Here is a 222,251-nt window from a genome sequence, read left to right as displayed (position 1 = left end):
GTGCCCTGAATGAAATCAAACCAACGACATTTCGGTGCTCTGGCCATTTTGGTTCTTCTGGCTCAATCCACTGAGCCGCACCAGCCAGGGCGCACTCACACTTAGGTTTGGTTGGGTTTGGACTGATTCTCAACACGATGATCGCATTGAACAGGGTGTCTTGGAGCCTTTTGTTAACACACAACAAAAACAACCAGTTCCATGGGCGCAGAGTGTTCCCCTGCAAACATACCACCCCGCGTGGAACCGAGCCATTGCGGAGCTGTCGGTGCTTCAGTGACAATCGGTGCCACGAAGTCTTGTGCTCTCTCATCTCCGGTTCTTTCCTAAGGCTACCCAACCACCGAGAGGCGGGAGCACTGGGCTGGGCCAGAAGCTCTGTCATTTATTGCGTCATTAATTCTCCTCCAGGACATGAGTGCCCTTTGACTGGACACGAGTTCTCACGTCTCTGCTCCCTGCCAGCGCAGACCACTGTAAGCTATTCTTCCTTCCTATTCATATAACTTCAAATTTACAGAACATTGCAGGAATAGTACAAAGAACTCCCCCTTTGCCTGGGCTCACCGAACGCTAGCACTTCCCCCTTTGCTCCCTTCCTCCTCCTCCCCTTTCTTTTCTGACCAATTAGAGAGTGAGTGGCAGGTGTTATGACCCTGCACCCTCACACATTTCACTGTGTGTCCCTACAACCTCTTGTGTAACCTGCCGAAAGATGACAAAAATCAGGAAGTTAGCCTCCATTCAATACCATTGTTCTCTAACCCACTGCCCACCCTTGAAATCTGCCATGTATTCCAGTAACGCCCCCCAAGCCGCCCCTCCCCCATCCACATGTAGACTGCACGCAGGTGAGTTGTCAGGTCCCTTTGGTCCCCTTTAATCTGGAGCGTGAGATGTTTTTCATTTATTTTTATTTTTTAAAAAGGCTTTTATATTTATTTATTTTTTAGAGCGTGAGGAAGGGAAGAGGAAAGAGAGGGAGAGAAACATCAGTGTGTGGTTGCCTCTTGCACGTCCCCCACTGGGACCTGGCCCGCAACCCAGGCCTGATGTCTTTCAAAACCTAAGCCAACTCGGCGGGCCCCAAGTGGTACCGGGTTTGCATTTTCATTCCTTTGATGTCTGGCAAAGCCGCACATTTCCTGCGGTGCAAATTGTTCATTTGTGTACCTCCTATTGTGCCTGCCGGTTTGGCGTCCATGTTTATCTGGTGAATTTATACCCGCATTTTAGGCGTCAGGCACGACCTTTCTCCCAAGCTGCCCCTGACCTGCAAAAAGAAATTATCTGGATCCTCCAGCTGCCTTGTCTCCAGATCAGCCTCTTGGCTGGAGTTTTGAAACAGCACAGTTGTCTGCACCGCGTGAGGCCACCCCCTCTGTCCCCCGAACTCCGGGGGCAGGAAGGGGGGAGGACGAACGTGATTCCTGTTTGGTTTGACATTTCCCCGTGGGATCTGGCCCTCCGCCAACAGGTTTTGTTTCCCAGAGGCCACCTGCTGAGTGTCAGAGGCCCCCAAGCTTTGCTATTGATCAATGGTTCCTGGCATCTGAAGCCGGCTGTGTCCCGGCAGAGGGGCCTTGCTCAGTGGAAAGCTCCCGGGGGCGCTGCGGGGCTGAACTCGCCCCGAAACGGCCGCACCTGCCCAGCCTGGGCCGGCCCCTCCCACAGCTGCGCCCCCGCATCCCGAGACGCCAGCCGGGAAGCAGCTGTCCTCGCCCCTGACTCCACACTGGGGCTTATAATGATTATTTTATATGTAGATTTTATTAAACCAGTTATTGCTCTCTTTTGCTGTCATATACAGAAAACTATTTTAAAAAAAGAAACTTCAATATTCACGGTCTGACTCCTCTGAATCACATTTTTTCCTTCTTTCATGTGTTAATTTTTTCTAATGAAGGGAAGCAACCATTGAAAGTTAGAAGAAAAGGAATAATGAATCCCAGGTAATTGCCACCGTACCTGACCCCGTGCTCCTCCACCCCCATTCCCCTGTTAGTGGAAACTTCTGAGGTCCAAATCATTTCCTCTATAAACACTTCAATCATGTGCAAAAGATAAGGTTCCTCTACTGTTTGTAAACATGATCCTAAGATCATATCACACCTAAAAATAACAATGGCTTTTTAATACCATGAAAACCACGAGTCAGCGGTAAATGTCCTTTCCTTACGTGTCTGTAGTTGTTTTGGTCAAACCAGGTTGGTCTGGTAGGTCTCTGAATTCTCGATTTCCCCCCCTCTCTCACTTTTTACCCTTGCAATTTATTTGTGGAGGAAACTGGATCACTTGCCCTGTGGAGAGTTTGCGTTTTGGCTTCTTCCGATGGCGTTTTTGTAGCGCCGTTTGGTGTTCCCCTGCCCCCCCCCCCCCCGCGCAGAATGGTGTTTTGACAATGGAAGGAGGCACCCCTCTCCGGCCACGTGAAGCGCCTTCACAGAGGGATGGGCCAGGGAGCCTGGGACAGCGGAGTTAGGAGTCCACCGCTCCGACTCTGGTCCCAGCCCGCTGGGAAAGCGTCTGGGGTGGGGCTCCGCAGACCCTTCTCTGGGTGTGGCCCCGCAGCTCCTCCACGGTGCTGGCTTTTTGGAATCGGTTAGGTCATCAGCCTCGGTGGGGGGGGAGCCTCTCTGCTGGGCACGGCGAGCTCCTCCACCCCAGGGACCGGAGGCCGCAGGCCCGCCTGGTGCGAGGAGACCTGTGACAGGGCGCCCCGGAGCGGGGCTGGGCGGCAGGCCCGGTTCCCGTGGTGTTTAGAGACACCTGCCTCCTGGTTGCAAATACCTGCGCGTTTCTTCCCAAGGCCCCCAGGGAACGCCGGCTCCTTCCTTAGCCGACTGCCGACCCAGCCCCCCCGCGCTTGGGCCCCGGCTCCCAGAAATAGTTACAAAGCTCTCCACTTCTTTTCTCTTTCCTTTTCTCCTTTCCCCCCACGTCTTTCTGTTTCTCCGCGCCCCCCCCCCCCCCCCGCTTTCTTTGATAATCAGTTTAGGCATTTTTCAGTGCACTAGGGGGAGCTGCTATTTAACAAAACCTGCAGGGACCTTTAGCGAGTGACGAACGAGCGGCGCTGGGATCGAAGCCCGAAGGGAGGGATCCGGTTCCGCGTGGAGCCGCACAGAGCACAGCCCACCTGGTGGGACGGGCCTCCTCACCCACAAACCACAGGTGGGGGGCGGCAGGCCCGAGGCCAAGTCTGCTGTGCACCCCCCCCCCCCCCAGGGGCAGAAGAGCAGTCCCTCTCTGACCCCCAGTGGTCAGGCGCAGGGTCTCCGCTCCCGACCCCGCCCCTGCTTCTCTGCTGCGTAAACTCCCGACTTGCCCGACGGAGCTGCCCGGGCTCGGCGCCAGGGAGTGAAGAGGCCGCAGCACTGTCTGTAAAGACCAGGCTGCGAGGGAAGCGCCTCCCCATCAGGCCTGAGAGTCTAGAGGCTGCTCCTCCCTTAGGCTTTAGGACCTGTCAGCGGTCCCCCTTTGGGGACGCAGGGTTATCGTGCGTAGAGGTTGCATCTTCCTCTATAAAGTGACGTCCCCATCCCCAGGGGGCTGCTAACTGGTTCTAACTTCTGCTGGAGGCCCTGGTCCACACAGCGTCTCCACGGTGACCCCTGAGGATGTCCTGGGTCCCCGGCCTCGCCCTTTCTGCAGTGGGGGGAGGGGAGCGAGCAGACTGCTGTGGCCCAGCGATGCACCCAAGTCAAAGCCCGGACCCCAAGTATCGGAGGGGAAGAGGGCAGTTTCGGGCCGGCTTGGAGCCCTGGATGTGAGGTCCTCGTGTGCTCCTCTGGGCGAGGGTGAGGGGACAACAGCAGTGACCTGAGAAAGAGGAGCCAGTCTGCGTGGCCTCAGCTTGTGCTTCCCTCAGGGTCACGGCTAATGGGTGCTGGGTGTTTGCGTTGATGCCTGGTGGCTTTGGCCATGAGATCGGAGAAACTTCTATGGCAGCCTCCGGCTGCGGCTGGGGCCTGCTGAGCGCCCCCCTCAGGCCTGGGTGTGACACAGCTTGGAGGAGGGGTCTTAGCTCTCGCTTCTGGAGTCTTCACCCAGTGCCACCCTTTGGGACTCTGACCTCCAGAACTGCGAGATAATACGTGTATGATTGAAGCCACTGAGTCGTGGCACTTTGTTAAAGTGGCCGCAGGAAACGGTACAGACCCGAGGCTGGAAGGCAAGCCAGGGAAGAGAGTTTGCTCCCCAAACACAAGGGTGGCCCTGGATGCCCACCTCTGGATTCCTTTCGCCTGAGAGACAAGCTCCTGTCTGGTATAAGATGTCATTGCTCAGGTCTTTCATTCATAAACTTAGTGCCTGAAAGAGCGACAGAGGCCACCTCATCGGAATCTTGACGCCAATGGGAATTCCTCTACCACTCCATAGTAACATGTGAAGTGAGCACATACAGGTTGAGATACTTTCATCTTTATTGTATCAAGACAATTTTCTTGTCTTCTTAATTTTTAGAGTTTCTGAAATAAGGACTTGGATTTTATCGAATGCTTTTGTAGTAGCTACCGGAGATCATTGCAGGCTTTTTCTTTTATGAGTTTCTGTTATACTTGATACAGCTTGTGGACATCCACTCTCAGGGCGAGGCCTGCTTGGCTGTGTCCTGTTAGTCCCTGTCACACACTGGAGCCCTAGCCGCTGAGGGACGCAGACCTTCCCTCCAGACACTGGTGGGCTCAGCTGAAAACCAACGGACGTCGTTTTGTCCATGTTCACGAACAGTGCCTACCTTTTGCTCCGTCCACTTCAGATACCGTCCAGGGCTATTTTGGCTTCGTCAAATGAACTGGGCTGCTCTGTACACTTTTCTGTGTCCAGAAAGTGTGTAGATTCCTGGGGATTGTTCGTCCCTTGGCGGCTTGAAATAATTAATCCACAGAAACCACGGGGAAGGAAGCCTTTTTGTTTTTTAATATGTTTGCTAGTTTCCTTCTTGGTCATTCATTCACTCCGTTTTTCTGTTCCTTGAGTGGAAAGAATTGGGCTTGGGGTTCTAAGTTTGGGTATAGGCTTTATCCCTTGCTGGCTGCATTCATTCATTTATTCATTCACTCCATAACTACCTGTGAGTGCTCACGCCGAACATTGTGTGAGAGCTGTAGATGGGATGGCAGACGAGACAGAGAGGGTCCCGTCCTCGAGGCCCTGCATTCTCCAGGAGGAGAGACCTCAGTCAGGCGAAGAAACAAGCAAATGGAACGCAGTCAGTGTGTAAGGAAGGAACAATGGCTGACGTGGAGAATGAGGAGGGGAGACTCCCTGCGGCGGTGAGGCTGAGGGTGCTCTCTGGGGCAGACCTTGGGCGCAGGTGGCTCCGCCTGGTTCTGTGGTTGGTCCCCCTCCTTGGCTCTGTTTCTTAGGACTCACACTGCTTTCTTCAGGGAACTGCCCTTAGGCCATTGGAGCAGGAAGTGCCTGGGGTTCCAGTCCCCACCCGCCAGGAGCTCGGACTGGTGCAGGAGTACAAAGCCCAGACCTCTTACCTGGAGTCAAGGAAATCTCCAAGCTGTGGGTTGCTCTGTAGCCGCCCCCCCAACCCCCCTGTACAGGGTCAGACTTGAGATCACACACTTCCTGCTTCCCTGACACCCTTTCTGCCTCTCCCCCTTCCTTAATCAATCACTCCCCAATGCTGCCCCATCTCGGGGTTTGCTTTCCGTAAACCTGACTTGACCTCTGTGAGAGGTGATCCTGAAGCTGAAATCCACAGTGTAAGAAGCAGCTGGTCATGGGAGGGGCCAGAGAAAATCAGGACTAGGGGCTGGGTCCTGATGAAAAGACAGTGTGTGCAAAGGCCCAGAGGCCTGAATGTGAGGCCCGGAAGTGCCTGTTTCGTTTGGGAAATGCTGCAGGAGGGAACGCAGGGCAGCGCTGCACAGTGAAGGTCTTCGAGCCTGGACTCTGCACCGTCCCCTCCGATTTTTATTGCAGGTAGTGGCGGGAGAGGCAGGGCAGGGCTGTGTGCCCCGCGGTGAACCTGGCGGCTAAGGGCTGGGGCAGATCGGACGGGAGGACAGGCCTGGTGCCTGCCTGATCACTGTCGCTTCTCTGCCCTTGGAGGCCCCTGGGAAGGGCTCAGAGATGGTGGGTGACAGAGCCACTGGGATTTTCAGCAGGAGAAGCTTGGCCAGGTCTGCCTTTTGAGAAAAGTCCTTCAGGCAGTCACCCACCTGAAAAGCAGAGGGCATCAAGATCAGGGAGTGAGCGATCATAGGGGCAGAGAGGGGGCCGAGGTGATTCTGGCACCAGGTTATGTGGGCCTGAACTTGGTGACTGCGGGTTGGGAGGGGAACGAGTTACGGAGAGAGATTAGGAGATAAAATGGAGAAGACTCGGGAGACTGAGCAGTAGAATGGAACAAATGTTCATTACAAAAGTCATATGTGAAGAGATGGTCATTTAGAAATGATTCCAAAGAATAGGAAGCAAAGGCATGGGTGTCAGACGTTCCTGGATTTGAACCCCAGAGAGGAAGTTCACTGCTAAGAGGCCGGTCCAGCCGCTGTAAGGTGTGTGCCCGTGCCCTGGGGGAGAGTTGGGAGCAAGAGACGAGAAACAGTTTATCTCGTCCCCACTCACTCCGGCCCACAAGAGGAAGGGTCAACCCGCAGAGACAGTCCCAGAGGGTCGGAGGAAGTGTGCCTTTCAGGTGAGCAGGACAGGACTGCAGTGGAGGCGCTAAGTGGTTTCTGAGTGGCTGCAGCTGATTACATTCACCATTTAACCGAATTGCTTTCTGTTGCCTTGATTGAATGCAGATGCAAGGAGATAAAGAGGCTTAATGTGAAAAGCCCAGCTGGCCTTCAGTACTAACAAAGGCTAACAAATCAACGGTTCCCTGCCCCTGGGCAGCGTCCTGCCTGCTGGCCTCACCCCTGGGCCGAGGTCACCGGTGTGTGAGGTCACCGGTGTGTCTGGTCACCATGAGGACAGCCCTCATGGGGTGCTCGTTGTGTGAAGTCCTGGCCTTGGCATTTCCTCCCTTAGCATTTTCTGCCCACAGCTGATAGCAATTGGGCTAGTCTCTCAGGAAAGAGCCTGGCACGGTGGGGGCAGAAGAAGGCCTACTCACAGCTGGAGTAAATGTGGAACCTTGGAAGTTAGGGAACCACAGACAGAGTGCCAGGTCCTAAGCACGTAACACGCATCTGTCCACCCATCATCCCCACACCTGTCCGTCCTCCCACCAGCACCTCCAGGGTGCCTCCATGTGCTGGCCCTGAGTGGGCAGCTGGGACGGATAGGCCCTCTGCCCCCAAGAGCTCACAGGCTGAGACCGGGGCCCAGGCAAGTCAGTGCTAGTCACAGTGGCATCTGACAAGTGCGGTGACCGGGAATGCACAAAGGATTATAGGAGCAAAAACTATGGAACACGTGGAGAATTCAGGAAGGCTTCACAGTGGAGGTTGATCCTTGGGCGGGGCCTTAAAGGAAAGATAGAAGTGTGTCTTGTAGGCAAAGGAAGTGTGGCCTTGTGGAGGGAAAGAGGGACCCTTGGGCGAAGGTGAAAATGCCTGGAAGTGGGTGGGCTCCTCTGTGGCCCCTTGCCCCTGGTCGGCTTGTCTCAGCATGTCTATGCCCCGCTTCAGCTGCCCACCTGGGGAGCTGGCCCCCTCTCCCCACTTCCTGGCACTTAGAAGGCATCTGGCTGAGCCTCCATCCAGGCTGGAGAAGGGCTCTCACAGGGGACGTGTGCTGAGCGCGGTCTCCTCACTCCTCACACTCTCCTGCTGGGCCCTGCCTGGCCCTTGCCGGCTGTGTGGTCCCAACCCTCGCCTGCCCCCCTCCAGGGCCCCTGAGCCCCCAGAGTTAGAATTCTCCACTTGCGGAAGAGAAGTGACATCACTGTTTTTGCAGATCGAAAAAGGAAAAGGAACACATGCTTGTTTTATTTTTAAAACCAGATGATCCAGAAAGATAAAAAGAAAATGAAAATCATTTACAATCCATTCTCCGGAGAAAATCGTTGTGCGCGTTTTGCTGTGCACCCTTCCCGAACGTTCTCACTGGTGGGCACAGGTGCGCCCACCGCTCCTTTTGTTAAATAAAAATGGCACAGCATCCTGTGACGCGCGTGCTGTTTCTCACGGACACGGTGAGCATGTGTCTGAGGTCACTGTCATCGAGTTTGTCAGCGGAGCAGCATTCTGGGCTGGGAAAGAGCCTGGAGTCCGTCTCCTTTCCTGGCAGACGTCAGGGTTCAGCCCCTCTAAAAAAACTTTTTCCTGTAATGATGCTCTGTGTACATCTGTGTACATAAATCTTGGAGCAATAAAATTGGACCGTTTAAATGGGGGGGTTAATAAGGCCTCTGGCTCCCGTCATAAAGGAAATTGATTTTTATTTTCAAAGTCAATGGTGATTAAATGAACAATGGTTGCCAGGCAACCCGTGAATGGGGATTCAGAGTGGAGGCCAGAGCAAACAGCAGCCTCCACCCGCAGGGACCCAGAACCTCCCAGGCCCCCAGTCTAGGTAAGGAGCACCCTCTCACCCACTCCCCCTAGGCCCCCCAGCCCCGGCCGGTTCTCCCACCCCAAGACGTTCCTCTGACAGAGCCTCCCAGGCGTCCCCTGAGCCCAGCCTCCTGCCCTTACCCAGAGAAATGAAGGCCCAGGGCTCAGCCACCCCCCAGATTCCCTTCCAAAGCAATGCCACTGGATCAGCAAACGTCTGCTGGGTTAGTCCCATGTGCCAGGCTCTGGGTGGACGGCAGAAATGCCACCATAGTCCCCTCTAGTCAAGGGTGACTCTCATGCACTCTCTCTCAAGAGGCTTAGGACTTTGGGGGTGTCAGCCTGTAGAATCTATACTGTACACCAAGCAGGGTTTTTTGTGTATTTTTTTCATGTCCCGCCTCAGGTTACCTGTAGGTAGGACCCACCCATCAGTAACAGGAAGTCAAAAGGGCAGGTGTGTGGGGCCGAGTGGGAAGACAAGTATCTCTGAGGTGCAAGAGGAGTTTGAAAAAGGCCCCTCCCCAACCTGCACAGCTGGGGAACCTGGTAGGGCTTCCTGGGGGAGGGGGCATGCTTCCAACCAGCGGAAGACACAAGGATTTCCAGCAGGAGACGACAGGAAAATATCTATAGTTCAGCACCTCTCCCCCCACGGAGTGGAGGGACTGCTGGTGGGTCAGGAGCCCTGGCTTCCACCGGGAAGAGGGACCTTGGGCCTGCATAGACTCTGAGAGTGGCTGGGAGGGAGAGGGGGCCAGGAGACTGCAGCCACGGGGTAGACAGCACCCTCTGAGGGGTGTGCTGGGGGAGGAGGTGAGGGCCCCCGGCAGCCCCAGGGGACAGGGAGGAGAGGGAAGGAAGTCAGCAACACCCAGCCTCAGTGACTCTGTCCCTCCCTGCTGTAGAAATGCCATCTCCCACCCTTCCTCTCACTGACGTCAGCTTGACAGCCTTATACCCTTACTTACCCTTGGTGCCAGGTATGTGCTGGGACTTTGCCCACGTCTCTCACTGAACTCGAGAGGTGGGCGCCAGTTTCCCCATTTTACAGATGTGGAAATTGAGGGTCAGCACATGCCATTGTCTTGGCCAAGGGCAAGGAGACAGGATCGGAGCCGAGGTCTGAACTTGTCTGGCACTCGGGCCCTGCTCCCTCCTGCACGGCTTTCTTCAATGAGATTGAAAAGCAGCCCGGTTCCTGTGCATTTCATGTTAGAAAGAGTGGCTCTGACCCCTGCGCCATCACGGGGTCCCCTCCAACCCTGTCCCTTTGGTCTAACCTGGCCTCACTCGCGACTCTGTTGGGAAAGAAAATCCAAGAATCGCGGCCCAAGGTGAGGCTGCAAGTTTGGCTGATCCATCAGAAGCCACAGGGGGACCCGGTGGCCCACACACCCTGAACACACAGGCTGTACCCATGGAAAGTGTCCTCTTGGTACTGTTGACACCAGAGACCTGAGCATTCCTGGCATGGCTGGGAGTCAGGGCAGAGGGCCCCGGCTCTTCACACGGCATGGGGTTGGCTGGGAGGAGGTGAGTTCAGGTGTCTGCAGGTAAAATGCCCTCATTGTAAAGTCACAGGTCATCTAGCCCCACATGCCTCAAACGGCTTTCTGAGGGTCCTCTCTAATGTGAAAGCCCCAACTGCAAAACATGCAGGCGGAGCTGTTCTGTTTAAAGGAGGAATACAGGGAGCTCTGTCCCCCCCACCAGTCACCACCCAGAGCCCTTCTGTGGACCCAGGGGGCTCCGTAGAGTACAACCCCTTCCGTGTAGAAATGAGTACCCAAAGGCCAGGTGGTGGCTGGGGACAGGGCCTTAAGGAGCTCACCCACCTGAGATGGGTCAGTTGGAAACAAGAGCACTGCCCTGCTTCCAAACGAGGGAGAAGAGCAGAGGCGTCTGTCAGAGAAGAGAGGTGCCTGGCCAGAGAGGAGATGCCCAGGTTGTAGGCTCAGCTCTGCCCTCAGTTCCCTTGGTTTCTGCACCAGTCAGGATGAGCGAGGTTATGCTGCAATAACAGGTAAGTCTCCAAATCTCAGGGGCTCAAAAAGGCAAAAGTTCATTTCTCACTCACACACACACACACCACACAAACCTTTGTCAGTCTGGGAAATTCCAGGGTCACTGTCCCCTGTAAGATGACTCAACAAGCAAGCTGCTACCACCTTCCGGCACTTCCTTCTCCACGCACAGCTCCCGGGTTGGCCGGGGCAAGGAGGGAACGGGGAGTATGTGGCTCCAAACTGCTTTCATCCAGAAATAAAACACATCACTTCCGCTCACATTTCATTGCCAGAGAAAGTCAGATGGTCGCCCTTAATTCAAGAGGTGGGAGCTGGTATCATCAGAGGGTGACAGTGTTTGTCTAGAAATTGTCCGTAAGCCCTGAAGATGTCAACCACGGTTTCCAAATCTGCCAAGTAAGCAAAATAGAATCAGCCATCCTTCCTTCACTGACATTCATCTGCACATTCAACTCTCGGATTTTTGTTGTGCAAGGTGCCGGGAACAGAGTGACGTAGGCTAGAGCTCAGGTCTTTCTGACGCCTAAGCCACGGCTTTGCCCTCCTCTTGTCCGCATTCTCCACCAGCCCCTCTCTCAGTTGGGTCTTACTTTTGGCTTCTCCCTACAGCAGAGCCTGAAACAAGGACTTGGCTGCAGGCAATTGACTTGGGAGGTGAGCCCGGGAAGCAACCGTGAGGGAGCCAGAGAGTGAGACAGGCAAGGAGGGGACGCCAACATTGCGTACACTGGTGAGCTGGTCACCGGCGTGGGCCACTGGGCTCCCTGCCACCAGGGACACTCCGAGGATCTGTGTATAATGCAACTCAGCACCGTCCGGAATTGTGGGAGGCTGGAGTGTGCGCCACTGACCTCCGCCCCCTGCTGACGGAGGGCTGCTCCCGGAGCCGTGAACTCCTCCCTGGGGACGGTGCTGCAGCCAATGTCCAAGGGAGGCTGGGGACATAGAGCCTCAGGGGCATCCACTACAGATGCTGACGGGAAAGCCACGCCCGTCACGAAGCCATATGGAAACCCAACACGAATAGCCCTGCGTTGGCCAAACAAAGGAGGCGAGTGTGCCTTGGGCAGCTGCGAGCTATTTTTTGTAACCTCCTTTCCTGATTTGGAAGGAGGCAACTGCTCCGTGTGAAAACGAGGGAAAGAAACAGCAAGGCGGCGCCCACCGATTCAGGTGTGGGAACACGGCGGCAAGTGGCCACAGGTGCCCGGGAGGGAAGGCTTCGTGCTGACTCGAGCACACCTGTCCAGAAGTCAAGAAAACGTGAGTGGGACACGCAGGGGCACAGAAGCAGCATCTACGGGGACCCCTCCTGTGGCCAGCGTGTCCCAGCTTCCGAGAGACACCAGCCTGTGTTTAGGGCCTCCAGCCTCTCTGTCTGAGCACCTTCCATGACAAGAGGCAGTGGGGTTTGGGGAAGAGTCCCCTGCTTGGAAGCAGATGGCCAGGGTTCAGGTCTTGTCACCACCACAAACTGCAGAGCCACCAAGGCTGGCATAGGATCAGAATATTGGCCCTGACTGTTTGGCTCAGTGGGTAGGGTTGCTGGTTCGATTCCCGGTCAGGGCACATGCCTGGGGTGTGGGCCAGGTCCCCAGTCGGGGTTGCGTATGAGAAGATAACCAACTGATGTTTCTCTCCTTCTCTTTCTCTCCCTCCCCCTATAAATACATACATACATACATACATACATACAATAAGTGGCATCTTAGGCGCAAAGTGCCCAGCTGAGAGCAGCCGTTGGACTTGTCACTGGTCCTCACCTGGCCAGGGGGAGACCCCCTCCCACTGTGCCTGGGACCAGAATTCCCACTGTGCCTGACACCAGAGGTCATTTCCAGGGCTTGCCCCTCAGGGCCTCAGATCCCGGACTCGGAACAGGGCCCTCTGAGTCCCAAGCTCCTCTGACCCTGTGCTTTCGGAACAAACCCGAAGGCCAGCAGCCTCGGGCACTCGACACTCACGACTTGACTGTGTGAGGAGGGGCGGGGCAGGAGGAGGTGGGCAGGTGGGGGGGCACATGACATGCCGTGTCCCTGGGAAAGCGTACAAACTAGTAGGGAATGAAAAGGAGCCAGAGTGAAGGTCAGGCCAAAGGGCATGAGAGGATATATGCTGAGGACTCTGTCCTTGGGCTGGTCTTGGTTTCCCCATGAAGGTGACCTTCAAGATCTCTTTGGAGTCCGTGATCTTATGGCCCATGTGGTCTGAGAGGTCAGGGAAGGCTTCCCAGGGAGCTGACTTCTGGGGGTGGAAGGCTGTGGGAAGAAAGGCGCCCCCGTCACCAGTGCACTCGTGAAACTCCCACGTGGACACAGTCCTCTCGAGTCCCAGCAAGGAGGACCCCCAGCTTCCACTACCTCTGGACGAGAAGTGGGCTTTCCCCACACCCCGTCCTGCTGAAACCCCACGCGTGTCTTACCAGCTCAGCACCTGCTTTCCATACAGTCATGCATGAGGGGAGGGGTCGGGTGGGGGCGGGGGGAAGAGGCCGGAGAGGCACACGCCCACCCCCAGTGCTTCTCAAAGACCTCCTGTCCCACATGCCCGGATCCCGAGTTTGGGCACCGAGGACGAGGTCGGTGTGTTGGAACCAGGCTGTGGGCCCGGGCCTGTGGGCCTTGCTAGTTTTCACGGAGCCTTACATTAAACACAAGCACGGTGCCAGGTGGATGTGGGGATCGGGGATCGGGGAGAGGAAGGGGCGGCCTGCCGTGGGTGAGGGTCTGAACTCTAGCTCTGCTTATGTTTGGATCCCCCAGTGATCCAATGGTAATTGAAGCCGGCCCAAGACCACTGTCAGTGGGCAAAATCCATGTTCTTTCTCTGCCTCAGTTTCCTCATTCTGCGCAGGGAACGGGGACAGCTCCTTCCTCAAAAAGCACACTTGAGGGGTGAATGAATGAATACACGTGAATTGCTTGGAACAGCGCCTGGCCTGGCAGAAAATACATTTTCAATGAATGTTAGTTTGGGGATGGGGGGTTGGTGGTGGTGATTATGAGTATTATTAACATAGTCATTCAAGTATAGAGCCTTATAGTTACTCAGTTAATGTCGAATGAATGAAATAAATGCAGGGGGATGAAAGGCTGGGAGCAGATGACAGCAAAGATTGAAATAGACACTGAGTTTGCACTTGACTTGGTCTAATTAGTTATTATGATCAGGTATCCATGGAAACTGCTGAATAGCAAGACTCAGAACAGACAGTTTTCTCCGTACTGCGTGCACCGAGGTACATGTGGGGCTTCGCACTTCGCGGCCCACACAGAAGGGCAGGTTTCCAACCAACCTGCCCCTCTCCTCACTAGGTGGCGAGCTCTTCCGGGGCAGGGCCCAGGACTTCCGGATCCTCACTACCAGCGTGTGCTGGGTTTCTGGGACGGGGCAAGTGCTCCTGCACTCCTGTGGAATGACTGAATGAGTGAGTGTTATCTGATTGGCTCAGAAAACGGCAAGACGAACTACCAATGAAGGACCTTGGATCCTTCCCCTGGGAGGGGCTGTGAAAGGCAGGTGTTAACTATCATTTTGCATTAGATTAGATTAGATGTTAGGACGGTTCACACCATTCATTGAAATAAGATTAGACCCCACTCAAGTTCAATTCCAAAGTGGTGAAGAGCTGGGGCTTTGGGGACCAGGAATATTGGGAGGAAGTATTAGCTCAGGCACACCCCAGCTTTGTAAATTTAGGCAAATGATCACATTTCTCTGGGCCTCAGTTTCAGGGTCTGTATGTTGGGCCGGATGGTGGGCACTTCTCAGGGGTGATGCGTGTTATACCCAGCTAGGAAAATTACAGCTAGGGCATTACCCAACCCTAAATCTGCAGTTCCTGGAACAGGGTAATGAACAAACATCCGGGAACAATTGGGTTTAAAATTCTAGCCAAATAAGGTAACTAACCCGGCCCGCCAGAAAGTGCCCGCCAGCAGCAGCACCCACCAATCAGGGACCCTCGCCGTTTTTAAATAAGCCAATAGCTAACCGCCACCTCTGCTTCTGTATGCCTTTGCTTGCTTGCTAGAAAATATAAATACCCAGTAGTCTGTAAGCCAGGTGCGACTTCCATTTTGTAGCTCTGAGTAGCTACGTGACTCCGGTCACAGTTGGGGAAGTTCGCTCCTGCGCAGGAAAATCTTTGGTCATTAAATTTTTATCAATTCGGTTCCGGACTCTGAGAGTGTGTATTTACCCACCGATCGTCTACAACAATGCGCAGAGAAAACAGGCTCTTGTGGAAAGAGTCACCCACTCCCCGGCCAGGCGGCCCACCTTCACGTTAAAGTCTGTGCAGTGGGGACACAGGCAGCCCTCTCCTTCCCTGAGGGATCCAGAAACCCTAGTGGGGGTGAGGGAGGGGGAGACCTTTGTAAACTGTAGGTCACTGTGCGCACTCGCGGAAACTTGAGAAGGGCTCCAGCACACGGGGTGGGGCAGGACTCAGGAAAGGAAAACCCCCAGAGAAGTGGGGAGCTTCACAAGGCCGTGAACTTGGGAGTCAGGCTGCTGGGCTCTGGCCCCTCTGCCCTCTGCCTCTCTCTACTTTCTATGACCTCAGGAAAGTCACCATCTTTCAAGGCCTTGGTGTCCTTGCTGTTGACCGGGTACAACAGGAAGTGACAGAATTGTTGCGTTAAGGGGCCCAGCCTGTGAAGTGCTCCGTTCAAGGTCAGCAAATGCGGGTGCTCCCATTTCTCCACCCCCCACCGCCCCCTCAAGGGACAGTGAGTCTGTCCTCAGAGCCACCAGACTTGACTTTGCACAGTACGGTGAGAAAACAAACCAGAAAGACAGCAGGGCGACTCGTGTGACCCCGCCCTACAGGTCAGCACATTACAACCAGCCGAGGACCGTCATCGCCCCCCGCTTCCCAGGCGGGGTGACTGGGGCCCAACTGGCACTGGCTTCACACCCAGGTCTGTCCACACCCAAAGCTGGTGCCTGCTCCCCTGGTCCACCCCCAGCTCTGACTCCAGACACTGGGGGTCTCGGGGCTGGGGGAGAGCACATGGACAGAAACTGAGTGGGTGCAGGGCCCCGCCCCGACTCCTACCCATCTGCCGCCCCTTCCACAACCGAAATATGACCTCTTGCCCTGGGGCTCCCCCGTGCTAGTGGCCCTGCCATCCTCCGCAGGACACTGGGGTAGGGCCCACGTCAGCACCTTGGCTGTCACCACCTAGGCCTGAGTCCCCCTCTGCCACAGATAACGTGTCCTCAGGTAATTGCATTTGTCCCTTATCTCACTCTTGTTCTTCATTACCTCCCTGGAGAGCTGCTGTGACCACGCCCCTCTCTGCTAATGAAGCCAGTCTCCTGGAGACCAGCACAGTCCAGGGACTGCTGTGCCAGGTGGGGGTGGGACGGGAGATTACATCTTCAGGTGGCAAGGACACCCTGTTCCTCAGGTCAGGACATGCTGGCAGGCCCTGGGTGACTCCTGGGAGCACACCAGTGCCCACAGAAAATGTGCTTGATCCAGAGGAAGAAGCGGGGATTGTGCCACGGGCTCCGCCCTGGCCTTGCTGTGTGACATCAGGCCTAGCCCTTCACCTCTCTGGACCCCAGGTCCTCATGGGTCAGACTGGGACAACAACTCTTTCCCCCATGCTGGTCAAGCCACCTTGGGACTGGCAGGTGCTTACATCTCCGCGTATCTTCCTGGATTCTGGATTCTGTGGCAGCTTTTTTGTCTATAAGGTGTGTGCTGGTGGTGTCTCATTATGGCCTTTAAAAAATTAAAGTATAGCAGTCACACAGTATTGTGTTAGTTCCAGGTATGCAACATAGTGATTTAACATTGTGGCAACTTTTTAAAAACACATATTTGCACATATCTAAAATGCACACTGGGCTAAGTTTTAACCTGTGCACACCCCTGTGAAGCCATGCCATGACCAAGCTAGTGAGCAGGTCTATTACGCCCCCAAATATCTTCCTGGCCTCTTGTGACCCCTCCCTCCCCTCCCCAGGCAACCACCAATCTGCCTTCTGTCACTATGGACTCATTTGCATGTCCCAGGATTTTACAGAAACAAAATGATACAGTATGTGCTCTCTCGGTCTGGCTGCTATTTTGAGAGTTGCCCAGACTGCTGTGCATAGCAATAGTTCACTTCTTTTGCCTGCCAAGTCCTAGGTCATCGTATGGAGATGCTACAAATTTCTTACTCATTTGTCTGTTGATAGATATTTGGGTCATTTCTGGTTGGGGGGCTGTTACAAATAAAGCTGCTGTGAATATTCATGTACAAGCATGGAGCGGTTTTATTTGTCTTGGGCAAACACCTAGGTGTGGAATGGCTGGGGCACGTGGTAGGTACAGGTTTCATTTGCAAAGAAATGACAAATTGTTTCCCAAAGTAACCTTACATTCAAGTTCCTCCATATCTTCAGAACACTTGGTATGAGCAGTGTTCTTCCCTTTTAGACATTCTGCAAGGCGTACGGCGTGAAGCACCTGGATTCCCAGGCCCGGCCGAGGGCCAGGTGGTCCTTCTCAGTTGGGAGGTGGGGCAGGGCTCGGAGCCGCTGCGGTTCTCTGTGTGAGCCTTTCATTCTGACCTTCTGCTACGGGAGAGGCTGCAGGGCACACAAGCTGACCTCCCAAGACCTTAATTGACTGGTGATTCTGGCACAAAAGTTCTGGGGGCTCAGCTCTCCCCTTTGGTGACACTTCTCTGGCCTCCGAGCAGCGTGGCCCTGTGTGGCACTGGCACCTCACGTCTCACAACTAAGATCTCACTTGGGGATCCCAGGAGGAGGTGGCAGCATAGCCTGGGATGGTGCAGGCAGATGAAGCTGAGGACACCAGGCCAGCACCTGCCCATCCTTAGGTCTCTGTCAAGTGCAGGGCTGTGATTCGGCCCCAGGTGCCCCAGTATTCCCTGCCAGCCCCACAGGTGAGGCAGGAGGAGAAACAAGGCACCAAGCTGCTGAGTTCTGAGTTCTGTAGCAGGGGGACCAAGGACGGGCCGAGAGAACAGCCTGTTCCCGGGGGGGGAGAGGCTGCTCAGCTCATCGACTCCAAAGCACTGTTTGTTGGGAGACAGGAGGCTCGTGCCCCGCCCTGTGGGCCCCAACACACAGGAGCTCCCGGAACCTTCCCCCCTGCCCCCAAGCTGGGCTGGCTGGCAAGGAGCCTGAGGGCTGGGGGCAGGGGCTCTGCCTCTGCGGTGAGTGGAATCAGCCCAGCCCCAGGTCTCCAACCACCCCCACCACAAACCCCCCTCCCAGGGCTCAGCTCAACTTTGCAGGGCACTAAGGACAGCTGTGGGCAGCTCATTCGCCTTGAGACTCAGAGCTACTCAATCTCCTGAAGGAAAACCACAACCTCCAGTCTCTACAAGCAGGTAGCTGCTGACTTGACTGAGCGCTCATGCTAGGCCAGGCCCTGTGACGAAACACCTGACATGCAGCGACTCCAAGAGCCCTCACGAGGGCCCTGGGAGGTGGGGCTATCATCAGCGTGCCCACTCCACAGACGGGAGAGCTGAGGCTCCCCAGAAGCTGACGTGGAAGGCGAAGGAGGTGGCTCATCTAGTCGGTCGGTCAGCTACAAAGGAACCACACGAACCAAATGCTCCCCCAGAGGACAGAGCCCGAGGGGGCAGGTGGTGGGGAGCTGTGACAGCCCCTGAGACACAGAGAGGCAGCCACATGTGCTGAGCACCCGGGAGCTTTCCCTATTGTTCCCAGCCCCCCTGAGCCACCCCAGCAGAGTGGGCGGGCGTGGGCGACTGCGTTTCCTCAGTTAAATTCCCAGAAATCACACAGGAATTCTGTCGGCCGTTTTGTAGAATAGTAAACAGAGGCTCAGAAAGGTCAAGTGACGTTTGCAAGGTGACACTGTGGGGTTAGGCAGAGCCAGGACTCAAACCCAGTCTCCTGATGCCCAAGTGCAGGCTTCCGACCATTGCAAGCTGCTTCCACTAGCTGGTGACCGCTCTGAGCGTCGGGGTGGCCCTGAAGCCGCTGAAGACCCTTCTCTGGGAGGCCACAGAGTGGAGACATTGGGGCCTAGACAGGGACTGTCTCTCCCTCAGAGTCCCAGCTGCCCGCCCCATCCTTGACGCCCCTGCCTCTCTCTGACCTCGTCCTCGGGGCAGGAGTGCCTCCCCCCACCCTCCCTCCCTCCCTTCCCCAGGCCTTGACCAAGCGGCCAGAGCAGGCCCTCAGCTCTCCTCCACTCCGAACCTCACGCTCACCGCCCCTTACCCCTGACCTCTGGTTAGATCCACTGCTGTGGTCAGAGGCCATCACTTTGGGAGTGTGCCTTGCAAAGTGGTTCTTCCATGGCCCCTCTCTACGGGGTCTCAGCAGACCCACCTCCCAGCTGCTTTCCCCCTGGAGACAGATGTTTCCCACCCAGGGGAGTCTCCCTAGAAGACCCCCTGGTCGGGAGTGAGGCCGCTGTGGGACCCCTGTGTGAATGGCGGTGGAAAGCAGGCCAGGAGGTGCAGCACGGGGGAGACTGCTCGCACCTCGGTCCGAACCAGGCCCGGTCCTTCCTTCCGCCCTGCTGTGCCTCACGACCAGGGTGTGGTACCCACGGCACCCCAACCTCTCCCACCATCTTCCTGGGCTGCGGCCCATTGAAGCCCTCCTCCCCCCACTAAGGCCTGTAAACCGCTTTATTAAATTAAAACAAACATCTGCTAGAGAAGAAAAGCAAAGCCTTAATTGGAGGCCCCTGGAGATGTTTGTGGAGACAGGTGGGAGAGGACCTAATGCAACCAGCCCACACGGGCCTCTGAGCAGGCCTGGCAGATAAGACAGCATTGCCCGGCAACTGGGCTCTGCCACCTGGACGCCTGATAAGGGGCTTGGAGCAGCTGTGTGTTTGGAAAACACCACTTCGTGAGCGGGGCGGGGGGGTGTTGACTCTGCCGTCCAGGGCCCTGAGTCCCCCATCAGATAAGCATCCGCCAATTTCCCTGGTGGGGCAGGAAGAAAGCTGCTCCCCAAGACCCCCTGGCTGGGATTTTCCATGTGGAGGTGTCCTGAGCACTCGGTCAGTCACTCCCTGGGAACCTGTGCTCACCGAGGAGGACATTTCTGGCCACTTAGGGCAGACAGTGGCAGTGGCTCTACCCTAGTTCAGAAATGTCCCTGCAGGCCCCCATTATGGAGTCGGGCGTTGGGGCAGCTGGGAGCTAGCTGGGTCTGTGGGCACATCCACACCTTGCATTTGAGCCTCCCCCACCTCCAGTCTCCTGTGGCCCATCTTCTCCCACGATTCCCTTTGCCTCAGAGTGAAGCCCAATCCCCCCAGATCGTGGGGCCCTGCACGACCTGGCCCACCACTAGCCTCCACCTCTCTCATTCTCTCCCAGCCAACTTGGACCTTTGGTCCGCCTCAAACCTCCAGGTATAAGCCAGCCCCAGGGCCTTTGCACTGGCTGGTCAGTCTGCCTGCAATGTTCTTCTCTCAGATGGCCACATGGCTCTCCCCAACAAGTCCTTCAAGTCCTCATGTAAGTCGTGGTCTCAGTGAGGCCACACCCTCCCACCCTACTGTTCCCGAGCCCCTCACCCGGCTCTGCTCCCTCTCTTTTCACAGCATCGCCACCTGCTAACCACTGTATAACGCACTTATTTCCTATAGCTGTTGCTGATTGCCTGTCTCCCAGACCAGAGCACAAGCTCCAAGAAGCTCTTTTTTTAAAAAATATTTATTGATTTTAGAGACAGACAGACAGAGACACACAGAGAAAGAAACACTGATTTGTTGTTCCACTTACTGATGCATTCATTGGTTGCTTCTTGTACGTGCCCTGACCTGGGATCGAACCCACAACCTTGGTGTACTGGGACGATGCTCTAACCAACTGACCTACCTGGCCAGGGCCAAGAAGCTGTTTTCTTCACAACCATATTTCAAGCATCCAGAACAGAGCCTGGGACACAATAGCTGCTCAATAAACATTTGTTGAATGAAAGAGTATCTCTCCTCGCCAGCCCCCTAACAGCTCTGGTAGAGCAGGTCCAGAGAGGCCAGAGTGTGACCGTGTCCAGAAGGCACCCCCACCAGGTAACTGGGTACCCAGGGCAGCCATCCCCCAGCCTGCCGGGCAACCTCCAGAGAAAGACCTGAGACTGGGCACCAGGAGAGCCTGGCTCCCACCACGGCCCTGCTAGTGCTTTGCTTGGTGACCTGGCACAAGGCCCTGTTCAACTGAGTCCCAACTTCCTGTTGGGTGGACGACGTTACATTCACCCTCTTTGTCCCGAGGCAGTGAACGTCTATATTATGGCTTTCCACCTGCCCCTTGAGGTCTGGTCCTGCCTTGGCCTCTTGGGCAGTTCAGCAGCTAAGTAATTCAGGCAGCTTCTGTGAACCTCTGCCTCCTAACCAATCTGTCACCGAGGAAACGACTGCACGTCTGCCTCTCAACCAGTCTATTAAGCAGGGGAACGACAGCACTCCATCACACAGGTGGGGAGAGCGAGGCATTGGTGCCTACAAAAGGGGCAGCCACTGGTGTTCAGAATCCAGCTACACCCTCTGAGCACAGTGCACACCATGTGTCCCCAGAGCCACATTCCAGGTGGGGACACTGAGGCAGAGTGGGAAAGTGGCAGCCAGGGTCACTCGGTGAGTTGATGGTAGCTCTAGGGGAGTTCCATGCCCGGCTGACCCTGGAGTCTGGGGCTCTCCCCAGCCCTCACTGCAGCGGGGCCTGCTTGTCCCCACCCCAGTGGATTCTGGACGTTAGGGCCTTGCCTTGGTTGGAGACTGCTCCGGAGTAGGGCAGGAGGCTACGGAGCCACCCTCCCAGTTAATTAAAAGGACAATCAAGAGTTTACCTACATGTGGCATCTAAAGAACAGTATAAACGAACACACCAAACAGAAACAGACTCAGACATGGAGAACAAACTCACGGTCGCCGGAGGGGAGGGGGTGGGGGAGGGACCGAGCTGTGCAGATCGCAGTCAGGGAACAGTCACGGGGCTGAGGAGTACGGCCCAGGGAATGTGCTCGATCATGTCCTATCAGCTGTGTAAGGTGCCGGTGCTGCTGGAAATACTGGGGGCAACACTCTGTGAAGTATATGACTGTCTGGCCACTATACTATACACAAGAAACTAACACAAAATAATGTTGAATGACAACTGTCATTGAAAAAAATTTAAAAAGAGAACAATGACGCCCCAGAGCCAGGGATGGAGGGAGATCTAACCAGGCTTGAGAAGGGGTGAGGCTCCAGGGCGCTGAGCTCCACGTGGCTGCAGGGCCGGGAGCCCCAGAGGGAGCAGGGCGCCGTCAGGCCCCCCGCACCCCAGACAGAGCCGGTGGGGGTCAGTATTTTGGCTCAGTTCCCCACATCCACCACACAAGTGCACACAGCTCACCAGGAATTCTGGGCAGAGGCGCCATGGGGGAAGACGGGGCGGAGGGCAGAGGGTGGAGGAATGAGGGGCGGGGAGGAAGTTACTAAACGTGCTTTTTGTGACAGTGGGACAGCGCTGTGAGAGACTGAGCTTAACTCCTCAGGGAGCCTCTGGGAAAAGACGCCCACACACTCTCCTGGGAAGTCTCCTGCCCAGGGGTGAGAAAGTTCTTGGTGGACGTCTCAGACACAATGTTGGGGGCAAGTCCCTGAACTTCCAGTTCCTGGCAAATGGGAGCGGAGCAGGCTTGGGGTTTCTGGCAACAGCCTGTATGCCCCTGGGTGGACCCTGCAGTGGGAGGGGGCCAGGACCCTGACAGGTCCCTGAGTGGTGGGCAGGGCTCAGGCCAAGTCTGCTGGAGTTGGACTCTGCTGGCCTCTGGTGACACAGGTGGGGCCACCCTGGGGTCTCTCTTTATATCAGCATTCTGGGAGTCTGCACGTCTGTGCGAGCCCCCCCCCCCCCGGGTCCTAGGAGACCAGCTCTGCCCCTCCCCGGTGGGCACTGCCTGCCGGACTCCCCCAAGCTCTGTGCCTGGAGGGCTCCCACATATGCAGGCCGGGGAGACAGCCTCTGCACCACAGAGGTGCCAGGACACTGGTTCTGCCCCTGCTCTTCAGGGTAGGAGGCAGCCAGCGTTCCCACGTGGCAGTGGGCCAGGAGGGTGCTGCAGAAATTGTTGTGGTAAGATATACACAATATAAATTTTGCCATTTTAATCATTTTTAGGTGCACCGTTCGGTGGCATCAAGGACAATCACAGGGTTGAGCGACCGTCACCACCTGCCATCCACCTCCTGTGCTCTTCACCTTCCACACCTGAAAGGCTGTTCCCATTAAGCGATAATCCCCCTCCCCCTCCCGCCTGCTCTGGTGCGCACCATCCACCCCACTTCCTGTCTGTGAATTTGACTAAAGAGTAAATTTTTAAAAAAGCATCTCAGTGCATTCTCTGCACTGGGCCACTATACTGTACACATGAAGCTAATACAAAATAATGATGAATGTCAACTGTCATTGAAAAAATTTAAAAAACAATGAAGCCCCAGAGCCAGGGATGGAGGGACCTAACCAGGCCTGAGAAGGGGTGAGGCTCCAGGGCGCTGACCTGCCGTCTCTCCTCGCCCCATCCCCAGGGCTGGCCCAGGGACTCAGCCGGGAAGCAGCATTTCAGCTGCCCGCCCCGTACCTCCCTCGTTCCTTTCCTCATTCTTTTTTCATTCTCTGGAGGAGTGGAACGGTTAAGCTGAGGACTGGGACTTGCCTCTGACACCTTGCAGTGTGACCCTGGGTGAGTCCCTTCCCGTCTCCGAACCTCAGGAATGAGACTAGAATCCTGGCAGTAACTGATGATTTTCATGGCATCCACTCAGACAGCTCCCCATTCACCAGGTGGTTCATCCCGGTGATGAACCCCTGCACGGTTTGGGTGGATTTGAGCCAGCCTTGTCTGGGATACAGAAGTGACGAGTGCCTGGCATTGGCCCTTCCTTCAGCGTAGTGACAAAGGGTCTATCAACAACACGCCCACTGCCAGCACCCTATTCCCGACCACCCTCCACCCCGTGCTGCTGTTTGTTGTCAGAACTGCTCACTCTCCTTGATGGCTGTTTCCTTGTTTCAGCTGGGGTTCAGCTCAGGAAACAGGAAATCCGGTGGCTTTCAGAATCACTGGAAAGACTGAAGCAGGAAACTACCTGTCCCCTCGGGGAGCTGACACCATAGCTGCCACCTCCAGAGCCACCCACCTCAGTCACGTCCACACTGGCAGCAGCATAGCTCTGCACCCCATCTCCCCCACATAAACCTCCAAATCCACTTCCTGTGTAAGTTCCTCTGATTTGCAGGACTGAAATCACATCCAGGCCCTTAGCTGCAAGGAAGTCTGGGAAATGTAGTTTTTAGCTCTCCTACATCTGCACACAGCAAGAGGGTTGGGATGAAGGCTAAGGAGTCTCATCCACAGTGCCCTCCACATACCCCAGTGCAAAGAGCTCCCGACTTGGCTTCCCCCCCTGTCTCTTCCTGTCAGTCAGCTATGCTACACCTGCACCATCCAGTCAGCTCACTGCTTCATCTGACATGGAAAACCAAGGCAGCATATATATGTAGTGATAATCAAAACACATTTTGTGCATGGATCAAATCTGGCACAGATGTTGCAGCATCAGTGTGCAGGGACCTGCTGGACCCTCAGCACTTTAACACCATGCTCGGATGGGCAGCGAAGCCCATCTTCAGGGCAGACCACACTCCCTTCTGATTTCCTCTTCCTGTGTAATGAATGCAGAGTCGCCTACATCTTGGTTTTCTTTGCCAGGCCTTTGCATTTCAGTAGAATGGTTAACCGTAAGAAAATTGGTCTGGGAGGAAAAACAAGGCCCTTCCTTGACCGTGTGCACCAAATGAGAGATGCTTGTTATAACCAGAGGCAGCTCCAGAATGTCAAGGTTAGAGGGCTTTGGGGCAGTGCCCTGAAAAGAAATGGGGGCCAGAGAACTTGTCCAAAAATCTTGCATATACAAGGTCTGTCCAGAAGGTATCCATCTGTGTAATATAAAAAATAGAGATGTTTATCGAAGGCGATACAAGATACAAGAAACATTGTACACAGGACAATGACATCTCACTCCCCTTCAAAGTGGGCACCTTGGGACCTCACACAATTCTCCCAATAGCCATCAGCTGCCCTGTGTTATTTTCCTGAATCTCATCAATGGTCTGAAAATCTCTTCCCTTTCAAAGGTGATTTTAATTTTGCAAAAGGCCAGAAGTCACAGGGCGCCAAATCTGGGCTGAGGGCGGCTGAGTCACCTGGGTGATTTATGTTTCACCAAAAACTCTGTACGAGATGTGATTCATCAGTGGGCGAGTTGTCGTGATGAAGCTGCCAATCACCAGTTGCCCAGAGCTTCGGCCTTCTGAATCACGTGAATAGTTTCTGCGGAGGAATGTTCTAGTTTCATGCAAAATGTGATGCAGATTCATTGCTCTCCTTGCTCAGTCATTTTGAATGTGATGGCCACACAGTGCACATGCTCACTCAACGGTGTCTACTGCCCCCACTGACTAGTACAGTGAAGTTGTCATTGTTCAAGCATGTTTATTCTAGTCCACTATCCTTGGCTGACAGGTTACATTGATGTCACGCAAACCTCATTATATTATCAATGGCTGGACTTTTTCCAGATAGACCTTGAACAAAGCAAGGATGTGGCTTTGATGGAGATTGCGCATGTAGACTTAGAGTAATACAACTAGCCTTTCTCCACGCTTCCTCTGCCTAAGGTGAAAAAGTCATCAACTGTCTTCCTCAAAAAATGAGAAGCCCCCAAATCCTGAAGGCAGTCGTTTTTGGTGGGGGTTGCTGATGGGGACCAGTTAAAACATGAGGCTGACAGAGGGTGTAGGGCCTGGGAAGGAGAGTGTGAAGTGACACAGGACAGATAGCTGGCCCCCAGACACCACCATTTCCAAGCTGTGTGACCTTAGAAGAGTTCCTCCATCTCTCTGAGCTTTGGCTTCGGCCTGTGAGAAACATAAGTGCTGAGAACTGAGCCACAGGTTTATTGTAAACGTGAAATGAAATAACATGCATAGAGCCCTGTAGCAGATGTGAGTGTCTCCCTGATGTCCCCTTGGGCCACCTTGGAAGTTACCTGTAGACAGTTACAGCTTCCAGGATTCTCTGCCTTAGCATGTTCTCTGGCAGTGGGAGCTCTGACTGGCCCTTTCCCAGAGCAAACTAGAAGTGCTGGCAAATCAGTACCTCCAGGGGAGACCCCCAGTGAGGTGAGTCCCCAGCGTCTCCACCCCCGTGGACCAGTGCTGAGGTGTGTTCTACGCAGTATCTCCGCAGGCCCCAGCTACACGGGGTCTCTGCTGCCCTCAGTGGTGACTCCCGCACCAACACACCCTTCACAGGCCTTTCGCTTTCCCTGGTCTCACTTCCTACTCCCTTTCTGTGCTTCCTCGAGTCATTTCCAAACACTCCCAAATCCTTGTCACAGAGCCAGGCCACAAGGGAGGGAGTGGATAGTAACTGGGAGGCTTCCCAAGAGAGGTCACAGCCTATGAGACATTACGAGATGGCAGGAAAGTTGGGGCATTTGGGCAAAACGAGCGCTGGGTCCACCTTTCCCATTTACTTGCGTTGGGGCACCTCGGGTGCTCCCCTCAACATCCCAGATCTCTTTGCAGTTTCCAAATCTGCAAAGGAGAATTGAAATCACTCTCTAAGTTAGGCCTAGGGGTGCTCTCAGGGGTCAGTGCCAGACCATTCTGAAGAGCCAGGGAGCACCATGCAAATGCTAGTTACTGGAATCGTCACTTGGAAAGACTAGCTGGGGACACTTTTGCTGCCCGATTATGCTCAGTTTCATGACACACAGGGTCGGGCTCTGAAAGAGCAGGTGCTGCCAGGAGGACGGCAGTGGCTCAGAAACTTCCCACGAGGACAGTCCACGCCCCTGGAAACTGGTCCGTCCTTCTTCATGGCAGTTGGGCGGTACATATCAAGTACCTTGAAAATGTCTACTTCCTCGGACCAAGGAGTTCCCCTACTATTAAGTAAAATCATCACAAATGCTACAGAACTGTGAGGTTGTTCTTGATAGCAACAACAAAACACTAGGAAACTCGTTTGTGTATCACGAGTTGCGGCACACAGTAAGTTGTGGTGGGCCAGTGTACGCACGACCTAGATACACCGCTGTGGTATGATGCTGGACAGAAGCACTGTGCAAAACTGTGAGTCACACTCAAGATGACCCTAAATTAGAAGGGCCTGGGGCACTTAAGCTTCAGCGCTCAGCTGAAGTCTTGCCCTGGAAACTGCCCTTTACCAAAGCGCCCACTCAACCAAGGCAGCAGAATGCACACTTTAAAATGATCAATGCTCATCTCTGGCTGGTGTGAGTACAGGGGCTCTTCCTGCAGGCCTTCTCTCCTCGCCATTCCTGGAACACGCCAGGCACGATCCTCCCTCAGGTGTTTGCACTTGCTCTTCCCTCTACCTGCAACCCGCTTCCCCAGGACGCAGGCAACCCCGCTCTTTCTCCAACTTCAGGTGTTTGGTGAAATGTCCCCTCCTGAGCGCGGCCTCTTCAGATCTATCCTATTAACAGATAGCACTGCCGCCCCCAGAACGCCCACTTCCCTGATTTTTGTCCACAGCACCTGCCACACTGAGCATTTACTTCTTTACTTATTCGCTGTCTGTCTCACCCTTTAGAATGTAAACTCCGTAAGGACCGGCTTTTTCTGTGTTGTTCACTGCTGTACCCTCAGCACCCAGAACAGCTGAGCGCTTTTCTAAGGGGTTCTAAGTACATAGCAGGTGTCTAACCAACAGTTGACGATGAATAAATGCATGAACAAGACCATTTCATCTCCTCTGAGCTCCTGCCAGTTTCTTTTTTAGGGATAGAGTGGGCTCAGGTTGGGGCGGGGGCAGGATGTAGGGAACAGCCACAGGAGATGGGGGGTCCCCGGGAAGGAGGGGCTTTGGACAACACCAGCCAGCGCCAAACAGAACAGCAGCTCGGATACCAGGTTCACTATGACATTGGGGTCAGGTGGCAAAGGATTTCCGATGTGGCCCCCGGGTCGAGAGTAGCAACGTGGTCAAGCAAGGGCCCCAGGGCAGAGAGAAACACGCCAGGGAACCAAACAACCATACACACAAAACACCCAGGTTTTGACGACACTCAAGGGAATTGTTCTCAAATGCACAAGGAGTTACCAGTGGCAAGAAGGTGATCCTAAGGGGTTGGACTAGGGTTAATGAGTAGAAGTTATAAGATACGTATTTTGGTTTGATATGAAGAGCTGTCCCCCATGGCCCCCTCACCGTCCCCCATGACAGCTGTCCAACAATGGCTGAGCCCAGGATCCACTCAGGCCTGGGCTGCACTTCTGTGAGGGATATTCAACAACCATCTATTAAGTGCCTTTACTCCGTGCCAGGTGCTGTGCTGAGCACTGTGAAAGCCAAGGAGACCACATCTGTATTATTCAAACAAATAAATACATATACGGTGCAGTTACTACTCGTGAAGAAGCAAAATTAAGTTCCCAGAGAGAGAGGCCTTACTTCAGTCAGGGTTCAGGAAGCCTCTCTAGGGCCTCCTGGACAGGTGAGGGAGCCCTGAATGGCGCGCACACTTCGGCGGGTGAGATCAGGGGATGAGAGCCCCCGGGCAGAGGAGGAGAGGAGTGGTGTGCTAGGGTGGGCAAGGTCCTCAGCGCGCTCACGCTGGAGGAATTCGAGGGCCCAGAGACCCGGAGTGCCTTTCCCAAGGACGCACAGCAAGTCAGTGGAGCCATCCAGTGGTGGAGGGTCAGCTGGGTCCCCGTGCCACCACCTGGAAGCCGGATGCCTGCCTCGTTGCCCGACCCAGGAGCTGTGTGCAGCGGGGGACCAGGGGCAAGAGGGGTAAGGCCGGGAGGGGGAGCGAACTGCAGCCGGACCCCCACTGGGGTGGGGAAAGGAGACAGGGGGAGGCCCGATGACGTCATTTCCGGGGTCGGGGTATATAAGCGGGCGCGCGAGAGCGCTGCCGCCACTGCTGCCTCTACTGCAGTGTCCCAACCTGGTCACAGTGAGGCTGGTGGGCGGACCGATAGACGGACAAACACCGAGACGCAGCGACCACCCCATCTACTACCGGTGCCGCGGTAGCTCTCTCCGCACCGCCGGTCCAGCCACCCCTCGCCTGGGTGCCCGCCGTGCCCGGCCCTAGACCTCCGGCTGCTCGGCGCCCCGGGTTCGCCATGCGCTCCGCCGCTGTCCTGGCGCTTCTGCTCTGCGCGGGGCAAGGTGAGCGAGCGCGGGGTCTCGGGGAAGTGGCCTGGGCGCCCTGCCTCCTCCCGCCCTGTCCTCCCTGACGCCCAGGCTCCGTGCAGTGCCGCGCGACCCTCCTCCTTACCTGCCCTACCGCACCAAGAGTTTTCAGCACCTCGGACAGCGCCTCCGCCTCCCTCTTGACCCAGCGAAGTGGCCACAGACCCGACGCTTTGGGCGCGACTCCTGACCCGGCGAGGCAGGGCCCCCTGGCGCCTCCACCCCCTGTCTGGGCTGCAGTCTGGGCTGCACTAGGGCCAGCTCCGGCTCCGTGCCGTGGCTGGCCAAGGTCACAGGGGGAGATGGGAGGTCTGAGGCTGGTTCTAACTCTCGCCGCTGTCCCTCTTCATCCTCTCGCTCTCCCCGTGCTCCTGCCCTTGACTTTTACCTCTCAGTATCGTCTCTCACAGCCCTCCTTCTCCATTTCTTTTCCCTCACCGCCCGGGTCTCTCTGCCTCTCCCCGCATTCTCCTCCCACCCCAACCCCATTCAGCCCTTGGCCTTGTTTTCACGCTTGCCATCAGCTCCCACACTCCCTCCAGAGCAGAAGCTTCCCCAAAGGGCAGGGTTTAAGGCTTCAGGGCAGCCTCTGGGAGACACCCCCTTGGGGCAGCAGCCAGGGAAGGGAAACAAAATCAGCCCCAGCGTGTCATTTGGGTGGGGGTGGTTTTGAGTGGGAACACCGAGGTGAATGAGCCCTCAATGAACCCTGTTGGGAAAGAAGGACTGGGCTCTCCCTTCAGAGCAGAGGGGTAACCCCAGCTTTCTCTTTTTCTTCCCAGTCAGCGCCCTCCCTGTGAATAGCCCTGTGAATAAGAGGGACACCGAGGTAAGAAGGGGTGCGGGGATGCCCAGGAGGGGGACAGGAGGCCCCGGTGCACACCATACAGCCAGTCCTTGGGCAGCTGCAGAAGTGAGTCTGGAATGAAGCCCACAGCCAGCACTGCGGCTGCTGAGCCTGGGAACAGCTCACAAAAAAAGACATCAAAGGCTGCTTGGCTGCCCCGCCATCCTGCTGTGGGGACTTCCCCAGCATCCTCCGAGCTGAGTCTGCAGCCCATTGGGGCCTGTGTCTTACCTGCTGGACTGGGGTGCTGGACCCACTGTCTTGAACATTCGAGTCTGGCAGACCCAGCTAGGGCTGCTGGGGATGGCCTCTCCATTCTGTGGCTGTGGTCATCCACACACTTGAGAACCAGGTCTTCACTTCCCCCTTTACTTTAACCCCTCCCCCCAAGGCTCCTCCAGCAACACATCCTACCTACAGGCACTCAAGCCCCACTTTCCCAGAGGGCTGCCGTGAAAACCTTTGTTGTGGCTTCTGGGTCTAGGGTCCCAGTCATTTAGGGCTGATGGTGGATGTCACCCAGGAGAGGAGCTTGGGAGACACTGGTGGGGGGTTCTGTAACCAGTGGGAGACACTCCATGTTGGGCGTGTACTGGAAATTTGTTCACGTCTGAGCTGAGGCTATTGTTCCAGTCTCCGGTGCCCACAGACACCTTCACTGAGAGTCAGATAAGTTTCTGCTCCCCACCTTTCCAGCAGCTGTGCCCTTGCATTCCAGAGAATGCACCGATTTGCTCAATTATGTTTTTTCTTCTTTAGTTGCAGACAAGTCTGTATTTAAACCTCTCCCACTCATTGAAGCTGTGTGGTCTTGGGGAAATCCCTTAACTTCTCTGAGCTTCTTCTTTTCCCATCTGTAATAGTATTTCCCTCAAGGAGAGTTGTGAGGTGTTGGAATCAGGTGTAAGGTGCCCGACACATAGTAGGTCCTCAGTAAATAGGCAGTGTTACTTCTAGGGGTTCCCTTCTCGATCTCCCCATTGTTCTTGGGATCCATACCCAATTTCTGTCTCTCAGAATCTGTCCTCTTGGACTGTTGGTTATCTGCTATTCCCAGTGCAAGGTCTGGGGTTGCAGGAAAAAACGAGGTATAGGCTGAAGGGCCCTCCTCACCAGGTCCCTTCTGGGAGACCTTTAAGTCACCATATTGTACTCAGGAGCCTGGGGTCAGAGGCACCAGGACAGCTGGGTAAGACCTGAACGTTCCATCCTTGGATGCTATGACAACCGTAAAAGCCGTTTGCCAGTTTGCCATCCTGGATCCTTGGACGGGTTGCCTTGGCACCTGTACACACAGCCTTCCACCCCCTCACTCCCAACCAGCATTGCCTGACGCACGTCTGACACCTCCTGCCCCTCTGCCTGGCTCTAGACAGCTGAAGCAGGCTGGGGGTTGTGTATCCATCCCTGGGGGGGGGTGGCACTTCCCGCTTTATAGAGTGTTTGTTCTTCTCAGTTCCATTTTACAAGGGAAGAAACTGAGGCTCAGAGTGGCCAAGTCACATACCCCAGGCAACACAGCTGAGATACCACACACGCTGCAGTTGGCGCTGTCTTCAATTGTCCATTTACCAGGTGCCTGATTATCCACAGCACCTTGCTAGGGACCGAATAAGACTTGCAGGGATATGGCTGCGGTGGGCGTCCAGGTATAGCTGATGCGTGCCCATCTCCAGCGGCGGGCCCCTGCTGTGGAGCCAGACTGTGATCCCCTGCATGTGACAGCGCCATGGTTGTCGGGAGACAGTGGTCCAGTGGCCATTTCCAGACAGGGCAAGAGCCAGGGAAGGCCTATGTTCTCCCCTGGGCGGTTGAGGCAGGCTTCCTAGAGATGGCTGACGGCTGTTTTCTTTTTCTTTTTTTTTTTTCAAAAAGATTTTATGTATTTATTTTTAGGGAGAGGGGAGGGGAGGGAGAGAGGTAGAGGAACATCAATCAGCTGCCTCTCGCACACCCCCAACTGGGGACCTGGCCTCCAACCCAAACATGTACCCTGACATGGAATCAAACTGGCGACCTTCCCACTTGCAGGAAGGATGCCACAAAACCTGCTGAGCCACACCAGTCAGGGCAGTAGCTGACCTTCTGGGCATCTGCAAGACTAAAGCACTTTGGCAAGACATGTGTCTGATGCCCGAGAGCAGCTTCCCCATCTTCGGAGAAACCCTTGGGGACAAGAGGGTGCCAGGTAGCCACGCCCACCGCAGAAGGGCACCTGCTGGCCAAGTGATGGGGTCACGTGGCACATGATAAGTACCATAAGGGGTTTCTCTTGCCACTGCTGTTCTCTGGCTGAGAAAGGGGAGCTGCACCCCTGAGCTAGGCATGCATGGACTGCCGAAGACAAAAGCTAGTGCCCTATGTCAAGGGTGTCAAACTCATTTTCACCGGGGGCCACATCAGCCTCACAGTTGCCTTCGAAGGGCCAAATGTAATTTTAGGACTGTATAAGTGTAACTACTCCTTAACAGTTAAGTGAGAGCTCGGCACGGCCGCCGTGTAGAAACAAGGTGCTGGGCCAGATAAAACAAGGTGGAGGGCCGGAGTCAGCCCGCGGGCCTCGTGTTTGCCCCCTGTGCCGTACGTCCTCATTAGAAACTTGCCCTGGAGCTCCCAGGGGCTGAGTTCCATGCCCAAACCAGCCGCCCTGCCTGCTCTGCTCTCTTCCCAGGTGATGAAGTGCATTGTCGAGGTCATCTCCGACACGCTCTCCAAGCCCAGCCCGGTGCCTGTGAGCCAGGAGTGTTTTGAGACACTCCGAGGAGGTAGGGGCCAGGCCGGCGGTGCGGGGCTGCTGCCTGCTGGGCTGGGGGCCTGGGTGGGTGGCTTTTGATGGAATTCAGTGATCTAAACCAATAGGCACTGATTGTGTGTGTGCCCATCTGAGCTGTGCAGGGAGAGCAAGGTACACTGGAGCTTACTGACCAGCGGAGGGGACAAAAATGAATGCAAATAGTTAGGACTCTGGGCTGCAAGGGAGTGTGAGCCCCCTGGGGACAAGGATGCGGTGTGCTGTAGCCCCAGTGCCAGCAACACCTATGGATACGTGATGTGTAAAGGACCACCCATGATGGGCACGGGAAGGAGGCAGCTTTGGGCCCGCCCTTGGTTAGAGCCACCATTAGCACTGCGGTTGGGGTTAAGAGAGAAGTGGGACACCAACGGGTAGTGAAATGGAGAAAGGGATCCTGGAGGTTCGGGCAGCACACGCGAAGGCGAGGAGGCGGGCAGACGGGTCGTGTCTCGGGACGCCCCTACTGCACCTCAGGGCTGCCGTCTCTCGGCCGAGGTCGGACTGCTGGGACAGGGGCTGCCCCTGCTGTTGTAGCGGAAAACTGGCCGCCGCCTTGGAAACCACGTCATTTCAAGTGTTATCTCAAGACCCAGTCTTGCTGCTACCACCCAGGCTTTGAGCGTCCAGAATCCAGTCCTTGTCTCAGCTGAAACTGCTGATGGCGTCTCTTTCTCGGCTGTTTGTTCTCTGGCCTCGGCCCATGACGACTCTCCCTCATTGCAGATGAACGGATCCTCTCAATCCTGCGACACCAGAATTTGCTGAAAGAGCTCCAAGACCTTGCTCTCCAAGGTATTTCCAGCCACTGCACCTGCATCTGGGTAAATTCCAGGGACTGAGAGTCAGGAAATCAGGGTGGAAGGTCTGGCAGGTCCGCATCTTCCTGATTCGCAGTTAATGCCCTTTGACTAGAGAGTGGGAGGGAGGGTTCCTCCACACTCCTGGGTTCAGCCTGCCGCTGATGTGGTTGAAGAGATCAAGGCCCAGAGAGGTTGAGGGTCTTGCCCAAGGTAATGCAGTGGGTTAGGGCTTTGCCAGGACCTGAGGCAGCTCTGCCTCGAGTTCAGCCACTGCAGCAGGGTTGCTTTCCTGATTGGGTGGCAGAGAGGGTCTCTTTCCTCTGGGCAGCCTCCCTTGCCCATGACCGCTGTGTCAGGCTTCTCTGGCCATTCCAGAAACCCTCATCGTGGGGGAAAAATCATCACCAGCTACAGAGTTGGCCTGGGCAAGGAGCCCTCGTCAGGAACAGGCATAGGTGGGGATAGTCCCAGGTGGCGGCAGCCTTGGGCTGACGCAGGGAGAGGGGTCTCTGCATCCCAGCAGCAGATGACAACCCAGGGCTTGGACACAGGCATGGGGTTTGCTTTCTCCCAGGGGCCTGCACGTATGGGGTCCAGGGTGAATGGCATTTGCCTGAATCAAGAACCCCCAGGAAGTAGTGGTGACTGTCCTGTAAACTCGTGCTGCAGGGACCCCCAAATACCAGGCGGGTCCTGAGAGGGCCCCAGTCTCCACATCTGCCCCGGGACCCTCCGCTCCATCTGAGTCCGTGTCGCTCTGTTGGGGCAGCAGGCAGGGCTTGTTCTCATTTCCAAGGTGAGAAACTGAGCCTGGAGGTATATGGCCACTGATGGGCCCCAGCTGGGTGGGGACCAGGGCAGCCAGCCCTTCCCGGCTCCTTGAGTTCTCGCCCCCTCCCCCGCCGGGCAAGCCTGGAACATGACACCCAAGGAAATGGAGGGGCCTTCCCTTTTGTAGACAAACATGCCGGCTCAGACTAAAGGGGACTTTCTTCTCCTTTTCTCACACCAGGTGCCAAGGAGAGGGCACAGCAGCAGAAGAAACACAGCAGCTTTGAGGAGGAACTCTCGGAAGTTCTTGAGCAGCAGAACGACCAAGACGGGCCGAAGGGTGCGTGCCGGCCCGTCTGGCCGGGGGCCAGGGGAGAGAGGGAGGAGATACTAACAGCAGCTGTTGTAGACTGAGTCTTGCTGGGAGGCAGGAGCCCCTTCTTGACACCCTCTAACGTAGCTGTTATTTCCTCCCACTTACAAATGAGGCCCAGGGAGGGCAAGCCCCTTGTCCAAGGCATAACTGGAGACGTGGCTCTGGGTCTGTCTCACTCCCAAGCCCTCCTTCAGTCCCATCTGCTCATCCCAGAGAGCAGGAAGTGTCTGGCCTGGCTTTTCCCAGCAGCCCCTGCAGCAGGGCCCCTGCCCTGAGCCCCTGCCCTCCCGGGGTGGGGTGGTCCCTCGGCCTAGCCAAGTTGCAAGAGGGTCCCAGAGGAGCACGTGTGAAACACTAGACGAACTGGGTCATCTTTCTCGAGCCAGAGAGCTTTTAGGGGTCAAAGAGATCATGGCTTAGGTCAAGGGGGGTCTGTGACTCATCCTCCTACCTGCAAACACCCCCAAAGTGCCCCCGTCGGCCCCACCCTTTGCATGTGGAAGGTGGGCGAAGAAGGCCAGTCTGTAGGAGCAGGGTTTCGGTGGTCTTCTATCCGGAGGCCTGCCTGCTGGTGTGGCCCAGGGGCTCTCACATGGGCCAGGGCCATCTCTCCAGTGGTGGCTGGGGCAGGGCGTGGGCTCCCACAAGCTGGTTCCATGGCAACAAGCATCTGGATGACCATGGATGTCTGTCAGGAGCTGCAGGAGCGGGTGCAGTGAGTGTGCGCGCATGTGCACATCTGGAAGCTTCAACACGGGAAGCAGCCAGTGTCAGTGCAAAGAGCACCCTGTGCTTGGCATTCGGAAGCTTGGGCTCAGGGCTCAGCTCGGCAGCCCACAGACTTCACGGGCATGGACAGGCCTCCTCGCCTTTCTGAGGGACCGTCTGAGCTTCTGGGAGTGGGACGGGAGCACGTTCAGTGGGAGTCCTGGGGGCATGTGGTGGACGCATGCTGCTTTGTGCAACTGTAGGCTTCCTGGTGCTGGGGGGGGGGGGACTAATGCTAGTTCACAGGCTGTCTTCAAAACAGCCACAAGAAAACACCTTTCAACGAAAATGCCAACTATCGAGGAACTGAGCACTCTTCTGGGATGCTCAGGACCAAGAAGCCCCATGTGGAAGAAGGAAGGAAATCACAATAATGGTGCCCCTCACACAGGAAGGTTGGGGGACCCCTCCCCCAAGATCACACAGTAGTTCAGCTGATGCCCTAATTTTCCACTCAGGACTCTATCTTCTGGGGACATTTTAAAGGCCTTTTTTCTTTTTTTTAAATCACCCTTCTTCTTTAAGAGGTAGACTTACAAAGAAACATGATCCATCTGTGCCCAGGTCAAACTGGGACATGGAGAGGGTAGCTGTGGTCCTTAGATCTGAACTTGGGCTCTGGGGAGACCCCGAATGCAGCCCGGCCCTCGGGGCCTGACTTTGCTCTGTTCTTTCTGCAGAGGGGACGGAAGAGATGTCCTCCAAGGAGGCCGCAGAGGAAACGGGGGACTCTAGCGAGGTGGAGAGGAATGGCGGAGACGCGGACGGAGCCGGGCCCCCGGCCTCCCTGGAGCCTGGGCAGGGCTCCACGCTTGAGGAGGATGACCAAGCCCCAGGGGAGGAGGAGGCTACCAACTCCCACCCCCCAGCCAGCCTCCCCAGCCAGAAATATCCAGGCCCGCAGGCTCAGGGGGACAGCGAGGCCCCCTCCCAGGGTCTAGTGAACACAGAAAAGGGCTTGGGTGCGGAGCAAGGGAAGCAGGCAAAGAGAGAGGAGGAGGAGGAGGAGGAGGAGGAGGAGGACCCAGAGGCTGAAGAGAAGGTTGTCTCTGAAGAAGAAGGCCCCACCGCAGCATCTGACGCCCACCCGAGCCTCGGCTACAAGGAGGCCCCGAGGGGCGAGAGTACGTATGCTACCTGAGACCTCAGCGATGTGTAGGCGAGAGGGGGTGCGTGGGAGGGGGGCCTCATTCATAATCTCATCCCACCTTCACAACAACCCTGACAGCAGGTATAATCTCCACTTTCCAGATGGAAACTAAGATTCAGGGAGGTTAAGTAATTTGCCCAAGGTCACACAGCTAATTTGTAGTAAAATCGGAGATTCCAACCCGGGTTTGTCTGACTCCAAAATCATGCATCTCCACTATTCCACAGAGACCCCCATCCCTCAACCCCCGAGGCCGGAGGGGCTCTGCAGGTTGGGTGGGTAGGCTTTGGGAACAGAGGGACTACATGACGAGGGACCAGGCTTCTCTGGGAACCTTTGTCAACTTCAGCCAGGTTTGGGAAAGACCCTGGCTTCTCCCTGGAGCCTCATCAAGGTCCTTCCTCTCTGAGTAGCCAGGTGACCTCTGAGCTGAGGGCTGCTGGGCTGAAAGGGCTAAAGGCAGAAGCAGCCACGATCCCCCTAGTTGCTGAGAGGGTCTTGCAAAGCATGGGGTCAAGATGGCCTTTTCCATCCAAGTAGAATCTTGAGGTGAGGCTGAGCCGGCCCTGCATGTGGGGTCTGTGGTTCAATGGAGGCCACAGAGCGGCCCCAGGCAGTGGCCGGGCTGGGGAGGGTGGCGAACCCGCCTTCATCTCCTACTCTTGTCCACCACCTGCTCCAGGTCAATCCAAGGCTCCGGCTGTGGATGGAGGTGGGAAGACTGGGGCTGAGGAAACTCAGAAGGGAGAGCAGGAACAGTCCCTGCAGGAGGAGGAGGAGGAGGAGGAGGAGGAGGAGATGGCAGGGGCCCCTCTAGGCCCCTTCCGGGGCGGGAAGAGCAGGGAGCAGGAGCAGGAGGAGCGGTTCTCCAAGGAGTGGGAGGAAGCCAAGCGATGGAGCAAGATGGACCAGCTGGCCAGAGAGCTGACAGCTGAGAAGCGGCTGGCCGGGGAGGACGTGGAGGACGACGACCCGGACCGCTCCATGCAGCTCCCCTACCAGGCCCGGGGCTACGGCTTCAGGGGCACCAGGCTGCGAGGGTGGAGGCCGTCCCCCCAGGAGGACACCGTGGAGGCAGGCCTGCCCCTCCGGGGGCACAGCCACCCAGAGGAGAAGAAGGAGGAGGAAGGCAGCGCCAACCGCAGACCAGAGGTTGGTACAGGCCGCAGCCAGCCCCAGGCCAGGCCCTTGGGTGTGGACCCAGCTGAGGGGCAGTGGCCCCCGGATGTGTATGTGGCTGCTGCTCCACAAGGGGACTCGGTCCCCTGGGAGTCTGGGCTGGAGATGGGCTCGCACAGGGCGCTCCGGCAGACTCGGTAGAGACCTGGGAAGGGGCAGGAGAGAGGGCGTGTCAGGTGGCAAGTTGAGCTGGTCTCCAGAGACACTGAGAGGCAACTGTCCTGAAGACAACGGAGCCTCTGCAGGCTTGGGAGCAGGGCAAGGGGGTGGCAATGGGTGGAGCTGGGGGTTTGGATGGAGAGAGATTGGAAACTGGAGGACCTGACGGGACTGGCCTGAGGAGGGCCACGTGCTACCCCAGGGATCCGAGGCCAGGGTGCCACGGGCCCTGAGAGCTGGGAGGGCATGAGAGGACAGGACACTAACGGGACAGTTGGCATTTTGGTAAGACCCCCCCTTGGACCCCACGTAGCCCCGGTATACCCTTCTCTCCCAGGTTCAGGCCCTGCTTCCCACCCCTGAATAGCAGAGGGGGAGGGGAAGAACCAGTTTGACTTTCTGTCTGGTGGTGAGTTGGGGAAGCATGTGGGTGCCCGAAAGCCTGGGTTCTGTCTCCTCCTGCTGTGGGACCCTGGGCAGGTCACTCTCCTCCGAACCTCATCAGTCACCGCATTGTCATGACCAGGTCACATGTGAGCTTTGAAACCCAGCCGTGCCCGGGGCTGTGCGAGCAACTCAGTGGGGAACAGAGCTGCAGCCCCACAGGACTGGGGCAGGGAGCTGGGGCCCCTGGCAGGGTGGCCACGCAGCCTTGGGGTTGAAACGGGCAGGCCAGGGGTCAATGGTTCAAGCCTCAGAGCCCAGGTGGGAATTAGGAACTTATGGGGGCTGGGACCTGTGCACCCAGAGGAGGGTTTGGCCACTTCCTCTGGTCTCCAACCCTCTCTCTGGGCCTGGGACCAGGGCCCTGGCAACCCAAGAGGAAGAAGGCACTTGCCTGTGTCCCCAGGAGACCGAGAGGATGGGGCTACAGGCCATAGCAGCTTGCCTCCCGCCTCATTTTTGGGCCCAGGACAAGGCTGGGCACCTCTGGTCACTCCTGCCCCACCCCCACAGGGGCCCTGAGGTGCCTGCCAGCTCATGTCTCCACAGGCAGAGGGAGCCCTGCATTGCAGGGAGCGGCAGTGCGGACCACTCTGCCCAGGCCAAGGGTCTCCTTAGAAATGGCCCCAGCATCATGGAACCCATACCCCATGGCCTACTCCAAGACAGAGGGCTCTAGGGTCCCTGTTTCCATGGCAACTGAGTAGGTCCCTGGTAGGGTTGTCTGTGCTGTCCCAGTGTGGGATGGGGGAGGGTACCCTCTGTAGACTGGTATCCAGCAGGGACCCCAAGAAGACCACCTCTCCTGGGTCAAGGCTGGGGCGGCCTCCCCTGACTCCTGCTCCGAGTTTGAGGGCAGGAGGCTTCCAGGAAGCTTCCCGAGGTGGGGGTACCCAGCCGGGTTCATGCTCACAGAACATCCTTGAACCAGCCTGTCAATCAGAGCTCAGACTGCCTGACTGGGAGCGGGGACTGAGGCCCAACCCCAGGCAGGCAGACCAGGGACAGCTCGCACCTGTGCCTCAGGCCCATGGACGCTCAGGTCAGGAGGCCTGGCCTCACACCCAGAGCCACCACCATAGTCTAAGTCTGGTGTGGGGGACCGGAAGGAGCCCTGAACCACAGGCTTTGTTTTTCAGGGGCCCCTGGGGCCATTCAGGAGGCAGCAGGCCTGAGTAAGAGGCCACCGGGGGTGGGGGGTGGGGTCAGGGCCTGCTTCTCCACATCCAGGGGCACAGGACTCCTCGGAGCAGCCCTGTAGGGTGGCATTCCTGTCCCCGTGGTACACAGAGGCCCCTGAGGCTCAGAGAGGCAAAGCCACCTGTCCAAGGCCACACAGCCAGCCAGCAGCACAGCCTGTCTGGCTGGCAGCATACTCCGCCATGCCGGCATACAGTCCCTGTATGACCCTCGGTCTTCTCTCCTAGGACCAGGAGCTGGAGAGCCTGTCGGCCATCGAGGCAGAGCTGGAGAAGGTGGCCCACCAGCTGCAGGCGCTGCGGCGGGGGTGAGACACCCGCTGGCCACCCCAAGGCACCCTGTGGTCCTGGCTCTGCTGTCCCCTTTACAGGGCCTGGCCGGCCACCTGTGCACTGCCTCCAGTAGGGAGGTGGCCCCAGCCTGCCCTTGCGCAGGCCACCCTGTTGCCCCCATTGTCCTTTCCTCTCACTCTTGACCCCAGTGCACCCCATTGTGGGGCGGACCCTACAACTTTAAACGAGGTCCCTCTCTCTGAACACGGGAAGCTTTCTAGTTTTCCTTCCACATCAGAGCCATTGGGCACAACTGCAATAACTTCTGACTTTTTGGTGAAAACTGAGGACTCCTGACTGTAATATCTCCTGTGCACACTTTTATCAAAGGAAAAATAAATCTTCTCTGGGCTCACTCGTTTCTCTGAACTTCCCCCTCTTGACTCAGAGTGTGGTGGGATAGATTGGATTCTGGCAAAGGGACAAGGGGAGGTTTGGTGTCCCCGGACGACTCTTTTCTGGACAACTTCCTAGCCGTGAGATCCTGGGCAAGGGACTCGGCACCTCTGAGCATCAGTTTTCTCGTCTTTTGTGTAATGGAGCGCTGACATCTGCCTCCAAGTGCGCAGGGATTATTAAGTAACACATGCGAAGGGCCCCGGTTCCTTCCTGTCCCCAGTTTCCCAGCCACACAAGAGCTGGGCCACGCACAGGCAGGTCAGTTTGAGAAACAGCCTCCACTCTCCATGGTGCTGGGAAGAGGCCCTGGCAGCCCCAGGGGAGTGCCTGCCGCCAAGGCCGTAGGCCCCCTTGGCATGAATCTGCCACTCACTCTGACTTGGCTTGTGCACAGGACTCAGGCATCTGAAGGTCTCGCACATTTGACGGTTCACTGAAGTGCGGCAGGTCTCAGTCTGTGCTTTGCGGGTAAGACAACAAGCTCACAAAGTGAAATGACTCACTGGCGTCACAGGCAGGGGTGACACCCCAAACATGGAGCTATGGGGACGGCAGGGCTACACGTCAGGATGGGCTGAGCTGGTGCACCGGACCCACAGAATACCAGGGCCATTCAGTCATTCAGCAAACATTTGTGAGTGGCTGCTTTGGGCCCGGCAGACCTGGGCACACAGGTACATAGGACAAGCCCTGACTTCAAGAAGCCATTGCCCAGACACGTGGGGTTTGACAGACTGGGGCTGGCACCCCCAGCCCAGCTGGGGAACCTGGCAAGCGTTCCTGGCTCTCTTGGAGCCTCAGTTTCCTCCGCTCCGAAGTGGGGTTAATACTCACTATCTCCTCGCCAGATCGTGGTGAGGATTCGAGAGGCCCAGACAAGCCAGAGCAGAAAACTGTTATGATGACAACACAAGTCATTTGAGGGGGGTCTCAGCAAGTCGCAGGGTGATGATGCCTGTTGCTGCTGACACCCGTCCTCTCCAGCACAGGGGACAGCCTCTGAGCAGCTCATGATTTAGGTGTTTATTTCTTCACGTCTCAAAGAGACGGGTTTGCCCCCATCCCCAACAGTGACAGGAACAGGCACAACGCCACTTTCCACTCATCGGTCAGGTACCAAATGTTCACTGCCAAGTCTAGTTAGCCAGTGGATCCCCTTGTCCTGGACACAACCCATCCCTAAGATGGCCACCTGTGCTGCCACAATCCCAATCCCGTGGAAGACATGCATCGGATTCAAAAGAGCCAGTGCATCTGATTACCCAGCAGAAACATTCCAGCCAGAAGGGAGTGGTGTGGAATTTTCAAGTTGATGAGAAGCAAGGACCTACAACCAAGGCTACTTTACCCAGCAAGGCTATCATTTAAAACTGAAGGATAAATAAGGAGCTTCCCAGACAAGAAAAAGCTAAAGGCTTTTGCTAACATCAAAACTACAGCGCAGTTGACAACACTGCAACACATGTTGAAGGGCTTACTTTAAAAAGAAATTTTAAAAAAGAGGAAAACAGTCTAACAATAAAATGACACTACATACATATCTGTCAATAATCACCTTAAATGTAAACAGCTTAAACGCTCCAACAGAAAGACATAGGGTAGCTCAATGGGTAAGAAAACAAGACCCATATATATGCTGCCTCCAAGAGACCCATCTCAGATCAAAAGATACACACAGACTAAAAGTAAAGGGTTGGAAAAAGGTATTGCATACAAATGGAAAAGGAAAAGGTGGGTAACAGTACTTAGATCTGACAAGATAGACTTTAAAACCAAGTCTATAGTGAGAGACAGAGAAGACCACTACATAATGCTAAAGGGAACAATCCAACAAGAGGATGTAACCTTAGTAAACATTTACGCACCCAACATAGGCGCACCCAGATATGTAAAGCAAACCTTGATGGACATAAAGACACAAGGGAGAGATCGACACAAACATAGTCATAGCTGGGGATCGACTTCAATGGATAGATCTTCCAGGCAGAAAATCAACAAGGACACAGCAGCCTTCAACAACACACTAGATCAAATGGATTTAATTGATATCTGCAGAGCGTTTCACGCCAAAGCAGCAGAATACACATACTTTTCAAGTGCACATGGAATGTTTTCTAGCATAGACCACAAGTTGGGACACAAAACAATTCTCAATAAATTTAAGAAGACAGAAATCATATCAAGGACCTTCTTTTACCACAACACTATGAAACTAGAAATCAATCACAAGAAGAACAATGAAAAATACGCAAAGACATGGAAGCTAAATAACATATTAAATAATGACTGGGTCAACAATAAGATCGAGGAAGAAATCAAAAGATATCTTGAAACATATGAAAATGAGGACACAATAATCTCAGATCTGTGGGACATTGGCAAAGCAGTCCAAAGAGGGAAATTCATAGCATTACAGGCCTATCTCAAAAAACAAGAAAAAGCTCAAATGAACAATCTAACTTCACACTTAACTTAAAAAAGAAAAACAAAGTCCAAAGTGAGTAAAAGGAAGGACATAATAAAGATCAGAGCAGATATAAATGAAATAGAGCCTTAAAAAGTGATATAAAAGATCAACAAATCCAAGAGCTGGTTCTTTAAAAAGATAAGCAAGATTGACAAATCTTTAACTGGACTCATCAGGAGAAAAAGAGAAATAACCCAAATAAATGACATAAGAAAGGAAAGAAGAGAAATAATAACTGACACCAAAGAAATACAAAGGGCTGTAAGAAAATATTATGAACAGTTATATGCCAACAACCTGGACAACCTGGATCAAATGAATAAATTCCTAGAAACAGAAAATCTTCCAAAAATGTCATGAACAATCAGAAAATCTGATTAGACAGATTACACATAATGAAACTGAAGCAGTAATCAAAAACCTACCAACAAACAAAAGCCTTGGACCAGGTGGCTTCACGGGTGAATTTTACCAAATATTCTGAGAACTAACACCCCCTCTTTCTCAAACTATTTCATTACATTCAAGGGAAAGGAAGGCTCTCCAACTCATTTTACAAGGCCAGCATTATCCTAATTCCAAAAATCAGATAACGACATTACATAGAAAGAACATTATAGGCCAATATCCCTGATGAACATAGATGCTAAAATCTTCAACAAAATATTAGCAAACCAAATACAGCAATGCATCCAAAAGATCATACGCCATGATCAAGTGAGATTTATTCCAGGAATGCAAGGTTGGTGCAACATTTGCAAATAAATATAATTCACCACATAAACAAAATGAAGGATAAAAACCATTTGATTATATCAATATATACAGAAAAGACTTTTGATAAAATCAACAAAGTGGAAATAGGAAGAACATACTTAAACATAAAAAAGGCTGTATATAACAAACCCACTGACAGAGTCATATTCAACAGCCCAAACTAAAAGCATTGCCCTTAAGATCAGGAACAAGACAGGAATGCCCACTTTCACCTCTCTTACTTAACAGCTACTGGAAGTCCTAGCCACAGCAATCAGACAAGAAGAATAAAAAGCATTCAAATTGGAAAGGAAGAAGTAAAACTGTCTTTTATTTGCAGATGACATGATGCTGTACATGGAGAAACCCAAATATTCCACCCCAAAACTACCAGAACTGATAAATGAATTCACCAAAGTAGCAGGATACTAAATTAATATTCAGAAATCAGTTGCATTTTTATATGCTAATAATGAACTAACAGAAAGGGAAATTAAGAAACAATCCCATTCACAATTGCTTCAAAAATAATGAAATACCTAGGCATGAACCTAACCAAGGATGTAAAAGACCTGTACTCAAAAAACTATAAGACAATGAAGAAATTGAAGAAGATACAAATAAGTGGAAGCACATACAGTGTTTATGGATAGGAAGAATTAACATCATTAAAATGTCCATACTACCCAAAGCAATCTACAGATTCGATGCAATTCCTATCAAGATTTCAACGACGTATTTCACAGAACTAGAACAAATATTTCAAAGATTTCTATGGAACAAAAGGCCCCACATAGCAAGAGTGATCCTGAGAAAGAGCAAAGTTGGAGGAATCACGCTACCTAATATCAAACTGTCCTACAAGGCCACAGTGACCAAAACAGCTTGGTGCTGTCATAAAAACACACATCAATCAATGGAATGGAATGGAGAGCCCAGAAATAAACCCCTACCTTTATAGCCAATTAATATTCGACAGAGAAAGCAAGCGTATACAATGGGCTAAAGTGGTTTATTCAGTAAGTGGTATTGAGAAAATTGGACAGATACATGCAGAAAAGTGAAAGTAGACCACGTTCTCATACCACACACAAGAATAAATTCAAAATGGATCAAAGACATAACTGTTAGACCCTAAAACCATAAAAATCCTAGAAGAAACATAGGCAAATATTGCTCATAGAAATCGTTTTATCAGATGTACCTCCCCAGACAAGGAAAACAAAAGAAAAAATAAACCAATGGGACTACATGAAACCAACAAGCTTCTGCACAGCAAAGGAAAACATCAACAAAATAAAAAGACAACCCACAGAATGGGAGAACATATTCGCTGATACATCTGATGAGGGGTTAATATCCAAAATTTATAAAGTACTTACAAAACTCAATACCATCAAAACAAACAACACAATTAAAAAATGGGCAAAGGACCTGAACAGACACTTCTCCAGAGAGGACATACAGATGGTCAATAGACATATGAAAAAATGCTCAATGTCACTAATCATCAGAGAAATACAAATTAAAACCACAGTGATTCCATCTTACGCAGGTCAGAATGGCTATCGTGAATAAACTAACAAACAACAAGTGCTGGCGAGGACGTGGAGAAAGGGGGATACTTTTGCACTGTTGGTGGGAGTGCAGACTGGTGCGACCACTGTGGAGAGCAGTGTGGAGGTACTGCAAAAAATGAAAAATGGGTCTGCCTTTTGACCCAGGGATCCCACTTCTGGGAATATATCCAAAGGAACCCAAAACACTAATTCAAAAGAACATAATCACCTCTATGTTCATTGCAGTGTTACTCACAATTGCCAAGATACGGAAGCAGCCCAAGTGTCCACCAGTAGGTGAGTGGATTAAAAAAAAACAACAACTGTGGTATATTTACACAATGGAATTCTACTTGGCCATAAAAAAAAATTTTACCCTTTGCAACAGCATGGATGGACTAGAAAACATTATGCTAAGTGAAGCAAGCCAGTCAGAGAAAGACAAATACCACATGATCCTACTCATATGTGGTATCTGATGAACAAACTGAACTAACAAGCAAAACAGAGACAGACTCGTAGATGGAGATGAGATGATGGCTATTGTGGGAGGAAGGTTAGGGGTGGATGGATTGAGCAAAGAAGGAAAAAGGACTCGTGGACACGGACAGCAGCGTGGTGACTGCTGGGCAGAGGAGGGTAGAAGGGGACTAAATGGTAACGGACAAAAATACAATCAGATTAGATTTAAAAAGAGCCAGTGGTCAAAGGCTCTTGGTTTGTGAAGAAGAGGTGCATTCATCTGTAGTCTATTCATATAAAGACATACATGCATGTACACAGATTGTCTGGTCAGCGCTGCTTGTGAGCGGGGAGGCAGCAAGCAGCATGTCACGACACACAGGCGTCTGCATGGAAACCAGAACTGCCAAAGTGGAGGGAAACCACTATGCATGCAGCCTTCTGAGAACAAGCAAGCTTCGGGGGGCCTGACCCCTGGAAGAAGTCAGGCTGTGGCAAAGGGACACTCCCTCTAAGCCACCAGGTAGGTTGTGGACAACTCTGGAGGTACAGCGAAAATGCCACCATTCCTGGAAAAAGCCCCCGGTGGTCTGGTGGGGCCCAATGGTCAGGATGAGGGCTCAGGTTGTTCCAAGAGTCAGCTCTTGTGTGAACAGCGTGTATGCTCACACGCGAGCGTGTCTGGGGGTGTTCCAGGATCTTAATGGAGATGCTGTGCAGAGAATGGACAAAGGCAGGGCCCGTGGTCATGGAGGGGAGGACCCACGTGAGAACTGCCTGCCTGAAGGCCCCATCGTCTTAGAGTCAGAGGCAGGGTGTGGCCACGTGACCAAGGAGGGAGAAGCCCAGATCTTTTGTCAAGGACTGATGATGCCCTCCTCAGCCTGGTGGTGCCGAGGTGCAGGGGGCAGGGCTCCTGCAGGACAGTCTGCTCTCAGCCCAAGTCCTCTGCAGTTCTGAGCCCTTGAGCCATGCCCCAAGCAGGGATCTCACCAGGCCAAGGGTCAGTTGCTAGGGGACAGAGGAGAGAGCAGATGCAAACCCCAGGGACACAAGTGAAGCCACGCAGTGGCTCTTGGGGCAGCGGCCAGGGCGCATGCCAGAGCTGAGGGCTCCCTGGCTGGGACAAGGACAGGTAACAGCTGCTTTTCCCAGGTGGCTTGAAAATTATAGCTTGCTGCCAAGGTTCTCCCATCTTCCATAGAGCCTGGTCCTCTGGGCAAAGAGGACTTTTTCAAGGTTCTCTCTTTCAACGACAGGATCAAAGATGCAGGCAGGCCCAATGCAAGGTGCCTTTGCTGACTCCTCAGGGACTTGCACAGGGTCAGCCTTGCGCAGACACCAACAGCAAGGACCACCCCCTCCCCAGGTGCGGATGGCCAGCCAGCGCTGGCAGCCAGTGGGGACTGTCATGGAACCACATCATTCTGTTTCATCTGCAAGCAGAACTCGGCCAGGGGCCTCTGCCCCAGGCGACCCAGGCCAGGGACCTGGCACATGACCCCCTGAACCTACCCAAGGCCCCAGCCAAAATGTGGCCCTGCTGATCGCCACTGGATGCTGCAGGACCAGATGCCAATGCGCTCACCAACTGGTAGAGGCTGGTGACAATGAAGCCGAAGGGGAAGCCACTCTGGATTGTGTTAGCGTGCACCTGGGTGGCATGGGGTGGGGGAGTAGCTGTCATCGCTGCTCAGTCCCTCCCCTGCACTATGGCCACTGTTTGCTGCACAGGGCAGCTGTGGGGGGCAGGGGTGACCTGCACGCGCCTGGCGGCCCCTCTGCCTTTACAAAGCTGAACCGCCCCCTCCATTTCCACTCTCAGAAAAATCCATCACCATGTTCCGGTTGAGGCCACGTCACGGGAAAAGTGACTTGCTACCTGGGGTGAGTAACACCGAAGGTGACCCAGATTGTACAGGAACACGACACGGCCAGGGGTCCCACCACATTCCCCACCTGATCGAATCCATCTGGGATTGGCGTTTTACTCGAAAAGGCAGAGCCATTTTATTAGAAGACTGGAGAATGACAAACTTTTAGAAACACTGTGTACACACAGGTGAACTGCAGTTTGATTTCAGTAGTTTATTTTGGAGACAAGCAGTGCAAGAGGCTGGTCACGCTTTCCTGCTTCCCCGACTGAGGAAAGGTGACGTACAGACATTATAATCGGGGTTCCACACTCGAGTCGTGTAAAAAGCGGGCCCTCGGTGTCTGGGTTGGCCAGGTGGTTCTGATGGCCCCCACCCCCACCCCAAGCCCAAATCCAGCAGCCCCATCCCCACAGGGCCCGGCCCCACAGCCTCCCCAGACCACGAAGCAGAGCCTGGAGGCCTTTCCCTCCGTCTGGAAGTCCACCGGTATCTAAGACACCACGGCGCACTCAGGGGCCCTAGACATGGTCCCCAGCGTTCACTGTCCTAGGATAGCAGGGCCTCGCACTGGCCCTTCCTCAGAAGGGCCTCCGGTTTGCCTGGACCATGGTTACGACAGCCAGCTGGTGTTCTGCCTGCTGCCACCAGAAGCTGGGGTGACTCTAAGTGGGGAGAAGCACACTGTTTTCTCACCCCGAGGGCTGCCGCTCCTTCACCCCTGGCTGGCTCAGTGCTTGGGGCTTGTAGTGAGTACGGGAAGGGATATCGGGCCCATGGGCAAGGGTGAAACAGGCAGGTGTGAGCAGGACTGACGAGAACGGCGGCCACTTCCTACCTGGAAAGTGGGCCCCAGTCACCTCGATCTCAAGGGGAGGCTCATCCTGGCTGGCTTCTGGGGAAAGCAGGCTGCACTGCAGGGGCGGGGGCGTCAGGCCCACCCTTCAGAGCTCTGGTCTCAACGGAGGACATGAAGGCCCGGCGACTCTCAGAACGACTTGCCCACGGTCACGGCACAAACCCTTGGCACGGGCGGGATCAGCCCGGGGCCCCCCAGCCAGGTGGCCCTCTCCGCGTGCCAAAGAGCCGCAGTGCTTGGTCACGGGAGGAGGCCCCCTCTCGGGGCTGCGTGGGATGCGTGGCGAGGGAGCTGGGCTGGACGTGGAGAGAGGCAGTGAACCCGGGGCCTTGGCCTCCAGGGGAAGCTTCCTTCCCCTTCCCTTCTTGGGAGGGACCAGGCGGCAGCAGCCCAGACCCCCCTGCATGGGGCCCCCCAAGGACAGGGAGGCCACAGCCTCTCCAGCCTGGGCTCCTGCTTCTGGGAAGGGCAGCCGCACACCCGGTGGGGCCTCTGGCCCCACTCTTCCCAAGGCTGGGAAGGTGGCCAGCAGAGGGGGAGCCTGCGCAGGGGCGGTCAGGCGGGTGGGCCTGGGACAAAAGACAGAAGAGGGGGACCGTCCACTTGCTCTGTTCAGTGCCAGCAGCCTAACCAAGGGTGACCCCTCCAGGTCCCCTGGGCCTGGTCCGCAGCAGCCATCAAGACCAAGACACGGATGTGTATACACACTCACACACGTACGACAACCACACGCACTGCAACCACACGCACACACGCCCCTCCTCACACTCAGACCTAGTGTTGAAAACACAAGCATGTGTAAACTCAGTGAGAGATCTGCAGGGCAGGAATGGGGCAGGAGGTCCCTTCTCCCCGAGGCTGGACCACCGACTGGGGTTCTCTTCCATCGCCCCCCAATTCCTCATTCAGGTAACGACATCAGAAAATCAGGCTAAAAGAAAAATCAGACCGTTGGGAATTCTTAGTCAGATGTCACCACTGGCTGTTGCTTGCCCAGTGGCCGTGCTGTGGCCCACGCCGCCCTCTGGGTCCTGGGCTCCGCGGCTACTGGGAGGAGGCCTTGGTGGCCAGGGAGGCCACGCAATGCTGCTGGAAGCTGGGCGACACGGCGGCGGTGCAGCCCAGTCTCTGGGGCGGCAGCTTGGCCGTGCTGCCCGGGTCCTGGCCCACCAAGCTGCTGCAGCAGCCGGGGCCGGCGCTGCATGTCCGCTCGCCCGCCAGGCTGTCTGCCTGCTCTGCCAGGAGCCTGCTGTGCCTCAGTGGGGCCGCGTCCCCCATGGCTGCGGTGGCTGCGCTCTGGCCCTGCAGGACGGTGGCGATGTGGTTCAGGAGGTCCGTGAAGAACTCGCTCACGCCCTCATAGCCTGGGGGTGGGAGAGACAGACAGCACTCAGCCCCAGGGAGCAGGGGCAGGCTGCAGGCCTGGGGGGTGGGGGGAGAGGCCGATCGGAGTTGCACAGCCTGACTCAGAGCCAGGTGTGCTCGGCCCCAGAGGGCTGGTCCTTGAATTCACTGCCCCAGAGTGAGAGACACGGCAGAACTGGAGCTGATGAGAAGACGCCTTCCTGGGCACAGCTTCAGAAGCTCATGCAGTCACGTGGCGCAGCCCGGAGGCCCACTCCCCGCAGCGCTCTGAACCGCGAACACCCCTCCCCACCATGCGGCCCGGCCTCAGCTAACCTCACGTGTCGGCTGAGGACTCCCGGGGAAGCTCCCGTGGGCACAGCTGAGGGGAGGGCAGCGCCTGGTCCATGGCTGCTGCTCCCAGAATTGAGTCCTCACCCGGCAAGTATCTACGGACTACTGCATGTGCCATACGCTCTGAACCTCCGGGCCCAGGGGCAAAGATTGAGCACCCCAACTGACACCTAACATTGTGGGGTCCCGGTCTCCTGAGCAGAAACCACTGGGTCTGCCGTCCCCACGCAGATGTGAGGGTCCATGTCAGCACGTGAGTCCTTGGGAGCCACCCCGGAGCAGAATGAGACTCTGGGGCAAGATTTTGTTGACTCCCAGAAACTGCTTTGCAAGACATACGACACAGGGTGGGTGCCCCCACCTTCCTAAGCCCATTTGGCAGGGTAAGAACCAGGCACACGGCTGCAAGAACAAGGGTCAGGACGGGAGGCACATCCCTGAAGTCCAGTGTGCCCGCTCAGAGGGGCCCCGGGCATGGCCCACACGGCTGCGAGCCCACCGCCACAGTGAGCGCGCAAGTGCGGGAACAGGCAGGGTGCATGAACTTCCACAGAACAGCCTGCCCAGTGCCGAGAGAGTGGGGTGCTCAGCAGACAGCTGCTGAGGTTTGCAGGGAGCCCGCGGCTGTGAGGGGGCAGCAGAGGTGCCCAGGAGAGATAAAAGTGGATGAGGAGCTGGCCCGCCCAGTGCCCCTGTGGGCAGAACATCCCCGTGCTTAACCTGCACAATTTGGAGAGGTAAGTGACCAGCCCCAAAGGAGGAGAGCACCATGGAGAGGTGGACGTGCAACAGTTCACCATGAGGGTGAGGCTGGTGAAGCTGGTGAGGATGTGCTGGCCCAGTGTTCGTCCAGGTCAAAGAGCCACCGGGGGCCCAGGGTCACCCTGCTTTACAGAGGAGGACACAGCGCCCCTAAGAGGCAGAGCCAGCATCTGAGCCAGGCCCTTTGGTTGCCCTGTGCCTTGAGTACCACATGGTGCTGGGCATCCACCCCAGGCCTGGGCTTCTTTCAGCCCTGGGGCTCGGGGGAGAAGGGCAGGGCGGACCTAGGCCCCTTGGGAGCCACCAGCAGGTGCGCTACTGGGTTTCCAGGGAAGGGACACAAGCAGGGGAGGTGAGCTGGAGCCACGCCGGGCCAACACCAGACAACAGGAGCTGTACCCTCAGCAACTGCTCAGCTGTCCCCAGATGAGGCCTGGAAGCCCAGGGTGGGACTGTGCACTTCCAGGTAGGGGACAGGGCCCGAGGGTGGACAGGAGGCGGGGAAGGCCCCACAGCTCTCCAGCTGAGAGGCGAACCAGCACCGTGGGGCCCCAGCTCAGGCCGGGCTGTGCAAACGCCATCTCCTGTCCCTGCCAGATGGGAACGCGGGAGACAGCCCCAGAGGAGCTGAGAGGCAGGAAGCCTTCTGGTCAGGAGTGCAGGATGACTTGGTTGCCAGGTGACTTTGGACAAGTCGCTCAGCCCCCGGCCTCCGTGTCCCGATCGGTAAACAAGGCGCTGTGGTAAGGCTCTCAGGGCCGGCCTGGAGAGGTGAGACCTGACAGGCACTCAGAGGCCACGAGGGCCCAGCCCGTGTGTCCCCCTGCGGCCCCCAGGGCTCCTGCAGCCAGCAGGGCATGCGCCCCAGCCCCAGGGAGCACTCTCTGGGGGCTCAGTGCCCCACGTGTGACCTGCCAGGCTTGTCCTCCCTGCAGCGTCCTTTCAACTCTCCAAGTCTACCTGGCCCACGGCATCGGCTGAGACTGGGCCCGTGGGGCTAACGCTGACACACAGGAGAGGAGGGTGAGAACGTGCGTTTGTGCGGGCCCTCTACGCACTCCCTGGCTGGGTGTACACGCCCGACTCTGCGGCCCCATCAGCAGGTAGGGCTGGGGCTCACTGGGGGCCGCCGCGACACCAGTCCCTGCCGCTCACCTGGGAAGGCGTTGACGTCGATGACGGCGTGCTGCCCCGTCTGGTTGTTGATGATGATGTCGATCCCGAACAGCGACACGCCCAGCGCCTGCCGCAGGGCGCGGGAGAGCTCCCGGATGACCTCGTCACTCGGCCGCTCGAACACGCCCTCGATCTTGTCCAGCTGCCGACACAGCACACACAGGAGTCAGGCCCCGGGAGGGGGGTCGCCTCGCACAGACCTCAGCCGAGGAGGCAGGACGGGCCCCCCGGCAGCACCAGCAGGGCCACGTCCGAGGTCCTGCCGACTGCGCAGGCCCTAAGTGTCTGGTGCCCGTTGCCCGTCCAGTCCTTGTAACGACTGAGGAGGGGGTGTCCTCACCAGCACTTTACACACTGGGAAGCTGATGCTCAGAAAGGGCAGGGCCACACGGCACACGCGTCCGGGGCTGGGTTTTGCCTGGGTTTGTCAGCCTCTAAAACCCAACCGTCTGAGCAGAAAGAAGGAGACAGTCTGCTGTGGACTCAGGAAGCCTTCGTGGAGCGCACAGCATGAACAGGACCTCCATGGTGGGGAGGTTGGGGGAGGAGAGAGGCATCAGGCACGGCACAGAGACCAGAACCCGTGGGAGAGCTGGGCGTGGCTGGGAGTCAGGGCAGAGGTGGGGCTCGGGGGAACTTTCAGACAGGAGGGTGCAGGGCTCTGTGGACCAGCCCAGTCCTGGGTGGGGGAGAGCACAGGGCTCCTGGGTGGGGCTCGCCAACTTCCCCTTCACAACAGCCGCTCAATTCGGTGTTTTCACACTAACTCGCATCCCATCTGAATGGACTTCCCCAAAGGGGCTACTGCGCTGCTCCCACCAGACGCCTGGGTCCAAGTTCACTTCCAGCAAAGCTTCCTCGGGGCCAGTGGGCTGTCCCCTGTCCCAGCACCACCGCTGCTCCCTTTCTGTCCCAGTTACAGCTGGCTGGGGGCAGGCACACGAGGCCTCCTGGGCTCGGCACGCCCCCACAACCAGGGCCTCCGAGCAGGTCCAAGGCGGGGGCCTGGGTCCAAGCCCAACAGGGACTTCCTGTGCTTCGGTCTTAGGGAAAGGGCTGGGCCGCTTGGGGCCTCTGTCTGTCCATCTGCCCAACGGGCCCAATGGCTCCCACTCCAGACCATCAGGAGCAGCCTGGAGGCCCCTGATGTGGTAGGACGGTGTATATCCCAAACTCTACAGCAGGGACAGCTCCGTGTCGCCTCCCGGTTGGCCAGAACAGAGCTCACAGGGGCCACTCAAAGAATGCTGGGCTCCGGAGGACTGTGAGCCCGGGGGCCAAAGGGGAAGGAGGGGCACCGAACTCTCAGAAACGAAAGTGAGGCTGGGTCAAACGTTAAACACAGAGTCACTGCGTGACCCAGCAGCCCCACTCCTGGGCGCGAGCCCAAAAGGGCCGAAAGAAGGCAGGCGTTGGTGTGCCGGTGCTCACAGGGCCACTCCGCACAGAGTCGAAGGGCAGGAACCAATGGAGTGCCATCGACAGAGGGCCAGCGGAACAGACGGCGTCACCCACACAGAGGAGTGTCACGCGCTGTCGCAGCGTGGATGAGTCTCGGAAACACAAGGCTGAGCGAAAAGGCCAGGCGCGACAGCACGCGCATCGGACAATTCCCTCGACGTGACGGGCCAAAGAGGTGAATCCACGGAGGCACAGAGCTGGTGGTGGTTCAAGGGGCTGGGGGGAGGGGGGAGGGATGCTAAATGGGGACGGGGCTCCTATCAAAGTGGCCAAAATGTTCGGGGACTAGACAGAGGGAGTGACTGCACAATACAGCAAATGTACCTAATGCCACTGACTTGTCCACTTTAAAAAAAGCGAGGCTGGCTGTGGCTGGGGTGGCTCAGTGGACTGGGTGTCATCCTGCAAATCGAAGGTCACCGGTTCAATTCCCAGTCAGGGCACACACCTGGGTTTCAAGCCAGGTCTCCCATTGGGGACATGCAAGAAGCAACTGATGGATGTTTTTCTCACACATCACATTTCTCTCCCTCTTTCTCCCCCCCTTCTCCTCTCTCTACAAATAAATAAATAAAATCTTGGGAAAAAAAGGGAGGCTGGGTCAGGAGGGCTGGAGACAGAGCCCTGGGCACCAAGGACAAAGGGTCCTTATCCCAGCACAGGACGCTGCAGTGGCGAAGGGGGAGCTGCCAAACCTGTGCCGAGCTGGGACTCCGCACTCAGGCAGCGGCTGTGCTTAAGCGTGACCCCCCTCCCCCGCTGGCTCCGCACAAAGGTGGGACTCTGTGCCCCAATCCTGCTGTCTTGGCATGTTACAAGGGAAACACTCTCATGGGCTGTGGCAGGTGCCCATCACTCAGCACCTGCCCACCCTGCCCGTCCCTCTCGCCGGTGAGGAGCCAGAGGCTGGGCCCACACAGCAGCTTGGCCACTGGTCCTGCCCGCTGTGGGCCCTGAGCTGTCGGCGACCCTCCTGGGTCTTGTTTTCCCACCCCAGTAAGTGGGGTGACACAGAAACCTACACTGTGGGACTGTGGGACTGTGGGACTGTGAGACTGTGGGACTGTGGCGAGGGTCCAGGAAGCTGATGTCTAAGGCTCACAGCCCAGGCCCAGCAGCAGTGGGGGTCTGGCTGCGGCATCAGTACGAAGTCTCGTGACACACTGTTTATAAAAGTACTTTCTCAGCTTAGCTAAGGGATCTCAGAAATCCTTAGGAAGCCCTTCCTTTATCTGAAATCAAACCCACCTAGGGCAAGACAATGGCCTGGGAATCCTGCCTGTGGGCAGAATCAGCAAGGAGATGTTCTGGAAAGTAGGTCTGTGATGGTGGAAGTGAGCAGCACCAGGTGGCTCACCTGTCCCGGCTACGCCACACACCTGGCACTGTGCCGGGAGCTCCCTGGGCCCAGAGCCACCCTGCGGGGCAGGATGGAGACACCGAGGCTCGGAGAGAACACACAGCCTCGGCACAGTGGAGCTGGGGTCGGTCCCCAGCACACACACCCTTAGCCAACACCCTACACTGGTATTTGGGACCTGCAAGCTGGGTGTGGGACCTGGGTCCCTCCCGGGGGGTAGGACCCAGGAGGAGGTCCTGCTCCCTGCAGGAGACGGAAAAGGGATGGAGGGCCCCCCAACCCCAGTGCCGAGAGAGTGGGGTGCTCAGCAGACAGCTGCTGAGGTTTGCAGGGAGCCCACGGCTGTGAGGGGGCAGCAGAGGTGCCCAGGAGAGATAAAAGTGGGTGAGGAGCTGGCCCGCCCAGTGCCCCAGGGGCAGGAGGATAAGGGGCATGTCGAGAATGGAGCTCCCTGTGCCTGGCCGGCCTGCAGGGGTGTTGGTGAGACTTGCGTCCTCAATGGAAAAGGGACAGCCAGCTGCATTTCCCTTTTCAGTCCTGGGGGTTCCTGAACAGCAGCCAGGAGTTGTGATGGGGGAGACGGGCAGACAGGCCCCGGAATACCTGCAGGCTGACTCCCGTTTTACAGGTGAAGAGACAGGCTGAGTGGGAGACAGGTGACTATTCACGGTCATTTTGGGCGGGTCACTCTGCTTGTGGCCCTCACAGGGACCCTCTGGCCTTAGGTCACAGCCCCAGCCCTTTCCGAGGTCTGCGGAGCACTGACTGCCCTCTGCCCTCCGCCCTGGCTGAGCAATGTCTGACAGCAGCTCAGGGAAGAGCCCTGTGGAACTGGGCTCGCCTAAGCATCTGAAGCTTAGGAGGCCAGAAAACCCTTTAAAAAACCACCTCCCTGCCTGGACTACTGACATCCTGGAATGCGCACACCCAGGCACCGAGGGCAACACCTGCTTCTCTCTCCCCCAGGCTTCCCTGACTGGGAAACTCACTCCTGAGAAGTGTCTGTCACCACCTCGAAGGACGCTCGTGCTCCCCCCAGGTCCCTGCCCACACCTGTGCTCTGTCAAACCCTCAGCACACAGCTGGCTCCTCAGAGGAAGTGGAAACACACGGGAAAGGGACCGGTGGCCTGGGCTGGAGGTATAAGGTGAACTCAGGCCCTGACATGGAACGGGAGGGCCCGGGGTCCGAGGCCCAGTGTATGCTGGGCCTCCCTGGTGGGCCAGCCCAGGACAGCGAAGGGCACACAGGCGAATCCTCCCAGAACGGCCAGGACGGCTGGGACTCGGGGGAGGAGACCTGGGGGGGTGGCCCTGTGGCAACTTCTAAATGTCTGCTTCACAGTCTACAGTAAGATAAAAAGTCCTAAACTTCTGGAAGGCCCAGCTTCGGAATCGGACCGATCAGGGTCCAGTCCAGCTCTGCCCGGGGTCAACAGCCCTGTGAGCTTGGTGAGGCCGTCCAGCCTCGCTGGGCTCAGCCTCCACCCTTAGGAAAGCAGGGTGGCCCTGCCTGCCGCCCGCCTCTTTGAGGCCAGGTCAGGGCCTGGCTGCAACAACACAGGGCATCCAAGAGGGCAACATCCTCTGACCACCGGCCTGACCACCACTGCCGGGAGCCAGCCCAGCACCCACGGAACAGCGGGCTCCTCACACTCACGGGACTCCCATGGACAAAAGGAGATGGCAGTGCCCCCCCCCTTCCACCAAATGCCTCCTGCCTGGGGGGATTCCCTCACGCAGGGAGAAGAGTCAGAAAATCTCCACCTGCAGTAACCCTGGTGTGCAGGCACAGTATGAAAGTCAATAGTACGAAGGCCGGAAGCAAGAAGGGCCTTCGCAACCTCCTTGGGTCCCAACCACCCAGCTCCATTGGAGAGCCCCGCCCTGGGACCCACAGCCAGCGCATGCCCACAGCAGGAGGGGCATACCTCGGTCAGGACTGATGACGACTCCGGCTTGGACACATTGTGGCTGTTGAAGAAGATGGACTCACGGTCTGAAAAGGCAAACACAGGGGGAAGCCGGTTAGTAGCTGAAAGGGATGGTGACTCCACTGCCGGACACCAGGGGGCAGCACCACCCCAGCCACCAGTGACAATGGCCGCAAGAGCCTTCAGTCTGAGTGTCCAGCAGCAACCACCTGGGGCTCCAGAGAGCTGGGCACCCCCAACCCCGAGGAGACACTACCCCACAGACAGACACACGCCCATTCGGGGCTCCTGTCTCGAATCTTCTTCCCACATGTAATGGAAATGACTGGCTCATTAGAGCCCACCAAGGCTACCACCACACTGGGTCAGATCCGGCCCCAACACCTAAGGCCCCTCCCCAAAGTGCCGTGTGTCTTCCAGACCCGGCGTCGGGAAGGGGGCCGGGGCGTGTGGCTCTGTGAGCAGGAAACGCCGCACGTGTGAATACTGAAGGCCCGGATGAAGAGGCCCAGGAACGCCGCTTCGCACGGCCTCCCCGGCCCCCGCCAGGGTCTGCCCAAGGAGCTCCTTTTCCGGGCGGCACCTGAGGAACAGCCAGGCTGCCGTCGGCGCGGGAACGTTCCAAACATGAAGAGTTCTGCTGTTTTCCAACTATTCAGGAGAAAATGGGAACTCAGAAGGTAGACTTCTGCAGGAAATACCCAAGAAGGCACCCCGTTTGGCTTTGGAAGCTGCCACAGCCCACGGCAATGCCCGCCTTATCCCTGTCCATCAGTTCCACCGAGACAGGCAGGCTGATGAGCGTGGCGAGGCCGGTTCTCTATTTGTCCCCCAGGAAGGGAAGGTCGGCTGGCCCGTCAGGAGGATGTTCTCGAGCACCTGGAAGAGCGGCCCATGAATCCTAGAACCTCACAACCACGAGCCCCGGGCCGGTTCCGGAAAAAGCTGCCTATCGCCACGCTGGGAACCTCCAAGCATGGCCAGGGCCACGAGCCGCCATCTGGCCTCAGTGCCCCGGGACACCTGGCTTATTGCAGGGATCCAGGCCCTGAACGCAGGATGGAAGGCCAAGCTGCATCGGGTACCAGGGCCCAGGCTGAAGGCCACCTTCCCTGGCTGCCGCCAGCTCCCATGGGCTCCCACACCATGGCGACTTGACAGTCACACACGAGGAAGCGGTCGGGGCAGAGGCCGAGCAGGCAGGCGCTGAGATGTACCTGGCGTCCTTCCCGCTAGCGAGGTACACAGGCCCCTGGCCGCCCTGGCGTGCCCAGCAGTCCTCCCGCCACTCCGACCAGAGCCGGTCCAGACCAGGGGCACGAGAGACGGTCCCGGGAAGGAGCCTGGAAAGAATAAGCACCCTGCAGGACGTATGCCGAGCAGCTCCCCAACCTCTGCTCCTAAGCACTGACGGCCAAGAGAGTGAGCCTTGGGCATGAAAAGCCACACGGGCCAGAGGCTGGAACCGCCAGCCTTCTGCAGGTGCTGCCCACTTCCTCTCCACGTACCCCAGCCTGGCCCAGCCCCACTGAGCTCAGGGCGCCTCCCACCCACCCTATGGGTGCCCAAGGTCAGTAGGCAGAATGGCAGAGCAGGCCAAGGGGTAGGAGGGCCACCCAGAGCAAGTAGACACAAGCCCAGGGAGGCTGGAAAGCCGGCTGGAGCCACAGGGTGCACTGCAGGGGCCCAGCCGTGCCACAGCTGGGAGGAGAGGTATGCTCAGAGGGCCGTCCAGTGTCTGATGAGCTGGGCAGACCATGCCACAGCTCCTTGTGGCTTGAAGATCAATCCAAAGTGTGGCCCATTTCGAGGAAGACCTGTTCCTCTCCTGGCTGACCCTGCCCAGGCCCTGGCCAGAGGGCTACTCATGTAGGACAGGGAGAACAGCCCTTGGCCCAGACCCTCCCTGTGTGTGGCTGGAGCAGGGACAGAGAGAGTGAGGACGCTGGGAGCTGCTGACCAAGGAGACTACGGGAAGCCGAGACAGGCGGAAGGGGTCAGAGTGACCTTCAGTGCCATTTCCTCGGGCAGCGGAAGGATGCCCAGTTCCTCTAACGGTGGCCTGGCCAGGCCTTCACAGGCTGCTAGCAGGATGCCCTGGGCCCCACCCACTCTGTCCCCGACACGGAGCCCTGGAGCCGTCACGTCTCCCTGTGGGGGAAGGGGACCAACCAGAAGAACATCGGTTTTTTGTCCCCAGCTTACAAAATAAGAGGAGCGAATGACAAGATTAATCTCCAGATACCCAGTAACTCAACGGTGCGGCCAGGGTCCACGGCCACATTTTCCTCAGGTCCTTTGCTTAATCTTCATGTCTCTCTCTGGGGGAGGGGGAGGGGCACGTCACAGAGCTGCAGATGGTGGACCAGGTTTACCTGTTACAGTTACAGGTGCTTGTCACCTCTTCAGAGCTCCAGACCTGACTGCCCTGTCCAAGGAGCTCCCCTCACGCAGTGGGGCCCGGGACCCTCTCGTCTGGTGCTACAACGAGTCCTTTTACCACCTCTTTCCTGATGTGCGGTTTCGCCCACTAAAACGCAAGTACACGAGGACCAGACGCGTGGCTGACCGGGTCTCTCGCCAGGGCTGGGTGCACGGCAGGTTCACCCAGGGAAATACGGCGTTTACCGAGCCTCAGAGGCTCTGGGTGAGAGACCTGCAGACTGCAGGCCACATCTGGCCCACCAACCTGCGTTTATAAATAAAATTTTATTGGAACACAGTCATGCCCATTCATTTACATGGTGTCTACAATGCTTTCACAGTTCAGTGGCAGCATCAGATAACCACGACGGAGCTAGAAATACTCACTCTCTGACCTTTTGCAGAAAAAGCCGGCTGACCCCTCTGTGTGTTAGGTGGTACTGTTCTTTTACAGCCCCTGCCCCCCTGACCAAGGGAAAAAGGTCCCAGATGGTAAGGGTCACCAGGGCGCTGTCCACAGAGGAACGGAAACAAGAAATAAGCCCACTGTATGAGGGGGAGCAGAGGAGGTGCAGAGAGGGAGTGGGCTCCCGAGACTGAACCACAGGCAGAGAAGGGAGGCGCCCCTGGTGGCTGGCACCATCCAATGTCACTCCCTGCGTGAGAGCCTGACTTTAGCTGCAGTAGACACAGCCTGCAAGGTGCCACTGGCTGCAGACACACCGGACTCCAGAGATGTTAGCACAGAAAAACCAAAGTGCACCTGAGAACCCCAGAGCAGGGCAGCTATGGAGGGAAGGACCTGTCCCCTCCACCCATGTCCTGGAGAATCCTGCTCAACTGCTCTCAGCAGCCGGCGTCATGGTGGGCAAAGGGGACCAGAGACTGGGAGTGGGGGCTGGGAAGGGCCTGGAGCCCCAGGCCCCCACCAACCGGTCCAGTTCAAAGGGCCGCCATCAGGTTGCGCTTCTCATCAGAAAGCGCGCTTGGGAGAAGAACGAGGCCGCGGTGGCTCCCTGGGCGATGCCCAGGGGACACGGGATCGGCTTTGGGGACAGGAGATGGACACGGTGGAAGTCACTCGGCTTGCCTCAGCACAAGAAATGTCTCTCCGTCAGCTCGGTGGGTCTGTCTACTCATTCATTTGGCCCGGTCTGCATTTTGTCGTGAACTGGCCACTCGGAAGTGGCCACAGAAGGACACGCCAACCTGGAGCCCTCGTCCTGAGACAGACGACACAGTCCCTCACCCCGCTGGTCACTGGCCCGGCCCTGTGCAACCAGGAGGAAAAGCGGGACACTTTTCATGTGGAAAAGGAAGGCAACTGTGGTACATTTCTTTGAGAGATGGAGTGATTACGTTTAAAAAAGGAAAAAGGAAACCACCTAAGGTATAAGTGCTCTTAATCCAATGCATTTTCCAAAGACTTAAAGCATATTATTTTTTTAAAAAAATAATAAAGAGGACTTTGAAAAAATATCAGCCCCCCTACCCCCCGAGGCCCACAATTTACAAGAACACCTGCTGTTCCCAAACAGTCACATAGCCAAGTCGCCCGCAGACACCTGTCAGCCCAGCTCCAGGTCAGCCCGTCCCAGTGGGGGTGGGGGGTGCTGGGGTGGGATGAGGCCTGGGCTGTGCTGAACCCTGACAGCCGTCTGGGGCCCTGGAGCGTGTCTGCAGGAAAAATGGCTGAGAGGAGGACAAAAACAGCTGGGCTTCAATCAAGGGAGTGGCCCGAAGCCACGGGTTGTGACAGGTAGTTGCGGCAGAGGGACTTTAGGGAGACCCGTCTGTCTGCTGGGGGGTGGGGGAGAGTGCAGCAGGGACGCCCCCCCAAGTGGTGGAGGGCTCCCCTCACAGAGCCCGGGCACTGGGTGCTCGAGCCACCAGGGCAGCAAACGCCCTCCGAGGGGCCTCTGGGAAAGCCAGGCTCACTCTGTTCCAGACACCGCCCCATTCCAAAGGTTTCCGGAACTTGCCTTGGCAACGCCTTCAGAACCACTGGGGCGTTCTTTTGAGGAGCCCCAGTACCAGCAAACCCTCACCCTAGAGTCTGTTTTGGAAATGGCCACGGGTCAGTGGATGTCAGGTGAGCAGCTGAAGAAAAGCTGGTGGAGCCACCAGCCACCCTGGAAGACCCCTCGGGTGCCCCGAACGGCAGCAGCATCCTGCCAGTGCCACTGCCGTGCGACCTCCGAGGGGCACTCGGGTCTCTCAGCCTGAGGGACACAAGTCAATCCCCCCTCAGATCATCGCTGCCTCCTCCAGAGACAGCTTGGGGGGCAGGGGCTAGTGCCCAGGGCAACCGCCCAGGGAGGGGGGCAGTTACCTGACATGCCCGCCGAGAAGTTCTTGAGCGAGGGCCTCTGGACCACTGTGTAGGACTCGCCGACCACGAACACTTTGTACAGGACGGCGTTGTGGTTGATGAAATTCTGGACAACACAGGGCGGCTGCACGGCGCTCAGGCCCTCCCGGTTGAACACAATGGCCATCTGGGGGGACAGGGCTCTGTCGGCACAAGGCCTGCAGCCTCGCACACAGCGGCGCACCCGTCCCCTGCCGCGGGGCCGTCTCCGCCCTGCGGCGGGAGGACTCGGGAAGTGGGGAGAGACTGTGACCATCGAGCTCCATCAGGCTCGCCGTGTCAGGCCGAGCTGGCCACACAGCAGAACTCTGCTGCTCACACTGCAGCCCGGGAACGGGACCCCCGGTTGTGTGCCACCCCACCCTTATGACATCCGTCGAGGACCCTCCACGAAGGCCCAGGGGCGGGAGGCAGAAAGCAGGAGACTGTGGAACAGGGGCTGGGAGGCCTGTGGCCGGGGCCCCACAGACGGCCAGGGCTGCTCCTCACTGAGCACCCAGGACAGGCCCTGTTCTCCCCACTGTGTGAGTGACCTGGGGGTGTCCCCACAAGGCACCTCCAAGGCAGTGTTGTCGTGCCCACAGTGACTGTGTCCTTGGCCTTCGGACGGGAGCAGAGGCAGCAGGAGGGCCGGGTGTGGGTCACACCGCAGCCACACAGGCAGGGGCTTGCCCTGTTGAGCTCCACTTCTGTCCATGCGACAGGCTCTGGGTGGGGTGCTCTGGGCTTTGGCTCGGTGGTTTAAAACCAAGTGGGGGGACACTCCACTGGGGAGCACACCTGTGTGCTTGCCTTGGCTTGAAAACAAAGCGCAGCACTTAACAGCCCTGTGAGCACACCAGTGGCACGTACAGGTGCCACTCAGAGGCTGAGCAGCTAGAAGCCGGGGTCCTCCTTGCTGCACTCGGCACCCCCGGCACCCCTGCTTAGGTGGGCTGTGGAGACCCATGAGAGGGGTGCCCCTCTCGGGCTAAGAACTGCCCAGGAGGCAGGAGACCCACAGTACCAAGGCCCTGGGAGTCTCCACACTCCAGACCGTCCACCTTAGGGGGGGCCTCCCCGAAACAGCACAGGGGGGCACATGTATGGGCTGGAGCCAGACTGAGAGACTGAGAGGTGAAACAGCTTCCTCTGAGGGCACTGGCCCAGTGCCTGGGGATCCGACCCAGCACCACGGCCCCTCCGGCAATGACCCAGCAGATGCGGTGAGCACTTCCTGCGCTGGGGCTGGGCCCCATGGCAGCTCCCACAGCCGCTCCCAATGCTTCACAGCCACCATCGGAGCCCTGGTTAAAAGCCTGGGCCAGATGCTCAGAGAGCAGGCCGAGCACAGGGAGGGGCCTGGCCCAGGTCCATGTGAGTGGCAGCCTGCCTCCCTCCCCACAGGCTGAGCTGCGCTGATTGGGCCGGTGCAGTCACACTGGGATTGTGGGTGCCCTTCCATCCTGACACCCCTGACAAACAGAGCTTGGGTGAACGGGACAGGCGGAGGGCTGGCAGGCAGGGGCTGGTGCCTGCGAGCACAGCGTGGGCTCCGGGGACATAGTCTGGCTGCTCTGAGCCTTTCTGCTCCCTCCCGGGGCCTGGCATGGAGCCCAGGCGGCCCGGACGGGGAAGGCTCCGAGAGGACTCCCAAACTCCGAGACAGCTGACCTTCGCAGCAAGGCCTCGGCCCCCACCCCCGCATTCCTTCCCAGGAGCAGAAGTGCCTGTGGCCCCGCAGCCCGCATCACAGCATGTACCGCAGCACAATGCCAGGGTCTGTTTGAAGACACTGACCCACACACGCATGCCAGGGGCAAGGGACACTGCCACCGGGGGTCACCTGTGGTCATTGGTGAGGTCTCAGGGAACATCTCCGAGGTGGGCCCCAGGGCCAGACTCTCCCAGAGGGTCTGCTCTGTGGCTCAAGTATCTACTGTCCAGCACGCCCACCCTGTGCCTGGGTGAATAAAGAATGGACGAGAGGGTGCGGAGAGGATGCCTTTTCCTCCTCCGGGAGCAGGACAAGGAGTGGGACGCGGGGGGCCGCAGGGCCCGGGGCGGCCGTGCCAGGTGCTCGGACCGACCACTCACCTCGTGCGAGTTGGTGCCGTGGGCCACTCTGGTCTTGCAAACTGCGGTGGGTGGGGAGAGAGAAGCGGAGAGGAATCAGTGAGGTCACTCACCCACAAAGCCCAACCTGATGGGTCCAACGGGAAACTCAGACCTCGAGGGGCCCCTCGGGGGAGGGGCAGGTGGGGCGGGGAGACACTCGGGCTGGACAGCGGCTGGCACCTGCGCTCAGGCGGAGTGGGGCCGAAGAGAACCTTCTGTCCACACCCCCCGAGGACCCATTTCCACAGTGTGTGTGTGTGTAGGGGGCGGGTAGGACGGGAGGGAAAGACCCAAGGCCAGGCCCTCCCTGGCTGAGAAGTCCTTTATCCACCCTCCAAAAGTTTAAAGCCAGGGGCCCCAACAGCCCCGCCCGCCCGCCCGCCCAGCAGGGCCCCGGGCGGCACACACTGAATGGGAAGGCCAGGCCGTTCTTCTCCAGGAGCTGCATGGTGTCATCCCCGCACAGGCTTGTCAGCTCCATGAAGGGCGGTGAGCAGATCCTGTCGTCTGTGGACGGGGGAGACGCCGGGTCACCATGCCTGCCCACCAGCCACCCAGGGCCCAATTCCTGGGACAGACCCACCCCTCGAGGGCCACCCTCAACCTTGCTCTCCCGATCTGATACCCCAAACTCCACAGTTGTGTGTGAACACAAACATACACACACACCAGCATATTTTAAAATTATACCACCTGCCCTGGCTGGTGTGGCTCAGAGGACTGAGTGCTGGCCTATGAACCAAAGGGTCACTGGTTCGATTCCCACTCAGGGCACATGCCTGGGTTTCAGGCCCGTAGGAAGTGTGTCAGAGGCAACCACACATGGATGTTTCCCTCCCTCTCTTCCTCCTTCTCCTCTCTCTAAAAATAATCTGTAAAAAAATTATGCCGCCTAATAAACATTTCTATAATTTTAAAACCAACATGCAATTGTGCAACCGGAGATAAAAGAAAAGTCAAAACCACACACGTTCCCACCACCTCCTTTGCCTTAATCGCGGCACAAGCCCATTAATGCACATGGAGCTTTATACCTGAATCCTGTTGCATAACCCGAATTTTCACTCAATAAACTGAGAACATTTTCCTGGCTCGTTGAAGACTCCCCTTCCTGCCACACGCTGTATCGGCTTAACGAGGATCACAGAACTGAGCCTGCAAACAGCCCTCGGCGCCGTCCAGCACTGTGCCGCGGCTTCGCTCCCATCCCGTCTGAAGTGTGCAAAACAACCCCCAGGAGGAAACCAAGGCCGGGAGATTGCAGGGCGTGACAGTGGTGCCTGCACAGCCACGCCTTCCCCTGGCAGGGCCAGCGGGGCTCCCGACCCACCCCATCAGCCAAGGCCTGCTCTGTCTCGCTTCCCAACTCCTTCAAGCATGCCCGCCACCCTCCTCCAGCCCCCAGCCAGCGCTGCCTGCTTCCGTGGCTTCCGCCTCATCACCTGGGCCTCCTGAGCTGTGGCCCTGGTGATGGGCCCTGGTGGGTGGGAGGATGCGCCCACCCAGTAGATTCTAAGCATGTGGTTTTTGGAAAAGATCTGGGAGCTGAGTCTGCCCTGTTCACCGGACACCTCTGGCCAGTGCCAGGCCCTGAGTGAGGGCAAATCCGTGGCATAACAAATGCATTCCGGCGCTGCCTACTGAGTGTTCGGTTACATTACTGGTTTGTTATTACTGCTTCTTGTCCAGCGCCCTTCCCTGATCAGACCACCTCAGGAGGTGGGACCACCCGGTACTTCTGGGCACAGGGTCCAAGAAAGCTCAGCATTAGTGGGGTGGGGGCACCCCCCACACACACAAACTTGGAAAATGAACCAAAGTAAACAAGCAAAATAGCTCGTCTCCCACAACATTTCAGCCACTCGACCAGCTAGGAGGTCAGTACATTAGCCTGAGCTGAGGTCCAGCCTCGCATACCTCATAAAGACGGAGGCCAAGCATCACACAGTGTACATTAAAGGGGTTTCAATGTCCCTCCATGTCGCCTCACCCCCAAAAGTCCAAATTCCAACTAGGCAAGAGTGTGGGCCAATTTCAGGGTTGCAGAGCTTCCGAGGGACCCCAGGAGGGTAGTCTGGAGCCAGAGCTGGCCAAGCCCTGGCAGACAGCCCCCCAGGCGCCCCGCAGATTGTTCACTACACTGTCACAGTGCACCCACACTGAAATAGAGGCTCAAGGTCACATAAAGTTCAGCGCCGGAGCGCTGGGTGAAGGGCCAGGTTCCCATGGCAGGCCAGGAAAAGGTAAATCGGGAAAATCAGGGCGGGGACACGCCCTGGCTTTTGTCTGGAGGCCATTCTCTAAACCAGCCAATTTCTGCACCCCTAGCCTGGATTCGAGCTGGGGTGCAGGCTCTGGGGATAGGCTGGCGGACCCTCTACGACTGCAGAGGGAGAGAGCGGGTGCGAGAAGGCTCAGGGCTGCAGACACACGCCCTGCGGTCCAGCCCCAACAGAGGGACGTGACTCAGGTCCGAATACGCAAGGTGCGGCAGGGCAGGCTTAGCACAGGCGCTCACCTGGGCTGGCAGCGCCCCACCTCGGCTCCGTCCTCTCCAGGGCGATTCAGAGACCGCCTGGGGCCAACAGGCCGAGTCCCGGAAGAGTTCCCAGGCTCCCCGCCGCCAGACTTTCCAGAGCAGGTGACTCATCCCAGCTTTTATGTTTGCCTTGCAATGACCTCCTCGACTTCTCCCACCCCAGCCCTTTGGAACTTTCACACTCCGTCACTGCTAATGGTCCACACCTTGGCGAGCTGCACTTGGACTTGCCGTGTGCCAGATGCTGTCCCCTGCAAAGCACTGTGGGTGCTCTCACAAGAACCCCATGAGGAAGCAGTCGCCCCATTTCACAGAGGAGGACAACGGGGCACAGAGTGGTAGTGCCCCTCACACAGTGAGTGCTGCAGCCACACAGCTCACACCTGGGCAGCTGGCTCCCGGGTCCATGCCATTGACCACGGCCTCTCCAGCAGAAAAAGCACCCTCTGCACAAAGACAGAAGGGAAGAAACCCCACGATCCTATCGACAGATGCAGAAAAAGCACTTGATAAAGTCTAATGCCCCCTCGTGATAGAAGCATTCAACAAAATACAAATTGAAGGGAACTGTTCTCAGTCTGATGGAAGGGCATCAACAAGAATCCACAGAAACTCCCTCCCTGTGGTGAAAGACAGGACTCTCTGCCCAAGGTCAGGGGCAAGACAAGGACTCTACTCCTGCTGTGCTCAACACTGCACTGGAGGCGGTGGCCAGGGCTATTAGGCAAGAAAAGGAAGTAAGAAACACGCAAGCTGGAAAGGAAGGAGCAGATAGCACGATCTTGCACATAAAATCCCAGGGGATTCACACGCAGAAACCCAAAAATGATTAGAATCAATGAATGAGTTCAGCAAAACTGCAGGGTACAAGATCAATATTCAAAAAGACCATTGTATTTCTATACCCTAGCAATGAATAATCCAAATGTGAAATTAAGAAAATAATTACACTTCAATTGCATCGAAAGACATTGAGAAATAAACTTAACAAAAATTTAAACACTGCAACCAACAAACTGTTGAAACAAATTTAAAAAATAACAAAATGACCAGACAAGCTACGTTTGTGGATAGAAAATGTAAGATTATTAAGCTGGCAAAATGCCCACGACGCCATCTGCATTAAAATCCAGTTTTGTGCAGGAATGGACAAGGTCATCCTAAAATGGAAATAATCCTTCCTGAAAATGCAGTGGGCCCAGACAGCCAAAACAACCCTGAAAAAGAAGAACAAGCTGGGAGGACTCACTCATGCCAATTCCAAAGCTTACTACAACGCCACGCAGTCCAGAGAGCATGGCGGCGGCGTGAGGTTCAACAGGACTGGCTTGCAAGTTCAAAACTAGACCACATGGCTACCATCCATGGCTTTTCACCAGGGTGCTAAGACAAGGGGACAAACACTCAAGAAATGGGGTTGGGACGCGTGGACATTCGCATGTAAAAATCGTAATAATAACACAGAAGAGCGGGGCTCCTGCCTCACACCAGACACACACACTCAGTCGGGTCCGGCTCTGAGTTCCGACCTCCGACCGGACGGACACTGTCCGAGAAAACGCCGGTCTAATCTTCACGGCCGTGGGGCAGGTGGCGGTTCTTTAGGCACTAAGAGCACAAGCAGCCAAAGTAAAAGTAGACAAATTTGACACTCTCAAATCTAAAAACTTCTGTGCTTCAAAGGACACTATCAAGAAAGTGAAAAGAGAACCCACGGAATGGGGGAAGCATGTGCAAATCACTCATCTGTTTAGTGTCCAAAATATATAAAGAACTATTAATAAACCAGTAATGAGAAGACAACCCACACTGAAAATGGGCAAAGGATTTAAATAGCTCTCAAAATAGGACCTATGAGAGGCCAAGAAAAACTCAGGAGAAGACGTTCAGAACCACTCGCCAACCGGGAGCCGCACATACAAACCACAGGGAGACACCACGCTGCGCCCACCGGGACGGCTTCAGCGAGAGAGACAGATGACGGACCACAAGTGCTGATGCTGCCAGTGCGGGTGGAGAGCGGCGGCTGCTTGGGGACCAGTCCGGCAGCTCCGCAGTTAAACACAGTTACAACAAGACCCACCCTTTCCACGTCTGGACACATAACCCAGAGAATGGGAACACGTGTCCACACGAACACCTGTTCAGGAGTGCTCACGTGACCATGGTTCGCAGCAGTCAAACAGCAGCATCGGCCGGAACGTCTGCCAGCTAATGAGTGGGCACACACGACGCGGTGTGGGTGCACGAGGGGCAACATTTGGGCCCAGAAGGGAGGGAGTGCTGAGACACGCGACGGCACGGATGAACCCGGAAGACGTCACGCTACGTGAAGGGAGCCTGTCACAAAAGCCGTATCTTGCCAGCCTTCAATGACCTAAAGTGTCCAGAATAGGCAAATCCGTAGAGATGGACGAAGACTGTGGCCACCAGGGACCGGGGTCATGGGGGGGAGTAGGGAGTCACTGCTGGTGGGTGCATTTCTTTTTGGGGTGATGAAAATCTTTGCAATAAGATAGTATGTACCACTTTGTGAGTATATTCAAAACTAATGAATCATGTGTATACTTTTAAAAGGTGGATTTTATGGTAAGTGAACTATATCAATAAAAAAAGAAAAGAAAAAGAGAAACACTCCACGGGACACGGGGCTAAGCGAACGTGTCACACGAAGTGGCCCCTTAAATCCACCAGCGAACCCGCAGGATCCCGTCCACCACCCGCCAGATCCAGGGTGAAGTCAGAGCAGGGCAGGGGAGCGCCCCTGGAAGTGCCGGGGGTCCAGATGAAGTGCAGAGATAACACGTAGCTGATCAATGGGCCACGTCCAGCATGAGGTCAGATACCCCCACCTTTCCGAAATTTTAGGTTCTGATCTATGAGGTGGCAGCCTGGGAGGTGCAGGATCCAGCAGAGGTGGCAAAGGACCAACTGCGCCAAGGGAAGAGGGGCACACGTGGAGCTTGCTGACCACCCCCGAGGTGCAGGCGCCACTGGCTGCGGACCCCACTGCTGCTCCAGGGGTTGGGCTGAGACTGAGCCCACCGCCCACTCACACTGCTGGGAAGGGTCCTCAGTCCAACCGAGCTCAGTCGCCCAGCCTTGGGCGAAGGCAGTGCCGAGCCCACGGGCAGGGACCCGTGGCCCTCACTCAGCCCGCCCCCTCTCCAGCAAGCCGTGAGGGGTTCACTGCTTGAGCCACCTTCGGGGAACTTGCAGCCAAAACCATCTGACATGCCTGTGAGACCACCGTCCATTAGAAACGACGACCACTCGCTCCGACTGTGGTTTCAGCAACCACCCGACAAAGAAGTGTGTCAGGACTCAACGAGACCCTAGGAGCTGGAGACAGGTCACCGTCACGACCGAGCACAGGCGCCCCTGCCCTCGTGGTGTTTGCCTTCCAGCACAGGGGCCGGACGACAAACCAGACTGATTTCCTGACAGGTAAGATGGACTACCAGGCAGGGTCGGCAGTGAACACAAAGCACAAGGGGTGCTTGCTGGGCGAAGTGGGGGCACAACTGGGGGGGCACAGCTGAGCAAGGACACGGGAGCACGAGGGAATGGGCCCTGCATCTGGGCTGATGAGGGAACCAGGCCCTGCAGCGCCATGGTGGCAGCAGACACGCCAGCCCATCCTGTGTGACAAACTGGCAACGGAGGTTCCCCCAGCTCCACCCCGGGAAACTCGTCACGTCGCCAGCAGCTCCTGGGCCCAGAGACAGAACAAAGGCCCCTTCCAGAGGTGGCAGCGCTGGGAGCCCGGGAGGCTGTTTCTGGCTCCCCGAGAAGGGCTGAGTCGCTTGTTTATTCCCCGTCTGTGTGTCTGGATGGGGGTTGGAAAGAGGCTTTTTTGGGTGAGATGGGGGGTCGTGCTCTGTTAAGAGCTGAAACAGAAGCCCCTGGGAAACTGAATCACCCCTGTCTCCCTTCTTTGCCCCCGGTGTCAGAGTGAGAAGCTGGAGGCCCTTGGAGATGGGACGTGGTGCACCCACGTCCATGAGTTTGGGGGAGAATAGTTCAAGGCCACATGCAAGTTACTGGCAGGCCCCAGGTGAGACCTCAGGTGTCCCGAGTCACACAACACTGCCCTGCATACTTTGCCAGTGGTCACACTCTCATCCGACTGGTGGCAGCTGCTACAGGCTAGCAATTAGACAAATGATGGATGACAAACGGGGCTACCAGAGGGACAGCTGGGGGTGGCCGCGTGGGCAGGCGGTACTGTGAGGGTGCCGCCTGACTTTGGCCCCAGGCCAGCTGCCCACCGGTTAGAAGCTTTGGAAACGATGGAACTCTGCTGGGTCTTGCTCCCCCGTCTATAAACTGGGAGCCCAGGCTCCCTGGGGGGCTTCTGGGAGGCCACCTGGGGACACCCACCGGAGAGCAGGTAGGCTGAGTCGGGGCCATGGTCCGTGTCCAGCTGCCGGCCTCCCCCTCGCTGGCAGGGCAGGCCCTCTGCACGTGGCCGTGAAGGAAGCCTCAGTGGGCACTGACGGTGTTGGGCCCGGGGGCAGCTGTGACGAGGCTCTGCGTTGGGTCCCTTCTCTTGGACAGGCTGAGCTTCCTCATCCAGACGGCAGCTGATGCAAACCAGACCCAGGGAAGGGACGGTCCCTGGGGGCTGGAATCCTCTGAGGCTTCTGTGATGGGCAGGGCCACAGAGACGAGGGTGACGGCCGTGAGTGAGGGCTGTGCCAAGGGGTGAGGAGCTGGACGGCAGCCGAGGGCAGGGGCCCAGGTGGCCAGGGGCTGGCTGAGTGTTCCTGGCGGCCAGGTGACATCAGCTCACCTGGAACGTGCCTCGGGGAGGACTGAGTGTGTTGTGGGCTGTCCGCCTCGCTAGAACGTCCCTTCCACGAGGGCGTGGCCTTGTGGTTTTGGTCACCACCACGGGCCCAGTGCCCAGAATGCCGCCTGGCACATGGCAGGTGCCCACCTGTGGAGCAAAGGGGTGAGCAGCGCCCTAACGCAGCGCCCAAAGCCGGCTCCTCGGGCACGAGGGCCCCATCAGAACGGACGCAGGGCCTGCGTCGGCCTGCCCCGCGTCCCACACAGCTCCGTCGGTCCGCTCTCCCCCTGCCCCGAGGCCTGCCCCGGCCAGGGTGTGTGCCGTTTCAAAACAGCGCAGCAGCCACAGCCACCGCCCACCTGGCTGGTCACAGCTCAGACCCTCTCGGGCACGAGCAGCTTTGTTCATCTTCCCTGCTGCCCCTGCAACGCAACTTTGCCTTTTAACTGTTTTGACTGAGTGCTGCCACCAGTATTTTCCCAGGACTTTGCATGTCCCGGTCACCTGACGGGTGACATTTCCCCCTGGAGTCTGACATTTACGCCTGTGCCCATCCCCCACCCCCGCAGGCAGGACCACAGTGACCACCTCTCGGGCAGAGTCTGGTGCTTGTGCCAAACCACGCCCACAGACCAGGCTCCCGGAAGTGGGGTTCTGCAGCTGTGGGAACTGACATTTCTATGGTTCTTGCCACACTGTGTCGTGATGTGTCCCATGTGTCCCAAAGGGACCGCAGGACTTTGCCGGGCACCAGCCACAGAGGGTGCTCACCCACCCCCCTGGGTCAGTATCATGAGGGAGGATGACAGCCAACATGGCGATGATCTCACTCAGCATGTCAGGTCACTCTGCCGCCAACGAGCCTCCTGACTGAGCGCGCTGAGGCATGTAACCCCCAGGCCCCCGAGACACAGTGAGCAAAGGCCTAGACATGGGCCCGAGACCAACACGCACTTCCAGCAGCTCCCCAGGCTGTCCAGGCAGCCCTTCAGCTCCTGGGCTCCTGACCAGTAGAACGGGGTCGTACTATGCCTGTCCTGTCTGCTTGCTGGAGTCGCAGTAACAATCAGGGACAAGAAAAAGTGTCGTGGAATCTGCAAAATGCCAGGTAAAGAAGCCAGCTCCTCCTGGGGGCGCGGGCAAGGGCCGGTGCTGCCATCTGCTCACACTGTCCCCGCAAGGTGAGGGGCGGCTCTGGGACAAATGCCACCACGAGCTCGGCGGTGGCGATGGGTGCTTTGCCATCCCCAGCTCCTAGCAGGGGCAGAAGTGGACACAAGGGGAGCAGCCTGGCCCCGGGCGTGCTGGAGGAGGGCCAGGAGAGAGCATCTGACTTGGAGTTCTAGCCCATGGATGGGGGCTCGCGACCCCAGGACACTAGGGTGGCAGCAGCCCGAGCCCTGGCACTAGGGAGCGTGTGCGCAGGAGGGCAGCCTTCTCCCTGCGTCCGGGAAAGGCCAGGGAGGGCTCCAAGGAGGAGGCGGCCACAGCCCAGCGGGCATTGGTGGAAGTGGGAAGTTCAACCCATTCCAACCCACAGAGCTGCTGCGCCGACCAGGGTCCCCTCCTTTCAGGCAGACTGTGGGCCCCGTGAAGCAGGGGCTTTGTCTGCTATGTTCACAGCCAAACCCCCATCACACCAGTGAATGAAACCAACACTGGGGCTCCCACCGCTCCTGGCTCCAGGCACCCAGATGCTGCCTCTCACGGCTGGGTTGGGTCCTGCTTTCCTGGGCTCCTCCCGGTTCCCAAGGTCCCGTGTTGTATGGCAGGAAACAGCCTTATGCAGGCGGGGCGAGGAGGTCCATTGTGTCACTGAACGGGGGGCGGGGGGAGGAACAGGACTCAGGGAAAAACAAATGCCCTGGTTCGCAAGGCCTGAGCCTCCGCACAAGCTGGTCCTCCTGCCCAGCAAGCCTTTCCTTCCAGCCCAGTCTTGGCCTGGGAAACCCGCTTTCCTCCGCGCCTTGGGGCAGGCTGCTCCCTCCTCTATGCGCCCCCTTCCCACACATCTAGGAGGAGGCCCCTCTGCACACACTGGGCACCTGGAGGGTCTGCAGGGGCCTCGGGCTGCCTGGGTTTGAGTCCCAGCTCCACCTCGTACAAGCTGCGTGACCCTGGCCAAGTAACTTCGCCTGCCTCCATTTCCTCGCTGGAAAATGAGAACAACAGTAGCTACTTCACAGGGTCGTCCCCTCCCCCACACTTGAAATAGTTCCTAAACACAGCTCCACCCCAGGGTCCAGGCAGCTGCCGTGGCCCCAGCCTGCCCAGCACCACGCATCGCCCCAGCCTGTCCTCCTGGGATGCAGACAGGACAGGCGCGAGGCCGGGCACCAGGCGGGACTTCCTCCCAGCAGCCTTACTCCGTGCTGACTGCCTCCTGTTACGGGCTGCGCTATGTCACCCCACAGTCACGTGTTGAAGCCCCAAACCCTGGCCCGCCACAATGTGACTGTGTTTGGAGACAGGGCCTTTTAAAGTGGTGATTACGTCAAGGTGCTTTAGAGTGGACCCAAATGACTAGGACCCAGTCCGAGCAGCGTCCTCATAAGAAGAGATCAGGACACTGATACACACAGAAGAGCAAGCACGAGAAGACACAGGGAGGGGACAACCACTTAGCAGCCAAGGAGAGAGGCCTTAGAATAAACAAGCCTGGACCTTGGACTTCCAGCCGCCACAAGTGCGAGAACATGAGTGCCTGTCGTCTGAGCCACCAGTCCGTGGGGCTCTGTCATGGCGGCCCAAGCGGACTAACACACTTCCCCGCTCCTCTCAGGATGCAGAGCCCCCAGGTCGTTCCCAGCTTCACCCGGGCTCCTGTGGAGGGGTCTCCTCTCCAACTGCCACACACACCTCTGGGACTCCCTTCTCCCCTGGCAACGACCCGCTCGTCCCTGCATCCTCACGTTCCCTGGAGTCCCCGAGGACAGCTGTCTTCCGACACTGCCCCTCCCGATGGCGCCTGGCCAGGCCTCGGCTACCAGCAGCCTCGTCTGTTCTAGCACCACCTTTCTCAGATGCTGCTACCTTGGTTGGTGGCTCAGCTCCTGTACCCTACTCAATGTCCACCTTTGGGTCCCGAGTCAGTAACCAGACAGTACATTCCTTGGGGTCAGGACCGGCCTTACCCCTGGCCCCTCACTGCTCGGAGGAGGCAGGCAGCATCAAGAACCATCATGTGTGAGATGAAACAAAAGAGACCTGGAAGCACTGGAAGCCAGAGGAGAGGGGAAGCACGGAGCTGCAGAACCAACCAGCACAGGGAAGAAAGGGGGCCTGCAACTTCCCGGCTGGCCACTGTGTGGCGCTGTTGGTCTGGCACAGCACTGCCACTGTCGCTGTCAACGTAAGGGAATAAAGCTGGGAGAGCCTGGCCCACCAGTAAGCAGGGCTCCAGTGTTCATGACTCAGCGTCTGATTGTCCAAAGTCACCTTTCCTCTGCTGTTACATTGTTAAGGGGCAGGAGCCATGTGCTCTTGAATCCTAGACAGTAAAAGACGTCCTGCATGTTCTGGGTGAACCAAGTTTCAGCAGCTTTGAAAACAACCCCAGCGGCTTTCTGGCTCATGATATGGCAGCTGCCCCAGTCATTCGGAATTATGGAGAACGGATGGGAACGCGGGCACTGGCCTGGGCCAGGAGGAGAGGAAATGGAGCTGGTCTCCAACCTACGGCCGGACACAAGACTGCAGGGGGCGGCCCCTGTCCTCCCTGTGCTCACCGCTGACCTGGCCAGGGAGGGGCCCTGCATCCCATCCTAGCACGCCACGTGCCGGCCCCACGCGATGCTCCACCCTCACCTTCTCTCTCGGGGGTGGCAGGGGGCTCTCTGGGGAGACCCTCACTGCCCAGGTCTCCACCCACCCTTCCTCGGCCTCCTTCAGATATGTGAGAATACCCAATCTTAGTTGCTAATTCTCCCAGTTACACTTAAAATAGTCCCTTGCTCTGTCCCCACATGTCCCCTAATACGTCCTTCCAGTCATTCTGCATTCCCTTCACGATAGGTGACGCAGGGCTCCCTGTAGCCCCAGGGCCCCTGGAGGCCGGTGGGTGGATCTGGGGGAGGAGGGCAGTCGGGCTTCAAAAGGTGAAAACAACTGAACGACAGCTCATATGGATCATGTTCATACCCTTATCCAGGCCCGGGTGAGATTAGACTGAAACAGTAAGTTTAGTTTTGTTTAAGACACAAAACTTTGTGGACGGCCCTTGAAAGCCAGCAAGCCCCGGGGATGTGGGGCCTGGGGGCCTGGGGGGCCTGGGGAGCTGACTCTTGGAGACCACTAGGAAACCAGCCAGCCCTCTGTGTCCGTCCCAGGAGAAGCAGATCCTCCCTCCCCCTCCTGGGCCCTTGTGCGCAGGCCACTCCTGACTGCCTGGGCATGTTTGACCTTGAGAAAGTCAACTCTCCGTGCCTTAGTTTGCTGATCTGTAAGATGGGGGAAGAGCAGGCCTGCAGGCATGAGGGTCAAATGAGTTGCTACAGGAACAGATGCGAAGCAGGTACCAGGCGGCAGATCCCACCAGCCCCGCCGTATGATTATTCAAAGCCCCACCATTTCAATAAGTCCAGGGTCATCTCCAAGAGCCCAGCTGCTCTGCGTGGAGACGGGAGGGACGAAGAGTGCTTTTTCCTGTCCAGACGATGTTCCTGGCATCAAGCAGAGGAGGGAGACGGCCTGCCCACCCAGCCATGTGCCAGGGCAGGCCTCAGACTTGGGGACCAGCAGCAAACGTCCGAGCCACCCCAGAGGGTCACCACTCACTTGGTGGCAGAGTGCATGACTTTGAGAAGCACCCTGTGCTTAGAACATGAAGTTGGGTCTGGGCTTGGGCCCGAGCAGGGCCAGAGAAAGGGAGCAGGGGACTGCGCTGGGCCCAGGCTGAGCCAGCAGGGCCAGAACTCCATCTTCTCCAAAAACATGAGGGCGGGGGTGGGGGTGGGGGATGGCTCAGAATGGCTCCCAGACTCCCCAGGGTGGTGGCAGGACCAGTGAGAAGGCCTGACCCCAGCCCTGTGCCCAGCACTGGCTAGGCTCTCCCCGGCAGGGACCGTTCTCTGTTCCTGCTGCTAATTCGTTCTCTCTCACCTGCCTGGCCGAGGCCCCTGCTGTAACCTGCCCCCAGGAAGCCTTCCTCCCCACACCTCGGCTGCTGAAACGGATTCCTAGTTGCTAAAGCCCAGAGTCTGGGAGGCTTACTGGCACTGGCTGACTATGAGCCCCTCCACCCCGGCCTCTCTCAGCACCATGGAGATATCCATCCGATCACCTGTGCCCCCTGCCCTGCCGTCCCAGCTCATGGGCAACCCGGCTGTGGCTTGTACTGCATTTCCCTCCCCTTTCCTCCCCACTCGCCTACACCCGACATGATGCCTGTCACCAAAATGCCCGTCGATGCCACCGCTACGATCTCTCTGGGCCCTGTCCCCTCTACTCCAGCCCACTGCCACCACCTCTCACCTCACCAGGCCGGCCCTCAGAGTCTCTCCCCCAGCCGGGCAGCGGCCTCCCAGCCTCCACCTGCAGGCTCGGCCCACACCGGTGCATGGGGCCCTGGGACTCGGCAGGGACCGGCCAGCAGCAGAGACACCCGTGTGTCCCGAACTCCTGTCACCCTCCAGAAGGGTAGCCCCCCTTCTCCAGTGCGCCCAATCATACACCCCCTTCCAACATCACCTCCTCCACAGCCCGTTACCACAGACAGCCAGGAACATCCCCTCCTCTGTCCCCAAGCCCATCAGCCCACCTGCCACAGGTCAACCCCCATTGCCTCTTCCTGCTATGTCAGCTTACGTATCTGATTCTTAAAAATACCTTTTCGTTTGCACATGTATTGAACACCTGCTATGTCCCAGGCACTGCCCCGGGGAGTCAAGGTCCCCAAAGACACACTTCCTGCCCTTAGGGCCTTCAGTCGGATGGGGAAGAGAGCACTGAGCAGATGTGACTAAACAGGGGGATGGGCTGTGACCAAGGGCAGCAGGGCCTGTGGGAACCGAGGGGGGCACTGAGACCCACACAGGGAAGGAAGGGTGCAGCAAGGAGGGCTGCCTGGAGGGGACGGCCTGAGCCAACTCCCAAAGCTGGAGATGGTGAGGATGGTACAGGAAGAGGAAACCAAGGACAAAGATCAAGGGTCGAGAGGGGGCTGCCTTAGAGGTCTGGCATGGCTGCAGTGAAGGCAGTGAGGGCCGATAGGGCAAGACATGTCACCTGGGAGGGGTGGGCAAGGGCCCCGCGCTCCAAAGATGCCCAGAACTGGTCATGCAGACGGAGACACCTCAGATCAATTACAGTCAACATAGAAGTGTGCAAGGAAAAACTACCCGGTGTGCTCGGGCCCAGGTGGACGTTCAGGAGCCCCGCGCCCACTCATGGAGACAGCCGCTGAAACCCGGGTCAGCTCCGTGGCAGCTGTTCCCAGTGATTTATGGCCCCTTCTGGCCCCGTGGGCACGGGCCGCCCCTGCTCAGCTCCGACTCCCAAGTGCAGCAGCCCTTTTGCTTTTCAAGACATTATAAAAATAATGTTTGAAGGGCTCTCTCTGGCAGTACACATTCTAAAAGCAGAGCAGAAAATGTGAGCTTGGCCCCCGAGCCAAGAGGGAACTTCATCAACGAAACCGTTCATGTTCTGAAACAGTTCATGTTCTGAAACAGTGAGGCAATTTCCTTAACTACAAAAAGGGCTCTAATGAAACCAGTAAGAAAAGACGAACAACCCAACAGAACACTGAGCCAATGACATGAAAAGACTCTCACACTGAAATACACAAGGCTAATCAACACTCGAAGAGATGCTCAATCTTGCCAACAGTGGAAGAAAGGCAAGTTGAGATAGGCACGGTTTCCCTGGCAGCGAGTTTTCTTCAGACCTTCTGAAGAACCCCTGAGCACGGTCTGCCAACATGGAAATATTTAGAACGATCTTTGACCTAGAAACTCCACTTCTAGGGATTAATTTTTCAGAAATATGCAAAGCTCTATGTTTATGGCAGCGCAGTTTATGTTTCTTAAAACAAACAAACAAACTGGAACAACCCCATAAGCCCGACATAAGCAAGCAAGTGAGGAGGCCACCACTCACACACAGCAGTGTTGCCTCGAGGGGGATGGGTACCCCCAACCTCCAGCATCGTTCTGGGCCCAGAATGGTGGAGAGGAGCCCAGACACCCATCACGTGAAAAAAAGCTGTTATGAGAACGTATGTAACATGACCCTGTTTCTGTTTGTTTCTAAAGCACAAGCGTACTTGTTTGGGTACGAGAAGGGTCGGGAAGGACAGATTCTGGACTGTGAGGAGTGGCCGCCTCTGGGAGGTGAGGCCGAGGTTAACCACGTTTGAGTCACCAGCGATCAGGGCGCTGTGGGTGCTGTGGGCCCCGGAGGTGGGCAGCCCGCAGGAGGCCTGCAGCCCACGGATTCCTCATGTGTGCCGGGTGGGGCTGGCCTCTCCCAGGTGCCCCAAGAGAGAGGGCGGGGACCCGAGACCAATGCAGCGGAAGCGAATACGTGCCTCGCTGTTCCATGGACTCTGGGACACACGTGTTCTTCACTTTCCATCACCGAGGCTGAGATATTCCATCACAACTGCTGCTCCACCTGCCCTAGGGTGGGGGTAGTTCACTGTGGAGCCCAGCATGATCCTACTCTGTGGAACCTCCACCCGCACTTGAACGTGGGGTCTGGGTGGCTGGAAGTGGCCAACGTGAAACTGAGGACAGTGTTTCTCCCATACACCCCGAAGTCTGGCAGAGAGACCAGGAGCCAAGCACCCACCCAAAGGCAGCCCCTTCCCGCAGGTCACCTCCAGGGCCACCTGCTCCAGGAGCTTGACCTGGCCTGGCCTGGAGCCCTGTCCTCCCTCCCACCAGGCCCCCTGAAGGGGCACAGCCCCTCGGCCTCACTCCACAGGCAGGGCAGGCAGGCATCATCAGAACCATCTCCTCAGTAACCCACTGTGGGGGGGAAGAACTTTCCTACTGGGCTGATTCCCCAACTCCAGCCTCCTGCACAAAACCAAGGCTAGACCCTAGCCTGGACTGGGGAGCGGCAGTCCTCGGGGACCAACGGCCCACCTTCTCTGTCCTCCTCGACTGTGCCCACCAGCTCCTGCCACACGCCTCCCACCCAACACCCAGGCTCCTGGCAGGACCACAGAGAGGGAGCCGACAGCACCTTACTGTGGCCACACTCGCTGCAGGGAACAGGACCTGGCCTTCCGCACACCTTCCCCCTGGAGGCGGTGCTGCCTCGTCTGGCAGCAAGCAAACAACTGGGGGGGTGGGGGCAGTGACTGCCCAGGACCCAACGGGGGGCTGGGACTCAAGCCCAAGCCTGTAGACACCAAAGCCCTGTTCTCCGCCCCATTGGTGTTGCTGCCCTCAAAGAGAACAGGCAGGATTTCTGCTTCCTCCGTAACCATGCAGGGCAGAGACACGGTGACTGAGGCAGCACTGCTAAGTGTCCAGTGGACACCAGGGGGCACCTGGGAGCGGTGCCAGCTGCCAGTGTGGAAGGTACCAGGAGTCTGGGATCACTGGTCCCAGGCAGAAGGGCCCACAACTGTGCCCACTGTATCCCTCGAGGTCCCAGGTCCCCCCACACCCTGCCAGGCTCGTGGAGGAGGCAGCCAGCACACACAAGGGCTGGGAGCCGCGCATTCGGGAACCGCTGGCTAAGTGCACCGTGGCTTCAAATCCCTAACAGTTCTGCGGCCCCAGACAACCTAAGCTCACTGCACTTGAGTGTCCTCACGGCCATGGGGCAATAGCAGAACCTTTCCCACGGGGTCACCGTGAGCATGAAACCAGCCGATATGCAGAAAGTGGTTCGAACAGCACCCGCCTGCACACACTGACAGAGCAGGCTCAGAGAGGAGCAGTGACCAGCCCAGGCCACACAGTGCAGAGGACACGGGTGGACGTGCGCCCAGGTCTGGACTCCCAGCCCCCTCCCTGCCCTCGCCTCTCCCACCCAGTGTCTCCTGCAGCTCCCTGAGGGTGGGCAGGAGCGCCGACCCCCACCTCTGAGTGTAAAGGCCCCCAACTCACCACACCCCGCACCCCAGCATCCTCCCCACCCCCATGGCAGATGCTCTGTGGGGAATCAGTTCTCCCAGGCCAAAAGGAATGTTATTTTCTCTTCACTTGGTGTCTAGATTACTCCGCTGCAGTCCGGCCTCCCAGATGAGCTCTGATTAAATTCCCACAAAGCACAGGCAGCTCCACTCGGCCTGTACTGTGCAGCCCTCCCCAGAGGGGCCGGCGCCCGACGCCCATCTGTCACCTCCGGAGCTCGGGCGTGGGAGGCTCCGGGAGAAGGGGCGGAAAAAGCCACCCCTCACCCGCAGCTGCCATCAGCTGTGTCACCCACAGCTCGAAAGGGCCTCCTGAGCCCTCTGCCCTGTGGTCTGAGACACTTCCCTAGCCACCGCCCCTGGGGCCCAGGGGACAACCGTGTCATCCGAACACAGCCCAGGTGCTTTCTCACAAGTCAGCTCAGCAGCTGGCTGCAGCCGGGCCAGCAATTGCTCAGCTTGGGGTGGCAGAGCCACGCTTTGGTCTTGGGGCTTCCATCTCGAAGTCCCAGGCCTGTGTGGCAAAGCAGGGGCCACTCGGGGGGGAAAACCTGCAAAGGTGTGCACGCGGCAAGCCTGCCTCGTGGGCGAGGCTCCTCCCCTCTGCCCTCACGCCCGCCCCTGCCAGTGTTTGACTTCTGGGGGGCCCTGCCCTGGATCTTTCAGGTTCGGAGTACCTATGCCTCTGGCTGGGGGGTGTGGGAAAGACTCAGTGCCGGGGTCAGAGGCAGGGCCCACAGCCCCTGGCCAGCGGGAGGGGAAAGGTCATTCTGAGTCATGCACCCACAGATTCCTTAGAAGGTGGCCCAACACTCATTCTCCCCCTTCCTCCATGGTGACAGAGCTCCTAAATTTCCACTGGGCACACAGCTGCCCGGAATAAAGACCACATTCCCCCACTGCCTTGCAGCTTAGTACGTGACTCAAGTTCTGGCCAGCGACAGACATGTGAGCAGAGCATCATGTGGCTTCCAGACCTTTCCTGAGGACAACCAGGGTTGCTTCCCTTTGCTCCCTTTTTCCTAGTCCCCCTCCCCACCCTAAAGTCTGAATCACGAGTGTCTGAGCACCACCTTGGACCAGGAGGGCCGCCCCGCCACACGGTGACCCGAAGAAGCCTTCATCCCTGCTGTCCGGCATGGTGCCAGGCGACCTTCCTCTGGGCTTGTCTGTGAGAGGGAAGGACTCTCCATCTCGCTGAAGCCACCCTGATGGCAGGTCTCTGTCGCTGCAGCACCCTGAGCACTGACCGGACGGGCGCACCCAAGACCGGCAGGCCTGAGATGGAGAAAGGACCTGCTTCCCCTGCAGGCTCACAGCCAGGAAACACGCAACGAGATGGCACCGACCACCCGAGGCCGCCCGGGGCCTCTGACACGTGAGTCTGGGAGCTCCAGGCAGCAGGCCTGCCTGCCTTTCAGAGCCGATGCTCTGCACGGAGAAAACCGGCCGCTGAGCGTGGACCCTGTCCCAGCGCTCTGCTGTTCAGTGTGGAAGCCGCCCCACAGGCCGCGGCCCCCCACCCACGCTCCTGAGGAGAGGGCGAGCTGCTTCAGCACGAGGGCTGGTGGTCTCTGCGAGGCCCCTGCTCCCAACAGCAACGCGGGCACTTGGAGCACTGTGACTGCCTGGGGACCTGAAGAGGCAGCTGTAGCTGTCTGCAGCACCCTAACAGGGTCGCACCCCTCCAAGGAACAGCGGAGCGGTGTGGGGGACAGCAGGACGTGCCTCCCACAGAAGGTTCTCGTCTGCACAGAGGAGGAGCTGGCCTCTCTGGGGTGGGGGCGGGCAGTCCTCCCCAGGAACAGCCCCAGGAAAAGGCTCTAGGAAGTCCCAGCCTCTGGCCGCCCTCCTGGAAGAATACCAGCCCCGCATGGCGTGCACGATAAGGAAAATCCAGGGTGCAGTGGTTGTGGCCCACCCACCCACACAATTCCTGCTGGCCTCAGACCAAGCCCGCCTTTAGGGTTTCGTCTACAAGCTCCTGCTGGGCCAGGGGTGGAGTCCCCCCGCAAGCAGCCCCCGAGCTGAGGACGGCTGAGTTTGAGATTTCTTGGACCCAGCAGAGTGGGGCCTGATTCTCGGCCCACTGGGAGCCAGTCGCTCAGGCCGACACTGGGTGTGTGGCAGCCTCACTACAGGATACAGGTCACAGGCATTCAACCTGTCTCCGGGCCCCGTCTGGACTAAGGTGTCTTCTCATCTGCTCGCATGCCTTCAACAGTTGTCTACAGATAAAACCCCCCACAACTGCCTGAGGTGTCCGAGCCCCCCACTCTGACCCAGTGTTCTGCAAGTCCCTCGCCAGCACCCCACACTTTGGCTCCCCCTGCCACGTCAAGGAGGCCCAGGCTGTCACTCCCTCGGCACTGTCCACCAGTGGGACAGCCCCGAGTCCGTGCACCCTGCAGTCCAGCCCACCGCTGCCCTGCTGCCCTGACGGCACACGCTTGTGCTCCAAACCCAGGCTCACCCTTGATCCCCAGCCCTGACTGCCCACAAAATCAAGATGGACTCCAAGACCCAATCCAGATGCCTCACCCCTTCTGTTGTGAGGGAGCAGCAACAGCAGCTGCCATTCCTGGGTGACCCCAGCAGGCTGGGACCCGTCTGAGTGCCTGTCAGACATGAACCCAGTTATCCCAACCCCCGAGGCCACGGATAAGCCGCTTACTGCCTGCGTCTTACAGAAGACTGGCCGGGCCCTGGCCAGGAGCACACGCAAGCACAGGCCTAGCCCGGGGCCCGGCCTCGGTCTGTCCCCTGCAGTAGCCTGTGCTCCTGGCTCTGGGAAAGCCCGCTGCGGGGTGTGCCCCTGCCCCATTGCACCGTCACTCTGCTCATGGGTATGTCGAGGACATGGGCCATGGCCATGACCTGTACCTCCTCACTCGTTGGGACCATCACCTTTTAATACAATCCCCTGTCCCTCCGCACAGAGTCGGTGTCCTACACACAGGTCCCGGAGGAGACGGGGGACCTGTCTCTAGAACCAACACTCAGAACCAACACTCCAGAACCAACACTCAGCCAGAACATCACTCCAGAGAGTCCTTGTCACCTAGGGGCCCTAGTTGAACCCAGGAAAGGAACACAAAGGGGAGAGGGAAGTTGACTTCACCACTGACCACCCCAAGGAGGAAAGGACGCTGGTGTGCTCAGGAAGCTGCCCACGTGCCCCCCACCCTCTGGTAGTCGGGTCTGTGCCCCGTCCCACCTGGGACAGAGGGAACAAGCCTCGAGAACCCTGGCAGGACGGCCAGGTCAGGCACCCAGGTCTTCCTCAGGGCACGCTCCTTAAAGAAACAGGAACCCGCCAATTCTCTTAGCCGGGCCTGTGGTTGCACTTATGCCAGGCGCTTGCTAGACCCAGGGCGTGATCGTCAAGCTCAGGGGTTTGGAGCTGGGAGCCTGGGCTGGAGACCTGGCCAAGTGCTGGCTGACACTCACAGGCCGCGTGATGTCGGCGTGTTCGCCAACCTCACCGAGCCTCTGGCGCCCCTCTATAAAGTTAGGGAGGGGACAGTGCCCCCTTTATGAGCACAGGAAGACAGAACAGGAGGAGAAGGCCCCACCCAATACCAGGCACCTGGCGCACACTCAGGAAAGGCTGCTCTCATTATTCCCATGATGGTCCTGCGAGCCGAGCTGCCCACTGGTCCCCACCATCACACCGAACGACGCCAGGGCCAAGTCGCCATCCAGGCTGGGGTTCCAGGCAGCATGCACAGCCACTCACGGTCTGGATGGCGGAGCAGGGGCTGCCGCTCCTACCCCTAAGGATGAACCTCCGCGAGGCCCCGGGGCGGGGGCAAAGCCTCTCCCCTTAACGTTAAACAAGGGCTCTTGGCAGGGAGCGCCTGACCAGGCAAAAGGAGCCAGGGCTACTGTTAACATGGATCTTCCCCAAAACCATAAACAAACGCCCTGGACACGCAGCTGCCCTGCCCTGCCCTGCCCGGAGGTGGGGATGGTGAGCCCCCAGGGACAGAGGCTGTAGCTGGCAGCAGAAGCTCCTGCAGCGAAGAGGGGGCTCCTGCCACGAGAACATGGGGTACCCCGTGCGCTCCAGCCGCCACGCTACATATCTCCATGCAGTAGGGTAAAGGCCCTTTGATTTCTGTTTGCCTCCTCCACCCGGTTACATAACTGCACCCTCCTGCCCGCCCGCCGCCAAGCTCCTCTGCACACGCTCCGGCTCTCCAGCCACCGTGTCACAGAGACACCCCGATGCCACTCCGTGGCCTCATGACGACAGAACAAAACCATTCGGAAGTGGCCGGGCCGCTCTCCCAAAGAGCACTCTGGGGCTTTTACTTCCCAGCTCTGCCGGTCACAGAGGGAGAAGGAAGGCCCCTCCCCAGAATGTGTGGCCCCCGGAACTCAACAGCTTCCTGCCCCAAAGTGCTTAAAAAGACCCCCTCCTGCCTCAGGCCATGACTGCCTGGTGACCGCCGAGGTGGGCCGCCTGCCACGGGTGCAGAGCCGCCTTGTCCGTACCTTTCATGTAGGCCTCGATCTTCCGGATGAGCTCGTAGGACTTGGAGCGGTCGAGCAGGGTCCTGATGGCAGGAAGGGGGTCCAGGACAATGGTCTCAGGGTGGGCATCGATGTACTCCTGGAAGGACAACGCACCCCTTCCAGTTAGAGAGAGGAGGCTGACGCTGGAAGGCGGGTGACGAGCAGGACTCCATCCCGCGGGCCCACCACACCTAGCCGTCTTCTCCCCAGCCTTCCCTCCTGCCCCGCCCCCACCCCAGCCCTCACTTCTGTTTGGGGGCCCCAACCACTCAGCCCCACAGATCACATGACTTTAGTTGGACCAATCAGGGCATTCTGCCGCCCAGGGCCACTGGCTCAGGAGAGGACCTGTGACCCGAGTCAGTCCAATCACAGGCAGGTTCAGAGCTCTTGCTGAGACTTCTGGGAAAACAGCTGTCCTCACTTAGAGGAGGATGTGCAGCAGCGGGCGGCCTTGGGGTCTGAGGGAGAGGCCTGATGGAGCCCGAAGTGAGGAAACAGAGCCAAGAGAGGCAGAGCGACGTGGTTCTGGTCAGCTCGAGTGACCCCTGGGTAAAGCCTCACCTGAAACCAGCCCTGCTCCCCATGTGACTGCACCCCACCCGGGGAAGGATTCGGCAGCAGGGCCAGTGGGGCCTAAATGCCAGGATTCGTGAGGTCTGCGGGGAGGCCCGGCAGCGAGACCCCTGCCCCGGACCACCGCCTGGCCCTCAGGTGCCCATGCCAAGAAGTGCTTCTTTATCACCTACTAGCTGCATGGCAGACTTGTGGAAAAAGTGCAGGAGGAACCAGCATGAAACTGGTCTTTAATGAAGCTGCATTTTTCCTGGGGAAAGAACTCTAATGCACGAGAAGAACCAGAAACTATTACCTGTAACAGGATTCAACAAAAGAAAGTGCGAAATGTTTCCAGGAAAAGAACCCGGGGGTCCTGGCTCTGACCCCCGTCACCTCTGGACTGCAGGAGCCCTGGGCTGCATCGGGGGCGGGAGCAGGCCGGTCAGGCAGACACAGTGAACGTGACCACCTCTCTGGCTCTAAAACCATACAGTTCTAAGGATACAGATGCGGAACACTAGAGAAACCAGAGAGGGGCCCAGAGAGAAAACTGGGTGAGGCAGGCGTCCAGCAGCTGCTGTTCCTGTGGGCTGAAGCGTGTCCACACCCCTAACCCCCGACTGATCGGTTCTGTCCTAAACCAGGTCCCTGTGAACGTGACCTTATTTGGAAACAGCATCTTCGGGTGTGTAATCAGGTTAAGAGGAGTCCCTACTGGATTAGGACGGGTTCTAATCCATTGACTGGTGGCTCTGAGACAAGGGAATTTTGGGTGCAGACACGTAGGGAGACGGCCGCATGAAGACAGCAATGGCAGTCATGCAGCTGCGAGGCGGGGACAGGCAAGGACTGCCGGCCACCACCAGATGCTGGAAGAGAGAGGCATGGACAGTGTCTGAGGGCCTCTGGAGGGCACCCACCCTGCAAACAGCTTGACTTTAGACTTCCAGACCCTTAACTGTGGGAGGAGACATTCCTACCACTTAAAGACCCTCAGTCCGTGGTACTGTGTAAGGGCCACCCCAAGGAATGAATATACCGGCTTGGTGCACCTGCCCCCACCCAGTCTGCAAGGTCAGCCTGGGGGTCACCAAAGGCAGGGAAGAAAAACCACCCTGCTTCATTTCTAGTAACCTTATCAGCAAAAACAAAGCTCCATGTACAATTACTCTTCTTTTCAGAGAACCTATTTTGGTTCCTAGTAATCATTTTTAAGAGCTCTCAGACATAAAAGCCAGAGATTCCTATCTCTCCCTCTGAAATCCGCTCCCCCAGTGCATCGTATCAGAGGATCAGGTTATGGGCTCATTTGGGTCTTTTTCTCTGAATGTTTCAAAAAAGTCTCCGTCCCTAAAAGGTAGGCAGCCAGTGTACACATGTGGGAGGCCTGCGTCCCATCCCCACCCCAGAACTCCAGGGGGCTGCACACTCCCTTCAGGGAGTGTCCAGGGACCTTCGGGAGGTCCCTTCCCCAGAGGCTTTCTGGAGGTCTGGATGCAGGGAGGAAGCCACCTTCACAGCTTCCTCTGCCTCCTCCCTGGGGGACGTGACTGCCGGCAAGTCAGCTCAGCGGCTGGCCCGCTGCCCTGGTCTGGCGGAGTGAGCCAGCAGCTGATGCAAGCGAGCCCACATCTGCCACCCATGGGGGCCACGAGGACAAGCTGTGTGTGACGTGTCCCAAAGGAAGGTTTATCTCTTGGGTCAAGGGGCCATGCCCGGTGCCTCCAGCCCACACCGCGGCCTCGCCCAAGCGCCTGCACTGCCCCACTGCGGGTGCCTCTCGGGCGCTACCCTGGGCGCCCATCCCTGCACCGGATCCTGTTCCTCTGACCAGGCCTACGCTGCAGCAAGAGCATGTCCTTCAGGAGACACCAAGGTTCACACGTACACGTGAAATCACGTTAACGTCATCGTGTTGAGAGGCCATCTACTCCACAAACTTCATGTCAGCGCCAGCATCCTGTGCCACACAGCAGACTCGTGGCTGAGCAAAGCCTCCAGGGCTTCTCGCTGTTGACCCATAATCCTGGCCAACCAGCTCATGTTCTGGGGTATGAACTAACAGCACCCAAATGCCCCCGCCCCCACCCCCACTCCCGACACACTGGAAGCAGCTGGTGCAGAGGGACGAGGAAGGCACCAGACACGACAAGACCAGCCTCCTCCCACTGCTGTCACCTCCTGGTGGCACCCTGGGCAAGCCATGTTGTGTATCTGGGTCTCGGGTCCTCACCCCTGGCTGGAGTCTGAGCTGGAGAAGGGTGAGGACCGTGTTTGTGGAGGCAGACTTCGAGGCCACACTCGGGGGCTGCTCGGGAACAGGACAGCCGGCCACCTGCTAGAGGTGCCCCCGGTGTGGGCGGAGACCCACACGCGTCCTCGTGGCCCTCCTTCGAACAGGAGGCGCCGTGGGACACTCACTTGGCTGGGGCCAGTTCTGCCCCAGCCCTCCAACCGCTTCCTTCTCCAAAACACCCCACACTCCCAAGAGGGTATCTGTGCAGTTGCTGGTCTGGTTCCACTTTTGTGCGTCAGGACAGCGACCTTTAAAGAGGGAACTCGGAGTCATTAGGACAGGAATTTAAGCCAAGCTTATGAGGGGAAGAAGCTAGAAGAGAAGGGAAAATCTCTGACAAGCAGGCGCCAACAAGCTTTTGACCCAGGATGAAAGCACCAACATTAATAGAGAAATTATTCCTAAACTTGATCCCTTTTGGGACAGGGACAGCGAGGACAAAGAAAGAGTTTTTCCAATCAACCCACAACTCACAAGTGGATTTTCTCCCAAGCTTTTCAGCTTATCTCCTATACCCCGGGCCTCATGCATTTTTCACAAGTCTCTCCAAATTACCAAACAAACTGGGGGGGGGGGGGGGAGAGCCACGGGGAGGGGGGCGCCCTGCCATTTCATCACCACTCGGGGAAAAAGGGCCCAAACAGCAGCCCAGAGGCAAGCAGACCCAAAAGGGTTTGGAAAGACAGAAGTGCACAGCCTTGGGTCAGCAGGGCCAGGAGGAGAACACGGACCCGTGAGGGGCAAAGGGGCGGCAGCTGGCCAGATGCCCAGCCCCCCTGAGCCCGCAGGACACTAGGGGAGGACAGTGCCAGGAGGCGGGCCAGTCCCTCTGCGGGATGAGAGGAAGTCAAGGCTTCCCCGCTGAGTCGGAGCCAAATGAGAGGGCTGGGGTGGACGTTGGAGACACTCCTTCCTCCGCAGCTCCATTTATGGACAGGAAACAAGCAGGCACTGAGATGCAAGCGTTTGCGCTCATCTAACAGAAAATGCAAGCAGAAGTCATGAGTTCAAATCTTGCTTCTGCCACTTACTCTTTGTCTGTGAAACGGAAACTGCAGCGAATCTCCGAGATTGTTTCCTTGTGTATAAAACGTACGTATCGTATCTCAGGGAAGTGCTGTGGGCAGCGGGGAGATCGCGAGTATGGAAGGGTTCTCATGATTCTGCGACACTCGGGCTCTCAGGGCCAAGCCTGACCCGAGGGCTCGGGGCTCATCCTGCCCTGGCCCACACAGCAGACAGCAAGGGGCGGGCCAGCTCGGCACCTGGGATGAGCAGCTGGGCTGTCCTAGCCAGGCTGACCCCCCTGCGGACCCCTGGAGCAGGACACAGCCCCCACCCCACAGCAGCACAGGCTCCAGGGAGCACCCCTCTGCAAGCAGCTCGGGTCCTGACAGCGCCCCCACGCCAGCCACAGCCTGCCAACCTGCTCCCCACACGGAAGGAGAGGTGCCCACTCGCAGCTCCTGCCCACTCCCCCAAAACAGACAGACAACGGGCCTCTGCCAGGGACAGACACCTGCTCACCAGCAAGGCCATACTGCCTTTCCACACAGGTGCCCCTCCCTGTCCCGCAGACTCAGCCCTGGCACGGGGATGGCGCCTCACCTGCTGCTGCTTCTCTGACTTCTCTAGAGCCGCTCCCTGAGAGAGCAGGCTTCCCCACAGCCGACACCCCGGTCTTACTCAGCCTTGTCTGTCTCTGGAGAGATCTCCAGTGCTGAGCCCTCAGCCTGAGGGCAGGACGTGCGAGAGAGCCCCCAGGAAGTGTGCGTGTGTGGGCGTCTGCATAGCAGCCCCCCTCTGCCACCCTCAGTGGGGGCTCCTGGGTAGGGAGAGGTGGGCAGGGTGAAAGAGCAGGGGAGTGCGGCCACAGGGGAATGCAGAGGTGTGGCAGGAAGGGGGAAGGCAGAGGGCTTCGGGAGGCCAGTGACACTGAGCCACCAAGGGTCACAAGCGCGGGCCGAGGGGGAAACGCATTCTACTGAGGGGACAGCAGAAGCAAAGGTGGGGGGAGGGAGCCCAGGATGGCTGGGTGGACGTAGGTCTCACGGGAAGGTCACCTCAAGGCAGAGGGCAGAGAGACAGCTGGAGACACACCAGCCAAGCAGTTTGGGTCTGATCCTAAAGCAATAGGGGGCCTGAGCCGGGAGTGACGGGTCAGCTTTGAGTTTTGCAGTGACCTGTGTGGCTGTGTGCAGGGCCAGCCTGAGCAGTGTCAGACGCAGGCCTGGCCTCAGAGGCTCGCACATGGGACTCCCCCACTTGGGAAGGACTGAGACGCTGCCAGCCTTCGGCACGACGCCATCTCTATGGCTCTGCAGGGCCGGTGTGAGGGAAACGAGACCCCGCTATCTGAACCCAGAGTCCGGGCCGGGGGTCCGGGCCTTACAGCACAGACCCCAGAAAAGGCAAAGGGGAGTGCGGGCACTCAGGCATCAGACAGAAGCAGGGGCCCGGGTCTGAGGTCCAGAGAGGCTGTGTGCACCAGGCACAGACCCGCCCCTCCCGGGGTTAAGCAGCAATCGCTGGGACCCTGGCACCGTCCCACACCCTGCGGCTGGTGCCGGATGAAACCGATCGCAACACCTCCCGAAGCGGCGGAATGTGGACCGGCACTCGGTTGGTGGTAGTCTCACTGGTACGACTACTACAGGGAGAAATTGGGCAACAGCCAAAATCAAGGTGCATAAACTCAGCACTCGCTTCTCGTTCTAGGTGTTTATGCCACAGAACTCCCATGCGCACACAAAGACTCACAAAAAAGGCCCTTCCATCACTGTAGCAAGTCTGCAAGGCATGATCAGAAACATCCTACGGGCCTGTTAGTAGAGAAGCCTGACCAATGTGAACTCTTTGCCAAGATGTAGGATGTGGGACTACGGGTCTGTGTGGGGAAGAGAAGGCCACCCCTGTTCACATGCACGGGACCCTCTGGAAAGGTTCAAGGCCACTGGAACCCATGGCTGACCCAAGAGGGGACCAGGGGGGGTCTGTTCTCGAATTTGTTCTCCATGCACATGTTATCTGTAACCAAAATAGGCCACTGGGGACAGCTGGGAGCCACAGAGACCACACAGGGAAGCCACACCACAGTGCAGCCCATGAGCAGATGGGTAAAATGAACCCCGGCTGCCAGAGGTGGGAGAACCTGTGGGCAAGTGGGAGGGGCACAGAGGGGGCTTCCCTGGGGTAGATGCCAGTGGTGACCCTGCCATCCATCGCTGCCGGGGAGCAGAAGGGTCACAGAAAAGGGGTCCTGAAAGGACAAGGTGAGGTCTCGGCACCCAGGCCGCAGCCTCCAGAGTGAACTGCGCAGGACATGCACCACCAGCGGCACAAAGGCGACCCCTTTCCAGATGCAGGGAGGCTCAGAGAGTGTGCCTGGGCAGGGCAGGGCCTGGGCACCCAGGAGGACAACGGGCTCTCCAGGGTGTGTGCCCTAAACACATGCCTCGGGTGGCCTTTGGTGGCCTCTGGGTCAGAGGCACCCCTACCTGAAGAGGGACACCACCTCCAACCACCCCTCTCCCTGGGTCATCCTCCGGGACCAGCTGTGGTGTCACCTGCCTTGCTCAGCCATCTGGCAAGGAGCGCGAGCGGGTCTGGGAGAAGCCACAGTCCCAATAGGAGAGGCACTCTCGTTCACAGAGGTGATAGGTAAGTCCAGGGAAAAAATGTAGCTTTTGCCAAAATATGACCCAGAATGCTGCAGAAGAGAGGGCGGGAAGGAAGCTGAACACTCTATTACTTGAGACAGCAAATACTTTCTCCCTCCTCTGTGCCAGGCCCCCCACTGAAAACAATGCCACCCTTTCTGTCCCCAGATTCCGGCAGCAAACTGACAAGCGTTTCCACCTACCATCAGCCACCTACCATCAACAGGAGGCTGGCAAGGTGCCCATCAGGCTGTTCATCTGACGAATGTCGCATGCCCTGTTACAATACCACACCACTACTCAGGTCCTCGGGCAAACAAAGACCAAAGCCACACACAGCCTCCTGAGCTGGGAAAGGGATGTGCAGGGCTGGGTGCCGGCCAAGAGAAGGTGTCTCCTCACAGGCTGACGCTAAACCAGGACAGCCTGGCATTTCCACTCAGGGATCACTGTCGGGGATGCAGGGGTCTCAGTGGTCATCTGGCCCAACTGTCCCAGCTGGCAGCTGGGCAAAGTGAGCACCAGAAAGGGGCTGCCTGGTCCCAGGTCACAAAGTCCCAGTTCTATTCCAGCTCTCACTCCTCCTAAAACACCGTCTTAAGCCCAATGCACCTTCACACACCTGCTCAGGTGGGCCTGTGGAGCACCCCTGCCTCGGATCGCTTCCCAGATCCAGGCAACAGGCCTGCTCTGCCTGCTCCAGCCCCACCTTGCAGCCAGAGACCCACTCTTGATTCCCAGAGCCAGCTGTGACCCCCCCCCCCCGCCCGCAAGGCCCACAGGCTCCCTGCCTGTTTCGATGGTTGTGTGAGCGTCACAGCCAGAGCTCGGGGTGCCTGCCCTGAGAGGTGCTGTCTGGAAGCTCAGCTGACCTCTGCAACAACCAAGGGTCCCTCTGGTCAGAGGCCACCTGGGCCCCTCACCTCTGCACTCAGCCACCCCAGCCTCTTGCTGCACGAGAACAGAGGGAGCTGCCGCTGTCAGAGGCGACCCTGGCGATGACTCCCAGCACCGCAGACCACTGTCACTCCCTGCTGCACCCCTCGGCCCCTCTCACTGAGGCCATGGGGCATGCTCATTCACAGACGCCCCCCGGCTGCTGTCCTCCAGCCGCACCAGTGTCTTCCAGGCCCTCGGGCTCTGTGCCCACCCTGCCTGGCAGCCTGGACAGATGCTGTCCCCTCAGCCAGCTCCACAGTCTCCCCTGGCTGACCAGGACTTCTAGCCTCTGAGGTCAGGAGCCAACTTCTCAGAGAGCAGCTGCAGGATAAGGTGACAAGAACTTCCCAGTTGGTTCACAACCATAGATGGCGACCTCCTCCTCAGGTGAACCTGAACCCCTGGCCCTCGCCTCCCAGGGGTCCATCAGCTGCCAGCCAAAGCCCCACCGAGGCAAAGTTGAAAAAACATAGGGGGAGTTCTAACTGAGCAAACCCAGGCAAGTGGCTAAACATTCTCGGGCCTCTGCTTCCTCACCTGAGAAATGGGGAAGAAACCCCGTCTTCCCAGGGACTGACGTGCACGGACCAAACGGGTTACGGACGGAAGTGCCCAAAGCAGAGAGGGCCTTCGGAGACGAGCTCGGGAAACAGCGGCCTCTCCGTGGCTCCATGGTGACCTGTGCCCTTTGCTGGCACCCCCAGCATCTCGCTCTGGCCCCACCAACCAGGAGGCCCCTGTGCCCCCGGGCTCTGCCCCCAAACGGGACAGAAACTTTTACCAGACTTAGAGGTCACCTTCCTAATCAGAAGACCTACAACAAGAAAAGTTTCCACTTCTTCTGCTTCTCCTCCATCCCGACGGCTGCTCAGGGAACCTCCGGGCACGACCAGGCTCGATTCGGCACAGCAGTGAAGCCACCTCTGAGCCCCTGAGGTCAGGAGCAAAGCCGGGCCGTAACTCTGTGGGTGCTCACCACTGCACCCAGCGACCACCTCTGGCGTTGAACACCAACAGCTCCCGACGCTGCCGTCCTACGGTGCGCTCTGGGCATGTTTCGTGTGCGGCAGGCAGGGCAGGCCAGGCCCGGGTGAGGGGTGCCCGGGAGCCCCAACACCGACTGTGTCCTGCCTCTTAACATAAAACCAGTCCCCATTTCTTCTCCCCCATCACAGAGCACAGCTCCCATCTGGGGACACTTCCATAATCACTGCCTGATTCCAGTGACGACTGAGAACTCTCAAGCTGGCTGCAGCTGACAGCAGAGAAGGCCGCCGAGTGGCCCTGCTGCCATGGCACAATGACGATAAGAAGCGGACATAACTGAGTACCACCAAGTGCAACACCTGGGCCGAGTACTTTCCATGGGTCACCACACACGGGTGCTGACCGAGTACCAAATGCTTACCTCCACCTGGCACAGGCGCTGTTTTTAAGGCGCCATGCCCGTTAGTCACTGAATCCCCCACCAACCCAATGGGCCAGTTTAGTGGCCTCCTCTGAGCTTCAGGGGAAAAGAGCTCCGTGGATCTGCTGTAGGCTATTGCTCATGTTTGACCCCCTGGGCCCAGTCGTGGCCTTGAGGCTCGGCGAGGCCACTAAAATGCCAGCGTCCACGGCACGCATCACTTTGGGGCAGAAACAGGAGCCAGAAGGAGCTGCACTGAGTGTTCTTCCCTTTGCCTCGATGACCCGTCAGCCACTGCCCCATCGCCCCGAGTCCCAGACCCAGCAGCACAGCCAACCTTCCGAGGAGGGGTGTGGGACCCGAGGTAGAACCCCACCTGGGCATGACCCTGGGAGCTGCTTGTTACTAAAGTTGGCCAAGCCCGGTGGGGTCCGGACAGACAGACAGACAGACGGGGCAGGAAGGGCCTTGAAAGTCCTCCACCCTGCTCTCCTCAAGAGGCGAAGGTGCCTGCAGCCGCACTTCTAGGAAGGGACGGGTCACGCGGCCTGCTCCAGCCCATGCCCAGGTTCTCTGGATGCTGGGCATGTGCGGACACACTCACCCCTGCCCTGGCCCTGGGAGGTGGGTGCAGCTGTGCAGGTTCTATGGACAAGGGGCCTGAAACACAGAGGAAGTTAAGAGACAGCCGAAGGGCAGCCAGCATGACATGATGGGAGAGCTCTGGACCAGGGTGACATGCTACCATCGGTGCTCCTGACCATGCTGCTATGCGGTGGGGGGTTGGGAGGCAACCACCTAAAGGAGGAAGAGACAAACTGGGGGGCTCCAGACCTGCACATCAAGTCTAAGGAGAGCGCCAAGGGAGGCAGACAAATGGCTGGCAAGGACGGGAAGAGATGCCTGGCGCCATCAGCCACAGACACAACTCCACACTGGCTCGGACGGCTGAAACCAAAACCAGAGCGAATGTTGGGACTGAACCTTCACACACTGCTGGTGAGGACGTGTAATGGTGCAGCCACCAGGGAGGAGTTTGGTGGCTCCTCAATCGACCCCATGATCTGGCAACTCCACTCCAGGGTGTCTCCCCGAGAGCAGTGAAAACCCATGTCCACGTAAAGTGTGCCCTTGGTAAAGGCCCAGCCACAGGAACCGCCGAGGCTCCCTCCCCGGGACGCCCCTGGAGAAATGTGGGCGCATCCAGACAACGGGCGCATCCAGACAACGGGACACCCTCCTGTCAGAGAAAGGGGGAGGCCGCTTCCTGCACCCAGGCCCCGAGATGAGCCCTGGGAGCAGCACACAGTGAAAGGAGCCGGAACCAAAGTCCGCGTGTTACGCGGTTCCACTCGTGAGGAAGTCCAGACCAGGGCGATGCTTAGCCAGAAAGTTGCGGCTGCTTCGTGCTGGGAGTGGGAGTGGTGGGTAAGGGTCCATTTCTAAGGGGATGCAAACGCCCTGGAACAGACTGTGGTGACGGCTGCACGCATCTGCGAGTGCACAGCGAACACGGCACAGTGGGTACACCTGAAACGCCGTGTCTTAGTAAACCCGTTTTTAAAGCAGGGGGTGAGGGCAGAGCGAGTGCAGACAACCCAAGGCTGTGACCTTGCTCCGCCCGCCTCGCTGACGTGAGGAGGGCACGCCCAGACCCACTCACTGCATGCAGTTGAACAGCTGACGGGACCCAGCAGGCGAGTGGGGCGCCGACCTGCGTGGGCCCTTCCGTGCCAGCCTGGCCCAGGCAGCTCAAAGGCTGGCCTGGCACAGCTGAGAGAAGGGGTGCTGGGGGGACCACGGGCCCGGGGGGTGAGGACGGGGTTCCCTCTTCATCTCAGAAACTGACAGTCTCCAGTGACCGCTCAGAGTTCACCCTGTGTTGGTCATCCTGGCCCCGCCCCACCCCAGGCAGGGCCCCAATTTAAACTGATGTTACCCCCCCCTCCTCTCCATCCCCCAGCCTGCAGGGTAAAGTCCAAGCTCCTCCGCGCCTCTCTCCTACCGCATCATGGGCGTTCCAACACGGGTGGCATGCCACCTGCACCCCATAGACAGCGCTATGGCCTCAGGGACCGTGCTGACCCCACTTACTCCCCCTCTGCTGACCCGCCAGGGCACCCTGCACAAGACCATACCCACGAGGGTCCTCCACTCCACAAATGGGAGGCCTGTGTACCGCAGTGGGGATGCCAGGGGCGTGTGCAACCCCAGCCCCTGGGGACCTGACTCCCGAATGGAGAGACCGGCAGCAGCGACAGATAGAGAACAACCACCTTCCGAAAGGAGGGGAATGAGGGGTGCAGGGTTGTAAGGGCCTAGGATGGGGGACAGGTCCTTAGTCGGACAATCAGGGAGCTGCCCCTAAAGACGGGCGATTGAGCTGAGCTGGGTGGGGTGGGGACAAATCCCAAGCAAGAGAAAGGCTGGTGCAAAGGCACTAGGTGGGCGAGAGCTCAGGACCTGGCGGCTGCGGTGGCAGGGCCAGCCTGGCATGGGAGGGGCAGGTGGGGCGAGATGAGACTCGGTGGCCAGCCTTGCAGTCTTCTGGGCCGCACTAGAGATTACTGTGACCTTTGCCACCTCCTCCTTGACAGGACGTGGAACAGCCAGCACTAAGCCAGGTCCTGCAGTGACCAGCTCTGCGCTTCTCCTATGAGTCACTCTGGGGCTATGGGGCCATTCCTGGTGTCCCTCTCGGCCTCCCCTCGGGCTGGCAGCTCAGAAAATGGGGTGCCCCTGCACAAGAAGTTGTCCTCGTGTTCAGACTAGGGGTCCAGGGACCATTTAGGAGACAATATACTTCTAGCTAAGCTCATCCAGGGAAAATTCCACGAAGATCCACCTGGCCTGCTCCGCACGCCTCATGGAACACGACCACCGAAACCCTCTGGACAACTGTGGGCCTGGAAGGGGCAGTAGGGGGACCACGCCCCGGCCAGCCAGGAGACCCCTGAGCCCTGGCACACAGGTCCCGCAGGCATAGCCCCTGAGAGACCTGTGCCCAGGTCTGTTCACTGGTGACTGTGTATCAGGCAGGGCCTTGCTGGCACCAGGCATGAACTTCACACAGAAAAACAACAGAATCATCCTGAAGGTTCTCCAAACCATGCCCTGGGGGGTCATTTTTTTAAAGTTTAGGGCTGGTTTCTATGGCAACCAGCTTTAGCAATCAGCAATAAGCCCCAGGCCCACCCACACTCTCCAACCTGCCCACGAAGGGCCACCAGGAAAAGAGCCGAGCCCCTCCGCTGTGAGCGCTCGGGCTCAGCCCCGGGCCCCGCAGGCTTAGTGGGCGCATCCCACAGGCAGAAGGCCTCGGGGCTGCCAGGAGCACCTCGGACCCCCGCACCCCTCCTCCCACCTAAGCCAACACGTCCTTGCTAGTGTCGCAAAAACCTCCAAACAGGAATCTGAAAACAACATGTGATCAAGACCCAGTGTCCCTCTATCTGGTCTGGCTCTGGACCGAACCTCTCATGTCCCCCAGTGGCAGGGAGGCCTGTGAGCCCTGGGCCCGCCTCGCCCCTGACCCTCACCCGGCGCCTCTGGGCCCTTCCATGCACCACCCTCCGCCTGCCTCCTTGCTTCCTGGGGCCTCTGGGAAGTGCCTGTCACCCTTCTCCCCAAAGGATTGTTCTCTCCACAAAGGAGGACACATCCTGGCCTTATCAGACATCCGGCTCCATGCAGAAGAACAGACTGCGTGAAAACTTATCCCAGAACTCCCAAGGCTGGAGGCTGTCCCGAGGTCACCTCAGTCATCGAGGGGAGGGCTGGGTGTGTGTGCCCGGGGAGGGGTGGCGGGGCAGGCTCCAGGGACCCAACAAGACCTCCCTGGGAAACCACTCGGTGCTGAAACCCTTAGGCTACATGTCCCCATGTCCCCCTGCCGTGCTCTCTCTGTGACCTTCTCTTCTGTCAAGACCAGGAACCCAAGGCACCCTGTGCTCCTGTCAGTGAGCGCCTGCCCTGGGCTGCACGGGGTGCGTGTGTGTGGGGAGCAGGGGGGCAAGGCCCCGGGGCAGGGCTGTCTTCCAACTCCCAGGGCAGGGGACAGGCTGAGGGTCGCAGTCCTTCACCTCGGAGGACAGCAGGGCCGCAAGCAACCATGGAGGCACTCCGCCAACACGAGGAACTTTAACCCCCCTGGGCATAACTCCTCGCAGCAACCTGCCTGCCGGGGGAGGGGCGGGGCGGGGGGAGTAGGAACGCCCCCATCCCCATTTTACAGAAGAGGAAACCTCGGCTCGGGTGGTCATGTGATCAAAACAAGCTCGAGCTACATGTGCTGGGGCCGGAGCCCCGTGTGAAGCTCCTTATGTGCACTGTGTCACTTACTCGTCCCCACACCGTGTGACACGTCCTGGCACTAACACCCTTTCACGAGAAGGAAGCAGGCTCAGCGAGGGCGTGGAGGAGCCCGGACATGCCTTCCCCCCACCTCCCCGGGCCTAGGGCAACATTTCAGGCCACGGGCAAGGCAAAGGCCCTGGAGAACACCAAATGGGGACGGCACAGCGCCCCCTCCCCCAGGCAGGGGCCACCGCAAGGGTCACAACCAGGCCACAACTGCATCTGGGGCCACTTGCACAGAGGAAGCAGGAACCTGTGGCAGAGGCGGCCGGGGAGGGGGAGGGGGGAGAGCCTGGGGAGGAGAGGGGCTGAGTTCACAGACCCTGGACTGGGGAGAGAGAAAACGCTATCGGTGGGGGGCCAGCTACTGTGTGGCAGTGAGAGTCCCCTTTGTCCTGATAGAGACAGACAGGAGGCCGGGGCTCCAAGGGTCACGCTCTGGAAAGTGCTAGCTCAGGCATCCCCCGCCCCCCGCCCCCGGGGGAGGTCCTCTGTTTCAGTTGGGCTTTCACTGATAATATGACCTTGTTTTTCAGGGCCCCTGGGGCCGCTTTCCAGAGGAATGAATCACGTTCTTGTCCACCGCAGAGAAAACTTGGGACAAGTCCGTGGGGGTGAAGTGGCACCTCCCGGGTGGTAGGCTGGGCAGGTCACCGTGGGGCTAGGCCCCAGGATGCCGGAGAAATGGGGCAGGGCAGCGTGGTCCACGCCCGGGTACCAGCACACAGGGTCGAGGCACCGAGCACGAGAGGGAGGTACCCGCCAGGGCAGGACTCAAGTGCGACTGTTTCAGTTCTGAGGCCCCGGGGCCCCTCTCTTCAGGCGTGGTGAGAGGCTGCACAGTGTGCCAACTCGGGCCCCGGCCTGTGGCTGTGTGTGAGGGCGTGTGCAGGCGCACCTGGACTCAGCGGGACTCTGATCAGTTAACCTGGTCTGTGAAGGCTGAGGGCGGAGGGGTTGCCAGCCATGCCCGGTTCAGTCCCACTTCACACCCAGGCAGACGGAGGCCTTGGCAGGGAGGTGCTGGACCACAAGGCCAAGTCTTGGCAGCGGCGAACCACTTCTGGGGAGCACACAGCCAGACGGCTGCAGGATGCCCAGCCCTTCCCTCCGCACCATCCTCTCACCTGGAATCTGTGCACCAGCTCCAGGGACTGGCTGTCGTTCTGGTCGGCCTCAATAATGACATCGGTCAGCTTGTGGATGATGACATCCAGGGGGCCCTGCTCCTCGATCGGTCGGCTGAGGTCCAGCTGAGGGAGGACACAGAGGAGAACTTCAGCACCGCAGCCCGAGGCCCCATTCCCTCGCCACCCTCTGCGTGTCCCCACGGCGCTGAAAGCCTGGGAAACAGGACAAATGGGATGAACCCACTATGATCCTAGAACTCCACCGAGTCAGGCCCTGTGTCTGCCTTATCCCCGAGCCCCAGGCTACCCAGGGTACAGAAACACACACATGGAATCCAGGTCAGGTGAGCACTGCTGTGCAGTCCCTTCCCAGAGAGGGCAAGCACTGAGCACATCCCATCTGTTTTGGGAAGAGCTCAGTGAGGAGAAATCACGCCGCTGCAGTCAACTATCGGGATGCGTACTGAGAACCGAGAGGACACTGCGCGTGTGGACACAAAGTCTCAGCAAAGCCAGGAGCCCTGCCACCAACACACCGCACTGGCGCCCGGGCCAATCACAACACGTGCACAACACCGTGAAGGAACCCCGTGTGTCCTGACCCACTGATGACACACTTACTTTTTCAAGAGCATAAAGTTACGAAGACGGGCCCCGGGGAGCACAGATGTCGGTGACCAGTCAGTATCACCTGACCCCAGGCAGGCGCACCTGCCAACAGCCAGGGCAGCCTGACGCTGTGCTACCTGACCTGCCAGATGTCTGCTGCCCGGCACACAGACACCACCGCCTGCAGCCGACTGGGCACCTGGCTGACCCTTGGATGGCCTCAGGAGAAGCCAGATGAGGCCACCAGCCCTCACCCCGTCTCCAGCCCCACCCCCAGGGGCTCCTTCTGGGATTTCAGGCTGACCATTTCACAGTCCCTAGTAAAGAAATCACAGTGAGAGCTACAAATGACGGCTCCAGGAGGCCGGAGCTGGAAACTTCATGCGCATTCATCACTTTCCAGCCATGTGATGACGGGCGATTTCACAGACGGGCGGGGAACATGGACTTCTGACTCCTGCCCGGGGTCTCAGGGACGAAGCGATGGGGCTGCGACGCAGACCTGTGCTTGTCGTGCGGGGCCCCCACCCTGCGCCCACGTGGTACCCTGCGGAGCGGTCCTCCAGACCCGCACCACCTGGCTCCCTTGTCCTCTGGCTTCTGGCCAAGTCTGGCCAACCAGAGGCACCAACAGGAGACGGGAAGGAGAAAGGGAGAGAGATCTGGGTGTTTGTTAACCATCCTCACAGCCCTGGCCCCCGCGGGCAGGGCAGCCCCCTCTCTAAGACCGCTGCTGTGTCCCCTCGCTGTCCCCGCAGGCCTGGGGTGCTGCCAGCCCACGGCTCCCGGGGCCTCAGCACCTCCCGGTGGTCCCTGAGACCTGCCCGGATCTGGCCACGCTCCCTCGGGGGAACACCTTCCCAGTCGAAGCTTCAGACGGCCCAGCTCTTCCCTGCTGACATCCTTGCCCCTCTTTTTTACTGTTGCCAGGAAAGATGGTAATTTCCCCTATTAAAAAAAAGGCCACGGACCTCACAATAAGAAAATAATGAAGGCTCCCCTCCCCAAGGTGAGCAGCACGTGTGCAAAACAAAAACAAAACAAAACACAGAGCAGCTGAGAAGCCGACCCCCTCTTCCGGGGTTGGGGACAGGGAGAGGTGCCTGTCCTCACAGCAGGCTGACACGGAGGACGGCTTTCCCCGCGTCACGTACCAGGACACCAAGGGCCCAGAAGGAAAAACGGCCGGGCAAGGCCACACGGTTGGGACATGGCCCGGTGGGGCCTGGACAAGAGCCAAAGAGCGACGCGCACGGGCTCTGGCCCGAGCCAGGCTGCCGGGCCACCTTGGGCCTCCGTTTCCCCCCAAACAAAACAGGAAACTGCCGGGGCCTCTCTGGTTCTGCTGCAGATTCGCTCCTACATCCCCATTCGACCCCACTTCCCAGAGAAAAAGCGGACTTTGGAGGAAGACAGAGAAGTCAGGGGGAAGGGGTAACAAGGGCGAAGGCAGCAACTTCTCAAACGGTGCCGCCGACACGAGCCCACTGCTGCTGTGCCCTGCAGCCCCACTGCAACAGGCGCCACAGAACCGGGGCCGACATTTTCAGACTAAGACAGCTGCACACCAAGCAGACCCGGGGCCCTGGAGGGATGCTGGGCAGTCGGAAACCCCATCCCCACAAGGTCCCCCCAGGTCTCCCTGCAGCACGAGGGGCAGAAAGCAGCCCAAGCGGAGCCATGGGGTCCCAATGGGCGTGGGGAAGGAGGTGGCAGGCGAGATGCCCCTGGCTCGTCCTGGCCTGCAGACCTGACAACCACGGCTGTTTGGGAAACAAGCTCTCCGCGTTCCTGGCCACTCCACGGAAGGTAAACAGTTGAGCTCTGGATGCCCGCCACCTTCCTTTGTGTATTTTCCAAGCGTTTTTATGCCAGTTTTTATGCCTTTCACGATAACAGCAACTTGGGACACACATCAGGCCTGCTCTGGCCCCTGCTCGGCCGCCTCTGGCCGCAGTGTCTTTGCTGAGGCCTCGGCAAAGCCGCCGGGGTTTCTCAGCGGCTCTCTCTCCGGCCCCGCTTCACTCAGGTGGGCAGACAGCCTCGATCCCCCTGAGGGGGCTTTGGTCTCCCCCCACTGGCTGGAAAGGAGGAGACAGGCTGCCCCCGCAGGAGGGAGACCCTCAGAGGACAGGACGCATCTGAGGAGAGGACCCTTGGGGGGAAGGGAGTGCCACAGAAGAGGGGACCCTCGGAGGGGGACACACCTCGGAGCCTCTGCTTGTTTCCCAGATGGGGTGGTGAGGGGCTCAGGCGGAAGCCAGCTCATTTCAATTGTGTTGTTCTGTCTCTGTGACCACAGCCTGCCCCCAGAGAAGGGAACTGCCCTGGGCCGTGTTGTTCTGTTCAGAGGAAGGGGTCTGACTGGTCCCCCTTGGCAAGTAACGATGTGTCTCAACGACAAGGCCGCCCGCTGTGGCCAGAGGAGGTCCGCAGGCACCATGCTTTCCCATCACGCCACCCGGGAGGCCAACGGCGGATGCTGTCTGTGCAGCGCTCGGCATCCAGAGAAACAAGGGCCCAGTGTTCCCTCAGAGGGGACTGGGCAGCAAGGCGGCCCGGGGCAGGGGAGGGCGGGGAGGCGGGAAACAAAGGCCTGCAAGCCCTGTGGCTGGGAAGCCACCCCTAACTTCAAACAGGCAGCCCAATCACGCTCAGTGCGGCAGCCACGGTGGCCAGGCTCTGGCTCCCCACCTCCAAAACCACCTGGCCGAGAGGATGGTGGGCACAGAAGGTGCCAGGAAACCCACTGCAGCTCAGCTGCCCCTGGGCTGGAGCACACCACTTAACTGCCCTGTGCCTCGGCTTCCGCACTGATAAAATGAAGATGCTGCTATATTTTCCCTAGGACCACGCAGGGTGGCTCCGGTGGGTAAGAACAGTACGTTTGCGTATGGGGCACAGGGTGGTGTGCGGCCCATGCGGGGTGTGACTGCAGCTCAGGGCTAAGGACAACCAACACTCCTGCTCACTCACTCACTGCTTTGACAAGCACTGTCTGGGCACTTCCTGTGTGCCAGGCCCCTGCCCTCTCCTCTCAGGGCTCCCAGGCGGGTTCCCTCTGGAAGCAGACTCAGGGGAGGGGCACAGCCACACGCTGCTCCACGGCCTGGAATGCCGCACCCCTGCCCCTCTGAGCCCTTTATCCCCACAGTGAGCTCTTACTTGTTTTCCAAGTCCCAGCTCAAAAGTTCAATCCTCTTCCAGACTTTTAAACTCACCCCACCCCAAGCAGGAAGAACTAGTGAATGGCTCCCTGGTTTCTCCCACATCCCCCAGGACTGTGCCATTACTTCCAATTTTAAAGTCATTTCTGTAACACTGACTCCTCTACCAGACCCTGAGATCCCCGGTGACCTTGGCTCTGTTTTACACACAGCCCCCAGAGGGGAGAACGTGGGGACATGGGAGGAGGTCAAAATGAGATCAAAGGCAGGGGGATCTGCAGGCTGTATTCCCAGCTCTCCCTTCTCTTCCACACTTCCCCACGTGCTTCTCTGACATGATCAATAACCAGCTAGACATGAAACAAGCAACCAAGCCTGGGTTCATCGGGGATGCCGGGGACTCAGGAAACCTGGCTGCGGCCCCACGCCTGGGCTGCGCATCCTCTCGGGATGCGGAACTCAATGTGGTGTATGACCTGAAAACAGTCTACCCTGCTCTGAGCAGCCCCAGCCAGCTACCACTGACATGCCAGCTCAGGAGCCTGCAAGGGAAGCCAGCGTGGGCATCAGGCAGGTATGAGGCCAAGCCCACGTGCACTCTCTCGGAGCCTGGATTAAAATCCTAGCACTATTGCTCAGCTCTCACACACTCCCTCTGTGCTGGGCTCCGCTCTAAACACCTTTACTCGCATTAGCTTGTTGAAGTCTCACAGCAGCCTGAGCTGGGGACCCATGTGAGAGGTGCAGATGTTAAGTGACCTGCTAAGGTTTCCCTGCTCACGTCCACTCTCAGTGACTACATCTGTGAAATAACCACCCCTTGGAATTTCCTGGTGACAGGACACAGGAGAGTCTTCTGTTCTGGTGAAGCAAAGCTGGATGGGCCCCTGGGTGAGCGCTGGTCACCAGAAAGAACAAAGCCATGATGAGAAGCTTTCGGCCTCATCCCCCATTCTCCGGGAAGGGGAGAGGGGCCAGAAATTAAGTTAATTGATGGATCATGTCCATGTAATAAAGCTTCCTTAAAAATCCCAAGGGTAAGGTGGGCAGTCGGGGAACTTCTGGGCTACTGAAGGCACGGAGGTGCTGGTGAGTGGCTGTTACCCCAGAGAGCACAGAGTCTGCGCCCCCTTCCCTCATACCTCGCCCCATGCACCACTGCTGTCTGGATGTTCAACTGTGTCCCTCCTCATGTCCCTTTACAACAGGCCGGTAAACATTAAGTGAACTGGTTTCCTGAGTTCTGCGTGCCGCTCTAGCAAATCAATCAAACCAAGGATGGGGTTGTGGGGACCTCCACTTTCTAGCCAACTGATCGGGAGCACAGGTAATAATACCCTGAACTTGAGACCAGCATCTGAGGGAAACGGGTGGGGCCGGGGGGAGCAGTGTTGCAGGACTGAGCCTTCTAGCCTCTGTGATCAGATGCTGTCTCCAGAAGCGTTGACTGTGCAGAAGAGCAGAGGGGACGCACAGGCGGTGTGCGTTCCTCCTTCAGTGTTCAGCGAGCCCTCAACAAACACCGGCTCCCGTGTTTCCTTTTGTGCCCCTCACATTTTATTGATCGGTGGGCATTTTCCCGACTCTGTCAAGAGCTCGAGTACAGGGCAGACTTTGACCTTCGCAAAGCTAGGTCACTTAAACTAGCTCACATTAGACTCATCAAGTGTCTGTTGCCACAATTAAATTTATCATCACTGTCAATGATGACTGACATTTTAAAACTCTTAGTTCAGGCTACCTACAACTCCAAGTAACTGAGAGGCAGATGAGGACACTGAGTCACAGGGAAGCTCAGTGGCTTGCCCAGGGTCACAGAGAGCCCCGCTTGGGAACCCAGGTCCCTCTCCTGCCAAAGCCACGAAATTAACCTCTAAACCAAAAGGGGTCCCTGGTGCCTGGGGCTTTCTTTCCATCCCCTTCTCCCTCAAATCACACCCACAGAGTGCCGTGTTTTCATCTGTGATTTCAAGTGGAAGTCACTAGATCAAAAGTTTTGTCTCAACCAAGGTCTGGTCAAAACGGCCCAGATGAAAGGCGAGTGGTGTAGGTCTGATTTATTCCCCTGCACTCTCCAAGGATCTGAGGATCGGGGAGAGAACTGACACCTCCAATGTTTAAAGGCCTTCCCAAGCAGAAGCAGGTCTCTTTTGAAAAGCAGGGGCTGGTGCCTCAGGGACAGACTTCAAAGGGGAGCCTGGCCTCGAAGGAGGCAGCGAGTGTGGGGGCAGCTGGCTCCAAGACAGGCCGGCAGCTCTGCCCTGGGCAACAGCTACACTCAGACACTCACACTGGGAGGACTTCCCAGGGGCCAGGAGCTGAGGGTCCCATAGGGCTGGCCCAGCAGCCTCTGCCCCAGGCCGGGGAGGAGAACTGTGGCCAATGCTTCCTCACCCAGTTCCCCGATTTCTCAGTAACCCGTGTGTAATTACTGAGGTAATGAGAGTGAACAGCAATCAGGGGTAGGCAGAAGAGTGAGTAACCTTTCTCCCCTAGAAGATCAGGGGCCAAAGTGGACTAAACGGTCTTATGACGAAGGTACCCAAGCCTGGCAGTTTGCAAGCCGACTTAGTTTCAGAGTCAGAAAAGTTACACCCGCTCAGCAAACACAGCTCCTGAAGAACGGGATACACCCTGAACCTAAGGAGCTAAGAAAACCCTGGGCTGCACCCAGAGCTAGAAAGCAAGGTTCAAGAGCAGATTAAAAGGAGAAACAGACTTTGACCCAGTAAGTCCCCTCCTGGGATACTGGCCTGAGAAAAAGGTCAACAGGCGAAAATCACTCCTGGCCCAAAAGGTTCACAGAGGCCCTGCCCCAAGAAGAAAGTCATAGAGCACACGTCCCACGTCTCACAGCAGGGCTGGCCACGTAGAGACCGGCGCGCGCCCACCGAAGGTCGATAAGGAGCCGCTGGGACATCGGCGAGGGGTCCCGCGGAGCCGAGTGTGGGCGTATGCCTCGCAGCCCTACGAAACCGCATCGGCTGCCGGCAGCACTGGAAAGGGGCCGCAGACCTGAGGATGGGCGGGTTCTGGGCACAGCAGTCATGTTGGGGGGGGGGCCCTTGCTGGACACATGGCGGGACTCTTTTCCCGACTCCCTTGTAACTGGGTGCCATCACGTGACTAGTTCTGGCCAATGAGCTGTGAGGAACAGTGAGACACCTCACTTCCTGGGCGGAGCACCGAGCTGCCAGTGGCCGCTCCTGCGACAGCGATGCCCACTCCTGATGCCCACTCCTGCGACTGCGAAGCCCGCACTTGGCCCACTGGTAGAGGGGCCTGGCAACATCCTGATGCGCTGAGCAACTGCGAGGGACTGAGGCCCCCGTGGGTCCACGATGGACATGCGGCGAGAGTGACAGGTAACAACGCGGTTTCGATCTGCTCTGATTTGCGGCTGTGAACCCAGCACGGCCTAGCGGGGCCTAACAGCGTCTGGTAGGTACTTCTTTTCCCACGCGTTCAAACATGGAAGTGAAGCCGGGCAGGGGTTGGGGGGTAGCAAGTAAATGGGTCTCACCAGGTAACTGACCAGGTTACCCCTGGCCTTTTGTTGGGATTATTTTTTAAAGTTGTAATTTAGTATTTGGGTGAAATATGATGACGGGTTTACTGTGTAAGGGAAAGATTGCTTGTCCAATCCCCTAAGATCAGAAGGCAGAAACCTTGAACAGAAAGCCACACCGTCAACACGGCCGCTCCCCAGCACCCCAAAAAAGCCTACTCCTTAATCTGTCAGATGAGTCTTTCGACTGTGTGCAGCTCGGCTTCCGAGGGCTACTTCTGAGGTTCAGAGCAGAGGGGCAGCTGGGGTCAGGTGCTGGGCCCCGGACCCTCCTGCTATGTGCCAGGCACAGGCTGGGTCCTGTCCTGAGGGGAAAGGACCAACCACAGACTTGGAAAAAAGAAAAAGAAAAGGGACACGGAAAGGGCTGGCGGACTCAGAGCACAGGGAGGAGAGCCCAAGGCCTCGGAAGGAAGGGTGGCATGTGCTGTGTGTGCTGTTACTGTTCTGTCTCCAGGCTGCAGGCAGAAAAAAACCACAGTCCTCCTGCCCAGTGGTCCCCCCTCTCCCTGAGCCACCCCAGACACAGTGCTACCCTAGGCAGAAGGTCAAAGGGCAGGGTACTTCCCTCACCTCCCCCCACCTGTTTCCTCACTGCAGAGTGAGGGCAGTGAGACATCCTTCCTATAGCAATCCCTGGCCCACAGTGCAGGGACAAGCACCAGGTCCCCACGGGGACGCAGCTGCACATACTGCACAGACATCAGCGATTTGGTTTTCTTCCTTTGGATTTAGGAGAGGCTGGTCATCTCCGTGGCAATCAATGCAAGCCTCTTTGCCCTGTTTGGCTCCTTGCCAGCACAATCCTAATAATCACCTCCACCCCGACAACCAAGATGGGTAGGGTGTCCCCAGGCACTGTGCTAGGGACATTACATAAGTCATTTCATCTAATCCTCATAATGCCCCCAGGAGGCAAAACCATAGGAGGGCAGCAGGGGGCGGGGCAGGGGGGTTGGAAATAGTAAGCTGGAGTATAAACAGTAAACTGGAGAGGCCAGTAGACTCCATCAGAAGAAGGAACAAAGCCTCTGAGGTATCAGGGTTGCTTGTTCCAGAGGCTTAGCTTAGCCTGTGCTGATGAACACAGCCAGGAAACTGCCCAGGGCCTCTGTCACTGCATGCCCAAAACCAGGTCCCCAGTACTGGCACAAAGGGAGGAGGGTGGTGCCGAGGACAGAGCCTGGGCCTGCAGGCAGCGGCCTCTGTCTCCTTGTCTGTAAAACGGAGCCAAGGACGCCGGTCTCCACACATGACGAGACCTGCGGGTAGAGCTTCAGCTCCTGCCGGGTCCCCCGCAGGGGCCATTCTGAGGGGCGGGGCATCAGTCCTCCCTTCCTGGAGCCTGCTCTGCTCTTGGTCCCTCCAGATCTTTATCACCTGTCCCATTCTTGCTGGACCCTCCACTACCACCGCCAACTAGTTACTGCCATTTGGGTTCAAAGTGAGTCCCAGGCATGACGCTTACACCGTGAGGAAGTTGCAGAAGGAGCGATCTCCTTGGCCTGTGCACCCTCACTGAGATTGGTGACTGTGCCCTGTTCCTCCTTGTGACCAACGAAGGCCTGGCACGGTGCCAGCCGTGCCGGGGAGCAGCAAATATGCCAAATTCAGTCCCCAAAGCTGGAGACTCACGTACCATCCAGCCACCCACTCACCCATTTACTCACATAGTACTTACAAAGCACTCGCACAACACCCCCCCCCCATGTAAGTGTTACCCACATCCTCCATTAAGAAAACAAAGACAGATTCAGTAACTCACCCAAGGTCATTGACAGTAGGGAGCAGACCCAAGGAATTTCTGACCAAACTCTTACCTGCTCCTTTCCCCACTACCTCATTCATCCTCAGCAAACTGCCCCACTCGCCCACCCAGGGGCTAAGCTGTACCCCCAAGTAAGCTTAGTGTACCGATGTCCACCTCAGAGTGGGAGTACTCCACGGGGCCCACTAGAGAAGCCCCAGCCAAAGACCTCTGCAAAAGTTCCCACGGGCCCCGGGAAGAAGCTGCAGTCACTCTGAGCCTGACAGGGTGAGAAAGTCGAGGGGCCATGGAGCAAGCAAGGACACGCACACCAACAGACAGGCAAGGCGATGTGGACGCCCTTGTTTCCACCCAGGACAGGCACCACCAGAGAGGCCTGGAGGCTTCACAGCAGCTGAGTTTGCAGCCAACCCAGCAGGCTCCATCAGCAGCGACAGGAGCGAGAAATAAAACCTTTTGGGGAGAGGCCAGGTTCTCCCTCACAGCCACAGAAGCAGCAGCCCTGCTGACACCTTCACCTTGGACTTCCAGCCCCCACAGCAGCAAGGGAAGGAATTTCTGAAGGCCCCAGTCTAAGGAGACAAGTCAGGGCAGCCCAGAAGTGACCAGCACAAGGCCTCCCTAAGGAAGCGCTGCCTGAGCTGAGACCCGAGGAAGAGGGCTTCAGGGCAACAGGAGACGAGCAGAGGTGGCACTTAGTGGGTGCCAGGGCGAGGGGGACGTGGAGCTGGGCAGGGGGTGCAGAGCCTCCAAGGGCCAGATCAGGAGTTGGGAACCCATCCCCGGCCACCGGAGGGTGCCAGGCAAGGAGTTAGGTAGCTTCAGTCCCTTTGAAGAGACCACTCTGGATGCGGACACGTGTGAGGCAGCCACTACCCCTGCTTAGTCCATGCTGCAAATACTTACCACCTGGCAGCTGCCATTTTTACAGCCCCCACAACAGGGGGCTTAGGTACAAACTTAAAAACAGTGGAGCTTTGAAGAAAGTAGAGGGCAGTGGGGTCAGGGGCCTGGCACTGCCACCGTGTGACGCTGGCCGTCATCCTCCTTGTCTGCAGCCCCGGGGTCTATCCCATCTTTCACATGAGGACTACAGACCACTAAGGTCCAGGGTTCTGGTGCCGAGAACACCTGGTATTTGACTAGAGCCCCCGCCCACTTCAGGTCCCAAGCCAGGCTCCCTTCCCCCTGCCCCGCCCTGGCTCCGGCCCAAGATGGCTCTTCTCCGCTGACAATGGAAAGCACATCTCCATGTTAATCCTTTATCTCCATGTTGCAGCCAGAAAGGCAACTGGCAGCCGGGGCCACAAGTGGCTGAGAATTCTCCAAGCCAAAAATACACACCCCTGTGCATCCTCCTTAACAATAAGGGAAACTTTTGAGTCAGATGTCTACAAAGCCCGCACAGATTATTTTTTAAGCCCCAAAGCAATATGCGGAGCAGTACTCATTTCTTTCCAGTATGAAGACGGCATTTTGGGGGGCAGTTTCCAAACTGGGATTTGATCAAAGGAGGTAGGTTTGTTTTTTAATCAAACACATTCCAGGAAAAAGAAGTTTGGTACTCAAAATCCCCTGAAAAAGCCACAGGTTGTGTCAAATTAAGTAGGCGTCTTCAGGGGAGGGCCTCTCAGGTGCTTTAAAATGCACATGTGTGGTGGAGACTGACCAAGTCATTAGAAGTTTGCTTTTTTTTTTAATATATATATTGTGTGTTCACTACCCCAAGTCAGGTCTTCCATCACCATGTATCCTCCCTTCACCCTCCTCTACCTCCCCCAAAGGTGTTAAGAGCTTGACATTGGGACCCTTCCCAGCTCGACTGGGAGAAATCTAGAGAGTAATGCCGGGTCACAGAAACTTGGGGACTCGACAGAATTAGCACAGGTGACCCTAGAAAATGTGTGTGACCCACCTGTGCCTGCAACAGGAGGAAGTCCCCAGAGGTCATGCACACACCATATCAGGAAGGGGTAGCTGAGTCCCCTAGACATCTGCAGGTTAGCAGAGGGGCAGCAAATGGTGACCCTGGTGAGTCACTAAGTCTTGTAATGGGGAGACCGTATTCTTCAGACTGCAATGCACTCTATGCCTCTGAGAAGCTGCTTTTAAGCCGGGCTTCTAAGTCAGGTCAGTGGGCGATGACATCCAAGAGAGCTCACGGACCCTGGGAGGCCAGCCCCTCGTGGCACTGGGCCTTCTGCAAAACCTGGTCAGTTCTGTGTCACTGGGGCAGCAGCTGCTCAGAAGCCGCCTGGAAGCCTCGACACAGAGACGCCTGGGAGACTCAGAGCGAAAGCAGACACGTGAAAACCCCCGCCCGGCGTGTGGGGGGCCGCATGTGAAAGGGCTGGGGCTGAAACCAGGCATGGGTTTCCCCGGGTCTACAGATCACACCCGCAAATTCAAATTTGGGACCAGGCTTAACTTGTGCTTCATTGCAACCTGATAGGTGAGAGGACTGGGGTCAAGGACAGGTCCCCGGAGTGGGTGATGTCAAGTGTAAACTGTGTCTTAGTGCCCTTGCACATCTGAGGAAGTTAAAGAACAGCCATTGTGTCCACTGGCAGGGCGGCCTTGCCTGTCAGTCACTTTCTGTCATCTCCACAGGAGCCTTTATTGGGCCCCATGGCTGTGGCCCTTCCTACTCTGCCCCATCAAATGCCCCCAGGTCCTGCCAAAGGTCTCTGAACTAGGCCCTGGCTGGGCCCAGGCATAAGAACCGGGGCTGGACATAGAGAAGCTGGACCATCATCAGCAAACAGTGACCACCGGGGTGGCCGGGGCAGGGGGGGAGGGGTCCGCATGTAAATAGGCCCGGGCTGGACCAGAGGTGGCAGTCTGCCTGGACAGGGCAAGGGGCGGAGGAGCTGGGAGGAGGGTCTCCGTGATCCAAAGGGGCCTCCAGAGCCAGTGGGGAGCTTGTGATGGGGGAGAGCAGCCCGGAGTGTGTGGTAGGATGGGCCAGGGACACAGGAGGGCTCCTAAGCAACACAGGGGTAAACGGGCACACAGAAAGGTCTAGAACTAGGGCAGGAAGATGGGAGGGAAGGAGGCAGACGTACAGTGACTGAGTGGCAGGGACCACACATGGGGTAGGCTATGCGCAAGGACGGAATCCCATCATGGGTGGGGTAATAAGGGGTGCTGGCTGGTCTCCTTTCCCCAAAGCCAGGAGTGGGGAGAAGGGCGTGCCTGCAAGCAGTCTGTTTTCCAGACAGGTCTCTCCTGACCGCTGCCTCAGCATAGTCCCCACAGGCTGGCTGATTTAAGAGGTAGCTTCCCACACAAGGGCACAAGCAACAGCCAGTGGTTCCTATGGCAACCACCCAGCCCTCTCTCTGCAGGAGAGGGAAGCCGGGAAACCCACACCAACCCAAGGCAAAACAGCTGGGTTTATTATTGGTATGCGAAGAGGCGCTTGAGTTCCCCGATTCTGAACCAGAAAACTCTCCTTCCCTCTCGGGATTCTATAGGTCTCTCTGGAAGGTGACTCCAGACCCTCTGCCCAGTTAAGCCTTTTCTCATTTATTTGCCTTTCTAGAACCTTCCACAAGGAATGGAAATGGGAGGGGGGTTCTGCCACAGCTCTGACCATCACTGGTTGGGATGGTCTGTCTGCTGTGCTTCCCCTAGCAGAGGGCAGGGAGAGTCCTCGTTACCTTGAGACCTTGAGCCTGGGTGAGGTGGGGACTCTGCTGACATCTGTGGCTGGGAGGAGGCCTCCCTGAGGGCAGAGAGGAAGCTGGCATGGCTCCCACGCAGAGGGTGGCACCTGCACCCAAGGGCCCAAGCCCGGCTCACCTCCTTCACTTTGGGCCCAGCAGTTGCGCCTCCCTGTCCTGGCCCGCCTGCTGTCCCCCTTGGCTCTCCAGCCTGGCAGCCCCTGGGTGGCCTTCTCTCCCCCACCCGCTCCAGGCGGCACGGACGCTCATACTCCAGGCACCCGCAGCCTACGAGCGCCCCTTGACGGGCATGGCCCTCTCTCCTGGGCCCTCCTCTCTCCACAGGGGTCTGCAGCCTCCCAGGACAGGACCTGTCCTCCCCACTCACCATCCCCTTTCACACACACACCTTGACTCTGCGGCTAATGGTCCCTGGGACCCTGGTCACCCCACATCACAGTCCTTCATTCAACACACGGAAACAGAGTGCTCATGGGCACCCAACCCCCGGCTGGTGGGGCCCTCTGGAGGCAGATACTACCACCGCCACCCGAGGCAAAGGAGAACAGGGGCTCTTCCAGAATGGCCAAAAAAGGTGCAGTGGGGGTACAAAGGACCCCCAGAGTCATGGGACTACTCCGATGTGGGGTCAGGAGGTGGGCTGACACACAGGCATGGCCGGTGAGCCGAGCCGTAAAGATGACGGGTGTGCCTACCTGCAAACATACACCAGGACGTCCCAGATCGACCCCACAGACCATGGCACTGTGGAGATTCCACCTCAAGTCCAGGGGGAAGATGGCCTGGGAGGCAGCGCTGCCTCAGAAACAAGGTTTGGAGGACAGGACTCTTGGAAGAGGGGGGTGACTCGGGGCAGCAGAAACCTACATGGCTGGCCCCCCACTTACGGGTGGGAGACAGTGGCCTACAGGGACTGCAGACCCCCCGTGGGGACCAGTGACTGGTGTTCTGGAGGCACCTCCCCACACCTCAGTGCGAGGGGAGAGCAGAGCCAGGGTCCAACCAGCCACAGGTCAGCCTGGGGTCGGAAAGCCAGGGTTCTGCATGTGACTTGGCCAGGGGTCCGTCCACAAGGGTCTGAGGCCCAGGGCTTTGGACCACGGGCCTGGATGGTCCAGGTAAGACTTGGCAGGAGGGGTGTGTGTGTGGTACCAGGTGCAAGCCCCCCCAAGCCATGATGTGAGCACTTATGACAAATGCATAGCTTTCTTACTCTTAAGGAGCATCCTCAGAGGGGATGGGGACAGGTGAGAGGGGTGCTCATCAAGGCCACCCCCTCCCCAGAGATAGGCATGGCTAAAAGTGTCAATTACGAGATCAGCGAAACCCACCCCCTCCCAGAGGAGCCCACTGTCGACAACGTGGAGAGCCGAGGAAAGCAAGGACAGCCAGGTGTACACTGTCACCACCATTGTCTTGCTGGGAGCGCTCCTTGTGGCTTCAAGCCAGCCCCAGGGCCTCCACAGAGGTACAGGGAACGGAAATGTCCAGAGGGCACATGGTCAAGGCCACAATGGTGAGCCTCTGTGTCAATATGAGAAAAACTGCAAACACCGAGTTGAGGGTGAAGGAAAAACCAGACACCAAGAGAACAAAGAGAACTGTGACTTAAGCCTCTCAACATGCACAGCTGACTTCACATCCTGCTGACACCTCTCACGGAACCAGCATGGCTCCCTCTGAACAGCAACGGGGACACAAGGCCCGTGTGATCCTCCAGGGTTCTGTGTGCTGGCAGCACCCTCCCCACTGCTCCCCCACAAGCCTGGCAGCTTTCTGAACCCCCACCCACCGGGAGGGGGAGAAGTGTGACTCCTGGTTTCAGCCCCCAGGCCGGGCAGAGGGGTCTCCCATCCAGCTCTGGTAATTACTTCCGGGGGTACAGCCCAGGGCCCGAGAACACTGACCCTATTCTCTCAGCGCCGGGATCAGGACCAAAACCACACGCCGCCTCCTCTCCCACTCATCTCAATACCCAGGGCAGGGGGGTGGTGTGGCCCCAAGAACCAGGGACAAATCTCACAGAAGCAGAGTGAGGAGGATCTGGGCGAGACTGGCAGCCACCCCAGGGAGGCGACCATGACGGAAGTGTAGGGACCTACCTGCCTCGGGTGCAGCCCCCAGTCACCATGTCCCACGGTCACTGGAGAGCTGGGAAAGCCGCAGGACAGAGGCTCCCTGCCAGCACAGCCCCCGCTGCTCTCCCCACCCCCACCCATTGGACAATGCCCCTTTTTTCTTGGACACTGACCCCACTTGTCAGGGCTGTTCTGAGACAAGGCCAGCCCTGAGGGCTGTTCCCTGCTCCTTGGCTGAACTCCTGCTCAAGGGCACAGCCCAGAAGGGACAGTCCCAATCCCTGGGGGCCGCACAGGAACCCCCTGACCTGAACAAACCTCCCCGCCTGACCCCTGACCCCAGGGCAAGGCCACCTCTGGGTCCCTCGCACGGTCAGCAGGAAGGGGGCCTCTGCCTGCATTTCAGACGTGGCCATGGGTCACATTCACACTGACTTTGAACAGAAACTCAAGTTCTAGTAAGGACTATTAGACATCTCAAGGAACGAGGGGGGGGGGGTCTTGCTGCTGCAGTGCAGTGGTGCTGCTGGTGAAGGCCCACCAGGTTGCAACTCCGCCCAGACCAGGGCAGCCGACCCCGCAGCCACCTGCAGGCCCCACTTCAGAAAGGGGGCCCGGGCTCAAGAACATCTGACTCAAGATCGTCCATCCTGGACAGGCACCTGCTTCCGGAGGGTGCTGGCTGAAGGCCCCAGACGGCGGGGTTCTACTGGACACCCCGTGAACCCCGAATACACACGGCTGCCTCTGCTCACCAGGAGCTCATGGTGCACGGTGTCCCACTGTGCGGACAATGGACAGCGGGTCACCCGGAATGATGCCAGACGTAGCTGTGAAGTAATGCAGGTTAAAAAAAAAAATCCCAATCAAACCAGTATCTGCTCGTTCACTGTAAGAGTTGTTCACACCCCGAGTTGTTTACGTGCAGCAGGAATGCCACTCTGACCTCAGAGAGAACAGTAACATGTTTCGTACATCCCTCCAGTGTTCAGGTCTGTTTCTCCCAAACGAAATCTCCCTGAACAGGTCTGGATCCTACTAACTAAACACATGATAACGAAACCACTTTCCTGCAACATCGCACACTCCTCCAGACCACGGTCACTAACAGATTAGTAAAGTGTGATCCATCTCACCAGCTTCCTGTCATGTAACACTCGGGTGCTTCTAATTGCTCAACAACATACAAAAAGGGATTAAATTGCATCCCATATGCTCTTTTTTAAAGGGGAAGGAAACGGGGGGATAACAGGTGACAGAAGGCGACTTTGGTTCATGAACACACAATACAACATACAGCTGATGTACTGTAGAACTGTATTCTTGAAACCTATAGTTTTAGTGACCAATATAACCCCAATAAATTCAATAAAAATTAAAAAAATCAAAGAGAAAAGGGAAAGAAGAGTGGGACATACGTTTTAAACCTGGGAAATGATTTTTCTAAACACAAAAGTTCCAAACAACTACCCAAAAACACATTTAGTGCACAACTTATTTTCTGGTCCTGCCAGATGCTCAGTAACTATTCCAAAATCTGTGACCTATTTCTTGCTCAATTTCTCTCTGAACTGAGCCCCAAAGATGATGCCCCCAAGTTCAGGAGCACATTCCCTGTGCTACCACCACAGCTCCACAGGCACCCGTTGCACCCAGTGCTTGTGGGGCTCCACTCCTCCCCCATCCTGCACCCCACACGCACCCCTGGCCTAGCAAATGAAGCCCAGAGTTCCCGGGCACCGCCTCCCAGAGAGGTCGGCGGCACAAAACAGCAACCCAGGTAGGCCCGGGGGCCACAGGTGGGTTCACCACACACACAGATGTGACGTGGTGGCTTAGGTAAAGACCTGCCCAGAGATCACACAGCTAAAGGACGCCAGGGTTCAAATCCACCCCGTGTGTGTAGGGTTCCCCTGGGGAGGCAGGTGAACAGGCGAATCAGGTGGGTTTCTGCAGGCAGGAACAGGAGGAAGGGAACGAGGAAAAGCAAGGATGGGAACTGCGGAAGCCCGCGTGCCCTCCAGGGTCAGCCCACTAACCATTATTTCTTTCGGGGCTGTGACTGACAGGAAATTCCACGCAGCGCAGTGCCATGCTGGGTCGAGACCAGCAGGGCACCCCACCCCACCCAGCCCTGCCCTGCCTGCTCCTGAGAACAAAGTGCGCCCGGCAGGAATGTGTGCCCGGGCCTCAGCTGGCCGGGGCCTGGCTGGGAGGGGGCACATTCTTATCTGGGGCCTGATTGGAGCCAGGCTTGATTACCAAGGCTGGGCCTGTGGTGACCAGACACCCGTGGCCAGAGCACATCAAGGTTCTAGAAGTCACACTCAAACCACACTCTCTTCTTGATCTGTCAGCAGCAAGCCTGGCCCCAGACTGCCCCACACGGTGCGCCCCAGCACCCGATGGCCACCCACACCTTTCCACAGCTCTGGTTTCAACTTTGTCCCCAGGACATTTATAGCCTTAAAGTCCACTAGTTGAGCACCATGCCCACCCTGACTTCTGAGCACAAGGAAAAGCTGCTCCCTCCCCAAAACCTCAACTCCTGTCATTCTAGAATCCAGCCCAGGCAATGAGCGGCCTCTGGCCTTGCTCCCCTCCTGGCAGTCACCCAGGCAGGCCAGAGGCAGTGGCTGCAGGGGAACTCTTGTGGGGAGGGGCTGGGGATGACTGGAGAAGCACAGAAGAAATGCCCACAGGGCAAATGTAAACATCGAGGAGGCTGGTGTGGGGCAATAGGGAATGGTGGGGACTGTGGGCAACTGGTTTAAAGATTGGCAACAACTCAAAGGGAAGTATGTTGAAGCCCTGTGTGGGCCAAGCAAGGCACTTACAGGCCAGCTCTGGTCCAAGTCACCAGTCTGGGATCTGGTCCACGCACCTCCGCACAGAGCGGGCAGCAGAGGCCCAGCCAGGAGGAAGGGGAACATGACGCAGGTCTCACCGGTAACTACTGAGTGAGTCCAGGCCAAAATTCAGCCAGTGCTAATTAATCCCTTTCCAGCACCTGCCAAGCTGAGGCCCTGGCAAGTGCTGTGGCATGAAGTTACCAGCAGATGGACACTGGACCTGAACTTGGGATGTGGATGACCCACAGGGCCCTCCAAATGAAGGGCTGAGAGCTGTCCACACAAGAGCAGTTCTTGGGCAGTAAGCGAACCACGCCTACCCAACTCCAAGGGGGGTCTCAGACCCTGGAGGCGGGGGTCCACAACACTGGTAGGGAGTGGTCTCTAGGTACATGCCCAGGGGGAGGGGCCACCTCAAGCACCCACGTTGGTTAAGGAGGAAGAAGCAAGAAAATCCAATGACATTGTGACCAACCAGGGACCATGGCCAGGGCAGGCTCCAGGGCCATGACCAGTCTGGCTCTAGAGCCAGGGAGGTGGTGGGGAAAAGGGGCATTTAGGGCCCTCAATCCTGTAAGATGTAAACTAAAGAACCGGAACCAGAACCCTGACTTCAGTCCTTCCAGCCTGAAATGAAAGCCTGCATCTCAAGTTCCAGGTCTGATGATAATTCACCAGCCACTGCTGTCCTGGCCTGTACATGATGTGCAGCATTTCAAGATCAAATCAAACCTCCAACCTCACCTCTCAAACGAGCAGAGGCCAGTGCCCTTGGGGCAAACAGCGAGGCTTTCGTGCCAGTCAGGGCTGTGTCCTCGGCCAGCCAGGAAACTGCAGCGGAGCAGGTCAGCGCGGCCTTTCAATTCAACCCCTCTGGTGGCCCCGAAGGGCACGACTGAGGACCAGGAGGCCTGGAGGACGCCTGCCTCCCCCCAACCACAGCTCCCCAAAGGGGGAAGGAGCAGAGGGAGGGAGATGGAGCGCCTGCCTGGAAGACATGACAGCACCCAGAAGCCAGTTACAGACCTTGGTTTGCATGCAACTCAGAGAACTGCGTACAAGGACCAGTAGTGAAAATTCATCTGTATTTTTACTACTTAAAACTTCTCGTTCAGACTTTTCACTGCTTCAGAACTAACTTCTGAGTCCCGTCTCCAGCCATCCTGAGCCAGAACTGCCAGAGGACTGTCCTAAAAATGCCCTCTCACCCACTCGAAAACCTTGGAGGGCTCCCACCGCCCCTCAACAAGGACACTGGCTGCTCACTGCCTCCCGCTGCAGCTCACCACTCCAGCTGAACAGCCCTTCTGGGTCCAGGGCAGGGGCCCCGGCCCTCAGCTGGCACACACAGAGCCAAGCCCTCTCAGCCCCACTCCCGCCACGCCCCTTCATGCTGCAGATGCCCCGTGTGTGGTTTGAAGCTCGTCACACTCCTCAATCTTAACTCTCAGGGCTTCTTCATCTCACCCCCTAGGTCAACCACAAGCTCAGATGAAGACATCTTTGTGGGCCGTGCTCAGGGTCTCAGACACACACAGTTGCTTACAGGAAATCTTGTACAGGAAAGCCACACTGGGTCACAGGCTGGTTCCATTTTCCATCTTACAGAGGAGGGAACCGTGGCCCCGAGAACTAGTGCTATCCCAGGGCCCCAGGGACCTGTGAGGCCAAATCTCCTCTCCTGAGTGTCCCCCATGAGCTCCAGATAAAAGGAAGCCATGAACCAAGTCCCTGCCATGAAAGAGATAAAACCTGCACACAGCTGGGCCGACTCAGCACTCAGGGGCTCCCGAGTGCTCTGGGGCTTCAGGACACGTGGGGAAGGGCTACGGAAGGGCCCAGCGGGGGAAACAGCACAAATTTAAAAAATCTCCAAACCAGTGGTCACCTGGAAAGCAAGGGGCGGGACCAGGGAACTGGTATTTTTCCACTTTGGTAAGGACTGAAAACTCCAACAAGCTCCCTGCCATGGCGACGGTGATCCCTGCCTCCCACAGCAGCAGGGAAGCTCTCCAAGGAACGAAACGGCAAACAGGTTGTTCATTATCGTCAAAGCTTGGTTACTGAGTAACCTCTTGTCAATGGAACCACCTGAAGGATAACCAGGCAAGGGTGGTACATACAACCTGGTGTCAAGTCCATTGTCAGCCTCGGCCCAGGGTGAGGGGTGAGCAGGTAACTAACAAAGGCCTCTGTGCTCCGCTTGCTCTCCACCCACCTCCCAACTGAACCAACAGCACCTCCCTGACGCTGAAGAATGGGAGTGGGGAGGGGGGCTGAGCTGGGAGAGAAGAGTCAGGCAGACGGACCCGGCTCTTCAAGGGGTCCGTCTGCATGACCTTGGGCTGCAACTCTGGGCTGCTGGCAACCACCACTGACTGCCCGTGCCAGCTCGGCAGCCAAGGCCTACACTTTTAAGACACAGAATTCCAGAGGACTGATCCCCTACAGGCTTTCCAGGTGGGCAAGTGACTCAGGCCTGGCCAGCTACAACGTCTGTTCCTCCAGGCCTAAGAGACCGGTGCAAGAATAGTTGTTATGGGTTGAACTGTGACCTCCCACATGACAGGCTACAGTCCTAATGCCCACCCCCACCCCACCCATGGATGCAGCCTCATCTGTCGGGGAACGCAAGGTGAAGTCGGGGCCCGTTGGGGCGGCCCTGATCCGGTAGGACCGGTGCTCTCACCGGAGGAGGGAACGCCCTGCAAACCCGCAGGCGCAGAGCACAGGGGGGTGGGAGATGACGGCAGAGGCTGCCACGCGCTGCCACGGACAGGGAACACCTGGGGCCACCGGAAGCTGGAAGAAGGGTCGGGGAGGGCGTGGCCCTGCCGACGCCGGTTTCCAACCCCAACCCTACGGCGCTGAGCCGGAGCGTCCGCTGTTCGAAGGTGTGAGGCAGCCTGGAAAACAACTGCAACAGGCGCGTGACCCAAGCCAGGCCGATCGGAACCAGCAAGCACCAGCCCGGGACTTGTGCCGCGTGGAGCTCAACGGGGCAAATGGAGAGCCACGCAGGCTTCCTGTGGGAAGGCGCTCGGGCTGGTGGGAGGGCGGGGCTGGCAGTGCCGTGACCCACACGCGGCGCCTGAAAAGTGAAGTAGTTCCGGTGACGGGAGTGGAGGCCTCGACGGCCTGATGCCGTCGCACCCTGGGCTTTTTGAGACACGCAGACTCCTAAATTCGATTTATCCTTACCTCCTTAAGTCTTTGTTTTCCATGTGGAAAATCTTTTAGGTTGCTTACACCCTAAAGAGCCTTTAGGCTCTATCACACTCAGGTACAATTTGTTATTTTAACCTGACATACATCCGAAGGAACACGATCCCCACCAGCCCTCCCGCCCCACCACCATGTAAACTTTCGGCACCAAGGCCGACAACCCCAGAGCACTGGCACACGCCTTCAGAGTCAGGGTTCAGTGGTGGCCAGGCGGCCATGTCCCAAAGGTGCACCCGATCTTGAATAACAAAAACAGGTCAGCCAAGTTCAGGGTAATAGCGGAAATGTGTTTGATTATAAGAAATCCTGATACAGAATGGCTCCAATTGATCAAGTGGGGAAGAGGCGGGTCCCTGGGGTGTTTTGGCAGCCTCGAGTCTGCAAGAACCCAGGCTCTCTCATGTTGTCATTCTTCTATGCTAATTATGACAGATTTTGTCCTCGTGCCTGTCACCTCCTAGTCACAATATGGCTGCCATGGGTCCAGGTACCATGCCCTCGGAAGGTACCAGGAAGGCAGGAAAAAGAGGACAGAGGCAGACAGCGCCCCCTTTAGGAGAGGAAATGCTGGCCCCTTACATGCTACTGATCAACCCTGCGTGACGCAGCCGAGAGGGGACTTGGCACGCAAGCCTCTGGCCAAGGGAACCATTTTCAGGACAGGCCTGGGTCCACCATCAACGCCACTCAGGGCAAAATGCGGACTGTGTGTGAGACGGAGAGCAGGTTTGCCGAGAGGCAGCTTTCGGGGTGTTAGAGAAAGAATAAGGGAGCCCCTGCGCCCCTACGAGCCCTAAAAAACCACTCCTGCGGCTTCCACACTGACCTGTAGGGCAAAGTCAGCAAATACGGAAGAATCATTTATCAAGGGCCTCTCACATGCCAGGTTCTTTGCTCAGAACTGACACGAGGGCCCTGGAGGAGCCCAGAGGTAATGCTGAGGGAGAATGGTCCACCGGAGACAGCCGAGGACCCCGAGGGAGGGCCAGGGGCCTGGGCACGGCCTGGAGGCAGCGGCAAGGACGGAGCCTTTCCTCAAAGAGGACGGGGCAGGAGGGGAGCAGAGAATGCTTCCCGGAGGAAGACAGTGTCTGAAGGATGAAGGCAGGTGTGCCAGGGCGGGTCACAAAATGTGCAGAAGCACAGGGAAGGGGCAGTTGGGAGTTTGCCGGTGGTTGGCTTGGGGAGAGGCAGCGACTAGGTACTGAGGTTGGCAGGGCCAAACTGGGAAGAGCATGACAAATGGCTCAGAAGGGCTAAGACTTTCACCCACAGACAATGGAAAGCAGGGGAGGGACTCACGAGGCAGGGGTGCCAGCCAAAGGACTGGCAATGCTGGGGAAGGCAGGACAGGGGACCTATGCCAAAGGATGCCAAGTGGGAAGTGCCAAGGCGACATCCACAGGGATAGCCAGGGGGACCCAGACACTGAAGACACGTGGGTGTGGAGGGACAGGGGCACCGAGCTGGTTGCTGGGGTGGAGATGGGGGCAGTATCTTCATTCTGACCCAGGAAATCAGGAACAGAAGCGGTCTGAAGGGGAGGGTGGTGAGGCAAGTTACGGAACACACGGAGCCATCGTAGGCCTGCTGGGCGGGGAGGGTGCAGGCAGACCCTCCTGCTGGGAAGTGCGCCTCCAGTTCCGTTCCACGGGGCTGCAAAGGCCACGTGCGGAACAGTCTTTCTGGGGTGAACCAAGGGCGGGGGGCAGGAGGCTGGAGGAGACCTTATCACTCACTGCCTTAAAAAGAAGCGAATGGCTCCGATGGTCCGCAAGAGTTTACACAAGGAGGGACGCACTGCCCGGCCGGCTACAGGAAGCCAGTCGATTATGCTCATTCTCACATCTGTGCTGACAGCCTGTAAAATCAGAACTCACTTCCACTGGTAACAGTCTTGTCTTCCAGGAGCCTCAAGTGGGCAGGACACGGCCCCTCTTATCTCAACCACCTCCACGCAGAGGGCATGGGAGATGGGTACTCCCACTCCCCGCGCCCCGTAAACCGTCAGGAGTCCCTGTCTTGAACCTGGGCACCCTTTGCTTTGGGGCTCCAAGCATTCCAGATGGTGAGTGGCAACTTCGGCCCTGTGCACCAAACGAGAAAGGAACAGAGGCGGACGCCAGAGGTCGGGGTGTGCACAAGCAGGCCAGTGCCTCGCAGCTGGCCTCGAAAGTGCTCCATCCACGCTGGGAGGTCCCGCCTGGCTCCTGTACCTCTCCTCGTGTGAGTGACACTTTCCCCTTTATTCCCTTCACCCACTCAGAAAGGTGGTCAATCAAAGTCCTGGAGGGCGAGAGGATCAGCAAGCATAATTCTTAAAAGATGGGGTCATTTGGGGTCAGGTCAGAGACCCAGGAGCCACAGGACCCTGCTGCAGAGCCCGCCATGACGGGCACTGTCCAGCAGGTGGCACGCCCTCCAGGTCCTGGGAGGAACTGAAGGATGCTGACCAGTCAGCAGAAAGGAGACCTGCAGAAGGGCCTGTGCAGGCTGGCGTGCTGGGTGGGCTCTCTGACCACGGTGCCCACCGGGGACAGGGGCAGTTTCCCCCTCCGCACGGGACCCGGCTGGCCCAGCAACAGCGAGTGCCGGATGGACAGACAGCCCGTGAGTGCAGCAAGCCCACAATGGCCGACGCCGCTCCCCAGCACTCTGCACACACAGCCCCTCAGGGCCAGAGGCCCAAGGGTGGCCTCTGTCCTGTAAACAGGACAGCCAGGCTCCAGGAACCGGGCTCCGTCCCCAACACCAGCGGTTTTCCAACATTCTCTGGCCTCTGACGTCTCACTTGGAAGGAAATCTTACGTGGAGACGCCCCAAATCAGCACCAGACAGAAGTTGCTGCCGTAGCCTGTTGGTGGAGGGCTCAGCGGCACCCCCCAACGAAAGACGTCCCTCCCCACCAAAGACCCCTAGCTCCCTCACAGAGCCCAGTCTGGACACCGAGCTGCGGGCCAGCACCGATCCAGCGACCTTGGAGAGCAGCCTGTGCCTTAGCGTGGGGACGGGGAGACCCCGGACAGGGAGTCTTTCACTCTGAAAGCAGAGCGACCCTCCAGTCCCTGTCCCTGTCCCTGTCCCAGATGCGCTGCGGTCACTTCCCCACCTTTGGCTGAGGAATGTCAGAAAGCACCACCTATTTCACGAACGGCTCTGTTACGAGAAATTCCAGCGCATTCCACTCTGGAGAGCACCAGCCGGAGCCTGCGTGGGAGGAGCCGCCGTCTCGGCCTAGGGGTTGACAGAGCAGAAGCGCCCAGGTTTGAATCCCAGCCTCGCCCATCGGTGGCTCCGTGCCGCTAACATTCCCACATCTGAGAGGCAGAATAATCAGTCACCCCCACAGCTCAGAGCATTGTCTTGGGGTTTATCTGAGGGATCTTTTCACGGCTTTATAAACCACTCCCAAATGTCGGCTGTGTTTACACTGATCTTATTACTGGGTTTCTAGAAGGCCAGACACGGCACACTTAGTACACACTGCAGGTCTCTTATTACAGACGCCAGGCCTCGGGCCACCTGCCTCTCCCACCAGGGACCCTAGGATTCTGGGCTCCACACAGGGTCCCCACCCAGGGAGACCTGACCTGAAAACTGACCCGCGTTGTCCTCAGCCTGGGGGCTCAGGGCGTCCTGGTGGGAGCACCGAGGGACCCCAGTGAGGGCCTGAGAGGAACTCGGTGGGGGGAAGTTCCCCTGGCCCCTGGCCAAACCCCCTACCTCACCAGGCCCACCCTGCATTCAAGGAGACACCAGCCCGCACCGCCACCCTTCTCCCACGCCCCAGGTCCCCACGGCACAGAGGAAACTGGGGGTATCTCCCACACCCAGGTCCAGTCCCCCGCCAGAGAGCCAGCGGTGCCCTCTGGGAAAAGGACGCAGACCCAATCCCCGAGATGCCCACAGGCCTTTGGAGGTGGCTCCAGTGGCTTTCTGAGAAGGGCACGCCGGGCCCCAGGGCATCTTTCCCCACCACCGTTTGGCACCAGCAGCTCGGGCTACCACAGGGGTCCTCAGGCCCCAGCAGCAACACCCCCAGGAGACTTGTCAGAGATGTACATTCTCAGCCCCTTGAACCTAGTGGTTCGAGGACTCTGGAGTGAGGCCTCCCACTGGGTGAAGACATCTCCCCAGGCTCCGGTCACACTCAAGTTTGGGAACCAAGGCTTTAACCCAACTGGCCTCACCCTGGCTGCACAGTAGTGTCGCCAGGGGAACCGCAACGTAAACCAATGCTGAGGGACCCCGACCTCAATCTTGATTCGATTAGTGCTGCCTGCCCAGGGGTGGTTGTTCTGAGAATATTAGGAATACAAGGAGCACAAAGGATTTTGAGGGCAGTGAATCTAGATGATACCTTAAGGTGTGCAATGCTAAGATTTAATACCATAATGTGATACCACAATGGTAGACACGTGTCATTACATGCTTGACGATGCCCACAGATTGGGCAACACCAGGGGTGAGCCCCCGATGTGCCAGTGGGAGCTCATCGACTGTGGCAGGTGCAGCACTCGGTGAGGGAGCTGACGGTGGCTGAGGCTGGGCCTGCGTGGGCAGGGAGTGTACGGGGCCTCTGCACACTCTGCTCAGCTGCGCTGTGAACCTAAAACTGCGCTCAACAGTGCGACCTATTGAAGAAAGGCAAAGGTCCCAGGTGATGTGGCGGAGCCCAGGCTGCCAGGGGCGGGCAAGCAGGACAGCCAGGCTTCAGAGCCAGCAGGCGAGACCACACAGGGCTAGAACAACATGAGGAGATGCTAGAGGGAGGGAAGTTATACCCACGACTCTCGAAGGAGGAAGAGAAGGGCTGGGGAAGGAAGTGGGGTAGGAAGGGCTTCCTTTAAAAGCACTTTCTTGTAGCCCGTCCAACAATTCATTTACTCCAGCTCTGCTTTTAACGTCTTCCTTCCCCACAACTGCCTTCACTGCCCCCCGCCGCCCACCGTGTGTTGGTGCGTCAAGTGCTGGCCTGAGGGTCACTCCATGGAGAGGCACACGCAGTCCCCACTTTCCAGCATGTGAGCCTGAGTGAGTCACTGCGTGGACCTGCTTGGACCTCTGTTTCCCCACCTGGGACAGGAGGGCACTGAGCATCTTGGCTGGGACACAAGGCCTGGCGCCGGGTGAGACCACGACAAACTGGCTGGTGCGGCCTGGAGCCCGAGTCTGTCTGCTGCGTGGAAAGCAGCCCCCAGACAGCGGGTGCTCGCGTGTCCTGCCAGCCCCACCTCTCCAGCTCGGAGGCCAGAGCTGGAGAACAGAACACCGGAGGGGACCCTCCGTGCCCCCGTTCCCACAGACAGGCTGGGACCGCTGCACAGAAGCCCCCTTTGTCCCATGAATGTCGACTGAGTGCTGTCCGGGCCAGGGGCCAGGAGTGCAGAGCTCGCACACCGTGGGTTACGGGAGGCTCCAGTCCTGTGAGCAGCAAGGAGGATGCCCCTGGGCGCTGGCTTCCTGCCAGGGCGGCCTCTCTGTGCAGCCTGAGTCACCCACAGCAAGGGCGGCCTCACCCGAGGGGGAGCCACAGGAGGGGACACCACGTCCCGACAGGGGCTGCTGCTTGCGCACCAGCGTTCTGGTGAGAACCCAAGCGCACACACTACCGGAAACAGCACACCCTCTGCCTCCCACGGCTTTGGGGTTTGGTTTTGTTTTTTGCCCTTTATTTATGTTTTACAAGCCTTTTCTTGGAGTGTAACGCCCAATAAGAGAAAAGGCACGAATCCTAAGTGAGCAGCTCGATGAGTGTGCACAAACTGACACCCAGGACAAGACAGAGAACAGCACCCCCGGGACCCCGGCGGGCGGCGCCAGGCCTTGCCTGCGTCTCCAACGGCTCCCTGAGGCCTGACCTCAGGGCAGCCACCACAGCTCTGCCTCACACCCGCAGCCGTTCCAGAAACTTCCACAACGCCTCGGAGAAGGGCCTCTCCTCCGGAGCCCCAGCCGCCTGTGTCGCTGCGGCAACAGCCCACAAACACGGGAGGCAGGCCTCCGCGCCATAAACAGCCCTGACAGGTTCAACAAATACAAATGTACCACAGCAATTTGTGGGGAATTTATGAGAAATTAAAATTTCGACTTGGACAGTAAACAAACACATTTGAGAATCTACCCCACTTAAAGTTAAATAAACCACATGTGAGCATTTTTTCTGCGTGATGCCACAAGGCCACAACACAAGGCTCGCCGGGACGCAAGCTGAGCCTCGAGGCTGGGGCCGCTGGGGGGCGCGCACCCCGGTTCACAAAGCACCCGCACCTGAGTTTGCTCACCGGGTCCTCCCAAATGCCACTGGGGAGACGGCACAGCAGGTATGGTTAACCCATTGTGATGCCCAGCCCTGCAGGTGGACTGAAGCACAGGGACTCACCCAAGGTCACACGACCTGAAGGTCAGAGACAGGATTCGGACCCAGGTCAGTCAGACTCCAAACCCACTGGGCCCCACTGGGCCCGCCAGGCAGCCACGCAGGCACTTGCTAGACACAAATTACGCAGAGTGAAGTGTACGGCGTGGGGAGCTGGCTGAACGCTCTAGAAATCTACCCTGTTTCACAGGCGTCAAAGGGGCCTCCTTCAGGCAGATCAACGAATGCTCACGCACACACGCTCCCTCACCACCCAAGGGGCCAGGCGGGCTCAGACCCCCTGACCCATAGGTGTGAGCAGGCAACTTCGCCGGCTGTCTCCGCGATGAAAAGCGAAGCCATAAGGAGACAGAGTTGGAGAGAATGCTGGGGAGACCCGCCTCTGCTTGCCGAAGTCAGTGATTCTCAGGAAGGGAGATGAGCCAGGAGCCCAGAGACCCCAGCAGGCCAGCAGCCCACCTCCCAGAGAGGGAGCGGGAGCCTGGCCCACCTGGCCGTTCTCTGCAGGCTCCCGGACAGTCTCGCACGCGGCGACGAGCAGGCAGGAGAGCTACCCGGGGCGGCTCTGGGGATGTCCTGCCAGCAGGGCCCCCACCCGGTTTCCCAGTGGGCAGCCCCCTCCCATCCCGGCTCTTCTGAGGCAGACCTAGGGTGGTCTGTCTGTCTGGACAGGTACCAAGGTGGTCAACAGCTTGGTTGCCTCAGTGTCCCCAGAGGGCAGGGGAGGGCCTGCTGCCAGGGACCTGAGCGAACACCAGTGATGGAAGGAATGGAGGGGCCAGCCTCCAGCGGGCCCCAGTCCTGGGAGCACTGCAGCCCCTCCAAGAATCAATAACACTCGGAAAGTGGGCCCTGGCAGTGACGGCCATGGGGGCACCTGGGAGGGCCACACAGGAGAGGCGGAGAGGGCTGCCATGGGCTGGCGTCTGCGTGGGGGCAGAGAACACTGGGTCCCCCTCCCAGCAGCTCCTCCAGGGCCGGTCCAGAGGGCAAATCACTGGGCTGGGTTGTAAACAGGCCACCGACACCCTCGGGAGGATGAGGCTGGCCCCGTGGCCCCCACGTGATGCTTGCCACTTCTGAGGGAAATGCAGTTGGGTGGCAGCTCCCGCCCCTCCGGGTCTCGCGTAGCCTGAGTTTCCCCTTGGCTCCTGACCGCAGAGGAGCACAGCATCTGAGCACAGCAGGGACCCGCAGGGAGCCCCCGGGTCAGGCGCACACCCAGGGCCCAGCGCCAGGCCGCAAAGGGCAGAGAGAGGGGCCGTGGGGCAACAGTTGGACAGAAAGGAGGGGCGACGGGACACGGGAGGGAGGAACGGATGCTGCTTGTGTCCCCAGACGCATGGGAAGACCAGCAGGCAGAACTCCACGGCAGCAGCCCCGCTCCACAATCCCCTGTAATGTTTGGGGTCTTCCCCCACGGGGGCACATATTACTTTTATAAACTGCAAAAACAACTAACACGCCTTATTATTCACACAACTCAACAATGTAATGACGGGCTTGCCCCAGCAGCAGTGGAGCCGGTGGTCATCACGGCACCGCCTCGAACCGTGACACACCAGAGCCGTGGCCAGCGTCCTCCGAGGGAACGCGCGGACTCCGGCTACTAAGGGACCGATTACTCCGCAGCCCCGCGGAAAACCAGCCCAGGCAGATGTCTCACGGAAGGGTGTTTGTGGGGGACGATGACAAAAGGATAACAGTTCTGTTTAAAAATCCATAAATCTGCGCCCTACCTCTACACACAGACGAAAACCCAACCCGAGGGAGGCAGCGCGGCGTGCCTGCGGTTCCCTCTGGGCGGCGGGCAACACGCCCGCCCCTCCAGGCTCTGCTGCACCTGCTGGGGAGACGTCTTTCAACCCCCTCAGGAGGGTCAGAGACTCGCACGGGCCCGAGGCCCGCCCACCGGACCCTTGGCAGCTCCGTGCTGTCTGCTGCAGTGCACGGCCCCAGTGGCCCCACCGGAGGGGGCTGTGCTGGGAACAGACTGGTGGCTCGTGGTCAAGGCCGAGGCCACGCTGACGGCACACCTCAGGGATTTTCATCTTCTCCCCATCGTGGGTCACGGTCCCCATCACACAAATGAGGGCACTCAGACCTGGGACAACAGAATAAGGAGACAGGAGAGGCCCAGAGCTGGGGACGCCCACGTTTCTGATGAAGTGAGAGCCGGAAACAGTCGCCCTGGAACGTTCAGTCAGCACAGACTCTTACCAAGCCCTGCGCTTAGGGGAGGGCCAGGCCTCCCTTTATAGAGCTCAATAAATGTGCCCCAGCCCCCGCCTGCTAGGTCCCCTCTCTCTCCCATGCCAGGCTCCCCTGCTCCTGGCCTAGGCCATTAGCTCAGACCCAAAGACATCCTTTCCCATCCAGGCTTTTGATGATCCTGTCAAAACACTGCAAATAACTTATATCCACTTGGCAGGGCCTGCAGCAAAAGTACTGCCCAGGCAGGAGAAGGGAGTGAGCCAAGCGAGTGCTGCTGCTGCCAGGAAGCCCACCTCCTGCCCAGGGGCCAGAGGCCCCGCCCACCAGGGATGGGAGAGGCTCAGGGGCCAAATTTCTGCCAAATTAGTCAACGGGGTGGGCTTCCCAGGACCCCTGAAGTGATGTCAGGAGCTGCTGGGAGGGCCTTACCGCCCGCACGCTGCCTCTGGGGAGGCCTCCTCCCCTGCCTGCTCTCACCTCACCTTGCTTCCCAGCCCCGTCCCTTTCTGGTACAGGGGCCTCGGGGAGGTCTTGCTGCATGCCGAGGGGTGCACAGCTACAAAGGGGCTGGCTCACCAGGCTCAATCCAGGAAGGCAGCCTCCAGAGCGGGGAAGGCCCTGGCTTTGCCACCGCATTCCCCGGAACCCAGCCCCGGCTCTGCAGCTGCTGGCCGGGCGACGCAGGGCAAAGACGCCCACCTGCATGAACCTCAGTGACCCCAGCCAACAGGGGGGTGCGGGTGAGGCCCAAACAGAGTCACCTGGGCCGCTTCACAGAAGCCCAGCCCAGATGCCACAGCATGTCGGACGGTCACGTGGGCGTTCCAGCGATCCAATGCGGTCTTGTTACGTGATCACAGCCCAGACTGTGTTCTTGAGGACCCGGGAGCCCTGAGCATCCCCCAGGACACCTGACCATAGCCCCCACCCCTGCCCCACTCCCGTAGGCCACTGAGCACCTCCCAAGTGGCTTCTGTAGAAGCAAGGACTGAGCCCTGCTCCACCGCCAAGTTTCTGGACACAGGGCGAGCTGGGATCTCCTTATAGGGCATGCTCTGAGGCCGCCGGAGAGTTCGAAAAGGGAACAACTCAGACCGACAGTTGTGCTGGGAGACAGGCCTGCGTGGGTGGGGAGCCCTGGGGTCCCAGTGAGGCTGCCCCTGCCGGCCATGCATACTGGACATCAGAGCTCAGAGAAAGGTGGGGGCCACAATGCCTTTGGGATTTGGTTCTCAAGGTCAGGGTTGCTAAATGGGGAGAAAGACGGAGCCAAGTTGCAGCTCTGGGTTCACAAACTTCTGGAAAAGCCAAGATACTTCAGCTGCGCACAGACCTCCCAGGGGGGCCCCCCTTTCTTCCCAACCAATGGTGAGCCAGCCCAACGGTGTGGGGGGAGTGGGGAGCCCTCTGCGCCTGGGGTCGGGAGTCGGCACCCCTCGGAGGTGATGCCTCGACCCAATCCTGGCTGGAACCAGGGAGACCCAGAGAGAGAGGTATCAATCAGCCTGTGGCCTCAAACACACCCAGCCAGGGCAAACTCTGCTCCAGTCCCAGCAGGCACTGCCTCAGGGTGCCAAGTTCAGGAGGGGACACCCGAGGACACCAGAGCTGGGCCCTCACTGTGCCACAGCAGGAAAAGCAGCCCTGCAGGCCCTGCCCTAAGCAAACCAGGCGGATGGAATCCGCCCTGCAGGTGGTTCTGGCTCCTTGACTTTCTCTCTATTCATTACAACCAATCAAACTAGACAGACCCTTCCTTTTGGCTCAGCTACCTGCCCGGTCCCTCAACTGAACGACACCCCATTTAGCCTCATGCAATTCACCCAAATCCAAGTCCAGGGCCCAAGTGTGCTGGACATGGCTGGCCACAGCCCAGCACCTACTCCCCACCCTCTTCTTCAGTAACAGAACCCCAGGTTCACATGAGGTGACAGTGTGTCCAGCAAAGAGACCACACGTGCCAGCTTGCTGGCCGCCAGATGTCAGAATGCTCGGTTTTCACTAAGGCGATGTGGGCGGCAGGGCAAGCTGGGACATCTGGGGAGGCCGCCTAATGAGAGGAGATTGCGGGGTGCCTCCCTCACTGCCTTCCTCCACCTGGAACATAAACACGATGGCTGAAGCTTCAGCAGCCACCGCGGCACGGGGCTGGGCCTCGAGCCTCACCGCCCTGTGGAGGACAGTGCGGCCCAGGCTCGGGGAAGGGTGCTGCACCACAACACAGAGCCCCCGCACGGCCCCCGGCTGCCTGCACTGGCTTCTCTGACACAGTCAGACATACGCGTGGTTTTACTTAGGCTGCTGGCAGCTGAATGCAAGTCTTGATGGCCCCAGAGTAAAGGCTATGGGTGCACCACCGAGCGCTGAAGACCAGGCAGAAGGAGCTGGGGGTGGGGGTCCAGGAGATGTCCCCACAAAGTACAATGTCCTTGCATAACAGACTCATAGCCGCCACAACTCTGCTTCTTATAATTTGCCCTTTTCATTCAGGTCAAGACAAAGATTTCCTGTTTGTAACACTGACAAGGTCCTTCAACATTTTGGGAAAAAAGGTTCAATCCCCTTCACGTTTTTACTCCCCTTCCCGAGAGTTCTCCTCTGTGGTAGCCAATCTCAGTTCCCCTTATGCACTGGCTACCGGGAACCTCGCAAGTACCCGGGTTCCCTTGCAGTAGCAGGCCTGTCCGTTGGTTTTACATCCTCCTCTGTGGCTCGGCTTTGGTGTATTTTTATCTTTTGGTTCTATTTTACTAATCTTTCTTTTGGGGAAGGAGAGTATAAAAAAGCATACAGGAACCTAAAAGCCAGGAACATGTCTAGACTATAAAGTTAATGAAAGCAAGTTGTTTATCTCTTTTGTGAACAGTCACAATGGCAAATCATCTAACAAATTAGCGCTTGATAAGAATAAGGGAAACTCTCCGGTTCGTAGGTCCTTTCTGAGCTTTCGCGGTGGTGCTGCGCAGCTCAGCGACCTATGCAGAAAAACCCTCCCAGACCCCTCACCCAGCCCCCAACCCGCACCCCCATGGAGGGCGGATTAGAACCTTCCACAACATTCAGAACCTTCCACAACATTCAAACATGCTCCTCTACTTCCTAAGTTCAAAAGCACCACCAGTCAGAACTATCACATTAAATGTTCGCATTTCAATCTCAAAAGTATTAAAAGGTTTTTAAATAGGTGTCAGAAAACAGGCGGGGGGGGGGGGGGGGGTGAGGCGAGGAGAGGAATTATAGGCAAGGGGGGAAAATGGAGAAATTAACCACGGTCACTTCTGAAGAATGAGATGATTGGGAACTTTTCCAATTCACACAGGTCTGTAATGTTTCATAATTTCCCTCTATGTCCAACGATTTCTCAAAGAGACCCAGCTATAAGCCAGAATACACCCGTGGTGGGCACAGCCCCCAGAAGAGCAAGACATGGTCTGTGGCCCTAAGGAGCTTGGCTGGGGAGGGGGGAGCCGCCATAGGGCACACCTGCCGCAGGAACTGGCGGCCTGGCCTCTGTGCCCCCGAGGCGGGGGCCCAGACAAGGGAGGGGCTCTCTGGGGCAGGAGGTCCAGGCCCTGACGGGTCACGAGCCTGGTCAGACAGGTTGCTGGGTATCCAGACGGACAGGAAGTGAGGCGAGACAACTGCCAGGGCGGGCTGTGCTGTGGGGCGGGCTGTGCTGCGGGGCGGGCTGGCGCTCTCTTCAAGGTGCTCTGAGGGCACAGCGGGCCTGGGTCCTCCAAAGCGGGAGCCACCCAATGAGGGCTTCACAGCGCCCCCCCAAGGACAGGGTCTTTGTCCTGCACCCTGGACGCTGCAGCCAAGCTGAGACAAGATGGGGCTCGCTTGAGAAAGAGCACTCAGTGGCTGGGCCGCAGATGGGCCCAGACCAGGACACAGGCCAAGACCCCCGGCACAGGAACTGCAGGACGCACCGGCTTTGGACATGACACACCATCAGCAGTGTGTGAGGGGCCGAGAGAGGGACCCTGGAGCCAGCACGCCAGCTCCGCCCCCCACTGCCACCTGCCAGACTACCGTGAGCCTCTCTGACTCAGTTTCCTCATCTGTATAGCGGGGAGAATAAAAGTTGGTCTATTAAATAGAGCTAAGAAGAGTGCTGATAGTAGTACTTCCCTGGATTGTGCTGAGGAATAAATTAGCTACCACATGGGAGATGCTCAGAAATACCCCCCAACACAGAAAGGCTGAACTCGAACCCCTCTGACCACCCCCCCAACACCGTGACACTGGCCACTCCTGCGGGGGCTCCAATAGGAACCTCAGCACCAGCCAATTCACACACGCCTCGGCTTCCTACCAGCCACCCCAAGACCCAGACACTGACAGAATGACAGCCGGGGCTTCGAGGACCTGGCCCTGACCCGGTGCTGTCCTTCGCTCACCTTCCAGAGGCCAGAAGCCCCCACAGTGACGGACCTACCCCCTGGCAGTGCCCCACCTGCCCTGCAAACAGCTCATCTGGAAGTCAGGAACAAGGGCCAGCGCTCACTTTGCAGAGGCACATGCTGGGGCGCACACGGACCACACGAGAGGTCATGAGAGGTCACGAGAGGTCAGAGGCCCTACAGGACACTAGGCTGACCACGTGCTGCCAGGCATCGTGCTGAGGGAGGGGCACGGGCTGGGGGGGCCCTCGTCACACCGTGTTCTCTGGTTCTGTGTGCCACGTGACTTCTTCCGCACCAGGAAGTAAAAGTAACCACAGTAAATAAATAAGCCTCTGGAGCCCGGCTGCCTCAGTCCGACCCCAGTGCCTCCTCTCAGGAGCTGCACACCTCTGGGCAAACCTCCTAACTCTCTGTTTCGGCTTCCTCGTTCGCAGTACGGGGACGACAACACTGCCCGAGTCACGGGCTGCCATCAGGGGTAAAGGATGTACTCCATGTATGGCCTGTGACCTTGGCTGGCACAAAGTGAGTGTCAATCAATGTCCAAATCAATAAAGTTATTGGTGAAAATGAAAAATGTCTTTTACTTTACAGAAAAACCTAGATGAACTTTTTGGCCAACCCAATGACTATGAGCCAATTGGCAGAGTGGTGGCTGCACCATCATCCCTACAGGTGACAGGTGTCAGCGGCACCACCGTTGCTGGGACATCCCAGCTCCCACATCTAGCACCGCACCAGGTCTGGGGACACTGCAATAAGCAACCAGCACGTCACTAGCCTAGGACACACCCCTGTGCACACAGCAGGTGGGAGAGAGGCAGCCTCCAGGCCAGGGGCACCGTGAGACCCTGCTGCCTCTGGGTCAGCCACTTCACTTCCGTGAGTCAATCTAAACAGAGAGCTGAGGCGTGACCGAACACTGACGTCCAGAGTCGCCCAAGGCAGCGCCATTGGAAACAGCAAACCAGAAACTTGAGGTGCCAGAGCAGACACGGCTCCAGGCCCAGAGATGCGTGGACAGCAGGAACGTGGCCATTTCGGAGGTGACGACACAGCATGAGCAAATGACCACCCGTCCCCTAAACGCAGCTCATGGAACTGTGGACACAGAGCAGCCCACCTCGGATTCATATGGTACGTAACAAATAGCCTGCTTTTGGTCAATTTATTTTTTTTAAAAACTGAGAAAAATATACCACAGTAATGGTTCTTAATGATTATCTCTGGACTTTCATTTTTAGGCCTGTCTTTATCCCCAAGATTTCAACAAGGAGCACATCTTAGTTAGCGAGGAAATGGTGATCAAGGTTTCAAAACACGCAGACTCTATGCGCCTGCCCTGCCCTGCGTGGAACAGCTCAGCGCTCAGTTCGCTCGCCCAGCAGACACGGAACCTGCACCAGAGCCAGGTCCTGCGCCCTCAGACAGAGGTGACCGGGGACACCTGACCCAGCAGGACACACCAACAGGCAGACCCAGCTTAGGGGGTGGGGGCTGCTGGGGGAGCGGGGAAGGTGTCAGCAAGGGGACATCTGAGCATACACAGGAACATGAGAACGGGGAGGGGGCTGCCAGCTTCTCCGCCAGCGAAAGACACAAGGAGGCTTCCTGGTCTGCGACACTGAGCTGGAGGCAGTGTCTGTCCCCACCTGCTTCCCGCGGCACCAGCTGCATGCCCAGTGGGGCCCAGAATATGGCCCACGGCCTTCCCGTCCATTTGTCTCACTCCAGAGCCTCCGTCCCGGGGTCTGAGCAGGCCCCCGGGTGTGGCCCCCAACTCAAATGAGCACTCACTCTGCACCAGAGCCTCTGCTATTGTAACATGCACCCAGGTTAACTGGGGGTCTGGATCCAGTGGCTGGGGGCTGGCCCTCCACCCAGCACCCGGCTGAGGGCACTGGCCCTTCGGATGCCGGCAGACCCCTCTGGACAGCTCCACCCAATCCTGTTGGCACACGTTCCTCCCTCCATTCCTTGGCATTGACGTGAAACGCTTACTGGCTTTGCTCCAAGAGGCCACTGACATCAGGGAGACACAGTCCCAACTCCAAACACGGTCCCGACACACTGGGTTAGGGCGCCCACCTCCCTGGGCAGAAGCGCTTTTTTCCGTTGTAAAGATCTGCTCAAGGTGACTCAGCCAGTCAGAGGAGGGGAAAGAACTTCCAGAACGGGGGATCGCAGCCCCCTGGGGCACTCCTGCCAGCCGGCGCTGACGCCAGGGACAGCGTCTATTCGCAGCAGCTGGCCCGAAAGGCTCGGGGACAAAAATAAAACTGACAGAGCTGGAACCGTTCTGTGACGTTGACAGTGCCTGACGTCACCTCACAGGCATGTCCCCATGTCTATGCCCCAAAACGACATCTCTGTTCATGGCTGCTACAAACAGGTCGATGTGTGACCCCAATGCACGCAACTCCTCCTGCTGCTCCATGCGCCACTGTAAAATCTGCCAGGATGGCCACACGCACACACAAACCTCTCTGTTAAATGTACATATCTGTGTGCATATATCCTAAGGAAGTGAGAATAAAAATAACTTCCAATGTTTCTTTTAAATCTGTGTTTCAAGTTTTAAACAAAATAAAGCCTCTCTAAAAACGAAATTAGCTAAAATCCACAGGAGAAGCCCACGGTGGTGCTGGGAGTGGGGAACTGCAGTGTCTGCACCAGCAGTGGTTTTCCACGCGGCACAGGTTCCCTCCACGCAGCTGCACCCTCCCTGCTCCCCACCCTGCTCATAAACCACACTGTTCGTAACAAAAGATGAGGAAAAACAAACGCATTCCTTCAGCTTCGAGGTGTCTCAGGTCCTGCGTGGTGAGCGTCACCCCATTTTAAAGGCGAGGAAAGTGAAGTCACACACAGCCAGTCACCCAGACCTTGCTCATGGCCCCGAATAACCATGTGGGGAAGTGGTGTGCACACTCAACTTCTCCAACCTGCAGTCACCCTGCCGGACGTGCTGGGTCTGTTGTTGGGGGTCAGGGTCAGTCACCCTTGGGTGTCCAAGAGACGGGGCCACTGGGTCTCTCAGCAGCAACAATGCCAGGTCCCCCATAAGCACCAATGCAACTAATTTTCCCAAAGCCCCTGCACCTGGCTGCAGAGCAACCGGCAGAGGGATCAGCGGGAGGGAAGACATGCTCGCCGGTGCCCAGCTCTACCCGGACTTCCATGGCCTGGAAATCGGATCCAGGGAGGGCGCTGAGGCCGGTCACCTGGGCACCCCGGAGGGAGTGGGGGTGGCAGAGGGGGGCCAGCTGGGGATAATCGCTTCACCCCTTTAACCGCATAACTTAGAAAGCAACTTTGGAACCACGTGAAATATTACCTAAGTAACGAATTCCTTTTTTAAAGCTTAGCAGAGAAAACAGCCTCTATAATCCCTGGAGAGAAGCACACCCCCAACCTCGTGACTCGCCCTGAGGCCCCAGAGGATGAAGGCAGCTGCTGAAGTTGCCTGGCCCGCACTCACACACCGACCCGAACCAGCTCTCTCCTCCTCCGCTCCTCCTCCCGCACCCCAGGTCTGGGAACTGACCCCTCGCCCTCTCAGCCCCACATCCAACCAGGCACCACCTCCACCCCGCCGCCTGTCTCCTTGGCCCTCCACTACTGTGAGAATTCCTGCCGGCCCCTCACCCCCACTCGGCCGAGGTCCCAGCCTCCTACCAGAAAACCTAGCTCGACCCCCACTCCAGCCATGTCCATCACCTCCTCTGTGACCTCCCAGCGGGGCCTTGCCCCATGGCCTCTAACTGGGGCAGGCGCCTCTACCCCACAGGGGCTCCTCAATGCCTCCGACCCGGGGCCCCGTGAGCCACTCGCCAGGCACTCTTGTAGTCTGGCCCTGCCACCCACTCTGGCCTGGTCACTTGCTAACTCCCTCATGGCCAAGGCCACAGAGTCTCCAAATCACTCCGAGTCAACAGACCCCCCCGGCCTCAGCCTTGGAGTCCTTGTCCACGAGACACTCCCTACCTGAAACGGCATTTACGTAGAGGGTCTGGCAGAAGTGACGCCTGCTTGAACGTGGTTGGTAGGGTGATAATATTGGTGCAATAATTTATCATTTTTTAAAAAATATCTTATTGGTTATGCTATTACAGTTGTTCTATTCCCCCCTTTCATTCCCCTCCACCCTGCACACCCTCTCCCACCATTCCCCTCCTTTAGTTTACGACCATGTGTCTCAAGTTCTTTAGATTCTACATTTCTCATACTATTCTTACCCTCTCCCCTATCTATTTTCTACCTACCATCTATGCTACTTATTTTCTGTACCTTCTCCCCCCCTTCTCCTTCTCCCATTCCCCTGTTGCTAACCCTCCTTGAGATCTTCATTTCTATGTTTCCACTCCTGATCTAGCTGTCCTCTTAGTTTGCTTTTGTTTTAGGTGTGATTCTTAATAACTGTGAGTTTGCTGTCCTTTCACTGTTCATCTTTTTTATCTTCTTTTTCTTAGGTAAGTCCCTTTAACATTTCATATAATAAGGGCTTGGTGATGATGAACTCCTTGAACTTGACCTTATCTGAGAAGCACTGTACCTGTTCTTCCATTCTAAATGAAAGTTTTGCTGGGTAGATCAGTCTTGGACATAGGTCTTTGGATTTCATGACGTGGAATACTTCTTTCCAGCCCCTTCCTGCCTGTAAGGTTTCTTTTGAGAAATCAGCTGAGAGTCTGATGGGAACTTCTTTGTAGGTGACTGTCCCCTTATCTCCTGCTGCTTCTAGGATTCTCTCCTTCATTTTAATCTTGGCTAATGTAATTATGATGTGCCTTGGTGTGTTTCTTCTTGGGTCCAACTTCTTTGGGACTCTCTGAGCTTCCTGGATTTCCTGGAAGTCTATTGCCTTTGCCAGATTGGGGAAGTTCTCCTTTATTATTTGTTCAAATAAATGTTCCACTTGTGGCTGTTCCTCTTCCCCTTACGATACCCCTATAATTCGGATGTTGGAACGTTTAAAGATGTCCTGGAGGTTCCTAAGCCTCTCCTCATTTTTTTTGAATTCTTGTTTCTTCCTATTTTTCTGTTTGGTCGTTTTTTTCTTCCTTCTGGTCCACTCCCTTGATTTGAGTCCCAGTTTTTCTTTCCATCACTGTTGGTTTCCTGTGCATTACCATTCATTTCAATTAGTTTAGCCTTCATATGTTCCTCTAATTTGTGACTAAAATCAACCAGTTCTGTGAGCATCCTGATCACCAGTGTTTTGAACTGTGCATCTGAGAGTTTGGCTATTTCCTCATCGCTTAGAGTTACTGGCTCTGGGGCTTTGAGCTGTTCTTCTTGAGCCATAATGTTTTGCTCTGTTTGCGCCTGTTAGGTATGAGGAGCGGAGCCTTAAGTGTTCACCAGGGCAGGGCCACCCAGGTTGCTGGTTTGTGACACTGTATGTGGGGTCAGAGAGGGTCAGTGGCGGTCCCCTCTGCTGCTTCCCGCTGCTGGGACCTGCGTGGTCTGTCTCAGTCTCACTGCTCGCTCCTTCACCAGTTGAATGTGTGACCACGGTCAGCCCTCGGTGAGTCCTCCCACTACTCCACACCTGGGATCCACCCACGGCTGCCTGCGCGCCTGGGTCGTACACCAGTCGGTCCGGTGGATTTTTCCTGCCCGACCCCGCTCTGCTGCTGGTCTGCCCCTCTTACCGGTTTGGCTGAAGGGTTCATTATTGTCAGACTTCCTTCCATATAGTTTAATATTCTGTGGTTTGGCTGCATTTCTGTTGCTAAAACTTTGTTGTTTTTAAACTTGGTTGTGAGAGAAGGCAAGAGTGTTTCCACCTACGCCTCCATCTTGTCAGAAGTGCCAATAATTTATCATTTTAATTTGAACATTTCACCTAAAATGTCATATAGTGCGCTTGACTGTGATGTTGTTATGTTACAGAATTACATGCTTGTGATTTTGTAATAAAAAAGGGGTGTTATTTGTACCGAACCCTGTACCTCACTTCCCCACAACTGCACCCAGTTTATTACCTAGCAAGAGGCACTAATTTCCCCCTACAGTCCCGCCACCCTCGGCCCACTCCCCCCTTTAAGTGCTGGCCCCCGTGTCCTCATCCTCACGGGCCCCCACCACAGCACAGTCGCGCCCCCCGGCCCTCTGGGCGTGCCGGTGAGCCGGGGCACTCAGCCACCCCGCCTCTCCAACTCCAGACACCCGGCGCCCAGTCCTGCTCTCGGGGTCTCTGTCTCTCCCTCCGTGCCTCCTCTCCCGCTTGATCGTCCACCGCCCAGCTCCCCTCCCTGAGCAGTCTGCTCTGGAGAGACCCAAGCAAGCAGGCCCCCCGCCACTGGGGTGCTCTGAGGCGCTCTGGCAGGCTGGGGAGACGGGCTTCCTCCCTCGCCAGCCGGGAAGCAGCGGCTGCCCCAAAGCTGGTTTCCTCATGTCTCAGTCCTCAAAGAGCGAGGAAGGCGGACATGAATCTATAATCAGCGACTACTTCTCACGCTTACAGCTCGCTCATTTGCATTTTAAATAAACGGCCAACCCTTCACAGGCCTTATAAGAGTCACCTCCTCTCCCCGGCTCTGAAAACACCTGGGACAGGCAGTATGAACAGGGGGCGGGGCGGGCAGGCTGGGCACATGTCGATCTTTCAGGGTCTCCGTCCACCAAACGCCGGACTGTTCTAGAAAAGCGCGAGGAAGACCAGAGACGAGGACACCTCACGGCTTCCCTTGCGAGCCCTCCCCAGAGGTGGGGTCAGAGCGAAGCAGCGCGCGGCACGTGTCCCTTACTGCCGAAGCGTCACTCGGCCTAACAGACCCAGGTTAGGGAGGCCAGCCCGACGACGGACAGACAAGCCCACTCCCTGCAGACACACAGGCCCCGAGTCTGAGCGTCCCTCTGCCTGAGGGCCCAGCGCTGTCCCTCTCTGAGGTGGCACCTGCCTCAGAGCCTGGCTTTGAGAGGTAAACAGGGTAATGGCCTCCAAACTAAACCCCCCAAATAAATGTTTAATTTCAAGGCTATGTTTCTATTTGCACAATTTCAAGTTGACATCTAAAATTTCGCATTGCCAGTTTAAATACTTGGAGAGGATGTAATTTCCAACGTACTATAAATATTAACATTTCAAAATAAAACTGTTACTATTTCTCTTTTAAATGGATCCAGTGGAATCTAAATATCATAGCAATTTGAGATCAACCATCGTGCATCTTAAAATCAGAGAATCAGGCCATTCCTTAGAAACGCCCGGTGGGTCAGCAGGGCGCCTTCTGCCGCCTCCAGCCTCCAGCCTCCAGCTCACGTCCCCATCGGGCGTTTCACGTCTGACGGCCTTTTCCTGAGCAATCCATTACACCACCGAGGCAATAATAATAATAATAATAATAATAAAGTACATAAATGTTTTCGTTTAATTTCATGTTCAAAACTGTCCTCTTCTGGACACTTATTATCACAATTACTAATAGTATAGCTGGTCAATATGACAGGAATACATTATAAATGTGTATAAGTAATAAGCACAAAAATTCAGCATTGTTAGAAATACATCTCAGAAGAGATGAGTGGAAGACTTTTCAGCGGCTTCATGCCTCCACAGAAGGGCAGTACCTGTTGTCAGAATAAGACTGAGTTTATCATCGAGTCCATCTCTATTTTTCAATTTTTACAGCTGAAAGTGCCAAGTCCACTCACAGAAACAGGATGAAACAGGGATGTACCCCAGCACACTCTCTGAGCGCCTTCAGAGTTACATGCCATGAATCACAATCATTTATTATCAAAAACCATTGTAATGCCCTGTCAGCTGACGACTCAGCCATGTCCTCCTTCGGTTTCATTGCAAGCAAAGACCTACAAGTCCCTCACTGCCCCAGGGTCACAGTCGCCAGCTGCAGGATGCCCAGGACTGTGCACCCCACACATCACCCCCAGATTCACACCCGATAACGACGAGTGTGCCGCTCTCTGGTGGATAAGTAGCTGCCCGGCACCGGACGCACTGTTTTACCCGAATTCACTGCATTAGTCCCAACAATGACCCCAGAGCACAGGTACCCTTATTATACCCGTTTTACAGGTGGGGAGACTGAGGCGCCGAGTGGTTAGACAATGGGCCGAGGTCGCACAGCCAGAACTGTGAACCCAGGCGTCTGGCTCCTCACTGCACAGTGCTCCATGGGCGTGGGACGGGGCTGATGTGAAGGGGGCAGCTGGGTAGGACCATGTACCAGCTCCCTCCCCAGCGGGTCATCTGTGGGAGTGAGCACAAGGCTCTGCAAACAGGTTACACAGGTGCGCTTCTTTGAGGTAAACACCATCAATGCCTGGCTGCCCAAAGTACCCCAAAAATGTGAAACACTCACAGTGTCACGACCGCCATTTCACAACTCCCAGGAGAAGAGGGAACGCCCCGACAGGGAGGGCCACCGCAGAGCGAACTGGTGTTCGGTTCACTCCTGTTGGCAACTTGTGAACCTGTTTCCTCGTCTCTAGAACAGACGTGGAAACGCCACCGCATGGAGCAGTGGCCGCACAAAACGGGACAATCCCGTCGGGGCACCTGACACAGGGAACACTGGCTGGGGGCAGGTGGCATGCGTACTGTCCCCTCTTCCATCACTGACACCTGGTGACCCGCCCGGTGCTCATCTGGCTCCAGCACCGGCGGTCCCCAAGCCCGGGGATCGGGCGCACAGAAGCCTGGCCGATTTTGAAAAACTAGCTGAGTGGATTCGCTTCCAATTTTTGCAAAGAGGTTTTCTCTGTCTTGAAATTTCAAGTTCTCCAAATACTTGGGGATGCCAGCAAGAGTGAACAGAGGGGCGTCGTGGTGGGTTTTATTTTTAGATGCCAGTGTGGAAAGCATCCATTTGGCTTCACTGTGGTCCCCAGCCACCACTTCCTCCCCCAAGGCATCACCAAAATGAACAGCAGATACATCAAGGAAGGTTTCGTAACTTTCTGCCTGGTAATTCTAAAACAAAGGCTCCAGTCTCCAGCACCCCCTCCCCTGCGGACTAAGTGGATTAAAGGCTTTAGTCTAAATCTCCCTGGGGAAGCTGTGTAAGTCAAACACACTGACCCCTGGAGTTGTCCCTCACACCCTGAAGCGCCAAGGCCCCCTCCCCTCCCACAGTGGGATCTTTCGGGAACAGGAATCAGGTACTAGGGAAAGGGCACACTTCTTCCCCTTTTAAGCAGTGTGTGTTGGTGAGCAAGTAGAGTCACTTCCTCTAGCCCTGACCACTGTGGCTTGGCTGGACCTCGTCCCACAAAGCCAAGGGCTGCCAGTGAGAGTCCAGATCAGGGCACATGCCTGGATTGGGGGCCTGGTCCCCGTTTGTGGCATGTGCCAGAGGCAACTGTTTCTCGATGTTTCTCTCCCTCTTTCTCCCTGCCTGCCCCCCTCCCTAAAAATAAATAAAGCCACTTCCCTTGAGCACAGCTTCCAGCAGAAATTCCCTCGTGGACCCTGCCACGAGCCTGGAGCCACCCTCGGGGAAGCACTCTGCCCTTGGCAGACTAAGCTCCAACTACGGGCCCAGGCCTTGGTGGTGGGTGCAGTGCATCCCCAAAGGGTGCAGGGACTCCAAGGAAACCACTGGAAAGGACTGAGAGACAAGACCAAGCCAAAGGATCCTGGACCAGGAACAACCTGAGCCGCCGAGCCCAAGTGACAAACACGCAACCCACGTTCTCTGCCCACTGCAGGCATCATCAATCGATCCCTGCCCTCAGCCGTCCACAGATCTAGAATCCTCCAAGGCAACCACCACCAATCAATCAGAAGTGTCCCCGAAGGCAAACTTCCCTGCCAAGCCGGCACTCTGACTTCCTCCTGTTGATGTACGGACACATTAATGGAAGGGCTCAGGGCAGATCACACACCTCTGCAGAGACAAGGGGAGCCTGGATGAAAACCCTCGAGCTGCTGACACTGCTTCCAGGAACTACCTCCTCCCCCAAAAGAAACCTCAGCCTCTGGGTGAGAAGGTCAACCCACAAGATGCAGAAGAGGAAAGCCAGGCAGAAGAATCCAGAAGTCCGACACCAAGGCTGCTGGAGAGTTAGCCCATCCCACTCCGCCAGCCATCCCCACAGGTGCTGCAGCCTGCACACTTCTCTCAGGGCCGAGGGGCTGGCTCCGGGCCCTGGGAGATCTTCTCTCCTTCCCTCCTTCCTTCCTTCCCCCTCTAGCCAATAAGCACCTGACCCAAGTCTACCCCTGGGCGACACAACACAGGGGTCAGAAGCCCCCACCGACTTGGTCCACCCAGGAGCCAAGGTCCCACAGGGAAGGTCGGATGCAGCCTAACATCAAAAGAGGGTGTCAGGGGAAGGTGCGCACCCTGACTTGGGGCAGAGGGAACAGGAGCGGTCATGGAGGGGACACCACTCACAGGAAGGTCTGACACAGAAGAAGGCTCGTCCCCAGAGGGCTGAACAAACAAGGCAGGGACTCAACAAACTGTGGGGCACCAGGACCGTGAACATCCGGCTGGGTGGCTACGCCACTCTCCCCCATCTGAGCTCCATCACTCGCCCAGCCAGCTCCTTCCATGGACAGAGCCATAGCAACTCAACAACCTGAGAGACCCCCGGCCCCACCTGTGCTCTGCCCAGCAGGACACCGCGCGGGTTCCACAGGGGAGACGTTGAAGCCGAGAAGTACATGGAGAGAGGCCAGGGGCCCGGGCCCTGAGGGAGGGGAACATGAGTGCTGAGAGGCCCCAGGCCTGAAAGATGGTGACGGCAAGGTCTGTACTCACCTGCACGACTTCTATCCCTCGCTTCCTGTGGAGGAAAACAAAGAAAACAAAGGTTACTTGGCAGGCAGGGAGCATCCTTTCCAGAATGTTCTCGACGGGCAGCTGAAGGCAGGACAAGGATAGCTGGCCGCTGCACCTCTCAGGCCATGCTCTCCAGAATGGCCTCATTTTCAAGGAGAAGGTCTGTGAACGACTAGCCGGCCCTCGAAGCCACCTTCTGGCAGGAAGAGAGGGCTGGTTCGTTCCCCAGAGGGACCTGGCCAGTCCTGCAGAGGCACCACCTTGGCTTCCCCACATCGAGCCCCCCATCACCCCCTCCTGCAGTCCTGGGGCCAGGCCTTGGGCAGCCAAGCTCCAGCCGGGACTGCCCACAATCTGCCTGCCACCACAATCAACCACCCAGGGCTGGTCACACCCCACGGCCCAGCCCCCCAGGCCTGCCCCAGCCCGGCACACTCCAGCCCACCCCTAACCCTCATTCAGGAGGCCTCCAAAACCCTCAGCCCTTCCCCAGCTGCTCGTCCACTCCTGGCCACCTCTGACCCCCACAGACGCCCTGCCCACCCTCCAACCCTGGTTCAACCAGCTCAGCATTCACCGACATCCCCCAAGCCGGGGCCTTGTCTCCCCTCCTCCCAACGATGCCATGGCCCCTGGTCTCCAACGCCAGTGCCCTGACTCACCCAACAGAGCCTCTGGGATGGGGGGCTCCCCAGGGCACACCAAGGCTCCCTGCCAGCTCACTCACCTCATCATCCCCACCCCACGTTCCTCCTGCGAGCGAGGCCCAGCAGCACATGGACGACAGGGTGGTCTCATCTCCCAACCTTGGTCCCTACCTTGTATCCCAGCCTCTCAAATCCAGCAAGGACAGAAACACCCCCAAGAAGCCAGCGCTGACCTCGCTGCCTTCACCCCACCCGCCAGAGCGCGAGCACTCCTAACAACGCCGGGGCCGCTATCCCAGCCGTACGTTCCAGAGCACGGATGGGCTGCCACTGGGGGTGAGGGCTGGAGAAGGCACAGGGTCTGTACGGACGGCCGATGGCCTGCCAACCACCATGCCCACAGGCATTTTCCTGGGAAGAAGGCAGGGCCTCCGGCAGATGCTGGAGCCGTGACCAGGAGAGGCAAGAAACTGAGTTGACCTGCGCACAACCCTTCCTCGGGGCAGGGACTGTGGCAGATGGCGCCCACCTGGTAAACCGACGCTCTGGAAACGTAAACGTGTGAACCGTGGCTCAGTGCCTGGGCCCTCGTGGGGCTCGCAGTCCGAGGGGGAGCGGGCCCCACCTCACACAGCACCGCTGAGGGGAAACCTGCCTGTCTTGCGTTTGCTGGTTAGATCCTTCACCAAGTGTCTCCCAGCACCTTCCGAGAGCCCGGCAAGGAGGGGCACCTCACAAGGAAGCCGCACGTGAGACAGCGGGAGTGAGCAAAGGCTCACCAGGTCACACTGCCAGATGCGCCCGGCCGCCAGCCCCTCGACCCCCAGCATCTCCACAGAACCCCAACTCCAAAGTACCCGATGTGAAAATCACAGTGGTCGGTCCATGGGCCTGCACAGTCACGCAGCTTCCTTGCAGTTCTGGAAGGAGTGGTAGCCAATATCCACCTGCCTCCATGATTCCGTGATTCCATGAGGGGACAAACTGGACACAACAGCACAGCCCTGGGCCACCAGACCCTACGGCAGGGGACAGGCAGCATCACCGGAGCCCGTGCCGGAGCCAGCCACCAGCTCAGCATGCACACCATTTCTGAGCCCTGCCTCATTCCTCGGCTCTCCCGGCCCCACACAAGCACCTGGACAGTGCGGCCACAATCACACAGCGTGGGACCCGTAACTAGCCAGGCTGGGCTCCGCGTACCTCCTCACCCTGCCCTGTCCCTGCTTCTGGACAGAAACAAGTCCCCAGAAAAGCTCCAATGACAAGACTGGGACCACAGGATGGGAAAGACAAGGACACAGGAGGAGACAGAGGGCGTGTGTACGTGACCCACACCAGGTGCGGAGGGGTCCCGCCGGCTGCAGGCCACGGCCTATGTCCCGTCCCCCCCTCCAAGTTAATCCTCGCAGCATCCGGATTATCCCCGGGTGCCCATCGTTCTCCACGTGCAGCGAGCGACAGCGGTCATTCCCACTCCGTCCACATGCGACACACCCCCATACACACAGCTCTCCCTCCACTGGTCCTGGAAACAAACAGGTCTCTGCCTTGGAGAACACGTGGAACCCGTCACACAGAAGAAACGAGGGAACCCTGCACACGGGCTGTGGAGCTCTCAGGACAGAGCGGTTTCTCCGTAGCTCAGAGTTCTAAGAACAGAAGCCACAACTGTGGGAGAAAAGGGCGGGCTTGGCTCCCCTTTCTGTCCACATCGGGCCACAGCATGTGCACCAGACCCCTCGATGGTGCGGGACCTGGGGCGCCCTGAGTGCCGGCCACACTGCCACCCCCCACGGCCCCCCGGCCCGAGCGAGCTGAGCCAGGCCCCTGAAGGTCAAGTCTGCTCCCCCTCCCCCAGGGCCCAGTGGAGCGGGGAGGCAGGGAGACTAGCAGAGGCAGGAAAATACCGCGTAAACCTGCGGGGCTCCCTTCCTCATCAGGAACTCCCGTGGGCCAAAGGGCGCTCTCACCCTTCATTTGCCAAGGGCAGGCTCCTGAGATCCAGCCATGACCAGAAAGTCCAGAAATTGAATCATGACACCAAAGGGGAAGAGGAAGAGAGACAGGAGGAGGGAAAAGGAAAGAGAAACCGGAGAGCTGGTTGTCAAGTGACTAACTGCTCCTGGAAACCCCGACTCCAGGTTCCCACCCCAGGACATGCCGGTATGTGCCGAGGGGTTCAGGCCGTGGCTGTTCACTGCCACACTGTCTGTGATGGCAAGAGACGGGCAGTGCCCTAAACCCCCCAAGGAGGGGCACACAGAAGGCCTTCTCTGTCCCTGAGACGCCACTGCTGTGTGAAACGCAAGCTGTAAAGCCCTGTGCGCCCCACCGTTACTGGGTTGAGCGCAACATCCAGTCTCCAGGACGAACCCGAAAGTGCAAGAACAAAATGGTCATGGGGCGGACCTCCTGCCAGGGCAAGTGTGGCTGGTTGGGGGGCGCGGGGCGGAGGGGGAAGACTTCCTTCTCACTGTGCGCTCTCTCGCGTCTCTTGACTTTTGCATCCTGTGCCTCTACTATAATCTCAAAAACTAGAGAAATGACTTTTCTTGAATTATCGTATCAACGAAAGGGAAAACTCTAGCCAGCACTCCCAGTGCCTGGCACAAAGGAGATGTCTGGTGACGACGTGAAGTGATCGACTAGTTGACGAACTGAGGCAGAGAGCTCAGGGTTTATCTGGGATAGCTTCCAAAGTCTCAGAGAGCAGCTGAAACAGCGCCCATGCCGGGCCATCGGACTGTGCCACGTGGGGACACTAGATGCGGGTTCTGAGCCTGTACGGAGACCCGGGGACCTGGAAGACAGACGGGCCGGGGACACGCCACGCCATCAGCTGCAGCTGCCGCAGTCCAGATGCACGCAGCTCACTTTCCCACACGCTCTCGTGTCTTCTAGTTTTCTGTGATGAGCACAGATGCTACCCCAAAATAACAGAAAAAGTAACAATAAAATTTAAAGTTAATTAAAAAAATGTATTTAAAGCCTCTCCCTGGAGAACTGTACAGGCTCTCAAACTCTTGTTTTCTAGGTGAATATTGCACTAGTAAGTTTAGGACAGAGGCCGACCCCTACAACTCATAAACATAAACCTGTTTTTCCGAAAACTAGATAACCACCAAAGGGAGGATGTATTTTGCAGAAGGACCGCTGCCCCCCATCCCAAGTCCAAGGAGAGCACAGCCAGGGGAAATACAAAATACTCATTTACAAAACGAACTATCCTTTCAAGACAGCAATCAGAGAAGGCTTCGTGGAGGAGGCAGCATTTGCCATTTGAACAGAAACTGAAGGGAAACTACAGACAGACATTGGGGAGAAGTTGAAGATGACTGACACGAGGAGGGCCCGCCTCCCAGAAAATGTCTGGGGTGTGGGGGCATAACTGCCCTCACAGGGCAGGCGGGATGATGAGAAGTGGGGTAGAAATGTAGGCTGGGCATGCGCGGAAGCCAGGCACAGCCTGGCCTTTAACCATGGACCAGTGGCCCCAAATGCTAGGGCAGGTGACTAAGAGTCACCACTGGAGTTTGTCAAAATGCTAACTTGAGGTCCGGTCCTGAAGACTCCGATTCAGAAGGTCGGGGGGCAGGGCGGGTGGCAGGGCGGGTGGCAGGGCAGTAGCTCGGGGGTTTGTCAAGCACCAGGTGCTGCTCAGGAGCAGCCAGGGGTGGGAACAGCTGCTGAGTCCACCACGGGCTACTCCTCGTACAGCTGGTAACAGCACCAGACTTGCCGAAGGAAAAGGGGAGTGGACGTGCTTCATGCAAGGGCAGCCCTGCAGGGTCCCAGGGACAGGAGCAAAGGGCCCAAGAGAACCAGGAACCGCTGTAACGCTCACACTCTGGGCACAGGCGGAGGCCGCAGGCCAGCACCAGGAGAGGACGCAGGAAGCCGGTCACTCGTCCATTTTTCGACCATAATGGTGCCAGGAGGTGGTCAGAAGCCCAGGACCAAGCTGGGCAGACAGTTCGGGGACTGTCTGAGCAACAGGCAGGAATGGGAGACAAAGGGGAACGTGGAACCAGACCCAACTGCACCTCGTGCCCCAGTTTCCTTATCTGTCGAGTTAGGAGACCCCTGGAACCCAGGCCACAGAGTGTCGGGCCCACACTGGGACTGCGGGCTCTGCCCTGCCTGCCTGACTTTCGGAACTGCCCTCCTCTGTCCCACGTGATTCTCCAGGCCTGAGTATGTGGCCTAGAGCACAGGTGGCAAACACGAGGCCCACAGGCCGAATCCGGCCCTCCGCCTGGTTTATCCAGCACCTCGTTTCTACCCGACGGCAGCACTGAGCTCTCACTTAACCGTTAAGGAGCAGTTACATTTATACAGTCCTAAAATTACATTTGGCCCTTTGAAGGCAACCACGAGGCTGATGTGGCCCCGGTGAAATTGAGTTTGACACCCCTGACCTAGAGTCTCACAGCTGTAGCATGGATGGGGCTGGGACCCAGGACAGGTCCTGGGGGCCGTCAGCAGCAGAGAGCTCGGCCACCACCGCCTCCCTGCGCCCAGACTCCCGAGGTCGTGCTGGGGGGAAAGGCCAGCATTCTCCTGAGAGAGAGCAAGGCCCTGACCCAGCGGCCTGGAGCCTGTCTGGTCTGGACTTCCAGCTGCGAAGTTCTGCTGAAGCCAGTGACACTGAGTTTCTTTCACTGGCCACTGTCTTGCTAACGACAGCAGGTCCTCAGTAAGTGACGGTGGCTCCCACTTTCTGAAATTGACAGAAACTGCCCTGGATGACCAGGTGCAGAGGGAGAGGGAATGACGCAGGAGCCCAGTAAAAGGACGCTAAGTCGGGGAGGAGACAAGAGCTCCTCAGGACGGCGAAGAGCGAGAAGCACCCGCAAGCCCACGCCACAGGGGCTACTACGAAGGCCCGAGGCGCAGGACACAGGGTATGGTGTCAGGAAGGTTACCACTGGACACATTGGGACTACGACCCCCACTGAGCAGCAGGCCTGCAGGGCCCCCTGAAAACAAGTAGCAGGCACAGGGCATGTCCTGAGCCACCCTGGGTCTCAGCCCTCACCTCTGTTAAATGGGTATGAATTTTCCAGCCCAACAGGGCCTTCCTGGGCAGGTATGAGACCCGAGGGCCACAGGCAAGTGAAGCGTGTGAAATGGTGGATCAGCAGGGGGGAGAGACAGCTGAGAACAGAGGTCCCCTCTGACCAAGGAGGAGAGCAAGTCCAGTGACAACTGGGAGAATTCCGGGAGCTCAGAGACGGCAGAACAGCGACCAAAGAAGAGGGAAGTTTGTAGAAACAGGCCCTGCATCGAGAACCGCTTTCTCTCTGTATGCAAGGTCCCCGCAGCTTGCATCCCACCTGGGCACAGTGGAGACAAGCCACCACTGCAGAAGGGGGGTCACAGGATCAGCCCGCTGTGGAGGCGGCCAGGCCAGGCCTCCAGGGGACAACGTCACAGCAGAGGGAACCGGCCTGGAAACGCAGGCCCCCTCCCACCCGTGGGCAAGGAGAAGGGAGGTGCACCTGCCCCGGAGCTAAAGCCCCACTAGAGGGGGAAGGGTGTAATCACGCCAGTGGTGAGGTGGGCACATTCCCATCCAAGCCATTTGTAGCGCACGTGGGTAACCCCCAGACTTCAGAACCCCCATACAAAGCCCCTTGAGCACCCACAACGCCCGTAGGCAACTCCCAGCCACCCACTGCCTCTCCCTGCCCTGCAAAGGACTCGGGGTTCCCTGAATAGGTGCTAGGCCTCCTCTGGGACCTGTGTGTGCAGAGGGACAGACTGTTCCCGCTGCCTCAGATGCCACCCCAGTGTCACCACCTCGCCCACGCTCGAGGGCAGCTCCTTGGGGGCCTCCCCCGCCCTCAGAGCCCCCATGCCGCCCACCTGAAAGCTCCGCAGCAGACACTGACGCCAGCCACGGTGCCGGCAGCGCTTCTCCTCCAGGGCACTGCCCTGGACTCCCGCACCCGGGGCTGGGCGGACCTGTGCGCCCGGCTCTGGCCCACGTCACTGCCAAATAGCAGCACTCGACTGCCAGTGCCCGACTTGCAGCCAGCCCTCCTGGACCTCCATGACGGGGAGTGCGAGGACAGGGATGACTCCCAGAGCCAGCCCGGACCCATTCCTGGAAAGAAACCTGGCCGGGTGGCAGTGAAGCCAGGCTGGAGGCCTTCAGCCTTGACAGGAGTGGCCGGGTTGGTTGGGTATCATCCCCAAGGTGAAAGGTCGCCAGTTCGATTCCCTGTCCAGCCACATGCCTGGGTTGTGGGTTGAGTCCCCAGTCAGGGCACATATGAGAGGCAACTGATGGGTGTATCTCCCTCACATCTCTGCTCCTCTCCCTCTCTTCCCCTCCCTTTAAAAATAAAATCTTTAAAAAATAATAAAAAAGAGGACAATTACTAACATCTGAAGACATTTTGATCGTCGGAACCAGGATAAGTTCCACCGGTTTCCAGAAGGTGAAGGCCCTACAATGCATGGGACAGCCCCTAAACAACTGTCTGGCCTAAACTGTCCACGGTGCCGAGGGTAAGAAATGCAGGACACAGAAGAGCACCGCGGAGCCACCTCGGGAGGACACGGCCTGGAGAGTTGCGCGGCTCCACAGTGAGCTCTGGATGAGCTACAAATAAACCTTTGCTGCAAACGGCTCCGGGCTGCTTTTATTGCAGCCTAACCCGGCCCATCCTGACTGATCAATGCTCCTTGAGGAAACAGGGCTTGTGCCCCGTCTATACCCCAAATTCTTTCTGGTTTATCCTCACCCAAGGACATGCTTACTGATTTTAAGGAAAGGAGAAGGGAAAGAGAGAGAGGGAGAGAAACATCGATCACTGGCCTCTCATACACGCCCGGATTGGGGGCCGAACCTGCAACCTAGGCATGCGCCCCAACAGGGAACTGACTCCTCACCTGTTGGGTGTATGGGATGATGCTTCAATCAACTGAGCCACAGAGGCCAGGGCCACACCCCGAATTCTTGTAATACCTGACACGTGGCATTTGGAGGTCCAGTATAAGGCATCGGACGTGGGGGACAGTGCCAATCCCTTTCATTGAACCCTCCCATGAGGAGCCCTGCTCTCTAAACACCCCCGGGGCCGACAGCTCCCTGCCTTTGCACAAGCCACTCCCTCGGCGAGAATGCCCTCCCTCCCCCGCAAACCCCTGCTATCGTCAAGAGCAGCTCTAAGGTCAAGTCACTCTCACAGAGAGGCTGCTGCCTACCCACCCCCAGGGCAGCAACGACAGCCCTTCAGCCATTTGCCCTCTGACACTTCAGGCTGCTCTGTGGTCCGCTCTGGACCCTGAGCCCCTGAGGCTGGAGACTGTGATCCTTATGAAGCACCCCATGCCCACTGCAGACCCCACACCCGCCGGCGCTATGCACCTGCCGACTGTCCCGGCCTCCTGGGGCCGGGCCAGGGCTCCCGTCCTGAGCCGTCTCTGCGGGTCCGCTTCCAGGGCAGCCTGGTTCACTTGCTGATAAGTTTCATAATTTGGATTTTCCTCCTATTAACAGTGCCAGAAACTGAAATGGCCCAATATAAGGTAACGTGTGAACAGAAGTTTAAAGCCAGCACAAACGTTTGAATTCTTTGGACAGCTCCAGGAAAGAACCAGATAAACTGGACACTGCCATATATTTTCCCTGTTTGATGGGGGTGGGGGGGGTTTGACACCCTTTCCCTGATTAGAGTCACCAAATCCTGTGACTTTAGACATTCCCCTATACTAGGTGCCCCACCTGGAGGAGGCAGGAGGGCGGGCCACCAGCGCCCATGGTGCAGGCGCAGCATGAGTCAGGGTGCTCCTCCAGACCCAGACCAAGCCCACGGGGTCGGGCAGCGGCTTGTCCGAGGTTCCCAGGGTGTGGGCAAAGTGACTCACCTTCCCAGCACCTCCCGAGGAAAGCAGAGCCTCCAGGGCCGAGAGGCCTGTGTTGCTGAGGTGCCTTTAAACACCCCTCAACAGCCAGGATGGGGAATCAGGGGCACGGGTGGGCTGGAGATCACCCACGGGTGCGTTCTGCTGTGTCCACGGTGTCGCCCTTTCAGACTGGAAACCACCTGGACCTTCCGCCAGAAGCTCATGTGGACATTCCCTGAGGGCACTCTATTAAAACAGAGTTTTTAATATAAAAACTCTCTATTTGGATGTCTTTTTAAGGCTCCTGCTACCCCCCCCATGCAGGTTCTGTCATTCTTCTTTCTCCTACTGAGGGGTGAGCCCTAAATTGCAGGGAGGAGGGTGTTACAGGAGCCGCAGAGGCACAGGGGCTGCAGGAAGGGCTGACTCCAGCCTCCCACCAGCTCCGGCTGTCAGCCTCCTGCCTCGGGCTCATGATTCAGTCTGTTAATGATTCAGTCTGTTCACTTCCAAGCAGCTTCTTACTCCCAGGAACGCAGTTATGTACCATCAGCCTAAAAAGCAAGGTAAGCTGGAGCGGGAAGGGGAAGACGGGAGTTCCTGTGCTGACATTTCCCTCCTTGGGACCCGGGAGGGAGGGAGGGAGGAGCCTGCCCGGGAAGGTCTGAATCATTTTCAACACCTGTCCTCAAAGTACCAGAAGCTCTTAAAATAACTGCGCGGGTGTGTGTCCAGCCTGCCTTCTGGGAGGCTGTGCACCACAGTAGGTCGAACATCCCCATCCACCATGCCCACTGCTAACCTTCCCTCACAACTGAGAGTCCCCTCCTGGCCTGAGGGTTCTGTGAGCCCCCCAGTTTAGGGGGGGAGGGTCTCCGACCACACAAGCACAGAGCTCCCTGTCTGACTGTCATCAGGTATCTGCTGGGCTTCTCCGTCCAGGGCTGTGCTGGCCCAAGAACAGAGGGAACCATAGGCCACAGCCCTGCCTGGAGAAGCAGGTGGCTGAGGAAAGAAAGTCAGCGACCTGCTGTGTGTGCCACAGGCCTCTGAATACAGCAAACATCTGGGGACGGCAGGGAGCAGGGAAAGGTGACAGAGACTGCCCTTTGAGCCCAGTCCTGGGGTGACCAGGACAGGGACTGCCAGCACAGGTCACCAGCCAAGGGCCTGCCAAGTGCCAACCTAGGGCGAAGCCAGGGCATCCAGGCATTTGGAGCTTCCTGGGTCCCTCTGCCACAACCCTAGGGTTGCTGTCATATCGAAGCCAAGGTCAAGTAACCCCCACCCCCACCCTCAAAAAACCTAAACCCAGAAGCACCTTATTCAAATATTTCGCCAACCTCTCAGCTATTTACAGGAGAGCAAGTGGGAAGGCAGGCCCAAGGTGTCAAGAAACAGCCTGATCCACTGGTCTGCGATTAAGGGTAGGGAGCTGGCTCTGACCTTGACCCAGCTGCTCCCCTTTCAGGCCCCATATATTCGCAGTATACGAGCACTGTATTCATTTCCTATCGCCACTTCAACAGATCAGCACAAACGTACTGGCCGAAAACAACACAGTGCTCCTCGCAGGTCCGGAGGCGCGGGCCGAGACAGGTCGGGATGGGCTCCCTCTGGGGGAGGAACCGAGCCCGTGCCCTTTCCAGTTCTAGAGGCTGCCTGCATCCCTCGGCTCGTGGCCACGTCGCTTTGACCTCTCCGTCTACTGTCACACCTTCCCTAACTGGACCCTCCTTTCTACCCCACTGAAGGCCCCTTCGGGTCACACTAGGCCCTGTCCCGTTACCCAGGATAATCTCCCACCCCAAGATCCTTAACCGCAACCACTGCAAAGCTCCTTTCGCCACGTAAGGATCCATATTCAGGTTCTGAGGACACGTTGGAGGTGGGGAAGCATTTCGCCATTTGCCTCAAAACCAAGGCTCCTGCCACCTGGCCATCCCACGCATCTCGGGTGCTCCTGTGCAGCGCCCCCCCTTGGGGGCTGCGGGCAGATGAGGGCTCCCCCAGAGGGCTTGCTGGGTGACTCAACAAGTCAGCCAGGAAAAGGCTGGAGCGCAGCCCCCACGGTGCCCGCACGGATCCAAGGGCACACGAGGTATGACCAAACACTGACACGTGTCGCTGGTGCGAAGGGACACTTAGGGCCAGGGGAAGGGCCTGGGAGGCGGAGACCGGAGGTCCAGGCCTGGAAGACTCGGCTGCACGTTGCAGGAAGGAGTGATAATTCCTGACCTTTGGGCCCACCCGATGGACCATGAGGGATGCCCAGACCAGCCATGCCTTCCCAGTCCAGGGCCACCTGGCTCCACCGAAGGCCAAGTCCCTCTGACCCGGCCAAGCGGCTCTAAGCAGGTACCAACTCTCCCCAAACACAGAGGCGTCTGGCGCCTGAGCCTAGCACCCGCACACGAGCGTTGACAGAACCCAGTCTGTCCTGGTGAACAGGCCCAGGGGTACAAGGCCTCAGCCCCAGCCCCCTTTCCAGATGCCCTGGGCTCCGGACTCCAGGGACAAGCAGCGACTTCGCCTGGTGCCCGAGGCCCCTGGATTTCAGGGAGGCTTCCAAAGGCCCAGGCGCAAGCTAAACAAGCGAGAGGCAACACCAGAAATCTCTGGGCCTGTCCTCCCCAAGCAAGGGGGAGAGGGACAGAGGAGGGGGCCTGAGGGCCTATGAGCTAGCACCCCGAAGGTCAGCTCAGCATTAATTTCAACAGCTGCACGAGAGAATGGTACTGTCCTGTTTTTTTCTAGTGAGGAAATTCAGAGAAATTAAGAAACTCGACCAAACCTTTTGCTAAGGGAAATAAGCCAGACACAGACACACAAATACTGCATGGTAACACTTGTATATGTGGAACCTTAAAAATAAAAAAGAGTTGAACTCCTAGAAACAGAGTAGGACGGTGGCTGCTGGGGGCAGGGGGTGGGGGAGATGGGGAAGGTTGGTGACGGTACAGACCTCAGCTATGAGCGCCTCAGAGTCCCCTGGAGAACATGGTGACCCCAGTGGACGATACCTAATTCTATCACTGAAACTTGCCAAGAGATGAGTGTTTCACCAAAAAAAAAAAAAAAAAAATTAAAATAAAGCAGTTAAGTATGTGAGGAGACAGGTGATTTAACTCGATGGGGAGAATCCGTTGACGATGTGTACACGCGAGGCCTGTCCAGAAGGCGTCCGGCCAGGCACTATGAAAAATGGGGTGATTCACTGAAGATATGAGGTACAAGAAACATTGTACACAGCACAATGACGCCTCAGCCCCCTTCAAAGCAGGCACCCTGGGACCTCACCCAGTTCTCCCAGTCGCCATCAGCTGCCCCGTTATATTTTCCTGAATCTCATCGATGGTCTGAAGTCTCTTTCCCTTCAAGGTGATTTTAGTTTTGGGAAAAGCCATAAGTCACAGGGTGCCAAATCCGGAATATAGGGGGGCTGAGTCACCTGGTGACTTGATGTTTCACCAAAAAACTCTGCATGAGACGTGATATATGAGTGGGCGCATTGTCATGATGAAGCTGCCAATCACCAGCTGCCCACAGCTGTGGCCTTCTGAGTCATGTGAACAGTTTCCATGGAGGAATTTCAAGCTTAACACAAAATCTGATACAGATTCATGGCTCTACTTGCTCAGTCATTTGAATGTGATGACCACACAGTGCACATGCTCACTCAATGGCATGAGTCTACCGTTACCGCCCCCACCGACTAGTGCAGTGAAGTTGTCATTGTTCATGCATGCGCGTTCCAGTCCACTCTCCTTGGCTGCCAGGTTACATCAATGTCGCGTAAACCGTTCTCATTATATTAATAATGGCTGCACTTTTTTCTGGACGGACCTTGTGTATCAAATCATCACACTGCACACTTTCATACTTTATAGGTCTACTTACCAGTTATACCTCCATAAAGCTGGAAAATATATATACACATGTATATAAGTAAAAGAAAGAAACTCACTCAAAGACTCACAGCAAGTAAGTCCCAGCAAAACCACAATCTAAAGTCAGGTCTGCTGTCAGGAGAGACCACCGTCATCACATGACCCCAGGGGACCACCCCACCTGTGAGAGTGGGGGTCCAGCCACGTCTGCCAGGGGCAAGGCTTCTGAGGAGGGCTGCCACTCCTCCCAGCCCACCCACAGCCCCTGTGGGCTGAACTCCTGCCTCAGACCTTGACCCAGGAGGCTGGGGGAGGGGAGCCACGGCCCCTGGAGGCCTGGGAACAGGGGCCCAGAGGACACTTCCTGAGGAGCTGTGACTGGCCTCAGACTCGGTGGGAACCGTGTCTGAGGGCACTGACGGCCCAGCGGCAAGGGAGCCAGCACGGTCGTTTCTCCTCCCCAGGGGTCGACAGCTCCTTCTGAGGACAGTGTCACCTCAAACACCCCCTTTCCAAGCAGAAAGCACCTGTCCTACAAAGCAGAAGGGCAAGGAAGCTGATTTCGGCTCAACCACAGGAGGAGGACGCCGGCTCCTGAAGGAAGGGAGGCTGCCAGCGGGTGCTGACTGCCCCGCCCGCAGAGGGAAGGCTTCAAGCTGAGGCAGGATGCCCGCCCTCGGGAAGGTGGCTGGGCTCACGTCTGAGCAGCCCCTCCGCACCTCTACAGCTGTCTGAACCCACCGGTGGGAGAGCGATCAGCCAGGTCTGCACAGTGCAGGCCAGCTGGCCCCCCAAGGAGGAAACAATGAGCCCCAGACCTCAGAGGGCCCCAGGGCCTTGGCAGGCAGACACACACTGCCACCTCCTTCCGGCCCAGAGGCTGCAGCTGGGAGCCACGGCGACGGACCCCACACAGCTCCAGAAATCCCTCGAGAGCCCCACGCAGGGCATCACAGCTGCAGCCGACCCAAGGCCAAGAGCCAGGACCCTGGGCAGAAGAGAGGAAGACCGGGAAGATTCCGGCCAGAGGAGAACGCTTGAGTGTAGCCAAGGGCAGCCTCCCTGCCCCACGAGACACGGACCTCTGTCCTGAAGGCCGAGAGGCCACCCTCTTGCTGTCCCTGCACACCCCCCGCAGCCTGTGACACTCTACATCTGAGACATGACTCGTAACCTCACCACCTCCCGAAGCCTTCCTGCCCTTCCCTCATCTGCCTGGTCATCGAGGCCACAGCGTGCCTTGCCTACCACCCATGACACTGGCCTCAGCCTCACAGAACCCTGCCAGAGGACAGCCCAAGAGGAAGGCCACTGAGGAGCCCACGGGCCAGAGCAAAGGCAGGAAAGGCCAGAAAACGATGCCTTCCCCCAAACGCGACTCCTCCTCGGCAGGGGCGAGGCTCACAGCCCGCCCTGGGCCAGCCCAGGTGTCGGGAGAGGGGGTCTCTGAACAACCACACCCACTGACTGCCCTGATTCAGGACGTTCATGTACCGGGCGACTCTCGGGGAATGCTCGTAACTGCCCCAAGGCGGGTGTGGGCAGGGGGCCTTCCGTCCTGGTTCGTCTTGCCAGCTCTGCCGGAACTAAACTCGTCCCGATGACTTACTTTCCCGTCCGAGGGGTTCTGTTCACTCCTGTATCACATGCATCCTTTGTGAGCCCCCTGCCAGGGACACGACAGTGAGGACAACAGCCGGCCCCACGGCTGAGGAGGGTGAACAAGCAAACCACCTAAACAAGTACGTGGTGTGTACAGACAGGAACATTCAAAAGGCTGAGGCAGAGGAGGGGGAACGGCGCTGTGATCTAAAGTTATGAGGGGGCCCCGCCCGGTGCGGCTCTGGGTTGGGTACCATCCTGCAAACTGAAAGGTCACCGGTTCCATTCCCAGTCGGGGCACATGTTGGGCTGCAGGTTCTGTGTATGGAAGGCAGCCAATTGGCGTTTCTCTCCCTCTCTTTCTCCTTCTCTTTCCCTTTCTCTAAAATCAAAAAATAAAAATTAAAAAAATTAAATTAAATAAAGATATGAGGGGGAAAGCCTGCTAGGCAGCAGCAACAGCACTTGCAAAGGTCCTGAGGCAGGAAGGGGAAGCCGTGGCAGAGCTGAGATGCTATCGTGGTGGCACAGCCCCGGGGGAGTGAGAGGGGCAGGAGACGTGTCCCCGGGACCTGAGGGGCCGTTCTGGTGCCGTTTGTAATCTGGGCCAAGAAATTCTCTTCTTGCTTAAGCTCCTCTGACCGGGCTCTTCTCTTACCTGCAGCCACAAGAACCCCGGCTACCACACCGTCCAACCAAAACATCACACTCCACCACCTTCTCCACCAACCTGAGCCTCAGTCTCGAAAGCAACTGCCACCAGCCACCCAGCCCAGCGTCACCCCCCACTTTTATCCCTCACCCCTGTCCCATCAGTCATCATGGAAAGGTTTCATTTGGGCCTCCAGGCAGCCAAGGGCTGGCAGTCCCTCCGACAGGGAGGTGACCTACTGTGCGCTGAACAGAGGCACAGGAAGAGCAAAGCAGATGGCCACGCAGCTGAGGGAAAAGAGCCCCCCTCACAAGGGCTGGCTGATTGCGTGTGATTATGAAGAGAGAAACATTCCTTCAAATCAGCCTCCCGAACACAGATATAATTTCAAGTGTCCCTTGCAGCGTGATTACCACGTCCGCCCCACGGTGTTTTGTCATTCAGATCCCTGTGGGGGGGCGGGGAACAAAGGCTTCCAGCCCCCCAGGGAAGGCACCTGCCCAGGAAACCCAGCTCAGAACTGGCCTCGCTCCCCCAACACACACACACACACACACACACACACACACACACCCCTAGCTCAGAATCCTTCCCAAGAAGACAAGGAGGCACATCTTTCTTCTCTCTTCTCATCTTTCGGGTTTTTGATGTTCAAACTCAAATCCCAAGAGCAGCCAGTTCATAACAACAAGGACAGCTTCACTTACTGCACGCCTCCCATGGCCAGACACTGTAGTCGTGCCTCAGCTTTCCCATCTGTGAAACGGGCATGGCGAGGCTGTGTCACTCACGACACACTGGGGGACAGGATGGTGCCTGGCACACGGTGAGCCTCCCGCCGACATCGATCAGCACAACCCCCCTCCCACTTAACCTCGGGACGGCCCTGGCCGCTGTGCAGGGGTGGAGCCTGAGCTCAGAGCAACACGGCCATTCAGCTAGAGGGCAAAGAGCAGGGTGCGAGCCCAGCTGAGTCCAAACCGCACGCACGCTCTTGCCACAGTGGGTTTCTGGCTGGGTTTGGGGATGGTGGAAAAGGTGCCACCCTCAGCACCTCGGTGCGGGTCTCCCGGTAGCGCCGCGTGCACCCTGACCTCGGCTGGCAGCCCAGCTCCCCCAGCCTCGGCACACGCCCCTCTTCGGCTCTCTGGGGTTTAAAATGTCGCAGGCTCTAGCTGGGTGGCTGGCCTCCACCATTTCACTCTGTGCCCAATGGGTGCCTTCTAGTTCTGGGGCCTTCAGCTCCCAGGGCCCTCACATTTCATACACAACAGAAGCAAGGCCCAGACTGAGAGGGACTTGAGGGCCTGAGGAAAGTCACCAGGCACCTGTGACCAGGCTGGCACTGGGGGTTGGAGCAGCACCACACACTGGCATCCCCAATCCATGCCAGCCCCAAAGAAAGGGCTCTCACAGCCCCATTTTAAAGATGAGAAAAGTCAAGTTTCAGATGAAGGGACGAGCTCAGGATTCCCAGCAAGGAAACAGGAGAGCTGTGATCTTCCAGCCAGGCCTCCAGGCCCCCAGGCCAGAGAACAGGCCACACTGAGTGCCCATGAGCTCGCTGCCACACCAGTCTCAGCGGGTGTGCAAGGACAGTGAGCCCGCCACAAAGAGGACCAGACCCATGCCTGGTGGCTGGATGGCTCCAAAGCCAGGCTGGGAATAAGACAGGAGCAACCAACAGGACCTGCAGCTACGGTGGTCCTGCCCGCTGCCCTGGGGGACACGTGGCAATCCCTTGAGACAGTCTGGTTGTCACAAGGCGAGAGAAGTGGGTGGAGGCCCGGGATGCTGCTCAACACCCTGCCACCCACAGCAGAGCCCCCAACAAGATGGAAGGGTCCAGCCCAAAGGGTCAGCAGCGTCAAGGCTGCGGAACCTGGAGCTACAGGGACCTGTGAACAAGGACCTGGATCTGCCTGGATGTGGGGTGGGCTCAGAAAAACAAACATCGGGGGGCCCGGCACAATGGCTCTCGAAGGAGCGAGGTGAGAGGAGGAAGGGCCACCCTGCCATGGACAAGACGGTGCCCAAAGAACACACCACCACACTCAAGCCCATCCCAGGGGCGGTTCCCAGGAAGCGGGCCCCCAGGCACCCCCGAGACGCGGGTCTCTGCCACGAAGGACATGGGAATCCAGGTGTGCGCGTGGACGCCAGGCTCAAAGGGTAAGGAAGGTCCCTACCGGACCCAGGTGCCCTCGTCCAGAAAACGGAATCAGGGTGAAGGTTCACCAAACGGGCTCTATGCGTTGGTTGCCTGAGTACCTGTCACCACTTTCAGAATCTATAAACGGTTCTCGTCCCTGGATGGTGTCGCTCAGTGCATTGAGCACAGTCCTGCGAACCAAAGGATTGCGCTTGGATTCCCAGTCAGGGCACACGCCTGGGTTGCAGGCCAGTTCCCAGCAGGGGATGCACGAGAGACAACCATATGTTGATATTTCTCTCCCTCTCTCCTTCCCCTCTAAAGATAAATAAATAAAAATCTTTAAAAAAAAAAAACGGTTCATGTGGTAAGAACTGCTGATTGTCAAGTAAAGTTATAAAACTGAGAACACACATTCTGACAAACAGGCACGTGTGGGTGCATATGCGTGCTTATGCAGAAGTGCCTGTGCGCACGCAGTGGGGACAGACTTCAGGGGACGGCTCCCCAGAGACCCTGTCACCGTAAGTTCTGTCCTGTCTTTTGCTTTGAACCATGTGGCTGTGCTGTCCATTTCACAACACTTACACTCTCTCAAGAATTATAACGCAGCAGTCCCCAGGGTACACAGTCTCCCTCGACCGCCCAGCCCCCACAGCCAAAGCCTGCAGGGCAGGGAAACCTGAGGTTGGCCTTCCCTGCGACTCCGATTAGAACCGTGATTTGGATGCCCCAAAAGACACAAGGCCAAGTCCAGAGAGTGTGGCGTATCTGTTACAGCAGCCCAACCAGACTCGGACAGCAGGTCAACCGTGGGCCCTGCGGCAAGCCTAGCACCCCCAGAGGGACCGACGAGGGGTCTTTCTCCAGCCTGCGGCTGAGCTGTAGTTACAGATTCCTTCCCAGACAACGACAGTTCCGAGTCAGTACAGACAGAGTCACCCATCAGCTTCATGAAGCAACAGGTGAAGAGCAGGAGAGCACGAATCATGGGCCGCGTGTTCCCGTGTGTCATACACTCTGACTTCTACAGACACGGCACACGCCAGGGCCATGGGAGCCCGGCTGCCTCTGGGGACCGGGGGCAGGGATGTGACTATGAGAGAGACGAACTTTTCACTGTACACTCTTTGGCACGGTGTAATTTTTGACCGTGGACAGTATCACTTCTTAACAAAAGTTTTCAGTGGGATTCACGAGTCGGATGCGAGCCTGCCCGAGAGGGACAACAGAACCGCGTGCGGGCAAGTCGCCAACCTTCTTGCACTCGGCTGTGTGTCCTGGTGCTCGGTGTTTATCGGTTCATGGACCGAAATGACCCCACCCCTCAGCCTCTAGGAGGAGACCCAACCGCCGGACCTCCCGGGTGCTATCCTATCAGCAGTCCCGCGAGCTCCACCACAAGCGGGGGGGGGGGGGGGGGTGTGTCACAAATTCGCTCCCCAGGGCCTCGGAGCAGCAGGCTCTGATGAAGGCCACACGGCTAAACAACAGAGAGAGGCCTGAGCTCCCTGACCCCGGCTTTCGCCGCCTCAGACGTACAGCCTCCAGAGGCCCCCGGAAGCCATTATTCGGGGCTGATGAAGGTCAGGCGGGCCCTGCTGGCTGTCCGTGGCGGCCACAGCAAAGAGGAAGGCCCAGGACAGTCCTCTCTTCCACTGCTTTCCCACCAGCACTACCTCCATCTGCCACCCAAGGCCACGCCACTAAAAAGAGCTGCGATCTATGAGCATTCTTGGACACACACACAGAGGCACGCAGCAGCTCCGGCTAGGGCTCTGGGCAGGGGGGCAGGTCCTCACTTCCCCGCGGGCTCCACGAAGGGGCTGCTGACTAACTGGGCCCCAGCCCCTGAGCCCTCTCCCAGCCTCCAGCCCACCCCTTTGCCCAAAGCCCTCAGGTGTGTTTGGGGGCCTGGGTATGGGGGCACCAGCCCCTCACCATTCACTTCCTCCCTCCAGGTGGAACTACTTACTCCCAGCATGTCCTCCAGCGTGACCTGACCAGGCCTGCTCGGACGGGAGGCCAGGACAGGCGCACTGAGCCTCCCTCACAAACGCTCCCCTCCAGCTCAACGACCCCAATGGAGCAGCCCACAGCTGCCCCTGAACAGTTTGGCTCAGTGTTGGGTGTCGTCCCGCAAACTGAAAGGTCGCCGATTCAATTCCTGGTTAGAGCACATGCCTGGCTTGCGGGCCAGGACCCCAGTTAGCAGTGTGCCAGGGGCAACCCATCAGTGTGTCTCTCTGTTGCTCTTGCACATGGATGTTTTTCTCTCCTCTTCTGTCCTCCCTTCCCCTCTCTCCAAAAATAAATAACGTAGTTCCCAGCAGTGAAATCCTCCAGGCCTCAGGCAGGGGAAGACACCTTCTAAAGGCCCCCATGCGGCACAGGAACAGACAGCAAGAGGCGATGGTAACGCAGGGCCGTTGGCCCACAACGCTTAGTTCCAGATCATGGAGGTTCCACACGGCACCCGGACAGGGAGCCGCACCTGCCCCCGGAGCTCCAGGCAGCTTCCCCGCCCCCACCCCACCCCTCGGGGCAGCCTCACAGGAGCCCTTTCTCCAGGACACCAGGGCCCAGACCCTCAAATCTGCCTGCGGCCAAAGGAATGAGAAGAAAGAGGTTCCAGGGGCCCAGCCCTGGGCTCTACCTTGTGGGGGCAGGCCGGGGTGGGGGGAGCACTGTTCACTCCCCTCTGGGAAATGGGGCCCTGTTTCTGGAGACTGTGGGCAAACCCTCAGGCTGGCAGAAGGCACCCACCTCCCCACAGCTGCCTAACAACCATCACTGTCTGCAGGGAACGGCCCCAGATTCCTGCATAGGGTCCCCCTTGTCCACACCCAGACCACGCAGTAGGGAATGGGGCACACCCAGCCCCAGCCACTGGTTCAGGGACAGGTGTGTGGCTCAAGCTGACCAATCAGGCAATTAGAATGAATCTGGGTCCCCGAGGCCTGAGCCTGGGGAGGAGCCGCCCCGTCCGGCTCTGACTCCTGGCTCGACCGCCTTCTACCTGTAGTGACCACAGGCAAGTCAGTCGGCCCTCTGTGCCTCTGTCAGTTAGAAAACAGGGGCACTCAACGCCCTGTCCTGAGGGGCTGCAGAGAAAACCGAGTGAGATGACCACAAGGGACTCATCAGCGCCCCTGGCTCAGAACAACAGTTGGTTGGTGAGGACTCACCTTGCACTGCAAGTGCCAGAAAAGGAAGCCAACTCACGGCAGCCAGGAAGGCAGGGCACCCAGGTCCCGAGGACGTCAGCTGAGCCCCTGGATCCATCTCTACCTGAAGCCCAAGCTCCCCACTGACAGGGGCCCCTCATGGCTGCACCCGGCTGGCACTGAGCTTCTGTCGGAGCGGACACGCCCCTGCGACTGGCAGGAAGCAGCCACAAACTGCTTTGCTGCTCCAATCGTGAGCCTGACCCTGACAGCTCCCAGTGCCTGCCAGCTGCCTGCCAGAGAGAACCAGAGGATGTGGCTGCCCCGTGGTGGCCTCCGGCAATGGGGCAGGTTTGCAGGAGCAGGGGCCAGGCCACAGACCTCACTCCCAGGGGAGCCCCAGTTCACTGCCGGTGCAGAGGCACCCACAGAGCTGCCCAGTCCCAGACACTGCTCACACTTCCCAGAGGAACCCCTCAAATCCAAAAAGCTTGTCCGTCAGCACTTCCAGCAACGCAGGAGAAACGACAGGAGAGACCATGGGGTGGGGGTCGGGTTCCGAGGCCCCCTGAGCCCAGGGGCCCAAACTGCTCATGCCAGCCAGCCAGGTGCAGGGTCTGCCAACAGGGTCCCAGGAGGACGGAGGAGGGGCACCCGTGGGCACGGGGCCGAGGCCCAGCCCGTCAGGCAGAGCCACTGGGTATGCAACCCTGCCAGGCCAACTGCTCCGAACAGCAAAACCTCATCCACAAAGACCCTTCCAGCTCAAAGACCATCGGCCTGTGCCCCTGACCAGCAGAGAGGCTACTCTGCCATCATTGCCTGTGCACAGGGCAGTGTGACTGCAGGGCGGGGGCCTGCGGGACCGAGACGGTCTCTGGCCCTCACGGGGAAGGAGGCTCGTGCACATGGAGCAACTCCGATGTGCAGGCGAGGGCCCGACTCTTCCCGAGGAGAAAATCGAGGCCCAGAGCAGGCAGCCGAAACACACCCAAAGTCGCCCATCCAGTAAGAGACTGAGTCAGGGGTCAAAGGCCACCTCCAACCAAGCCACGTGCTGCCCACCAGATGCCCCACGGAACCCGGTGCTGCCCTACCCAAGAGGATTCTGGAACGACATTCCTGCTCACTGGCCCATCTTCTTCCCAGATGGGAGGGATGTTCGAACATGAGTTCCCGGTAAACAGCTCCATCAGCCGTTCACGGCCGATTCCAGACACGAATCAGAGTCCCCATTTACTGAGCGCTCACCAAAGGGCAGCTCGGGGCTAAGGACCCAGGCTGCCGCAGCTCCGCCAGGCAGCAAAACTACCCTGCTGCAGGCTGGTATGAAAACTCCCACTTTGGGAACAAACACTGAAGGTTCAGAGAGGTGAGTCGCTTGGCCCCAAGTCATATAAGCATCCCCAACTTCTGAAGCTGAGGATCCGCCCCCAGGCTTTTTGGGGTCTTTCCAAGAGCTTCCAAGACCCTCTAGGCCTCTAGCTTCAGTAAATAAAGCTCCAAGGTCCCCAAGGTGACCCCCTGGAAGGAATGTGAGTGGCAGTTTAGACAGAAGAGTGGGCCACACCGGCCCAGAGCACCACCAGGAAGGAGCAGGGCAAGGTGAGAACGGCAGGATCCTGGGAATCCGACAGGGCGTCTGGGACATGGTGCTTTGAGAACTGGGCGGCCCCAACTCAGCACCCACGGGGCGGGCACTGCCACCACCGGGGAGCTAAGGGCTGGGCAGAGCCATGGCCGGCCTCCGCAGCCTGAGTGGGTGTCCACTGAGTCAGCCCCGACATTTCCTGACTCCAGGCAAGCAAGGTATCCAATGGAAAAGGAAAAGGGAAAAAGTCAGTAACTAACATGGAGCACAGGTCACTGGAGAAAAGCTCAGACAAAAGGAGAGGCGTTGTCCTCTCGTCCCCTGCCTTCGTTTACAAAGGAAAAGACACTCTGTAGAGGTCGAGGGTCTGGGTTTGGGATCTGCCCGGGCTGCTGTTCAAATCCGACTCCCCCGCCCCTCGGCGACCAGCCTCGAAACCTCGAAACCTCCAGGTCACTTCCACTCTCTGAGCCTCAGTTTCCACACGCTGCCTGAGGGCCTCCCAGCACAGCCCGTAGCTGGGGCTCCAGAACCGGCAGCTACGCTACGTCTGGGGCTGAACGGTTCTCGTAGGACTGAAAATGACGCCTCGCAGGGACACCTCTGTAATCTCAAGCGAAGGCTAGTGTGCACTTTGGAGGTGGACCCTGCTGACCCCATCCACACCAAGGCGGCCACATGAGCACCACCTCCAAGGAAACGAAGCTCATCCCTCACGAGCAGAGAAGCCTCCATGAGGCCCAGAAGCTCAGGCCTGGACCTTCCCCCCACAGCAGCGAGGACCCAACGCCCAAACCTCCTTAAGCACAGGCCCAGCCATGGCTGAGCCCAGGTCAAGGTGAGGGCCAGGGGGCTTGGGGGGCCAATTCTGCAGGAAGCAGAGCTCCTTCCCTACAGGACCCTGAAGCTCCAACCCAGACAAGACCCCAGGGAGGTGGAAACATCTGACGAATAGGGTTCCTTTTCTTTTCCAGGATCCCACGATGAACTGTTAGGCCCTGGAGAATACAATCTTAAAGAAAAGCTTTAGCGTCAGGCAAACCAGGTTCAAATCCACGCTGTCCCACCTACTAGCTCTACAACACAGGCTGACTCTGCATCTTTTTTCTGGGCCTTTGTTTTCCCACCTGTAACACAGGCTGGGTGTGTAAGAAGGAAGAAAGTCCATCCAGAGAGAAACCTACTGTCCCGCAGCACTGAACAGCCCTCAGGGAGACGCTCGTGAGCCCAGGGTCCCAGAGGGCAGGGGCCGCCTTTCCAGAACCAGCACCCAGGAACTCGCCAGCACCCCCACGCGTGCCAACGTGCCCCCCACACCCTGGGAGGACAGAAGAGCATGCCACACAACCTGTACCCTTGTGCACCGCAGACTGAACCTTCGTGGCCTCAGGCTGCTCCTGGGGCCAGTGGGGGCTCTGCAGTGCTCACTGGATCCCCAGAACCCAAGGGTGACTGGCCCGTCATCAGCCTGCAGGAAAAACATGAGAGTGCTTTTTACAAGGATGGCTGGGCCCTTCCAGACATTGCAGGGTGGGGGGCCCGGGAACCTGCCCTAGGACGAGCACCCCAGGGTAGAGACCGGATGTTTCCTCGCCTCCACACCCCAGCCCTCAACTGCTGGATGGAAACAGGGCGAGGCAGAAATGAAAGCGAAACTCCCACCAGGCGTCCTCCTCGTACCCACCTGCCTCCTCCGGGCGGCCCCAGGAAGCTGTGAGCGGGGATGCTGGGGCATGACCCGGTCACCGGCCGACGCTGGAGAAGCCCCTGCCAGGAGAGGACAGGGAAAGGAGGCAGGGAGGCTACCAGTCGGTGTGGCCTGGGAGCTCCCACCGAAGACGTGTCAAAGGTCCCAGGCCCCAGCTTAGTGGGTAAGAGGTGGCTGCCTGGGGGGAGGGGGAAATCTTATCATTTATTAAGCACCTGCTGTCCTCAGCCACTATACACACGGAGGAGCAGAGGCTTGGAGAGATGGAATGGCTTGCCCAGTCATCCACGGTCAGCTGGGCGAGCCTGTGCTCCAAGTTCACTGCCAAGCCACCACCCACCACCCCTCAGGGCCCAACAACTGCCTGCAGAGGCAGCTCAGAAAAAAAACGCCTTGATTTGCTTCTCAAACTGGTTATCAAGACAATAGTGCCTGGGTGTTAAGTTCAAGGCACTGGCAACCTGGCAGGGTGGGGAGGGGGAGTCCCAGCTTTGCCACTCACGCTGAGTGACCTGCAAGTCATCTCGCCCCTCCCTGAGGCTCGGTGATCTCGTCCAGCAAATGGAGACAAACCATCTGGCTTGGAGGGTAGATTTCAATCTGCAGCAGGGCCTGGCCCCCACCACGCTCTGAAATCTGGCGCCAGCCGCTGATTGAGGGGAAAGCAGAGAGGGACCTCAGCAGAGCCCTTCTAAGGCACAGGGGCCACCTGGACGTGCCTGAGTAGTGCTCTCATGGTTTGGGCCCCAAGACCCAAGCACATGGGGGCTGACGGGAGGCACTGGGTTTGCAGAACAAACTGCAGAGGACAGCGCATCGAGCTGTGCTAACTCCCTGCTCCCAGCCGGGCCTGACCATCCATGCGCCCAGTCAGTTTCCAGGAATGTTTCCCACAAGACCCAGCTCCAGTCCAGACTCAGGACCCACCTTTACTACACACATTTTAGTGCAATCCAGCAGCCAGAGGCAGTCTGTTTTTTAAAGGGGAAAGGGGACTGCCTGCAAGGTAGCAAGCCGGGAGGAGCAGGGAGGGACCAGGTGGGGCCGGGTGGGGCCGGGTGGAGCTGGGTGGGGCCGGGTGGGGCTGGGAGGGGCTGGACAGACCCCCTGGAGCTCCCGCCCTGCCTCCCTCCTGTAAGGAGCCTCAGAGGAGGCAGCAGCTGGCCAGTGCTCCGGGGAAACTCCAGGAATCAAGGTCCCCCCAAGGGGTCCCGGAACAGACCAGCCTGGGACCAGCCAGTCTGGGGCTGTTAACCCACCAGATGCCCTCCTGGAGAGCCCCAGTCCCCCAGAGGCCTCACAATAAAGGGCCCACTTCAGCCTGTTCCCCTCAGTGTCACACAGGCCTGACAGCTTGGGGTGAGGCCTGGTGATGACAGTTCCAGTTTCCCAGAGGAACCAAGAGGCACTTACTAAAAAGAGAATCCCAGACGGGCCCTGGAGAGTTTTACGGGGGAGGGGTAGACTCAGGGGTGTGTTTTCAACTGGTGCCCCAGGGGTTTCTTTCCTTGAGCAAGTGTGGCAAATGGTGGCCTAGAAAAGGTGCCGTAGGTAAATGAGTACGTAAATGACTGCGAAAGGGAACCTATGAAAGGGAACAGCATCTGGGGTGGCTTCTCCCCAGGGCCCTTGGGCTCGTGAGGCCTAACCTGAGCTTTGAGAAAGTTCTTGGCCTAGGGCCTCTGATTGATGGCCACAGGATCCCCATCCATTCCCCAGGCCCTTGAGGCCCAGGACTGCTCATCCCTCAACACAGAGGCTGGACTGAGCCAGACCAGAGCGTCTGGCCCCAGAGTACAGCTGCAGCCTCAGGTGGAAGACTATCCCGGGGCCACCCACCTGGCCCCCTCCCTCCCACCGTCAGGGAACAAAGCTACAGAGAACACGCTGCTGCCTCTCTTGACCACCTGTCTGTCGTGCAAACGGGCCCACCCTTCCCGAGTGGCAGCCCTGGGTCCCCTAGAGGGAAGGGCTCTCAGACCGTCTCAGTACATGTCACCCCCTCAGAGAGGCCTTCTCTGACCACAGTGCGAAAGTGGCTACAGCCAGCCCTGCCACAGCTCTCTCCAGTTTGCAGGCCTCCCAGCTCTCATTACACCTTGCAGCAATTAAATGTGTCTGTGTGCGGGTTTACCTTCATCTCCTTACCGTGCACCCAGGTGCACCAAGGTCCAGCACAGCACAGGCCCAGCCGGGTGGATGCTCAAGGTTCGATGGATGAATAAAAGACTAAAGGCATGAGCCCTGCCTGGTGTGGCTCAGTGGACTGAGTGCCAGCCCACGAACCAAAGGGTTGCAGGTTCGATTCCCAGACAGGGCACATGCCTGGGTTGCAGGCCAGGTCCCCAGGAGGGGGCACATGAGAGGCAACCACACACTGATGTTTCTCTCCCTCTCTTTCTCCTCTCTCTAAAAATAAATAAATAAAGTCTTAAAAACCAAAGGGAATGAAGCCGCTGAGCTACTTCCTGACCTGGGACCCACTACCGGACCCACCCATCTCCCCTCACCCCTGGGGCTTCCTTCCCTCCTGGCACTGAGCACTCCAGAGTCACAAGTGGCTTTTTGCTGAGCCACGGGGACATGGAAAAGGCTTCCAACCCGCCCCCGTCAGTTCCGTCACCCACTAATGGGCACTCTCTTGAGCTCCTACTATGTGCACTGGTCCAGGCTCTAGTGTTTCGGCGGCAAATAAAACTGCCCCAGTCTCTGCTTCCAACTTGTCAGAGGAGAGGCAGACAAGAACCACACCACGAGCAAGTCCACAGAGAGAAAACCAGCCAGCTGCTGGGGTCACCCCGGCGGAAGATTCCGAGAGGAAGGGGAAGAAAAGGCATCTCCCGGAGGCCATCTTTGGGAGGGATTCACCCTGCAGGTCCCAACTCTCCCTCCAAGGGCAGCTGGTGCCCTGGAAGAATCGGCTGGTTGGACTCTGACCGCACAGCTTCCCGGGAACGGGCTGGGACGGTTTCCGCACCAAGAGTGGGCACCCAGCGCCCAGGGACCTCGGAGGAGGCAGGAGCCTGGGGGTCCCTCATGGGAGAGTGTTGCTCAAATCTCCACAGCCCATGACACAGGCACCCCCTGGGCTCTGACAATGTGGGCAGGGGCACCCCCAGGAGCCGACATAATCCTCAGGCGGGCAACACAGTGCGTCTGCAGAATCTGTCCAGCCCATGAGGCCCAGCTGGTGGGGGGCGGGGGGCAGGCTGCAGGGCAGCTGCTCTCGGAGGGCAGCCTGAACAGGCAAGACGGAGCACCAGGCGGAATCCAAACAGCCCGAAGGGAGCGGCCTGGCTGCCCCACAGGTTCTCTGTTCACAAGCCCCGAGGGAGCGCTGCTGGAGAGGAGGGGAGGGGACAGACCCTGGTTTGTGGTCTCGGGGCTGGCAAACCCCCAGCCACACCCCTCTGTGTGACCTTGGACAAGCCACCCACCCCTGCTGAGTCTGGGTTTCCCTCTGGGGAACCCAACCCAACACTGTATCCAAAGCAAGGCCACGCACACCCAGGCAGGCTTTCCGAGAACCAGCGGAAGGGAAGAGGCAGTAGGTGATGGAGACCGAGCCTTGGCAGAGGCTGGAGTAGGTATGCGGCTCCAGAATGATTTGCTTTCTAAAATGAATCTTAATTTTTAAAAGGAGGTATCAGAACATCCCTTAAAAAAAAAATTCAGCTAGTGGACCAGCTGAATTCAAAATACGGGCAGGAACAAAAACCCTATTTACATCCAACTGCTCAGGAAGTGCACAGGCACTTCACTGAGCATTTACTGAATGCCCCAGACCTGCTAAATTCTGTGGGAGAAAGAACCAGTGGGGGCAGGATGGCCCAGTGGTTGGGAGTGGGCCCCAGCCTGCCTGCAGGTGAGCCCAGCTGGGCCTGCCTAACGCATTCAGCCCCGACAGTGTGACCTCAAGCTCACTGTCGTAAGAGAAAGGCAAACCAAAAGTATCCTTTCTCACCTGTGCATGTGGCCGAGATCAAAACTGTTCATCCACCGTGCTGGGGAGGGTGTGGGTAACAGACCCCCCCCTTCACTGTCCCCTGTGAGCGGTGCTGCGTCTTGGTGAGCAGTTTTGGAACTACCAGGGCCTGTCCCAGGCCACAGTAAACTGCCTGCGCCTGTCCACTCGGCTGTCCCTCCCGCATCTGGCAGAGAGCACCGAGGCAATGGGCACAACAGTCCCTGCCCTGCTGCCTACCGCGGCTGGAGCAACCACAGGGCAAGAGAAGGGTCCACCATTCTGCGAGCTGGACTCCACGGCCGTGAAGGAAATAAATAACACAGAACGGTCTCCAAGTGAGCAGCAATGTGCAATTTCTCCTGAAACAAACAACAATAGGTACACAGAGACCTGCACACGCGTGTGTCCCTGTGTTGGTACAAAACACCTATGGAGAGAGACTGCCAAGAGCCGCTGTCCCGAAGTGACCAGAACCGAGAACAAGGAAACTGACTTTTCATTGTGTACTTTGAGTCCTCTGATTTTTTAAACATGCACATGTATTAAATATTTTAAAAGATAAAGAAAAAAAATTACTGTTAGCTAATAATAGTAACATGATTGCTCATGGAGACTCGTTTACAGGAAACCCAACACAAACTCTTCTTGAATCGTCACACACACAGAAAATGAAAGTAGCATCTTGCGCTAACATCTGATTTTCCCTGGTTCCCTGTGGATTAAACAGATGAGAACGACACCCTTGGCTCTGGGGGCTGGAAGATTCGGATGGACCGCATGTGAAAGGAGCAGACACAGGGGCCGCCCTTCCTTGGTCCCGCGCCTGCCAGCCACACACCCCCAGCCCCCCACACCCAGCAGGATGATCGGCGAACATCCACGATGGGCTTCAGGGGCGCTCACAAAGTGCCCAAACTAAAACACTACATCTGCAAATGCCAGTGATTCCGGGAGGGAGCTGTGGTCCGTGGGCAGAAGCCCCCCACCCCCCCACTCTGAACAGCAGAAATGACAGAAAAAAAATAGCAGCAACCACCGTTCAGAGTTCCAGGTCGGTACTTTGCAGGTCCTCACTGACTCCCGTACTGCGCACAGCACCCCCATCCCCGAACTAGGCACTGGTCTCCTCACAGGGGGATGAGGCACAGAGAGGTTAAGTCGCCAGGGTCACAGGCGGAGCCAGGCCTGGGTCCTCATCAATACACAGCAGTGCCCAGGCGGCCGATGCTCCACTGTGAGTCCGGTTTACTCCGGGGCTGGTGGAGAGGGTTCCTTTGCAACGCTGCATTAAAACAGGCCCGGGCACTGCTGCAGAGGAAACCTAAGCCCTCCTCCCACTCCCACCCGCCACCCCCCACGCCCCACAATGGTGCCAGATCAGACAGTAAAACAAACAGACTGGCATCCCCAAATCCGGGAGAAGATCCTCCTTCCTCCTCCCTAACAATCTCCTGAAAGAAGTCCCGCTTAGAATGCAAGCCACCCCAGCAGAAAGGGACATTTCCACAGCCCTTTTGAAGAAACACAGGCCCTGAGGGGAAGGGACAGGGGCACCCACACTCCCTGACACAGCTTCCAGGACCGGGCACTTTAACACTCACAGCTGCAGGAGGGTAGGGGCTCTGCCCCGCTGCCCCCGCCAACTGCCTGACGCCAGGCCTGGACTCCAGAAGGCACTCGTGAACTAGAGCCACAGCGGGCTGCCGGCCTGGCTCCTTCGGGGGAACCGTACGAAGGGTCCCCTGTGGGAAAGCCAGCATCAGTAACACGGGCTGAGATTGCACCACAAACACATTATTTCCTGCAAACCGGTTGGCCCAGCTGGCCTCCGAGTTTCTCAAGGACAAGGACCTCACAGACGTGCTTCTGCTTTTGGAGCCTCCCGGCAGCCCCAGGCCAACCCGGGCAAAGAAGAGTCACTTATGCAAGGACACCTCGTTCTCAGATGCAGAGGCCTCGGGACTGGGCCAGGGAAGCCCAACCGGCCGTGCGAGTCCCTGATGCTCCCCAAGCCTCGGTTTCCCTACCCCTCTCCTGGGGGGCTGGGAAGATCAATTAAGATAAGGCAGCTGAAAGGACCACATTAAAAAGTCAGTGACTATTACAGCAAAGATGGACAGAGGTTCACCCACATTTTATACCAAAAATGCTCCGCAAAGTTGCCCTGGCCTTTGTGGCTCAGTTGGTTGGGCACCATCCTGCAAGGCAAGGGCTCGCCGGTTCGGTTCCCAGGCCAGGGCACATGCCTGGGTGGCTGCGGGCCTGGTCCCCAGGGGGGTCCCTGATTGGGGCACGTGGGGGAGGCGAGCAATGTTTCTCTAGCACATCAGTGTGTCCCTCTCTTATTCCCCCCCTTCCCCTCTAAAAATAAATAAATAAAATCTTAAAAAACAAAATAAACACTCTTGAAGAAAAGAATGCTTCATAAAGTCCTGTGCCTTTTCACTACCCCGGCAACACAGGTTCTGCCACCAAAAAGAGCAGAGTGGGGGAAAAGGAGCTGGAGGAGAGACCCAGAGAACGCCCAGGGGGCCGGGTTCAGCCAGCGCTTCTAAGAGGTCACCCTGCATTTCTAACCAACAGCTGTCTTTCTTTGCTGTCCTTCTGAATTCCCTCTGGGTATGTTGAAAAAGCCACAAAATGGGTATGAGGAAGCACAAGGCTGCTCCAGGGGAAGGGGAAATGGGGCTAGAAGAGACCAAGCCAGGCCCCCTGGGAGAGGGGGAGAAACAGCAGAGTCGCAGGAACACACAGCATCGGTAAAAAACAAGCCGAGTCAAGGGTCCGTCTGTTGACTAGTCAGAGGCCCTCCCTTCAAATGGCACCAAAGGTTTGAAGGGTGGCCCATCTGTCTACCTAAGGTGTTCCAGCAGGACCAGGTTCCAAATACCTCAGCCTTGCAAGGAAAAGTGCCCCCCAGGGCCAGATGGCAGCCACTGGACTCCTGTGAAAATAAGGAGGGGGCCCACCTTCCGGTCAGAGGTGCTCAGAGAAAGGGCTGGCTTTTTCTGTGCGGGTCTCAAGGTCACCCAATTGGATCCACTCTACAAGTTAAAAGAAAGGAAGAAACGTATGGGACTGCCCTTTCTCCACCCTGTTTCCCCATCTGTAAAACAAAGGGCTGAATAAGATGATCTTCAACATCCCTTCCTGCTCAGAGATTTTACAAAGCCTGACATTCAACTAAACAACTCATCCCAGTCCGTTCAGGTCAGCCTCTCTGGCGCTGACAAGGCCCCAAATATTCAGAGCAGGGCCTGGAGTCAGTTCCAAACATCTCTGGACTTTTTCATTGGGAAATTCACAGACAATTCACCATCCATCAAAACAGGAGCACTGTACCCCCAGATCGAGAATATTGAAAACCTAACACTGTCTGGCCACATCACTTCTTGAGGCCACTAAATCCCACCAGCATTCCCACCAACACAACAGCAGCAAAGGGCTCTGGCCACCTTCTTCAGGGTGCCAGCATTTTGCACCCAGTAGAGAAATGTGGCCACCAGGTGGCGCTGCTCCAAAAATAATAAAGGAGAGAAGAAACAAAAAAAAAATTTTTTGGTGTTTTCCTTCTTAAGCTTCAGTAACAAAATATCTAAAGCGTCCCTAATAAAAACACAAAGTGGGCTTTCTGAGATCCTAGAATGACTTAGACACTTTCTTTCTTCTCCTCAAGGCCATTATTTTGGCCAGCAGGCAACTCAAGTTTGAGGGCAACAATCCTTTCAGAGAAATTAACACTTCATGCTGGATTTCCCCCAGAAGGGTTGACATCATAGCTTCCCATGAACCCCTTGTTTAAAGGCAGGGGGTCCATGGGGAGGGAAAGCCACTGTGCAAGTCTAGAAGGAGGACTGTTTTCACGAGGGCCTCCTCCAAATTATGGAGCAAAACATACCAACCAGATGACAAGCCTCCTGGTTTAGCTGCAGGCACGGGATGACACAAATACAGCCAGACCTCGGGCAAAAGGGTGCAAGGTCTTAAATGGAATTTCCCAAGTCTCAGATGACTGCAGGGGGAGCTCCCGCACTGTACACCAGAACTGGACTTCAAGAACGCATCAAAGGGGCTTCTCCACATTTCTTCAGTGACGAGGGCACATTTCCTATGACTGTACATGCAGTGTAATGTTCAAGTGCCCTTTATTAAGGTTCCCAAAGTCCTCAGACCCATTTTCCAAGCTCTGGCTATGAGTTCCTCCTGATTTCCTCATGTATTCATCTTGCCCTGCTGACTATGGAAAGCTAGCTTTCTCCTGGGGAAGTGGGCCTGAGAGGAGGCAGCCAGCTCCAGTGCCTGACCAAGGATGCAGACCCTGGACCTGTTCTGTGCAAAGTGCGCCCCCGCTGGCTGCTGGGAGAAGAAAGCCTTGCAAGGGCTAGCACAGGGCAAAGGCGCACCACCAGGCCCTTGGGACAGGCAGGAGGGGCACAGAGGTGCTGTGAGCCTGTCTAGCTCAGACTCGCCACTGCTCCCCACACCAGGAGATAAGGAAACACCATTGTTTGATTCTTTGTGATGGCTGGGGACCCAGTGGGGATGAAAATGCAAGGGGGGCCCATTTTCAAGAATCAGGTCTACCAAGCAGAGACACTGCAAAACGAAAGGTTTTCACCTAGAGTTTGCGAAAGGCTTGTGGAGCCCCGAATTCTCCTAGGCTTTCGCTGAGAATAGGATTTAACTCACAGCTTCTCAAAAGCAAAGTCACAGTTGTGGGGCATGGTGAGGCACACCCGACCCAACATTCGATGCTTCTCTAATGGATTAAGAATGTGACCTTATGTGTTTTACACCTAAGTCTCCACCATTGAGCAGAGCACCAGCACTGGGGAGGAGGGGGTGGCGGGTGGGGGGGGGAGACAAGTAGAGGAAGGCTACCCTTTACCACATGCATCTACCCAGCACCTCCTCTGCATTTGCCACTCCCTAGCTCTGGGCTCCGAGGGTGGTACCCCACCTCTTTGCAGATCGATGCCCCTTCTCAAACACGTGGCCCAAAATCATCACTGTGGGCCAATTCTCAAGGCTGGTGCGAGGCTCTAATGAGACAGCAAATCACCACATACACGCCAAGTGCTGCTACTCGCTTCACATGGGTGTAAACCAGTCACATGCAGTGACAGCCTCAAGAGCTGCACTCGCTGAGCACGTAGTAGGTGGTCCGCAAAAACGGGAACACTGGTGCCCTTCTGTGAGGAGAAGGGAACGGAACAACGGAAGAAAAATACTCCAGCCCAAAAGTAATCTCCAGCCACAGGCAGAGAGATTGGATCCCCGAATCTCCCAGGTCCCTCCGCCACCTTCAGCAACGCTCCCACCGCGCCCTGGGCACCTGGAGGATTCCCCACCCGGGTCACAGTGCACCTGAGAGCCCTGGTCCGTGCCACACCGCCCTTACTGTCCACCGCTTCCCTCGAACACAGCCGGCGGCCAGCGCAGCCACCTGGCTCCTCGGACGCAATGTCCTCGCTCACCGCTCCTTCCCGTTTTGATCCAACCTCCCAAAAGAGCCGCTGGGGCTGAGCGGGGATCGGGCCGGGGTCCCCGAGCGCCGGAACCCCGTCCCTCCTTACCTGCACAGCTCGGCGAAGGCCTGGAAATTGAGCTTCTTGATTTTCTTCTCGCTCAGCCAGTAGCCAACTCTCTTCCCTTTCAGAAAGGTCTGCATCTTCCTCCTCGGGCGGGGAGCTTGGGTCCGGAGGAAATCGCCCACAGGCCGACTCTGGCGGCCCGGCGCGCGCCGCGAGTGTGCGGGAACCTCCTCCTGGCGGCGAGGACGCGGAACGGGGCTCCGGGCGCAGTCCTGCCGGGAGGGGCGGGCCGGGGCGGGCCGGGGCGGGGCGAACGCCCGGGCGGGGGAGCGGTGCTCAGCGCGGCTTGCTACTGGCTGCCGCCGCTCCGGGGCCGCCCCTGCCTCCCGCCCGCGGGGCTCGCCGGCGAGCAAGTTCGCGAGCGCCGCTCCGGGGCCGGGCTGGGAGGAGAGATGGGAGGCCTTGGCTCACCAGAGTCGATCGGCCTCCCTCCAGCCGCCCAGAGCCGAGCAACCTGCCCTCCGGCAACGGGCTCTGGCTGTCGCTGCCCCAAGTCCCTCCTCCCTCCCAGCCTCTCCAGCTGGCCCACCCTCCCAGCCCCAGGCGGCGCAGACGGCAGTTCCGAGCAGAGCGCGTGCCCTTCCCGGCACGCTCGGACCCCGGCGGGGCGCACGCGGCCTCCGCCCCGCCCACGGTCCTCACCCGCCACAGCCACTTCCACCTCGTCCTTGTCTTCGCGCACACTCGCCGAATCTGGCCCCAGCGCCACTGCGCTGACCCGGCCGGCAGGCCCGCTGGACCCGCCGGGACAGAGGAAGCGCGGCCGCGTCGACCGCCAGGGGGCAGTGCAGCCCGCCGCCTCTTAAAGGCGCCGCGCCCTCCCCGCCTAGTACTCTGGGTGCTTGTTTGTATAGGGGCTCAGGCTGTAGAGCTTCGGGCAGGAGGACGGAGGACTGGATTTAGGGTGGCCCTTTCTAAGTGGCTTTAATTTTAAAAGCAGCGGTGTGGGCATTTTCCTCCTGTCCTTTGGGAGTGATTGAGCCACTGAGTTTTCATTCTTCAAAAGCATTTCTGAATCTCAGCAGTATTTAGCCCCTCCCCCAAGGTAATTCACGTGGGGCCGAAGCCGGTTGTAGGGAATCCAGACAACCAGTGAGATCGTCCCTTCCCTCGAGGACAGACAGACCCAGGCCTAGGATACTGGTCCCCCGGGGCGGGGACTTGAACACCCAGGGGCCGTCTCAGGCTTAGGACTTTGACTAACACACTGGATCCCCTTCCCCCGCCCCCAGGGGGAAAGGGGCGGGACTCTAAACATCGAGGATAAAGGTAGCACACTTTCAGGAGACCCCTTCCTTTTGGGGTACGAGATCTACGGCAGCCTCAGGGCCCTCGATTCACACACAGCCCCAGCCTACTCTGCCCAAGCCTTAGGGGCCTGCCTTCTTCCCCTAATTACAACCTCCCCCGCCCCGCACCAGCCCTTTCTCCTAGTTTTCCAAATTGCAACTAGGCGAGGCTTTTCCACTCAGACTTAAGGAGTAACCATCCCTGTCTTCTCTCTCCACTTCTCAGCTAGACTGCACACCCTCCGAGCCTCAGGTCCTGCACCTTACCTTCCAAATAAGCCCTGCCTCATGGGTGCCTTTCCAACTGCATGGGAGCTCTGGCTGTAGGTCCAAACTGTAGGGTGTCATGGGGCTGTGGTGGGGATGGGGAAAGGAGAGTGGAGATGTCTCTCACTGTAATGGGAAGAATAGTCTGTGGCTTCAGAAAGATCCAGCATGAGGGGTCCTAGTTCAGCTTCTCCCAGCTTAAGTTCTGTCTCCAGGTAGAGAAAGGATGATTGACCGCCTTAAAGGACTGTGCTGCAGATTAGAACAGGGTAGTAGTACACCGGCCCTCAAGCAGGCCCTCAGAAATGGTGCTTGTTCCGCCCCATCCCAGAATCCTTAACTTGTGGCCCAGGTAAGTCACCACCCAGCCCCGCCCCAGGGCTTCAGAACCCTTGCAGCTGCCAGAAATTGTGTGCATACGGGTCATAGCTTTTGACAAAGGCTCTGTGATCTGCTCCAAAAGTTAAGAGTCACTGATTACTCCAACTTCCTGTCTTACCAGTAAGAAGGGGGCTCAGAGAGGAAAGATTTGCCCAAAGTCACAGGGCAAGTTCGCAGAAAAAGTAGGACCAGCATCCCAAGGCCACGAGTTTCCCTCACTCCCAGCCACTCACCACCCTCCTGTAGTTGAGGGAGGCATGTGAGAGGAGAGGAGCAGGTTCTGAGCACTGGGACCCCTGCCCAGGGTAGAGCGGGTTGCTCCCCGGGCACTGTTGGCACCGGGGGACCCACCTACACTTCTTTGGAGCCCTGGGCAGTCCTGCCCTCAAGCTTCTTCTCCACTGAGAATGGGAGTTTGTAAATTTTTATGTCTGTTAAGATCTTGGTCATCCCACAGAAAGTTCCAGTACTAGAAGTACCCTTTAGAGCAATCCACCTTGACCAGTGGAGTGGGCCTTCTTGCCTACCCTGCCCTTGCCCATCAGCCAATCTTTGAACATGGACTGACCGACCGTAGAGAGGGCATCACCTTGGGCCCAGTATTTCTCAGATCTACTACTTTCTCCATTTCTTCGGTGCCATCAGGCCTGTAGACCCTTCCCTACTGGTGTGTCCCCTTTAGTCCCTGCTAGCCTATTCCCTGCTTTTCAGCCAGAACTGTCTTCAGAATGCAAATTGGATTTGATCAGGCCCATTGTGCACCATTACCATCCCCCACTCCACCCCAGTTTAAACAGAGCCCCACTGTACTTGAGATAAAGACAACACTCCTTGGCAAGGCCAAGACCTCCCAGCTTCATCTCCCAGCAAGTCGTCCTCACTCTGCCCCAACCGTCTTGGCTTCTTGTGGTCCCTGCTGTCCCTAAGGTCTTTAGATATGCAGTCCCTTCTCCTAAAACATTCTTTTCTTTCTTTGCTTATTCACTCATCCACCCGCTCTCAGCCCAGAGGTCCCCTCCTGGCATCTCAGCCATCTAGCGCTCTGCGCCTTCAACAACAGTGGTAGCCACACTCGGACTCTTACTTAGGCTGAGTACTTGACAATGTTTGGCCTACCACTAAACTGTCAGCCCTTCAGGGCCAGGACCTGTGTTCTTCTCTGCTCACCATTGCGTCTGCCAGGACGGGAGTAGATATACCGGCGGCCAGTCTGGGTTCTGTCTGAATTCAGATGAAGCCAAATGCCCTCTTGCAGTGCCAGCAGGTGGAAGTGCTCGATAAAAGTGACTGAATACGTGAATGCCAGGTAAGTCCCCCAGGGGACCCTGACCTATCAGACACAAGGGCTGCAGAGGTGGGGACAGCAACCTGGAGACACCTGCATCCTCTCTGGGAGGCAGGTGAGCCATTAGTGGATAAAGAGGGCATGGCTGGGGGCACTTCGGAGGGGAAATCTGGGGAGGAAAGATGTTGCCAAGGGGCAGAAGTGGGCCCACCCGGAAAGCCCTCCTAACTGTCAGGATGGGCAGGGTAGGACAAAATGGCGGCTGAAATACAACCCGGAAAAGACGGCGGATGTCAAACCAGGGAGCCGAAGGGGCGGGCTTTGCCAAAACAGATATCCACATAGCAACCACCAATGATATATTGTCACTTTGTTCAAAGCGGACCAATCCCCAGCTCCCACGAAGAGCCAACCAAAATAAAGCCTCACCATATTCCCTGCTTGGGTGTGACTTCCCCACCCCCCTGTGCAGACCAGAGAACTTTGCCCGGTGCACAAACCCCCATAAAGTTCTATACTACCTAACTTTGTAGCTGATAGGCATTTCTTCCTGGGAGAAGCCTAAGAAAACCTTTCACTAACCATTGTCCTCCTGGGAGAGAAGGAGGCTTTGGTAGGTGAGCTGATGCAGTGATCAAGAATTCAGACCTCAGATTCAGCTGATGGACTTGAATCCTAGCTGTGTGATTTCGAACAAGTATCTTAACCTCTCTGAGCCTTACTTGCCTCATCTGAGAACCACAAGATGATGTGTATTAGTAGGAGACTGAATAAGTGAATCGTGACATGCCCATCAGGCACCAGTCTGGCACAGGTAGTTAAGTGTGCTAGTTCGAGATGCAGGTAGACAGGCATAACCCCGTCATCAGTGTGACTGCGGGAGAGTGAATAGCTCTGTCGGAACCTTGGCTTTATAATCTATTAAATGGGAGTGACTCCCAAACCCAGCTCATACGATTGCTGAGCAGTTTAAACAAATGCAAATTTATAAAGAACTTTACATTTGTAAAGGACTAGGAATTTGTAAAGGAACTAAATTCACAAAGGGCTGTATCAGACACGCCTTATGAGTGTTAACCACTGCTGTTACTGCATCATCCATACAACAGACCCCTGCTCACCTTTAAAGTAATCAATATGATGGTATCTGTTCGTTCATTCATTCACTAAATGTTTATGAAGTGCTACTATGTGCCAGGCAATATGCTGGGAACTAGGTATACCTCAGTGACGAAAACTGCAAGATCTCTGTGCTCTTGGAATTTATATTCCCACCGGGCCGAGGAGGAAAAAAGGGTCGGTCTATGGAAAGTAACCTCCCAGGCTGATCTGATCATAAATTCCTAACTGGGCAGGTCACAGTGGGTAGTCTTGTCCCAGCCTGTAACTTCTTTAGTGAAAGGTTAATCTTTGCCTTAAGTAAGCCCCTTCCATTGTTTCTGTGCATCCAGGTTAACACACCCTTGAAATGACTCTTTTCAGAGCCCTCCTCCAAGAGCCTGACCCCTGCAAGGGAGGGGTCATCTCGTTAACTGCCCTGTGATCCCACCCCTGCCTGGCCTCCTCCCACCTTCAGGTCCTCTTCCTTCTCTCAACTCCAAATGCAGAAAGGGAGCTGCAAACTCATTGCTTGAAAGCGTCGTTCGCAGTCTGCTGAGGTCTTGCTTCCAGATGTATCCTCTGTTTGATGCAAATAAATTACAAAATTCTCTCCAGGTTTGGGTGTTTCTTACATTGGCGAGGTAGACAAAAATATACAAAATAAGTAAATATATAGCATATTAGTGATACATGCTCACAAAATCAAGCATGCCAAAGAAAACGTGCTGTGGGTTGCAGTCTTTTTTTCTTTTAGCATAACTTCTATTAAATGTATTGAATTTGATTAAATGTATTGGGGTAATGTTGGTTAATAAGATATGTTTCAAGTGCGCAACTCTATGTAATACGTCATTGGTATATTGCATTGTGTGTTCATCACCTAAAGTCAAGTCTCCTTCCATTGCCATATATTTGACCCCAGGGCTGCAATCCTAATCCAGTGCTCAGAGGAGAGCCTACTGGAAGGTGACATTTGAGCAACAAGGTCACAAAGATGAGCAAGCAAGTCCTGCAGATAGATTGGTATCTGGTTTCAGAGCTTTGGGGCAAAGGTATAGTAAAGGCACTAAGGTAGGTTCTGGCCTCATGTTGACAAAGAAACCAGCCTGGTAAGGAAACCAGACTGGCTGGAGCAGAATGAGCCAAGAGGGAAGAGTAGGAGAGGAGGTGAGCCCAGAGCCAGAGCAGTGGTCAGATTCTGGGGACAGCTGGACGGGGAAGAGTCGATAGGTTTTGCTGCTGGGCGGGATGCGGGGTTTGAGAGCGAGGGAGAGGTCACGCTGACTGAGGCTCTGCACCTGAGCAACTGGGAAAATGGGGAGAAGGCAGGAGGTAAACTTAAGTCAGGAGTGCTGTTTCGGACAGGTTAATTGGAAACATCTGACATCTGAGTGGAGCATCAAGTAGGCAATTTGATCTAAGAACCCAGAGTTGAGGGGCATGAATCTAGAGTTATAAAATCAGGAGTTGTCACCCTAGAGACAGAACTTAACACTACAAGACCAGATGAGACTAGCAAGGGTGCACGTATAGACAGAAAAGTTCAAGGTTGGGTCCCAGTGGCATGGCAAGGTTCAGAGGTGAGGGAGGAGTGGAGGAACCACCAAGAGAGCTGAAGAGGCAGGGGAGAACCAGGAGGGCACTAGCCCGAGAAGCCATACCAGGGAAGGTGCCGGGGGAAGGAGCAATCAGCTGATTGAGTAAGAAGAGGCTGAGAGGTGGCCTTGGATCTGACAACCAGGAAGATCATTGGCGGCCTTTATAAGAGCAAATATAGAAGAGTCAGACATAGTAAGTCAAAACACTCAAGTGCAAAACAATATGAATGGGAGGGAGGAGGTATAAGGGGCTAAATGGTAAGGGAAAGAATGCAATAATGATTAAGTAAATAAATAAATAACTTACAAAAAATACAGTATGAATGGTAGGCTGGGTCAACCTACGAATATCCAAACCTATAGAGAAGTTTTTTTAATCCTCACTCGAGGATATGTTTATTGGTTTTTTTTTAAAGAGAGAAGAAGAGAAAGAGAGAGACATTGATTTGTTGCTTTACTTATTTATGCATTCATTGGTTGATCATTGTCTGTGCCCAGACCGGGGATCGGTCTGCAGCATATCTGGACAACGCTCTAACCAACTGAGCCACCCAGCCAGGGCTAGCTGGAATTTTTAAAGAACTCTTGCACTCACTATTATCAGTGATGCACACATATTGTTGTGTGTATCAAGGTTTTCCCCCATTATTGTCTTATTTCATTAGATGAATATGCTAATAGACCTACCTCTTTTGGTTTTAACGCCAATTGATAATCTGGCCTGAATTCATGATTTCTCTGGGGTTGTGAAATTGACCAGACTCTAAAGACAGCTGTCATTCCCAGAAAAGATGGGATAGAAAAGACTTAGGCGGACATTGCAGATTTACTGGGAGAAAGATGATTCAATGCAAGAGATATTCATTTAGAATGAATATCTCACACAGCGACCGAGCCCCTGAACCTGGTTTTCAAAGAACTTCCTAATACGTTGCTGTGAGGATTTCTGCAGCCGCCCTGCAAAGAAGGGTGTGCTCCCCATTCTGCCAGCTGAGAACCCCCGTGGGTGAAACGCCCAGCTGAGGACCTCATGCTGATGGCCGAGCGGGGCCTGGCCCCTCGTGCTGGGCTTTCCCACCATCCTCTGTTTCTGTGGGAAGAGACAAAGACAGGCAGGGACGGGAATGCTCTTTTCAAGACCTCCAGGGGCAAGAAGGAAGGAAATGAGCGGAGAAACGCAGCAGTGCAATCGAGTTTCGAAATGCAGCTAGTTGCAGCAACGTGCCCTTTGTAGAGGCCAGGAAACCGAGGCAGCAGCCAGCAGCAGCCAGCAGCAGCCAGCTCTGCCTGCGGCCAGCCAGGCCCGGGTTCCTCAGACAGCAAGACCAGAGCCTCTCTCCTTGGGCAGCACTAGCTCTCTGCTCACACCATTACATTCATGCCCAAGGCCAAAGCGGTGAAAAAGCCTCGACCGGGCCTGTGCATGGGGATGTGTCTCCACGTTAGCCCACTTCTATGATATCTGCTCTCCTTCCAAGGCCTGGGAAATGTCCTTCTCAAAGCCATCAGTTCCCTGCGTTCCAAACATGTAATAACATTCCTTCAGCCCTCTGTGGCACTCGGAAAACAACGCTATTGACTAACTATATTAAGAAATGCCATCCCACAGCCTGCCCCTGGCAGCCCCCTGAGGCCCAGTGACGTCCACCCTCTGGGGTCATGGGGAAAGAGGCCGGGGTGGCCTCCTAGCTCCTAAATTGCTTTTCCTGGCACAGCCCGGCCCTCTGGGCTGTGCCAGACAGCTGCGGAGCGACCTCGCTTTATGAGAACCCTAGATTTAAAAAGAAAGGAAAGAGCAATCTCACAGTGCATGTGCCTCAGCAGCTGATTTTTTTTTAAAGATTTAGTTTATTTTTAGAGAGAGGGAAATGGAGGGAGAAAAAGGAGGGAGAGAAACACTGACCGATGTGAGAAACACCCATCGGTTGCCTCTTGTAAGCGCCCTGAATGAGAAGTGAACCCACAACCCAGGCATGTGCCCTGACTGGGAATCGAACCAGCAACCTTTGGCTTTGTGGAATGATGCCTAAGCAACTGAGCCACAGCAGTCAGGGTCTCAGCAGCTGATTCTTTATCAGGCCCCCCCACCCCCACCCACCTCCTTGGGTCTAAAACAAGATTCCATCAACAGCGGCGGGCCTCGAGCGTCACTGCCCGCACACCGCCAGCACAAGACCTGTGCGCCTCTGCAGCTCACATGAGCGAGCACATGGGTCACTTGGACTCTGGAAAAGCAAAGTTCTGACTTGAGGGTCCTGGGATGGGGCCCGAGACCCTGCATTCCTAGCAGGCAGTGCCTGTGCCGCTGGCCCATGGGCCGCTCTGAGCCAAAAGATCCTAGAAACTCTAATGATACGTTAGTTCGGCGGTTCCCTGGCTGTGCATTAGAATCGCCGAAGAGCTTTTGAAAACATACCTCTGTCCGTGCCCCCGTGCAGACCAGTGGGTCGGAACTCTTGGGGGGAAGGAGGTGTGTGGAGGAAAAATCAGCCTCCGAAAATAAACCAGGGTGGCAGCTCGCAAGCACCAGTGATGAAACGTGCAATGAAAGGGAGGACAATTTTTTAATTCCTCTGCCTTCAAGATCCACATAAAGAAATGCAAGAAATAAGGCCCTGGCCAGTAGCTCAGTTGGTTAGAGCGCTGTCCCCATACGCCAAGGTTGTGGGGTCAATCCCCAATCAGGGCACTACAAGAAGCAAACTGTGAATGCATAAAAAGTGGAACAACAAATTGATGTTTCTCTGTCCCTCCCTTCTTCTCTTTCTCTAAATTTTTTTTAAAATCCACTAAAAAAATACAAGAAATAAAACCAGTCTTCCCCGATACTGGGTGCATGTGGTTATTGAAAACGATTGCACTATACAATACACGAGGAGAAATAAATCACTAAGTTATCATCATCATTTATAATCAGGTACTCAATATTCTGTTAAAATATTTTATTTATTTCTTTTTAGAGCGGGAAAGGGAAGGAGAGAGGGAGAGAAACATTGATGTTCGAGAGACACATCCATTGTGTCTCTCATGCCCCCAACTGGGGACCCGGCCTGCCACCCAGGCCCACGCCCGGACTGGGAATTGAACTTGCTACCTTTTGGTGCACAAGCCGTCACTCAATCCACTGAATAATCATGATCATGCGTGCATTTATAAAACTCCTACCATGTGCACACAGCATCACATTCGATTCTCCAACCCCCTGTGCTGGGGCCACAGCCATTTCCTCTCATTTTACACCTGAGGAAACCGGGGGGGCTGAGAGGTTAGGGTGCTCCCCCCAGGTCCCAGTGAGCGGCGGTGAGGCTGGGGCTGAACTCAGGCAGGGGACCCCCCACCCCCAGCCCATGCCGGGCATGGGGAATCAGCAAACTGCAGCCAGGCCAAACCCTGCATGTCACTGGTTTTCAAGCAGCCAGTAAGCTAAGAATGGTTCTTCCATTTTAAAATGGTTGGGGGGAAAATCCAAAGAACAATAATCCATGTCACGTGAAAGTTATATGAAATTCAGATTCTGGCATCCACAAATCAAGTTTCACAGCCGCACCCGCCTGCTCCCATCTTGTCTGGGGCCGCTCTCCTGCTCTGGGGCAGACTTGAGCAATTGTGACAGAGACCACGTGGCCGGCAAGGCCCCAAACGTCTGCATCTGGCCCTTTCCAGAAACAGTTTGCTGACCCCTGCTTGAAACAGTTACACTGCTTATAAATTCTCCACTTTTCTTTCTTTTAAACACAGGAGTCCTGTTTTTGCCCTCAGATTGCTAAATTCCAGCATGTATAAAGTTGCCTTTATTGGGCCATTCAACAATGAACCAGTGGTTGCTTGTCCGAGACTTCCGGTGGGTCAGCTCAAGTCCCTGGATGCAAACACGCTGAGAGGTCAGCGTGTGAGGCCGTAAGTCTCGCCTTTCACGTGTGTGTGTGTGTGTGTGTGTGTGTGTGTGTGTATGCGTGTGGCAACTGCCAGTCTCCTAGCGGCTGGCCAGACTGGGAAAAGACAAAAGAGAAGGAAGGAAAATCAAAATGACAAACTAAAGAGGGTAAGGGACACTTCCCCCCCTCCCAAGTTACCCCATGGGTTTGTAGAAAGCATTCATTTAGCAAATATCTCTTTTAAAAATATTTTATTTATTTATTTTTAGAGGGCGGGGGAGAGAGGGAGAGAAACATGGATCAGTTGTCTGGTACACTCCTTGACCAGGGACTGAACCTGAAACCTAGGTATGTGCCCTTCTCAGAAATCTACCTGTTGACCTTTAGCTTTGCAGGGAAAATGCCCAACCAACAGAGCCACACCAGTCAGGCTAGAAAATATCTCTTGAGGCCACTTATACACTCCTGGGAATCAGAGGAAAGAGTCACAGTTTTTGCCCTTAGAGAGCACATGATCTAGTGGGAATATTAGGTAAGTGGAGAGAGAGCTGTATAGGACCCTGAAGAGAAGTTATCCTGGAAGGCATCCTGGAGGAGGTGAGCCTAGAAGGGCTAATTAGCAGGTGCTACATAGAAGTGTTGTGTCTCTGGACCCTGGAGGACAAGCCTCTGTGTGTTTGTCAAACTCCATGTCCCAACTGCTCTGTTGGGGGCCTGTGCCTAGCACATGAGAGGCACTTAGTAAATATTATTTTTATCCGTGGGAAGAAAGGAAAGATTCTAGGTAACTTCTCAATTTTTTTTAAGTGATAAAATTAATATATACTCACTTAAAAAATTTTTAGAAAAAAGCAACTATGCAAGAAAAAAAATTACCTAACAATCACAACATTTCTTTTCTTCCAGTGTGTTTTCTATGAATAGGTAAGATATGTTACTTTAATTCCACATCCTGCTTCTCCCCATCTCATAATCATACCGTAAGCACCTTCTCTGCTCTAACAGCCCTAGCAGCCGTTGGTTTTAATGACAGCCTAATATCTTGCCTGGTGATAGGCTGTCAACTCACTAACGATTCCCCTGCTACCGGACAGAGTTATTCTCTGGTTTTGGGAAGGACTCAGCAATTTGCTTTCTGGCGCTGCATGTGAGCGTTAGCTATTATACAGATACCGTTCTCTCCATCTCTGTCTAGGGAGGTAGCAGCTACTATAGGAAGTGCTGAACAAATGACTTCCTCCCTAAAGCTTCCTTACAGGTTTGTCCTTGCAAATGACCCCTTGGAGGGGAATCCAGGGCTCCAGCTCCCTTCAAGGACAAAACTTAGGGGGTGTTTCCCAAAGGCTGAAACTGACCTCACCCTCCCAGTAGGAAGCTTTTTAAATGGTGATACCTACTGGGCAGCAGCCACTCCAGTGTCTCTTGTTTTTAGTACAAAATGGAGCTGGGTTTTCACGTGTAAATGAAATCGTTCTGAAGCCCCGATTGGCCAGCGCTGCCCTTCCCTGACAGGTGCTCACTGCCTTTAAGGACACGGGAGAGCCGCACCCCGCCCAACAGCTGTTTACCACATTTATAGGCAGCCCTAAATGTTGCCAGATTGAGCAAATAAAAATACAGGAGGCCATTTCAGTGTGAATCTCCGACAAACGATGAATACTTTTTTTAGTATAAGTATATCCCTAATGGGCTGTGGGGTACACTTAAACTTTTTAAAAAGTACTCTTTGTCTACGGGAGATTCCAGATGAACTGGGCCTCCTGTATTTCATCTGGCAACCCTGCCCCTGAAGAGCCCCATCCAACATTGGTTTTTGGTTTTGTTTCCAAATTATAAGAGAGAGGTTATTTACAAAGTTACAGAGGTGGTGGAAGTGAGCCAGCTGGGCTGCGCGGAGGCTGCGGAGGCAGCAGGAGGGCCCCTGGGGCCCAGGAGAGAGGAAGGCAAAGGTAGGGCGCCTGGGGGAAGAAGAAGGGAAGGGAAAGCTGCAGGTGTGCTCCGGAGAGGAAGAGCGCGCCCCATCCAACATTCGAAGTCACCTCGGTGTGAATGTGACCTTCATCTGCCACCTGCATGCGATCGGTGCCCCCTCTCCTCCTGGGAGTAAGACTGCTGTGTTGGTTGGATGCCAAGGATATAATTCGTGATGCCCTATTAGGAAAGCTGGGTTTGTCCTGGAGGAGCTGGGTTGGTTTGTTTTGTTGGGTAAAGACCTTGCCTGCTTATATTAGTGGGAAAAGGTTTGTTTTCTTTTTGGGAGAGCCAGAAATATCCAGGCAGCCCTGGGCCCAGAGGGGCTGGTGGAATAGGTCAGAGCAGCTTCCTCCATGTCATCGCTGATGAAAGCCCTTCAAGGATTCTCAGTGGGAAGAGAAAAGGGCATCTTAGCCTTAAGAAGCAGTTGCTGTGGCTGGGTAGGTCAGTCGGTTATAGCGTCATCCTAATATGCCAAGGTTGCAGGTTGTGTCCCCAGCCAAGGCACATATGTGAAGCAACCAACGAATGCATCAATACGCAACTCTCTCCCTCCCTCTCTCAAATCAATTAAAAAAAAAAAGAAGTTGACAGTTGGGGGCCATGGGTGGGGGTGGGTCAAGCTGAAAGTGACCTCAGGGACCATCTGCCCAGCATCTCAGTGTGGAAGGGCTGGCTCAAGACCTGCTGGGAGCTCAGTGGACGGCTTGTACTGACTGGCCCCTGCTCATCCAGGGCAGCCCATCTTGCATCCACACCCTGACTTCAGAAAGTTCTGTCGCTTGTGCACTCAATCTCCCAATCCCTCGGGGTGGAATTTAAGACTGCGGTCCCTCTAAGGAGCCCTTCTCTCTAACCTCCTTCCTGGACCCTCCCCACGGGGCAGGAGCACCAGGAACCTCTGACACATGGAAACCCAGAAAACTTCTTCTCTCCTCCAGTGGCCCTTGAGAGGAGAAAATAGCCATCCCACCCTCACCCACCTGCTGGTGTTCTACCTCCAGGCCAGAATGGCCCCGTCTTCCAGTGGGGGGGGGCTCCACTTTGAGCCTGCTCCAGCCCCCCCCCCGGGCCCACCTGGTTGCTTCAAGGCAGAGTTGAATCTCTTCTCTTGAAGTAGACTGCAATATAAGTAGACTGCAATATGTACCTTTATGTGGCCTCTGGTCAAATTAGCTTTTTTGGCTAGTTCTAATCCTTCATGTCATAGATAAGGAGGCAGAGGCTAAGTGGCCTGCCCAATGTCACATTGCAAGTTGGTGGCCGAACGATACTGTGCACCCAGATCCAGGGCTCCAGAGGGTATCGGGAGGGCTGTATAGGCCGGTGGCTCTGCGTGTGGACAGTGAGGGCCTGGTATTCAAAACCCCGACCTTGTACTTGGTGCCCATGTGACACCAAGAATGTGTCTTAGCCTCTCTTCTGATCCTCAGTTTCCTCGTCTGTAAAATGCGGTTTATGATAGCACTTCACTCAAGGGATTTGCTAGAGGATCAAAAGATCCTAATTGTCCCAGTGCTGGGCATGTGGCATTTACTGGATGCCACTACCTGCTGTTATTGTAAGGACGGCTTAAAATGTGATTTGGCTGAAGGAAAAACAAAACAAAAACAGATCATGTTGGTCACCCTGGTCAAAAGTATCAAAGCTGTATAAGGCTGGGAGCTGGATGTAAGTCGGCTCCGGCTTCCCAAACTTGCACCCTCTACTCGACGATTCTGCAGGCCCTGTAATGTCGGGTTCCAGGGCTGTGAAGTAGGCCAGTCCCGGGCACGACTCATTCATCCGCTCGCCCACTGCGCCCGCGCGTTCTGGGCTTTGAGGGTGCATCGTGGAAGGAACGAAGCCCTGCCCTCCTGCGGCTCACATTCGTCCGAACACAAAGCCACGCACAACAAAAAACGTATGTACCACGGTTTCTGGAAGTGCTGGGTGCTAAGAAGGAAACTAAACCGAGGGGGTGCTGCTTAAGTTCTTGCCCTGGACGGTAGCGCCACCTAGAGGACATTTTTAGAATTTCCGGGGGCTTTTTCTGGTTGTCACATTGATTGCGGGGCACACCAAGCGTTCAGCTGGCTCCTGTCAGGGGGACACCAGACATCCCGCCACGCATGAGACAGATGAAGGGATGCCGGGCTGAAGGTGGGCGCCCTTCATGCGATTCTGAAATGTCCCAGCAGATATCCAGGTAGGTGAAAAATCTGCTTTTAATTCTGTGAGCTTGAAACCTAACTTTGTTTGATAATCAAACACAAGGTATTTGGTACACAGATTTATCTCTCATCACTCGCTGCATTTTCAGGAATTCAAGAGCTATGTATACAGAGAGTTATACTTTGTTTGGTGTGGGATTCCACCAAGAGTTGTTTACTGTTTTAGGAAATCACACAGTAGTGGAATCTGAGTCAACACATCCCATCTTTGTTACCGTCTGACCTAAGTATAAACGCACACAGCTGCCAGAATGTTTATACTTGAAAATACGTACTAAATTACTTACTATTAATTCCCTTTGTACTTCTCTTTTAAATTTAGAATATCCTATTAGTTTTTTTAAAAGTGGGAACTTAGGTAGGTTTTATTATCTGTGAATTCATTTCATGCTTGTAAAATGTTGTCCAAGGGACACTTGGGCAAATGTGCTAATGCACAGAGACCCCACCGGAGGGAGGAGGGAGCCAGGGCAGATGGGAGAGTGTTCCGGCGGAAGGAGCAGGAGCAGGAGGAGGTCGGAGTGCGGAGGGAGACCCAGGGAGAGCGGCCCTGGGCCCTGTTGGCCGTGGCAAAGACCGAGGACTCTGGCCCTGCTCCTTGGTCAGAGCTGAGGATTCAGGGCTGAGGCAGCAGGACGAGCCGTCCCTGGGGCCAAGGCTACGCAGGAGAGGAACATAATCTGATGGTCTGACCCCCTTGCACACGCTTTTAAAGCTCACCGTGGTCTCCTCATGGAGAAGAGCTGGGAAGTTACCGCAGTTGTCCCGCTGCCGCCGTGGCTCGGATGAGCCAAGGGGGCAACTCGGAGACCAGATGTGAGATGCATTTTGAGGGTGAAACCCACAGGATTGCTGATGTAAGTGTGATTAAAAGAAATAAAACCGCACAGAGAGGCTAAGGCTTCAACCTTCAGAGAAAGGATGACAGAGGGCGACAGCTGGCTGACCCACGGGATAGGCAGGTTTCTAGTGAAGAGGTGAGATTGGGAAAACACAACAAATCTCGACAAGTATAAGAGATCAAACCTAATTTTTAAAATGTGTTAGTGTATTTTAAAGTTGGAGAGTATGGGCGTTGCTTTATTATTTATTATATTGCAATGGCCAAAGACTTTCGTTTTTTCCATAAGATGGCTCTAGTGGCCCTGAGTTGTCTTTAACTTCATTCAAAACAATTTCAGTATATTGTATTGTGACAGCTGTCACATCAGCATGCATAAAAAAATGTACCCAAATTGGTGAATTCTTAGACAGCCATATTACGATTGAAGATGGAAGAAGATATGCATCATTTTTGGCATATTATACCTTATTATTTCAAGAAAGGTAAAAACACAATGGAAATGCAAAAACAGAATTGTGCAGTGTATGGAAAAGGTGTCAAAAGTGGTTTGCTAAGTTTCTTGGTACTACTGACATTTTGGCCAAATAATTCTTTGCTGTGGGGCTGTCTTAGGCAGTGGAAGATGTTTAGCAGCACCCCCGGCCTCTTCCCACTAGAAGCCAATAGCAGGACATAGCAACATACTGACAATATCCAAATCAATCAAGCTATTGGTGAAAATGAAAAATGTACCTTTCATTTTAGAGAAAAAAACAGACAGAATGAGCTTTTTGGCCAACCCAATACTTTGTAACTTACATGTGTATGGTGCATATTTTCTTCCGTATGTGTTGAATATCATCACATAATAGCAATTTCTAAAAAGCTTGCCACTGATATCTCTTGGGGGCCCAGGACACAGCCAGAACTAGCCAGAACTAGCCAGAACACGTGTGGCAGCCTGAGACTGACCGGTGAAGGTCAAGAGAACACTAACATGGGCAGTCAAGGGCTCGAAGCAAGACAGTGTGGCTGGTCGACCAGGGTCAAAGATCTGACCTTGGTGCTTATCATGTGACCTCAGGCAGGTTCTGTCACTTCTCTGAGCTTCCGTTTCTTCATCTGTAAAGTGGGCACATAATGCTGCTTTGCTAACAGGGCCGTGAAGATGAACGAGAGACAGTACATGCAGAGCCCCCAGCTCAGCACCTGGCACAGAGGCTGCTTTCGTTGTGGCAGTGCAGTTGTGCTTGAGGATGGACCAGAGGACAGGAAGGGGGCAGCCAACGCTCCTGAGAGCAGCTACCCCAGGTCCGGCTCCACATAGAGACAGGACCCCTCCCCCAGAGCTGGCGCTGCACAAGCACCCAGGACCCTGCCTCCAGCGTCCTCTTTCGCAGGTGTCCTGCAGTCCAGCCCCTTTAACCAGCACCTTCTCTCCTCAAGCAGAAGGCCAATCCACCCCAGCTTCCCTGCGGCCCGGGGATGAGTAGGAAATACCTTCTCTAGGTCTGGCGCCTGTAAGCAAGACAAATGCAAAGCCAGATTGTAAGGAGGGGCTGTGTGGTGAGCAGGGCCAAGTAAAGGGGTGGATGTCATCTTAAAATGTGCCTCTGGTCTCCCGCTTCCCTTGGCCAGGCTGAGGACATGGCAGGGCCAGCCCCGATGAGGGACCTGAGGCTGAACAGTGTGGGGACAGTGAGGACGATGGGATGTGGCGTTTCACCACCAGAGGAGGGAGTAACTTCCTATGCAAACGGGGAACCACTGGAGTACAGCCTGCGTGTTGAATTGGAATCAGAGACGTTAGTAACTGCTGGTTTCAGATAGAGAGAGATACAGAAGTTGATGTTACGTGTATAGCTTAGCTATACACACCAACTCCCATGTGCACGGACACACACGTGTCTCCTGGTCTGTCGGCTGGGAAGCCTAGACACAGTGGCAGCTCCGCGGCACACCTAGCACACAGACCATGGTTTCTAGTGCCCTTTCTCCACTAAAAAATCTAAAGCTCATTCTTGAAATGGCTGATTCCAAGACTGGGACGTGGAAATGACCAGATGAGCCTGGGACATTTGTGCCAAATGTAAGGAAATAATCAAAAACAAAATGATGTCCCTGGGCGGGTAGCTTGGTTAGTTAGAGCGTCATCCTGATACGCCAAGGTTGCAGGTTTGATCCCCGGTCAGGGCATATACACAAATCAACCAATGAATGCAAGAGGTGGGACAACAAATCAATGCTTCTCTCCCTCTCTCTCTACTCTCCCCCCTTTATCTCCCCCATCCTCTCTCTAAAATCAACTTAAAGAAATTAAAAGTAAAGCAAAATGATGCATGTATATCCAAGCAACACAAGAGCCGACTGAATGAGCTCTGAATTGTCAAGGCCAAAACAACCTAAACATTTGTCTGGCTGTGTTTTGGATGCTGTGAGCTCCTTAATGGTTAACTAAGTGTCTTGGTCTGTTTGGCGTTATAACAGAAACACCATAGAATGGGTGTCTTATGAGCAACAGAAATACATTCTCACAGTTCTGGAGGTTGGGAAGTATCAGAGGAAGCTGCCAGCGGATTCTGTCCCGGTGCCCCCTCGCCATGTCCTCACAGAGTCCTCACACGGTGGAAGGGGCGAGGGGGCTCTCCTGGGTCTCGTTTGTCAGGGCACCAATCCCATTTGTGAATGCTCACGACCTGATCACCTCCCAGAGGCCCTGCCTCTATTGCCATCTGTTAGAGTTAGGAGGGAACACAGGAATTTTAGGGGGACACAGACATTCATTTGGTCTGTAGCCTTGAGCATCAGAGTGTGGCTGCCACAAGAAAACCCGAATACTGACAGTGACTAAACAAATATAAGTTTAATTCTCTTGCACTTCAAAGTCTGAGCTTTTAGGCCGGTGTGGTGCCTCTTCTCTGCTAAGTCATTAGTGACCCAGACTTTCCCTGTTTTTTTAAGATTTTATTTACTTATTTTCAGAGAGGGTAATGGAGGGAGAAAGAGAAAGAGCGAAATATCAGTCAGTTGCCTCTCACACGCCCCCAACTGGGGACCTGGCCTGCAACTCAGGCCCGTGCCCTGACAGGGAATCGAACCCTCTGGTTCATAGGCTGGCGCTCAATGCACTGAGCCACACCAGCCAGAGCCAGACTTTCTCTATCTTGTTTCTCTACAACGCCAATATTCTTGACCTCACAGACCAATGTGGCTGCTCTCCCTCCCACCTGTACATCGCTGTTCCAGCCAGTACAGGAGAAAAGAAGGAAGTGGTGAGAATGTGCCTTCCTCTTAGGACATGACCTAGAACTTGTACATATCACTTCTGGTCACACCCCCACCCTCTAGGACATAGTCACCAGGCTGCGCCAATCTGCAAGGGAGGCTGGGGGGAGAAAAATGTAGTATTAGCTGAGCAACTATGCACCTAGGTAAAAATTATTCTACCATGTAAGAAAGAGACTCATGGAGACTGGGGGACATTAAGCAGGCTCTGCCACTCTCAGAAATAAATTGCTTGTTGTGCTTTGGTTGAACAGAGAGTCAAGTTCTGTTGTGTGTGACCAGCAGGGAAGGGGGAAATGAACTTTTATCGACCATCTCCTTCATCCCAGCACTGTCTCTTTTAAACTTTCTTTTCTTTTTTTTTAATTGTTTTGTTTCTTCGAACCTTAATGGTGACTCGGTAAATCGGTTTTGACAGGTGCGGAAACTGAGCCTCAGAGAGAGGCAGAGCTATTTGCCCCTGGTCACAGGCCATCAGCGACAGAGCTAGACTCTGACCCTGGACTCGTAGGACCTCGAAGTGCCGCTTCTGTTCGTGGTGCCACGCCCAGGGCGCCTCCCCCCTCTGCTAGCCACCACTCGTCCCTTGGTACTGGGAACGTACAGCGATCCCTGCGCTGCGTTTTGTGTGTCATGGCCAGTCCTTGGGTGTCATCTTCTCCCTTAAGCAGTGTTGACATCATCCTCAGTGACTCTCCTGTGCTTAGACACAGGCGGTGTCTGCAGCTACGCCCTGATCTCAAGATTAGGGCCTGGGCGTCAGAACACGCCCCAGTCAGTTCACTGTCACCCATGCACTCAGGAATAGGACCACGCTAGGTGCTTCCCCAGAGAAGCTCCCAGGGGAGCAAAAGACTCAAAAATGGTCCACGGCCCTACTACCCTGAAGGTGCCCAATCCCGTCGGAAGCTAAGTGGGGTTGGGCCTGGTTGGTACTTGGATGGGAGCAGCCTTGGAATACCTGATGCTGTAGGCTTAAAAAAAAAAAACAACAACTAAATTTGAAAGTGCTGAAGGTACTGAGACAGAGAATGTTTGGGGGAAAGCAGGGGCGTACAGGATGTGGGGTCAGAAAGTCCTCAGAGAAAAGAGGGTATTTGGGGGTGAATCTGACACAAATGTTTCTGGGTCTGGGTGTGGTTCTTCTCGGGGAGCAGGTCGGTGATGTTTATTGGATTCTCGGGCTGACTGACAGCTCGTGAGGCAGACACAGCCTCTGGGCTGGAGGTTGAGGAGGTCAGGGTATGGGGATTGTGTGGGAGGAGGGTTGCGGGGAGGAGCTGGCAGGAAGGAGCCTGGAGATGCGGGGCCCTGGGGGGAAGCCTGCCATGTCAGCTAGCCTGGACTTCACCCCGGGACAATCCGGCAGTTACTGTCTAGTTGGGGTGTCCAGTTCACCCAGAGTTCTGGATTGTCACGTGGGGTCTCCTAGGCACCTTGGGCACACAGAAAACTAGCTTCCTGCAAACACCAGTGGAGGCTTCTCACAAGGGTGGTCCTCGTCTGTGGAGCATGAGTGGGCATTTGCCCAGCAGATATTTCAGTCTTGCAGACATTTAATAACCAGCTCTCAGTGGGGGATCCCTGGTTTGTAGCTTTGGCCAATTTCTGTGGTGTAAATATAGCCACCATGGCCTATATCAAGCTACTAATGTGATGTCATTGACGAAATACATATAATTGGTTTTCATGAACCAGTGTGAGCCAGCTCCCATACACCATTGGCTGCATAAACCCCAGTTGTCATAAGAGCATAAAGGTACTTCATGGGGATCGAGCTGGAGGTGCAGCTGGCTCTCGAATCATGCTTTTGCAACCTGCCCTTTTCCTCTGTTGTGGCAGATTGACTTCCTCTGCTCCCCAGGCCGGCAGCAAAGAATTGCTAATGCCAACAGCTTCCAGTTGCTTGTCTCTCTCTTGACAAGAAAGCAGCCAGACTGCAGCTTGGCCTCTTTTAGTTCCAATTTCCGACTCCCTGGAGAAGAAGTCCAATTGGCCCAGCTTGGGTCAGGTGCCTAGCCCTGGTCCAATCAGCTGTGACAAGAGAATAGGATTTTGTTATACCAAGATAGCAACCAAGTTCCCTTATGCTGTAACCCCACGGTGGTGGGGAAGGAGAAGTAGCCAGAGAAAAAGGAAGCAAGGTCTGAGCAACCAACTCCTTAGGTATCTTAGCCAGCAGAAAATCAGGGGAATTAATCATAGAATAGTCCATGTTATCTTGTCTTTTGAACTATCCACTGGTCCACTGAATCAGCCACTAATTCATTCAAGTATTTATTCATTCAATCATGCACTCAGTATTCTTTTCTTTTTGATTGAATTGATTGGATTTACATTGGCTAATAAAATTATATAGCTTTCGGGTGTACAGTTCCACAAGACGTCATCTGTATGTCGTATTGTGTGTTTACTACCCCAAGTCTTAATTTGACATTTATGGAATCTAGTGTCTGTATTAGACACCACGCAGGGCTAAAACCAAAGGGAAAGGTGAGTAAGATTCAGTTACTGCCCTCAAAGAGTTTGTAATCTGGGGTTGAGACAAGGCATCCATAATGCAAATGGAAAAAGCCCTGCAAGAAGCGTGTACAGAGTCTTGATGTCCTGAGGACCGCCTTGGGGACATGTGGCCGCAGTGCCCCTTAGCTGCTGGCATTCATACGCCCGTGCCGTCCCTCCCACAGTGCACCAGGGTTGGTTTGTTGGTTTGTGTGGATGATACGAAAGTTCTGAAATTAGGGTATAAAAAACTGAAGCTTCCGTCTTGAGTACACTCATTTTCTCTCTCTCTCTCTCTCTTTTTTTCTTCTCTTTTTAATGGTGGTGGTAGTTCAGTCTCTTAAACTGCATACTCTGGAGGAAGCCAGCTGCCATATCATGAGCAGCCCTGTGAAAAGGCCCACATGGCAGAGAACCGAAGCCTTCTGCCAACAGCCATGTGTGTGAACTTGAAAATGGACCCTCTAGCCCCAGTCAGGCCTTCAGATGAGATACACTGCAGGCCTGCCAGTAGCTCCAGGGCAACGTCCTGAGAGACCCTGAGTCAGACCCACCCATGGAGGCCACAGGTAGATCGCTGACCCTCACGAATGTGGGCGGTAATAAATATATGCTGATTTAAGCCACAAAGTTTGGGGGTAATTTGTTACACAGCCAGAGATGACTAGCACAGGTGATGTTCAAGGTGCATCTCAAAAGATGAATTCACCGAGCAGAGACGAAGGAAGGCGCACAAAGCAGGTCACTCTAGCAGTGGCACATGCAGAGCTGTAGACCAGAAAGTGCGGGACGTGAGTGGGGAACGGGAGCTCTGTGGCTGGGACTTGAGCTGGCCGGGAGGAGACAGCGTATGGCCGTACAGGCGTGCCAGGTGGGAGAAGGGCTGAGGACAGTCTTAGTTTTGTTGAGACAGGACAGGGAGAAGCTGGGAAAATTCGTTGGCAAGTGGGACAGGGAAGCCGAGACAAATAGCCGAACACAGTGGCTGTGGCTGAGTGATCCACAGCCGGGGCAGAGGGTGAGCAGGGTGGCCGGAAGTCCTGAGCGCCTGGCACGGGGCAAAACCGGAAAAACAAGGACCTCGCCCCCAGGGCAACCTCTTCTCCCCTGGCCTTTCCTCCCTGGAGATGGCGTCTAGTTGCATCTCAGTTGTATTTCGGCTCCAGGCCCAGAAAAGCAGCAAAACCAGGTGGGTGACACCAGGACCAATGACAGTGACTGCAAAGCCCCCTGCCCTGGCTCTGACCAATCAGAGCAGACCATGACCCTGAAAGGGACCGCCTGGGGAACTGATGAGTATTCTACTGAGATCCGCCCTCCCCCACCTCCCCTAAGATTCCTGCAGCAAGAGAGAGGTACAAGGGCCAGGGCAGGTGCTTTCCCTCTGGGGAGCAGCCAGAGCATTCCCTTCCTTCTCCCCACAGCCCACCCCACCTCTTCCTTCACAGGCACGTGTCTCCTAGACTCTCAGGCAATGTGCTGCTGGCAGCTGATCCCAGGTGGATCCCCTGAGCCTGTCCCCATGGTCCCCTTTTCTCTGACTTCCCAGGGAGCTAAGGCAGCCCTGCCCAGGCTCTCCTGTTGCTTCCTATATGTTGAGCCCTTCCTGTGTCACTGTCCCCAGCTTGAATAAATGGATCCTCATAGTCACCTGGACTCGTGTCAGGAAACATTTCCTGCATGAAGTCAAGAACCACATGCTACAGCTGGACTTTGGCAGAAACCAGCCAGAAAGAGGCATTCCGGAGCGGCTGGGGGCACCTGGCTTCCATTCAGAGAAAGGCTGATGAGAATAAAGGCAGAGGAGAGGAAAACAGAGCCCAGAATTGGGGGGGGGGGGTTCTGACATTGTCCAAACACTGCCATTTCACAAAGGCCCACACGCTCATTTTTATGTATGCCAGCTAGTTGCTCACTTAGCTGGGGTCTGCCAAAAAGGGGGACGGGGGCAAAGGCCCATTTGCTGCTACTTTATAAGGGAGTGTGATCCCCACGGGCAGAAATGAGAGTCAGGGAAGGGGAGGGTGAGGAGCCACCGTCAACACCAGGATGCCCTGCCTGGCAGGGCCCTCCTCACAAAAGCTGCATTGAGTTCATCTCAGGACAGTCTGAGGAGGGAAGAAGGGTGAGAAATGATCGCTTGTCACACCTCCTCCCAGTGCTTAAAGTTTTGCCTAAGGGGGATAAACTCCCCAACTGTCTCCGAGTTGTTCACATGGCTTATAGAGACTTTGGGGACACTAGAACTTATAGTATTTGGGGAAGAAGATCAGAATGAAGCAAATAACTACCCAGCGCCGACTCTTTTAAAGAAATAGAGCGGGACATTTTGGAAGGTGGTCAGGAAAGGTCATCTGGAAAGGTGGTGAATTCAAATGTAGACCTGAAGGGGGAGTTAGGGGGACCGAGGGGGTGCAGGTGGGGAAGAGCCCCCGGGAAGAGAATACAGTAGATGGGAGTGTGTTTGGGGAACTATAAGAAGACCAGCATCCTACAGCATTTAGAGAAAGGCATATCAGTAAGCATTTATGGAGCACCAAGTATATACAAGGACACAGCCCCAATTGCATTGGTTGCCCCATCCCTTCCCCCTTTTCTCAGAGAACTGGGCCTTCTTCCTTCCAGCTAGCGCCTCGCAGTTACCATAGGAACAACCTCCATCTACCGTTGGACCACGCCCCTCTGGCCACAGTGATTGGACTAGAGGTGAACACCTCACCAAGGCTGGACCAATCAGAGTCTTGATCCCTGGAGACTGGGCAGATTGGGACCAAGAGCGTGATAAAGCTTTCAGCAGAGGGCTGGACAAGTTGCACATCTATTAGGAGATGCTGACAGCCAGGGTTTCGGCCTAGAGGGCCAGGGAGCCATGGAAGACACTCCACAGAAAGGAGGTGTTGATGGGACAGATGCAAGAGACACGGAGCCACGAGTGAACTTGATTTCTGTTCCTCCAAGACATAGCTGCACCCCCGCCCTGCGGCTCCTTGAAACAAAGCCCCCTTTTCCCTTAAACTGCATCTAGTGGGTTTCTATCTTTTGCAAGAAAACAGGCCCTGGCCAATCAATACCTTGTTGAGTGCTAGAGTTTTATAGGTGCTTAAAATGGGCAGGGTCTCTTCCCTAAAGAAGGTCATAAGCCAGTGGGAGAGACACACACACACTAAACATTAACCACAGGGTGTAAGTGCTATAATAAACGCTTGTCCAAGACACAGAGGTTGTGCACAGAGAAATTAGATAACAGATGTAAAAACATTTTGCAAAGAAAAACATGGTATGCATGTCCTCTAAAATCATACATGGAAGTTGAATTGCATTTCTATTTTCATTTTAATCAAGGACACAGCCACTCTACTTTCAGAATGACACTGTTCTACAAGGCAGGTGCTGTCCTGTGTGTGGCAATGGGAAGATTACCCAGGACCTCATGCCTTTAGCTCCTCGTCTGTGTTTGGAGATCGGGTGAAGAAATGGCGTTACAATCTCCCAGACAACTGGGAGGCATCTGCCCTTTCTGTCCTGGCAGCATCAACCTCTCCTTGACTCCATGAAATGAGAAGGCTGTGCACTCAGCTAAAATAAAATCTCATGGGTGAATCACCGGTGGGGGCGTTCACTGATGGACATGCCTTGGCTGCGTGAGCCACGGCGGTGACATTATGTCTGGAGAAAAGGCATGACTGCACCCACCTAAACAATCTTCAAAATCATCCCGTCCAAAAACTGAAGCAGTTTGTGAAAGAGCAACGATACCTCATTGAGAAATACCTTCCCTCCACCCTCATCGCAGACAGACATCTGCTTATTCCTGCCGAACTTCTGATGGCAGAAATCCAGCAGGGGCATAGCTCAGGGGCATAGCTCAGGGGCATAGCTCAGGGGCATAGCCCTAGTGCACAGGGACCACGCAGCTCTTGGTGTCAAGCTGACCCAGGTTCAAACCCCAGCTCCACAGACTGCCAGCTCTGGGGTCTTGGGCCAATTACTTTACCCCTCCGAGGCTGTTTCCTCATCTGTTGAAGGAAGTGAAAGGCACTGATAAAAGGTCAGCTATGGGAGTGGACGGCTAAGTAACAGAACCCGTTACTTAGAGCTGTGGGGGTTAAATGAGAGGGGGCGGGTAAGCAGAACCTAGCACAAAGGGGACCTTAAAAAACTTTGTTTCCTTACACACCTGACCCATGGACATGAACAATGGGGGGGATTGCCTGAGGGAGTAGGGGGTGCAGGGTGGAGGGGGCCAAGGGGTAAAAATCAGGACAACTGTAATAGCATAACTCATAAAATATAACTTTGAAAGCAACTGTTTGCTTCTTCACTTGTATCCTGGAGCGAACGGGTTTCCTTGGACAGGCCGGGAGGGCAGGGCTTGCTTTCCCCGCAGAGCTGATCTCCGTATGAGTTTCCAGAGACTTGAGTTATCGAATTTAAAACTCTAAAGCTGGAGCTGCGCTTCTCAGAGCCCAACGACTGTGGTGCGGTGCTACCACGTAGCTGTCCCTCTGTCCCTCCCCAAAGGCTCACACAGAAATTCACATCACCGCCATCCCCGCGACCGGCTTCCCTCCAGCACTTCATCCCACGTGATTAGACCTCACTGTCGTGTTTTTCAGCCTCAGCGCTTCCAAGGCCGCCAGAACTCGGAGTCCCCACGCCCGCACTAAACAACCTGTGGTCCCAGAGATCTGCTTGGGTACGTCTTCATTTACCTGAGACCCTGGTGCCACCCTGTGGCAATGTGATGAACGGTGTACAGTCCTCAGTCCCACCTGTCGTGACAATGAGGGATTCTTTCTTTTTAAAGATTATTCATTTATCTTTAGAGAGGAAGGGAAGGAGAGAAGGAGAGAAATATCAATGTATGGTTGCCTCTCACGAGTCTCCTGCTGGGAACTGGCCTGCAACCCAGGCATGTGCCCTGACTGGGATGAGGGATTCTTGACTAATTTTTTTAATTGGGTGGGGTTCTCTATTTCAATCATGGGGCATAACATGAGGCCTTATTTAGAAAATTTCAGATCTCCACCATTCAAATTGACGTAAGATGTAATTGCACTGTTCTTGATTAACTTCAGTCTTTGAACTCCAGACCCAGAGGTTTCTGCTCCTTTTCCCAACCAGAACATTTTTCGGAGGGCTACTAAAGGTTGGGGTTCAGATAATGCGTGAACGTGCATGTGTGTCTGTGTGTAAAATGAACTTTTCTTTCTGCGGGCACTGTGTCTGTATTACAAATAGCCTTGGCTGGGGTTGCGGGGGCTGTGCGGGTCACCCCTCCACCCTCATCATCGCCCAGGTTCAAACCCCCCCTTGTATGAGTAGGACTCTGTAGCCAATAGAAACTTAACAGTTTGCCCAGCCTCCCACCGCTGGTGTCAGGGCGAGGCGTGGCTCTCCTGGTTTCTACAGCCAGTTCTCCGACAATGTTGCAGTTTAAATGTTCCACGTTTCAGTCGTCATTTCCTACTTTTTGGGTCCCGCTGCTCCTCCCACCCCTCAGAGAGGGAGATAAGTGCGGGTTTCTAGGCAGACGGACCTGGGCTGCTTTGCCAGCTTCACCAGGTGTGCGGCTCGGGTTGACGCTGCGCCAATCCGAGCCCTACGTTTCTCTACCTTTACCGATAAAACTGAGGTCGTCGTCCATACCAGTGCATGAAAAAACTGGTGAAATCGAATTAGGTCTGTAGAAGGTCCCCATGTCGGTTTCCTGGTTGCGATACCTTCCTTTGTGACATCGGATGTCACCATTAGGGGACGGACGCTGAGTTAAGAGTCACGGGATGCTCTGTGCTATGGTCGCAACTTCCTGTGGGACTGGTGATCTTCAAACAAAAAGACTTTTTAAAATTTTGGTAATGTATTGATAAAGACAATTTCCAAAATATATTTTCTTTATTTAAAAAAGATGTATTCTCCTAATTAAATGAGGTGCTTATTCATGGAACACACTTGGAAGGATAACCAGGTCATTAAAGTATGTTTGCACTTACTGTAAATTCAGTATCTCTTCCTTCTGAAAAGTTGATGGGTAAACATGGCTCGCCTCTCTGCGCAACCACATCAAAATTACAGCTAAAATGTAAAACAACCATCACTCAGAACTGTCAGAAATCGAGTTGAATGGAAGTCTGACAACTGTGGAATTAAAGAATCCATCCAGACTGGTGGGAGGGCCGCAGACACGGAACAGGCTGGTCCCATATTCACATGTGATGGATAAAAATTCGGGAGGGAAATCTTGGGAGCCAGGAGTCCCAAGCCCACAGCAGGCCCCCCAGCCCAGGGTGCCAGTGCCAGGAAGACAAGTCCCTACAACTTCTGGCTGCAAAAACCAGCAGGGACTGAGTCAGTGGAAGAAACTGCTGGAGCCCCAAGCAGTTCCCCTTAAAGAACCCGCACATGGAAGGAAATAGACACGCAAGTCCAGGGAGCACAGAGAATCCCAATTATGATGGATGTAAAGAGGCCCGCTCCAAGACACATCATTATTAAAAGGCCACGGGGTAAAGATAAAGAGAAAAGCAAGAGAAAAGAAGTTAGTTGCCGGAAGGTTGCAGATGCAAGGCGGTAGGGGGAGAGTGGGTAAGGAGGTGAGGGGATTAAGTACAAATAAGTAGTTACAAAGTAGCCAAGAGGATGTAAAGTACAGTACAGGAAATGGAGCAGCCAAAGAACTTCTACGCGTGACCCATGGACATGAACAATGGTGGGGCATTTGCCTGAGGAGTAGAGGACCTGGGTGGAAAGGGACAGAGGGGGAAAAATAAGGACAACTTTAATACCATAAAATATAATTAAAAACATTTGAAAAAGAGAGAGAACCCACACGAGAACTCACCTACTCAAACACTCTCCTTCTGAGCTCCAGCACCAGGGTAGCAGCTTGAAAGGCACCAGTGGTACATGGTGGGGTGGGGGGAGGAACTGAAGTGTGTGGCATCAAGGCGAGCAGAGGTCTTGTCCCTTTGCTAAACCCTCCTCCCATGGAGCCATCAAGCTGGTGCCATACATGAGACTCCATCAATCAGGCTTGCACTGTTTGACTCGCTGTGGAGATCCCCAGAGAATGTGCCCCACCCAACTTATGGACCCACCCACACTGCTTTTCCATATGCATGGCTGGTCTTAGCTCATGATTCACAATTTCCTAAATCCTCTCAAACAAGCAACAGCTGGTCTCAGTGAGCCCCAGGCCCAGCACTAACAGCAGCCATCGAGATTGTTTTATAGCTCAGGCAGGGTGGCTCTGGGCAAAACGCAGGTGGGGGCTGACCTTGGCGTGCACCACCAGGGAAACTCCAGGGCTTGCGCACCAGGGGGACAGCTACAGGCCATGTCAGAGCACCACCACCCTGCCCTACAGAGCTGGTCCTCCACGGAGGGTGGAGGTTGCTGGTCTGTAGTCACAGCCAGTCCTTGCAGCTGCCTGGCTTGAGTAAATCCTCCCATTGACCTGCCAACAGCAACCAAGGCTCAACTACAAGACGAGGGTGTTCTCAGCCCTCATGAAGGGTGCACCTCAAGTACCCAGCTTGGGTGATAGGGAAGACTGTGCCACCGGACCCCACAGGACACCTACTACATTAGGCCATGCTGCCAAGACTGGGGGTCATAGCAGATCTACCTAATACACAAAAACAAACACAGGGAGGCTGCCAATACGAGGAGACTAAGAAACATGGCCTAAATGAAAGAACACATCTAAACCCCAGGAAAAGAACTAAACAAAATGGAGATAAGCAATCCATCAGATGCAGAGTTCAGAACACTGGTTATAAGTTTGCTCAAAGAACTTAGTGAGGACTTCAGCAGCATAAAAAAGATCCAGTCAGAAATGAAGGATTCACTAATTGAAATAAAGAACAATTTACAGGGAAATAACAGTAGAGCGGATGAAGCTGAGATTTAAATCAATGATTTGGAACATAAGGAAGCAAAAAACAGGACTTCCGGCCAAGATGGAGGCAAAGGTAGACACACTGTGCCTCCTCACACAACCAAGAAGGACAAAAACAATTTAAAAACAAAAACCAACCAGAACCAACAGAAAACCAAACTGTATGGAAATCTGACAACCAAGGAGTTAAAGAAGACACATTCATCCAGACAGGTAGGAGGGGCAGAGATGGGCAGCCGGACAGAGAGGACTTGCAGGAAGGTGGCAGTTGGTGGACACAGCGAGGTGGAGATTGTGGACTGGGCGGTCCCACATCCAAGTGCAGATAAACAGGGAAGAACAATTGGGGAGTGAGACAGACTGCGCAACCCAGGCCACAGCACTGGGAAATAAAGACCAAAATCATGGACTGAAAACACCTGTGGGGGTTGCGGCAACAATGGGAGAAACTCCCAGCCTCACAGAAGTTTGTTGGAGAGACCCACAGGCTCCTAGAACCTACACAGGCCCATCCACATGGGAATCAGCACCAGAAGGGCCCTATTTGCTTGTGGGAAGCAGGGGAAGTGACTGAAAGGCAACAGAGAGCGGAGCAAGTGCCATTGTTCCCTCTCAGACCCTCCCTCACATAGAGCATCGGAACCCAGCAACGTGGGTTGACCCACACCTAAGGCTCCATCCCTCGCTACATAACAGGTACATCAAGAAAAATAAATGGCCCAAATGAAAGAACAGATCAGAGCTCCAGAAAAAAATACAACAAAGCGATAAAAAGATAGCTAACCTATCAGATGCACAGTTCAAAGCACTGGTAATCAGGATGCTCACAGAATTGGTTGAATTTGGTTGCAAATTAGATGAAAAAATGAAGGCTATGCTAAGTTAAATAAAGGAAAAGGTACTGGGAACCAATAGTGATGGGAAGGAAATGGACTCAAATCAATGGTGTAGACCAGAAGGAAGAAAGAAACAACCAAACAGAAAAGAATGAAGAAACAAGAATTCAGAGAAGATGAGGAGAGGCTTAGGAACTTCCAGGACATCTTTAAACATTCCAACATCCGAATTATAGGGGTACGAGAAGGGGAAGAGGAAGAGCAACAAGTAGAAAACTTATTTGAACAAATAATAAAGGAGAACTTCCCCAAACTAGCAAAGGAAACAGACTTCCAGGAAGTCCAGGAAGCTCAGAGAGTCCCAAAGAAGTTGGACCCAAGGAGAAACACACCAAGGCACATTGCAATTACCTTAGCCAAGGTTAAAATGAAGGAGAGAATTCTAGAAGCAGCAGGAGATAAGAGGACAGTCACCTACAAAGGAGTTCCCATCAGACTATCAGCTGATTTCTCAAAAGAGACCTTACAGGCAAGAAGGGGCTGAAAGAAGTATTCCAAGTCATGAAATCCAAAGACCTACATCCAAGATTGCTCTATCCAGCAAAGCTTTCATTTAGAATGGAGGGCAGATAAAATGTTTCTCAGATGAGGTCAAGTTTAAGGAATTCATCATCACCAAGCCCTTATTATATGAAATGTTAAAGCGACTTATCTAAGAAAAAGGAGAGAAAAAATATGAACAGTGAAAGGACAGGAAATTCACAGTTATTAACAACCACACCTAAAACAAAAGCAATCTAAGAGGACAGCTAGATCAGGAGCAGAGCCACAGAAATGGAGATCACATGGAGGGTTAACAACAGGGGAGTGGGAGGAGGAGAGAAGGGGGAAGGTACAGAAAATAAGTAGCATAGACAGAAGGTAGAAAATAGACGGGGGAGGGCAAGAGTAGTATGGGAAATGGAGAAGCTAAAGAACTTGTGACACGTGGACATGAACTAAAGTGGGGGAAGGTGGGTGGGAGGGGGTGTACAGGGTGGAGGGGAATGAAGGGGGGAAAATGGAACAACTGTAATGGAATAATCAATAAAATATATTTTTAGGCCCTGGCTGGTGTAGCTCAGTGGATTGAGCATGGGCCTGCAAACCAAAGGCTCGTGGTTCAATTCCCAGTCAGGGCACATGCCTGGGTTGCAGGCCAGTTCCCAGCAGGGGACCCATGAGAGGCAACCACACATTGCTGTTTCTCTCCTTCTCTCCTTCCCTTCCTCTCTAAAAATAAATAAATAAAACCTTTAAAAAAATTAAAAATAAAATAAAATATATTTTTTAAAAAAGAAATATTCGAAGTCATGAAAAGCAAGGACCTACAACAGAGATTGCTCTACCCAGCAAAGCTCTCGTTTAGAATCGAAAAGCAGACAGAGCTTTGCAGACAAAAAAATAAAGTAGTTCATCATCACCAAACTGTTATTATATAAAATGTTGGATTTATTTAAGAAAAAGAAGATCAAAACTATGAACAATAAAATGGCAATAAATACATATCTGTCAACAGTTAAATCTAAAAAACAAACAACAAACAAGAAGAACAGAGACAGAATCATGGACACAGAGAGTGTTTTGACGGTTGTCAGGTAGGAGCAGGGTGTGGGGAGAATGGGTGAAGAGGTGAGGGGATTAAGAAGTACAAACAGGCAGTTACAGAATAGCCGTGGGGATGTGAAGCACAGATAGGAAATGGAGCAGCCAAAGAACTTACACGCATGACCCATGGACATGAACAATGGTGGGGGGAGTGCCTGAGGGAGTGGGGGACCCTGGGTGGGGGGGGCAAAGGGGAAGAATAAGGATAGCTTTAATAGCATAATCAATAAAGTAGAATAAAAAATATTATGTTAAAAAAGTTAATAGCATAAAGGTTACATTATTTTTTTTTGCAATTTATTTTTAAGTTTAATTAAATTTACCTGGGTGACATTGGTTATTAAGCATATACAGGTTTCAAGTGTGCAGCTGTATACATAACACATCATCTGTATATTGCAGTGGGTGTTCACCACCCAAAGTCAAGTCTCCTTCCAACGCGATATAATTGACCCCCTTTGCTCTCCCGCTACCTCCCCTCAAAATATATTTTCCAAGTCAGTGCTCACCTGGGCTTTACTGGACGACAGGGAAATGCTCATGTCCTAATGTCACTTGAAGAAAAGAACTAGTGGATTTCACTCCAAGTGTGCTTACAACTGTCTTCCATGACGGAAATTTACCTGTCAGAGATGTGTAGAGAAATCGCAAAGTTAGTGGTCAAAGTACATGTGTAACCACTATCCCGTGCATCTGAAACTAATACAGAGTAATACTGAATATAAGCTGCAATTGAAAAAATTAAACAAATAAAATTAAATAGTGAAAGACCCACAGAAATTAAGAATTTTGCATCATGACTGTGAAAAACACTTTAAGTGCTAATGTTATTATGTTTTAAAGATTTTATTTTTTATTTTTAGAGAGAGGGGAAATGAGAGAGAAAGAGAGGGAGAAAAACATCAATGCGAGGTTGCCTCTCATGCATCCCGACTGGGGACCTGGTCTGTAACCCAGGCATGAGACCTCACTGGGAATAAAACCGGTGACCCTTTGGTTCACAGGCCAGCACTCAATCCACTGAGCCACACCAGCCAGGGCAAACTGAACTAATTCTTTTAAAAAAGTTAATAGTGATTATGTCTGAGTGGTGGGAATTTCTTTGGTTCCTACCCATTCGACTGTGTTTTCTGAATTTTCTGTGATGAATCTGACACACAATCAGGGGAGACAACATTTCACCAAAGGAACAGACTTGGATGCTGAGCTGGAAAATCCAAGATGCGTAGCTGCCATTTGTTCTACACAGTGTCAGCCTTAGAGAGTTGCGGCACTCTTCATTAATTAACACAGTGAATTCTAAAATAAATTATACATGCCTGCGTTAACAACCCATAAAGCGTACTGGGTGCAAAGGAAGTTTCCTGACTGCTTCCTCGCTGCTTTCCAGAGGAAAGCATTGTTCATTGTTTTGTTTTTCACGCTGCACTCATTTTTAACCTTTTTTGAGAAGTTTGCACCTCAAGTTTCAAGGAAACACTGTGGAGAGGCAATCTTGTGTTGTTAACTTCCAGGAGTCCCACTGTGGCCAGGATTGTATCAGGCTTCCCGGAGGAGGTGTCTACACTTGTGCTTGGAAATTCACTCGTCCTTCCTTCCATCTGTTGGAGTCTTCCCACACTATTTCTGTAGGTCAGCTTGGCTACCCCCAGGCCCCACGCGTGTGGCCACTGAGCAATCTCTTTTTGCTTTCTAATCCTCTCCCCACGTAACGCAGGGGGGCAGTTCTTTCGGTCAGGTATATAGGCAGATTCCTGAGGGTCTATGAGTTCTATTATAAGTTTTAAATGTTGTGTTTTCATTTTGGGATCATCTGGATGATCATCCAGAACCAAGTGCTGTTTCACAATTTTAGAACCTGCTTTCCCATTTGGATTAAGCTTCCCACGCTCATGACAGACGAGTCAGAGCACAGTATCATCCAAGGTGAGTGCTCGCCAGAGTTCAGATAAATAGGGGAGGAAGGCGAGGGAACTGCACGGTTCTGGCAGGTGATGGATTTCGCATCTTCCACCTCCTTCCCATCCAACTGGAGAGGAAAGGTATTAGCAGGAAGTGTGGTATAAACAAACAATAAAGAAGTTTTACTAAATATGACTTGAACGTTTTCTGTATTATATTTGGGGGGAGTGCATGATTAAATTATTTGGCTTGTTAGAAAATGGACAGGTACTTAAAGAGGAGTTTATTATTCAGAATAAAAAAATAACAATGATAATAACTGTGGCTCAAATAATGGTCCATTATCACCCCCCAAAAACAAAAATGTTGGGACCACATCCTTCTCTTTTTAAACCACACACCAGTGATTCCCAGTGATTCCGTTTCAGTAAAATATCATCCATCAGGTTGACTGAAGGTGGAAATCTGAAGTTCATGACTTTCTGTTTGTGGTTTTCAGTTTATTTTAGTTTAAAAGCTGAGGCAGCATATGAACTTTTTAAATATGGAAATTTAACAGCTTTGTTTTTCTCCCTTTTTTTCTCTGCCTTGGAAGGATTCAGCCCAAAACAGGGAGGGAACACAGCCCTGTGCAAATATTCCCAAATGTTTTCCTCCTCTTCCCCGTAGCAGATGGGGAACGAATCCCTCCGGCCCTCGGAGCCAGAGAAACCAATTGTTTGATGGGCAGTGATTTCGTGTCCAGTCTGATGGGCCCACAGGGTCCACCAGGAAGAAAAAGAGCAGGGCTTTTGTGCAGAGGGGTTGGGGCGGGGGGACTGCGTGGGAGACAGAGGGGCCTGGGCTGTGCTGGAACCTCCCCAGCTTCTGCCCACTCTAAATACAGACACCTCTGTCCTCTACACCCAGGACGGAGTCAGGGACTCACCAGGGACTGCCCAGCGGAGATAGCACTTGTGATGCCACACGACTGTTCTGTCCTGCTGTGACTATTCAGTGTGAGGACGCCTCTCTGAACTGCTCCAGGACCCCTGAGGGCCTGAGGGCGCTCCTGGCCACCCAGCAGCCAGGGTGGGAGGAGGTCTCGCACCTGGAGGCCCCCAACCTGGCACAGTCACTGGAGACGCCCCACTGGGGAGATACCGCTGCTGGTCCCTGTGAAAGGGCACAACGGAGTGTGTTCCAGGTGCTGAAGGAATCTGGAGGCTGGAGCTGACCGCTGTTGCTGAGACACGCGGACAGCGCCCAGCAGTAGAGAAGGTGTCCCTTCCCTCTTCCTCCCTCTTTTTCTAGGTGGGCTGGCCCAGGAATGTGGAGTGCGGTTTTCAGAGTCCCAGTCCCAGAGCAGGTAGGGGGGTGGTCTGCCATCCCCCTACCTCCAACTGAGCTACCCAGCTAGGGTAGAATGGGGCTATTTTTAAGAGGTAGGTACTGAAGCATGTAGAGATAAATGCCATAATGTTTGGGATATGCTTTAAAAATACTATAAGGGTGCCCTGGCCCATGTGGCTCAGTTGGTTGGGTGCTGTCCTGCAAACCAGAAGGTTGCCAGTATGATTCCCCATCAGGGAACATGCCTGGGTTGTGGGTTTGGTTCTTAGTTGGGATGTGTGTAAGAGGCAAATGATTAATGTTTCACTCCCTTTTCTTCTCACTCCTTTCTCCTCTCTGTAGAATCAATAAAAGGAAAAAAATATGTCCACACATTAAAAAAATATATTCTAATGATAGACTCAAATTTTGACCATTGCCTTTAGGTAAGCAGTGTGATTTCTAGTGGCCTGTCTGCTTGCTCTTAGTATGGGACTATTTTTAAAACATGCATTTAATATTGTAACAAGTGAAAGAAGCAATGAAACTATTTGTAAAAATATTTAAAATGCATGGAGAGATATTTGGTTAAACACTGTCTGTTAAACACACATGTTTATCTCTATTTCCACCTGAAACTCATCCAAAACGACAGTCAAGAACGGAAGCAAATGGCCCTGGCTGGTGTAGCTCAGTGGATTGAGCACGGGCCTGCAAACCAAAGGGTTAGTGGTTTGATTCCCTGTCAGGGCACATGCCTGGGTTGCAGGCCAGGTCCCCAGTGGGGGACCCACGAGAGGCAACCACACACTGATGTTTTTTTCCCCACTTTCTCCTTCCCTTCCCCTCTCTCTAAAAATAAATAAAATTTATAAAAAGAATGGAAGCCTCCTAGAAGGAGAAGGGGCTGCATGAAGAGCGATGTGTGTCGGTGTGTTCGGGCAGCACAGCAAAGCCCCACAGCGGGGGCTAAACAACAGGAGGGTATTTCTTATGGTTCCGGAGGCCGGAAGCCCAAGGTCGGGGTGTCAGTGCGATTGGGTGAGGTACCCCTTCTGGGGCAAAGACTCCTGATATCCATGTGGTGGAAAGGGCTGGGGGTCTCTCTGGGGTCCCTTTCACTAGGGCACTAATCCCACTCATGGGGGGGGTCTTTACCCTTCTGATTTAATTGTCTCCCAGTGGCCCCACTTCCTAATGCTACCACCTTTGGGGGTTAGGACGTCAACATATATACATTTGGGGTGGGGGGAGACAAACATTCAGACCATTGCAAGGTGTCAATGCATTTTTGGATCATGGAGAAGCTTTGAAGGAGCGGTACTGACCCCAGGAGAATAGAGGAAGCGACGCTGTAAATTCCTGAGGATGGGGCAACTGAAAGCAAGTCTGCACCTTCTCAGGACTTCCGAATGGTGTGCCAGGCACTGGAAATGAGCAGGCAGGACCAGGCCCTGGGACTGAAGGGGGGAGGTGTCATAGCTGCATAAAGACCCCCAAAATATCAGGTGCTAATCCCTGGAAACTGTGAACGCAACCTTACTGGGGAAAAGGGACTTTCCGGATGTGATTACGCATCTTGAGAAGCAGCGATTACCCTGGATTATTCGGATGGGTCTGAAATGTAATCACGTGCCCTTAGAACGGGAAGGTGGAGGGGGACTTGACTCAGGCACAGGGGAAAAGGCCATGTGAAAATGGGGCAGCGGGAGATCTACAAACAGGGGCCTGAAAGATTGGACTGATGAGGCCACAAGCCAAGGAACGCCAGCAACCACCGGAGCTGCGGAGGCGAGGGGCGGATTTTCCCTCCGAGCCCCCAGAGGGAGTGCGCCCTGCCCACACTCTGATTTGGGGCCAGTGGAACTGGTTTTGGGCTTTGGGCCCTCAGACTTGTGAGGAAATGCGTTTTTATTGTTTTAAGCCGCCATGCCTGTGGTACTTTGTTACAGTGGCCCCAGGGGACATGCGGGGAGTTTGACTGAAAGTCAAATATATGGGGTCCCACCCCAGCCCCAGCCGCCCACCTTGGCAGGAGATAGCAAGGCTAGTCTCTGGACAAGCTGAACTTGAACCAGAGATGCCCCTGACTGGATGTGAGACACAGTGTGGGGTGCAGGTGAGGCTCCTGACAAGGAGGCAGAATCTGCTTTCCAAGAGCCACCCAGGGCCTGTCTCCCATGTGGCTCCTAAGTGACTTTAGTCAGGCTCATCCCCCTGGGGAGGGAGATGAAAGGGTCACTCCCCAGAGAAAATGAACCATGGGAGAAAGAAGAGCTTAGCAACTGACACTAGGGGACTCCCAACCGAGAAGCTGAACTGTTGCTCTGTCATCCTGTGGTGTGGCCTCCAGCCCCACCCAGGACAACTTAAGTCCCAGCAGCTATTTCACACCCTGTGTTAAGATGAGAGCTGAGCCCTGACCGGTGTGGCTCAGTGGCGTGGGCGTGGTTTCACAAACCAAAGCTGGTTTGATTCCTGGTCAGGGCACGTGACTGGGCTGCGGGTTCGGTCCTGGTCACGTGTGCAAGAGGCACCCGACTGATGTTCACATGGATGTTTCTCCTCTTCTCTCTCTCTCCTTCCCTTTCCCTCTCTATTAAAAAAAAAAAGAGAGAAAGATGATAATTGATAGTTAAGGAGCCTCACACTTTTGAGAATCCACAACATATTTTCTCACACTCACTTGAGAAAAGTTTCCAACAGGAAAGAGAGAACAAACATGCAAATGTAAAGAAAAAAAGGAGAGAAAACAAAGAAAAAAGGTAACTTGGACGTGGGGCTACCTATCGAGGGGACAGGAGCATCGGAAGAGACCGACCCCATGGCTTCCCCGCAGGTGAGGGGCTCGGACAGCCACCCAGGTGCCCCACCCAAGGGATGGGTCGGACTGGAGGGAATAGCAACAGGCGGGGAGGAAACAATAGAAAAGTAAAACAGCAAAGTAAAGTCAAGCAGACGAAAAAGCTGAATCGATACCCTGAGCGTGATCAGAAAGGAAAATGAGCCACTGAGACAGGCTGCCTTTTCCAATTCCACGTGTGTCCGGGTCCACGGGCTGTTCTCACAGTGGGTTGCCTGCCGTGGGGCCTGTGCTCTTTCCTTGTGGGGTGGGGGCAGGGCTGTGCCTGCCTGGCTGGAGAGTGGCCAGAGCGGCGGGAGCAGTGGGAGCGATACCGTGTGACTGCTGGAGCTAGGTCATAAAAAAAGGTCCAGCGTCTGCCTGACTCTCGGTGTGTTTGCCCTTGGAGCCCCGCCGCTGTGTTGCAAGGAAGTCCAGGCCACATGAAAGGCCCGGCAGACAAAATGCTGCTTTCTGGCAGGCAGCTAGGCCCCCAGCTAGGCCCTGAGCTGAGCCCAGCGCCAATGGCAAACGAGTGTGTGACCAGGCCACCGGAGGTCCTAGCCCTGCTGCCTTAGAGTCTCCCAGCTCTAAGCACGTCACAGGCAAGCCATCCCCACCAAGCCCTGCCTGACTAAACGATTACTGTTGTTTTAAACCACTACATTGTGGGGTAATCAGTTAGGCAGTAATAGTTAAGAGGTAGGAACAGTCATACAGCCAAGAGTGAAAACTAGTAAAAATGGAATAATCACAACACAAATGAGTGCTCAGAATGTAAAAGTATAACAATTTAAAATTCAGCAGAGGATCTGGTCAGGTAACTCAGTTGTTAGAGTGTCCTCCTGATACACCAAGGTTGTGGGTTCGATCCCTAGTCAGGGCACATACAAGAAGCAACCAGTGAAGGAAGGCATAAGTAAGTGGAACAAAGTGATGTTTTTTCCTCTTTCTCTAAAAAAAAAAAAAAAAAAATCAATAAATAAAAAAATAAAATCCATCAGAAAGGCTGGAAGAGGGAGCCTCGAATGGGGCTTCAGCAGCTTCGATCCTGTGTGGTGCCCACCTCGTGGCTCACTGCTTTCTTCAGGCCTGGGTCATGGATCCATCCCAAACGATGGCTGAGCTACGGGGGAGAGGATCCCCACGTGAGAACCGGGTATTGCAAGAAGCAGGCAGAATGGGTGCTGGAGAGAAAGGCGAGTGTCTAGTCAGACATCCTGGAGCGCGGGCACATGTCTTTACTTGCTCTGGTCTCGACCAGCCTCCAGTGGGGATCAGTCACTCAGAGACAAAGTCTGTCTTCTGAGCGTCCCAGGCAGGGCCAAGCCTCCTGGTCCAGGACCGACCCCCTTGCACAAGCTGGGGACACGGACTCTGGAGAAGCTGCTTAGCCCCTGCTTTGCTTAATGAATTATAAATTACTAATAAAAAAAATAAGAGACTAGGGTTTGCCTCTTGGAATTTCTCTCTTATGGTTTGTTCTATTTTTATTTAAGAATCTGTAAACATTATACCAATAGGAAGTACTCACTGGAGAAGAACACAAACTTCATTTGTTTTTAAAAAAAGGATAAAATGGCTCATAATTCTGTCACCCAAAGATAACTACTGTTAACATTTGGTGTATGTTTTTCCAGACTTTTTCTTTACAAATGTATTTATGGGCACTAGTAAACACGAAAATGAGATCGCTCCACAAATACAGTTGTTCTCTGCTCTGTTCACCCACCAGCAGGCTGGAAACCGGTTTATGCCAAAAGACGTCCTTCTGTTAGGCTGAACCACACGAAATCACCAAAGCGCACCTAGTTTGACCTGCCAGAATGGCACGCGCGTAGGGTTTCACCCAATACGATTTTGTTTTAATGACTACAAAGTTTACATAGCCCTCTGGGCACGGCACAGTTTACTCAATCTATCACTTACTGTTAGGCATTTATAAAGTTACCACTTTTTTTTTCCACAATGATAAAAAGTATTGCAAGGAAACCTCTTTTAGCCCATTCTTGGTGAACATCCTTATTACTTAGTACTTAGAATACATTTCTATAAATGGCATACGTGAGATAAAAGGCACGTTTTAAAAGCTTTTGTTGCACACTGAAGGTATATAGTTCCTGAGAAGCCGGAGCTCGTTGGTAGGAGGCGAGTCTTCTCCACCCACCTCCCCCAGGAGGATGGGCGTGTCGGGGGCTCTGGGTTATTGCTTCTCCTTAAAGGGCGCTCCGAGGGGAGGGAGGCAAGATCAGAAGGGAACTGAAAACCGAGAAGCAGCTGGGCATTTACTGCTGGAGTGGAGGGAGGCTGAGGAGGTAATTTTGCCCGTAGTCTAAGGAGCTGAACGTAAGCTGGTCATAAAATCTACCAGGGCCCGTGGCAGCCTGTGGAATGGACAAAACAACCCTGTGATACATGGAGAGTTTTCTCTCTTAACCTGAACCTAATAGAGGAATTAAAAAAAAAAACTGTTTACTTTAAAAAAAAAGATTTTATTTTAAGACAGAGGGGAAGGGAGGGAGAAAAAGATGGGGGGAAACGTCAATGTGCGGTTGCCTTTGAAACACCTCCTACTGGGGACTTGGCCTGCAACCCAGGCATGTGCCCTGACTGAGAATTGAAACTGTGTCCCTTTTGTTCGTAGGCCAGTGCTCAATCCACTGAGCCACACCAGCCAGGGCTAATAAAGGAATTTTATTACTTAAATATCAGGTAGAAGTAACAAAACTATAGACTTGTTTTAGCTATACATAAAATAGCTGGCTGGCATGGGCAGCTTCCCAGATGGGATCCAAAAATTCTCACGCCTCCAGAGATTCTCACCTGGAATTCACACCCTGGTGCAATCTCCTTTTCTTGGGCTGGATTTATTGACTTGCTTCTAATGAGTAGAATAGGACAGAAGTAATGGGATGTCACCTTTGAGATAAGAGTATAAAAAGACCTTGGCTTCCGGTGTGGGTGTTCTCTCACTTTCTCTGGGATTGCTTGTTTCTGGTGGAAATCAGCTCCCTGTCATGAGGCCTCGTGGGTGAGCTTGGAAAATCTGCAGGAGCAGCCACGGCCCTGGCCGACACCTCTGTCGCAGTCTGTCCGAGAACCAGAGCCTCCCAGTTCAGTTCATCTCCAGTTTTTGATTCCAAGGAACTGAGGCATAATGACTATTTGTTCCCAGCCACTAAGTTTCGAGGTAATTTGCTGTGCAGCAATAGAGATCAAATACAATGGCTGTTTGTTGAGTACTTAGTAGGCAGCACATACAGTTCTCTGAACTTGACATTCTTCATTCATTTGGTTTTCACAATGCCCCTACTAGCAAGTGCCATTATTATCCCCATTTTCAGTTGAAGAGACTGAAGCCCAGGAAGGGCTAATAAACTGTGGGACGACAGAGGTAGAAAATGGTGAGGCTGGGATCTGACCTGAGGCATTCTAGCAGCAGAACCTGCTGACACAAAGATTAAAAAAAAAGAGCTGCTTAAATTTCACTGGATAGAACTGCATAACTTGCCAATGCTCCAAACAAGTGATTTGGACGGGGTACAGAATCACCTTAAGCTAATCAAGATTTACAACACTCACTTCCGGCAGGGGCTGGGTTTCCCATGAAATTCACAGTTCTGTAAAGTGGGTGAACAAATGTGGCTTTAGACGCCAAGGAGGAAGAGGGCCCTGGTTGTTCGGTGGGGGCTGACAGCGTGGGCAGCACAGTCCGGGGTGCATTATTTATTTTTGGAGGGAGACAGCAGGGAGCGGTGACAGATAGGGCTTCAGGTTGCACGGTCAGACACTGGCTCAGCAATGACTGTATTCACGTCCTCAGACCCACCCTCGGAGCAGTCTGTTCAGAGGCTGTCGGGCACAGGCTACCGCGCTGGCTCTGGGACCAGACAGCCCTTTGTTGATTCCAGCTGCGTGACTCTGGGCAAGCCACTCTCCCTGTCTGAAGGCCTGTTTCCTTACTTGAAATTAGGAATAGTGATACACTCACAAGGCTTGCAGTTAAGGTTAAATGAAGTATTATATGTAAAGCATTTAGCAACATGCCTGACACATAGGAAGAGCTTAACAAATGATAGCCGTGATTATTATTATTATATATAATAAGGCACACCAGAGTACTACTAATTAGTTATGAAATATCTATTACCTTTCAAATGTAGAACACCAGGTTGGGCTTATAGGGGGATATAATATACCTTGCTATCACGGGGAACAATCTAGTTAGAAAGCACACTCATTCAAAGAGATCCTGATAATATCTGGGAACACGTGTTAAGTGACGAATATTTGGCATGTTAGGAACTTAGAGTCAGTTTTTAAGGATATTCAAATAAAGACAGATCTTTTGAGTCACACAGTTTTAAAGCTAAAAGGGACCACAGACTTTGTAGATAAGTACACTGAAGTCCAAGAGGAATGAGTGCCTTTACTTCATGTCACAGAGCAACCAACAGGCAGGCTCCGGTTTGGGTTCAAGTTAGGCTCTGTCACTAACTGGCTGTGCGTCTTGAGCAAGCCACTCACCTTCTCTGAGCCTCACTTGGCTCCTCTGCAATAGTCCATGAATTCAGACCACCTTTCTGACTCCCAGCTCAGGGTCATGACTAAGAAACCCTACTTTACATTGAATTAAATTATTTAATAAACTGGTCCAGTTTACATGGTAATCCACAGGTGCATATGCAAATGACCACCTCAGCCCTGGCCAGTGTGGCTCAGTGGGCTGGGCGCCACCCCGCAAACCGAAAGATGCTGGTTCCGGTCGGGTCAGGGCACGCGCCTGGGTTGCGGGTCAGGTCCCAGGTAGGGGACAGGCAAAAGGCAACCGATCACTATTTCTCTTGGATATCAATGTTTCTCTCCCTCTCTTTCTCCCTCTATCCTCTCCTAAAAATAAATAAATAAAACATTTTTTAAAAAAAGAAAGAAAAGGAAACCAATACCTCTAAAAGCAGAGTTACGCTTGCTGGTTCGCAGGGGCAGGAGGGCGTGTGGGAAACCCAAGATGGCTGAAGAGTACTTTCGACCTAAATGTCATTCTCTTTGAAATAACAGGCTTTCCGGAGCTAATCTCTAAAACCATCTAGTCTCCAGTGTTATGAAATGCTCTGGCAGGGAGTAAAACCGAATCGCTAAGGATGTTCTCACTTGTATAGGCAGATCAGTCGGTCTGCCAAGGCCAGGCGTCCCTGACAAGCTAATTACAAGATTCTAGGAGTGTCACAGACCGAGAGAGGAAGTCACTGCCCTTCACTGAGCGAGTACTTAAATATTTTTCCACATAAAGGCTTAAGAAAATTTTCCAGTCTTTCAGGGGGGGCAGGTATGACGCCACTTACATAAGAAATAATCCTTTTCCCTGCTTTGGCCTGGCCGAGGCCGGCCTCGAGTGCTTACCGCCACCTAGTGGTGTGTAGATGAAGAACCATGTTTAGGAAAGCCCGGGCCTCCAGTTACTCCCTACTCACTTCACTGGCCGGCGTCCCGCACGTGGTATCTGAGTAGCTATGTACGTATCTCAGCGGATATTTAGGATAGTTATACGTACAGGAAAGTTACAAAGATAGTAGAGTTATTGTATACTCACCTAACTGCCCCACAGCATCTTAGATGACCAAGGTACATTTGTCACTTCCAAGAAACCAACACTGGTGAATTACTGTCAACTGAAGTCCAGACTATATTCAGATCCCACTTTTTCACTAAGGTCCTTTATCTGCCCCCAAGTCCCTTCCAGAATGCCACACCACGTTTGGTCACCTTCTGTCCTTAGCCTGCTCTGGTCTGTGCTGGGCTCTCAGTCTTTTCATGTTTTTCATGGTCTTCAGGAGTGTTGGTCAGGTGTTCTGTAGGACGTCCCTCAGTCGGTTTGCCTGGTGTTTTTCTCACCATTAGACTGGGCTACAGGTTTTGAGGAAGAACAGCAGAGGTGAAGTGTCGTCATCACACTGTAGGAGGGAGAGATGCTGTCCACATGACCGATCACTGATGTTAAATGAACCCTGGCCACCTGGCCACGCTAGCCCTTGCTGGGTTCCTTCACTGAAAAGTTATGACTTTTCCTTTCCACATGCTGTTCCTATTCACACCAATTCTTTTTTTTTTTTTTCTTGACTCAGGCCAGTATGATAACACCTGCTTCACTCCGGTCACAGACCAACAACTGGTTGGAACTACTTGCCTCCTCCCCTGCAGCTCCCCGGACAGGGAACGCGGCAGGAGCCCCTCCACTCCCCAGGGAGTGCAGAGGTCTTGGCTGGGCCCAACTGCCAGTCAGTCCACAAGGGGTCGAGCGCGTGCACTGGGTGCCCGGCAGCTCTTCCTGCATGACTTCCGGTACCCAGCCGCCAGTGCCAAACCCACACACTGTTCTTAAATTCAGACCACACTGAAGGGTGGAAGGGGATCAAGTCCACCTTCCAAAGGGGACAGTATCCACATAAATGATTTGAAACTCTCCTGTGAGTAAAATTTGACTCTTCTCCCGTACTTATTTATTTTTATCATCATGAACTTGTAGACATTTATATTTTGGATTATAATCCAATTTTGTTGCTAATTGTAGATTTCGCTAGTGGGAGCTCTTTCAGGCTGGTTCCTGTGTGCTTTTGAAATGCCAACTTTTTGCTTTTTGAGCACTTCCTTTGCATATATATATTTTTTAAACACAGTTAGGGCCCTGGCTGGTATGGCTCAGTGGATTGAGTGGTTTGCAAACCAGGGGGTCTCTGGTTTGATTCCCAGTCAGGGCACATGCTGGGCTTGTGGTCCAGGTCCCCAGCAGAGGGCATGTGAGAGGTAACCACACTGGTGTTTCTCTCCCTCCTTTTCTCCCTCTCTAAATAATAAATAAAAACCTTTAAAAAATATATATTAAAAAAAACATTAAGGAAACAAAAAAAAACCCGAAGCATCCTTATAATCCCATCACTCCAACACAACTTAGTTACAGTATTTTTGGTTTTGTTGTTCATGCTCAAACACAGCTTTTAAACAACATAGATTAGATTATTACTTCACAGGACTTCGTAAACACAACCGCCTCTTTGACCATGATGTCGTGGTTATCAGACACGTGTCAGAACACCTTGAGAAAAGCTCCTGTGAGTCAGACCATGTGCCCTTGCACTTGGCTCAGGCTCCCTGAGTCTCAGGTCTTCATCTGCAAAACAGAAGCTATGATGGTGTTTCTCGCAGGTTTCTGTGAGAACTTAACAAGGCACCAGAGAAGGGACTCAGGGCACGACTTTGGAAACAGACCGCCTGAGTGTAAATCCAGCCCCAGCACTTATTAGCTAGGAAACCCCTCTAATCAACGCGTTGATGCATCGGTGTCTTCACCAACTTGGGGCATGAATCCATGTGCGGCCTTGTTTCATTCCACGTGCTTCAGTGGCTCCCTCCAGCAATCTCTCACTCAGGGACTAAGATTGAGGAAATTCAGTGTTTTTCAGATTCAAGTGCTTGGATCCCTTTGTTCCAATAAAATCTTTTGGAAATTTGATATAAACCAAACAGATGAAAGTTCATTTTATCAGCATGCCTTTATTTTTAAGTCTATACCTGTAATCTTATACCACCCAGCAAAATGATGCTCAGAACTACATGTTTTGATGACACACATCAGGAATCTGGGGCTAGAGATGGCAGCTGCAAAGTTAACCTCAGCATTTAGCTCCGCCTCTTGTTTTGACTGCACAGAATCAATTAACACAGAAACTATCTTAATCACTGCTCCCAATCTTCCTGATAAATCAAGGGCAATACACTCCTAACAACCATGATACACACATCTGACAGGCTGCACCTACACCTGTTATCACACAGGCTGACATCTCTGCAAGGTCAGATGGGCAGGGCGCCTGACCCTGCACCCCTCTCAGAGCACTACACATGCAGTGACAGACCACCTGAATAACTCTGTATGATAAAAAGTCCACAGGAGTGCATTGAAATATATACATACCGGTGCGGAACTGCGGACTTCCTAGTCCATGACCCACACAGAAGTGCCAATGGATTTATACTGAGAACTGTACAAAAATGAGTTACCTGCTTGGCATCACAAGGTAGGGCTTGGCTAATACCTGTCACTAAAGTATATGGACTGCTCTACCTCCATGCTCTGCTTCTTGTCACTGTCCCTTTCTGCGTTCCCAACGTTCAGGTGAAATGCCACTCCAGTCCTGCCTGGAGAAGGGCCTCATTCTCAACTGCAACTTCATCCCTTATCAGCACCAGCAACAAGCCAGGGGCCAGTCCACCCTCTGGCTGCTCCCGCAACGATCTGGTCCAGGTGGCCTGATTCACAGCTTCTCTCAACTGCTCCTCTCTCTACCAGCCTTAGTGTGGACACAATTTTTCTTCATCCTTCTGGTAAGTGGCCAGATATTTGACCTGCACACCCCTAGGATTATCAGTAACCCCCAAAAGCTTCTCAAGAGCCTGCAGGCATTCAGAGACTGAAAAGAAAGGACTGTTTAACTTGAGGACACAAATGACATCATATGCCGGGCCTCTAAGGCTCTCTGGCAATTGCCTTCTTCTCTCTGCATCTGACACCTGCCACGTCTTCATCATTTGAGTAGTGTGAATCAGCCAGGATTTAAATTCTTCTTCTTCTGGTTCTGGAGGATCACTGCCAGAGAATATCCTCAGCTTCTTGCATTTCAGGTATCACAGGGCAGGCTGAAGAGTCTCATCTAATGTCTGTGCCAACACGTGGGCCCTTATTTCTGCGGTCATGCCCTGTTCTAGGTCAAAAGGGTCGTTTCCATACCCAAAAGCTCAGGTAAATTCAACCAGTCTTATGCCCTCTTCTAAAAATTCAGTTAATCTGCTTAAAAACTCATTATCTGGGTCAGGGGGCTTAAAGATCACTGTCCAGACACCCTCTTTTCCAGGTTATCTCCTTCGGGACCAGGGCAAAACTAGTTTCTTCAGCAAGCCCTATTAAGGCCACAATCCTATTCCCATCCCTCCGGAATCTCCCGGTCAATCTGTCCTCACCCAAGGGAACTAAACTGGCTCGCACAGCCTCAGTACAGGTCACTGGCAATCAACAGCGCTTTCCGAGGGTTCATATTCATACCCCTACACAGGTCTTCCAAGGGCCCCGGCGTCATGGTGCCCAAAACAATATATTTAAATTCTAA

The 222,251-nt window shown here is 55.7% G+C and overlaps 2 protein-coding genes across 3 annotated transcripts; one reads left to right on the top strand and one right to left on the bottom strand.

Annotated features, from left to right (window-relative positions):
- Window positions 1–28,482: 28,482 nt before the first annotated feature.
- Window positions 28,483–39,922, top strand: CHGA (chromogranin A). Its single transcript, XM_037130425.2, has 8 exons — window positions 28,483–28,723; window positions 29,530–29,576; window positions 32,266–32,359; window positions 33,112–33,180; window positions 34,201–34,299; window positions 35,784–36,227; window positions 36,936–37,405; window positions 39,463–39,922. The coding sequence occupies exons 1-8, from the start codon at window positions 28,678–28,680 to the stop codon at window positions 39,544–39,546; spliced, it is 1,353 nt and encodes a 450-aa protein (XP_036986320.2). The 5' UTR covers window positions 28,483–28,677; the 3' UTR covers window positions 39,547–39,922.
- Window positions 39,923–47,215: 7,293 nt separating this feature from the next.
- On the bottom strand, window positions 47,216–176,242 carry ITPK1 (inositol-tetrakisphosphate 1-kinase). 2 transcript variants are annotated; one of them, XM_037130226.2, is made up of 10 exons: window positions 176,045–176,242; window positions 143,212–143,236; window positions 98,515–98,640; window positions 84,151–84,268; window positions 63,634–63,732; window positions 63,205–63,245; window positions 61,090–61,255; window positions 56,331–56,398; window positions 51,559–51,721; window positions 47,217–49,307 (listed from the first exon to the last, which is right to left on the bottom strand). In XM_037130226.2, exons 1-10 carry the CDS (start codon window positions 176,137–176,139, stop codon window positions 48,988–48,990), a joined length of 1,221 nt encoding a protein of 406 aa, XP_036986121.1. In that variant the 5' UTR covers window positions 176,140–176,242; the 3' UTR covers window positions 47,217–48,987. The 2 variants fall into 2 exon arrangements, with proteins under 2 accessions (XP_036986123.1, XP_036986121.1); XM_037130228.2 differs by lacking the exons at window positions 84,151–84,268; window positions 98,515–98,640; window positions 143,212–143,236; window positions 176,045–176,242 and adding an exon at window positions 64,260–64,402 and having other exon boundaries at window positions 47,216–49,307.
- Window positions 176,243–222,251: the final 46,009 nt, after the last annotated feature.

The sequence above is a fragment of the Artibeus jamaicensis genome, unplaced genomic scaffold (genome assembly GCF_021234435.1).
Source record: "Artibeus jamaicensis isolate MK-2021 breed Jamaican fruit bat unplaced genomic scaffold, CSHL_Jam_final contig_444, whole genome shotgun sequence".
Classification (NCBI taxonomy): Eukaryota; Metazoa; Chordata; class Mammalia; order Chiroptera; family Phyllostomidae; genus Artibeus; species Artibeus jamaicensis.
This window is presented reverse-complemented; position numbering and strand designations above follow the sequence as displayed.

Coding starts and splice junctions, on each gene's coding strand:
- CHGA (XM_037130425.2), top strand. CDS start 28,678: ATGCGCTCCGCCGCTGTCCTGGCGCTTCTGCTCTGCGCGGGGCAAG. Junction 28,724..29,529: donor TCTGCTCTGCGCGGGGCAAG/GTGAGCGAGCGC, acceptor TTTTCTTCCCAG/TCAGCGCCCTCCCTGTGAAT. Junction 34,300..35,783: donor CGACCAAGACGGGCCGAAGG/GTGCGTGCCGGC, acceptor TTCTTTCTGCAG/AGGGGACGGAAGAGATGTCC.
- ITPK1 (XM_037130226.2), bottom strand. CDS start 176,139: ATGCAGACCTTTCTGAAAGGGAAGAGAGTTGGCTACTGGCTGAGCGAG. Junction 98,641..143,211: donor GAGGGATAGAAGTCGTGCAG/GTGAGTACAGAC, acceptor GTCCTCCCTCAG/CTGGACCTCAGCCGACCGAT. Junction 84,269..98,514: donor AGCTGGTGCACAGATTCCAG/GTGAGAGGATGG, acceptor TTGTCCTTCCAG/GAGTACATCGATGCCCACCC.